Here is a 288,358-nt window from a genome sequence, read left to right as displayed (position 1 = left end):
GTGTTCGTTATGAGGGGTTCGACTTCTACCCACTTGGTAAAGTAGTCCACTGCTACTACTAAGAACTTCATTCCACCCGTTGCTGGCGGGAATGGTCCAAGTAGATCGATGCCCCATTGTGCAAAGGGCCACGGGCTGGTGAGATACTTGAGCTCAGCAACGGGTTGGTGGTGAATATTGGCGTGTCTCTAGCATTTGTCACATTTCCTAACAAGCTTGATGGCGTCTGCTTTCATTATTGGCCAATAATATCCCTGTCGAAGTGCCTTCTGGGCGAAGGCCCTGCCCCCCAAGTGTCCGCCGCATAATCCCTCATGAGTGTCATGGAGTACGAGTTCGACTTCGATAGGTTGCAAGCAACGTAGGTAGGGGAGCGTGTAAGATCTCCAGTATAGCCGTTCACCTATCATGACATATTTGGTTGCCTAGCTCTGCACCCTTCTGGCTGCATTACGATCTATAGGGAGGGTCTCGTGTAGCAGGAAGCTCATGAGTGGGTCAATCCAGCTCGGCTCTGCTAGAACGATGGGAGCAACCTCCTCTGCCCCCCCCCCCCCCCCCCCCCCGAGAATGCTAGGCCGAGACAAGTCCTCTATGTACACAGTTCTCATGGTGATGTCGCTAGAGTTGGCTAGTCCGGACAGGGCGTCGGCCTCAGCATTCTCCGACCTTGGGATTTTCCTGATGAAGTGTGACTGGAAGTTGAGCAGGGCCTCCCTAAATTTGGTCAAGTAGGCAATCATGGTTGGCTTGTGAGCTTCGTATTCGCCAATGACCTGGTTGACCACGAGCTGTGAGTCACTGCAGATAACGATGTGCTTGCTTTTACTTATCTAGCTAGATCTAGTTCAGCTATTAGCGCCTCGTACTCCGCTTCATTGTTAGATGTTGTGAACTCAAAGTGTAGCACGTACTCTAGTTTCGTGCCACTTGGGCCGTGCAGAACTATTCCACCGCCATTGCCCTATTGGTTCGAGGAGTCGTCTACGTGAAGGATCCAGGGCTCTTCATCCCAACTCGTGTTTGGCCGAACTAGGAGAGATGCCACACTGGCTGCTACCTCACGGGGCTCGGACTCGATTGGCCTGGGAGCTTCGGGCTCACACGAGATGGGAGTCTAGTGCTCAACCGGCTTGGGGACTTTGGAGCTGAATGTGCACTCGGCGATGAAATCTTCTAAAGCTTGGGCTTTAATGGCAGTTCGCGGCTTGTACTGGAGGTCATACTCACTGAGCTAAATGGTCCACTTTGTCAGCCGACCAGAGACCTCGGGCTTAAGTAAGACTTGCCTCAGAGGTTTGTCGATGAGGACGATAACAATATGAGCTTGGAAGTATGGGCTAAGCTTCCGAGCTGCAATTACCAGCGCATACGCTAGCTTTTCTATCTCCGGGTATCTCATCTTTGCCCCCTGCAATACTTTACTAACACAATAGATGGGTCGTTGAACTCGATCTACTTCTTTTATTAGTACCGAACTGACCACTTCGTCGCTTGCCGAGAGGTACAGTTCTAAAATATCGCCATCTTCGGGTCGGGTTAAGATCGGCACACTAGCGAGGTATTTCTTGAGCTCATCAAATGCCAGTTGACAATCTTGGGTCCATTCGAACCCTTTGCTCTTGATCGCCTTAAAGAACGGCAGACAACGGTCCGCCGATTTGGACATGAAGTGGCTTAGGGCGGCTATGTGGCCGTTCAACCTTTGAAACTCCTTCAACTTCCGGGGTGGTCTCATTTCTAAGATGGCCTTAACCTTATCCGGGTTGGCTTCAATGCCGCGCCGGTTAACGATGTACCCTAGGAATTTGCCCAAGGTCACACCGAACACACACTTGTTTGGGTTCAGTCTCATATTAAACTTACGCAAAATTTCAAAAATAGAATGCAAATCTTGTATTAATTCATGTGAGAATTGAGTTTTGATGACCATGTCGTCCACATAGCATTCTACTTTTCTGCCAATTAATGGCGCAAACAACTTATTTACAAGCCTTTGAAAGGTTGCCCATGTGTTTTTCAACCCGAAGGGCATAACCTTGTAATAGTGTAGACTGAACTCCGTGATGAAGGCAGTCTTTTCTTCGTCCGCCGGGTCCATCTTGATTTGTTTATAGCCCGAATAGGCGTCCAAGAAACTTAGCAACTCGTGCCCTGAGTTCGCATCCACCAAGCGGTCAATTCTGGGGAGCGAGAAGTAGTCTTTTGGGCAAGCCCGGTTTAGGTTGGTGTAGTCGACGCACATGCGCCACTTACCATTGGCCTTCTTTACCAGGACGGGGTTGACCACCCAGCTAGGGTAGTGGACTTCTCTTATGAAGTCAGCTGCGAAGAGCTTCTGAACCTCCTCGCCGACCACTTTCCACCGCTCCGAGGCTAGGTTGCATTTCTTCTGTCTAATGGTCCTAACTATAGGATCAATATTCAACTTATGAGTTATAAGGTCGGAGTCTATACCGGGCATCTCTACCGCGGACCATGCAAAAATATCTAAATTTTGGAGTAAGAAGCTTACTAGTTCGGATCGTAGAGGTTCCTGGATGGAAGCATTGATCTGAAGTGTCCGAGATGGGTCGGCTGTTGAGGTCGGGACTACGACTGTTTCTTCCATGGGCGCGACTCGTTCCTTGCTTTGCTCTGTAGGCCGCTCCACTTCAAGGTCGTCGGCCACCTTGGTCTTTCCCTTCAAGGCGGCGACGTAGCACTTGTGAGACTCGAGCTGGTCGCCCCGCGCTATCTCCACACTGAAGTCTGTTGGGAACTTCATAGCCAAATGGTAGGTGGAGACCACCGCCTGTAGGACATGGATGATCGGTTGACCGATTATGGCATTGTTGGGGGAGGGGGTCGCGACCACCAGGAAGTCGTGTTTGAATCTGACCACACAAGGCCATGTGTTGACTTCCACAGGTACTGTTATTTTCCCAAGGGGTTGGACTTCTTATCCGTTGAAGCCCACCAAAGGAGTGTCCACAGACTTCAGGTTGCTTCTCTACAGCTGAAGCTGGTTGAACGCAGCTTTAAAGAGGATGTCGGCCAAACTACCCGAGTCGACGAGTACGTGTCTGACCTCGAAGTCGTTGATCCTCAGCTTTATCACAAGTGCGTCATCGTGGGGCTAGTGGACCCCTCGCGTGTCATCTTCTGTGAAGAAAATTGGCTCTTCTGTCCTCGGCCACTTTGGAGGATTCTGCTCTTCTCGGGCGGCCTCACGAACTGATGTCCGAGCTGCTGCTGAAGTACAACCCGCAACGATCGAGCCTCCCACTATCATGTGGATGGTCCCCCGAACAGGCCTCTCTTCCAGAGGCTGCCTCTGTGGCTGTTCGGTCGATTGACGACCATGTGCCACTTGAACTCCTTATGCGTCACGCCTTTCTTGGCTGCTGCAAGGCGCACGACAGGGTCCAGGCGCGGTATCTGCATACAAGCATCGTTGAACCGCTTGGTGTAGCCCCAGATGGACTCTCCCTCTCTTTGCACTATGTTGAGGAGACTCTCTTCAGTTCGCGGACACCACTTGTTGGTGACGAAGTGGGACGTGAAGGCTTGCGCGAACTGCACCCAACTTCTTATCGACCCAGGTGCCAAGTTCCGGTACCATGTACGAGCTGCTCCTCTAAAAGTGGTGGAGAAGGCCACGCACATGCATGACTCACTGGCTCTTGCCAGATGCACCTGTGATTGGAAGGCATCTACGTGATCATTTGGGCCGAATGACCCGTCGTACTTGTCAAGAGGGGGGAGCTTGAAATCTTTAGGCATTGGGACTGCTAGGATCACAGGAGATAGGGGGGATTGAACTGAAAGAATGGGTGCCTTGACTTCGCCCGAGCTTACCTCTTCTTTGCCTCCAAGCTCGGGTAGGTCGTGGGTGGCAGACCGGCGAGCTTGGCGGCAGTGTCTCTGCTTCTTGGCGGGCTCGACATTCATGCTGCTCACTTCTATACTATCAGGAATGGTGTGTGTTGCTCACTTCTGTACTATCAGGAATCGGTTTTCCAGGAATGGGGAACCAAGCCTTGAGGGCTGAGGCGACGTGGGCCTAGCGAGCTGAGGTTCTCCCGACCTGACTGCCCGTGGTGAGGTCGGAGCGGCCGGTCTTTCTTGTCTGTCGCGGGAGGAGGCCTGACTCCATGGCGAGATGGGTGCTCCTCCTGACGGCAAAACCTAGTTCACTACGGGACTGGGTTCCGAGGAGGGAGTTGCGATTGCTGAAGTTGAGGTTGTGGCAGCTGGGGAAATTGTTGCTGATATTGGTACTAAGAGACCTGGTGTAGCATGTGCTGTTGGTAGATCTGGAACTGTTGAAACTATTGCATTTGAGCTTGCATGGCCCGCATGCACTACACCAAGTCTTCCAACTGGTTTGGGCTGGCCGTAGGGGGCACAACCGAGGGTTCAGTGAAGGTTGTTCTGGCTGTGGTAGGGAGTGGAGCAACGATGGGTGCCGCTACAAAAGGCACGTCCAAACTAGGGATCCCATCCACTGAGAGGGGGACGGTGAACTGTCCAATGCAGACAGTAGGAAGTTGGGGTTGCTCCCTGGAGTTATCCATCTCCGTGCTTCGCCCGATGTTGCTAAAGGAAGCCATGAACGTTGAGTTTTTGTAGAGTAAAAAGATGTGAAAGTTTAGAGAAAGGCTTTTCGAAGCGTTTCCCACAGACGACGCCAAATGATGTAGCGCGATCCGGTCACTCCTACCTAGCACTCACGTGGCTCCTGGAAGGTACCTGAGATGAGAAAGAAGAAGAAGCCCCGGGGAGTTTACCCGATGGGGATACTCTGATGCTTAAGTTAGTATTATGGAGGAGAAGCAAAAGGAGACGAAGGCTAAGAGTGCAGATAGCGCGTTCTCACTATATTCAAGAGATTAGAGATTTCAAGAAGAAGGTTCTCTTCTGCCTTGAGGACTTTTATAGGGACACTCACGTTAGGTCGGGCATAACCGCCACTAGGCTCCTGCCACAGCCGTTACCTGCCAGGGCTGCACAGGTGGCCGTTGTGGCGTACGTCTCGCCCGGGTGAGTGACACGTTTCCAAAGTGGCAGGCATGCCTTTGCCTGCTGAGAGACGTGGACGCATACGCTGAAAGGACTGGGACTGTGCCATTAGTAATGGATATAGTGCAGTCTGATCGGTACGGTCTATCAGTTGGAAGCTTCTTGGGGAGTGCATGTGCGGTTCATTCGCAAGCTATTCTGTAGCGAACTTGGAACACTCTAGAGTTACCCTTAGTGGAATTGGTCCTGGGGATGGCTTGTTTGCTTGGGAGCTCGGGCGAGCTAATGACTTTAGCTCGCGAGCTAAAATTTCCTCGAAGTATGTCTTCAAAGGTACCTCAGGGAGCCCGGGGTTTGCGTCGCGGCAAACTCCTTTTGTGAGCTACAATGTAGCGAGCTGCTTCATAGGCTCGTCACTTGGTCGTACCAGGCTACAACGTTGAGCTGTCGCTCGTGCTGAGTCAGTGTCCATGTGTCACCATTTCATAGGTTGGGTCAAATCATCCTCCATCAGGTACAATCCGATCTAGTTTAGTGTGACAAATGGACCAGGTCGAATCCAATCCAGTTAATATTTTGGTCCATTGTCACTTATATTCTGATCTCTTATTAATGGACCAGATATTGGCTCAATCCAACAAAGTCCAATATAAATTCATTATGAATGGACCAGTTTCAATCCAATCCAATAAATACTTTAGACCATTGAGTCTAAATTGGTCCAATTCAATATGTCTTGTTGGTCTATTCAATCTGTCTAAATTGATTTTGGTTTGGACATAGTCCAATCCAAAGGGGGTCCATTGATGCTCCTAATCCTAGGTCTTTGGGAACAACACGTGAGAGATCCAATCATTTGAGCCACCATAAGTTGGTTTGAGAATTGAGAGTTAGAGTGACCTTTGAGAGATCTTGAAACAATGAATTGCTTCCCTTACTTAGCATTAAGGGTGATCATGGGCCGGCAAGGTTTAGCATCTATCATAAGGTCTATAGCCTAGGGTGAGGCCTGATTATGGGCCTACCAATTTTATGTATAAAATAATGAATCATATAATATTTTGCATTATATGTCATATAATGTGTAAAAAAATTATTTCATACATTTTGTAATATAAAATATCATATATAATATGCATTATAAATGTCATTTTATAACATTTATATATATAATATAAAGTATAACATAAAACAACATATATGAATATGTATAAATAATGTAAACAAGCCTGTGTTGTGTGCCCTGGCTAGGTTGAAATTGGTCATCCTTAGCATAATCCAAGATGCCAACTTGGTTCCTTTGGGGACCAATGAGAAGTAGAGTCAATTGTTAAAAGCAGCTTCACTTTTTTTTTTTTTTTGTTAAATGTTAAAAGCAGCTTCACTTGTGCATCTTTTCTTAAAACACCATTAAATGTGTGTATGCTTTGATCTGATAATTTTAGATGATCATGATAGCAATAATATGTATCCAATTTTTTTTATAACTTTTATATTTTTTTTGTATAAAATTTATTTTTTGTTAAATATTTTTGTATATAATATTGCAAATATGTCCAATGTTTTCTACTTAGTTTTTACATTCTTTTCAATTTATGTTTCATATTTTTTAAAGTTCATTATTTATGACACAAAGGATTGATACATTTGACCCATAAGGTTGAACTATTGACCCACCACCAAATACAATTTCATTTTATATCAGTTTTAAATTTTGTACTTCATTTCCATCATCAATAAAACTACTCTTGATTATCACATATATTTTTCTTTAATATGATTAATATAAAATGTTAATGATGTGACAAATATTTTCTATAATTTTTTGTATTTATTTCAATTTTGAAGTTTTATTATTTAGCTAAGACATCATGAGTTGACCAATTTGACTGAAACAGAAAAACCATTTGGTAACTTTCAAAAACAAGGGATATTGATAGATTTAAAAAACATGGGATTTTATTATTACAAGTTTTAAATATAAATCTAATTTTTATGATTTATTGTGGAGAACAAATATCTTAAATATAGGATTTAATATGAGAAAATGGGAGTTAATGCCTTAAATAAGACATTTTTTGAAAGTGCTAAAGCACAAAATCGTTCATCTCGTTGAAAAATCAGCAGTTAGAGCATTAACAATGAAGTCCGGGTACAGATACGAGAAGGAGTCATAGCAAATAGAGCCAAAGTGTGAGCCACTTGATTTATCGTTCGCTTAGCATGGTTGATTGAGATGAACGAAAGGCTTGTCAAAAGACTCCTACAATTTGCAATAATAATAACCGGTGGAGTTAAAGATTCCACCAACAAAAGATTTGTTACTTGTAAAGCCATTGCCTTCAATAATAACCGGATTAAAGTGAAATTCGACAGCAAATTTGATCCCAAGGAAGAAAAACATTGCCTCCACTTCTAAAGATGTGCTATAAGGAAGAGGAATTGATGGAGAGTAAATATGGTGGTTACCGCAATAGCTTTTCCTCTCCACTGTCCAAAAGTTACTTCCATTAGAAAGGTATTTAGCTGAGATTACCTTCACCCACAATGCCTCAAGCTGGGTGCAAAAATGCCAACAAAGTTTTGTAACTAGGGCTTTGTTTCTTCAATTCGGCCCACATTTACTAGACTTAGGCCCCCATTTTCTTTTGGCTTTAGAAAGGTGGCCCAAGCTTTTAGATGTGGTTTCTTCTTACTTTTTGTACTAGTAGAGGGGGCCTTGTGTTGTAGGGGTGAGCTCATTAACTATTAGGTTCGAGCTCGATTCGAATTAGAGACTTGAGCTCGAACTCGAGCTCGGCTCGATTCAAAAACTTGGAAGTTCGAGCTCGGCTACCTTTGATTACAGGTCTCTCAAAAAGCCGAGGTCTCCTTTAGCTATTGAAGTGTCGAGTTGAGGTTTCCCTAGCAAGCGAGGTGTCGAGCTAAGGTCTCCCTTAGTTGACAAGGTGCCAAGCTAAGGTCTCCCTTAGTTGTCAATGTGCTGAGCCGAGATCTCCCTCAGTGACCAAGATGTCGAGCCGAGGTCTTCCTTAGTTGTCAAAGTGTCGTCTAGTTCGAGCTCGATTCGAATTAGGGACTTGAGCTTGAGTTCAAAAGTTTGAGCTTGGTTTGGCTCGAACTCAACTACCTTTGATTGCAGGTCTCATAGTAGTTGAAATGCCGAGCTGGGGTCTCCCTCAGTTGGAGAGAGAGTGACATTCTTGTAATTTATAAGGAGAGAGAGAGTTGGTAGGAGATAGATTGGCATTCTTATAATTTGAAAGAAAAAGAAAAGCAAGAGAGAGGGAGAGGGTTGATAGGAGAGAGTGGCATTCTTGTAATTTGAAAGAAAAAAAAAGGAAAAGAGAGAGAGATGGTAGAGAGTGGCATTCTTGTAATTTCAAAGAAAAAAGGCAAAAAATACTGTTAGATTCTATTTCCCTCATCCTCAAGCCTTCTTACATACACATTTCAACTTAACATTTTTATATAGATCACCCCACCAAAATTTATTGCACAATTGTTGATTTCATCATGAATAGCCTTAGGTAATAATGGGGTAGTCTCAAGGGTAGTTTTTATCAATACTGTACACCCCGCTTGTGATAGTGTATGTGACTTTAGCCTTTATAGCTTGTTTTTCACTTTGTCCACCTCATATTTCCAATCTGTTGTTTTAAAGCAAGAGGAGAATAGTTGCCTGCCCAAATATTTATCATTAGGCTTCATGAGTTTTACGCCCATTTTTTGTGCAATCTACTCCTTGACCCGCCTTAAATAAGACTTAATGAGAGGGAATTAAATGATGAAAATAATACTTCAAATTACATTTTCTATCCTTACAATTACAGAGAAATCAAATTCAAGAATAGGGGTATTTTAGTCAAGAAAATTTTCACATGCTCATTCCTACATTTAATAGTAATATAGATATAGATATAGGATCTGTTTGGTTCGTAGTTGGAATCAGATTTCGAATTAGAATCAAAATCCCATTGGAATTAGAATCGGAATAGTCTACTCCCATAGTCTGCTTGGTTTAGATAGAAATTAGACTAAGCTGGAATGGAATTTCATTCCTAAGGGAGAGGGAGGGAATGACCATTCCCTCAAATGGGGGAATGCCATTCCAGTAGGAATGGATTCCACCCAACCAAATAGTTGGATTGGAACAACCTGTTCCAATTCCGATTCCAGACTACTATTCCCCATTTTCCTGTTAAAGAGTTGTGGTTCAAGTCAATCTCTTTCTCTCTCAATTTTTTTATTTTGTTTTATTCCATATCATTTTTAGAAACAACTAATAGATAAAGAAAGAATTGCTTTTGTCATGTCTAGCCAAGTGACACCACTATCTCCTTTACTATAGTCCCACTCCATTTCCCCTCTTCTCTCCTCCACTTTCCTATAAAAAAAAAGGAATTGTTTTAAGAAACTTTATCTCCAACAAAGCACACCCATTAATAATAATTTTATATTTTATAAAATTAATGATGAAATTATGTAATAAAAATATAAATTATAATTTTATGGATTATCCAATAATTATGCATAAATCTATTTTTAATAATTATATAAAAATATGTGATAAAATACTACTAACCTCAGAAGATAGAGGATGAAGTAGAGTGGGAGTTATAATCCCAAAGGAGAAATTTCAGTTAAATCAGCTTATGCTACTCTTAATAGAGAAGGAGAAACTAAAGAAATTCACAAACGAATTAGTAGAAAGATTAATCGTATCATATGCCTTGCTAAAATAAAAATATTTCTTTGGCTCCTATCTAAAGATCAAGCTCCTAGCAATGGATAACGGGTTTTAGATGTGATCCGGACTATCAGATCTGTGGTGAAAAGAGGACATAAACCATTTATTCATTGCATGCCAAATGCCCACTCAAGTTTGGGCCATAATTGAGGATCGGCTTCCAATTCCTAGTCTGAAGCCAGAATACTCGATTCTTAGATGGTGGGAGGAGCTAATAAATAAGAAAAGTGAGAATTTGCACCCCTAGAAAATCTTCAAAGATAAAAGATAAATTCTATAGACCCCCAAAAATCAATAAAAAAAAAAAAAAACTTGGAAAGTGGGAGAGAATACAAATAAGCCAAGGACTGTTATCAACAGAGAGGAGGGATAAAGTATTATGAGTCAAGTGGAACCCTTCTATGCCTGAAGAAAGGATAATTAGGACTGTGCATGCCTAGCAGGCCCAATTGGAAGAACGTCGATCATAGTAGTTGAAATGAGAGCCTGTTTAGAAGCCCATAAAATGGCCAGAGATCGACTTTGGTTACAATCAGGTTCTGATCGAGGGGGACTCCATGGTTACGATAAAAGATTGACTTGTGCTATGTTCGGAAGGAGTATAAATACAAAATTATAGAGTACAAAATCTTGTATTTTATATTATATTTTATGTATTTGGATAGTACATATTTATATTTATATTCCTTACAAACTGAGTCTCAGGTTCAATGAGTGCTTCAAGAGGTGTCACATCACATATGAGGAATGCATCAGAATCAAGAGAGAGTTCAACTGTTTGAAAAGCTACTGCCACGTGCATTGAGAAGGTAACCAAGCAGCAGAATGGAATCTATCTATTGGGTCTTTATCTAATGGCCAAAGTTGAGGGGTTCTTTGTCACTGATCCCATGATACAGGAGTCCTTATAATTTATCCATCTATATATCTATCAATCAATCTATCTATCTATCTATTTATCTATATATATTTTTTCCACTTTTTGCATCTTTATTTTCTTTTATTTTAAAAATATAAAACAGTAATCATTGCTTATCTTGATTAGATTAATAAAGCTGTGCACTATTAGAGAGAGACCTTTGGATTTTCAAAACCTCTTATTTTAATGCATGTTATTATTACATTTAAAATGACATTTAAGAGAGAGAGAGAGAGAGAGAAGGTTGAGGTTAAACAATCAAAATATTATTAATTTAAAAATCCACTAAACTTTTACTAAAAATAAATATTAACAAAACTTAGTAAATATTATAAATGTGTTTTGATTCCACTTAAAAATCAAACTTAATAAACACTAATAAAAATAAGAAATCTAAACAAAAAATATTAATTTATAGTTTTAAAATTTTAATAATATTATTAGATAACTTATGAGTTGAGACCTTTATTGTGCATAATGAACTCATTAAAAATGATAAAAATTAATGAAAATTTAAAATGCAGAACCCATTTTCTTAACAGTATTTTATTGCATAAATTACTACTCATATGCAAAAATTACTAAATAATAATGAAAAATACCAAAAATTAAGTAAAAATCCAAAAATTCTAAAAAACCTAAAGCTCAATTAAAATACTAAAAATAATTAAAAAAATAAATTAATAATATTTTATTACTAAAATACTCAATAATAATGAAAAAAATAATGCATTTTAATTGAGTATCAATTAAAAAACTAAAAAAATACTGAGTAATATAATTAACAATAATTATTTTTAAACTATAATTAATAATAATTATAATTTAAGGTATAAATAGTAGAAAATTACATTTAATTACCAAAAAGTTATATTTAATTACTAGAAAATTACATTTAATTAGTTTTAGCCAAGAAATTAGCAATATTTCTGAAAATATGATAGTTTCCATAAATTATTGTGTTTTAAATAAATATAGTAATTTAATCATTACAATATTTTAATAATTAAAAAATAACAAATTATTTATAACTTAAGTAACTGTTAGATCTATAAATTTGCAACCTCAAGCAACTATTTTCTTTTGAGCTAGGTCTAGCTAAGATATGCACTATGCATACACATTATCACAGATAATCAGATGCGAAGTCTAGTTGAGTATCAAACTTTTGGAGTCCAATGATGGCTTTAGAGGATAAGGCCCAAGCTAAATAATCCCTAATAAGTTCAACTTGGAAATTATATGCATATATGTAAATATTATTATATAATATTTAAATAAAAAAATTAATAATAATATATATATAAATGTCATATATTTTTTTATGCTAGACTAGAATTAAATAAAAATTTTAATTTATAAAAAGTCATAGTTTTATAATTAACATGGGCCTCTTTATCAACAAAAAGTGTGCAAGCTCAAGCTTGAGCTCGGCTCGACCATCAGAACTAGATCTTGAGCCCAAGCCCAGCGCTTATATAAAACTCGAAGCTCAAGCTCGAGCTTGAAGTCCGATCTGTACACAAAATGTCTTTATTTTAGTATACTTTTATAATCTTGAGCCTGACCACATGTGGGTTGTGTCATGCTGTCTTAGCATGACCCGATTTACACCTCTACTTGAACCTACCCAATACTGGGGATGAGGCGAGGAAATTCGAGGATTCCCCATCCTTGGTGAGGAGTGGGGTGCCTTACCCCTGAACTCGCCTAACACTGGGGAGTGGTTGCCTTGCCCTGAACCCACCTGACATTGGGGATGAGGCAGGGTTGGAGTAGAGTATCTTGACTATGGGACAGGGATAGGGATGGGGTGCCTCGCCCTAAACCCACCCCATTGTCATTCCTATATGATTGTTAATTATTAGAAAAATTAATAAAAAATTTAGCTTTTGTAATTATTTTTATTTATTTAAAGTTAATCAAAGTTTTATTTAAAAATAATAACAATGATTAAAATTACTACAAATTATTGATAAAATTAAATTTATTAAAAATATTTACTCATATTAAATTAACAATAATTATTTTCTATAAATCAACATTAAATGAAAAATACAATTTTTAAAATTTTAAATATTAACAATAACTTTAAACACTTTTAGTTAATTAAAAAAAAACTTTGATTATTAATTTAATATTAATTAATAGTAAATAAAATTATTAAATCTTTCAGATTTCTCGTGCATCGCACGGTTCCTCTCCTTGCTTCATTACCCAAAGGGAGCAATTCTAGATGGGGTGCAAGATTCCCTCTAGAAGCACTAGGAGTTGCCACCTAACATGGCTTATCTCATTTTTTCCTCTCTTTTTTATTAGGAAACTAATTATCCCCCACTTTCTCCTAAATTATCTCTATCTCTCATTTTTTTTGGAAGGGCAGCCAGGCAACCACCTTAAATTTTATTAACCATTATCAAAAGGAAGGTAAAAAAGAACAGGGGAGGGCATAGCCCACCTTGCCCCTAACCCAACTAGATACAAACACTCCCTCACAACCTCAATTCCCCCTACGAGAGGAATAAAACAAATAATAAAAGGGAATTTAAGCTTCACTACAAAAACAAATTCTTGGAATAGTTAGACCTTGATTATCTTGAACAATCAAAGTTCTCACATGGTCCGTTAAGTCAGAAAGATAATTGTAGATAATCATAAAACCTTTATCCACTCTCTCATTAGAAAGGCACTCGGCAATTCAGTTAGCTTCCCTAAAAGCATGATGAAACTCAATATTGAGACTAGCTAGGATTTCTTTTGTTTTGTTGTGTGTGTAATAGACATACCAAGGAGCAGTAATATCACCTTGCATGATGTTCACCAAGAGAGTTGCTTATCACATTCCACCTCTATATTGAAAAGAGACTTATGCACACAAAGTTGTATACCATTACACTACAAGAAAATCATTATTTAGAGGCATTTTCTATAGTAGCATCTATTTAAGTGCCACTAAATGTTAGTTTTAGTGGTGATTTTAAGAATTACCATTATATATGTAGAAAAATCGCCAATAAATATATTTTTTTAGCGGCTAATTTTAAATTGCCATAAAATGCCACTATATCTTTGTTTTAAGTGGCTTTTATGAACGTGCCATTAAAAACACTTTTAAGCGCCACTAATGTGATTTTAGACTTTTAAGATATATCATTTTATTTGAACCATTGATTTGAATTAAAATCAATGGTTGAGAATGCAAATGAAAAATGTAATAATTAGAGGAAAGAAAAAAGGCAGGGATGCAAGTTTCTTCATCCCGCGTACCTTTTCTCCCTACCAGCTCATTTTCATTTTGGAACAAGGAAGAACTCAGCTGCACATTCTCGTTCTTAAAGCCGCACCTTAGCTTCTCTCTGCCGATTCAACTCTCTCAGAGTCGAAGTCTCCCACCACACTAGTGAACAATCTCCATTGAAGAAGCTTCTCATTGCTGATTCAACTATTAATCTCCTCTCAAAATCGAATCCGTCACATTTAGGCATTCTCAGTTTAGGTATTTTTTGTTTCTCTATTTTTTTTATCTTCTTTCTTTGTTAGGTATCATTTTGGTTCTTTGTGTTCTAGATAAGAACCTATTTTTGTCATTGCCAAATCGGATCTGTCTCACATTTGGGCATTCTTGTGGTAACAGTTCTTGAAGAACCTGTTATCTACATCGCCACTAGAACTGTTCTTTCCAACCTATTGTTGATTGGAGGAGCTAGAGCTGCCCACCTTCTTGATAAGTTTTTTGTTTTTCTTTTTTTTTTTAGTATAAATATTATTTGTACTGCACAAAATAATTTTATTTTGCACTTGTTCCTAATAAGAAATTTCAGTATAAATATTATTTGCATGAGCTCTCGGTTGCATAAGCCCCAAACACAAGCTTCTATTTTTCTTTTTGTTTTTTATTTTTATTTTTTTAGAAGCCGTCCACTTGCTCTTGATAAGAAATTTCAATATAAATATTATTTGTACTACTAAGTAGTGTAAAATGGTGATCTAATAAAACAACTAAAGAAACCCTAGAGCATATGATGTCCAAAAAAAATAAAAGTATTTCTTTGGTTTTTGATTTTAGATACCTACAAAATTGAACTTAGTTAATAGGGGTGTTCAAATTAATCTCTCCCAATTGCCCATTCTATGTGTAGATATGGTTTTAAGTGGTCCCCCTCAAAATAATGGGGATTTTATTTCCTGGTGGAAAAAGATGTTGGAAGACAAGGCTAGACCACTTGATGTGGGAAAAAGTTGGCTGCATACGAATGCTTCAATTCTATATTTAGATGTGATGGTTTTATTATTAGAAATTGCAAATATGAAACTTTCTAATTTCTCATAAATTTTCCTATTTTTTGGATATTTAATTTTTTATTTATTTGATCTCATTTTTAATTATCAATTAATTAAAAATTCCATGCCTGGGAGGCTACATCTCATGCCTTAGGATGGTAGGGCATCTTGCATTTTGCCTCCATGTTTTAAAATAATTGATCTCAAGGATTTGTTTGAGTTTGCATCTAGTTACTGGGAAAGATTGTACTAGGTTTTACCTGAATTACTTGTATGCATGCAAAGCCTATTCAATATGACCAAGAACCTCTTTCAGCCTAAGCCAGAGCCTATCTGATTTTGCAATTCTCAAGAATTCTATTCCCTTGTTTGTTGTGTTCCAGTAAAAAATTGATGATCTTTTCTTTATTTTTTCCCAGTCTTTCTTATTAGTCTAATGTCTTAAAGGTGAAACTTGTGAAATATGTGTTTGCATATATGTTGGCCTACTGATGTTACCTCTTTCTTTGCATCAGTTTATTTTGTTACCTCCATTTAAGGTTTGATCATTTTTGCCAGGTTAGCATTGCCCAATCCAGCCTAGAAGGTTAATATAAATAATATAATACATATTATATAATATTTATAATATATGTATTGTATAAATATATTTATAGTATATACTAATATATTAAAATATGTAAAATAAATTATATATTTTTGTATTTTCAAATACATACTTATATTTAAATTTTATTTTTTTTTAAATATAATTTTATTAATTTATATGGATTTACTGTGCTGTAATAACCCAGCCCAGCCTAGCACATGATCATCCCTACTTGCATAGCAAGTGAAGATAGGCATACTTTAGGAAATGTATTTTTGAAGTATTGTACATATATGCATCCATATAAGAAGGCTATATAAATACATAATCCATTTTTCCTATGAATAATCATTCTTCTACCTAACAGTAATGGAAAGTGCATTTTGATCTTCTATTTCTAATGACTTAAATTTTGCATCATATTTCATCAAATCTTTTAAATGCTTACAACTGAACAATTTCCCCTATTACTGGTTCTTTGAGATTCTCTGACGCAACATACCTAGAATCAGAACTATGTGAGATATGCAACACGTCAAAAACGTGCAGATGCAAAGAAAGCTCTGGAGGATATTCTTTTCAAGAGTGGATGCTCTACATTTTCATTTCAGGTTTACCCTTCTTGACCTCTTCTGATGTGACATTATTCAAGAACATTATCCCCACAAATAATCTTATAATATATTTATTATTATAGACAACTAAAAAAGGTTATGAAAGAATTGTTCTTTCTTTTTTTATTTATGCAGATTGTTCTTTGAACTTTCATGGTCTTGTTTTATTCTAATTAGTAAGTTTTGCATGGGATCTAGTAATTTCTAAATCCAGTACACACTATTCCCAAATGCAAGTCCTTCAACTGCATTCTCACAATAAGAATGATAATTGCTATTAAGTAGGTATTTGTATTTCACATTTGACAGACTTGAAGATTAGGAAATAAGAATACTAACTAATATATGTGATCAGAAAGAATAGATCACTGACAAGATTTGGTGTAGTGTATATTGTATAAAGAACTATCAGAACATCTTCAAAACAAATCCAAATTAAACAAGAGGAATGGCAATTTCTGTTTAGCGGGCAATATATATATGACAGTTCTTCCTTATCAATTCGATCTACAGATATCATCCTAAAAAAAATGAGCTACACAGGATGACTGGATGTATAGATCAAATTGAGAAGTCATCTGGGATGGGCGTACCATTGAAAATTGTAGTTCTTTGTATTTGGTCTGTTTCGTTCCTATGTGCAAGTTTCCTTTTGCTTGTCAATGAATTATCTTCTTACAGAGAAAAAATGCTGAGTTACAGAGGCATTGGTTCTCCACCCTCTACATGCATTGCATGTGCTATGGTTCTAAATCAAGGTTTTTAAAACTGACCTGGAAACAGAATAACTCTGGGCACCGGTTTCCAGGTCAGCGGTTCGATTGTTTGGGTTGTGCAGGTCAAAACAGTTAGGGTATTGTCTGCATACTGTAGGTGAGAGGTGAGAGGTCCATCTCTAACTACCTTAAAACCCTCTATCAGACCCTCTTGACCAATCTTTTCTGTAACTCTTTTCAATCCTCTTCAAACCTAAAATAAAAAAAAAATATATATATATATATATATATATATATAATAAAATAAAATAAAGCAAAAAAGTGAACCATAAAACTTCACCATAAATGAATAAGCACATGTTACCCCATCTTGAATGAAGTTCAAGAATCAAGAACTATATTCAACAGGAGTAAGGTTTCCTAGTTTGACATCTGATTTAATATAATTAGTGGAGGTGAATATTGGAGACTCTGTATCATGCGTCAAAAGAAGAAAGGAAAGTTTTCTTAAAGTACGTATCTTGAAGTTTTAGGAAATTGACTAACTCAACATCTACCGATTTCCAAGTTCACGGATCACTGCATATCTCTAGATAAAACACTATTCTCTTCGAACTAGTGTAGATAACCCTATATTTTATGATATTGCTTTCAAAATTAAAATAGGGGAAGGGTCTTGCTGAATGTATGTTGTTAAATAATAGCAAAGGTTTTCTTCAATTAAGGTCATGTCCAATGGAAGCTCTGGATTGCAAAACACTAGAGATGCAAGCTTGTTTACTGTTGAGGCAGCGAAGCTCATATCGAATATGCAAATCTTGATTCAAGGTCATTGTTTATCAATAATTATGCATATGAACAGTATTCGGAATTGGTACCTTGAAGATGGAAGCATTTATTCCTAGATGCGAAGGCAATTGCTAGAACTCATGGTCGGATGTCTTTTGTTTATCCATACAGAAAATTGAATGTATTGGCTCATGTTGTAGCTCAATGGTACAATCGAATCGTTTTGAAGACCAGATAGGGAGGTCTCCCTCTTATATCAGTCAATCTTCTAATTAATTAAATTTATTTCAGTAGTAAAATAAAAAAAATAAAACATTCTTCTGACCATTGAAACCCAATTTAAAATATCGGGAATAATAAGATTTTAAACTATTGAACATTATACTGTTATATATTCCATTTAGTATTTCTTTGTTTTTGAATGATTCTGATAATCGACAGCACTTGGGAATAATGCTTCCATGCTGAGCCTGATTCATTGCTACTAATTTGCTATATACTGTTATGTATTCCATTTAGTATTCAAGTGCTAAATTGCTAAGCCCGATTCATTGCTGCTAACTGATAATTCTAATCTTTGGTTTTTATATTCAAATATGAGTGAAGACCTTTCACCAAAGTAGGTAAACAAGAAAAACCAACGGCCATGTACATGCAGAAGCACCAACATTCAAATTGATGCAAGTATCTCAGAGAAAAGATGACACCATGCAACAATGCAAGTACCATGATTCAAGACCCAAATAATAGTAAGCACACATTAGGCACAGGTACTATTAACTCATGCAAATCATCCATGATCATCTATAAATAAAACCCACATGCCATTAACATATGCAAATGGATGCATGACCATATAGCAGTCCCCCGAGTACTCTTCTCATGCATGATCCATGCAGGAAGAGGACGAGTCATGGACACCAATATCTAATTTCAGTCTGTCAACAGGATCTTTCATTGGGTTTACGGTGGGACAAAACCCAAGAGAATTTGTTAAAATTAACCAACCTAAGTCTTATCATTAGACCATTTCCTCCTCCACTTTATTGTTAAACTTCTTATTATTATATTAGAAACTAGGGATTTTATGTCTAAGTTTCTATTGCTGGTGGTGCTGTTTTGATGAGAACTGAATCAACTGATAAGAGAAGTTATTCCCAAGTGGCAGAGAATCCTGCTAGACGTGAAAAGATCCCTTGCTAAACCCACCCATTTCTATGTATCTTATCTTCAAAATCTTCTTCTGCTTCTTTATCTAACAGCTAAATTAGATAGTGATCTTTTGTAACAGCTACAACAGATAGTGAGCTGTTGTAATCCAAGCCTTTGCCGAGCCTATAGGTCTTGTTTCCTTTCTTTTTGTGTTGGTTGTGGACATGTTCTTTGTAGCTATTGTAATGGCGCAAGATAGTGATTTGGGTGATGGCTAGTAGAGCTAGATATGCATTGCTTGTTTCCGGTACTATCATATGTTCTTCCCTCAAATTTTGATTACTTATTGAAATTTATTAGCGAGTATGCTAGGAAATTTATGCACTTGAATTAATCCTTTTAATTTTAGATGCTCTTTTACTACTTGATCACCTCTTTTACTTGGCCTTTTCAGGTATCAGTTCAGCCCTTTATTTTACGTTCACAATCGTATAGTAGTGTAAAAGACAGGACACAAGTAGATAGGGAATTAGAGGTTCGTTTCCATACTTCAAGATTTAAAATTCCTTGAACATTTAATTGATCGTTTTACTTCCAAGGTTAGATTCTGTTAGTTTAAATAAAAAATGAACTTATTGATGATGAGCAAACATAAGGAGAGAGAACTCATTGAGGAGCCTTAAATGAGGCCTTGTGGATGTTATCGAACAATTGAAGATGCTGTTGGTTCAAGTGTTGCTTGGCTAATTTCATTGGTAAGTTTATTTCATTGAAGTTTAGTTTTCTTACTTTTTTAGAACCTTTGATTTACTGATTTTTATTTTCTTTTCGTAGGTTTTAGACATGTGATCTTTGGACAAATATGCACTTGGAAAAGTTTTTGGTTCAACAACAAAGTAAGTTTCTATTACAATTGGTGATGTTCATTCCTTGCATAAGCATTGGCTTAGGTGGGATTGGGATTCCTTGTGAAAAGAAAAATAGCAGAAATTGTGGATTGGGATTCATTCATTTATTTCATATGATTATACACCTGAAAATCAGTGTTAGAGAAACACATGATCTCTTCTTTTCTTGTTACTTTCTAGTAGTTCTTCACTACTAGAAAAAACCAGTACTTATTCTCTGGATTTTCCACTAGATTTAGAACATAACTTATTGGATTTGAAGCAAGGCTACCCATTTGAAGTTCTTAAGCAAAGAGTTTTGGCAATGTGGGGAATTGATATAAAAATTAAATTATATTTTAATCAATTTGAAGTTCTTAAGCAATCAATGATAAAACTAAGGAAGAAAAGAGTTTAGGCAATGTGGGGAATTGATTTAAAATTTGAAAACAGAAGAGAGGACAGATAGATGGGTCCCAAGATAGATTGTAACTATATGGTGCTGACATGGATAAACCATTGGTGCTGCCAACCTTAAGGAACCCCAACTAGATGGATGTTTGGGATTTGACTAAATCAACCTTCCACTTGGCATAATTATAGCTTTACATTAATGAGTGAATAAAGATTTAATTAATTAGTGCCCAAACTGAACATCCTTTGCCTCTTGTTTCAACTGTAAAATATCGAAGGTTGGGGTTCTATTGTCATATATTTAGATGATGACCACCTCTGTTTAGCCACGTGGAGGGATGGTACTGTCCACTATTGAAGTTTGAACTCTTTAATTAGATAGTCAATCCCATTATTGGAGCCTTTCGGCCTCATTTTGTTAATGAAAAAGGAAACCCAAGAAGAAGAAAAGGATTTCCTCCCATTGAAGGGCTGATAATTAGCAACACGTGGAGTCCTTTTGGGTTGCCATTCAGTTCCATTGTAGAATTACAGTCAAAATTTTCTATTTCAGATCACTAGTAAAATAAAAAATGCTTCTCTAACTAGGACTAGGAGTCCTAGTTATTGAAGTAACTAGAGAGAAGTCGGTCTGTATAATTTATTTTTTATGGACATGTTCTGTAAGAATTTCAAAAGTATGGAGCTTTTCTTTACTGAAAATGTTCAAAGTAGGTACCAAATAAAGCCAGTAGCAGGAAATAGATAAAATTGCCTAGATAACAAGCTTAGTTGCACTAGCTGGTAAAATTTCTGACCTGAAAACTTCTGATGAAAAGTATAATTGAATAAAAGGTTTGCCATTTCTTAATGTTTTAAACTTCATTAAATATTAATTATAGAAATTAAGATAGTACTGAATACATTATGTTTCTTATTGGATACTGATTTAATTTTCTAAATGTTGGCATGCTTAAGATTGTCTGAATTTTTATTTTTGTCTAGCTACTTTAGTGATTGGGGTTTAAAATGATCAAAGTAGGTACGAAGTTCAGACATGACTACAACTCTACAAGTTTAATTACAGACCAACCATGCATCTAATAAAGGGTTCCACCCATCACACATCTGCCCTAGGCAAAGGAATAGATTAAAAAAAAAAAGAAAATCAGCCCCAACACTTGTCAGAACTAGAGAGTCTCAATGATGGATGATTCGGAGAGCTGATTAATAGTATCGTCTGATCATGCTGTGTTGGGATTCTTGAGAATTGATTGCACTTCTACATGCCTTGCAATGACCTAAAAAGAAGAAGAAGAAGAGGACATTATCTTGCCCAGAAAGATTATAGATCCTGAACTGCCAGGATTTTACAATAGTCAGAATCATTATCAATTGCCACTGGCTCTGTTGTAGGGACCATTCAATTGTTCAAATATTGTTTGATGATTTGTTAATTCCCATATTTTCAAAATATATCCAACATTGCTAATGCTCCCTGCTCACACCTAGTCATAGAAGTCATTTTTTTTTTCTTGTTTCTTTTCCAACTTCTGTTATCTTTTTTCATGGTGCTCATGATCTTAGACCTTCTTCCTCATATGTTTGAGTTAAACAACCAATTTTCTTTTAATTGTTAAATGAAAACCAAAAAAAAAAAAAGGAAAAAGTCTTTGGATATTCATTTTACAACTGAGTTAATTAATTCATTACCTAGGATGAATGACTTTACCTAGTTTAATATATAAGAAAATACTGCAACCAATTGGGTGGGTAGGGGATTGATGAATTTAAATTCTCTGTTTTTGTTTTTGTTTTGGGTCCAAGGATGAATTTGAATTCTGAACCCTTAAGCTGATATGACATTGATGGCTGAACTTAGTATTCAAACCACATAAAGCATATGAAGAAGCTACCTTTCTTCTTTGATATCTGTTCATTTCAATAATGTTTTGTTAAATAATGAAAATGACATAGTACTACAAGGCCTTTTCAAGCAAGAGCTACCAAAGCTAAAGGGAGGCCAAACACTATTTAAGGAGCTAGGAGATTCTGTCTTTTCCAAATAGTTCCACATTACAAGCGAAAAAAAGCAAACAAAGTGTAGGTTCTAATAATATTCCTACTCCAATGCATGTTAAGCATATGCATAATTGGGCTCTTAAGTACCCATATGAGCTGTAAGGCAATCCAAAAGCACACTTATAATGCTCCATGACTAGGCTTTCTGTCCATGCTTTTAGCATCTATATGCCCTTCAATGATTGAAGGATTTTACAATAGTCTTGGAAAACCATGAGGTCAAGTTCTGTCCCCTTCACCACCTCTTTCTTGCCATGGCAATATTGAAGGATTTTACAATAGCATATGTTTGATCTTGGAAAACCTATATTCTTAACTAGGTTCAAGTGTGATTTGTTATCAAGATGCACCCAAAATTAAGGTCTAAATGGTAACTACCATTTATTATCTTTCGATTATCAACATTAAAATAATATTTCCTCTAAATGATATTTCACGCATTGTCTGATATTGGCACCCATCAGTATTTTGCAATGCAGCCATCTATGGACTGCCTACATGGGTCTGCAGCTAGGCCGGCCTTAGGATGGGCCTGAGGTTGGATCAACTGATAGGCCCAACATTTAAGCTTCTGTAAGCCCACTTTTAGCTAGCCCAGCCAATAGGACTAATGTTGCTCAAGTTGTTATGTGCCTCATGAAGATCATAAAGATTTTAATATCTTTGCAAATTTGTTTGGATTTAAATATATTTTTGCAGGATCTTTACCAAATCTAGGATGTCATGTTAGTCCTAGTTTGAAAGGTTTATAGTTTTTACTGTGATTGATGATGTCTTAGGCTGTGTTTGGTTTTTAGTTTTTAATATCTGTTATGTAAGATCTCTCTCTATTTATCTATCTATCTCTAAGTCATCTATTATTAGATCCAAAGATATAATATTATATCTAGTTTTTATTAACAATATGCATTCGTTTTTTCAGGAAATTGTTAACATGGAGGGTATTGAAGATGTATACTTTGGATTTTGATGAAGACTTTTAGACATCATAGAGGGAAATGATTTTGTTTTTATATTTTTTGTTGGTTTTTGTACTATTCATTATGGATCTATGTTTTGAAAGTGACAGTTGTATATATAAACATTTTACGATAAATTTGTTTTATATGAAAATGGTTTATTTGGTTAAATTTCATAATTATTTGATTTTTAATTAAATATATAATATGCATTTGATTTAAAGGGCATGATGAAATTAATATTTATTGATACAGGTCCATTTACCATTATATATTAACCAACATCTTTTTTGTAGCTTCATTTTATTATTTTTTAGCATGCATGCATGAATATGTTTAGACATTTAGTGGCACTTCTGGGTTGAATGGTCTGATTGTTCGAACCGAATAGATGGCCGATTCTGAAAAAAAATTAAAAAATAAAAAAAAATGGCCAAAAACCATAAGACAGTTCGATCAGTTCGACCGTCAAGATTAGTGGTTTGTTAATCAAATCAATGATTTTTGGCTAAAATGACAGTTCTGGGGTAAAACGGAACCTGTCACCACCGATTTTTCTGATCCAACCGTCCGGTCTGGTCCAGTTTTGAAAACGATGATTGAAGCAAATGAATTACTATTCTTCTCTTCTCGCTTTCAAAACATCATCTAGTATTAAGTTAGCCCACATTTCTCTTATTCTATTGGCCAGAGTTGTTATCAATTAAATCTCTAATTTTCAAATCTACAATAGGAGGGTCAAACTGACTATAGAAAGATTCACCCTTTAAAATCCATGCAAACCCCACAAAAGATTTCTAGATTGGGGTTATACTACAAGCCTTAGGACTATTAGGACACGTCACACTTCCACTTTGTATGGATTCTCATATTTGGGGTTCTCTAGAATTCTAATTTCAATTTACATGTTTATCTCTCTATTCTTATCATTATCTTCTAATTGTTATCTCTTAGTTGTACTTACAAGAGTTGTAAAACTTTCAAACTCTTATATATAAAAAGAGATCCTCACACTCGGTTAGTGTACAGAGGAAATCCTAGAATCTAGTTTGTGCCTTTTATGGTATCAGAGCCCACAACGATCTCGCATACACTACAATGTCAACTAGCAACAACTCGTCTTAAAACCTCAACACAAAGTGTACAACCTTAACTCCCTAGAATTTCAAATTTGAATCTGGGGCATCTAGTAATTGTCAAACTTCTCTCAAACAAAGCGGTTTACTTGGGTTCGTTAATGGAACAAATCCATGCCCACAAGGATAGTTATCACCAACCCAAACAGGATGTCTATCAGAGGCAATTAGGTGAATACAGGTCTTCACCTCATCACATTAACAACAATGATCAACGCTCATATGGGTCTTGCCAAATTTGAAAATGCAAAAATCACGGGTATAGTAAGTTCACCTGGATTTGTCCATTATTTATCAAATCAAATGTGCTGAATGCCTTTATTTCTTTTAAATCCATGGCTAAAAATTTGTTGAGTCATTCAATTAAGGTTGTCCAAACCGATGATGGTGGTGAATTTGTGGCCCTTGAAGAATTTCTAGATCTCCATGGCATTATACATCGTACCTCCTTCCCACACACTTCTGAACAAAATGGAATTGTGGAGTGTCATCGACGTTGTATAGTGGATATGGGCCTTACACTTCTCGCTCATGCTTCTATGCCCAAGAAATATCCGTGGGATGCTTTTGAGACAGCTATCTTTCTCTACAATCATTTGTGATTTGCCCAACCCTACTTTGGTTTACAAATCACCGTGGGAACTACTATTTCATTGCAAACCAGAATTTCTCTCTCTCAAAGTATTTGGTTGGGCATGCTATCCTTTTATAAGACCATACAATGCACACAAATTTGACTTCACATCTGTGTCTTGCATCTTTATGGGCTACAACCCACGACATCATGGGTACAAATGTTTCCACTTGGCTACTGGGTGCACACTCATCTCAAGACATGTAGTTTTTGATGAATTGACATTTCCTTTTGCTCATCAGTCAATTGGGCCTGTTCAGACAACCACATCTTCTACCACCTCTACTCCCACTGGGCTTCCACCACTATTGCAATCGCTCCCTACACAACCACCTGAACCAGGTATACCTACTTCAGATCATTTACCGGACTCCACCTCTTCTCCTTGCAATACCTTACATCCTATAACTGGGCATCTATCCACAAGTAAGCAACCATTTGATGCATCCTGCATCCTCACCTAATGTATCACCCACACCTATAGCTCCCTCCTCATCTTTACCCATTCAACCCATTCAACCCACAAACACCAACACCCACCCCATGGTCACACATGCCAAAAGTGGCATTTTTAAACCTAAGCAACTCTTTTCAGCTATCAAGTATCACCATCCAGAAGTTATATCTGAACCTACTAGGACTTCCAAAGTACTTGTTGATCCTCAATGGCGATCTGCAAATGGAGGAATATAGAGCCCTCCTACACTAGGACATGGCAGCTTGTTCCCCCTCAACCTAACACCAATATAGTGGGTTGCAGATGGGTATTTCCTTTAAAATGCCACCCTGATGGTAGTATAGCCCACTATAAAGCTAGGCTTGTGGCACAAGGTTTCACCCAATGGGCCGCCATTGATTACACTGAGACTTTGAATATTGCTATTAAGCCTGTTACAATTAGAGTAATTCTCTCCATTGCACAATTGGATATTCAAAATCGTACTCTTGTATGGTGATTTGACTGAAACAATTCACTTGAGACAGCCACTTAGGTTCATTAATTCTTCTCACCCCAACCATGCGTGCTTGCTCAAAAAGACGCTTTATGGCTTGAAACAGGCCCCACGGGCCTGGTATGATAAGCTTCATGCATTTGTTTTGGATTTTGGTTTTGTGTTGCAAGTCTAATTAATCTCTTTTTATTCGACGTCACTCATCTTCATGTACTTTCATGTTGATTTACATCGATGGTATAATACTTACCGGGTCAGATTCTTCGCTACTTCATCAAATGGCTCTATCCTTTGCTATTAACGACATGGGAGATCTTCACTACTTTCTAGGCGTTGAGGCCATTCAACTTCCTATTAGTATGTTTCTAATTCAACAATGATACATAACTGATCTACTTCACGAGCTTCATCTTCAAGATGTCAAGCCTGCTGCCACCCCCATGTTATCTTCTTGCACTCTTTTTAGACCCATTACCTGACCTAACTGAACTCAGGTCCAAAGTTGGAGCACTGCAATACCTTTCCTTTACGTGGACTGACATTGCGTTCATAGTTAGTAAAGTATGTTAATTTATGAGAGCACCCACCACTGATCATTGGATGACTGTAAAGCATATACTTCGCTATCTCAAATCAACCATTCACTATGGTTGTTTTTAGACCCATTTCCTTTAGGGATGCTGACTGGGCTAGTTACCCGATGACAGAAAGTCTCAAGGATTTGTGTTTCTTGGCGATAATCTCATTTCTCAGTCTTCCAAGAAACAACCAACTGTTTTTAGATCCAGCACTTGAGGCTGAATATAGGAGTGTTTCTTGCACTACATCTAAACCTTGGATTCTCCTCATCCTCGATCCCCACTTTATGGTGTGATAATATTACCTTAGTGTCAATCCACCCTTTTCATGCATGGTCCAAACATATTGAGCTTGATGTGCACTTTGTATGGGATCAAGTTGCTAAGCATCACCTTTCAATACGCTTTCAAGCTGAACATTGCCTTCCCCTATCTACCTTGAGGGGCGGGGTATTTGTTGGGAAATAGGATCACTATAACTTTGGAGGAGAAGCTCTGAGGTGCGTTTGAAGATACTGTTTTTAGAATGTTATTTGCCCCTACTCAATTTCACTGAGTTTGCTGTTGGGTTATAAGCAAATCTGTTCCCAAGATACAATAGATCCTTGGGTGAGAATTTACAACCAGCAAAGTTGAAGAATCTCCGAAGAAACCTTCTGTGAGACTGTAGTAGACCAGACTGAGAGAGAGAGAGAGAGAAAGTAGATTTCGAAAATGTGTGTTTTTGAAGTCTGATTCATGCTCCTTAAATAGTTTATGAAGAGGTATAAAGAAAAGGTAAATGTTGGTTCAAAGAAGGCACATTGAACATTGTGACTGTTTAAAAGGTTGAATAGTGCCTCTTGATCACACCCGATCGAATCGTGACTATTGATCTCATCAACGATGATCAATGGTCAGCATCGCACCAAAACCGAAGTTGCCTTTCGTGAGCCATGCGGGTGCGAGTAAAGTGTGCCTCTAAAGTGCCTCATTGCACTGCACACAAGTGTGCACGCGCAGTGCACGATATCAAACCTCCATACTCTTCTCTACTATTTCTAAGGAGTATAAATCAACTCTTATTAAAATACTAAAACCAAAGTTTATAATTTTCCAATGTGGGACAAGTTCAAAACTGAGTTTTATAAGAGAAAAACTAATTTTCCAAACAAGTGTACTGGTGCAATTTCTCATGTAATTGACCAATCAAACCCATTGGATTTAATCTCTTATGAAATTAAAATCCAACAGTATTAAAACACGTTACACTTTTCACTTTTTTATAGACTCTCGTATTTGGGGTTCTCTAGAATTCTAATTTCAATTTACTGGTTTATCTCTTTATCTTTATCATTATCTCTTAGTTGTACTTACAAGAGTTGTAAAACCCTCACACTCGGTTAGTGTGTGGAAGAAATCCTAGAATCTGGTTTGTGCCTTTATAAGGACAGTTCCAACTCAAAATGCATATTACACACAACTAATATAATGGAAGCCTAACACCCAAAACTCTCAAACTTTTTTGACCCAATAATGGGCTAAAGGTATTTGAATCTGATTTAAACAAATTAGATTCGAATTAGAATTGGATTAAATCTAATCTATTTACAGCCCTAGTCTAGAATTAAAGGTTTCTATCTAGGATGTCGAATCAGAATTGGATTAAATCTAACCCATTTGCATCCTTGAACTAGAATTAAAGGTTTTTCGCTAGAATGTCAATAGAGAAGATTAATGGAATAATCCAGTTCTTGCCCATTGAGGCAAGTTTCTTATACCTTTACTAATAACAAGGAAAATCAAATACATGACTTGAAGACCAGAAAAATCGGAATGGACCATGCTCGTTAAGTTAACAAAATTACCAGGAAGATTTCTAATATGGTTTTGAAAATCGGAATGGACCAGAGAATCAGACCAGAAAAATCGAGAACTTGTCAAGTAACTGGTTCAATTTCACCCTAAAACCATTTTTTGACTAAAATCCATTGATTTGGTCAACGATCTGCTGACACAGGCAATAGAACTGTCAACCCGAACAATAATTTTTGACTATTTTTATTTATTTTTATTTTTTAAGTTGAAAAGGGCCATCCCTTCAAATTGGATGATTGGACCGTTTAACTCGAGAACCAGTCCCTAGAGTAGTTCCATGTCCAGTCCAGTTTTAAAAATCTTTCTTTGTAACATAGACACCGGCAATCTTCATATACTCCTCAATAAACACCAAAATTCAATGTGAAAACCTTAAATCCCTTGAGAACACGAAGATACTTAACTACAATAGATATTGCTATAATCCCAAAAACCTAAAATTTTAACTCTTATGGCAGCATAAGACAAGTTTTTAGTTTCAGGTTCAGTCACAGCAAATTATAAAATTTAAACATTATATTATTGGTAAGGGTGGAGAATCTCTTGGAGCCTATTTGGGACATAGGTTTATTTTGGACATTTCGTCTAACACACTTTGCAGTTGGCACAAGACACACGAATCGGATCAATCGCCCAAACCTCAAACCATTTTGTGGGCCTCCCAATAACTAGAGAAAAAAAAAATTGAGCATTGAGAATTGGTAGGGGGTGCCCCAGGCACATGCAGTAGTGCAACGCATGAGCAACGCTTGAAGGCCCTAGTAGCAAGCTACTAAGGTGAACCTTCCCCCAAGAAAAATTAATTTAATATTATGAAGGCTGATAAGAACAGATACTACACTTGATCTTAGCCAAAAGGCCGAGAAAGGTATGCTTTGTTTAGCCTTGCAATTTGGGTTTCATAGTTCAACTCTCCTTACCACCTTTCTCTTCTTATACCATGTGGGACTACTCCAGATTTCAGTTTCCAATAGACATTGCTGGTTAACCAATCCATCCAATAATCCCTTCTCGAGAACAATATATTTCATGGGAATGAGGTTTCCAGAGTACAATAATAGTTTCTTTTTGTCTTCTGCAGTCTGGTGCAGATGGCAATACTTGAGTTCGCATTTGGTGCTGCTTAACTGTGTTTACTTGAGTTGGCATTTGCAACCAGAGGAAAAAAATGCAAAGATCATTGCAGTTCAGATTCAGAACTGTGGGCAATGGTGGAAGGTCTCCAGCTGGCAATTGAGTTCAGGCTCAAAAAATTTCTGATATTTTTTGATGCAACAGCATGGAAAAGATCAACTCAAAATCTAGTTCAACCTTTTGGTTTGACCAGAGTCTCTTATGGATCATGTTCTGTTTTAATTCAAGTAAAATGGACTATTGGGAAGTGTTGCATATGAATCGATCGTGGAATGCCTTAGCTCATAATGAAGCAATAAAGCCTTGCTTTGATGGTAACTTAGAAAATGGGGAGTACCCAAGTTGTGGATTATATTATAAAGGATGTACAATTTTTATCTTATTAGTTTAAAGAAATCGAGTTCTAAATCTAGAAAAAAACACTAAAAAGAGTTAATGTTTTGCATTTGCTCCAGTTTCTTTTGTTCCATGGGTGGAGAAAATGAATTGCATTATGAGATGCCATTGTTGTAAAAGTTTTGATTGTTTAGTATGTGATCAAACAAGTGCAATTAATTTGCAGCATATCCTCGATTGATCAACTTGATTGTCTAGTATTAGAATGGCACTCTACCACTTGAGAATGCTTCATCTCATTATTCTATGGAAGACTATCATGAGATACTCCTCTACTAAAACAATAAGATCCTCTCTCTCTCTCTCTCTCTCTCTCTCTCTCAAGGTTCTTTAGCTAGCTGGGTGTTGCAACAAGTGCAAACAACACTTCAAGTTCATTTGGGAACATCATTCATTTCCATGATGAGAAAAGCTGAGAGGAATATTGGAAAGGTGAAGTCTTTGTATCAAGATGATCTCTGATTTTCCTATTCTACTCTAATACAACTTGTACATGATATTCCTGTGCTGGGTTTCATGTAAAGAACTCAGTCTTCTCCACTCTCTTTTCACTTAATAAACTCTTATTTTTATTCTCTAATTCCAAGTTATTTCAACCGACAAAGCTTATCTGCTGCATATGTGTTCAAGATTCATGGTATTTTTTGTTCATCAATTTGTTGCATTAAATCATCCAATGCAAAGCTTAATACTTGGATAAAGATTGATCAGAACGAGGACTGAAACTAAGATGCATAATAAGGACTATGTGATACATTTGGGATTGCCACATAAACGCTACCCGTGATGAGAGTTCAGTGTTAGAACAAAACTTGTAAACAATATTTCTATTTTAAGTCTTCAAATTGGTTCTACTTAACAGAATTATCTTGAAAACACTAGAGAGTGATAAATTGATCTATCTTTACCCTTTCCTTCAGTTCTAAAATAAATCCATTAGAAACAAATAACTTGTGTGACTGTCACTTTCCAGCTCTAAACTACATATCTATATGACACTTAACAAAGATTACATTCTTTTTATCACAGTAGCACTATTGAATTTGTTCCTCTCTCTCTTTCTCTCTCTCTTTCTCTCTATAACAGATCTGAGTTCTATACAGATGTGTAACAGAATGAGATGATTACAGATCATTGTTCCTCTCTCTCTCTCTCTCTCTCTCTCTCTCTATAACAAATCTGAGTTCTATACAGATGTTTAACAGAATGAGATGATTACAGATCATTGTTCCTCTCTCTCTCTCTCTCTCGCTCTCTTTCTCTCTCTCCATAAACAGATCTGAGTTCTATACAGATGCGTAACAGAATGAGATGATTACAGAACATTGTTCCTCTCTCTCTCTCTCTCTCTTTCTCTCTCTCCATAAACAGATCTGAGTTCTATACAGATGCGTAACAGAATGAGATGATTACAGATCATTGCCACACACTTTTGAAGCAATTTTGTGACATTCTTATTTGTTTGTTTCCGTATGAAACCAGAGTGGAGACAAATTTAGTCTGACTGGTTGTTTGAGAAATCCCCACGCTTCTCTAAGCTATTATTCTATTTCAGTATTTCTTTGATTTAGGCTTTGTCTGGCAAGGTGGTGTTTCCTTGATACTGGAAGAGCAGTTCGGCAATGGTCGATCGTTGATTTCAATTGCATCTCAATTCTCAATCTGGTCAAATGGTCAAGTTGTTAGAGGGCAATGAGCTAGAGTTTTATATGCACAAGAGCCAAAGGAAGAAGGGGAAGGCTGTAGGAGGCTCTGCTTAAGATTTTCATAACAGAATTTTGTATCCAAAAGTTGAACTGTAGATCAGCTTAAATAGGTTTTTACTTCATCCAACTATTTCCCTTCTCCTTTAAGGCTGCATTTGGCATTACTTATTTTAAGGATTTATCTCTTTTTTTTCACTTAAAATGCCCCATTGAATTTTTAACTGTAAAAAGGAGATAAGTCCTTAAAATATGGAATGCCAAATGCAGCCTAATCTCATTCCCATCCATGCTCGAATGAAATTTCTAACAGAAAACAGAAAAAAACAATGAAAAGCTTTCAAACATAAACACCAGAAATCTTCAAAAACCGAACCATAAAGCAATATACGGTTCAGAAACACAGAACTGAACCTTAAACCTTCAGGCCATTCTTAACCAAAGGAGACACTCTGGAAATATTGCAGCTCATTCTAATTGGTGTACAGATTGTCATCACATCAAATTACAATTCTGCAAACCATGAAGTAAGAAAACACTCGAATTAATAAATTGTCAAACTGTAAATTGAATGAAACAAAATTTGAGAATTAAAGAATTGGGTAGGGATAGCGCGAACGCATACCCCCACTACCACAAATTATGACGTACACTTTTCCACTTGGGAAGATGTTAAGCGGGCACCCCTCCCAAGTGCAATGGAGGTCGCCAACCTAGGCCATGAGCCTATTTGATCACCCATTGACCCCGTCCAGGTAAGTATGCTTCCCTCTTCTTCTATATCCCTATTTATACACCTCCATCTCTCTTATTCCTTCCTATACTTAGCTGATGTGGGACAATAAGCAACAACTGCTCAAACTGATTGCTTTATATCTAACCCAATCTCATACTCCAGTACCCTATTCTCCTGTGACAAACCTTTTCTTTGGGTCTTTAAGGTCCAACTGCCCATATTTGTGGTCCAAGGTCCCTTAATTTTCCATGTGTTATATGGTCATGGCCACATAAGATGAGTGCCACCTAACAGATGATTTAGACAAAAACTCGCATGTTCTAAAACAAAAGGTTATAAATGCATATTTTAATAGTTTATATAAAAATATATTACAATCAATCACAATGGGAATCTAAGGACAATGTAGATTACATATAATAACTTCACTAATAACATAACAACCATCGTATATCAAATTAATCTGAAGATATATTAGACCCATGAAAATGTATAAGATCCATAAATTAAAATGCTCAAGACACAAATCAAAAGGCAACTATTGTATTTCTTTATTGAAAAAAGACTTTATTGTATTTTAATTACTTAATCGATTTTTCTACATCTGTTCTTTTTTTAATTTTGTAAGCTACCAAAAAAAATTAATTCAATGGGTTTGTCTTCTTAATAGTTACTAATGTAATAAAGTCAATTTCGTAAATAATAATTTGTATTTCTGCAAATAATGAGTGTGCTACGTTGTTATTTACTTATTTATTATAAATTAATTTGTGAATTAATAATTTACATATACATAATTAAACAAACACCAGATCCATCAGAATTTCTAAGACATATAACATATCATATGCATTTCATAAATTCTAATTAGTAAAATAATTATTTTAGTCTATGATCTATTTATTTTCTAATTTATCAATAAATAATAAATAACCATTTTTTACATTAGTAGTTGATGGATCAATGGGTTTGACAAACCATCCATAGTTTTTTTTTTTTTTTTTGTGATTTTTGGTCTTTCCCAATTCCACAGATCAATATGTATACTATTTTAAAAAGCACGAATAGCCTCAAGAATATTTCTGAAATTTTCTGAGAACAAAATTTGCCCCTCTATATTTAAATTTATTGATAAAAATGAAGACAAATAGGGTAAATGGTTATTGATATTAAACGAGTTGAAAATAGGTCATTTTAAGATATTCTCTGCATTCAATTCCCTCTCACAAAATCCAATATTTAAGATATTAATTTGCATTCACCTTCATTCAATCATATATTTAAGGCATTTTTTCTCATTATTAAATTCTATTAATTAAATCCATACATTATAAATTAATAATTCTAATAACATAAAAAAATTATACTTTTAAAATCTACCTAAAAATAGTATTTTTCATCTAGTGGAGGTAAGAAATTAAACTATTTTGGGTCAAATGGGCCAACCAATGTTGCCACAATTAAATAATAAAATTCAAATTAGATAAAATGTAAAAAATATAGAAATTAAAAAAATTGCATTATCTAGGTGAAGGTAAGAAATTAAACCATTTTGGGTCAAATAGACCAATCCATGTTACCACAATTAAATAATAAAATCCAAAAATGGATAAAATGTATAAAATGGAGAAATTAAAAAATGAAGAATTTTTAACACCATATATTCGACATATTAAACAATAATAAAGTATGATAAATAAGAAATGTTTTTATTAATAATGGATATGGAATGTAAAATTTAAAACCAATTGGAAATAAAATTATTTTCCTTTTCTCTCTCATTGAGTATCATATCTAAGGTATATTCTCTCATTAAATACTATTTTAAGACATATCTATCGCATCATTAAATTCTATTAATTAAATACACAACATTAATTTTAATAGTATAAAAACAAACATTTTGAAAAGTAATTTGAAAACAAAATCATTTTCTTCCCTTCTAGTGATGGGTAAGAAATTCAACCATTTGGGGTCAAATGGGTTAATGAATAATAGCATAATTAAATAATAAAAATTAAAATAAATAAAATATATAATACAAAAAAAAGAATTGGACATATCTCTAATATTGTATATTCATTATATAAAACAAAATTAAATATGAAATGTAAGAAGTATTTTTATTAACGATGAAAATGGGATGCTAAATTTAAAATCAACCTACAAATGAAATGATGTCATTGTCAAACAATAAAATTTGTAAAAATAGAAAATACAAAGAACCACAAAAAGTAAAAATAGAGAAAATTTTGAGCACATATATCTACTATTATATATTTATAAAAAAAATAAAATATTGGGTACATGTCTAATAATATTCATTCATTTTATTGAACAAAAATAAGTATTATACATAAGAAATAATTTTATCATTGATGAAAATGTAATACAAAATTTAATATCACCTTACAAATCAAACTATTTTTCTTTTTGGGTGGTGGGTTAATGGTTTGGGTCAAATGGAATAATCAATGACATAATATTTAAATAATAAATCTTTAAAATGTAATAAAACATACAAGTAATAAATCTTTAAAATGGAATATATAACTTAAAACTGATCCGAAAGAAAAACCTTTTCTTATCTAGATGGTGGGTAAATGATCCAACTTTTCAAAGAAAATCATGATGCCATAATTGAATAATAAATATTTAAAAAAATTGAACACAAAATGATAAAGTAGAGAATTGTGTCGAAAACACTTGGGAACATTTCTAATGTTATATACTCATCATATTAAATGAAAATAATTGTTAAAATAAAAATTAGTTTTATTTATGACAGAAATGGAATAAAAAAATATAATAATAATAGTTGTTATCATAATTTAAAATTTCCACATGCAACGCACATGCACATTTACTACAAGCATTTAAGTTTATTTTTAATCATATTGTTACTTTTGTTAACTTTCATTTTCTATATTAACTATGATGAGTCTAGATTTCCTATCTACAAGAACTCTACCCACGTCTACACACATAACATCACAGCCACACATGGAGAACATCTCATACTCCTACGTAGTATTATGCACGAGAAGATGTTCCTAATGCATGGGGTAGTGTGTTGTGGGTAAGGTTCCGGAGTCAACTATGATATATCTAAAATTCAAATAATTAATATGAAGAAAAATTTCTCATGTGCAACGTGGTTAATTACTAGTTACTATTAAAAGTACAAAAGTTTAGAACTTTAATGATTGTATTAACTTTGAATGGGGCTTCTTCTAGTTAGAAAAGCAACCTAAATAACAAGAATTTTCTCTATGCCTGCATCCAATAAATCATATGAAGGGATTTTCAGATTAAGAAATGTTAAAAGAATAATACATTTTGAGCAAGTAATCAGTAAAAGGCTCCATTACAAGGTGGGTGTGTACTGTATAGCGGTGAATCAGCCCAGAAGCATCACCCCACCAACAACTGGGCTTTCCATGGCCCTCCAACTAAAAAAAATAGGGTTAAGTACTCTGCAACCCAATGCAGAACTTTGATTGACAGCCTCCCATAGTCTACTAATAACCCCCTCTATAAACCTCATCCTGCCTGTGAATATGTAAGGTGCGGTTACAAAATTCTGACCAGGACTGATCATCCTGCCATGACCAGTCACTCACCCAAAAAAATATTGAGAACTAAGAACTGGTAGGAGTGCGCCAGCCCTGTCCAGTAGTGCAACGCATGGGCGACGCATAAAAGCCCCAATAGCAAGCTACTGGGATGGGCCACGTATCAGATATTAAACTGATAAGAACAGATACTACACTTGATCTTAGCCAAAAGGCCGAGAAAAATATGCTTTGTTAAGCCTCTCAGTTTTGATTTTATAGTTTAGCTATGCTTTCCACCTCTTTACTCCTACCTGATGTGGGACTAAAAGGCCAGCTTTCAAAAACTGCAAGATTAATGAGCCCTAGGTTCTTTTTTTTTCATTTTTTTTCGAGCTCTATGCTTTAGCAAGAATCTCTCTCTCTCTTCTATTTTGTATCTTCTACTAAATAATGCATATTGATCTTATTCTTATGAATATCATTCGTTTGGTTGATGAGAAAATCTGGATTCAGCAAGAGCGATATTGGGAAGATAAAACCTTTGTATCAATAGGTCCTCCCCTTTGGTTGGTTGCTAAGATGATCCTCGATTTTGTGATTTTCCCCTGCTACCCTATACTACCTGTAGATGTTATGCCACTACTGGTTCTTCTTAACAGAATTAGAAATGGACCAACATAGAATATAAAACTACTATGCATAGTGGTTCATCCAAGTAGCTATCAACCAATGGGACAACAATAGAGAATGATAAATTGATCTGATATAGGTGCATATGGCAAGGCCGGGGTCATGCCATGTGGCACCGGTTGGACGAGATCCTGGTCATCCACTCCTAACAACCTCCAACCACTCCTAGCTCAAGGTAAACCATCTTACTCACTCTTGCTCTTTTGCATACTTGCTTCAGAGTGACTTCGTCTGAGCCCTCATCTCAAGCCTAGTCTGACCCCTCTTAAACACTTGACTAACTTGATGATTGGAGTTTCCGCCCCTGAGATAACACCTAAGGCCTCTGAAGTGTGCTCTCCTCTTACTCTCAGGTTGGATGCATCGGCCTCGGCTAGAAATAAAGTTACCTTGTTGCCCTCGGCCCCATCCTAGGCAACAACAATTAGCATCATCTGTGGGAACGTTCTTAAGACTTCCCCTAAGAAAACACTTAACGCGAACAACTAAGCTTCCAAAATGGCTAACAAACAAGATAATAATCAAAATCCTTAGAACCTGGTTACCATGGACCAATTTAAACTAGTACTCAATAGATTGGACAACATAACTCAGAAAACTGGACGAGATGGGGCACCCGATAGGAGGCTGCCCCACTGGGAGCCAAGGGCAGCATAGTGGACCGCTCCACTCACACGCCACTGGTCCAATGCCCGATCAGCCCTAGAAAGGCCGGCCCCTTAACATCCAATAGCAGTAGCCGATGGGCGAAAAAGCCACTTTCGAAGACATCCTGCCTTCCCAGCCAAAGGGGAGATAATCCAGCTAGGTCTTGTGACAACCATCAGGACTGCAACCGCTACCACCATGCAGAGAGCCACTGAGATGAAGGCGGGTGCTTTGGTCACTACAATCCTCCTCCGAGGGCTGGGGGCTGACACTACACCTCTCCCCCACCAGTATCAAACCTCCACGATCTCCTCAATGACCATCGAGCCCAAAAAGCCCAAGACTTGTCGGCGTCCAAGAACTCAGGGAACCAGGCTGATCCGTTCCATGTTAGGGGAAACTAGGACCAGGCCTAGGCCTCCATCGACCAACATCTTGGCGACCTACAGGCACAGATCGGCGCCATTGAAGACGAGATTCAATAGGTGAAGGAAGGCCAAGGTGATGCCTCCACTAGTCAGAACCCCTCGCCCACCTGGATGGATGCCTTTACTAACTCCATCACCTCGGAAGCCGCTCCCACCTCATTTCAAGGCTCTCACTTTGGAGACATATGATGGAACCACCTCAAGAGGGTTAATCCTAAAAAATATTTCAAGTACCACCACGGCACTGGCCACGATACAGAGGACTGCTACGAGCTCAAAAACGAGATCGAGTCCCTCATTCACCATGGTCACTTGAAAGAGTATGTGGGGGGCAACCTCGGCGCCTCGTCCTCACAACAATAGTAGCAAGCCAGGGGCCAAGCCCATCACACCCTACAAGAGTCAATGACATCATCGCAGGGGGTACAATCTTGAGTGGAGCATTGGCCTCGGCCCGAAAGGCGTATACTAGGCAACTCAGCATCTAGGGCCCGACACCCAAGAAGTCGAAGCCAAACAACGTCATCTCCTTCTCGGACAATAACCTATAGGGGGGTCTCAGTGCCCCATTATGACATGTTGGTGGTGACCATAACCATCGCCAACTACATGGTGAAGAGGATACTTTTGAACAGTGGCTCTTTGGCAGACATCCTCTTCTACGACACCTTCAAGAAGATGAGGCTGACACTGGATTGGCTACAACTGATCGACATGCCACTAGTCAACTTCTCTAGAATCGTCGTCAAGCCATAAGGAAGAATCACCCTACTGGTCACAATAGGGATAGAGCCTCGATAGGTGACTAGGATGACCAAACTTTTGGTTGTGAAAAATCACCCTACCATGCACTCAAGGTGGTCATTTCATCCCATCACTTCATCATGAAGCTCCCCACCGAGCATGGCATCGGAGTCATCAAGGGGAACCACTAGACAACCAGAAAGTGCTATGCGGCAGCACTAAAAGGAAAAAACAAAGAAGCTTTGCCGTTGAAAGGGATTGACCTCAGGGATGAACCAGTGAGCTGAGGCCAACCTGCCAAGGACCTCATCTCGATTCCCTTAGATGAGTCTGATCCCAAGAAGACGGTGTGTGTCAGGTCCCACCTTCCTCCAGACGCACTTTTCTGAATTGGTAAGCTTCCTCAAAACTAATGCCGATGACTTTGCTTAGTCTTCTGCTGACATGCCAGGAATTGACCCCTTAGTCATTACTCATAGGCTAAGTGTGGACTCGAGTCGTAAGCTAGTTCGGAAAAAAAATAGGAACTTTGCACCAGAGCTTGGAAAGCCATTAGAGAGGAGGTATACAATCCACTTGACGTTAGCTTCACCCAAGATGTACATTACCCTAAATAGTTGTCTAATGTAGTCATGGTTAAGAAGGCTAATGGGAAATGGCGAATATGTATTAATTTTACAGACCTCAACAAAGCCTACCCCAAAGACAAATTTCCTTTGCCGAGGATCGACCACCTCGTCGACGCCACTACAAGGTATGAGTTGTTAAGCTTCATGGATGCCTTCTCCATATACAGTTATATCAAGATGCCCCTCAAGGATGAGGATAAGACCCCGTTCATCATCGATCATGGAAACTACTACTATGAGGTCATGCCCTTCGAATTGAAGAACGCTGGAGCCACCTACCAGCGGCTGGTAATCAAAGCCTTCAAGGACCAGATGGGAAGGAACATCGAGGCCTATTTGGATGACATGGTGGTGAAGAGCCTGAAAGCCGACTAGCACACCTCGAACCTCGTTGAGACCTTTGTGGTGCTGAGGAAGTACAACATGAAGCTGAACCCTAGCAAGTGTGCCTTTGGCGTCACCTCGGGCAAGTTCTTGGGCTTTGTGGTAACTTAGCGGGGCATAGAGGCCAACCTAGAGAAAATTTAGGCTATACTTGATATAGAACCACCTCGATCCATCAAGGAGACACCGGCCGAGTGGCTGCCCTCAACCAATTCATGTCGAAGTCGGCCACCGTTGCATACCCTTCTTTTGAGCCATCAAGAAGTTGAAGGACTTCTAGTGGACCAAAGAATGCCAAAAAGCCTTTAATGAACTGAAGTCCTACCTCGCCTTGCCCCCTCTGCTTACAAGGCCCCTTTCGGGAGAAACCCTGCTCTTATACCTCTCAGCCAAGGATGAGGTCATCAACTCTATTCTGGTACGAGAAGATGAAAGAGTGCAGAGGATGATCTACTATATTAGTAAGGTCCTCTACAGTGCCAAGACTAGGTACCCTAAGGTGGAGAAGATAGCCTTTGCATTAGTGGTCTTGGCCAAGAAACTCAGGCCCTACTTCCAGGCTCATAGCATCACAATATTGACCAGCCAACCCCTCAAGTCTATAATCTCCAAGCCAGAGACCTCGGGCCAGCTGACCAAATGGGCCACTGAGTTGTCTGAGTTTGACTTGCACTACCAGCTGAGGCCCGCTATCAAAGCACAAGCCCTAGCAGATTTCTTGGTGGAGTGCACCTTCAATAAAGACCTCGACCAAGCACCTGATGAGGATAAGGGACCTCGGCTGACCCGAAGACTATTTGTGGATGGATCTTCTAATGCCAAGGGAATCAGAGTAGGCCTCACACTTCTCACCCCGGATGACAACAAGGTGAAATACGTACTATGGTTCAGCTTCCCTGCCTCCAACAACAAAGCCGAGTACGAGGAGTATGAAGCCAGAGAGCCAAATATGGATAAGTACTTGGCCAAAGTCTGAGAGCTAGCCAACCACTTCTAGCATCTCGCCCTACAACAAGTCCCTCGAGTCGAGAACATGAGAGTGGCACCCTATCTAAACTGGTAAGTAGCTCGGGCTCGACCCTCGGTTGTACTATACAAGTTGAGAAGCTTGCATGGCCCAACATTGGAGAAAAGAAAGTTTGTCTAGTCCAAGTCGAGTCCTATTGGATGGACCCCATACTCGCCTATCTAGAACACGAGCAACTCCCCTCCGACAAGAATGGAGCGAGGAGAGTCTGACAGCAAGCAGCCCACTATGCTCTGCTCAAAGGAAAACTATACAAGAGATCTTTCACTTTGCCCTACCTCTGATGCCTCTGTCGATAAGAGGGTGAATATGTGCTCTGAGAATCCATGAAGGCATCTACAATAACCAGCTCAGAGATAAGAGTCTTAGCACAAAAAGACTAAGGCAAGGATATTTCTCGCTTACCATACAAAAGGACGGCACCAACCTAGTGCAGAAGTGCGACCGATACCAGAGATTCCAACATCTCCCATCAGTCAATCACAACCCTCTCAGCCCTTAATAGTCCATGGCCCTTTGCAAAGTAGGGAATGGACCTCCTCGGACCATTCCCTCAAGCTATTGGGAATAGGAATTACCTTGCCATCGCGGTAGACTACTTCACCAAGTGGGTCAAAGTTGATCCCTTGGCGACCATCACGGCCAAAATGATCCAAAAGTTCTTCTGGAAAAACATCATTTGCCACTTCGGCATCCCCCACATTCTAGTCACTAATAATGGCAAATAGTTTGATGATGCAAGGTTCAAAGGATGGTGTGTAAGCCTCAGAATAAAGAAGCAGTACACCTCAGTCAACTACCCCCAAACCAACAGCCTAGCCAAGGTCACCAATAGAACCATCCTAGAGGGATTAAAGACAAGGTTGGATAGAGGCAAGGATCTTTGGGCTGATGATCTGTACAACATCCTTTGGTCCTATCAGACAACACCTCGGACTTCCACAAGGGAGACCCCATTCAACTTGACATACAAGACCAAGGTCATTATCCCATCAAAGATCGGCCAGCTGACACATCAAACCGAGGCATACAATGAGGCTGAGAATGATGAAGAGTTGAGAAACAATCTAGACATGTTGGAAGGCGTTTGAGAGCAAGCTCAAGTTAGGGTTGCTGCTTATTAGAAAAGGGTCACCAAATACTATAACTCTCGAGTGAGAGACCGACAATTCCAAGAAGGTGACCTCATCCTCAAAAAGGTCATGGTGCCCAACCTGACATTGGAAAACTTGGCCCTAATTGGGAAGGGCCCTACAAAATCAAGCAGGTGGTCAGCCCCGGCACCTTTCGGTTGGAGTACTTGAGTGGAAGACCAATACTTCACACTTGGAACTCTAAGAACCTCCGAATGTACTACCAATGATGTAATCTCATTTATGAAAGCTTATCAATGAGATGTTCAAAGCTCCTCCAACCTCGGCTCAAATTTTTAGTGTAAAACATTCTTGCTCCTTCTGATTGCCGAGACCCCTCGGCCACACAACTAGCCATAGCACACAACCTTCACCAAGGTTATACGCTCGAATTGGATGACATCCAAAGCACACGACTCTCGAAGAGTCATTTGCCTACTCGCATTTTGGCCAAGGCAAAGAACTTCTTGGGCCTCAGCCACAGTGTCGACCCACTACCTAATACAAACTGAGATGAACGAACACACTAAAACAAGCAGCGTTACTTAGCTAAGGTAAAGGCACTCCATGACCTTAGCCAGGAACCACTTGCTAGGCCTCGGCTGCACGCCGGTTCATTCACTAAATCCCTAAGGAAGGCTAAGCCAAACAGGCTAAGGCATTCACCTCCCTTTCCTTCTCTCTACGGAAAGGGGACCTGAGTGCTCGGTGGTGGAGCTTGGCCTTGTCTTAATTACCCTAACAAGAAAGAAGAATAGGCTAGGTAAGCTAAGGCAATCGTTTCCCTTTCCTTCTCGCTAAGAAAAGTGGCCCCGAGTCCAAGACAACTAGGCTTGGCCTTGGCCTAACTTCCTTAACTTGAAATCCTAAGAAAGAAAAAAAAAGAGCGAGTTTTTCTGCTACTTGCACCTTATCGAAGGGAGACATCGACTCCTGCCACAACAAGAAAGAAAAAAAAAAGAAAAAGAAAAGAAGGCACAAGATTTGCAAAAATACTTAAGTCTATTTTTCATTTAATCATTTCCTTTGCATTGCTTTACAGAAAGACAGCCTCGGATGGGAGAGGCTGAGCCCCTTAAAAAAATAAACAAATGGAAAACAAAAGGAGAACTCAAAGTTGTACGGGGAGAATAGACAAAAAAATAGACTTCTTGGAGCAGACCCTGGCCCTGCATGAAACATCTACAGGCCTTGACGTCCATGCGCTCGTTGACCACCTTAGTTTGTAAAGGTTGCTCATCACCGACTTGGCCCTCGAACGACTGCACTCCCTCAGTTGGTCCCATTGCCTCAATCGCCAGATTGTTCCTGAGTTGGACCCCTAGCAGGTTAATGTCAAAGTTTGATTGGAGCACCAACACTTGGGCCTTCATATCTTTGATGCCCTCCAAGTATGAAGTGACATCGAATCAAAGTTCAACGGTCTTGGTCGAGGCCTCCTATGCCTTCCTCTCTGCCTCCTGAAGCTTCTCTCTAGCCTCCTTCATCTTCTCTTTGGCCTCGTTCAAAGAAGCTCGGGCAGCCCTCAGTTGCTCCCTCCTCGCTGAGACCTCGACTTCCATCTCCTTCTTGTGGTCATCCTCCCCACGCGCTACCACTATGAATGCCTCTTGGCTGATTTGGGCCTCGGCCAGCTAACGCTTCAGCCGGTCAATCTCCTCCTGGGAGGTCCATAGTTTCTAAAGAAGGACCTCCATGTTATCACGTAGGCTGATGATGGTGGAAGACGTCTACAAGGAACAAGCAATCGTTAGTCAAAAAACAAAGCAAAGAAAAAATTGACTAAGTATGAAGAGAAGTAGCCTCACCTTGGTCAGCCGATCTAACAAAGTTTCCCAAACCCCTAGATGGACACCTGGTTCTAGGACTGCCTGTCTCCTATTGGGAGCATCCCGATCACTAGGGCTCAGCTGAAGAGATAGGAAATCCATCACATGGATGCCCAAAGATTACGGAATAAGGGGGCGAATTTCAAAAATTTTTCTCTCCCTTCAACTGGGAATCGAATTCCCCATTTAGAAAATCATATTTTCAATGATCATTCTTGAACCATAAACTGAACTAGATCTGAACCAAAAGGAGTAGGGAGGGATAATACCTGATACAGAGAAGTAGTATCTCCCAATGGAGGTGTTCACGTCCAAGGAAGGATCCAAAATCAACACCCACTGAAGATGGCGCAGTGTAGGGTGGAGCAGAATCAGTAGTGTTCTTCCAAAAGAACTTGACCCTTCGCAAGAATCAACTAGACGGCTTGTGAATACAACTCCCACCAATCTTTTCTCCAAAAGATTGGTATCAAGATCAAATCTTGATTTCTCCCAAGAACTGGAGATCGAACTGCTGGAGGCAGCGACTGCAGGAAAGAGGCGGTAAGAGAGTATTTGTAGGGTGCAGAATTCTCTCTTCTAGTAATCTCAGCTCTAAAGACAAGGATTTGTGGATTGCATTGCATGTCTAAAGGCTGCCGCCCCCCTCTTCCTTTTATAGACTTAAAGGGATCAGCTCCTAATTCCACTAGGAGTTGCTAACCCAAATCATATTTGGATTAGAAGTCCCTTTAAGTGATAAGGGATAACCCTAATCTTATCTGCAGATTAGATCAGCCATTTCCTAATCTAATTAAGAGGTTTCAAGATCTAAATCTCATTTAGATCTTGGACTCTCTAAGTAGATAGGGTCTGGGCCCAATCCTATCAACTGATCCATCTCAGAATTCGCCCCTTAAGTGACTAATCAAATTAGCCCAGTTCGAAATGGGCTTAAGGCCCATTTAAGGTTATGTATTCGTTTAGCCTTCCAAACTATTGCCCAGTTGGGCTTCCTTGTATGGCGTGGGACCCAAACATTGATCTACACATCAGTCACATGGGTTCAGCCCAGCCTTTGTTACAAGGCCTGGCCAAATACACTGTTATGGACAGTGCACCCCCTGAAACCCATCAGATGGGCTCTATGGGTCTAACACTTACCCTAAGTGGTCCCTGGGCCCAACCACCTTGTAACACCCAGGGACTGTGGGCAGATGCAAGATTAGCCCATCAAGTATTATCCTCAATGGTCTTACACTTAACCTCTCAGCCCATAATGATCATACACTTCCCGATAAGAGAGGACCTCTCCCTCGGCTGCAAGGAACAGTGTTGCATTCTCTGCTTATATGGATCCCGGGAATTAAAACCTTTTGCAAATCATTTCGAAACCATAATATATATACTTTTATATCTCATATAAAATATATTTTGCAAAACAAATCTCAACGATTGAAATCGGTTGCCGGCAGTCTTGGTTTTCATCAGTGAGAGTGCATCTCTGATCATTACCTTTGTCCGACAAAGGGGCTGATCCTGTCGCTATGATCACCCACTCAGATGAATTCTCAAATTGTCCCAACATACCCAGGTTTTGACCCCCGCTAAGGATCTCACTGAATGGTACATCAAAGACAGCCCAATCCGACACCTAGTGTGGCATCATAATCAAGTCTAGGGTTCGGGTGTAACTTTCCAGTTTTGCCCACCAATCTCCAAGGTCCAGAGCAATACTAGAAATCTGGTCCAATTCAAAGATTCAATTAATCATACACTGTATGTGCCTAGGGTCTCACCCTGGCAGCTGAGATAGGCCACCCCAACCGACTTGGTGGCACCACAGTGTCAGCTTTGTCAGGATAGGTCCCCCTAGACCGACCCACTGGCTGTGAACATTCTAAACTAACACGAGTTTCATTAAGTGTTCAGTTTAAGGGTATTACACAGAAACATACCAAGAGAACATGAATCAAATATGCACTTATATTCATTTACAATAAACTCATAAAGTACATCATTTTAATTGAAGCTAAGGGCATACAAAACTGTTAACATCAGCCAACCCCCGAGGTGATAAAAGTGTCACCAGCAGCACCCTCAGCTTGACGGATGATTCTATGAGCCGCCAATGACATATTTTCAGGGCGATCGAAAGTGTGGGGCTCGGATTGCTGAGAGCCCCCAACAGCGCCCTCAGCTTGGCGGTCATTCACCGCAGACCTTGGCAGGTCTCTTAGGCGTGACCACCCTTCTCCTCTCAGCCTCAGTGGGTTCCTTCGCCCGAGGCAATTCCTTTGTGGCAGTCATCTCCTTCGAGGCAGGCCTCTTTGAAGGCCCCTCGCCCAAGTCCCTCTTGGTGGACTTGGCCATCTGCACGATACGTTCTTTGATACCGTCTTCCATCTCTACAATACACAGAAAGACATGTCAATATGAAGACAAAGTGAAGAAGAGAGACAATGTAGACAGCTAACAGTAGGAGTGCCCATATCGAGGCGGGCGGGGTTGAGACCAGCCCACACCAAGTCTTCCTCTACTACCAAGGGCTCGATGCGAATTATCCCCTTCAACCGAATCCGGGTCATCATGTCGGCCTCCTCATTATTATTATATGGTTGTATCCTCTTGGCCCCGATATTCAGCTTCCCCTAGTCAGACCTAAAATGCCAACCTTCCAGATAGGACAAGAAGAAATACTTCTTCCAATTGTGGACAGACAACAGGTTGTCTACTACTCTACCCCATTGGCCCTGGCAGTAGAATAAGCCGACCCCAATAGGATGCTTCCTCAAGGCAAACATACATCGGAAGATGTTCACGGTGAGGTACACACCTCAGAGGCGGGCCATCACCAGCATGGCTATAATAGTCGTAACAGTGTTCAGAGCTAACTGAATGAGGGATATGTTGTAGTAGTCAAGGATCTTAGAGATGAGTGGAGGAATGGGAAATCGGAGGCCGAAGTGGAGGTAGTGGTCGTGCACACACATCTCCCCTCAGCTGGCTACCACGACTTGTCACCAACACTAGGGACTCTAAGCCTATAGCCCCCAGGAATATGGTACATCTCAGCTAGAGCCTTCACCTCCTCCTTATTGAGGTTCACTATCCAAGTTGGAGTGTGGATAACGCATAAGCATCACACCTCGGCATTCAGCCTCGGCTAGCTCCTCAAGGGTTGGATCCTCGGCTTCTTCCAACTCTACCACTTTGGGATGCATCAAGGCATTCCCAGCGGCATCACCCCTTAGTCTTGTAGAGTCAATGCTTTCATTAGGAGATTCCTTACCCTGTTGGTTACACTCGACACCTCCAGGGGCATTCCTCTCCCTCAACACCTGGACCCTAGGCACCCAGGGGGAGCTCTCAGATTCACTATCAGTATCCTCACTACTGGATGAGGTGGAACAAGGAGTACTGGTGTTAAAGAGGTTAGTAAGTTCATAGCACTTGGGACCGGAGTCTAAGTACAAAATGGTTTCAGGAGAAGCCCTTTACCTAACAAGATGAGTTTTGAGTAAGAAAACTAAGGAATCGACTAGTTGGTGGCCGAGGTGTATGGAAACACAAACGGAAGTGAGCAAATGGTGGGGAGCTACCTCAAACAATGACCCTATTTAAAGGAAAATGCAAGGCTCAGATCGCTTTAATCCAACGGCCATAGAGCCACCAACCTGATAGATTGAACCGACATGTGCCACGTGGCATTGACCTTGGGAATGCAAAATGATGCCAAAGAGACTAGCCGATTCTCTCACCAACTTCGGGTGAGGAACGACCCAAACTGAGCAACCCACTGCCTGTATCACCCACGGCCATGATCGATCAACGCCTACACCCGTCTTGCACACTGATCCATGACGACACCCGTATAGAGCATGGCCAACAAATGCGGACACCTCACACCCGTGTCATGCACGGTCTCGTGCTCTCGACCCACCATGACTCTTTAAATAGGCAAAAAGTCAACAAAGAAGTAGTCACCATAGGGTTACCCAGGGAAGCTCTCAATAGCTGAGGTCGATGCCTCCACGCCACTATATGACTTCCTCTCCGTTCAAAGCCGAGGCCTCTACCAAACACGCCATCCTATGCCTCCACAAGGCACTATAGTACTCTCTTCAGCCAAAGCCAAGGTTTCAGCCCAACATATTGTGATGTAGGTGCACATGAAAAGGCCCGATATTGCGCCATGTGGCACCGGCCGGACGAGATCGTGGCCGTCCACTCCTAACAACCTCCAACCACTCCATGGCAAGGCCAAGTATAAAAGAGGGTGCCCAGCTCAAGGTAAACCATTTTGTTCACTCTTGCTCTCTTGCATACTTGCTTCAAAATGACCTCGTCTGATCCCTCGTCTCGGCCTGGTCCGACCCCTCGTAAGCACTTGACTAACTTGATTGTCGGAGTCTCCGCTCTTGGAATAACACCTAGGGCCTTTGACATGTGCTCTCCTCTTGCTCTCAGGTTGGATGCATTGGCCTTGGTCAAGAGTGAAGTTACCTTGTTTCCCTCGGCCCCATCCTAGGCAGCAACATGATCTATTATCTTTACCCTTTCTTTCAATTCTAAGATAAATCCATTAGAAACCAATATCTTGTGTTCCCATCACTAGTTACCAGTTCTAATTTCAAATGGCTATGTTCTAGAGCAGTCTATTTAAGAATTTTCTTTTCCCTTTGTGTGCATTTGAACCCGCCATCTCTCTTGATGAACTGCTGATATCTTATCAAATGGTCTTCTTTTCCTGAACAATTTCTTCATCTGAATTCTAAACATGAATACCTAACCAGATTGCACTTAGGACCATCAATTCGTTCCTCTAGAGCAATGCTAATTGGAAAGCTCTTTGGTTTTATGTTGAAACGCATATTAAAGATTGGTTATCCTCTATCCTAGACAATTGTGAGTTATTTGAATTTAAACAAAAACTGAGGTTGCATTTGGAGTCTATGTAAATCAAGAATGGTGTAAAACTTTACATTACTTCGATTTTGTCCATGTTTAGAAGGAAAGTGCAATCATGATCAACGTAAAACTCCACTCCAATTCAGTTTTGTGTATATTTGGATGGAGTGGATTTTAACATCAATAATCAATGTAAAACCTATAAAAAATACACTCTTCACTCATCGTGTTTTTAAAAAATCAACGATCATTTTCATGGTTCAGTGTAAAATGCCATGTCATCGGTGTATTTTTACATCGATGATGTTTTACACTGATTCCAAACGCAGTCTATGTAACAACGTTCTGCTGCGTGCTCAGATTTGGTGAAGGGTGCAATTGTTCAGGTATATGTGGTTCCTTTCAAGCAGTGGTACCTCTAGCACTGTGCTCACGATGAGAAGTAAGGAGAGGAAGGCGAAGATACTGATGAGAATGCAAAACATCATATTTTTCTCCCTCAATTTTTAGTCTTCTATACTTATTTGGTGCCTAAATATACTTATTATTCTTATATTTTGATTTATGATGCAAATGGAGGCATTAAGTGAAAAATGAAGCTAATTGGGAAATTCTGGATAGTTTCAGCATCGCTTTGTAATCTGGGCATAACTCTCTCATCCGAGCTCAGATTGAGATTATTCAAGATGCTTTGGAACAACAAGGAAAAGCTCTACAACTTTCATGTTTTGAACTTTGAGAGATACCGACTGCATCGAGGTCTAAATCTGGATCCAAATAACTGTACCTGCACTATTGACGTGCTGGAAACGTTTCTTATCCCACAAGTTTAATATGCGGAAATCACCACTCTCCTACTTGCATTAGAACTTTATTTTATTTTATTTTATTTTTGATATTTTCCTTGATAAGTCAGAATTGGAGATTGTTATCTTAGGAGAATTTTTAAGAGATTTTGTAAGTTTCTCTTGGGGAATGGGAAGTATAGAGAAAAAAGAAGAGAAAGAAAAAAACCATCAGACCTGGGCGGCCGCAACTCTCTCTCTTCTCCTCTCTAATACTTCCTTGAGTTTTTCATCATGATCCTGCGTGGCTAAACTTTGATACTTGGTTGAAGGAAACAGAAGCCTCAGAATCAACAAAACTGTGAGATCTAATTTAATTTTTACTGTTTAATTTTTTCTTTGAGTATCGGATGTTCTTCTATGCTTATGTTCATGATTGCTTCGTTTGATCACTAGGAGGCCTACTAGTTTATTATTTGTTGCAATCTAATGCTAGGTTAGATATCAGATCCATAATTGTTTGATCACTCTAATATGAGGAGTAACTAAGATTTAATGATTTGATGCGTCAGAAACTATTAGATCTTGTATTGTTTGATCCCTCGACTAAATCAAATGCAACCGCTTGTGCTTATGTTGTTTAGCTTCATCGATCTCTAATGCTTAAGGCTACTACTGGATTAAATCTTTAATGCTTGTTTGGGATTGTTCAGTAGTAAGGGTTAAGTAGATCATCTATTTTCTAATTAACTATGATTAGGGAGATATAGGAAAATAGTTCCAACGGTGAATATTCAAAGTGTGAATTGATATATTTCTGTATCGATGTTCAGTGGTAAAATTCTGATGGTGGATGTTAACTTAGACCAAGATTTGTTCTTTTGATTAATTTCGATACTTCAATTTGAATTGTTCCTCATTTGATTTTCTTTTTTTTTTTAAATTTGGTTTTCGTTATACTCAAACCCCCCCCCCCCCATCCTTGTTCACGTAGCACAAAACTAGGCTAGATACTCTCTGTGGGAACGATCCTTACTCGCACTACTACATGTGTTTTTAGGAGTATAGGTATTATTTTTGTGTGCTTACGACAGCACGCCAAATACTGTTGAGGAGCCAAACAAAATGAACCATTTTCTGAGGAACTTGAGAAGCATGAACAAGTTGACAAAGCTTGATCCTCACCTGGAAGTGCAGTTCAACAATGGCCATTCGGTGATTGCAATTGCATCTCAGCCTGGTCAAATGGTCAAAGCTGATGGAGATCAATGAACTGGAGTTTTATATGCACAAGATCTGGAGGAAGAATGAGAAAGCTGTAGGACGTGCTTCTGCTTAAGATTTTCATGGCAGAATTTTGTATCCCAAGATTGAGCTATTGATCAGCTTAAGTGGGTTTTAGTTCATCCGACCATTTCCCTTTTTCTCTAAAGACACTACCCATCTTTGCTCGAATGAAATTTTGAACACAAAATAGAAAAGAGATAGCTTTCAAACATAAACAATAGAAATATGAACCATAAAGCAATGAAAGAATCCAAAATTTTAATTATATATTTTACAGCTAGGATAATGGAAGGCCATCTTAATCGAATGAGACACTCTGAAATACCCCAGCTAATTAGTCATTGCGCATTTAACCAACCAGTGCAGATTGCAGAGATCTTCGACCTCCATCACATTGCCTTGTACTTATTATATAAATGATCAAACCAAACACCTCCTTATGATTTTGCACCCACAACAAAAATATAAAATGGGGCAAATCAACAAATAGTGGTATTATGGCTACAAAAAAGTCCAAAGTTCTTAATTCACGCTTCTTAAAATTTAAAAGAGCATGCATAATCAACCCAAAAAAGATATGGTTATAGATAGATTTTCACTCATTTGTAGTGCAAATATCGTATCCAAAAAACTAATGCAAAATTTGCACCACTTTTCTCATGCATTCATTCTCTCTCAATACCCATAAGAGTAAGGATCACATCATTTTACTTCCCATTTTACTCCTCCCAAAAGACAGCCTTCTTTCATTTTCACTCATATAAATTATAAAAGTGTGGATCATATCATTTTACTTTCAATTTTACTCCATACAAACAAACAAATCAAAATAAGGCAATTTCTATCATACATTAAGGTATGATGCCTGGAAAAACTTTAACTAATCAAAGAGCCATGTGGATTCAAGGAATACAAGTTGACTAGTTGGCTGATGAACAATTGGACAAAATAAAGTCTTAAACAAAAGTATAAAAGAATTTGTAGCCAGCCCATTTTCACTCACATACCCTTGCATTAATACAATACAAACAAAGCCTCAAAGTTTGCTAAAAGAAAAAAACTCACATATTCCATGGTCCGAACTTGAGGATGCTTGTGAACAAAATGATAGTCAATGTAAATGTGTTTTGTGTGTTCATGAAAAACTTGATTAGCTGATATATGTAAGGCAATTTTATTGTTGCAAAAGAGCATTGGCCTAGTTTGATGGAGCCCAAGATCAGTGAGTAACCATTTTACCCAAATTCGTTCTGCTAGCAGCAGCAATTCAGCTTCAATAAACGAGCTACATTGGGCTACTTAATTGTCAACATAGATAATAATGGCAAGAAAACTATTCGGCCTTGCTAAAGTGAAAAGTGTAAAGTCTATTGTTGATTGTTGAAAGCCATTGTTTCTTAGTGCTTGAGCTAACTTCTCAAACCAATTGTGCAAGTAGGGATGGCAATTTTGTAGGAATTTTCAGCTATCCGACCAGTCCCAACCCTAATAGGACTCGTTTATCAAAACCCTATAGGGTTTGGGTTTTGACTTTGGGTATCTGATACCCGATACCTGGTTTCATTTGACACAAGTATCCATTCTCGATACCCGATTATAAACCCAACTATTAATATATATAGGAAATAAAACATGTTAAATGGTATAATATTAGTGTAAAATAACTTATAATATATAATATATTAAGAAAATTTCTTTTTTTAAGCCAAGTTCAAATTATTCAACCTCCATGTTTATTTGTTTACCCATTTACCCTTAAGGCTCAATTTGGAAGGAGTACAAATACAAATATGTACAGTACAAATACATACAAAATAATACAAAATGTAAAGTTTTGCACTCTACATATTTGTATCTGTACTCTTTCTAAACTGAGCCTAAGGTTTAATAGATGTAGGAGGCTTCTCCAAGATCTTTAATGGAGAATTTCTGCAGAAACCATACCTTCATCCCAATGAGCAGGATGTCGTTTACATATTGAACAAGGAATGTAACCTTATCTCCCACTGATTTCCTATAAACATAGGGTTCATTCAGATTTTGCTCAAAGTCAAATTGTTCAACTGTAGAGTAAAATCAGATGTTCCAACTGCTTAAAGCTTGCTTTAATCCATAGATGGATCTGTTTAGTTTTCACACCATATATTCCTTACCAAATGCAATGAAGCCTTGCGGCTGTAGCATATAGATATGTTCAGTAAGATCTCCATTCAGGAATGCGATTTTGACATATATATGCCAAATCTCATAATCATAGTGTGCTACTACAGCTAGCAGGATCTGTGTGGATTTAAGCATGGCCACAAGCGAAAAGGTTTCCTTATAATCAATTCCCTCTTTCTGAGTGTACCTTTTGCTACAAAATGAGTTTTACAGGTCTTAACTTTTCCATCAGGGCCCTTCTTCCTCTTATAGATCCATTTGCAACCAATTGCTTTCACCCCAGGGGGTGGGTCTACAAGAGTCCAGAATCTGTTGGTTTCAATCGAGTCCATCTCGACTTTCATGGCATCTAGCCACTTCAAGGAATCTATGTCCAACATAGTTTCCACATAAGTCATGGGATCTTCCTCACTGATCATGACTTCCATCAAGTTACTTTCTTGATCATCGTCATAATGAATTGGAGGCCTAGACACTTGGGTAGATCTTCTAAGTTGGGCACTATCTGAAACTTGTGGGACATCTTCCACTACTCCTAAGCTCTCATCATCAAGAACAATTTCCTATCAATGATCGTTCAAGATGTAATCTTCTTCCAAGTAGGCATTTTGACTAAAAAAGACTTTTTACTCTCTTGGGTCATAGAAATGGTATCCTACAGAGCCTTTGGGGTAGGCTACAAATAGGCAACGACTAGTCTTGGATTCTAATTTGTCTACACTTGTTCTTTTAACATGTATTGGACAACCCCAAATCTTCAAGTGTCTTACACTTGATTTCTTATTGGTCCATAGCTCATAGCAAGCCTTACAAATGGATTTGGTTGGGATCAGGTTCAACATGTATATAGAAGTCTCCAATATGTGTTCCCAAAAGGATATAGGTAGTTTTGAATGGACAATAAGTGATAAGACCATATCTAATAGAATTTGGTTTCTCCTCTCCAACACACTATTTAATTGTGGTATGGTAGGAGGAGATAACTATGACATAATCCCGTTGTCCTTAAGGTAGTCCCTGAATTCGTCAAAGAGATATTCACCTTCTCGATCTGATCAAAGGGTTTTTATGTGTTTCCCTAACTATTTCTCAACTTCTTGTCTAAACTCAATGAACTTTCAAAGGATTTAGACTTATGTTTCATTAGGTACATGTAACCATACCAAGAATAGTCATCAGTAAAAGTTATAAAATTAAGTGCTGGTTTCGTATCCTAACATTCATGGGACCACATACATCAGTATATATCAGGTCAAGTGTGCCTGCAAATCTTTCAGGCTTTCCTGTAAATGGTCATTTTGTTATCTTACCCTGAAAAAAAGGCTTACAAGTTAGAAGATCTTCTATTGTTAGAAAATCCAAAGGACCATTCTTTACCAATCTTGTGATATAATCTTGTTGATATGGCCAATTCGGTAATGCCATAGGCACGTTGGGTTAACCGTATCACATACTTTTTTCTTGGGAATAATTTCTAATGTAGTTTCAGTTATATTCATTTCTAGAGAATGATGGAGGACATAGAAACCATTTTCAAGTTATCCATAGGTAAGGCATTTGTTATTAAATTTAATAAGAATCTTGTCACTAAATAAAACAGAATAACCATCCTTACACAATTTTGAAACTAAAATCAAATTTCTTCTTAGTAACAGTTCATAAAGACAGTTTTTAAGCATTACAATGCTTTCTCTAAAAATTAAATCTACGGTTCCTATAGATGCAGCTACAACTGTTGTAAAAGTCCCTAAGTAAAGAATCACCTCATTGTCATTTAGTCTTCTACTTTCTTTAAACCCCCTGCAATGTATTACATGCATAATAACAAGCCCCAGAGTCAATACATTAGGATGCAGAAGTGACCAATAAATTGGTCTCTATGACAAGATATTCGAAATTACCTTCTTTTTCTTGGATTCCAGATATTGAGGACAATTCCTCTTCCAATGTTCAGTCTGTTTGTAGAAGTGACATTCGTCTAATGATTTGTCTTTCTTCTACCTTTTCGGCTTGCCCACTTTCTTCTGAGGCCTCTTCTTTCCCTTCCTCTTTCTTTTGCCTAATTTTCCACTGTTAATAAGCATGGCTACCAGTTTATCCTTCTTGATCAGTTCTTCAGCCCTCTGCAACATATTGTTGAGTTCTTGAAGTTTAACTTTTAGTTTATTCATATTATAATTCATGACAAACTGATTGAAGGAGGGAGGTAAAGAGTTTAGGACAACATCAATCTTTATGCCATTGTTAAGCTGGGATCCAAGTGCTTCTAGTTTATTAATGTACCCCATTGTTCGCATGATGTGGTCATGAACCGGCTGGCTCTTAGTCATCCTCATGGTCAGCAATAGTTTGAGGACTTTCTGTCAAGCAAAATGATTATACTCTTTGTACATAGTCTTTAGACTATCTAGAATGTCTTTATAGACTTCAATCTTATCAAATTGTCTCTAGATAACATTATCTAAAGAAGCCACAAGGTAACACAAGGTAAGAGAATTCTTCTCTTCCCATTCCTGATATTCTCTCTTATAGGCTTCAAAAGCCCTGTCACTCAGACATTCCGGAGTTGGGTTCTTGGCAACCTTGTCCAATTTCTTGGATGTGAGGACCAGATTAAGGTTATAGTACCGGTCAGCATAATTAAGTTCCTTAAGATTGTCATCTAACAATTTGGCGAATTGTCTATTTGCCATTTTCTGATAAAAGGCAACAATTATTAGTCCATGACCTAAAATTGTTTCATGTTATTTTACATAGAAAGGTCTATTATCTGTGTTCCATCTCCATTTATTCATCTCTGAGATTTCCCTCCTATCTCAGTGACGAGGACATAGTGTATGTCCTTGGAAATGTGGAAAATCACAGAGGTGCATGAAGCCAACTGTTTCAACTATAAAACCCCACCACTTTTTGTGAAGGATCATATCCACCCATCCAATGAACTTTCCCTTTGGCCTCTATCAGACAAGGTTCATTGCCATTTTAAGTTAAACATTTTTGTCTACTGAGTGTTGACCCATCATATTGTAGACCCCAAGGTACCGTAAAAGAGTCTTCTATTTTAGGATAGGCCTCTCCCACCTCGGTCTATGACGTCCCTATCATCTCATGAAGCAATCTAACCAACTAGACCAACAAAATGGATAGCCCAATTTTATGATGCATCAGTACCCACTGATTCAGTCTGCCTTCTTTCTAATGATAGAAGGCCTTTAGAGATTCATCATATGATATTCCCTATCTCTTGCACTTATATTAATCTAGAGGGAACAAGCAAAATAGTCCCTAGTGTTCTGGTTTAGGTCATACCAAAGTGGCTCCCACTGACCTTCATAAAGTCGAAATCAAATGGGCCCAAAATGGGCTAGAGTTCTACGGGGTTCCTCTTGGGGAGGAAATTGATCAAAGGCCCATTGAAAAAAGGGAGATCATCCAATGATCTGAGGTCACCATGGCAATGATGTGCATTCAACCATGGTGTTCGCAGAGAGCCACATACAATTAAACATGGGCCAAGCACTTATGGCCCATGAACGAATCACATTCAGCACATCACAAGCACACACATAAATTGGTCCAATCAACCAAAAGGCTTGTAAAACCCTAGTTGATTTAAGTTAACACACAATCAGCCCATTAAAGGCCCAAAAATTATCCAATAATTTCATCTTGCTATATGGGCTAAACTGTAAAAAGCAGTTTGGCCCGCATAGCTGGTATGCTGAACTGAGCTGATGTTGCTTTAACTTAATATAAATTGGGTTTTTAAGGGTGGGCCAAATTGGTCCATGTGATGGGCCATCAAACCCTTGGCCCATAACCGATTTTGAGCCACCAAAAATGTGACCCATGGCGTTGTGATCATACCCCATTGAACCATTGGTTCAATCCAAACAATTTGGACCAAACTAGGTCAAATCGGCCTAGGGTTTTGTGTCCAAAACATGCAACAATTCATAAGAAACCAATCTAATATTTTTAACAGTTGAATATTGACAATCATTCACAGCAAAAATAAATAATCTAGGATTGCAAGTGTGATGGTCCAAATCTGATCTAAACAAACTACAAACTTGCAAAAACTATTAATCTTAGATTACAATTTTTCTGCATAATCTTCCAACTCCTTCTCCATGCGCTCCAGCATGTCTCCTAATGTAAAAAACAATCGAAAACCTAATTTTCTATTAAATATATCAGAATAAATCCCAATACATTTTTTTTCTAAAAAGAAAAAAAAAATTATTTATAGACCAATGACCAAACAAATAATTCCTGAGCGTGTAGATCTTGGCGCCAATAAAGAATTCAATCTCCAATACACAAAGAACCCAAGAACCAAAGAAATAATAATAGAACAATTCTAAAATTATATTATAATATAAAAATAATAATTTTAGATCAAATCGCCCAAAATCTAAGAATTGATTTCTTAGAGAACTGTAAACTACACAAATCGGCTAAAACAATTCTGCCGATTTGGGTTCAATTTTAGATCTGGTTTATTTCAGTTCAAGATTGAACCTGGCTCTGATACCACTAAAGGAAGGGGAAATCCATCACATGGATGACTAAACCATGTAGGATGTTTGGGAAAATTTTCAAAAATTTCTTTTACCTTCTAAGAATCATATTCCCAGTTTTAGAAAAACTGTTTTTTCTAGGATTGTTCTTGCACCCAATCTGAACCCGATTTGAAACCAATAGAAAAGGGATAGTATACCTGATACGGATTCCACAAATGTAGCTCCCAAAGTGGTAGTTTATGCCCAAAGAGAGTACTAAAACCAACTTCCACTGAAGATGGTGTAGCTTGAATTGAAGCCGGTTCAGCAACACAGTTTTCAAAAAAATTGTGATCCAACGCCTTGGATCAAACAAGGGAGGTGAGCATGAATTTTCTCTGTATTTTTCTTAGAAAAACCAGAGAGGGAAGTGATCAATATCAGTCCAAGAAGTGGAGGTCGAATTATGGTTTTTGGGGTGGCAAGAATAGAGAGAAAGAGCTGAAAGTAGTGTAATCTGAAGCAGATTGATCTCTTGTTTCTTAATCCTTAAGAAGCACCACTCCTAATTGAATTAGGAGGTCTGTAATCAAAGTCTTTATTTGGATTTGGACTTTTTAAGTGGATAAAATGATACGCTCAAGTTATCTAACAAGAGGGAGAAGGATCTAGAGTAAGGAGAAGAGAGAGAGAGAGAGAGTTTGTTTGTAGAAAAGCCAATGCCAACTCCATTCATTCCGGCTATATTTATAGCCTTATGGTGCTACAAACTGGGAGTAGAAATAGGAACTACTGCCCCTTAATCTTAGGAGCTTATCAACAAAAAAATAGAATGCACTTATCTAGGAAATAGAATGCACTTATCTAGGAACAGAAATTGAAGACTTATCTAATGCACTTATCTAGGAAACAGAATGCACTTATCTAGGAGCAGAATTGAAGACTTATCTATTCTAACAGAATTATAACTGAATGGATAAGGCTTATCCCAATTAAGAGCTAACATGACCGGGTCTTCTGCTGCTATCCACTTTGACCGGGTCTTCGGCTCCTGCATGCATGCACGTATCATTCTCCTCCCCCCCTGAAGGACCCTTGTCCGCAAGGAAGTCGGGATAAGCTTTTCTGAAGCACCATTCATTCTCCCAGGTTGCATCCTCAGCTGGCGCCCCAATCCATTTGACCAAGACTTCGAATTTTGGGCGGTATTTGCCCTTGTGAATAATACGGCGATCCAGGATTGCTTCCGGTTGGGGTAGGATGGTCGAAGTATCCGAGATTGGAGGAAGCTGAGTGGAAGTAGGGGTGATGGGTCCCAAGTGCTTCCGCAACAAACTGACATGAAACACATTGTGGATTTGAGAGCCGGGGGGCAAGGCTAAGCGGTAGGCTACTGGACCAATCTTCTCAATGATTGGGTACGGCCCAAAATAACGTGGGGCGAGCTTCATGGAACGCCGAAACACCACCGAGGTCTGCCGGTAAGGCTGTAGCTTCACATACATGAAGTCACCTGCTACGAACGAGACTTCTCGTCGGTGCTGGTCCGCTTGACATTTCATCCGGTTCTGGGCTACCTGGAGGTTATGTTGTAGCTCGCGTAGGATGATGTCCCGGTCACGCAAGTATTCGTCAACTGCCCCTACTCGAGCTGTACCCGGTACATAGGTCAGGAGACTAGGGGGTGGGATTCCGTAGACTGCTTTGAAGGGTGTCATTTTGGTGGAAGAGTGAGTGGAGGTGTTGTAGCTGTATTCTGCCCAAGGAACCCACTCTACCCATTTTCGCGGCTGGTCACCTTCAAAGCACCGTAGATATTGCTCCAACGTCCGGTTAACAACTTCGGTTTGCCCATCGGTTTGGGGGTGGTAACTGGAGCTCATACACAATTTCGTCCCATGCATCTGAAAAAGTGTTTGCCAGAATGAGCTGATGAATACCTTGTCACGGTCGCTAACAATGGATGTTGGTACTCCGTGTAGGCGGACAACGTTGGCAACAAATGCCTTCGCGACTGTGGTGGCAGTGAATGGGTGTTTTAAGGGAATGAAGTGGGCATATTTTGTCAACCGATCCACAATTACCATGATAACCGTGTACCCATTGGAGGAAGGCAATCCTTCGATGAAGTCCATGGAGATGTCTGTCCACATTTGAGTAGGAATTGGTAATGGCTGAAGCAATCCCGTTGGTCTCATGCAATCTGTTTTAAAGCGCTGACATACGTCACATTGTTGCAAGAACTCCTTCACCGTCCGACGCATGTGGGGCCAAAGGAAGCTGTGCTTGATGCGAGAGAGGGTCTTATGAAACCCAAAGTGTCCCCCTACAGGGGATGAGTGGCAATCCGCCACCACCTTTGAAATCAAGGTGGAGGTGGGGCTCAAATAAATCTTGTCCCCCTTGAACCATACCCCATCCCGTTGAAGCAACTTGTGGGAGGGTCGCTTTTTCATCAATTCCCCATAAAAGGTGTTTTATTTGACCTCTTCTTGTAGCATCGGCCACCAGTCTGCGTATGGTATAGAGATGGAAAGAAACTGAAATTCAGCCATACGTGACAAGGAATCCGCACCTTGGTTCTCAGCCCCTTTTTTATAATCAATCTCATAGTCGTAGCCCAGTATCTTTGGCAGCCACCGCGTTTGTGCCGGTGTGGTTATCCTCTGCTCGAGTAAATATTTAAGACTTTTTTGGTCGGTGCGGACTGTGAATGGTTTCCCAAGCAGATATGGGCGCCATTTCTTAACGGCTTTGACAATAGCTAACATCTCCTTCTCATAGGTGGATAATGCCAAGGCTGAACCTTTCAATGCTTCACTGAAGTAGGCCACCAGTCGGTTTTGCTGGATGAGGATGGTGCCAATCCCGGTTCCACTCGCATCGCATTCAATCACAAACCGTTGGGAGAAATCTGGTAGACGTAGGATTGGCGATGAAGTGAGTGCCTTCTTCAATTGCTGAAAGGCCATCTCTACTGCCTCGTTCCATTGAAATCTCCCTTTGGTCAACAGTTGGGTTAAGGGAGCTGCAATGCTTCCGAAGTCGCAGATGAACTTCCGGTAATATCCTGCTAACCCAAGGAAGCCACGGACCCCCTTTGCTGATGTTGGTGTAGGCCATGTGAGAACAGCTTGTATTTTGGCTGGATCAACGGGCACGCCTTGTTCTGAAATCACATGACCCAAGTACTCGACCTGCGAAACCCCAAATTGACATTTTGACATTTTTGCAAATAATTTGTTAGAGGATAATACAGTTAGAACAACTCTCAAATGAGATAGGTGGTCTTCCCATGATTTAGAATAAACCAGAATGTCGTCGAAGAAGACCAAAATAAATTTCTGGAGGTATGGGCGGAAGATGTCGTTCATGAGGCTTTGAAAAGTTGCAGGTGCATTCGTCAAGCCGAACGGCATCACTAAGAACAAGTAATGCCCTTCATGTGTTCGGAAAGCCGTTTTAGGAACGTCTTCTTCTTGCACTCGAATCTGATGGTATCCCGACCATAGATCTAGTTTGGAGTAAAATTTGGTGCCGTAGAGCTCATCTAATAATTCATCAATCACGGGAATGGGATACTTGTTTTTAATAGTGATTTCGTTCAGTGCTCGGTAATCCACGCAAAACCGCCAACCTCCATCAGCCTTCTTCACTAGCAAAACCGGCGATGAGAATGGGCTATTGCTTGGTCTTATCAGCCCTGTCTGCAAAAGCTCCTTCACCATCTTCTCTATTTCGGTCTTCTGGTAATACGGGTATCGATATGGCCTCACACTCACCGGTCCTTTGTCGGGAAGCAGTGCAATCCGGTGGTCATGTGGTCGTTTAGGAGGCAGGCTTGTGGGCGGCTCAAACACATGGGAAAATTCGGTGAGAAGGTGGTCCATCTCGGGTGGAAGAAAACCTGGTTGGCCACTGCTATGTGAAGGAACTATTTGAAAAAAAAATCCCGTACCTTGTAACCCATTGCATTCCTTGTTGGTTAAGGCTTCGATGCTAGCTCGTCCCAATCCTTGGAAGGTGCAAGAGAGTCCCTCCTTTTTGAACGTCAAGGTTAGTTGTTTGTAATCCATCTCAACGGGTCCAAGCGTCTCTAGCCACTGTACTCCCAACACCAACTGGCATGCTGCGACGGGAAGAACATAATAGTCAGCGGTAACGGGGTGTCCTTGAATGGCGAGGGTGAGAGATCGGCACTGCCCCATACACTCGATCTTTTCACGGTTGGCCACTATAACTTGAAATTTCTTGTCTCGGTTCACTGGCAACCCGAGCTTGGAGATGATGGCTTGGTCAATGAAGTTGTGGGTGCTGTCGCCATCAATTAATACGGTCACGTTCTTGTTTTTCAGTTTCCCAAGAACACGTATGGTTTGCGGGTGCTCAGCTCCTGCAATAGCGTGGAAGGAGATTTCAGGGATGGCTTCTTGGTTTTCCTCCTCTGATTCGACAGTCTCCGCGTCCACCGGTTCCAGATCCTCAATCATGAACAGTTGTGGACATGCACAACGGTGGCCGGAGGTGAACTTCTCATCACAGTAGTAACACAGCCCCTTCTCACGACGTTCTCGCACCTCCTGGTTGGTGAGTCGCCGGAATGTTGAGGAAGGAGCACTGGAAACCTAGTTCGCGCGCAAGCTTGGTGGAGGCCCAAGTACACCGGCCATGGGGTTGGGCAACGCCTTCTGGGTTGTCATGGCTGATGGGGATCGAATCGGTTGGCTAGCTCTCCGCTGTAAGTGATTTCGTTCCTCAATTAACCGGGCCACTCCAATCGCCTCTATCAAAGTTTGAGGCTGCTTGATCTTCACATCTAAATGAACATCATCACGAAGTCCTGCAATGAAACAGCCAATGAGAAAGCTCTCGGGCAGGCCGTCAACTTGGTGAGAGAGCCTCTCGAAGGCTTCTTGATAAGCCGTCACAGTGGTGGTTTGCTTTAGGCGGGTTAATGCCTCTGATGGGTCCTCGTAGTCGGTGGGGCCGAACCGTTGTAACACCGCTTTAGAGAGTTCTTCCCATGTGAGCGGTCCGCGATGCTTAGTCAACCACCTGTGCCACTGTAAGGCGATGCCTTCCAAATGGAAGGAAGCTAGCTGCACCTGTTGGTCCAGAACAATATTTTGAAATTCAAAATACTGCTCCGCCTTGTAAATCCAACCACTCGGATCATCCCCATTAAATTTTGGGAATGACAGCTTGACGTGTTGATGAGGGTGGTCATGGGTGGAGCTTGAACGGGAAGTATGGGGCAGTGAGGATTCTTCATGGGCGAAGGGGTTGGTCTCGGGAGTGGTATTGGGAGTGGTTCGTGAGGCTCGAAGGGCTTGGAGTTCAGTTAACACTGCTTGCAAGACAGTGTTCATTTGGTCGAAGCTCGACTCATGCCGTGCTAAGGTTTCATTGACCTCATTGCGGAACTCCGCGTTCGTCTTTCCACGGGTGTCCATGGTCGAACCGGCTCTGATACCAATGATACGCTCAAGTTATCTAACAAGAGGGAGAAGAATCTAGAATAAGGAGAAGAGAGAGAGAGAGAGAGTTTGTTTGTAGAAAAGCCAATGCCAACTCCATTCATTCCGGCTATATTTATAGCCTTATGGTGCTACAAACTGGGATTAGAAATAGGAACTACTGCCCCTTAATCTTAGGAGCTTATCAACAAAAAAACAGAATGCACTTATCTAGGAAATAGAATGCACTTATCTAGGAACAGAAATTGAAGACTTATCTAATGCACTTATCTAGGAAACAGAATGCACTTATCTAGGAGCAGAATTGAAGACTTATCTATTCTAACAGAACTATAACTGAATGGATAAGGCTTATCCCAATTAAGAGCTAACATGACCGGGTCTTCTGCTGCTATCCACTTTGACCGGGTCTTCGGCTGCTGCATGCATGCACGTATCATAAAACTTATCATCTTATCCTAATGGCTGATCCAAACCCATATTCGCCTAAGTCATATGATTGTATAAGCTGTCATGTGACCACTTGATTAATCTTATTAATCATGGGCTTTAGGCCCATTTAGTAAGTGGCTCACGTCCCTAGGTAGTTGTTGGCCCATTTTGTTCTCTTTGTCTGGCGTATGACCCCAACAATGGCCCTACATAAGCCCATATGGGATCGACCAAACCTCTGTGAAAAGGCCTGGCCAAATTCACTATTAAATATAGTGAACCCCTGAGTCCATTAGTATGGGCTCTTAATGGGCCCAACATTTAAATTAAATGATCATTAAGTCTATCCATCCTATGAAGGCCTAAGGACAATGGGCTTAAATAGGATATATCCCATCAGGTAATCAACCCCAAATGGTCTCTTACACTTAACCTCTCAGCCCATAATGATCAAACACTGCCCAACAAGGAAGGACCCCTCCCTTGCCTGCAAGGTGCAATGTTGCACTCTCTGCTCGGATGGGTTCCGAGAATTAACACCTTTTTGCAAACCTTTTTCTTAAAAAACAAGTATGAAATTGACTGCCGGCAGTTTTGGTTTCCATCAAAGATAGTACAGTCCCGATCATTCACTTTGTCCGACAAAGGGGCAGATTCTGTCACTATGATCACCCACTCGAGTGAATTCTCAGATTGCCCCAACATACCCATGTTTTGACCCCCAATTGTTTCATGTTAATAATTGGTGGTTTCAGTGATTCAAACAAACACACATTGTATGAGCTTCGGTTCCAACCCTAGCAGTTGAGACAAGTTGCCCCAACCTTCTTGGTAGCACATCAATGTCAGCCTTGGCAGGATAAACTTACTCAGGTCTATTCAACAGTTGAAAACATTCTAAATTAACACGAGCCTCATAAGTTTTCAATTTAAGGGTAATTACACAGAAACATACCAATTATTAACATGAAACAATTATATACTTTTGTCCATTTACAATAAATGGATATCAATCTGATTAGAGCTAAGGGCATACACTGTCCAAGATAGTGTTTGGCTAATGATGAGCCAAAGGAGATGCAATTAGGCGAATAGGAGTGACATGTTCATAAAAGTATTGCGGAATGGCAATTGGTGGCTGATCAGGTGTTGTAGGAACCAGGGAGTTCAATGGCAATTGTCTTCACATCTCGAGAAACAAATATAGATTTTGTCGTAAAGACGACAAACCTTTTTCTTGTAAGGGTATCCAACAAATATCAATGAACAGAGTGAGGGGCCATTTTATCACAAACTTTACTTTGTACTTTGGCATAGGATAGGCATCCAAACACCTTAAAATGAGAACAAGTAGGTGGCTTACCATAGTGTTGTTCATGTGGAGAGTGTCGTTGAAGTATTGGACAATTGATAAGGTTTGTTGTTGTCAGAATAAATTCAGCCCAAAATTGCACTAGAAGGCAATGCTTGAAATCTTAGGGCTCGAGCCGTCTCTAGAAGAAGTCTATGCTTGCGCTCTACTACCCCCATTCTATTAGTGAGTAGCAATGCAAGACATCTAGTACTTGTTCAATTCCATAAGTATTATAAAAAAAAAAGGCTAAAAGAGGTGCAATTGAAAATTCTAATTCATTATCAGACTTAATAATCTGAACATGTACATTGAACTATGTTGCTATCCACTTATAAAACCAAATAGTATGTTGTCATTTTAGAATTATGTTTCATGAGAAAAAACCCATACACTAAATGTGTAACCATCTTCTATAAGAAAATATCGAGCACATGAGTTTAATGGGGTTCAATAAGAGACCCATATATCACAATGCAATAAACAAAAAGTGGTACATGTAATTATATGCTAATTAGGAAAAGAAAGTCTAACCAATTTGGTTTTATTACAGGCATCACAACAAACACTAGAACTAGGTTTTATTGCACTTAGATTCGAAATGATAGACATGCGACCAAATGAAGTATGATGTATGACCAAGGCAAAGATGCCATAGCCATGAATTTAAGGTTTCTGTATGTAGAAAAGTTGAAGTATGTAGTATAGTAAAGTAGTATTGGCCCCCTCTTCACTCATCCAAACCAATCAACTTCTTCGTTCGAAGGTTATAAAGGATACATAACAAGGGAAAGAAAATAGCAACAGTTGTTCAGTAATCTCACTAATGGAGATGAAATTGCAAGTAAAATTGGGTAAGCATAAGACATCATGTAATTCTAGATCAGGAGTAAGTGACTTACTGCCTTTTGAAGATACTAGCAAGATATCACTGTTCAATAACCGAATTGATTTTGAGATAGTGGACCTAGTTGTAGACTAAGTCATGAATGAATGAATCATAGAAATGTGGTTTGTAGCTCCACTATCTAAGATCAAGGATTATGAATTCAAATGAAAACAATATTTACCAGCAATATTGGTCGAAGCTGGTGGGGTAAGAAGATCAATAGTTGTTTGTACTGTTCCATTGTGAGTCCAATGACCAAAGAAGCATTGGCCTAAGTAGGTTTTGTGCCACTAGATTCAACTGCTACCATGGTGTTATTTATAGATCGTTTCCCAGACTAGTTGGGTGAGTATATGATTAATTCAAATCAGCGATCCTTAATGTGGCCATTGCATATGTAACGATCGCATTTGGCCTTTGATTTATGGCTATTCTTGGACAATGACTTGTTAATAGGGGTGCAATTTCCCAACCAATCCATTGAACCCACTCGTTACATAACCCATCCATTTACTTAACAGGTTGGAAATGGGTTGAATCATCCATTAGATTAATTTAAAAGGGTTGGTTTGGATTGGGTTGTAGATATCCATTGGGTTAATCATTAATGAAAGTGTGAATTCTTTAGTTATTTTTCTTCATTCGAGTGAAACAATTTATAATTAATGTATTAATTTTCTAATTAATTATTGATTCAAATTAGTTCCAATTCAAGTCAACACAGTTTACCTAAGTCGACATTGAATCCAAGTTCAATCAAATGGCCCAATTAATTAATTCAATGGCCTAATTTGGTCCGATTTGATTCTGGTGCAAATGGCCCAACTATACCCAATCCAAATTAACCCAAACAACTTAGCAATCTAGACCAACCCGATTTGGGTCAACCAGATCCAACTCAAGATAAGATCGTTTGGGCCTCCCGACTCAACCCGATTTGGTCATTTGAGCTTGACCCAGGTCTGGATGGCATGCTCAACCCATCGAGATCCAGTTTGGGTCAGTCTGATCCCAAATATGAACCCATGCCTGACCCAATCTGGATCGATCTGACTCAAACTAACCCAATTCAAATCTGAATGGACATGATTGACTGGGTTGATCAGTCCAATCCAAACCCAAACAATTCAAACCCGACCCGATTCTGGCCAAACCAATTTGACCTGAGCCTGGATGGCATGGTCGACCCTTCTTGATCCTGCTTGGGTCAGCCTACCCAGTCCCAAATATGAACCCATGCCCGACCCAATTTAGACTGGTCTGAACCAAACGAACCCAATTCATTCCGGTTTGGGTTGACTAGTTCGTTTGATGTAATTAACCCGAATATGAACCCAGTTAAATGGTTCAAGTTTACTTGACCGATTTAAACCCAAGTAGTTCAACCAAATCCAAAACCCAACTATAATTGAATGGTTCTGATGAAGAAAGATTTGGCCCGACCTCGTAATTACGCAACTCGTGGCAAAGGCAACAGCTTGACACAACAGCACGCCTAAGGCAAGAGCACCAAAGGGAGGAACCAGCGGTCCAAACTCCCTACCAGCAGTCCGAACTCCCTACTAGGAGCCCAAACTCTCCCTTAGGCCCCAAGCCACTCAAAGGACAATAACCCGAACTGGCCTGCCCTATGGCAGTTCGGGACAGTCCTCTCTGAACTGGCCTGCCTTATGGCAGTTTGGGACGCCTCCGAACTCAAGACTTCACCTCGCTCACCACTCCAACACTTCACCTCCAGGACCCCAAACTGAAAAACCGTACCATGACTGACACTGAGGAAGTTCGTATCCAAGGGCGACGCACCTGACTGACTTGGGATCTGACGGTTGACAGCCGCACTTCAAATGGCCACCTACCACCGCCATCTCCAGTTACAGAGATGGCTCCGACGAAGAGCAGTGGCGGTTCTGTCCCAGCAGAAGGGATGACACCCGAACTGGCAGAAACACAGAAGTAATCATACCCGACCTGATAGAAGCCTCGGAGTGAGTGCGCGAAGTGGTTATAAAAGACTGCCTACCCCCAACAACAAGGTATGCAAGCTTTGTGCCATCTGGTTTTATCTTGCCTTTGAGAGAATACTAACTTGAGCTTCAGAGCAATTTCACCGGGTTCCCCCTGGAGTTCCCTCGTCTTCTCCGTTTCAGGCTCCCCGTTGCTCTAGTCAGAGGCAAGGTCGTTGATAGCTCGGACCGGCCGGATTGCGCACCATCAATTGGCGCCATCTGTGGGATCGCTTCTAAAAGCCTCCCTATAAACTCTCCTACCTCTCTTACCTCCTCTTCTTCCAAAACACTTCAACACCCATGGCTTCCTCCAACAATGCTGGACGTGGCACAGAAACAACCACCACCAGGGAACAACTCCAAGTTCCCGTGGTATGCATCGGGCAGTTCACCATCCCTCTTTCAGTGGATGGGATCCCCAACTTGAATGCACCACAAGCAGTGGCGCTCCTGAACCTTCCTGCCTTGAACGTCCCTCTTCCACTCCCTATCGAAGCAACCTTCGCTAAACCAACTGCTGTCCCACTAGCGACCCGCCAGAACCAGCTGGACGACCTAATGCAATGCATGCGGGCAATGCAAGCCCAAATGCAACAATTCCAGCAGCATCAACTCCAGCAGCACTAGGCACTACACCACCTCTCCAACACCATTATCAGCAGCAGTTCCCTCAGCTACCCCTGAACCAGTCACTGCTTCCACCTCGGCACCCTGTTCCGAAGCCGGTTAAAGCCTCCCCTCAAGGTGGACGCCCTAACCGAGGAGAAGCTTCCCAACCCCAGAACCCCCCTAATAGCTAGTAGCTCACAAGTGGGTCGGGAACCTCGCCGACAAAGTCAGCACCTCGACGCTTCAAGCCTGAGTTCCCGCTCATGGAGAACCAGTTCAGCGCCCTAGCAGCAGACCAACATTCCGGGCCCATCGAGCTCGGCAACACAGTGGCCAGCAGCGCCAGTACCAGGCCCACTCAACGAAGGCGCCGACGAAGTCTCCGAACTGCCACCCGTGTCCTGCCCGAGCTCCGAGGAAAGGAAGAGATGAGCTCAAATGAGGTAAAAGCTTTTCCAATTCTCTTAGTTCCTTCCCACCCTTGGACAAGTATGATGGATCCTTTAACCCCAACGACCACGTCGATGCTTTCTAGTCCCAAATGCACCTCGCTAGGGACAGTGAATCATGCATGTGCGTGGCCTTCACCACCACCTTCAGAGGGTGGCCCGCACCTGGTATCGGAACCTAGCCCCTGGGTCAATAAGAAGTTGGGCCCAGTTCGTGCAGATCTTCACCGCACACTTCGTTACCAGCAAGCGGTGCCCCAGAACCAAGGAAAGTATCTTCAGGGTAGTCCAGAGGGAAGGAGAATCCATCTGGAGCTACATCAAGCGGTTCAATGAAGCATGCTTGCAGATACCGCGATTAGACCCCGTGGTACAGCTTGCGGCGGCCAAGAGAGGGGTAATGCACAAGGAGTTCAAATGGCACATGGTGGCTAGCCAGCCAGTGACTGTGGCCGATTTCCTCAAGCTCGCGGACAAGTTCATGAGAACAGAGAAAGAAATCAACCAAAGAACGGAAGGCGGGGTCGAGAAAAGAAAAAGGGAAGGTGAGCCTTCCAACCCAGACGACCGAAGAAGCCAGGCCCGAGAGGCGAAGCCAGGCCAGTCATCTGAGCTCCCTTAGCAGTTCGGACAAATTACACGCCGTTAAACACAAGGCGGACCGAGATCTTGATGACGATCAAGGACACCCCCTACGTAAAGTGGCCACCTCGCCTAAAGAGTAATCCAAATGAGAGAAATAAAAATCTATACTGTAGTTTTAATAGAGATCACGATCATAGTACCGAACAATGTAATAATCTCCGGGATGAGATAGAGGGACTCATCCGTCGCGGATACTTGAGAAATTTTGTACAACATAATGATAATAATAATAAGGTAGCTCGGCAAGGGGAGCACGGAATGGATGCCCCCGGGTCCAGCAACAGACCAGCCGAAGCCTTGCAGCGACCGCCTCTAGAAGAGAGGCCAGTTCGGGGAACCATCCATGTAATAGTGGGAGGTTCGGTGGTAGTAGGGTGCACTTCGGCAGCAGCACGGATGTTAGTTCGCGAGGCAGCTCGAGAAGAACAGAACCCTCCAAAGAGGTCGAAGACAGAAGAACCGATCTTTTTCATGGAAGACGACGCACGAGGTGTCCACTATCCCCACGATGACGCGCTCATCATAAAACTAAGGATCAACGACTTCGAAATCTGGCACGTACTTGTGGACTCAGGCAGTTCAACGGACATCCTCTTCAAGTCGGCATTTGACCAACTACAGTTGCAGAGAAGCGAGTTGAAGCCCACAAACACTCCTCTGGTGGGCTTCAGTGGAGAGGAAGTCAGGCCCCTGGGGAAGATAACAGTACCTGTGGAAGTCGGCACATGGCCTTGCACTGCCAGACTCAACCACGATTAACTGGTGGTCGCGACCCCTTCCCCATACAATGCCATAATAGGGTGGCCAATTACGCATATTCTGTGGGTAGTGGTCTCCACCTACTATCTGGCAATGAAGTTCCCCACGGGCTTTGGTGTGGGGGTAGCGCGGGGCGACCAGCTTGAGTCCCGCAAGTGTTATGTTTCCGCCCTAAAGGGAAAAACCAAGGCAGCCGACGACCTTGAACTGGAGTGGCCTACGGAGCAGAGCAAGGAACGAGCTTCGCCCACAAAGGAAACGGTCGCGATCTCGACCTCGGCTATAGATCCGGCTCGAACGCTACAGATCGATGCTTCCATCAAAGAGCCTCTATGAACCGAACTGGTGAGTTTCTTACTTCAAAATTTAGATATTTTTGCATGGTCTGTGGCCGGTATGTTCGGTATTGACCCTAGCCTTATAACTCACAAACTTAACACTGACCCTGTAGTCAGACCCATTAGACAGAAGAAACGCAACTTAGCCCCGAAGCACTGGAGGGCGGTCAACGAGGAGGTCAAAAAGCTTCTCGCAGCGGACTTCATAATTGAAGTTCATTACCCTAGCTGGGTAGCCAACCCAGTGCTAGTGAAAAAGGCAAATGGGAAGTGGCGCATGTGCATCGACTACACTGACCTAAACCGAGCTTGCCTAAAAGGCTGCTTCCTCTACCCCGAATTGACCGCCTAGTGGATGCGACCTCGAAACATGAGCTGCTAAAATTCTTGGACGCCTACTCAGGCTACAACCAAATCAGGATGGACCAGTCCGATGAGGAAAAAACCAGCTTCATAACCGAGTTCAGCCTGTACTGTTACAAGGTCAAGCCCTTCGAACTAAAGAATGCTGGGGCGACCTTCGAAAGACTTGTAAATAAGCTTTCTCGGCCCTTAATTGGCACGAAAATAGAATGTTATGTAGACGACATGGTCGTCAAGACACAGTTCTCACAGGAATTAATACAAGACTTAGAAATTCCTAGGGTACATTGTCAACCGGCGTGGTATCGAGGCCAACCTGGACAAGATAAAGGCCATCCTAGATATGAGACCACCCCGAAAAGTAAAAGAGGTTCAGAGCCTAAATGGCCGCATAGCCGCCCTCAGCCACTTCATGTCCAAATCGGCAGACCGTTGTCTCCCTTTCTTTAAGGCGAACAAAGGCAAAGGGTTCAAATGGACCCGAGACTGCTAGCTCACGTTCAACAAACTAAAGAGCTACCTCGCCACTGTGCCAACCTTAGCCAGGCCCGAGGAGGGTGAGGTCTTAGAACTGTACCTCTCGGCGAGCGACGAGGTTGTCAGTTCAGTACTAATAAAAGAAGTAGATCGGGTCCAGTGGCCTGTCTATTATGTTAGTAAAATTCTGTAGGGAGCAGAGACGAGATACCTGCAAATAGAAAAGCTAGCATACGCACTGGTAATTGCAGCTCGAAAACTCCACCCATATTTTCAGGCTCACACCGTCGTCCTCTTGAGTGACAAACCTCTGAGACAAGTCTTACTCAAGCCCGAGGTTTCCGGTCAGCTGACAAAGTGGGCCATCGAGCTCAATGAGTACGACCTCTAGTACAAGCCACGAACTGCCATTAAGGCTCAAGCCTTAGCAGATTTTATTGTTGAGTGCACATTAAGCCTCAAAGCCCCTGGGCCGGTTGAGCCCGAGATCCCCAGTTCAGGTGAACCCGGAGCTCCCAAGCCAATAGAGCCTGAACCCTGTGAAGTAGCAGCCAGTGTAGCATCTCTCCTGGTTAGGCCAAGTGCAAATTGAGATGAGGAGCCCTAGATCCTTCACGTAGACGGCTCCTCGAATCAGCAGGGCAGCGGGGTTGGAATAGTCCTATGCGGCCCAGGTGGAACGAAATTGGAATACGCACTACGCTTTGAGTTCGCGGCATCCAACAATGAGGCAGAGTACGAGGCACTGATAGCCGACTGAACCTAGCGCAAAAGGTAAGAGAAAAGCACATAGTTATCTGCAGTGATTCCCAGCTCGTGGTCAACCAAGTTACGGGCAAATACGAAGCACGCGAGCTCTCTATGATCACATACTTGGTGAAAGTAAAGGAGGCTCTGCTCAACTTCCAGTCACACTTCATCAGGCAAATCCTGAGATCAAAGAACACTGAGGCTGATGCCCTATCCCGGTTAGCCAGCACGAGTCACAACACCATGAGAACCGTGTACATAGAGGACTTACCTCGGCCTAGCATTCTCGGTGAGGCAAAGGAGGTCGCTCCCGTCCTTGAAGCAGAGCCGAGCTGGATCGACCCACTCATGAGCTTCTTGCTAGATGGAACCCTCCCTGCAGATCGCAATGTAGCCAAGAGGGTGCATCACCAGGCAGCCAAATACGTCATAATAGACGAACGGTTGTACCGACGGTCCTACACGCTCCCCTACCTGCGTTGCTTGCGACGTGCCGAAGTTGAGCTTGTACTCCATGACACTCATGAAGGACTCTGCGGCGGATACCTGGGGGTAGAGCCCTCGCCCAAAAGGCACTTTGACAAGGATACTATTGGCCAACGATGAAGGCAGAAGCCGTCGAGCTCGTCAGAAAATGCGACAAGTGTCAAAAGCACGCCAATATCCACCATCAGCCTGCTTCCGACCTCAAATACCTCACCAGCCCATGGCCCTTTGTGCAATTGGACATCGACCTCCTAGGGCCATTCCCGCCAGCAACAGGTGGGAGAAAGTTTCTGGTGGTGGCAGTAGATTACTTCACAAAATGGATAGAAGTCGAACATCTGGCAACAGTTACAACTCGAAACATATAGAACTTCTTTTGGAAGAACATAGTATGTCGCTTCGGGCTACCTCGGGTATTGATCTCTAACAACAGCAAATAGTTCAAGGATATTAAGTTCCAAGAATGGTGCCAAAATATGGGAATTCGTCAGAACTTCACATCGGTCGCACACTCGCAGGCAAACGGTCAGACAGAAGTAATGAATAGAGCCATCCTCTGCGGACTGAAGGCACGACTAGACCGAGCTAAAGGGTTGTGGGCGGACAAGCTACCAAGTGTTTTATGGGCTCACCAAACTATAAAAAAAAAAACCGCCACGGGAGAGACCCCCTTTAACCTCACCTACGGCACTGAAGCGGAAATCCCAGTGGAAATCGAAATACCTACACAGTGACTAGAAGCATATGACGATCAGACAAATGGAGGCGAGTTACGTACCAACCTCGACCTACTGGACAAGGTAAGAGACCTCGCGCACATCTGGACAGCGGCCTACCAACAGCAAGTAGCTAGATACTACAATGTTAGAGTAAAGAAGCGAAGCTTCCAAGTCGGCGACCTAGTTCTCCATAAGATTATGGTGCCCGAACCCAGCGTGGGCAAACTTGGACCAAATTGGGAAGGGCCCTACAGAGTAAAGAGAGCGCTCGAGGGGGCATACGAGCTCGAAATCTTAGAAGGCAAACAAGTACCTCGAGCGTGGAACATCGTCAACTTAAGGCGATACTACCTATAGACTGCCAAGCGAAGTGGACGAAATCGCTACCAAAGCCTAAAAGCCAGGATGCCAAGCTAACAAAGGAACCTCGGCATAGGCAAAGAGACGGGGGAAGCGAAGTATTAAACATCGAAACAGGTCGCGCGAGTGCAGTAACCCGGGCAAGAAACAGATCGGGCATATGGTCAGTTCGGCAAATACGGTCGGTTCGGGAGAGAACAACCAACACTTAACCAAAAGAAAAGTCCATTCCATTACAAGATAAGGAAGAGTACATTTGATAAAAAAAAAATTGCATTTTCACAAGTCCAGAGCTACTTCTTCATTATCAGAAGGCACTTCAATGACACCCGAAGGTCCTGCCTCGCCCTCGGAATCCAGCTCACCATCGGTAGCGTTGGCCATCTCCTGAGTTATGCGTGAAGTGGATATGGCACTGATATCGAGCTCAGGGTACGTGTTCCGGATCATCAATCGGCTCAGTTTAAATTCCCTCCTGTACAAGTCCACCATCAGGTCATCAAAGCGCGGTGAGGCGATGTTTTCATCAATGGCCTTCTTCTTAGCATCTTCAATGCCTTGGGAAAAGATCTGTGTTTTCTCCCTTATGTCCTCCTAAAGGTATTCGACCTGATGCTTAGGTCTAGCCTCAGGTCCACCATATGCTTCACAACCACCCCCATGGCCTCGGCATCCCTCTGAGACCTCACCTACCTGGCCATAGCGGTGCGAGCAGCTTCCTCAGCAGCATGAGCAGCCACCTCAACAGCTCGGGTAGTCGCCTCGGTAGCACAGAAAGCCTCTTTGGCAGCCTGTGCCTGCCTCGAGCTTCTCTCCACCTAGGCCGCTAAGGCATGAATAGAAGAGTTCACCTACCAAAAGGAACAAGTGATTAAGAGAACGACAGCAAGATGGATAAAAATAAATAAGCCCGACAAGAAATTTGACTCACCACCATAGCATGAGTAGTGGCCAGCACGACAGGCGATCTGATTCAAGGGAAGATCGATCCACACTGCGATCTCCTTGGGGAAGGTCGCCTCCCTACACTTCTGAAGAGCATAGTTCGGCGACAGCATCCTCCTAAATTCCCCTTGAGCTCCCGAGCCCGAGGGCCCAACTCGTGTATGAGTGGACCTAGAGTGAGCGGGAGCACTAGAGTAAGCGGGGGCACCCGTGTGAGTAGTCTCGGCATAAGGGGCCCCTACCGCTTTTTGCATTGAAGGAGCCACCTCAAGCTCCATGGGCGGATCCTCCGACATGTAGTCTGATACATGAGGCTCCGCATCCTGGGGCAGATCGGCACGAGTTCGCTTGGCGACCCGCTTCCTCCTCTTCATACCTTGGAATAGGTGCCCACCGTGAGTCCTCTCCGAGTCCATCACACCTGCAAAAAAGAGTTCAGCATTAGGATAAACGAAAGAACAAAGCGAAACAAAACCTCTGAGCAAGGAACCTACCCGAACTCAGTCTGGCCGCAATGAGCTTGGCCTCCGACAGGTACTGATGGCATTTTAGCCCTAGCCGTGCCCATTGCCGGAGGCCCTTCACCGTCTCTTTATCAAGAGTGACACCGGAGTTAGGGGCGGTCGTCCCCCACCAGGTCTGAAAAGGCCACCCTTGTGCACTTTGCACCCCGAAGTAGTCCCGCTTCCATGCCGGGACCTTGTTGGGAAGTTCATGCAAGAGCTTAAAACCCGGGCGATGAGACAAGTAATACGCCCGCCTACTCCCGGGAAGAGGACCTGCTTGTTTCTTGAGCATTAAAATAGAGGTGAATATCGCCAAGTATAAAGGAAAGCCCTATTCGCAAAAAAGGGAGATTGTCCCCACCAAGTTATGAATAGAGTTCGGGTGAAGCTGGCCGACGGTAATGCCGAAGTGGTTTATGACCTCGACAAGAAGGGGATGGAAAGGCAGTCTCAGCCCCACAGCGAGCTGCTCCCGAAATATCACGATCTCATCAGGACCATGTTCCCAAGGAAAGCTACCCGAAGGAATGAAATAGGCGTACTCCAGAGGCAAATTGTAAGAGGTAATAAGGGATTGGAGCCCCTCGGGTGTCATGGTCGAAGGACCAAACCTATCTGGCATCCGACCTCGATGAGAGGTAGACGCCCAATTGCCCGAAGAGGCTCGGCCTACGGGCTCGAACTCGTCCTCAAGTTCTACCTCAGACCCACTAGAAGAACCGTCTGAGCTATCCAAGCTAGACATCAAGGAGAAAAGGTGGATTCTAGGAAAGTAATCACCCAAAAAAAAGGTTTGAACAAACTCCAAAAACTGGAACAGGAAAAAAACCTAGAAGGCGAGCTAAAAAGCCTGGACGCGAGCTAAAGGACCTGGACGCGAGCTGAAACTTGGACGTGAGCTCAAGAAGCAAAGCGCAGAAGTGACAAAGCGACTGGGGTCCCCTACTATTTATACCCACAATAACCAAGAACCAATAGTGTAGATCAGAGCCAATCTGATGGCCCGCATTCGCGCTGACCGCACGTCCCCTGAGACCGAGACGTGATTGGCGCACGTCTTTCTGAAACAGACAAAACGTTGGTGTACGTCTTTCTGAAACTGACAAAATGCGCCACACGTCTTTCTGTAACTGACAGAACGGCCAGTGCATGTCTCCTTGCCTTTCAAACGGCAGCGGCGCATTTTTTCAAAATCGAAAAGACCCGTTGTCATGTCTCCCAGCGGTGCTTTTTTGAAATTCGAAATAAGCGCACGCCACCATGTTTGTCAGCATTCGTAAGCAGGTAGGCACATCTCCCGCCTTTTGGGCACTCAAGAAAACTAAAGAACCCTGACAACGCACCTCGTGCTATCAAGATTCAAAGTACGGGACAAATCCACCTACCACCTCGCGAAACTCCCCGCGCCTGGGCAGGACCCTTAACACAAGGAGTGGGGGGCAATTGATGAAGGAAGATTTGGCCCGACCTCATAATTACGCAACACATGGCAAAGGCAACAGCTCGGCACAATAGCGCACCTAAGGCGAGAGCACCAAAGGGAGGAACCAGCGGTCCGAACTCCCTACCAGCAGTCTGAACTCCCTACTAGGAGCCCGAACTCTCCCTTAGGCCCCGAGCCACTCAAAGGACAGTAACCCAAACTGGCCTGCCCTATGGCAGTTCGGGACAGTCCTCTCCAAACTGGTCTGCCTTATGGCAGTTCGGGACGCCTCCGAACTCAAGACTTCACCTCGCTCACCACTCCAACACTTCGCCTCTAGGACACCAAACTGAACAACCGTACCATGGCTGACACCGAAGAAGTTCGTATCCAGGGGCGGTGCACCTGACTGACATGGAATCTGACGGTTGACAGCCGCACTTCAAACGGCCACCTGCCACCGCCACCTGCCACCGCCATCTCCAGTTACAAAGACAGCTCTGACAAGGAGCAATGGCGGTTCTGTTCCAGTAGAAGGGATGACACCCGAACTGACAGAAACACAGAAATAATCATACCCGACCTGACAGAAGCCTCAGAGTGAGTGCGCGAAGTGGTTATAAAAGACCGCCTACCCCCAACAACAAGGTATACAAACTTTGCGCCATCTGGTTTTATCTTGCATTTGAGAGAATACTAACTTGAGCTTCGGAGCAATTTCACCGGGTTCCCCCTAGAATTCCCTCATCTTCTCCATTTCAGGCTCCCCATTGCTCCAGTCAGAGGCAAGGTCGTTGACAACTAGGACTGGCCGGATTATGCACCATCAGGTTTTAAGTGAATAATTGTTTTATATTCTCTTTGTAAAAATAATATGCATGTACTATGATTTAAACCTTCATTACTTGTGTAAACGACAACCACTATTACCATTAAGCCATGACCGACTTATTTATTAAAAGGGAGTTGGTTTTTAGTATAAGTACCATAAACTAAAATGTTATAAGATTAATAGATTGGACGGATTGGGTTAAAACGGGTTTGGATTGAATCAAACCTATTTAATTTTATTTAAATGAGTCGTTAACGGATTAGTGGGATCAAATGGGTTGGGTTGAAGTTCAACCCAAATCCAACACACCTAAACCCACCCAATTGCCACCCCTACTTGTTAACCAGCATAGCAGCGGTTCCCAAGAGGGGTATTTTTTATGCATTAAATTCTGGTGCCGCTCTTATAGGAAGGAATGGGCTCCATACTAAGGATTAAGGATGTATGAACGGATTGTGCTGAAATTCTCATTCAAACCAAGTAAGAATTGAGAATCGTTCTCTTTCTCATTCTACAATAAATGCTATTGCACCACAAACACACGCCGGAGTTGTTTGGTAAACACTCAACTCGTCCCACAGCGCTTACGAGAAGGTTTTCGTGCTTCAAGATTGCCAACTCACCACCATTGCCTTGAGAGAACTTTTTTATAAATCTTTCCAGATTTCTGCATCAGTTTCCACATGTACAACACTTTTCTCGAGATTCTTTTTGCCAAAGAATTGAATTTATGCAATTAATAGATACAGAGGCTCAGTTTGGAAAGAGTATAAATACAAAATACACGCATATGTATTTGTACTCCTTCCAAACTGAGCCAGAAGAACAGATATGCACTTAAAGATATCTGAAAACACTTCGAAAAAAAGTTGCTCTTGTTTCTTTTATGAAAAATCTCTTCTTAGAGAAGGGAGAGGGCAACGGTCCTTTACCAGGTAAGATGAATGACCGAACAGAGGCAGTTCGATCAGATCGAGCTGGCCAAAGACATATTGGACAGTCTAAAGACAATGTACAAAGAGCATAATCGTTTTACTCGACAGAAGGTCCTGAAACAGTTCATAACCGCATAGATGTCCAAGGGGCAGCAGGTTCATGACCATTGTCTTCGGATGATGAGCTACATCAATGAACTTGAGGCTCTTGGATCCGGGCTGGACCATGTCACTAGGTAGACGTCATCCTAAATTCTTTGCCTCCTTCCTTCAATCCGTTCATCATGAATTACAACATGAACAAGCTGAATGTCAGCAATCAGGAACTCAACAATATGTTGCAGAGGGCTGAAGAACTGATGAAGAAGGATGAGCCTCTTTCTATGCTTGTTGAAGCTAGCAAGTTGGGCAAGAAAGAAGAGGAAGGCAAAAAAGATGAAGCCACCAAGTCCAAGAAGCAGAGGAAGGACAGAGCATCGGATGCTTGTCACTTCTGCAAACAGACCAACCACTGGAAGAGGAACTGTCCTCAGTACCTGGAATCCAAGAAAGGTAATTTCGAATCATGTGTCATAGAAACCAATTTGTTGGTAACTTCTGCTTCCTGGTGTATTGACTCTGGGGCATCAACTCATGCGTGTAACTCACTGTAGGAGTTCAGGATAAGTAGAAGACTAAGTGATGGAGAAGTAACTCTTTACTTAGGGGACTTCTGCAAGTGTTGCAGCTGTGACCATAGGGACCGTAGAGTTAATTTTCAGAGAAGGAATAATTGTACTGAAAGATTATCTTTATGTACAAAATTTGAGAAGAAATTTGATTTCTGTTTCAAAATTGTGTGCGGATGGATATTCTATTCTTTTTGGTAATACGATTATTATTAAAAGAAATAACAAACTCATCACATAGGGAGAACTTGAGAATGGTCTCTATGTTCTCCATCATTCTCTAGAAATTAACATAGCCAAAGTTACATCAGATATTATCCCCAAGAAAAGAATCCATGATACAGTTAATCCCATGTGCCTGTGGCATTACCGACTTGGCCATATCAGTATTGATCGTATCACAAGGTTGGTAAAGGATGGTCCTTTGGATTTTCTAACTATAGAAGATCTTTCTACTTGTGATCCTTGCCTTCAGGGTAAGATGATGAAACGGCCATTTAATGGTAAGCCTGAAAGATGTACAAGCATGTTTGACCTTGTACATACTGATGTATGTGGTCCCCTGAGTGTTAGGACTCATAACCAGCATGTGTATTTTATTACATTCACCGATGATTAATCTCGGTATGGTTACGTGTACCTAATAAGGCACAAGTCTGAATCATTTGAAAAGTTCAAAGAGTTCAGACAAGAAGTTGAGAAACAGTTAGGGAGAGAAATTAAGACCCTTTGATTGGATCGAGGTGGCGAGTATCTCTCTAACGAATTCATGGACTACTTGAAGGTTAACGAAATAGTATGACAGTTGGCTCCTCCTGCTACACCACAATTAAACGGTGTTTCAGATAGGAGGAATAGAACTTTATTGGAAATGGTCCGGTCACTTCTCGTATACTCAGAGTTGCCCACATCCTTTTGGGGTTTCGCATTGGAGACTATGATATACGTACTGAACTGGGTTCCAACCAAATCAGTTCCGAAGACTCCCTATGAGCTTTGGATTGGAAATAAACCAAGTGGAAGACATATGAAGATTTGGGGTTGTCCAACACACGTTAAAAGAACAAGTGCGGACAAATTGGAATCCAAGACTACCCGTTGCCTATTCGTAGGCTACCCCAAGGGCTCTGCGGGTTACCTATTCTATGACCCAGGTGAACAGAAGGTGTTTTGTAGCCGAAATGCCCATTTCTTGGATGAAGACTATATCCTGAACAATCATTCTCAGGAAGTTGTTCTTGATGAAGAGAGGTCAGGGTCAGTGGGAGGTGTCCCACAAGTTTCAGGTAATGACCAACCTAGAGGATCTACCTGGGTATCCAGGCCTTCAGTTCATTTTGGTTATGACCAGGATAGTTACCTGGTGGAAGCTATGACCAGTGAGGAGGATCCCGTGACTTATACGGAAGCTATGTTGGACATAGATTCCTTGAAGTGGGTAGATGCCATGAGAGTAGAGATGGACTCAATGGAGACCAATGGAGCCTGGACTCTAGTAGATCCGCCCCTTGAGGTAAAAGCAATTGGTTGCAAATGGATCTGTAAGAGGAAGAAGGGCCCCGATGGTAAGGTTGAGGCCTACAAAGCTCATCTAGTGGCAAAAGGGTATACTCAGAAAGAGGGCATCGATTATAGGAAATATTTTCGTCAATGGCTATGATTAAATCCATTAGGATCCTATTAGCTGTAGCAGCATACCATGATTACGAGATTTGACAAATGGATGTCAAAACTGCGTTCTTGAATGGAGATCTTATTGAAGGTATCTATATGTAGCAACCGCAAGGTTTCATAGTTGCAGGTCAGGAACACATGGTATGTAAATTAAATAGATCCATATATGGACTTAAACAAGCTTCTAGAGGTTGGAACATCCGGTTTGACTCTACTGTCAAAAGGTTTGACTTTGAGAAGAATCTGGATGAACCCTGTGTTTATAGGAAATCCTGTGGGGATAAGGTTACGTTCTTGGTTTTGTATGTAGATGACATTCTGCTCATTGGGAATGATGTAGGAATGTTGAGTACGGTGAAAGTATGGCTTTCACAGCAATTGTCCATGAAAGATATTGGAGAAGCCTCCTATATATTGGGTCTTCGACTCTATAGAGATTGATCGAAGAGGATAATAGGATTATCCTAATCTGCTTACATTGACAAAATAATCAAGAGATATATCATGGAGAACTCCAAGAAAGGAAATTTTCCTTTCAGGCACGGAGTCACTCTCTCCAAGGGGATGTCTCCCAAGACTCCCGAGGAGATTGAGGGCATGAAGGACGTTCCCTATGCCTCAGCCATAGGGAGCATCATGTATGCCATGTTGTGCACTCGTCCTGACATTGCTCAGGCAGTGAGTGTGGTAAGCAGATTCCAGGCCAACCTAGGGCAGGAGCACTGGACTGCTGTGAAAAATATACTTAAGTACCTTCGAAGGACAAAAGAGTTTTGTCTGATATTCGATGGTAGCTCACTACAGATCCAAGGGTATACTGATGCCAACTTCCAGTTAGATTCATATTATAGAAAGTCTACATCTAGGTATGTTTTCACGATAGGATCGTGTGTTGTTTGCTGAAAAAGTAGCAAATAGGGGTCCACGGCAGAGTCCACAACCGAAGCCGAATACATTGCCGCAAGTGAAGCTGCCAAAGAAGTCGTATGGATGAAGAAGTTCATTCATGAATTGGGAGTAGTTTCATCCAGCACATCACCCATTTCATTGTTGTGTGACAACAATGGAGCTATCGCTCAGGCTAAGGAGCCACGAGCCTTCTCGAATTCGTAGCACATCGAGAGAAAGTACCATGTACTGCGGGAGATAGTTGGTAGAGGGGACATCCTGATTCAGAAGGTAGCATCAGCGGAGAATGTAACAGACCCATTGACTAAGCCACTAACACTAAAAGTGTTTGAGAAACACGTGGAAAGTATGGGACTCCGGCTTATACCAGATTGGACCTAAGTGCAAGTGGGAGCAGTTAGACAGTGTATGCCCTTAGCTCCAATCAGAATGATGTACATTATGACATTTATTGTAAATGAATAAAGTACATATTTGATTCATGTTATTATGGTGTGTTTCTATGTAATACCCTTAAACTGGACACATATGAGACTCGTGTTAGTTTAGAATGTTCACAACCGTTGGATAAGTCTGGGGAGATTTATCTTGTTAAGCCTGACATTGATGTGCCACCAACTTGGTTGGGGTAACCTGTCTCAGCTGTCAGGGTGATACCCGAGGTACATGTAGTGTAGGTTTACTTGAAACCCTAAACCGGACCAGAATTCCAGTATTGCCCTAGACCTTGGTGATTAGTGGGCAAAACTAGAATGTTACACCTGACCCCTAGACTCGATTATGATACTGCACTAGGTGTCAGATTGGGCTGTCTTTGATATGCCAATCAATAAGATCCTTAGAGGGGGTCAAAACTTAGGTCTGTTGGGACAGTTTGAGAATTCATCTGAGTGGGTGATCATAGTGACAAGATCAGCTATTTTGTCAGACAAAGGTAATGATCGGGGATGCACTCTCTCTGATGGAAACCAAAGCTGCCGGCAACCGATTTTAATTGTTAAAATTTGTTTTGCAAAATATATTTATATAAAGATATATATATATATATATATATATATATATATATATATATATATATATATTATGGTTTCAAAATGTTTGCAAAATGTTTTAATTCCCATGATCCATGTGAGTAGAGAGTGCAACACTGTACCATACAGCTGAGGGAGAGGTCATCTCTTGTCGGGCAGTGTTTGATCATTATGGGCTGAGAGGTTAAGTGTAAGACCATTGAGAGTAATACCTGATGGGCTAATCTTGCATCTACCCATAGTCCCTGGGTTTTTATAAGGTGGCTTGGCCCAGGGACCACTTAGTGTAAGTGTTGGGCCTGTTAAGAGCCCATGGTGATGGGCTCAAGGGTTCACTGCCAATAACAGTGAATTTGGCCAAGCCTTGTAACAGAGGCTAGGCTGAACCCATGTGGCTGATGTGTAGATCAATGTTTGGGTCCCATGCCATACAAGGAAACCCATCTGAGCAGTAGTTTGGAAGGTTAGTGAGCACATGGACTTAATGGGCCTAAAGCCCAATTCGAACTGGTCTAATTTGATTAATTAAAGAAGGAGGTGGATCTGGGATTTGAATCAGCAGATAGGATAGTGAGTTATCCCTATCCACTCAGAGAGTCCAGATCCAAATACAGATTTGGATTTCGAAACTCCTAATAAGATTAGGAAGGCTGATCTAATATGCAAATAAGATAAGGGTCTATCCTTATCTCTTAAAGAGAACTCCTTATCCAAATACATATTTGGATTAGGAAACTCCTAATGAGATTAGGAGCTCTCTTTAAGGATATAAGGAGGAGAAGGGCGAACCTCCATTCATCTCATCATATCAGATCTTAGATCACAGAAAGAGAGAAGGCAGCTACAATAAGATTGCGCCATCTTCTGCTCTTGCGCCCTCCTCCTGCTGCCGCCATTGGCAGTTCGATCTCCACTGTAGGAGCGATCAATAAGTGTTCTTGATATCGGTCTTTGGAGAAAGACTTATCGGAAGTCGTGCTCACATTCCCTCCATCGAATTCTTGCTGAAGGATTCACTTCATGTGAAGAACCTACTGATTCTGCTCCACCCTACGCTGTGTCATCTTCAGTGGGAGTAGTTTTTGGAGTTTTCCTTGGGTGTGAACACTTTCGTTGGGAGTTACTGCTACTCCGTATCAGGTATATCCCTCTCCTACCTTTTGGTTTCATATCTGGTTCGGTTCTTGGTTCAAGATTGATCCTTGAAAATGTAGATTTTCTAAAACAGGGAATGTGATTCCCAGATGACAGAGTGGAAAATTTTTGAAATTTTGCCCAACCTACCTGCAGGGGTTCAGCCATCCATATGATGGATCTCTCATCCCTTCAAGAAGGCCTTTAGAGAATTCATCATATGATATTCCCTATCTCTTGCACTTATATTAATCTAGAGGGAACAAGCAAAATAGTCCCTAGTTCTGGTTTAGGTCATACCAAAGTAGCTCCCACTGACCTTGATAAAGTCATATTCAAAAATGGGCCCAAAATGGGCTAGGGTTCTATGGGGATTCTCTTGGTTAGGAAATTGATTAGAGACCCATTGAAAAAAAGGGAGATCATCCAATGATCTGAGGGCACCATGGCAATGATGTGCATTCAGCCATGGTGTTCGCAGAGAGCCACATACGATTAAAAATGGGCCAAGCACTTACGGCCCATGAACAATTCACATTCAACACATTACAAGCACACACATAAATTGGTCCAATCAATCAAAAGGCTTGTAAAACCCTAATTAGATTAATTTAACACACAATCAGCCCATTAAAGGCCCAAAAACTATCCAATAATTTCATATTGGTATATGGGCTAAATTGTAAAAGCAGTTTGGCCCACATAGTAGGTATGCTGAAATAAGCTAATGTTGCTTTAACTTAACATAAATTGGGTTTTCAAGGGTGGGCCAAATTGGTCCATGTGATGGGCCATCAAACCCTTGGCCCATAACCGATTTTGAGCCACCAAAAACATGACCATGGCGTTGTGATCAAACCCCATTGAACCATTGGTTTAGTCCAAACAATTTGGACCAAACTAGGTCAAATCAGCCTAGGGTTTGGTGTCCAAAACATGCAACAATTCACAAGAATTCGATCTAATATTTTTAACAGCTGAATATTGACAATCAATCACAGCAAAAATAAATAATCTAGGGTTGCAAGTGTGATAGTCCAAATCTGATCCAACCAAACTGCAAACCTGCAAAAACTGTTAATCTTAGATTGTGGTTTTTCTGCAAAATCTTCCATCTCCTTCTCCATGCGCTCCAGCATGTCTTCTAATGTAAAAAAATAGAAAAACCTAATTTTCTATTAAATACATCAGAATAAATCCCAATACATTTTTTTCTAAAAAGAAAAAAATATATTTATAGATTTGGGTTCAGTGTCAGATCTAGTTTATTTTGGTTCAAGATTGAATATGGCTTTGATACCACTGAAGGAAGGGGAAATCCATCACATGGATAGCTGAACCATGCTAGGTGTTTGGGTGAAATTTGAAAATTTTCTTTTACCTTCTGAGAATCGTATTCCCAATTTTAGAAAAACTGTTTTTTCTATGATTGTTCTTGCAACGAATCTAAACCGGATTTGAAACCAATAGAAAAGGGATAAGTATACCTAACACAGATTCCACAAATGTAGCTCCCAAAGTGGTAGTTCACGCCCAAAGAGAGCACCAAAACCAGCTTCCACTGAAGATGGTGCAGCTTGAATTGAAGCCAGTTCAGCAACACAGTTTTCAGCAAAACTGTGATCCAACACCTTGGATCAAACAAGGGAGGTGAGCTCTATATTTTTCTTGCAAAAATCAGAGAGGGAACTGATCAATATCAGTCCAAGAAGTGGAGGTCGAATTAAGGTTTCTAGGGTGGCAAGAATAGAGAGAAAGAGCTGAAAATAGTGTAATCTGAAGCAGATTGATCTCTCCTTTCTTAATCCTTAAGAAACACCACTCCTAATCGGATTAGGAGGTCTGTAATTCAAATCTTTATTTGGATTTGGACTCTTTAAGTGGATAAGACTTATCCTCTTATCCTAATGGCTGATCCAAACCCATATTCGCCCAAGTCACATGACTGCTTAAGCTGTCATGTGACCACTTGATTAATCTTATTAATCATGGGCTTTAGGCCCATTAAGCAAGTGGCTCATGTCCCTAGGTAGTTGCTGGCCCATTTTGTTCTCTTTGTCGGCGTAGGACCCCAACAAGCCCTACATAAGCACATATGGGTTCGACCCAGCCTTTGTGAAATGGCCTGGCCAAATTCACTATTAAATACAGTGAACTCCCGAGTCCATTAGTATGGCCTCTTAATAGGATCAACATTTACATTAAATGATCCTTGAGTCCAGCCATCCTATGAAGGCCCAAGGACAATGAGCTTAAGTAGGATATAGTCCATTAGGTAATCAGCCCCAAATGGTTTCTTACACTTAACCTCTCAGCCCATAATGATCAAACACTACCCGACAAGGAAGGACCCTTCCCCTGGCTGCAAGGTGCAATGTTGCACTCTCTGCTCGGATGGGTCCCAGGAATTAAAAACTTTTTGCAAACATTTTTTCTTACAACATAATATATATTATCATATAAATATATTTTGCAAAACAAATCTCAAACAAGTTTGAAATCGACTATCAGTAGTATTGGTTTCTATCAAAGAGAGTGTAGTCCCGATCATTCACTTTGTCCGACAAAGGGACTGATTTTGTCACTGTGATCACCCACTCGAGTGAATTCTCAGGTTGCCCTAACATACCTAGGTTTTGACCCCAAAAGATCTCATTGATTGGCATATCAAAGACAACCTAATCCGACACCTAGTGCAGTACCATAATCGAGTCTAGGGGTTATATATTTTTCTGTTTTGCCCATCAATCTCCAAGGTCCAGGGCATAAATGGAAATTGGTCTGGTTTCAGCGTTTCAAATAAGCATACATTGTATGTGCTTCGGATCCAACCCTGGTAGTTGAGACAAATTGCCCCAACCTTCTTGGCAGCACATTAGTGTTAGCCTTGGCAGGATAAACTTACTCAGGCTTATTCAATGGCTGAAAACATTCTAAACTAACACGAGTCTCATAAGTATCCAGTTTAAGGGTAATTACACAGAAACACACCAATTATAACATAAAACAATTATGTAATTTTGTTCATTTACAATAAATAGATATCAATCTGATTTGAACTAAGGGCATACACTGTCCAACATAGCATTTGGGTAATGGGTTGATCATGGGCCAAAGGAAATGCAATTAGGCCTATAGGAGTGACAAGTTCATGAAAGAATTGTTGAATGGCAATTGGTGGCTGATAAGGTGTTGTAGGAACCAGGGAGTTGAATGGCAATTGGTCTTCATAAAATATCACATCTCGAGAGACAAATATAGATTTTGTCTTGAAGTTATAAAGACGATAGACCTTTTTCTTGTAAGGGTATCCAACAAATATCAATGAACAGAGTGAGGGGCCATTTTATCACGAACTTTACTTTGTACTTTGGCATAGGATAGGCATCCAAACACCTTAAAATGAGAACAAGTAGGTGGCTTACCATAGTGTTCATATGGAGAGTGACCTTGAAGTATTGGACAATTGATAAGGTATGTCGCTGTTAGAACAAATTCAGCCCAAAATTGCACTAGAAGGCCTGCTTGAAATCTCAGGGCTCGAGCCATCTCTAGAAGAAGTCTATGCTTGCGCTCTACTACCCCATTCTATTAGAGAGTAGCAATGCAAGACATCTAATACTTGATCAATTCCATAAGTATTATAATAAAAAGGCTAAAAGAGGTGCAATTGAAAATTCTAAGTTATTATCAGACTTAATAGTCTGAACATGTACATTGAACTATGTTGCTATCCACTTATAAAACCAAATAGTATTTTGTCATTTTAGAATTATGTTTCATGAGAAAAAACCCATACACTACATGTGTAACCATCCACTATAAGAAAATATGGAGCACCTGAGATTAATGGGGTTCATTAAGAGACCCATATATCACATTGCAATAAACAAGAAGTGGTAGGTGTAATGATATGCTTATTAGGAAAAGGAAGTCTAGCCAATTTGGTTTTATTACAAGCATCACAACAAACACTAGAACTAGGTTTTATTGCATTTAGATTAGAAATGATAGAAATGCGGCCAAATGAAGTATGATGTATGACCAAGGCAAAGATGCCATAGCCATGAATCTAAGGTTTCTGTATGTAGAAAAGTTGAAGTATGTAGTATAGTAAAGTAGTATAGGCCCCCTCTTCACTCATCCAAACCAATCAACTTCTTCGTTCGAAGATTATAAAGGATACATAACAAGGGAAAGAAAATAGCAACACAACTCAGTTGTTCAGTAATCTCACTAATGGAGATGAAATTGCAAGTAAAATTGGGTAAGCATAAGACATCATGTAATTCTAGATCAGGAGTAAGTGAATTTGAGATAGTGGACCCAGTTGTAGACTAAGTCATGAATGAATGAATCATATAAATGTGGTTTGTAGCTCCACTATCTAAGATCAAGGATTATGAATTCAAATGAAAACAATATTTACCAGCAATATTGGTCGAAGCTAGTGGGGTAAGAAGATCCAATAGTTGTTTGTACTTTTCCATTGTGAGTCCAATGACCAAAGAAGCATTGGCCTAAGTAGGTTTTGTGCTACTAGATTCAACTGCTACCATGGTGTTATTTATAGATCGTTTCCCAGACTAGTTGGGTGAGTATCTGATTAATTCAAATCAGCGATCCTTAGTGTGTGGCCATTGCATATGCAACGATCGCATTTGGCCTTTGATTTATTGCCATTCTTGGACAATAACTTGTTAATAGGGGTATAATTTCCCACCCAATCCATTGAACCCACTCGTTACATAACCCATCCATTTACTTAACAGGTTGGAAATGGGTTGAATCACCCATTAGATTAATTTAAAGGGTTGGTTTGGATCGGGTTGTGGATATCCATTGGGTTAACCACTAATGTTACAAGTGTGAATTCTTTAGCTATTTTTCTTTAATTTTCTTCATTCGAGTTAAACAATTTATAATTAATGTATTAATTTTTTAATTAATTATTGATTTAAATTAGTTCCAATTCAAGTCAACACAGTTTATCCAAGTCGACATTAAATCCAAGTTCAATCAAATGGCCCAATTAATTAATTCAATGGCCTAATTTGGTCCGATTTGATTCTGGTGCAAATGGCCCAACTAAACTCAACCCAAATTAACCCAAACAACTTAGCAATCTAGACCAACCCGATTTGGGTCAACCAGATCGAACTCTAGATAAGATCGTTTGAGCATCCCAACTCAACCCGATTTGGTCAATCGAGCTTGACCCAGGTCTAGATGGCATGCTCAACCCATCGAGATCTAGTTTGGGTCGGTCTGGTCCCAAATAGGAACCCATGCCTGACCCAATCTGGATCGGTCTGACTCAAACTAACCCAATTCAAATCTGAATGGACATGATTGACTGGGTTGATCAGTCCAATCCAAACCCAAACAGTTCAAACCCGACCCGATTCTGGCCAGACCAATTTGACCTGAGCCTGGATGGCATGGTCGACCCTTCTTGATCCTATTTGGGTCAGCCTGCCCAGTCCCAAATATGAACCCATGCCCGACCCAACCTAGACTGGTCTGTCCCAACCAACCCAATTCATTCCGGTTTGGGTTGACTAGTACGTTTGATGTAATTAACCCGAATATGAACCCAGTTAAATGGTTCAAGTTTGTTTGACCGATTTAAACCCAAGTAGTTCAACCAAACCCAAAACCCAAATATAATCGAATGGCTCTAAGTGAATAATTGTTTTCTGTTATCTTTGTAAAAATAATATGCATGTACCATGATTTAAACCTTCAGCTATGACCGACTTATTTATTAAAAGGGAGTTGATTTTTAGTTTGAGTATAAGATTAATAGATTGGACGAATTGGATTGGGTCAAAACGGGTTTAGATTGAATCAAACCCATTTAATTTTATTTAAATGAGTCCTTAACGAATTAGTGGGATCAAATGGGTTGGCTTGAAGTTCAACCCAAATCCAACCCACCCAATTGCCACCTCTACTTGTTAACCAGCATAGCAGCGGCTCCTAGAGAGGGGGATTTTTTATGCATTAAATTCTGGTGTCACTCTTATAGGAAGGAATGGGCTCCATACTAAGGATTAAGGATGTATGAACGGATTGTGCTGAAATTCTCATTCAGACCAAGTAAGAATTGAGACTCGTTCTCTTTCTCATTCTACAATGAATGCTATTGCACCACAAACACACGCCGGAGTTGTTTGGTAAACACTCAACTCGTCCCACAGCGCTTACGAGAAGGTTTTCGTGCTTCAAGATTGCCAACTCAACACCATTGCCTTGAGAGAACCTTTTTTATAAAGCTTTCCAGATTTCTGCATCAGTTTCCACATGCACAACACTTTTCTCGAGATTCTTTTTGCCAAAGAATTGAATTTATGCGATTAATAGCTACAGAGGCTCAGTTTGGATAGAGTATAAATACAAATGCGTACAGTACAAATTCATACAAAATACACGCATATGTATTTGTACTCCTTCCAAACTGAGCCAGAAGAACAGATATGCACTTAAAGAGATCTGAAAACACTTTGATAAAAAGATGCTCTTGTTTCTTTTATGAAAAATCTCTTCTTAGAGGAAGGGAGATTGCAACGGTCCTTTACCAGGTAAGATGAATGAATTAGAAATAAAATACCATATAAATTAAAATTTTAAAATAAATTACATGCTTGCAAGCGAAGACCTCAAATATATAAAAAATACATCCTAACCTAACGTTCCTCCAAAAAGAAGATGTCCTCATGGAATTATCCCACTAGAAATAAGAAGGCTAAGGGTGAAATGAAGTTACTAATGAAGAATAACTGGAACTGGTAACAGTGTGAAGATAATCCAAAACCTACTACTAACACAAAATGCAGGGGTCAATCCTGAGATCTAAAGCCACCAAATCCTTATTTTGCCTCCCCAGTAAAGACTTTCTCGTTGGGTTCAAAGACATACTTGATCAGTGATTCCTTGATGGGTAGCAACTCAGGGAACTCCTTCTTCAACTTGGATGCATCCATTTCATTGTTGCTTCGAGGAGCAACTATTACCTTGGCCTGCTCTTCCAGCGTGAAGTGAACCCACTTGAAGTCAGGGTCAATGTATTTCTTGTACATCTCCAAAATCTCATTATGGCTCACAACACCAGGGTTTGTGAAGTTCCATATCCCCCTGCAGTTCCGTTTTGCCATCTCAATAGAAATTGGTAAAAGCTCATCCAATATGGTCATGCTGTTTGGAATGTTAACCACCTTGTTATAGCGAGAAATCTTTGTGATGAAGTTGCGTGGATTGGTAAGGTCAGAAGATATTGGCATTCGGACTCTGAGGGTGCAAACATTTTCATATTCTTTCAATAGCTCTTCAACCTGAACATTCATCAAGGAAAATATAAGTATGCATTAACATGTATAAATTTCAAAAACAGAAGCAGAAATTCAAAAAGAGGCAATAGGCAAACTTACCATGCCCTTGGTCTTTGAATAAAATGAACCAGTGAAATTAGGTTTGTCTTCCTCTTTGAATCCAATGCCTGATCCTTCTGGGTGTGCAGCATCATACTCAAATATGCACCCAGTTGCAAAATTCATCATGAGGAGACCATGCTCCCTGCAGACATCTGCTAAGTTCAAAGTACCTGCAACATTGGTGCGAATTGTCTCTGCTTTGTGAGACTCACACCAGTCAACATTGGGTCTCCCAGTTACACCAGCGGCATTGAAAACATGGGTTGGCCTAACATTCTGGACATCAGCAATTATCTGTGATCGTTCCTCCAGGCGCCCTCTACCATACTCGAAGGGTATCCCTTGTTTCTCACATATCTTTCCAAGAAGACCCCCAATCCACCCTGTTCTACCATAAATCAAGAGCTTTAAAGGTGGTCTATTAATGGAGCTGTTGCTCCTTGAAACTGGAACCACCATACGGGTGGGATTAGGATTTCTTGATACATGAGAGGTTGAATTGCTATCTTCAGATCCATCAAAATGTCTTTCAGTTCCAGCCATCATAAGCATTCTAGGGTGAGGCAGCAAAGCCCCAGAGACATCACCCCACCAATCAGGATTATTTATATACCATTCCATAGTCTTCTTTAAACCCTCCTCCCATGTTGTCCGTTCTGACCAGCCCAAGTTCTTCAGCTTCTGATCATCCAAGAAATACCTCTGGTCATTAAATGGTCTGTTATCGACAAATTTAATAACTGAGTCGGGATCCAATGAGAAAAGCTTGCATATATCCTTAGCCACATCAATAACTCCTCTTTCTTTCTTTGTCCCAATGTTGTAAACATGACCAACTTCTCCCCTGTGGAGAACAACTTCAAAAGCCTCGGCAACATCCTCGCAATAGAGATAACTCCTCACATTAGATCCATCACCATGAATTGGAAGTGGCTTACCTCTCATGGCCAAGAGGATGAACTTTGGAATTAACTTTTCAGGAAACTGATTGGGCCCGTAAACATTGTTTCCTCTGGTAGTAATCACAGGCAAGCCATATGATCTCCCATATGCCATTACAAGCATTTCAGCCCCAGCTTTTGTTGCAGAGTAGGGATTTGTTGGGAGGAGTTGAGAAGCCTCGTGGTTTCCAACAAGAGCATCCTCATCTGTTTCCCCATAGACCTCATCAGTGCTTACATGGATGAATCTCCTAATCTGGCCTGTCACTTTGCAGGCTTCTAGGAGAACATGGGTACCATAGATGTTGTTCTTGGTGAACTCAAAGCTATTACCAAAGGAGTTATCAACATGGGTTTGAGCAGCAAAGTGCATTATAGTATCAATGGACTCAGTAATCAGAAGGAAGTTGACAAGGTCAGCACTGGCAATGTCTCCCTTGACAAACTTGAAGTTAGGGGATGACCTAGAGGGAAGGAGGTTTTTCAGATTTGAGCAGTAATCAAGCTTATCAAGTACGACAATCTTGTAATCAGGGTAATTCCTGATCAGCCGGTTGCAAACATGGGATGCAATGAAGCCAGCTGCACCAGTAATAAGGATGTTCTTGGGTGTATAGGTGGCCATATCCAAGCAACTCCTGCAGATATTAGCATTTAGAACTAGATTTAGAACCCAAGTTGAGAAGAGAATGTACCTCCAACAACCTTGGAGAAACAACAAAAGAACAAAAAAGGACATCATGTACAACAATCTAACAAAGAAAAATGAAGAAGAGTAGAGATGAAAGATCCAAATCTGGAGCACAGGTCTAAAGGGGGAAAAATCAAAAACTTAAAAGAAACTAATAAATCAAGCAGAAAGCTTATCCTACTAGATGCAAGGAAAATAGATTTTGAAAATGTAACTTTTTTTCAGAAGAAAACCACTAGAATCCAATTTCATATACTGCTACAAAATAACATGATCTTAAATATGAAGAGAACAAAAAGGTTGGAAACAAATACATATCAAATAAGCAAGCCGAATTAAGAAAGAATGCCCACGCAAAACTAAAACGACAGTCACTAGAAGAGAAAAATCAATATCTGCAATCGATTCCTCTCAAATTCGAAGGTGAAACACCAGATCTGATACTAACGAAACCAAATTATAACCAGATCTTAACCACGGTAAGCCTATAATTAAATCAAACTGAAAACGAAAAAGGGATCGCAGAACAAAACTGACAAGTTCTATTACGAAAAAAATAAAAAAAAAGAACTGATAGCAGAGTAGTAAACACGGATTGCAGACTTCTGTACCGAAATTAATGGAGGCATTAGAATTTATCCAAAGCAAAAAGAAGTTAAGCACATAAAACTTTCAGTTTCATTAACAGATCTAATTCAAAATCCGAAACCATCATCAAATGCAATTGGAATCAAATGAAAAAAAAAAAAAAAAAACTCAGATTTTCTAATCTGTTAACCACACAAGTATGATTCGAAAAGCAAACAAGAAAAGAGACAGTTACAGATTGGCTTACGACGTCCGTTCCTGAGATTTCAGGCCGAGATCGAGAGGGATCGGGCGCGATATAAGCTGGAGAAGATAGAGGGAAGATTTATCGGGGTGTTTCGGACAAATGGAGGAAGAATGGGAGAGATTTGCGAGTCGAGAAGGTAGTTATGGTTGCTCTTATATACTCACCCTCTGTTTTCGTAAATCCTTTATTTTTTTTTTCCTTTCTTTTCTTTTTCTTTCTCATTTTCCTATTTTTTAAACAATTTGGGAGCGATCATCGGTGTTAGACGGACAAGGGCCCATGGTTTCTTGACACGTGGAAAGTGGAAACCATGAGAAATTTCACAGACGTATCTGTTCTGAGGCTTAAGACGGTTATAGTTCTTTTAGAAGCTTAAGGACATGTTTGGTCACAAAAGAATAATTAGTTGTGGAGAGTGACTATACCGCTGACGTGGAATCTTCTTATTGGGAGCTATTTATGGCTATGCAAACAATGTAAAGTAGTTTAAAATCGTGAATGAGATGGATTTTCTTTGATCTTAAATGAGGATGGGATGGGATACGGAAAATAATTTTGCCCCAAATCAAGGACAAGTGGAAACCAAATTTGTATATAATTCCTTGAACCCAATGCTAAATTATTAAAGTATTCTTACGTTAGTTTAATATTAATTTTAAAATATCCTTGTACTTTTTCTAATTCCCAAAAACCCTAAGATCCCATAACCATATTTCTAAAATACCTTCAAATTCCTAAAATCTTATTTTTAAAATACCTTTGAAATTTGATGTGCTTTTAAGCAGTTGCCTGGAAGCAATAATCCCCATACCGTGAAATTTGGCTACATAGTGAGGAAGGGGTGGACACCAAATTTGCATATTCTGAACCCCCTCTCAACTCGATGCTAAATTATTAAAATATTCTTAAGTTTAATATTAATTTTAAAATATCTTTGAATTTTTCTCAAATTCCAAAAACCCTAGGATCCCATAATCATGTTTTTAAAATAACTCTAAATTCCTAAAATCCTATTTTTAAAATGTCCTTAAAATTTGATGTACTTTTAGTCAATTATCTCAAAGCAAGAAAATTTAGGGATTCCCCATCCCCAATAGGGAACAAGGATAGGGGATTTTAGCTATACAGTGAAGAAGGGAAAGGGCACCCTACTCTAAACCCGCCTTGTTGCCATGCCTACCTGTAGTAAGGGTTATAGCTAGCCTACGTCCAGGTCTATAAATATTCATGTATTTTTTTATATTTAATTAACATAATGTTATTAACATTTTTTGATATTTGCGATTTCTACTGGCTTCCTTAACAATTAAGGTGGTATTTGATACCATTGTCATTTCTTCATTAAATATGAATTGTTACGTCAGAAAAGATAGTCAGATCAACTAAAATACACGTGGGGGACTAACCATTGCCCTTTAGAGTTGAAACATCAAATTTGGCATTAAGTTAAAAATAGTATTTTGAAATGATCAAATAACTCATATAAAAATGATAATGGTATCAAATACAACCAACTATGCTGCTTGGTGATGGTATTTATGGCTGGTTAGTTGTCACTTTTATCCTTACTTTGTTTTTTTTTTTTTTTTTGCTGATTTATGACATATTGATTTCCATTCTGAGCATTGACTGAATGAAAATTGCCTTTCGGGGCTTAAAAATGGTAAATGTGAAGAACGTAAGAGATAAGGTGGCTTAGATTCAATGACTCTTTCATTATTTTTGGAGAGGCTGCAATTCCACATGTTTGATCCTTCACCTCAATCCGATTGATCATCTTAATTATTGGGGTATCAACCACAAGGTTTAAAATATCAATTAGGGGTGCTCACAGTTTGGTTAACTGAATCAATTATAGGCCCATTTTTCAAATTGAATTAATACAACCTAATGTAGAGTGATTTGGCCCGACCTCATAGTACGGGGACACGTGGACATGACCTGGCATAGGCGACAACTCAGTGTGATAGTCTGGCCACAACCCGGCGTAACAAGCTCGCCGAGTCCAGAACGCCCCAAGCCTGAAGGCGGAGCTCCCCGAGCAACCCCGTGCAAGGGGACCCGAGCTCCTCTTGAGACCTGAGCTCCTCTTAAGGGGCCCCAAGCTCTCCCTTCCCAAGAAGGGAGCACCCCAGCTTTTGGCTAAGTGTCCCGAGGGAGAAATACCTCAGGGCAGCACCGTCGAGACTCCTACTCAAACTCGCTTAAGGTTCGCCTCCAATGCGGGCACCTCGGTGAACCTCGGCCCCTCGGTGCAAGGCAAACTTGCCCCAGGTGGTTCGGTGTACAGTAGCTCGGCAGACTGCAGGGAGATCTGCCTAACATCCGTACCTCCCGGATCCGGTGGCAGGGCTCGGATTCCTTGCCAGGCGGCATTCTGCTTGCCGTCTCTGAAAAGCAGGGTACGCCTGTCGAGTCCGTACCTTGCAGTGGCAGCCTGTAGCAGTAGCCTACACCTGCCACACCTGCCCTGGCAGTAACAGCTAGGGCAGTGGCGGTTACGCCTGATGTGACCGAGCTCTAGTATAAAAGGACCCCGACCCTCACAAAGCAAAGGTATTGAAGCTAGCACTTTCAACACTCTTAACTCCTTGTCTTCTTTGAGTTTTCCCCAGAGTTCTAACTTAGCCATCTGAGTGTTTCCTCCGAGAGAGCTCCCTGGGAACCCTTCACCTTCTTCTTCCTCTTAGGTGCCATCCATCACAGCTAGGAGCCAACTCTCAGCCAGCTAGGAGTGCCCAAATTGTGCTACCTCATTTGGTGTCGTCTGTGGGAAACGCTTCAAAAGGCATTCCTCTAACTTATGTGAAACTTCCCTCAAAGAACTGATCATCACCATGGCTTCCTCTAGCAACTCCGGATGCCAAAACACCCTAGAGGAACAACTCCAGCTACCCACCGTCTACATCGAGCAATTCACCGTTCCCCTCTCCGTGGATGGGGCACCTAGTCTGAATGTGCCCTTGAAGGTGGCACCCGTGACCGTTCCATTACCCTCTGCCATTGGAACAACCTCCGCTAAACCCACCATCCTCCCTCTGGTGGCCAGCCAAAGTCAGTTCGAAGACCTGATGCAGTGCATGCGAGCCATGCAGGCCCAAATGCAACAGTTCCAGCATCTTTAGTTCCACCAGCAGCAAGTGATGCACCAAGTGTCCCAGTATCAGTATCAACAACAATTTCCTTCACTCCCTCCCCGACATCCAGTTTTGCAGCCAACCAAGCCTCACCGTCACAGTGAACTCCCTTCCCACCGATGAGAGACCTCGGCATCATCTCATGGAGGGAAGGAAAGACTCCCTACCCCCGCCTCGCGACCTGTAGTCAGGTCGGGGGCTTCCGAGCCGATTAGACCAGCATCACCTCAGCGTTCACATTTCGAACCTCTACTTGCAGAGAACCGGTTCGAAGTGCTAGCCGACGACCTGGAACAAGGTCCCTCTATTCGTAGCTACCGACAATCGTCCCTACCTCCCCCTAGGCCCATCGAGCTCAGAAACACCGAGGCCAATAGCATCAACGCCGAGCCGGCCAAGAAGCAGCGGAGACGCCGCCAAGCTCGTCGAACTGCCACCACCCACAGTCTGCCCAAGCTTAGAGGCAAAGTAGAAATAAGTTCAGGAGAAGTAAAAGCTACACCACTTCTTTCAGTCCCCTCCCCCCGTCCCCGGAGCTCCTCGCTGTCCCCATGCCAAGGGACTTCAAGCTCCCCCCGCTGGATAAGTACGATGGGTCCTTTGACCCCAACGACCATGTTGACGCCTTCTAGCCCCAGATGCATCTGGCCAGGGCGAGTGAATCTTGCATGTGCATAGCCTTCTCCACTACTTCCAAGGGAGTAGCCCGCACCTGGTACCAAAACCTCGCGCTGGGTTCAATAAGGAGCTGGGCGCATTTCGTGCAGGTCTTCACCTCCCACTTCATCACTAGTAAGAGGTGCCCGAGGACCCAAGAAAGCCTCCTCAGCATAGTCCAGAGGGAAGGAGAGTCCATTCGGAACTACATCAAGCGGTTTAATAACGCTTGCCTGTAGATACCCAACCTAAACCCTGCTATTCAGCTTACTGCGGCCAAGCGGAGCATTATCCACAAGGAGTTCAGATGGCACGTGGTGGTCAACCAACCCAAGACCATAACCGAGTTCCTCGAACTGGCAGATCGGTTCATAGGGACCGAGGAGGAGATCAAGCAGAAGGGCGAGCAGGCCCTTGAAAAAAGAAAAAGGGAACCGGAACCCCCAACTCCAAGTGACAGCAAGAAGAAGGACCTAGCTCAGGGGGCAAAGCCAATTCAGCCTTTCTGAGCTCCGGCAATAGAAAGGGATTATACACCCCTCAACATGAAGCGGGCCGAGATCCTCATGGCGATCAAGGACGCCCCATATATGAAGTGGCCACCTTGGCTTAAGGCCGATCCCAATGTTAGGAGTAAAAACTTGTATTGTAGTTTCCATAGAGACCACGGTCATAGTACCGAAAACTGCAAGAACCTCTGCGACAAGATAGAAGAACTTATCCGTCACATACATCTGAAAAATTTTGTACAGCATAATAATAATAATAATAATAATAAAGCAGGTCGGCACGGGGAGCAGAGCAAAGAAGCTCCCAAGTCCAGCAGACAAGCAGAACAGCCGCAGAGGCAGCCTCCCGACGAGAGACCAGTTAGGCGGACCATCCATGTGATTGTCGGGGGATCAATTGTCGTGGGCTGCACTTTAGGAGCAGCTCGGTCATCAGCCCACGAGGCAGCCAAGGAAGAGCTTAACCCCCAAAGCGGCAAAGGATGGAGGAACCGATATTCTTCACTGAAGACGATGAGCGAGGGGTCCATTTCCCCCATGATGACGCGTTCGTCATAAAGATTAAGATCAATGATTTCAAGGTCAGGTGCGTCCTAGTCGACTTGGGCAACTCGGCGGATATTCTCTTCAAGGCAGCCTTCGATCAGCTACAGCTCTGAGAAAGCGATCTGAAGCCTACAAACACTCCACTCGTGGGATTCAGCGGTGAGGAGGTCAGGCCTTTAGGGAGAGTCACTGTACCTGTGGAGGTCGGAACCTGGCCTAGTGTGGTAAGGCTCAACGACGAGTTCCTGGTGGTCGCGACCCCCTCCCCGTACAACGCGATAGTAGGCAGCCCATCACCCACGCCTTATGAGCAATAGTCTCCACCTACCATCTAGCAATGAAGTTCCTATAGACTTCGGAGTCGGAGTGACGCGAGGTGATCAGCTCGAGTCCCGCAAGTGCTACGTAGCCGCCCTCAAAGGAAAGGCCAAGGTAGCAGATGACCTCGAGCTAGAACGACCTACAGAGCAGTTCGCGGAGCGAGCCACGCCTACCGAAGAGACCATCCCCATCCCAGCTTCGGTAGAGGACCCAGCTCGGGCAATTCAGATCGGTGCTTCTGTTGAAGAACCCCTGCGATCTCAACTAGTAAGTTTCTTATTCAAAAATTTAGATGTTTTTGCATGGTTAGTGGTAGAAATGCTCAACATAGACCCCAACATTATAACTCATAGGCTCAACACTGATGCTATAGTTAGGCCCGTTAGACAGAAGAAATACCAACTTAGCCCCAGAGCGGTGGAGGGCGATCGGCGAGGAGGTTGGAAAGCTCCTTGCAGCCAATTTTATCAGGGAGGTTCATTACCCGAGTTGTGTGGCCAACCCCGTTCTGGTGAAAAAGGACAATGGTAAATGGCGCATGTGCGTCGACTACACTGACCTGAACTGAGCTTGCCCAAAGGACTGCTTCCCACTTCCTAGGATCAACCGTCTAGTGGACGCGACCTCGGGGCACGAGTTGCTGAGCTTCCTGGACGTCTATTCGGGCTACAATCAGATCAGGATGGACCCAGCTGATGAAGAGAAAACTGCTTTCATAACCGAGTTTGGCCTGTACTATTACAAGGTCATGCCCTTCGGATTGAAAAATGCTGGAGCCACTTTTCAAAGACTTGTAAACAAACTGTTTGAGCCACTAATTGGCAAAAAGGTAGTGTTATGTAGACGATATGGTTGTCAAAATCCAATTCTCACATGAATTAATACAAGATCTACATTCAGTTTTTGAAATTTTGCGTAGATTTAATATGAAGCTAAACCCCAACAAGTGTGTCTTTGATGTCACGTCAGGTAAATTCCTAGGGTACATCGTTAACCGACAAGGCATTGAGGCCAACCCGGACAAAATCAAAGCCATCCTATAGATGAGACCACCCTGGAAATTAAAGGAGATCCAGAAGCTGAACGACCGGTTAGTCGCTCTGAGACACTTTATGTCCAAGTTAGTGGATTGCTGCCTGCCCTTCTTTAAGGCCATAAAAAGCAAAGGCTTTGAATGGACCGAAGAGTGGCAACTCGCGTTCGACGGGCTCAAAAAGCACCTCGCCAGCATCCCAATCTTAACCCGACCCGAGGTGGGTGATGTTTTAGAGCTGTACCTCTCAACGAGTGATGAGGTGGTCAGCTCAGTGCTGATAAGAGAAGTAGATCTGGTCCAACGGCCCGTCTATTATGTTAGTAAAGTATTGCAGAGAGTAGAGACGAGGTACTCCGAGATAGAGAAGTTAGCTTATGCATTGGTTATAGCAGCCCGAAAGCTCCGCCCGTTCTTCCAAGCTCACACCATCATTGTCCTTACCAACAAACCTCTGAGGTAAGTCCTGCTCAAGCTCAAGGTCTTAGGAAGGCTAACGAAGTGGGCCATCGAGCTCAACGATCACAAACTCCAATATATGCCGCAAACTGCTATCAAGGCCCAAGCAATAGCAGATTTCATCACAGAGTGTACCTTCAGTACCGAAGTCTCTAGGCCGGTGGAACACGAGGCCCTCAGCGCGAGTGAGCCCGGGGTTCCCGGGCCGATTGAACTCGAGCCCTGTGAAGTAGCAACCAGCACAAAATCTCTCCTAGTTAGGCCAAGCCCAAACTGGAAGGAAGAACCATGGATCCTTCACGTAGATGGCTCGTCAAATTGGCAGGGCAGCGGAGCTGGGATCATTCTATATGGGCCAAGTGGTGTGAAACTGGAGTATGCACTACGCTTTGAGTTCGCAGCATCTAACAACAAAGCGGAGTATGAGGCACTACTAGCTGGGCTAGATCTGGAGAAGGAAGTGAAAGCCAAGCACGTCGTCGTCTACAATGATTCCCAGCTCGTGGTAAATCAGGTTATGGGTGAGTATGAAGCCCGCGAGCCAACCATGGTACCATACTTAGCCAAAGTAAGAGGGGCTCTGCTCAACTTCCAATCATACTTCATCCAACAAATCCCGAGATCAGAGAATGCCGAGACCGATGCCCTATCTCGTTTAGCTAGCACTGGCGATAACACCATGAGGACCGTGTATATAGAGAACTTGTCTCGGCCTAGCATTCTCAAGGGGGCAAAGGAGGTCGCTCCCATTGTTCAAGCAGAGCCGAGCTGGATTGATCTGCTCACGGGCTTCCTGCTACACAGGACCCTCCCTACAGATCGTAATGCCACCAGGAGGGTAGAGCGTCAAGTAGCTAAATACGTCATGATAGACAGACAGTTGTACCGAAGATCCTACATGCTCCCCTACCTGTACTGCCTACGACCCTCTGAAGCCAAGCTCGTCCTCCACGATACTCATGAGGGCCTGTGTGGTGGACACTTGGGGGGCAGGGCTCTCACTCAGAAAGCACTACGAGAGGGGTATTACTGGCCAACGGTGAAGGCAGATGCAACCGAGCTCGTCAAAAAATGCAATAAGTGTTAGAAGCACGCCAACATCCACTACCGGCCCACTGCCGACCTAAAATACTTCACTACCCATGGCCATTTGCACAATAGGGGATTGACCTACTCGGGTGAGGGGATAGGAAATCCATCACATGGACGCCCAAAGATTGCGGAATAAGGGGGAAAATTTCAAAAATTTTTCCTCTCCCTTCAATTGGGAATCGAATTCCCCATTTAGAAAATCATATTTTCAAGGATCATTCTTGAACCATAAACTGAACCAGATCTGAACCAAAAGGAGTAGGGAGAGATAATACCTGATACAGAGAAGTAGTATCTCCCAATGGAGGTATTCACGCCCAAGGAACGATCCAAAATCTGCTCCCACTGAAGATGGCACAGTGTAGGGTGGAGCAGAATCAGTAGTGTTCTTCCAAAAGAACTTGACCCTTCGCAAGAATCAACTGGACTGCTTGTGAATACAACTCCCACCAATCTTTTCTTCCAAAAGATTGGTATCAAGATCAAATCTTGATTTCTCCCAAGAACTGGAGATCGAACTGTTGTAGGCGGCGGCTGCAGGAAGGAGGCGGCAAGAGAGTATTTGTAGGGTGCAGAATTCTCTCTTCTAGTAATCTCAGCTCTGAAGACAAGAGTGTGTAGCTTGCATTGCATGTCTAAAGGCTACCACCCCATCTTCCTTTTATAGACTTAAAGGGATCAGCTCCTAATCCCATTAGGAGTTGCTAACCCAAATCATATTTGGATTAGAAGTCCCTTTAAGATAAGGGATAACCCTTAACTTATCTGCTGATTAGATCAACAATCTCCTAATCTGATTAGAAGGCTTCCAGATCTAAATCTTATTTAGATCTTGGACTCTCTAAGTGGATAGGGTCTAGGCCCAATCCTATCAGCTGATCCATCTCAGAATTCGCTCCTTAAGTAACTAATCAAATTAGCCCAGTTCGAAATGGGCTTAAGGCCCATTTAAGTTATGTATTCATTTAGCCTTCCAAACTGCTGCCCAGTTGGGCTTCCTTGTATGGTGTGGGACCCTAACATTGATCTACACATCAGCCACATGGGTTCAGCCTAGCCTTTGTTACAAGGCCTGGCCAAATACACTGTTATGGACAGTCCACCCCCTGAAACCGATCAGATGGGCTCTATGGGCCGAACACTTACCCTAAGTCTAGGGGTCGGGTGTAACTTTCCAGTTTTTCCCATCAATCTCCAAGGTCCAAGGCAATACTGGAAATCTGGTCTAGTTCAAAGATTCAATTAATCCTACACTGTATGTGCCTAGGGTCTCACCCCGGTAGCTGAGACAAGCCACCCCAACCGACTTGGTGGCGCCACAGTGTCAGCCTTGTCAGGATAGGTCTCCCCAGACCGACCCACTGGCTGTGAACATTCTAAACTGACACGAGTCTCATTAAGTATCCAGTTTAAGGGTAATACACAAAAACATACCAAGGGAACATGAATCAAATATGCACTTTTATTCATTTACAATAAACTCATAAAGTACATCTTTTTTATTAAAGCTAAGGGCATACAAAACTGTCTAACATCGAGCCATTCCCACCAGCAACAGGACAAAGGAGGTGCTAGTGGTGGCAGTTGACTACTTCACAAAGTGGGTCGAAGCTGAACCTCTCACAACAATCACAACCCGGAACGTGCATAACTTCTTTTGGAAGAACATAGTGTGTCGTTTCGGATACTGATGAGCTGCCCAGTGTATTATGGGCCTATCGTGCCATAGAAAAGACTGCCACAGGAGAAACCCCCTTCAACCTCACATACGACACCGAAGCAATCATTCCAGTTGAGATTGAAGTTCCTTCGTTGAGATTAGAAGCATATGATGACAAGGCAAATGAAGACGAGCTACGTATCAACCTCGACCTGCTTGACGAAGTACGGAACCTTGCATACATCAGGACTGCAACCTACCAGCAAAGGGTAGCTCGGTACTATAACGCTAGGGTCAAAAAGCGGACTCTCCACGTTGGCGACCTAGTTCTCCATAAGGTTATGGTGCCTAAGCCCAGCGTTGGCAAGCTCGATCCGAACTAGGAAGGACCCTACCGAGTAAAGCGAGTACTCGGGGAAGGAACATACGAGCTTGAAACCCTGGAAAGGAAACAAGTACCTCGAGCATGGAATATTGTCAACCTAAGGCAATATTACCTATAAATAACTGAGTAGACTACAAGTCACGCTCAGTGCTTAAGGGCCAAAATGTCGAGCTAACAAAGACCTCAACGCAATAAAACCCAGTCGCTTCTATGCCATGGGCGAACTCCAAGAGCAAACCACGAGTCTCTCAAGGATCAAGGGCCAAAATGCCGAGCTAACAGACTTTGGCATAGTAACCTAGCCACCTCTATGACGCGAATGAATTCTAAGGGTTTAAAACACCGAGCTGACCAAAGAGATCGACACCACAATACACAATGTGCCAAGGGTACAAGCAGACCGATAGATTCCACGATGCTTAACTCGTCTCGGGGTATGCTAGAAGACAGTTCAGGCACATGCCTTACTATGCCTTACTGACAATCACCTTGGTGTATGCCAGAAGAGAGTTCGAGCCCAAGCCTTACTTTGCCTTACTATCAATCACCTCGGTGTATGCCACAAGACAGTTTGAGCATGTGCCCCACTATGCCCTACTATGTTAATCACTTCACACACTCAACCATGATAGCTCGGATAAAACAACACTTGGGAAAGAAAGATCAATTTCATTAACAAGTAAGTTTTGTACAGCGAGCTTGCCAAAAAAAAAGAAAAACTACTACAAAGACTGAGCTCGCAGGCTCGTTATACAAGGACAATCACTTTGGGGGCTCTTCGTCTCCTTGTGAGACCTCCTCAGGAGCTTCGGGCTGGTCAGGGGTGTTTGCTTCTTCATCATCATCCTCCACCTCTGAATCTGGATCCTCTATGGCTTGCCAAGCTACCTCATCCATGATTCGCGAGGTGGTAATGGTGCTTGTGTCGAGCTCGGGGTACATGTGCCTTATCAGCCACCTACTAAGCTTGAACCCCTTGCGGTAGGCCTCCCTTAGAACGGCATCAAATTTATCGGATTGAATGTACTCTGCTACTACCTTGACCTTCATCTCCTTTATTGCCTGAGTGAAGATCTCGGTCTTCTCTTCGATGTCCGCCTTGAAGAACTCCACCTCGTGCAGGAGGACCTCCTTATTCTCCTTAAGGCCATCCGCCTTTGCCCTGAGGGCATCCAGCTTGCCCCTCAACACACCCTTCTCAAGCGTCAGCTTCGCTTTGAGGGCCTCCATCTCACCCCTCAGTACGTCATTCTAGCGCGCCATCTCGTCCTTCTCCACCGTTAGTGCTATCCTTCTCCAACCGGTGGATCTGCTCGTGAGCTATTCTCAGATCGGTATGAGTGGCGCGGGAAGACTCCTCGGCGGTTAGAGCTCGCTTCAGGTTCATCTCGGACTGAAGAGCGCGGACATGCACGGCAGAGTTCGCCTAACAAAGGAAGTTAGTTAGTACCGAAGAAACGTGTATATGAAAGAAAACGGAAGAGAAGAGAACTTACCACCATAGTGTGGGTGGAAGCCCAGGCTCCGAGCTAGGCAGGGTTGAGCATTTTGGCCCAAACTGAAATTTCCTCAGAGTAAATGGCCCCCTTACTCTTTCGAAGACAGCACTGGAGTACCAAGATATTTCGGCCCTCATCTGGGATCCCCGAGCTGGAGACCGCCATCTCGGTTGTACAGATGGGCTCGGCGGAGACCTCAGCCGCTACGTCAGCAGCCCCGGTGGCCGCCTCGGCCTTAGTTGCTGCCCTCGTAGCGAGCTCAGCCGAGGTCTCGAGCTCCCTTGGTGGTATGGACTCCTCCAAGTCAATGATCAGAGCCCTAGGGAGCTCAGGCTTGGAAGATGGAGCAGGTGGAAGCTTGGGCTCGGGAGTGGGGGCTGGCGGTGACTCGATACGGGCTCTCTTAGCAGCCCGCTTCTTCCTTCCCTTCATATGTTTGAACAGCCGATCTCCCTTGAGCTTGTCTGCCTCCATGGGACCTGCAACAGAGCTCGACATTAGTACTCGAGTAAAAGAAAGGAGTGGGCCAAACAACTAAGGTACTAGCTACCTACCCGGGCTCAAGCTAGCCTAGAAGAGCATACCCTCAGTGATATAATCTTTGAAATCACAACCAATCTCAGCCCACAATTGGAATTCCTCCCTGGTCTTCTTGTCGAGTAAGACGCCAGGGTCTTGGATAGCCGCCCTCTAGTGAGTAAGAAAGGGCCACCCCGTAGGGTTTCGGACTACAAAGTAGTCTTGCTTCCAGGCCAGGATCTTGCTAGGAAGCTTGTGCATTAACTTAAAGCCCAGGCGAGGGGACAAGTAGTAAGCCCTCCGATGCTCGGGGAGAACACATGAAGCGCTCTTCTTAATGGTGATGATAGAACAGAGTATGTCCAGGTTAAGGGGGAGGACATACTTGTAGCAAAGGGAGATGGTCTCGACCATGTTACGGACCGAGTTTGGGTGAAGCTGGTCTATCGTAACATTGAAGTGGTTCAAGATCTCCACTATGAGTGGATGGGAGGGAAGACGCAGCCCGACTAAGAGCTGCTCACGGAAGATTACGACCTCGTCAGGGCCATGCTCCCATGGGAAGTTACCCGTAGGGATACTGTAGGTGTACTCCCTAGGCAGGTTGTACTGCTGAATGAGTTGACAGAGCCTCTCCAGGGTCATAGTGGAAGGCCTGAACCTATCCAACATTCGACCCCGGTGAGAGGTTGACGCCAAGTTACCCAAGGCCACCTGCGCCTTGGGAGACTGGACTCCTTGAGCCGAGGTACCCACCTCGGGCACCTCGAGCTCATCTAACTAGCTATCAAAGGAAGACATAACAAAACCGAAGAGGAGCTAGGGTGACTCACTGAAAAGAGATGGACCGGACTGGGAAGAACTGACCGAGCTGGAGGCTTTGGACGCGAGCTCAAAACTACAACTAAAGATTTGTGACGAAGGAAAATGACGAGGAGCCCCGCTATTTATAGCCACTATATGCGGGCATCAACAGTTGAGATTGAAACGATCTGACCGTCCTTATGAAAACCGGTTGCATGACCTTCGAGGCAAAATCGGTTTAGCGCATTTTTTGACGTCCACGAAGTCTATAACTTGCGTGACGTTCGCGCATAGACTGTATGCGACCCGAGCTATGCCTAGCAGAACTGAGCAGAAAACCAGTCCAACCTATGGGTTGGCAGGCAAGAAAGTTTGGACTTCGAGCCAAATCCACCCGGTAGACTACGGACTCCCCACTCTAGGTCAACACCCCTAGCACAGGGAGTCGGGGGCAATTGATGTAGGGTGATTTGGCCCGACCTCGTAACCTGGGGACACGTGGACATGACCTGGCATAGACGACAACTCAGTGTGACAACCTGGCCACAACCCGGCGTAACAAGCTCGCTGAGGTCTAGTTCGCCCCAAGCCTAAAGGCGGAGCTCCCCGAGCTCCCCCGTGCAGGGGGACCCGAGCTCTCCCTTCCCAAGAAGGGAGCACCCCGGCTTTTGGCTAAGTGTCCCTTAGGGAGAAACACCTCGGGGCAACACCGTCGAGACTCCTGCTCGAACTCACTTAAGGCTTGCTTCCAGTGTGGGCACCTCGGTGTACCTCGGCACCTCGGTGCAAGGCAAACCGGCCCCAAGTGGTTCGGTGTACAGTAGCTTGGTAGACTGCAGGGAGATCTATCTAACATTCGTGCTTGCCTGACATCCGTACCTACTGGATCTAGTGGCAGGGCTCGGATCCCTTGCCAGGCGCCGTTCTACTTGCCGTCTTGGAAAAGCATGGCACGCCTGTCGAGTCCGTACCTTGCAGTAGCAGCCTGTGGTAGCAGCCTGCACCTGCCACACCTGCCCTGGCAGTAATGGCTAAGGCAGTGGCGGTTATGCCTGATGTGACCGAGCTCCAGTATAAAATGACCCCGACCCTCACGAAGCAAAGGTATTGAAGCTAGCACTTTCAGCACTCTTAACTCTGTGTCTTCTTTGAGTTTTTCCCAGAGTTCTAACTTAGCCATCGAAGTGTTCCCTCCAGGAGAGCTCCTTGGGAACCCTTCACCTTCTTCTTCCTCTCAGGTGTCGTCCATCACAGCTAGGAGCCAACTCTCAGCCAGCTAGGATTGCCCAGATTGTGTTGCATCACAACCGGTTCAGTTCATTGTTTTTATGGTTTTTTATATTTATATTATATATAATAAAAAAATATATAAATATATAATAAAATTATAAATATATATAAAATATTATATTATAAATAATAAATAATATATTATATATTTGTATATATAATGCATATGTATTAATTTATAATATATAGATAATAATATATATATATATATATATATAACATACATAAATATACATATAATATATATAAATATATGTATACTGGTTGGTTCCGTTAATAATCAGTTTTTTATATTGGTTAACCAAAATCGAACCAATCAGTTCAATTAATCGAAATTTTCAGTTTGATCTCATCAATTTGGTTCAATTTTTTGGCTTTTCAGTTTTTAATAATGACTCCTATTATCGACACGACAGTTCCATGCCAATAACCTTCTAAATCGATAACACATGATCAGCAACCCAAACACCCTTTTTTTCATTCTAACCATGCTATCTGAGTGAAGGGTAGTTTTGGGTTTTTAATAATAATAATAATAATAATAATAATAATAATTATTATTATTATTATTATTATTATTATTATTATTTGAAGTAATGGGAAATTAGGAATACCTCTGAGCATTGCCATAAACAAACTCTCAGTGTCTCTATTTGCATAGATCTGGTTCACAGTAACACCAGAAGGAAAGAAAGTGGAAAGCCCGAAGTCGGAGGACTCTGCCGTGCCTCTCTAGTCTAAGCTAACTGGTAGGATTGTCGGCCATTTTTGTAAGGGGCTTGGATCCACACAGTCACACAGCAGTCATGGGACATGGTTGGATATCAAGGCCCAGCGTTGGATTGACATTCATTAGACTTTCTTTTTCTTTTCTGATTCCTCTGTTTTAGCTTCATGCCCTGCAACTGCAATGCATGAAAATGATTGAAGTTGACGGTTTTCAGCCACGGTTTCGGTGTGTATCCGTATATATATCACAGCTAATAATTGATTGTAACCTATTAAAAACCTTATGGGTAAATTAGTGAAACTAGGGCTGTCAATTCAACGATTTGTATCCAGCCCAATGTGAGTCCATTACAAATAAGCCAGATCCAATCCAATCAATATTTTGGGCTGATTCAATTTAATGTTTGGACTGTTCAATATGTTCAAATTTATTTTAATTTACAATGATTCTAACTCAAACCTGGTCCATTGACACCTAAATTCTTATCTTCTATCAATGGACCAGATATTGGCTCAATCCTATCCAATCCAATATAAAGTCATTACCGATGGACTATGTCCAATCAAATCCAATAAATACTTCAGACCATTAAGTCCAGACTGGTCCAATTCAATATGTCTTGTTGGCCCATTCTATCCATCCAAACTGATTTTGGATTGGATGGGGTTTAATGTAAAACCGGTCTATTGACACCCCTAGCTGAAACCTCCCCTAAAGTTTTTGGTTGTTGCTGAAACCTCTCCTGAATTTTGGTAATTGCAATCAACTCTCCTGAACTTTATAACATAATTGCAAGTAGATCACCTTTGATAGAATCCTATACAAAGAGCATGGAAATGTCCAAAATACCTATGTAATTAACTAATTACGGATGATGGCAAAAAACAATGCACCGTCCACTTGATGCCACATGTTGCCTTGGAAGCCTCAAAACCAATAGGAACGATAGGTCAGGAATTATCTGCCATCAAGGCAAATTCATGTCTTGTCAAGGAACCTCAGGAGGTTGTCGACACCGGTCCAAGTAGATCGATGAAAGTCTTGGTTCCACCTCAAACACTTCAAGACATTAGATGGCCTAGGCACCATATCGGTATTCCAGCCGCTTAAGTCCGACCTGCCATGTCAATATGAAGGATGCTTTCTAGGTACTCAATGCCTCCGAGAACATCAGAAGCTTGTTAAACACCTGGCGGTAATGGCAGGAGTCTCCCCGCCTCTTAGGGAAATGACACAACTCATCCGGAGAACGCTCCCAAGGGCCCCAAAGAATCCGATCATCAAGCTCCATTACTCTCGAGAACCTCAAAAGTGCCTTGATCACCCCACATCTCTAGAAAAGGGGGAGACATTTGCCGTCACAAGGTACACTCTCAAACAAAAAGCAACTAGCTTACTTTGCTCTCTCTTCTCAAGGTTCTCTCTTAGTTCATCTAGCCTGACACTAACTTAACTGTCGAAGTCTCCTCGCCTGGGCTCACAACCCAGGCTTTCTCACATCCTCTCTTTTGCAGGGTTTGTGCCACTCCTCGCTCTTACACCAGGACCTGAGTAGATCGAGCCCCATCAATTACTTTTGACCAAAATGTTTATTTTCCAATTTTTCTATTTACATGAATCACTAACCCAAACCTTTCGCCAAACCATGTTGATAACCCTACTCTTGAATACTCAAGGCCCACATGGGAGGGCTTTAGCTTTGATTGAATTGCTTTCACTAAGCCATGCTGAAGAAATTATTAAAACCAACTTCATTAGAAATCTCGGCACTCCTCGCTCTCACTAAGCCATGGGAGGGCTTCAACTTTGTCTAACATCCTCTCTTTTGCAGGGTTTATGCCATTCCTCACTCTCACACCAAGACCCAAGTAGATCGAGCCCCATTAATTGGCATTGTCTATGGGAATGACTGAAAGGCCACCTCTCTCTCTCTCTCTCTCTCTCTCTCTCTCTCTCTCTCTCTCACTCTCACTACTTTCAGTATCAGCTCTCTTATTGCAATCAGCATGGCTTCACATAACGGGAAAGACTCTTAAGCCAATGCCACTGGAGCAACACCTATAAAACCCTCAATAGTTCTAGCAGGGGTCAACGCCCAGCAGTTTCAGGAGTTGATGACCTACATATGAGGTATCAACCTCTGAATGCAAACAAGGGAACAACACATGGCTTCCATGGGGCAATCCACTATGTAAGCACCAATACAAGACCCTCCTGTTCCTAGTGGTCTTTAAGGAAATGAAATTAAAATCAAAGGACCTAACCCTAACTGGCGAACCACAAGTTGGTTTTAGCGGGGATGTTGTGTGTCCTATGGGAAAAATAAACTTGTCGGTTTAAACGGGGACTGCGTCAAATAGGTAGAGGCTCAAACATGATTTTTTGATAGTTGACTCACCGTCGCCCTATAATGCCACTGTAGGCCGCTCTTTACTCCATGCCCTCCGAGTTGTGGTATCAACGTACCTCCTTGCAATGAAATTCCCGACCAAGCATGGAGTCGGTATAGTCAGAAGGGACAAGCTCGAGTCCCATAAATGTTATGTCGCGGCCCCGAAAGGCAAGGGAAAACAATCTTTAGTTGTGGATGTCGATCTCGACCTAGTGGAACAGCACAAGGAAGAGTGCAGTAAACCCACTAAGGAGATAGTCTCGGTTCCTATCTTTGATACTAAGCCAGAAAAGAAAGTGCAGGTTGAATCACTCCTTGAGAAACGTCAACGCGCCAAACTAGTAAGATTCCCAGCCTTAAACTCTGATGTGTTTTTCTTGGTTGGCCACCGACATGCCCAGGATAGACCCCTCTATGATAACCCATAAACTAAATGTGAACCCTTTGGTTAGGCCCACGAATTAGAGGAAAAGGAACTTCGCCACTGATCAGTGGAGAACCATTGATGAGGAGGTCGAGAAGCTCTTAGACGTTGGCTTCATTGAAGAAGTTGAGTACCCTGACTAGATTGCCAATGTGGTACTCGTAAAAAAGGAAAATGAAAAATGATGTGTGTGCATAGATTATACTGACCTCAATAGAGTCTGCCTAAACATTGCTTCCCGCTTCCTCGGATAGACCAGTTCGTAGATGCCACCTCAGGTTCAAACTGCTAAAATTCATGGACGCCTACTCAAGCTATAACCAGATCCTGATGGACCCCGCCGACCAAGAAAAGACCACTTTTGTAATCGAGACCGGCCTGTACTACTATAAGGTCATGCTCTTCGGCCTTAAAAATGTTGGGGTGACCTATCAAAGATTTGTTAATAAATTTTTTTTTCGAATTAATAGGAGATAAAGTTGAAGTGTATGTCGATGACATGGTTGTAAAAATTCATTTTTCTCTCATTTCTGACCTCACCGACGTCTTTAATGTTTTAAGAAAATACCAATTAAAACATAATCCTAGAAAGTGTGTTTTCAGTGTCACCTCAGATAAATTCTTAGGCTACATAGTAATCCGCCGTGGCATCAAAGCTAACCAAGAAAAAATCCAACAAATTTTGGATATGTCACCACCTTGGTCCATTAAGGAAGTCTAAAGACTTACCGGTCAGATGATCATCCTCAGCTACTTTATGTTTAGATCAATAGGATAGTGCCTTTCCTTTCTTTTAAGCAATCAAACAATCTCAGGGCTTCCAATGGATGGAGGTGTGCCAATCCACATTCGAAGAACTCAAGCTCTACTTGAGCTCGCCACCATTATTGACAAAGCTAGAGCCAGGTGACAAGCTTATCTTGTACTTATCAACCAGCGATGAAGTTGTTGGCTCGGTATTGGTCCGAGTAGTTGACAAGGCACAACAACATGTTTACTATGTCAGAAGAGTACTACTACATGTGGTCGAGACCCGATACCCTGACACCGAGAAGCTCACTTTTGCACTTCCAGGATCATACCATTATTGTGCTCACTAACCAACCACTCCACCATGTCTTATAGAAGTCTAGGGTGTTAGGATGACTAACAAAATGGGTGATTGAATTGAGTGAATACAATATACACTTTGAATCGCGTCCAGCGATCAAAGCTCAAGTTTCAGCCAACTTCAACTTAGATTGCACATTCAGTACACTAGTGACCGACAACCTGCCCTTAAATCAATAAGCATCCACCAGCATGGCATCGCGCAACGAACTCAGAGTAGAACCCTAGATCCTCCACGTAGACGAGTCATCAAATCAGAGGGATAGTGGGGACAGACTCATTTTTCTTGGGCTGAATGAAGTAATCCTTGAGTATGCCCTAAGATTCGGATTTCAAGCATGCAACAATAAAGTAGAATATGAATCCATAATAGTTGGCCTATCATTGGCCAAAGAAATTGGTGTATGAGATCCACAGGTGTGCAGCGACTCGCAACTTGTCATCAACCAAGTGAATGGGCACTACAAATCTCAAGAGCCAACAATGATCAAATATTTAGCCAAGGTTCATGAGCTCATTAGGCAATTTGATTTGCTCTCCATCCATCACATACCAAGGTCAGAGAATGCACAAGTTGGTGCGCTTTCAAAGCTAACCAGTGTTATAGATAATAAAAGGAGAACAATGCATATTGGAGATTCACCTCAACCTAGTATAGAGACAACAATGGAAGAAGTCATCCTGTATAGGTCGTTGAACCAAGCTGGATAGATCCAATCTTCAAATACCTACAACACAAAGCAGAACCATCGAACAAGAACGCAGCTTGAAAGCTTAGATGAAACTCGGCTCGCTATGTAATAGTTGGCAAGTCACATCCGTGGTCCATCCCTAGGCAAACGGACTGACCGAGGTGACAAACTGAGCTATCTTGAGAGTTTTGAAAGCTCGAATAGCCCAAAAGAAGGGGTTATGGGTATACGAGTTCCCTAGCATCCTCTAGACATACCAGACAACCTGTAAAACATCCACCAACGAAACCCCTTTTAACCTTACCTATAGAAATGAGGCGGTGATACCAACTGAAATTGAGGTACCAACCCTTAGAATAGAAGCGTATGATGAGGATGGCAATGATGATGAACTATGCACCAACCTCGACCTCGTCAAAGAAATAAGGGGCCAAGCTCAAGTCAAGGCTGCGGTGTACCAACAAAGGGTAGCCCGCTATCATAATGCTCAAGTCAAAAGGTGAGATTTCCAAGTTGGCAACCTTGTACTTCAAAAAGTCATGGTACCTGAAACGGGCTCAAGAAACCTCAGACCGAATTGGGAAGGTCCATATAGAGTAACAAAGGTCATTGACCCCAACACCTTACAAGCTCGAACTTAAGGAAATACTTCATTTAGAAGTTTCAAGCTCATCGTGTAACAGATGTATGACTCACTTTTAAGAGTTCACCAGTACAAGCATTTCGATTTAATTTGTAACTTGAACTCTGATTCAATTCATCTTTGCTATCTTTGATTCACGTCATCTTGACAATATTTCACTAAGAAAATAGCCTGGTATAACGACTTCGCTAAAATAAGGAAATTGAACACCTCTGTCAAGAGTCTTCACCTTGGGTAATAATTGTTTAAACACTAAACGAAAGTTGTTTCAATACCCTAGGTCACCGTTTCCAACACTTAGACGAATTTTCGAATGGAAACATGCATAGGAAAGGAAATACTTGATCACATTAACTAGGAAAGAGTTCAATAGAAAAAAAAAAGAAAAGTGTACTTCGGAATGAAATAAAAATCGAGCTCGGAGGCTTAGGCTATAACTTGTGAACAAGAAGTCCAAGAAAAGAGGCAAAAGAAAATTGTTGCTGACTAGGGGCAGATCATCATCATTATTAGCCCTTGTGCTTCCTCCACCCTCACTACCTTCACCATCCTCACCACCTTTCACTTCCTCACCACCCTCATCCTCATCTTCACTACCGCTCTCCTTGGTGTCGTCCTCTAGGATAACCTCATCTCCCCTGAGTCCTGCTCATTATTGATTTCCGTGGCCCTTCTAAGGCTGTCAACATTGATCACCAAGGAACTTATGTCGTAATTAGGGGTAAGCGAACTGACGAACTTACAACATAACTTGAAGCCCTCTCTTATGGCACCGGCGGCATATTTGTCCTTCTCTTTTGTAAAGTGGCGTGAGGCTAGAAAAGCAGTGACAACGTTTACCTTAGTAGCTCGAATGTCCTTAGTATATTTGGCATGATGCTCCTTCAATTGGGTTGACTGCTTAGTCAGATTGATCATTAGTGAGTCCACATTCTTCTCAAACTTGGTCAGTCACCTAGTGAACTCCGTCTTCTCTGACTCCATAATGATGACCCGCTCTGACAATTGCGCCATGCTGCAATCAGCACCCCTCCAACTGAGCTAGAAGATCCTTCACTTCCCCTCCTAGTAGCTTGCGTTGACGTTCAGAGTTCGCACATTGGTTTATAAGGACCTAAGCCAAGGTGTTCAACTGCAAGACAAGTTTGGATAAGGGGAAGAAAAGGAGCATAAAGAAGTCTGCCCGAGTTCTTACCAGCAAAACAACTCGGTAGAATTTCCTCTGAACACCTGAGTGGCCTGGTGAGTGAAGTCCTTGACATCCTCAAAGAGGAGAATGCCCCTACTCATCTTGAACGCCACCCAGGAGTCCATGATCCGGTTTGACGTTGTTATTTACCACACCAGGGCAAACAAAGGTGGTGTCACATCAACAATGGACAGAACTTCCTCAACCATGTCTGCTTGCTCAAGCCTATAGCTTGGACCAACCTGCTCGAATGTGGCCTCTCCGACACTAGTGTGATCAGATTACATCATCTCAATTTGCTACTCCTCCTCAAGGACAACTACGGTAGTGGATTTTTGACCCTCCTACTCGCTGGAAGCTCTTTGAGACAAATCTCTAACCTTCCTTTTTCTCGTCTTCTTCTTAGCTTGGTGGAGAACCCCCAATGTGTTCACACCACCCATTTCACCTACACACACATGAGCATATCGTGAAATAAAAAGATGAGCATAACCAAAGAAAGTACCTAAGCATTGGTAGATAACCTACCTTGAGGTCTCAGCCTAGCTCAGATCAATGCCTCCTCAGTCAGGTAGTCACCAACCCCGTGCTCTCTTCTTAGCCAGAGGGCTCAGATCCTCAACAGCTTTGTTCAACTTCATCTTACAGTCCAGATCGACACATTGTTTTGAATTCTGAGAGAACCAAATCAGGTTAAGTGATCCACTGGCATCTACAGTAACCTAATGAGGCATTGCATCCATGCGTGTATGCACATGACCCTTCGGAAGTTCCTTGATCACCCCTCATCTCTAGAAAGGGGGAGACTTTCGCCCTCACAAGGTACGCTCTCAGACAAAAGGCAACTAGCTTACTTTGTTCTCTCTACTTAGGGTTCTCTCTTAGTTCATCTAGCTCGGCACTAACTTGACTGTCGGAGTTTCCTTGCCTTGGCTCACAACCTAGGCTCTCTGACATCCTCTCTTTTGTAGGGTTTGTGCCACTCCTTGCTCTTACACTAAGACCCAAATAGATCAAGCCTCATCAATTAATTTTGACAAAAATGTTTATTTTCCAATTTTTCTATTTACATGAATCACTAGCCCAAACCTTTCACTAAGCCATGTTGATAACCCTACTCTTGGATACTCAAGGCCCGCATGGGAGGGCTTCAGCTTTGATTGAACTGCTTTCACTAAGCCATGTTGAAGAAGTTATTAAAAGCAGCTTCATCAGAAATCTTGGCTGAATGAAAGTATAATTCAGATTTTTAGGTTTTTACCAAAGATAGCTTATATGCTTTCTATGCAAGGCCTACTTTTTATAGTAGAAAGCCAAAATCCTTGCATGAAAACCCTCCTAACCGGCACTCAATGAAAGTGTGCTTTTGCACTTAGGACTCTGGCTAAGGCCTTTGGGCATGCTTATTTGAAAAATAAGTGCTTATTCTAACAAGTGCTCATGATCATTTTGTGAAAAAGTACTTATTTCAAATAGGGGTGGTATAGGTATTTTCAAAGTGATGTGATGGACCAAGACAAGCAATGAAGGAAATAAACGCTTATTGAACAAATATTTAAAATAAGCCTGAATTTTGGGATTCTTGAATAATCACTTATTTTTGAAACACCAATAAGTGCTTATTGGTTAGTCCCAGCCCAAAATAAGTGTTTATTCAAATAAACACTTATTTTTAAGCACTTTCAAACTTGACAACTTTGGTAACTTTTGGCTCTTGGTGCAGTGGGATTTGATCCAAGTTTCCACTACAACTGGCCAGTTGACACTTTATGACCTTGGATTACTTTATTTAGGCCATGTTTGGGAATGCTTAAGTTAAAAATAAGTGCTTATTCAATTAAGTACTTATTTGCATTTGGCACCCAACTTTTCAAGTGCTTATTTTTTAAAATAAGCACTTATTTTATATTGGGTGTTTGGTAGTATTTTTATCTAATAAGCACTTAAATAAGCATTTGTGACTATTTTTTCCTTCATTTTCTTTCAAATTTTCAAAATATACCCTTTGAAATCACTTTTAAAAAAGTACTTTTATGAAAGCACTTCTTTTAAGAAAGTACCCTAACGAAAGGACTTTTATGAAAGGACTTTATAAAAGTACTTTTACAAAAGTATTTTTATAAAAGTACTTTTGTATAAGTGCTTTCATAAAAGTTCTTTAATAAATGTACTTTCATAAAAGTAATTTATAAAAGTACTTTCTAAAAAGTGATTTCATAAAGTACTTTTATAAAAGTGCTTTTCTAAAAGTGCTTTCATAAAAGTACTTTTATAAAACTGTTTTAATAAAAGTGCTTTCATAAAAGTACTTTTATAAAGTTCAATTAGGGATAATTTTATAAGTGGTATTTTAAAATTCAACTATGGATAATTTTGGAAGAAAAAAATTAAATAAGTGCTTATTGTATAAGCACTTAAAAAAAGCTGGAAATTTGGGCTTAAAAAATAAGCCTTATTTTTAAAATAAGCACTTGTTTCAGGCATATTTTCCAAATACCAGTAAGTGCTTAATGACCCAAATAAGCACTTATTTGAAATAAGCACTTATTTTTAAGTACTCGCAAACATGGCCTTAGTAAGCCCCTCTCATTAGAGTAAACAAAACCTGGCTGGCATACTCTGTTTGAATAAGACAGGTTCGATCTTGCCCCTACATTTTTAGAGAGATGCTTAACTTTTGTCAAAATTTGAATTAACTCAACCTGAAACCCAAAACCAAAGCACTATGAAATGTTCATGTGCCGAGACCCAAGCCTAACCCATAGATAGGTTTAACGCTGAGTGACCATCTTAACTATTGGGTCGTCTCGTCTATAGAGAACTTCCTAATTATAAAACATGATTTATGGAATCTACAACTAAGGCTCAGTTTAGAAAAAGCACAAATACAACTATGTACATTACAAATATATACAAAACAATACAAAATACAAGGTTTTGCATTCTACATTTTGTTATTTGTACTCTTCCAAACTGAGCCTAAAATCCAAATCAAATGCCTTGTATTCTAGCTCCGGACAACATTTGGATTTTATCATGCCATCCAAATAACTCACTTAGGACTCGATCATTTTTTGGTAAGTTATTTATTCGGGTAAATGCACTCACTCGGGTAAGTGTTTCCTAGGAAAGACTTACCCAGATAAGTGCATTTATCCATGTTCTTTAATTTTCCATGTAAATAATGTAATGACCATTTTTTCTATAAAAATCCATTATTAAAAGGGACATTTTTGTCCCATTCAAGTATTGGAAACTTCCCCCTAGGTGGGAAAGTTATTTATCCACTTAGGAGATGGGTATCACTTACTAGGAAAATAAGGCTCAGTTTGGAAGGAGTACAAATACAAATATGTAGAGTGCAAAACCTTGTATTTTGTATATATTTGTACTATACATATTTGCATTTGTACTCTTTCCAAACTGAGTCTAAATTTTCCCTATTCCCCACATAAACCTGAAAAATGAACATAGGTTTCTTATGGGAACCAAAATCCCATTGACCAACTATCCCCCCTCTCAAAATCCAAAAAAAGAACACCCCTTAGAGTTGCTTGATAATTGTAAGGCTGATGAATCTGATAATAGGGTATTTCTACGCCTTAACGATGTAAGATTTGCTTGATACCGAATGGATCACAATATAATAATTCATAATTTGCATTCTTTTGTTTGCTTTCATTGATAATACAATTTTTTGCTTCTCAAACAATTAATAAAAAATGTGTATCACCTTCCTCTCCCCTTATTTCTGTCATATATAGTGAAGGAAGCATCATTCTGTTTTCTGTTTTATTCCTCCAAACAAATAAAGAACAACAACAACAATAATAATAAGAATAGTGATAAAAATTCTTCATCCAAATTTCATTTTCTTTTATATAGTGGGAGAGTAAGGGGGGTAAACGACATGGTTGATTTTGTTTTTGAAAATAAAAACAACTTCCATGTCAACAAAAGTGATGGTGGTTATTTTTGTTTTCAAAAATAAAACCAACCATGTCGTCCAAAACCCTCTAAATCATTCTTCTTTCCATTTCATTTCTTGGAAACAATAGCAAATTTGCACTCCCATACACCAAACTTTGCTTTGATAAGCCTATTTGCACTCCCATACATTTTCACAAGAGCAAATTTTATTTCCACTACAAACATGTCGTCCAAAACCCCCTAAATCATTCTTCTTTCCATTCCATTTCTTGGAAACAAGAGCAAATTTGCGCTCCCATACATTTGCACTCCCATACACTGAACTTTGCTCTGATCAGCCCATTTGCACTCCCATACATTTTCACAAGAGCAAATTTTATTTCCACTGCAAACAAAAGGGAATCAAGCCTAGTTTTAAACTATACAGTGGAATGAATAGATAATAGTACCTAATAATTGTTCTACTTTAGTCTTTTAGATCATGGATTTTCTACCAAGATTAGTTCAGAAATTACCCATCAGTCTTAATTAGTAAAAATTCTGCAAATGGAGTTCCAAAAATGAAGAATTCAAATAAAAAGGAACATTACTATTATGATTACTCGGGTATAAATCAGTCCAAAACAATGTTTTAAAAACCGTCATAGGACCAGAATCACTTTGGCCACTGGTTTTCAGGTCAGTGGTTTGGCTGCACCAATGGATAGCCCATTCCAAATTAAAAAACAATTAAAATAAAATGGCCAAAACTGTTGTTTGGGTTGAACGAGTCGATAGTTCGATCATTTGAATCAACGGATCGCTGACCAAGTCAAAGAACGAGTTAGGGGTGAAATGGAACTGGTTGCTTGAATGGTTTTTGAGCCAAATGGTCTGATTGTCCGGGTCAATAACAATTTAAAAACACTGGTTCAAAACAAAAACCAGTCTCAATACAATTGTTAATCTGGATGAAATCATAGAACCAAAACCAGAAGCGATATAATTGATTTGGTCATTTCAATTTTGTCAAGTAGATCTGCCCCCATTGAAAGGCTTACTCAAGTGGCTTTTCAGACATTCGATATCATTATATTGATTGCTATTGTTGCTTAGGAAAATTTATCAAGAAAAATTAAATAGTGTTATTTTAATACTTTTTCTTCGTTTTGTTCTCTTTGTGAAATTTTTTTATATTATTTAATTAATCATTTTTAATTATTTTTTGTTTATAATTATAACTAATAATAAACACAAATAACATTTGTACCTGCTTAGGACATAGTGAGTACAACTTCAGAAAAAGAAAAATTAGTCTAAAGGAGTTTTTAGCACTTTAGGCCATGTTTGGTTCAATTCTCATTCTTACCCAAGATGAAATTCTAAAATGGACAAGAATGGATAAAAATAGGCAGAATGAGAAAATATTGCTATGAACCAAACACATTTTTCCTAAAAATGAATTCTTTTTAATTGACAAGTGTTCTATGTTTCTCATTTTCATTCTTCAACAAAAGAATTGTATTGGTATTCACAAACTGCCGCCCTAGGTCTCCAATAGTCAATGTTAACCAATTGGCATAGATGTTTTGTAAAAGTACTTCCATAAAAGTGCTTTAATAAAAGTACTTTCTAAGAGTGTTTTTATAAAAGTACTTTCTTAAAAGTGCTCTTGTAAAGTACTTCCGTAAAAGTGCTTCCATAAAAGAGCTTTTGTAAAAGTGCTTTTGTAAAATTACTTTCATAGAAGTCCTTTTATAAAAGTGCTTTCCTAAAACTACTTTTCTAAAAGTGCTTCATAAAAGTGTTTTCATAAAAGTACTTTCGTAAAAGTGCTTTTAGAAAAGTACTTCCATAAAAGTACTTTCATAAAAGTGCTTTTATAAAAGTGCTTTTGTAAAAGTACTTCTGTAAAAGTGCTTTTATAAAAGTACTTTTGTAGAAATGCTTTGATGTGTGCACAATTTACATATAAATTATGGTGTTTATGCATGGTTTTGATTCTGATTTGTGTGAATTCTTACTCCAATTGAGCTTGATTTCATGAAATTATCAAAGGGGACAAGTCTAGGGGAAAAAGAACATAAAATCATGCTGAAAGAGGCCAAATTGGAGGTAATATAGCCCAGCTGGGAGCAAGTCCCAGTCGAGAGGTCAAAAGAGGGATATTCGGCCCTTAAAGCCCATGCAACACTCTTTGGGAGAGCCCAAAGAGAGAGCCCAGCCGCAGCCTTCCAAGGGAGCTTATTCGGCCTAGCAAGGAGGAGGCTCATTTGCAGCTCAAGAACAGCCCAAATTGCATCTTAAGAGCAACCCAAATTGTAGCCCAAAAGAAGCTAGGGGCAGCAACTTCTAGAAGGATCAAGAGAAGCTAAAGGCGCCAAACTTTCTTGATGAGAGAACTTTCTAGATGAGAGAAAGGGGCTGAAGAGAATGCTATAAAAGGAGAAGAGAAAAAGGGGAATAGGGGTTGAATACCTTTTGGGGTCAAAAACCTTTTGGGGCGAATTCCTTTTGGGGAGAAGAGAAAGATAGGAGCAAGAGAGGAGAAGAAAGGAGAAGATTCAAGATTATTCAAGAGAAGAAGAAGCTGATTTCGAATTTGGAGAAGAAGCCATTGGAAAAGATCAATCTAGGTTGTCTTCTTCCTTGATTTCTGCACAAGTGGTAACCGAATTCAGGTAGGGCTTTCATGTTTATTTTCTCCATTAATTCAACCTTTCTTGCTGTAATTGAATGATATTTCATATAATTTCAGATCTGTAATTAGTTCTCTAGGGTTATTCAAATGGATTAGATTCAATTTTGATGTTTCTTGATTAGAAATTTAATTGTTAGAACTGTTAGCCGAATTGATCTTAATCTTTGTAATGCCTGAATTGTTTGAAAAAGAATTTAGGCAATCTCAATTCTGTTTGGCAGAACTGTTATTCTTTCTTGGAGTTTTTAGATTGCTTGAGAAAGAGTCTAGAAATTCAGATCTGCTAATCAAGAACCGAATTAAGTGCAATGTTAGAGATAATTTGCACAATTCGGTTGGTGATCATTCAATCTGAAATGATGCCCTAGAATTTATAGATCTTAATGTATATATGGGGATTATATTCTTGCTAGAGATAAAAGAATCATCACTCATGCATAGAATGAGCATGCGCTTGAGAGATTTTGTTCATTGCCTTAAGGTTTCACCAAACCAAGGTTGAATCCTAATCTAATCGAATGACATAGAGATCTAATTGCTAAATCAATTATGTGCATGAAAGGTGTTTGATCAAATTTGTTAGAGCTAGTTTGTTAGATAGGAATTCAGTTTTTTATTAGGTTAGCATTTCGATTAATCAGATAATGGATGGTTGATATATTACTAGTAGTTGTTGTATAAGTCCTCGTGGGAACGATACTCTATTCATCACTCTATTACTTGTGCTGCTAGTGCACTTGTTAGTATAGCAAATACGCACCATGCTTTTATAAAAGTACTTTGTAAAAGTACTTTAGTAAAGTGCTTTTAAAAATACTTTAGTAAAGTGCTCTTAAAAGTACTTTCACAAAAGTGATTCCATAAAAGTGCTTTCGTAAAAGTGATTTTACAAAAGTTTTTTTATAAAAGTTCTTTTAAAAAAGTGCTTTCGCAAAAGTGCTTTCATAAAAGTGCTTTTATAAGAGCACTTTTGTAAAAGTGTTTTTGTGAAAGTACTTTTGTAAAAGTGCTTTTGTGAAAGTACTTCCGTAAAAGTGCTTTTTATGAAAAAAGTGCTTCCATAAAAGTACAGTCATAAAATGTGCTTTCATGTAAAAATACATTTATAAAAGTGTTCGTAAAAGTGTTTTCGCAAAAGCAAACATTTATGACAACAGTTTTGTAGCCAGAGAATGAAATGAGCGAGATGAGAAATGATTATTTTTTATGTTGAAGGCTACTCAATTTTTGTGCTACGGAGCTAATTTTTCATTCTAAAAAGAATGTGGTCATTGGCAAGAATTTTGTAACCAAACACTCTAATGTTATTCATACTTGCCCATTCTTGCCTAAAATGAGCAAGAATTAAGAGAATGAGGCCTAGAGCAGTGAACCAAACATGGCCATAGCTTTTTGATAGTTTTACTATTTTTTTTTTACACTTTATGGAGTTTCTATAAGATTTGAGCTGATTAACTAACTCATACAGGGTTTGCAATTTTGTCTAATTAGGAATTCTTAGGGTATGTTTGGTTTATAATCTGAATCGGATTTGGAATCAAAATCTTTTGGAATCGGAACCAGAATTATCCATTCCCATAGCCTATTTGGTTTGGACAGGAATAAGAATGGAAATAGGAATCAACAAGAATGAGATTTTATTCCCAAAGGAGGGGTAGGGAATGGCCATTCCCTCAAATAAGAGAGTGCCACAAATGAAAATTAGATTTCAATTATGCCCAACTAAACAGTTAGAATCAGGATAACCCATTCGGTTCCAATTCCAAACCCCTATTTCTGTGAACCAAATGGGACCTTAGTTTATTTATCGAATGTCAAGATTGCCATGGCCCAAGGATTACAACACAAAAAATATCACATCTCATGAGTTTGTTGCTAATAATTCTCTTAACATATTCCTACACTTTTTAAGATGTTTTGTGTTTGGACATCATGTGTGGGCCCCACCATGTATGTAATGTGCCAGGCCAGATCTGTTCATAATTAATAAAATCCTGTTTCAACATAATTTGTGTTTCTTATATGGCAAACACGGTGGGTCCAAATCATATGGTAGGCCTCAGTCTTCTTTTGAAGGGCTTGACAAGGGGGTAGTTCATCCCCAAATTCCAATCCATAATCCTCTCAATCCTACAATTCAGGTGCAGGTGGGATTCGATCCCAAGTCTCAGCTATGACCAGCATATCAACCAGTTGGTTTGGTATCTTGTACACTTAAGAGGTTAATGTGGATGGTGTTTGAATTAATGTCGGTTTTTGAGTGGCATTTTTTGAAAACTGTGCTATATAGGCATGCCAATTTCTCAGAAAATGTTTTTTTGTAAGGTTTTTTATTTGGTATCATTGTTGTTGTCATATAGACAATTTTCAAGGCCATGTTAGAATATTATTATTAGAAACAGTAGAAAAACGAGAAAACACCAAAAATTGCATTTTCTTAAACCATACCTTTCCCGATTTCTAAGGCATAATTTGCGAAAACGTTTTAAAAAAAAAAAAGACTAATCAAACATCAAGAGTTTTCTGAAAAAACGGATTTCACACATGGTGCTGATGTGATGTCATTTTTTAAAGAAACGACATTGATACCAAACACCTACATTGTTAGTACATAAAGACATGTGGTTGATATGGATTATGGAGGGGCCTAGATGGGATGGCAATTTTCCCCAATTTCCTGATCTTCATAGAGATTAGGAATGACAATGGAGCAAGCTAAGTTCAAAGTGGGGATTATACTCTCCATCACAATCCACTCGAGGTTGGATTCCCTGTTTGAGACCCAAATCCCCAAATTGAGATGTATTTTCCATAATGAAAACAATCTTATAAGAAATAAAGGGAACTGAATGACTTGTAAAACTCATTTGTTATTTAATTTAGGTCCTAAGGGTTCTTGAATCGGAATCAAAATGGCAATTCTGATTCCAACTGTTTGGTTGGGAAGAATCAGAATCTGGTGGAATGGTATTCCCCCAAATGTCCCTCCCCCTCCCTTAGGAATGAAATCTCATTCCAGCTAATTCTAATTTCCATTTTGATTCTTGTTTGGATTCCCTGTTTGAGACCCAAATCCCCAAATTGAGATGTATTTTCTATAATGAAAACAAGCTTATAAAAAATAAGGGGGAACAGAATGACTTGTAAAACTCATTTGTAATTTAATTTAGGTTCTAAGGGGTCTGGAATCGGAATTGAAATGGAAATTCTAATCCCAACTGTTTGGTTGGGCAGAATCAGAATCTCATTCTCATTTCTAGTGGAATGGCATTCCCCAATATGTCCCTCCCCCTCCCTTAGGAATGAAATCTCATTCCATCTTATTCTAATTTCCATTTTGATTCTTGTCTGAACCAAACAGACTACAGAAATAGATCATTCTGATTCCGAGTGTAATTCCAATTCTAACTGCGAACCAAACAGACCCTTGATTGTAAAGTAGGGCGCTACATTTTTGTTTTTGAGATTTCAAGAGAATGACATTTAACAAGACTAAGAATGTATTTTTTTCTAAGAATCACAAAAAAGAATCATAATCCAAATAAGTTTTAGCAGAAGTAGTAACAAGTCCAATCTAATTCATTCATTGGGAAGGAAGGTTTTCAAATATATTAGGGTTTAATATTTTAGGCGTTTTAGAAAATAGAAGAAAAATTATAATAAACAGAGAAGAAGAAGAAGATGAAAAAGCCTACCCATAACATGAGCAGGCATGGATAAAGTTCCATTTACATATCTAGAGGCTAACATTGTCATGCAATTAACCCTTACAACAACCAGATTTTAAGTTTAATGGGAAAAAATGATGAGAAGATAAGTATTTAGCCCTCAAAGTCAAACCCATAACCTATGATCAAGATTCAAAGAAACCGAAGCCAACTTTAGTTAAAAGGCTAGATTAACCTCAAAAACTTTTCAAAGACCCAGACCACCTTGGAACTTAGGAGAGCAAATATGATCCCAATTCAACTCAAATAAACCCCTTTTTATCCTTTCCAAAATTCCACTAAATTTGATCAATTCTATCATTTATTTTTTTTCAATAGTTGAGTAATGGGCATAATATGATTAACTACTTTCCAACCATGGACTTTTGATTATAACTTATCCAACAAAAAAGATAGAAAAACCTGCATATTCTTTATCCAAAATAAAGGAACACCCAAACATTTTGCATTAACATCAATATTACCAATTTTCAAATGCTTACTCAGAAGTTTTCTACCTTTATGATGAACATTCGAACTAAAATAAAGCCTACAATTACTATAGTTAATTACTTGGCTATACATATTCAAACAACTTAACCACTTCCAAAATATTAGCCACTTCTTCCATGAAGGCCTTAAGAAAAATAAAAACATCATCTGCAAACAGTAAATGAGAATAGAAAGAGCATCTCTAAAAATTTTAACACCATGAATACTTCCCAAAGACTTCTCTTTTTCTAATAATCGAGACAAAACCTTCATACCCAAAATAAAGAGATAAGTAGATAAAGGATCTCCCTAAAACCATAGGAAGGAAAGATATGCCCCTCAGCTTAACCATTTACCAACTTTGAATAAGACATAGTAGAAATTCAAAATTAAACAAACTCATACCACTCATTCGAAAAACTCAAGGCTTTGAGGTGAACAATAATAAAATCTCATTCAATACAATCATAAGCTTTCATCATCATATCTGTTCACAACTAAACAACCCGAGCCAAATTTACACATTTTCATATAATGCAGAATCTCTTGAGTAATAATTACATTATTCACCCATTGTTGCCCCGTGACAAATGCATTTTGATAAGGAGAAACACATCTACCCAAAATCCTTGCTGCCAGAATTTTAGACATAATTTTATAAACAACATTGTACAAATTAATAGGTCTAAAATCTTTAGTAGAAGCAACATCCTCTTCATTTGGGATAAGAGTAACGAATGTATGATTAAACCTTTTGACAAACTTCTTGTTAACAAAACTATCGAATATAATCTACAAAACCTTGCTTCATATGATCCTAAATTTTTTATAAACAACAAGGATATCATCAGGTCCTAAAGCCTTTAGATTAGCAATACTAAAGAAGGCTTGCTTAATTTCCTACTCATTTGGGATACAAATCAGCTCAGCATTTTCCGCCTCAGTTATTAATAAAGTAAAAAGTTTCAGACAACTGATGCAAATTCTGAGTCCCCTCCAACTGATACACTTGATTAAAATAATTAAGAATTTGATTATTAGCAGTTACTTCCTAGTCATTTACCCAATGAACCATCATCCGGTTTTAACCAATCAATATGGGTTCTCTTTTCCTTGATTGAGGCAGATCTATGAAAAAAAAATTAGTATTTCTATCACTTTCCTCCAACCAAAGTTGCCTACAATTTTTCCTCCAATACGATTATTGATACTGGCACAATATGAAAACGAATGAGAAAAGCTTCAAAACAAAGAACAGAAGTCAAACTACTAGGAAGAAGAATTATTCACTAAATAATTAAGAGAAAATTCAATATCAAAAACTGTCTTAGCCTTCCCCTAGCTAATCTTTATATAGACATACACCCTTTATGGCTCATATTCCTAATTTAAAAACACTCTATAATAAAATCCTAGTAAAACTCCACAAAAAGAAAGTCTTAATTGAGCAATCATAGTCTAAGAAAATACTCCATAATAGAATCCTACGAAAACCTTTCAAAAGGAAAGTCCTAATTGAATATAAATTCAAAATTTTGCTATAATGCTAACTTGGTAAAAATGAATTAAGATAACTTTGTGATGGTGCAAACTTGGTAAAAACAAACTAAGATAGAAATTATGTGACAATCCTATATCAGTAAATATTACTCAGCTGGGTCGATGGTGTCATCTCTACTTCTTATGTGTCTTGGAATGGTCCCAACTTGCATAGAACTTATTGGCCTTCTCCTGTACTACGTTCTTCTCCCCGGGTTGGCAAAAATCCATCCTTGAATTCAAATCATCATCTGATTGATCGCCAACATATGGTACCCAGTGTTTGACATTGAAAACATCATGGGTATGTATATGAATAGTTTTAATCTATAAGCATTCTCATTAATGACTTTGACTATCTCACATGGTCCAACCTTCCTTGGCACCAGCTTTTCATGTTGCCCAACCGGTTGGCATTCCTCTGATAAAATGGCCCAAATATAGTCTCCCGCATCAAATACTACTTTCCTCCTATATATATTAAGATGGGTCTTCGAAAACCAACTTTGTAAATGTTTACTTAGTTGGTCCGAATCTCATATTGCATCATCCTCCCTAGGTTAGGGAGAATCCAACCTCGGATTGATATTACCATTTAAGAGGTTACCAACATATGCGGTTGCACTTCCACCGTGCTTCCTTGTTTCTAACCCTTTGATAGATGATTGGTGTTGTAAGCCTCCAATACAAATTGAGAATTCTTCATTGTATTTCTTAAATTTTGAAGTATACTTCTTGCACTTCACGAAACCTGAATATTCTTTCATTGACCCTTTTGAACATTGCAAGAGTGCTTGCCAATAAGGATCTTCATAGATATGCATGTAGACAATGTGATCATAATTCCCAAGATGATAAGTATTATCTCCATCATATTGAAATCCATAATAAATGATGGCATATTCCTTCCTAGTAATTGGTTCTTCATCATTGATTGGAGGTTTGTTCCAATCAACAAGTTTCTCTTCAAGAGATATTGTTAAGGAGAATGGCCACACCTTCTTTGGAACCTCCACACCTTTCAGCTCAAACCCCTTGTCAATTAAAGCATATGCAACACTCATTTCCTTTAAGGCACCTATGAATTCAATCATGGCAACCTTCCCACACTTAGTACATGTAGTGTGGAAAATATTATTTCTTAACTACTCCGGGGATTCATCCCTAGGACTTAGGAATGATAGCTACATCACAAAGGCCTCTCCCACATTCCCATACACCATTTCGTCATCTAAGGTTTCTTCATCATAAGGGTCAAATAAAGGTGTGGTTGAATAGTCAAATGCTTTCAATTGGGTTTCACTCTCATCTTCTACAAACATCGCCCCTTTTCTTTTATAACCCCTTGCACATTCAACAGATTTATGGCCTGGTTCATCACACTTAAAGCACTTCAATTCAGATTTTGATTAGGCCCACGCCCTTGGCTTTGGTTTAGCTCACAGGACTACAATTGAGTAGTTGAATTTAGAAGCGGATTGGGATTACTATGTGGGGGTGGTTTGACCACATCAGTTTGGGTTCAGCCTAATTGGTTAGGTAGACTACTTTGTTTTTCTATGGTTAGAGCATGTTGATGTGCCATAGAAACATCATAACAGTCAAATAGGTCTAATATGTCCTGAATATTTGGTTTCAGCCCACCTATATACCTAGCCACCAATTGGTCTTCAGTTTCAGCTAACTTATTCCGGACCACTAACAGATGAAACTTCTTTATGTACTCATTTACTGTATCAATTCTTTGCTTTAAATTTTGCAATTCTTAATAAAGTAAACAAATATAATTATGGAGTAGAAATTTTGACATCATCTTTGCCTTGACTTTCTCCCATGTCTCAATCTTTTTCTTGCCTATTCTCTATCGCATAACATTCAATTGATGCCACCATACTACTGCTCATCCTCTAAACTAAGTGGTTAGTAAGGACACGATCTTGTTTTTCGGAACTTCCTTGAATTCAAGGATTTCTTCTACAATGAAGAGCCAATCCATGAATTCTTCTAGAGTCATGCCTCCTTGGAATTTTAGGATCTCAACCTTGATATATTCTTTCCATCGTCTCTGGTCACCACTCGCAACTACAACCGATCTAGTTGCTTGCCTTGATGATGAAAGTGAACATATGGGGATACTTGCGTTGGAGTTGCTGTCCCATCACAGCTATCATTTTCTGAAACATATTTTTGTTTAATATGAAGATTATATAGCATGAGTGTATGTTCATTTTTTTTTATAAAATTTATAAAAAATTCTATATTTTTATTTTTTATTATTTAACTTATGAGATAATAAAAGTTACTTATTTACCAAGAGAAAATGCAATTCAATATATTGTTTGAACATTGGTTTGTAATATTGTGGTCAAATCAAATATTTATATATATAGCAGATATATTATTTATATATAATATATATGTTATTTATTATTTATTTATAAATATGCTATTTATATTGCATTTTTGTAAACTTTTTATATGATGGAAATAGTTGAAAAAATGCTTATATTTTTTTATTTTAACTATTATATTTTTCTTTTCCTTTTAACAAATTATTACTTTTTTAAAAAAATTAAATTGGATTGTATTAGATTCGAATACCTAACATCTTGATCGGATTCAGATTTGAATCAATATTTATGAGATTTGGTCAAACCTTTGGATCAGATCTGATTTGAATATACCCTAATTCAAATTTGATCTGATATGTTTGCATCCCTACCAAACCACTTGCCTACGATGGCCTAGTTAATTAAATTATTGAACCATTTGGCATGGTTAGTCGGGTCATGTGTACATTAATGCTCTTTATTTTCTACCTTAATTTTTATCCAATTTTTATCATTAATGAAAATAATTCTCATTAATCACACTTTTTTATATGATGAATATATAATATTATAGAATGTACCCAAAATTATCGACAAATTTTTATATTTTCTAGAATTTTATGTATTTTATTATTTAATAATAACATCCATTTGGCATGGATAGTTTAACCACTAACCCATCACTTGGATGGAAAAACCGTTTTGCTTTTTTGGTTGATTTTAAATCACGTATTCCATTTTCATCATCGATAAAAGTAATTCTTATTTTCACATTTATTTTTGCTTCATATGGTGAGTATATAACAATAGAATTGTATCAAAATGCTTTATACAAAGCTTATATTTTTCTTTGAGTTTATATATATATGTATGTATGTATATATGTACATATGTATGTATGCATGTATGTATGCATGGCTTCATTTTCAAATTGATCTTAAATTGTACATTTCATTTATATCATTGATAAAATAATTATTATTTATCATACTTATTTTTGTTTATATTATTAGTATATAATATTATAGATGTGCCCAAAATTGTTTTATATTTTTTTATACTATTCTATTTAAAAAATATATATATATTTTTAGTAGACATCATGGGTTAACCTATTTGACCTCAAAGGTTGAACCACTAACCCACCCCCTATATAGGAAGATGATTTAATTTTCCATTGGTTTTAAGTTGTATATTTGATGTCCATCATTAATAAAATTATGTCTATTTTATCATAGTTATTTTTTAATATGACAAATATACAATAATAGAAATGTCTCCATTTTTTTCAATTTTTTTTCTATATTTTTTGTATTTCTTATATTTCTATGTTTGTATTATTTATTTATGACATAATGATATTATCCATTTGATCCAAATGGTTGACGTACTTTGAAGTACTTACCCATGACCTAAATGGAAAATATGATTTCATTTCTAGGTTTATTTTAAAAATATAAAATTTCATTCTATTAATAATTATTGTGTATGGATTTATTAGTGGAATTTAATGATGATAAACAAAAGTATTTTTTATATTTCTTTGTATTATTTATTTATGACATCATGAAATTATCCACTTGACCCAAATGGTTGAACTACTTACCCACCACCTAGATGAAAAATATTATTTTATTTCTATGTTTATTTTAAAAGTATAAAATTTTATTCTATTAATAATTATTTTGTATGGATTTATTAGTAGAATTTAATGATGATAAATAAAAAGTATTTTTTATATTTCTCAATTTGTTTTATTCATTTATGACATCATGAAATTATCCATTTGACCCCAATGGCTGAACTACTTACCCACCACACAGATGAAAAATATGATTTCATTTCTATGTTTATTTTAAAAATATAAATTTCATTCTATTAATAATTATTGTGTATGGATTTATTAGTGGAATTTAATGATGATAAACAAAAGTATAAATGTTGGATTCAATGAGAGAGAATGTAATTTATTTAATGACATAAATGTGAAACTTAATGAGAGGTAATTGAATGTACTTAATGGTATTCTTTTAATTGCATTTTCTACCCTTTCAAAGATGAACTAAATTCAAGAGGGGTATTTTAGTAAAAAAATCCATAAGCCAATATCTCCTCATTCACACTTTTATAAGTAGTGTGTGTATATATATAAATGAAAAGAAGGTTAAAAGAATAAAAAAATAATAATTTCAGAAATTAGAATTGAGAAATGACTCATTCCTCAATGAGAACAATCGAACGGTTGAACCTTACCTCCAGTCTCCATCTCCTTTCAACTTTCAAGTTTCAAACCCTAACCTTAACCCTTCATCGTTGCCAAACACCACCCGAGTGAGCAACCACCATCACTGGCCACCGCCCCTCATCCTCCATGGCTCTGCCTCTCCTCAGCCCTCTCTCGTCAGTCACCTCTCATCTTCTCCTCTATCTCTCACTCTCTCAGTCCACTCACTGACTCAGCATCGCCGCCACCCAAGCAACCTCCATCATTGGCCACCGCCCCTCATCCTTCGCAGCTCTGCCTCCCCTCAGTCCTCTCTCACCAATTGTCTCTCATATTCTCCTCTATCTTTCACTCTCTCAGTCCACTCATAGACTCAGCATCGCCGCTGCCTGAGTAACCACCATCACCGACCACCGCCCCTCATCCTTCACGTCTCTGCCTCTCCTCAGTCGTCTCTCATCTTATCCTCTATCTCTCACTCTCTCAGACCACTCACTAACTCAGCATAGCTGGTCGCCGCCGCCCAAGCAACCACCATTACCAACGGCAGCATCAGTGATAACGATGGTTGAATTCAAATCGAATCAAATATTCGATTTAATAATCAAAACTGAATTCAAATCGAACTATTTGATATCCGTTAGATATCGAATTGAATTCAGATATTATTGTTTATAATCGGTTTCAATTTCAAATATAGCCTGATTCGATTCGAATCCGATCCATTTACAGGCCTATTGAAACCCATCTAAGACCAAAAGCTACGGTCGCAGAAGAAAACATCGGCAACCATTGAGGCAAATTAAGCAAAAACTTTATCCAAACTCCTAGACAGGTTACCAATACCACGAATAAATTTAAACAAGAAATTCCACTACCCCTAGGAAAAATCTATTGTAACTCAAAATCCCTAATCATATTAACAAAATTATGAGACACGTGACATTTATTATGATGCCTTGCATAATAGAAATAGTAGAATGCATGCTAATTAAAATCTCCTAGAATAATCATCGGATCAAAAATTGATTTAACCAATCATACAACTTGTCCTAAAACTCATTTCTACTATGTATTTGTTCACCATAAATAAAAACAACTATCCAACCAGAAGTAATAAATATGTAAAGCTATAACATTTTTATTAGCACAAACAATAACAACTTGAAAGCCATATAGTTGCCCATGATCCCCACTTACCTGGTCAGATTTACCAAAGCAGCTCGTCAAGATTCCTGTTGCTGTTGGAAAGAAGATACCCTTCTATACAGGTCATCATTGGTTTTTTGCCTTGAAGGCTGCAAAGGCGTTCACAACCAACACCAAAGCCAAACCAGTCTCCTTAATCCTTACAGCTTCAAGCCCCCCCTCCTCTCCTTCTCCATTTCCTCTACCTTACCTTCTGCTCTCCCTCTACCACTCTACTACTACAAATCCCTGCCTCAGCGAACACTATCACCACCACCACCCCCTTCGCCACCTCAATTAGACTTCCACCGCTTTCCAACTTACCTCTAACCATCACTGCCACTCCCATGTCTATCTCCTCTCTCATCTCTATCGCTGCCTCTTTCCTACTACAAACCCAACACCATCTCCATCACTCCAGGCCTCCACCACGAAAGCTTCTCGTTCATGCTACTACGACCCACTTGAAGTACAAGTGAATCCTCAACTCCAATCCCAGAAATCAACCAACAACTTCTACTAATCACATCAAAAACAAAGAAACCACCATAGCTCGGCGGGGGATTAAGCTTTGATCCTACATCTTCCGAAACCAGAGTTTTGGAAAACTAATTACCCGAGGCTCTGACTCGAATGCAACAACATTTAACGATGTTGCGGCTGGGTATTGTTGGATCTAGCAGTGGCTCTTGCAAGTAATGGTACCAGCGGAGACCACAAGAGCCCGTTAGTGTCCATGTGGGTGCTCCTATCTGGTGTCTAGTTTTGTATTCATGGTGGTTGTATCTAGGGTGTCCACCTGCTGTTATAGAGATGGAGATGAGAAGGAGACCTGGAGATGGAAACAAAGAGGTTTTAGGAACAAAGGTAAAAGGGTATTTTAGGAATAGAGGTAAAATGGGTATTTTAGGATTTTTTGAAAAATATGTCACGTGATGTCATATGTGTCCAAAAGTTAATGGCAAGGGAGGTTTTAGACAATTGTCAGAAAACTTGGGGATACTTTAAGACAATATATAAATGGTAAGGGTATAGTTACTCAATTAACTAAACCATAATGATAGTTTAAGAAATTTGCCCTTATTAAAAATATAAATAATAATGTTAATATTAATATGAATATTTATAACTAAAATATAAATACATGTATTTATTTTGGTTAATTCAGTTTTCAGTTTGGTTTGGTTGATTTTTTTTTCACAAATCGAACCGAAAATAAAAAACTAAAATTTCTAAAATTGTAAAACCGAGTTCGGTTTGATAACTGAATTTGATCACCCCTAATCATTTTCAAGATTGGAAAAATCCCTCCAACGACTAGAAAATGATCTCTTGCTCTTAAATTCTCTATAAACAAAGGAGTTTAGCTTGATTCAAAAATAATAAGCAAGATATTGAATTAAGGCTGAGAAAAGCAACTTTTGCATTCCTTGTACATAGTGTATGTAGTTTTTTAGAGAGAACAAGTTATCTAGAGTCGTTTAATTGAAAAGATTCTTAAGCTTCAATAGTGTTGGAGGTGAGCAAAGCTGAAAAGCTTTTAAGCTTGTATAGTCTCACCCATCTGTTAGGAATAAGGATGAAAGTATCGGTATCGGGTATCGTATCGGACAACTCAGATATAGATACAGGTATGAATACGCTTTGGAAATGCATGGATACAAATGAAAAATATGAAAATGCATGGATGCGCTAGGAAAATACATACAAATTTCATAAATACAATAATATCATTAAATTTAAGATCAAAATAATCATAAATAGTATATAAATACATAGAAAATGTATATTTTAATGATATACATGAATAAATATATTATAATGAATATATCAGGATGCATAGATATCATATAATTTTATTTATAATGCATCAATCAAGAGTCCAAGGCACTAAACATATGCACTTATTATATTTTAATTATTATATAAATTATTTTATCTTAATTTTTTAATTCTTTAACATTAACAAAAAGTCTACTAAATATTAAATTCTCAAATACAAATTAAAATATTAATTAATAATTTATAAAAATCTAATCTTAACTTAAAGTATATCAAATATGTTAAAATTTATAATATACATATCATATATATTATATTTTAATTATTATATAAATTATTTTATCTTAATTTTTTAATTCTTTAACATTAACAAAAAGTCTACTAAATATTAAATTCTCAAATACAAATTAAAATATTAATTAATAATTTATAAAAATCTAATCTTAACTTAAAGTATATCAAATATGTTAAAATTTATAATATACATATCATATAAAAATTCATAATTTTTAATTAATAAAATAATTATTCCTTTATTAATATTTTATTTATATAATTTTTCTAACATGAAAAGTAATTTTTTTTGAAATAAATGTAGATTAATGGATTTGATAAATTCAATTTAATGTTATATTCTTAAATATTTTATAAACAATATTTTTATTTTTTATAAATAATAAATATGTTGTTATTATTTATTAATATAAATTAAAATATTAATTAATAATATTTAAAAATATATAATAATTTTAATATGCATATCATTCGTAAATTTATAAATTTTAAGTATTAAAATAATTATTCTATTCTTAATATTTTATTTTTATAATTTTCTTAATATTAAAACTCATCTTTTTATATAAACATGGATTTGATAGATTATTTATTGTATTAGTTTATAAAATACTGTTTTCGAATATTATTCTTTTGAAATTTTAGTTTTTTTGTATTCATTTTGAAATTTTAATTAGAGTTTTTTTTGGTAATAGAGATTGAAAAAAATTGCATATAGAGACAGAAGTTAATAAATTTTATTTATAATCACAAGTATAAACATGGATTAGTGGTTTAGAATTGCACTCAAGGCTCTGGGCATGCTCTGGTGATCCAAGTTTGAATTGTCGTGCTTGTACTTTTTTATAGAAAAACATTGTGCATAAATGCATAGCGACCTGTATCAGTGTGTATTGGCCAATACAATGTTATATAGGCCAATATGGATTTGTATCGCTACAATACATAAGATTCACGAGATACACTTCTATTCGTAATATATCCCATACCGCCATAGGCCGATATACTGATATGATACGCCCCATATTGGGTGTGCCGTGTCGATATTTAAATCCTTGGTTAGGAGTCTCTTGGTTGAGCTAAGCATCTTTTGAAAAAACTCTAACAACTGAATTGCTTAAGCTTTGTAATGTTATATTGCCTGTTTAGAGGCTTCTCTTACTGTAAACCTGATACTGTACCAGAAAAGAAATATTTATGAGTAGGTAGGTGTTCAAAGTCATTGAACACCATTAAAGTCTTGTTGGCACCTCCGTTAAACCCAACTACAAGGTCTTGCAGGAACCCAAAAGTCTTATTCATTTGGTCTTATTAGCACTCATGTAGTACAATTGGTTCAAGGCTTGCAACAAACAATGAAGTCTTGTTCGTTGTAAAGGCTTTGTCGGCTTCCAAGAGGTCAAGTCCTTCAATGTTAAACCTTCATATCTGTTTCATAGGAAGAATATGGCCTATGAAGTCTCAAGCTCAAGGTCGAACTCTCCTCAACACAGGGAGGAAGAAGAGCCAACAAGGCCTCAGACCACGATACCTAGGAGAACAAGTCTTAGCTCAGCAAGACAAAAGGAAGACGAGGCAGGGACATTGAGGTCCCAACACCTTAAGGCCTCAATGTTGCCGTTACGTGAGGCCACAAGGTCTCAACTTCAAGATACAACATTTTGGGCCATGAAACCATGTTGTGTCGTTAAGCCATGAGGTTCCTTCGTCTGCCTCATGAGTTGTAAACCCACAGCCAATCAGTGCCCAATAGCCCATTGACCCTTTGTCATTGCAAATTTCTATTTTCATCTTTAATTTTCTGTATAGAGTTTTATCTTTGTTGTTTAGCCCATTTTGTGTTATGGCCTTTGGTGCCAAAGATAAATCTATTTTAGTTGCTACACCTATATAAAATGCTCTAACCACTGTAATTGAGAAGTTTGATTAAATGAAAAATTTTCTTTGGGGCAAGTCTTGATTTCTTGTTGAGCTTGTTTCGAGCCATTAAGACGCAGAACCATTCTACCTTTCTACTAGAGCAGAGGTTCAAAGTCACCACCTTTAGAGGGTTACAAAACCAAAAGGTTGGCACTGCCACGGTTCCACTGTTCAGTGCTTTTGTTGCTATCAATTGCCTTCTATGATTACTCAATTTGAGGTACCAATTGCACAACCTCTGAATCAAGGTTTTAAATTTTGCAACGTATCCACCCTTGTAAATTTAAATTAGATGATTTCGTTTTGGAAGAGTTCTATACATGAAACATGTATAATTAGATGATTTCGTATTTTTTCATCCATATCAGACCAATACACATCCATATCAGCCAAATTTAATTTCCCTCTCCTTTATAAATTTAAATTTATTTCATCTCTTCTCTTTCTCTCTCATTAATATCAAATTTAATTAAGCCTTTAAGTTTGAGACATCATTAAATGTTAATATTATTTAATTAAATGCTCATTTGAGTTACCTTTAATTACCACATTTGATATGTCATTAAATGTTATTTAAATCAAATAACTTGTTACAAATCACAAACCGAAGGTAACAAGTTTCAAACCGAAGTCATATGCTTACAATAATAATTGATTAGCCATTATGACAACCTTAATTGCTTATTAAAACAGCATGTTTTTTTTTCTTATAGTTAAAGTAATCTTTTTTTCATTGGTGGATGTTTCCCAACAAATGCTAAAATTTGATTATTAATATTTATATAATAATAAAATGAATACAAATTATATTTATTTATTAAAAATTAAGGTATATATTAACTTGTATACATAATAAAAATTATCTAAATCTATATAATAAATATTAATTAATAAATGACTTCAAAAATATTAGCTAATAAATATTAGTGTATATACACACACATACATTTTAGTTCTTCAATTATTTTTCAACGGTTAGTAATTATATCCAATACTTTACATAAATCATTAAAAAATGGCTTTTATGTTTAAATAAATTAGTTATAATCACATAAAACTCATTTTCATTGTTCATATTTTTTAAAGATTTTTTAGATTTTTTAGTATATCCATGCATATCTTGATTTTTCATCCATATCTATGCGTTTCCAAAGCGTATCTTAATATATCTCTTAAAATTACCTTTCCAGTACACTTTGCATTTTCAATACTTTGAACCTTGCTCTACATTGCCAAATCTCAACCCTCTACAGATCTATCTCAACATAGAGTCAGACATTCCTACCCACATTCATTTTGGACATATTGTATATCTTCCCCAGCACACTAATCATATAGCATCATTGGCCTTACAACTATTTTATGTATTCCTTTTTAACCTAAGTCTAAGCGGCACTCATATATAAGATAGTTAAATAATTAAAATATACTAGTTGCTTTTCATTTGTCTTGAACTCTTTGATTTACAGATCTTTGCAGTTTCATTTCTTCAAAATTATCTTAGGTTAGTTATGCGATATATTGGTTGATGTATTATTAGCAAGTTATTGTATGATGTTTACATGTTCTAACTCATTGTATGATCGCAATGTATTTCTTCATATTAAATTATTAATTATTAATGTATACCTTTTTTTATTTTTATATTATATTCATTGGTGGGAATTCTAAGGTATCCAAACACATCCATATTCTTTTACTATGTCCATGTGTATACAAAGTATACCACAGTACGTATTAATTTCTAAGCTCATCAATACGATACATGATACTAATATTTTGAACCCTAATTTGTATGACTCATGCCATGCATTGATGAATTACAATATCGAAATATTATGCCCTATCAGAATTAGGACATATTGAAATGATGAGCCATGTATCCAGTAAAGAATTCTATTAACATGAAAAATGGAACTCAAAGATTTCATACTAGATCAGCTTACTGCTCATCAAAGGGTGGTACAACAGTTATAGAGAATCAGAACTCCTTGCCTCTCTCTCTCTCTCTCTCTCTCTCTCTCTCTCCACCCCTTGTCCCTTAACTATGATTACCTTTCATGTTTAACAACATCCTCTGTTGATGGTTCTAGGGGCCTGAAGGCCTAAACCCATTTACAAAGTAAAATATATCGTCTCTTCCTTCTTGGAAACAAGGTTTCTATTGAGTTCACAGGCTTAAATTTTTTTGTTCCGCAATGACAAGATGTCAAGATCAAGTAGAAGACTTATTTCCCCAGGTGAGTTAATATTCTGTTGATCAAAGCTTCCTTCTTCCCAGTAACGGGGAGGTTGTGTGCTGTGAGATAGTACTTAAGTTCCACAACTGTCAAATCCTTCAACTGCATACAGAAAATTAAGAATGTAAAAAAAAAAAAGGAAAAAGAATAAGCATTATCTTGGATTCGTTATTTTCCAACCAAATTAGAATGGAAAGAACACCAGTTACTTCATTTTACCTTTCCGTTGTCTGCAAGGTCAGCCCAGTTGTAATTTGCACATTCCTTCACTGCATTTTCAACAATATCTTTTCTCTTTTTAGAGGCCTCACTTACCGATGTCTCCATATAGTCTTCATCATAATTCTCACCATAGACAGAAACCTTGAATTCTTCCAGTGCATTGACAATTTTAGGTCTGCATTAGACATGCATGCATCACTACAAGATTAGCATAAATATAAGCATTTAGGGGTGGAAATGAAGAGTTCAGATCTGCACCCCCCCCCCTCCAAACTTGCCACAGAACATCCCCGCCATGTATTGGCAACATCTCCCAATGATAGTACCAGAAATGATGATGTCATCATCAGGAGATGTTCCCAATACACGGCAGAGATGTGCTGTGGGATGTTGTGGGGCACCCCTTGTGGGGTGGGGCACAGATGTGAACTCGGAAATGAAGGTAAAGAACATAAAAAATGTTACAGTAGATTCCTAGTGCAAAATAAGGAGGGAAAAACCCTGCATGCCCATTGAGATTACCGAGCCATGCCTTCTTCATCTGGAAGAGTTTCATCTTTAATATCTGGCATCTCATCCTCATCAAGGGCTAAGGCCTCTAAAACTGCATAGTGTCTCTGCAAAGCTGCAGCAAGATTACATTGTGAACACAAACTCATGTCGTAGAAAACCATAAAGTTATTTGGAGAAACTTAAAAGGCCTGATATGTAGCTGACCCTATATAGTTGGGATGAATATTTTAAAATATGGAGGCACAACACGAGGCATTCCACTACTTGTGGAAATATGATGCATACTCGGTGTTTTAAAAGCGCAAAGTGCAAAAAAGGCACAAGGGCCAATTTGCGCCTGAGGCGAGAGGCACAAGGCGAGGCGCGTGCCATTTTAAAGCAAGGCACAAAAATACAAAAAATGTCGGAAAATTCAAAAAAATGCAAAAATATTAACCATAATATTAATAAGAAATATAAACTTATTTTTTAAAATTAATGGTTTTAAAAAAACTATTATCTACAATTAAAATACATAAACATAACATGAAAAGCACATTCATGTAAAGCCCGCAATCTCTTTTTTTTTTTCTTCAATTGCATTACTTCAAGTAGCTAATGTGATGTAAAACATATTACATTCCTAATTCTACGAATTGTCATTGTGCCACGCCCCTCGAGGCAAGCCCAAACAAGTCCATGTTAGGGTCTTAAATTCTTAATTCTTGCACAAAAATAAAGATTTATAATTTTATTTGCCTTTTAAGAAGATATTTTATTAAGATGAATGAATGTACAATATTAGCAAATAAGGGGTTCTCAGACTTGTTTGGGCTTGCCTCGGGGGGTTTGGTCGGGGGAGGCCCTAGCCCAACTGCTAGGTTAAAAAAAGCAAAAAAGCATACAATTTTCAAAAGGTGGATGCTTGGGCCAAGGGACATCAAGCGCACACCTAGGCGCACTAGGTGTATGCCTTTTGAAAGTGTTGCGCCTAGGACCTGGGTGAGGTGCTTACCCTAAAATGCACCTCGCCTGTGCCCCTAGGCACGCCTTTTAAATCACTATGCATACTTGTGCAAGAGGCAAAAGACTCTTTAGCACAAGGAGGCTTAAGTTTTGTGTGGATGTTTTTGTTATGGTCTTATGTGGTTGGGTTCATATATAGTGCTTTATGATTATTTTTTTGGGGTCCAAGGGGCATGTGCCCCTCAATGGGAGTGTGGGGGAAGAGCTCCCACTAGGGGGGCTGCAGGGGTGAAGCTTTTGACCCCATAAGCCACCAAATCTGTACAATGGCTTTTGACAATACTATAATAAACAAATTTGGAGGGTTTTCAACCTCTAGATTATGTTAATATATAATGGGCAACATAATAAATTGGTTACACCACTTTTTTCTATAGAATTTTATAATAAAATAATAGCTTAAATACTAAAGCATGTCTAAGCCTTCTGTATAAAGTGTTAGACAGTATATGCCCTCAGCTCCAAAAGACCATTGAATACTGACATTTATTAATGACTAAACTCAATTTCTTTATTATTTCATTTGTATCTCAGTGTGTTTCTGTGAATACTCCAAAGGTGTAAATTTTTTTAGACTCATGTAAGCTCAAATGTTCTCACCTAATTGATAAACTTAGGGAGTTAATCATGTCAAGGATGACACTCTTGTACTACCGAACTAGAGGAGCAGTCTGTTTCAATTTCTCAGATTGGACCTAAGGTACAAGGAGTGGGTGTTTGGGAAACACTAGACAGGATCATTCCCAATTTAATCCTCGACCTTGGAGATTGATAGATTGACCTAGAAAGTTGCATTTGATCTCCTGACTTGATCATGATACTGTACTAAGTATCAGATCAGCTTGCTTTTGATATGCCAACCAGTGAGATCCTTCTGGGGTCAAATACCTAGGTGTGTTGGAACAGATTGGGAAGGTACTTGAGTGACTGATCATTGTAATAGGATCTACTACTTCATTAGACAAAGAGAATATCCCAGTTTACACTCTTTGGTGAAAACCTAAAACTACCGTAGTGGATTTCAACTTGTTCTTGAAATCATTTTGCAAAATTTATTATACTAAACAATATTTTATTTTGATAAAGTGTTTGAAAACAGTTGTAATATTGGGATCCATTTTGAGCAGAGTGTGACATTACATTTTGAAGCTAAGGAAGAGGTGAGACCCAAGTGAACTGAGACAATAAATGGGCTCGGTTCATAGGCCCATTGTGCTAGGGTGAATTCACTTATTAGACAAGCTGAATTTGGCTTAGGTGTGGGTCCTACTCTTAGTTGGAGTGTGGGCCGAAATATTTAATTAATTTGGGCTAGGATCTTGTGGGTCCTATGCCATATTAACTTCCCTCTCTTACTTGTTTCAATCCTTGTTTAAATAGATTGCCAAAACTGGTCACTCTTAATTAAAATGGTTTCTAATTGAATTAGGAACTGACTAGTTTGTGTAATCTGAAGAGCTATACTCAAAGTAGCAAGGAAGAGAAGAGAACCACAGAACTGAAGAGAATGTCGAACTGTACTATCCAGTCGACCAGTCCTTTATTTATAGATGAATATAGTACAAGGTACAAGAAATTACCGGGATGCCCCTGATTAGTGATGGGACACCCAGATGACTTAAATCATTAAACAGGACTAGGCCCATTAACACAAGCCCAGTTACAAGATAAGTTAAACATAAGAATGGGCTAATAAGAACTCTTATCAGCCGAACATCACTCTAACATTCTAACACTCCCCCTCAAGCTAAGCATGAATATCAATCATGTTTAGCTTGCCAAGTATGTCCCTGAACTTCGTTGATGCCAGCCCTTTAATTAATACATCTGCAATCTGCATCTCTGATGGAGTATAAGGCACACAAAGTTCTCCTGAAATAATTCTCTCTCTGACAAAGTGTCGATCAATTTCAATATGTTTTGTCCTGTCATGCTGCACAGGATTGTTGGCAATGTTGATAGCAGCTTTATTATCACAATACAACTTGAGAGGACCCTCAGTCTTGATACCAAGCTCATTAAGGAGAGTCCTGAGCCATAAGAGTTCAGCAACCCCGTGTGCCATAGCCCGGTATTCTACTTCTGCACTTGATCTAGCCACAACATTCTGCTTCTTACTACGCCATGTGACTAGGTTTCCTCCCAAGAATGTACAGTAACCTGAGGTTGATTTTCTGTCTCCAACGGACCCAACCCAATCAGCATCAGTGTAGGCTTCAATTTCAAGTCTACTATTTTTTCTGAATAGAATTCCTTTCCCTGGGCAAGTCTTCAAGTATCTGAGGATTCTTTACACTGCTCTCATATGAGGGGTCTTTGGTGAGTGCATGAATTGACTGACAACATGCACTGCATATGCAATGTCTGGCCGAGTAAGGGATAAGTATATCAGTTTTCCTACCAACTTTTGATACCTTTCCTTATCACAGTATTCCTCACCCATTGATTCTTGTAATCCATGGCTTGGTTCTATTGGAGTGTCTACTGGCACCCCATCATGCATGTTTCCTCTAGGAGATCTAGCACATACTTTCTTTGACATATGTAGATTCCTTCTCTTGATCTAGCAACTTCAATTCCAAGAAAGTATCTCAGATTTCCCAGGTCTTTGATCTCAAATTCTGAAGCTAAGAACTCCTTCAGCCTCTTCATCTCTTTCACATCATTTCCAGTAATCACCATATCATCCACATACACAATGAGTGTTGTAAGTTTGTCATCCTGTCTCCTTGTAAACAATGTATGATCTGCACTGCTCTGAGTGTACCCTACTTTCTTCATGGTCAAACAAAGTCTCTCAAACCATGCCCGAGGAGATTGCTTCAAACCATATAATGCTTTCCTTAGTTTACATACCTTCTTTCCAACATCATATCCAGGTGGGGGTTCCATGAATACCTCTTCATGAAGATCATCATTTAGGACGGCATTCTTCACATCCAGCTGATGAAGTTCCCAAGAGAATTTTGCTGCTAGTGATAGTAGAACCCTGATTGTGTTGAGCTTTGCTACTGGGGCAAAGGTTTCCTTGTAGTCAATTCCTTCCTTTTGTGTAAATCCCTTTGCCACAAGTCTGGCCTTGTACCTCTCAATTGACCCATCTTCCCTGTGCTTTATTGTGAATACCCACTTGCACCCAACAATGCCTTTCCCTTCTGGCAGGTCCACCAATTCCCATGTCCTTGCTTTCATTAGGGCTTTCATCTCCTCATTCATGGCTTCTTTCCACCTTGGATCAGATGCTGCCTCTGAATACCTGAAAGGGACACATACAGAGGAAAGAGCAGACACAAAGGAATGATAGGCAGGGGATAAGTGTGAGTAAGAAACATAATCGGCTATGGGATGCCGAGTGGTACAAGAACGAACAGGCTTACGGAGAGCAATAGGAAGATCCAAATCTGAATTGAGTGAATCAGAATTACCTTGGATTGCAGAGACAGATTGATCTGAGTTCAACTGGTTGCAATCATGAGGTTGAGGGGCCTTCTTCCTTCTACTGTATGTAAGTATCTCTTTCTCTTGTTTACTGGAACCTTCAGAAGCATCAGCCGAATCTGGAGAAGCAACTGGCACAGTGGAAGTCTCACTAGGTTGACCCGGAATGTTACAGCTAGTAGTAGTGGAAGGTGATGAAATGGGAACAAAAAAGAAGGGAGAATGAGAATCCTCTTCCAACCCACTACTCTCCCCCTGAAGAGGATTCTGAGAAGACTGGAAATAGGGTTGAGACTAAAAAAAGACTACATCCCTAGTGACATTTTTTCTTGGAGACAGGATCATAACACTTATACCCCTTCTGCGTAGGAGAGTACCCCAAAAATATTCCCTTTGTAGCCTTAGGATCCAGCTTGGTCTTCTTTGGATCTTTCACATGTATGAAGCATGTACAACCAAAAACCCGCGGGGGAAGAGGAAATTCTGGAAGAGTGTGACACAAAACAGAGAAAGGGTTCTTCACACCCAGTACCTTAGATGGCATCCGATTTATCAGGTATGATGCAGTGAGAACAGCTTGAGACCAATATTGCTTGGGCATATTGTGCTGGAAAAGAAGGGCTCGAGCTGTCTCCAATAGATGCCTGTTCTTGCGCTCAGCAACCCCATTTTGCTGAGGGGTGTAAGCACATGATGATTGATGTAACATGCCTGCATCTTCCATGAATGAGTTCAGGGATCTTTCAAAGTATTCAGCTGCATTGTCTGAACGGAATTGCTTGATCTTTTTATCAAATTGTGTTTCAACCATCTTGCAAAACATCATAGTTATCCAGGGAACTTCTTCACGTCCTTTCAATAGATAAATCCAAGTGCACCGAGAATAATGGTCAATAAAACTGATAAAGTAACGGAAGCCATCAATGGAAACAATGGGTGAAGGACCCCAAACATCAGAATGAACCAAATCAAAAGGGGCTTGAATTTCATTACTAGAAATTGGATACATTGATCTACATTTTTTTGACATTTGACACACATCACAAATTAAACTCTGACTCGGAATGCCCTTACATAATTCGGGAAACAACATTGCTAAGGAAGAAAATGACAAATGACCTAGCCTAGCATGCCACAAGTGCAGCCTAGCTATTGACTCCACACTTTCCGGACTAGTAGTAGAAGCTTGCAAGGCTGAGCTGACATCTTCATCAAAATAGTAGAGGCCCCCATACTCATGACCACTCCCAATCGTTCTCCTCGTCAATCTGTCCTGGAAGACACAATGAGAAGGAAAGAAAGTTATACTGCAGTTCAAGTTTTTTGTGAGCTTTGAAACAGACAACAGATTTGAGGTAAGACTAGGAACATGTAGGACTGATTTAAGAGAGAGATCCTTGCTTAGGTCAACCACCCCCTTTCCAGAGATGGTGGAGAGGGACCCATCAGCTACTCTCATCTTATCCTGGCCAGACAACAAATGATATGTGGAGAATAAGGAGGACATATGTGTCATATGGTCAGTGGCTCCGGAATCAATCACCCAAGAGGTAGAATTAATGGAACTAGATGCACTAAATGCAGAGGTTGTACCTGATTTGGCAAGAGAGGTGGAAGCTAAAGAATTGTTCTTCAGACGGGCTAATGCCCGACTGAGAACCTCTACCTCACTAGCGGTGAAGCCCAAAATACTTGGTCCAGAGGAGTCGGCAGCTTGCCTTGCGGTGGAAGATGACACTGTATGAATACTCTGTGAGTTGTCACTACTGTTGTTGGTGGCAAGATTCCCACTTGCTGTGTGGCCCTTATGTTGCCTTTTGTCCTTTCTCAGAGCAACTGGCTTCAGATGAGGGTACAGGACCCAACATTTCTCCTTTGTGTGTTTCTCACCACCACAATGTGTACACTTGAGGGACTTCTTGTCTGAAAATCTATTCCCCTTAATGGAGACTAAGGCTGAATGTTCTCCAGGTAGTTCTGTTGACTGTGTCTGGGAGTCAACTTGCATCTCCTTTCTCCTTACTTCTTCATTCCTCACCAAGTAGTAGACATGGTGAAGCTCAGGTAATTCATCTCTCCCTAGAATCTGTGACCTTATACCTTCATATACAGGGTCAAGACCCGCCAGAAACTTGAAGGCTCTGCCCTCCTCAATCTGCTTATGCCTCCCCTTATCATTAGCATTTTCCCAATCCAAAATCAAATGGTGGTCAAGCTCTTCCCAGAGGCCTTCCAGTGTTGCAAAGTAGGTTGCCACGGACATGTCTCCTTGCCTTAGGGCTGCAATGTCTTGGTTCAGCCTGTAGATTCTAGCATTGTTCTTTTTCTGGCCATATGTCTTAGATACTTTCTCCCAAATTTTAGCAACTGTGGGGAAGTGATGAACAGTTCTGGCTACCCTAGGAGTCATAGAGGCCAGCAACCAAGACATGACTGTGGCATTTTCCTTGCGCCACACGGTGTATTCAGGACTGCCAATTTCTGGTTGTTTCTTGTCTCCATCCAAATAGCCTGTGAGCTCACGAGAGGTAATGAACAGCATTGCTGAGACAGACCACTCTCTGAAGTTATTCTCATCTAGCAGCACACTTGTAATCTGCAAGCTGTGCAGATTAGGGTTTTTCCAGGTTTGAGGACCTTGTAACAGGTCTGTTATCTCTAGAGGAAACTTCACCGGATGGTGAGGACATCCTGACTTCAGTCCAAGAGTTGTTCATAGTGCTGTAGGTGGTTCTGTTTAGGACTGGCCGAAGTGGTCACAGTGTTCACAGTGCTGGTAGAAGTGTTCACAGTTCGGGTACTGTGCAGTGCTGTTTAGGACTGGTCGAAGTAACTGAACCAGTTCATAGTGCTAGTAACTGAAGTTACTTCAGTTAGGGCTTGTTCTGCAACCTAAAGTAACTGTGCAGTGCAGTAACTGAAGTTCACAAAGTAAGACTGATAACCGACCTGAAGAGAATCTGTAACTAAAGTTACCACAGTTCTGCCCGAGTCTTGCTGGGGCACGAAGCTGCAACTGTAGAGGAAGCTCTCCCCCTTTCGGCTAGTGCTAGGACTGCTGAAATCAGTCCTCAACTAGGTCTGTCCTATACAGACCTCTCTTAGTATCCCAATAGCTACTATTTGCTGGAGATAATCTAGTAGGACATCTACTTCTGGGTTTTACTTCCCTTGAGTCCTACAACCAAGAGAAACCCTAGGTTCGAACTTGCTTTACTCTCTTACACTCCTAGGTCTTCACTGCAGCAACCCAGAAAAGGAAGAGAGAAGATGAAAAGACAGCAAGAGAAAAGAGTGCGCCTGCTGAAACCAGGAAGGAGCTAATGCTCTGATACCATGTAATCTGAAGAGCTATACTCAAAGTAGCAAGGAAGAGAAGAGAACCACAGAACTGAAGAGAATGTCGAACTGTACTATCCAGTCGACCAGTCCTTAATTTATAGATGAATATAGTACAAGGTACAAGAAATTACTGGGATGCCCCTGATTAGTGATGGGACACCCAGATGACTTAAATCATTAAACAGGACTAGGCCCATTAACACAAGCCCAGTTACAAGATAAGTTAAACATAAGAATGGGCTAATAAGAACTCTTATCAGCCAAACATCACTCTAACATTCTAACAGTTTGACCAGTCAATATCCAAGTTGAATGGGAAAGCCCAATTGTATTGGATGTTTCCTAATTCTCTTGGGAAACTTAGGGAAGGATTGTTCGACTCTAAGAGGTTTAAAGCCTCTTGGGTCATCTAACTCTGAGAGTCAAAGAGAACACTATGTAGAGTTTTGAGAAAGAATTCAGAAAAAGAGAAAGATGCGCTAGTTTGATCTAGCCTTTTACTCCCTCCAACTTAAGTGTGTGTTCAAGTTGTTAACATTGTGGAATTTACAATATCATTAGACCATTATCTGAGGCTTGTAACAGAGCCAATAGTTGCTGCAAATTGCAAAGGTTGGAGATCAACTTTATCTGGCATGCCATCTTTTTCAACTAGATCAAACCGGTGAGAGATTACAAGAGAGGTTAGGCGTGAACTACCACTTGGACAAGCTGCACTTGTAGCCTGTCAACTATCAGGTACGATAATTTATTTCTCTTAGTTTTGGGTCTGAGAAAACTTGGTAGAAATTACAGAGGTTGGTCCTAACTTTTTGAGGTTATTCCCGCTTTAGAATAATGAATTGTTAAGATGAATTTCAATATCAGCATGTTCAAACTTTTAAACTGGGAATTTCTGACCTTTCCACCATTCGATGGTGGCATTTCTTCAGTGGTATCAGAGCATTATGGTTTGAATATCTGAGATTTAAACCAGCTTTATCAGACCTGAAAATTAATTAGATAAGTTACAAGTTCTAGAAATCAATTTAGTTTGTTTCTTGCATTTTTGGGCAAACCAGTTTGTGATGTGAACCAATCACACATTTTAGGCCACCTCACTTTCAGCCATTGTGTTTCATATTTGATGTGAGTTGTGTGCTTACTTACTGCTGTAGATTTCAGATCATAACAGTTTTGATTGTTTGGAGTTTTAACAAAACAAACCCTAGGTAAAGGCACCTAGAACTAGCCTAATTGTTTGACCGTTTCTAGGGTTCTTAGGCTGAAATGTCAACAGCCCAGCATCACTATTTTTGGTGATGTTTCTCACTTGAGGGTTTGATGTGGTAAAGCATTGGCCAATTCAGCCATGCATGGAAACCCAATTATTTGATGTTAGTTGAGCCCATGTTTAAGAAAGGTTTTAAATGCTAAAACATACATGTTAATGGATTGGTAGTGTGTTGGCTTTGATGGGTTGGACTTCCAAAGCCATTTTCTCGTCTTTTGTGGTTTATTATGTGAATGTCATTCCAACTTGTGTGGTTTGTGAAATTGCCATATGGGCCATAAGTGCTTGGCCCATATTATACTTGAATGTCTCTCTAAGTGGTTGTGGATGCAAATCATCCTCGTGAATAGTTTTAGATCATTGCATGATCTCCCTTTGTGGGGTCCATTTAGATTCCTCTCCCAAGAGGGATCCCCTAGCCCACATGGACCCACTTGCAAATTTGACTATATGAAAGTCAGTGGGAGCCACTGTTGGTTGATCGAAGCTGGCATTAGGGGCTGATACTGTTAGGACCAGACCAGAATCAGGCCCAGTTATGGAGAGCCAGGCCCAGGACAATTCGGGCCCAAATCAGCACACCCCATGACTCAGGCGCGCAGCACCTCCTCTGAGGTTTGCTTACACGCACTGTCCACGTCCAGAGATTTGAGCAGAGTTTGTTGGGTTGTTACAGGTCATGATTGGGTCGTTACAAGCCACGATCTGCAGTTATAAATATCTGTAGCAATCAATTGAGTGGGCATGAATGAAATAATCCTTAGTCTCTCGTCTCTCTTCCTCTTCTCCTCCTCTCTCTCTCATCCATTTCAGGAGGGTGAGCTCCCTCGAACCAGCTCTTCTGCTGTAACACGATCAGCAACTCTATCAGTTGGTATCAGAGCCTAGCTCCCATGCTGACGACCAGATCAACTGTGGCTAAGGAAAGGATTGACCGGATCGAAGGGTAAGTGCGGCAGACCACCAACGAGTTGAGAGACATCAAGGAAACACTTTCAGGATTGGTTGGTCAGTTCGAACGGCTGTCAGCGGCACCCAGAGCTTCAGAGGTCGAGGGATCCAGTAGTAGCAATGGGAGCCGGCGAGGTGGAGTCTTCCCTGTCAAGGCCGCCAAGATCGACTTCCCACTGTATTCAGGTGATGACCCTGTTCCTTGGATAAACCGGGCTGAGAGGTATTTTCAATTTCACGAGACCCCTGCCGAGCAAAGAGTTCTCATTGCAGCCATTCACATGGATGGCAAAGCAATTATGTGGTACCAATGGTACTAGAAGACCCATCCCCAAACCACCTGGTTGGACCTCACCGAGGCTCTATGTGTGAGGTTCGGACCCTCTGGCTATGAGAACTTCAATGAGTCCCTCTCTAGAGTGAGACAAATGGGTACGGTAAGAGAATACCAAAACGAGTTCGAGCGGTTGGCCGCGAGAGTTCATGGCTGGCCGGAGGCTGCTCTGGTGGGTTGTTTCATAGGAGGATTGCGGGATGATATCAGAATTGAAGTAAATACCATGCAACCTGCTACGCTGGTTGTGGCTGTTGGTTTAACCAAATTACAAGAAGAAAGGCTGGATTGGCTCAAGAAACTGGGAAGGTTTACAGGTCCTCAAGCGGGCCCAATACAAAGGAACCCCTACCCGAAGACTGAGCGCAACCCGGGCCCATTACTTCCAACCCCTACTAATCCGGTGATCACTGTTGCCAAGCCCATTCTGCCTGCCCAGAAAACCGGTTCATTGACCTTACCTTACCGGAAGCTATCATGGACAGAGATGCAGGCCCGAAGAGAAAAAGGGTTGTGCTATAATTGTGACAAAAACTTCGTCGCAGGGCACAAATGTAAGGCCCAACATGTCTACCTTCTGCAAGAAGTTGATGAAGAAGATGACCCTGACCCCCCCCCCACGAAGACACCGGGGTTCAGCAAATGGAGGTGATTCCCAAAGTAGAATACTGTGTTATTTCCTTACAGGCTCTGTCCGGATATCAGGTCCCCCGAACAATGTGGATTCACGACCAGATCTTAGGGAGGAAGGTAGCCATCTTGATTGATAGTGGGAGTTCTTAAATTTTATAACCTCCGGGTTAGCCCAACAACTGGGACTGATGATTGAGGCAGTTCCGATGTTTGCAATCAATGTGGCCAATGGCCAGCGAATGTCCTGTGACAGGAAATGCAAGTCAGTTGAACTCAAGGTTCAAGGGTATACCTTCAGGGTAGACTTGCACCCCTTAGAATTTTCCAGAGCGGATGTGGTCCTAGGAATACAATGGTTGCAGCTTTTGGGCCCTGTGGTTTCTAACTGAGCCGAGCTGACCATACATTTTCGCAAGAGGGTCGCACTTATACCTTGAAAGAGGTTAAAAATCAGCCCATAACAGCAGAAGATTTGGATGCTATATTCAAACAATGCCAGTACGGTGCCACTCCACTACTAATGAGTATGGGATCAATGCCACTTGGGCCGATGGCTGTTTCTTCTGAAACTAAGAGCCTCAGTCCTAAACAAACACAGCAGCTTCAACTATTGCTCCAAACCTATGTTGACATCTTCCAGGAGCCCACTACCCTTCCCGCCCTAAGAGCCCATGATCATAAGATTCCCATACAACCGAGGGCCCCACCCACTAACATCAAACCCTACCGTTATCTCCATTACCAGAGGGCAGAGGTGGAAAGGATGGTTAAGGAGTTACTGGACAAGGGCTTTATCCAACCTAGTAGCAGCCCATTTTCATCCCCCATCATTTTGGTAAAAAGGACGGAAGCTGGAGGTTGTGTTGATTACAGAGCTTTGAACAATATCATCGTCAAAGATCGGTATCCAATCCCTCATATTGAAAAGCTATTTGATGAGTTGGGTAAGGTCAAATATTTCTCCAAGCTGGATCTGCGATCGGGTTACCACCAGATCCGAGTAAATCCGGATGACATACATAAGACCGCATTCCGGACCCCAGATGGGCATTTAGAATTCCTAGTGATGCCCTTTGGTTTAACTAATGCACCATCGACATTTCAAAGACTTGTGAATGAGATTTTTAAGCCTTATCTACAGGTATTTGTGCTTGTATTCTTTGATGATATACTTGTTTGCAGCCCAAATTGGGCTGCTCATTTGGACCATTTGCAGTGCACATTAAGCTTACTACGCCGCCGCCAGCTATTTGCGAAGCCTTCTATCCTTTGGGCAGACCCAGATTAACTACTTGGGGCACATCATCTCCGATGGCCAGGTGCATACAGATCCAGAGAAAATAGCTTGCATGGTCGCATGGGCTAGGCCCAACTCCCCACGGGCCCTTCGGGGTTCCTTGGGCTTACTGGGTACTACCGCCGATTCATTAGAAATTATGGAGTCCTGGTGGCACCACTTACTAGCCTACTAAAGAAGCATGCATTTGAGTAGAATCAGAAAGCTGATGAAGCCTTCCGGTTACTCAAGAAGGCTGTGACCACACCTCCAACATTGGCTCTCCCCGATTTCAAATTAGAATTTGTGGTTGAAGTGGATGCCTCGGGCAAAGGGATAGGCGTAGTCTTGATGCAACAAGGCCGACCACTGGCCTTCTACTGCAAGGCCCTCTCTCCTCAGGCCCAAGCCAAGTCCATGTATGAGAAAGAACTCATGGCTATCGCGCTATCGGTTCAGAAGTGGAGAGCATACCTCCTAGGCCGAAGATTCATTGTGTGCATGGACCACCACAGCATCAAACACCTGCTGGAACAGAGAATTCTGGGCCCCGACCAGAAAAAGTGGGCCTACAAGTTATTGGGGTACGACTTTAGCATTGAGTACAAACCGAGACCTTCTAATGCTGTCGCCAATGCACTCTCATGAGTGGAAGACCTTCACATCACTGGGGTGTCACGGCCAACTTATACCTTGATGGACCAGTTAAAGCAGGAAGCCCACGACGACACTCACCTAGCCCAGATTCAGGCCCAAGTTCTCAAGGAACCAGCTCTCACTGATGGGTACACTATGAAGGGCGATGTTTTCCTTTACAGAGGGAGAATGGTGACTTCTAACAGATCCAACCATCACCAGGAGCTACCGCAACTCTTTCATGACTCAGCCCAGGGGGGACATTCAGGGGCTCTTCGTACCTATAAATGTTTGGGCTCGCACTAATATTGGAAGGGCATGAAGCGCATGGTGCAGGAGTATGTAGCAAGATGTGCTACTTGCCAACAGAAAAAGTAAAACACGCAGGCACCGGCAGGATTGTTGCAGCCCCAACCCATACCAGGAACCACTCCTTTCAAAGTACTCTATGGGTGTGACCCTCCATCTGTCCTACCGTATGAAAAGGGGACATCATCAGTTGCTGAAGTTGAGAACCAGCTTTCAACAAGGGACCAGATGCTCAAGACCCTCAAGTTCCATCTTCAGCAGGCCCAGCAATGTATGAAGATAGCTTATGAGAGGAAGCACCGGGAATTGGAGTTTTCAGTCGGGGATTGGGTATATTTGAAACTCCAACCATACAGGCAGATGTCCCTGGCGAGAAGGTCAGCTCAGAAATTATTCCCCCTGTACTTTGGGCCATTTCAGGTGGTTGAATGCATTGGGGCTGTTGCCTACCGTCTCAACCTTCCTAGGAAAGGACTGCCACAGGAGGATGCTACTTGGGAAGATTTTGACCAGCTACAGAAGCAATTTCCCACCACCCACCTTGAGGACAAGGTCATTCTTGATGGGGAAGGGGATGTTAGGACCGGCCCAGAAGCAGGCCCAGGACACGTCGGGCCCAAATCAGCACACCCCACGGCTCAGGCGCGCAGCACCTCCTCTGAGGTTTGTTTACACGTGCCGTCCATGTCCAGAGATTTGAGCAGAGTTTGTTGGGTTGTTACAGGTCATGATTGGGTTGTTACAAGCCACGATCTGCAGTTATAAATATCTGTAGCAATCAATTGAGTAGGCATGAATGAAATAATCCTTAGTCTCTCTCGTCTCTCTTGTCTCTCTTCCTCTTCTCTTCCTCTCTCTCTCTCGTCCATTTCAGGAGGGTGAGCTCACTCGAACCAGCTCTTCTGCTGTAACACAATCAGCAACTCTATCAGATACATTGTTCCTTCTTGCAACCATATACAATTTCATTTATTGTTCATCATTGTCAACAATTCCTGCAGAGGGACATCACCTTTGCCAGTCTCATTGACGGTCTCCTCTACCCCTTATGAGGTCTCTATTTGTGCTTTAACCAGGCAATTCAGAAACTCACTCAACATTCTAGCAATTTCCTGTCATACTTAACCCTTTCTCCCTCCAGGGAAACACACTATCTGCTTCCTGCCCTCTGCCACATACCTTCTTTCTGCTTCTATTCTACTCTTCTTCCAATTTTCTTGCTTACCATTAGAACCTGCTGCAATCACAAAGTCCCTACTCCCTAAGCCATCCAACCACTTCTATCCCTACCATCAACATCATAGCCACCTTACTTCCCTAATCTTCAAGCTCAACTGCCCTTACTGCCCTTTGATTGTCAGTTCATTGAACAAAAATCTTTGGCTTCAACCTTCAATACTCTCTTCCACCATGCTACCTTCACAAACCCGCTCTCCATCTTCTTGGTTTCAACCTTATTATTATATTGTAACTTAGTATTTTAGTTTAATATTCATTCACTCATTTGAACTGTGACCTGGGAACAGTTTGAATGGTTCACTGGTTTAATTGTTTGGGTCAATGGGTTTCGACCAAATTCAACAGTTTTTTTTTTTTTTTTTAATTACTGAATTTGGGGTAAAAAAGATCTAGAATCCTGGCCAGGTGAGAGGTTGACAAGTCCTAGCTGAGTCAGTAATGGGTTGAAAACATTGGGGAAAACTGCTCTGACACCAATTGATGTAGGATAAATTTGCTATAATAACGAAGGCACCATTAAGGCATTAAGTTAACCCATAAATGACTAGGAGGGTAAGAATTGACTAAGGGTTTAGAGATGATTTTAAGATTAAAGAAAATAATCAATAAGGGTCAAAGGATTTGAGCTAAATTACTGGGAACTGAAAATTCTCTATGGGACAATAAAAAAAAAAATAGAAATTCAAAAACTAGGCACAAAATAGAATTTATTAATGGAGCTTCAGTGGGGATTTAGAATGAACTTTGGTAGGAGCAAAGGTCATAGGAATTATGGAAGCAACCCAAGGGCATTTGTGAATGGTTGGGCATCAAAAGATGAAAACTATTGTTGAACGTATTTTGTATCCCAATGTAAACTAGAGGGAAAAATCATGGGTTAACCCAATATTAGAATAGACTATCTATATCCATGTGCTTTAAGATGGACATCGATCAAAAAGTCATTTTACAGATGATTTAAACTTATGATCACAATAATTAAGTATGACCTACCACTAATTCTGTAATCCACAAGTTATTAAAAATGAAAGCAATATCAGAATGATGACCAATGGTACTTAGATGTAGGAATTCCATCTAACACAAGAATAAGATTCAATTTTCATACAAATTATTTTGATGTTATTAAGCTTAAGTATTGCAAGAGTTATGAAACAGAGTCTGTTAACTTACAAGGATTTGCAAACTGATAAACAGAAAAATCTTTCAAATCCAAACGCTTCAATAGAGCAGTAGCTTTTTGTATTTGATCATCTGTTGCTCGAGGTGCCACAGAATCCACATTCATATGAACCTGCGTATAATTGTGAATTTCATAAGCAAAGCTCAACATCAGTAAGAAATTAACACTACCCAAAATAATTTCTCTTACCTCTTCAATCTTCCTGATGTCATCAGAATATGGAAGATATATCATGTGCATTCCAGGTGGCTCAACTTGACCACTTGAATTAGATATCTCATCCTATGCAATTAACTAAGATCAGCAAATTTCAACAGAAAGTTAACATCAACTTTAAAAGGGAACACTTAAATGTTTGACATTGACTATCAATTAGAATCTACGATCTGTGGACATGGATACAAAAGACATTTCAACAGTCATGAGGTGTTGGACATGGCAGGCCCCCAAAACTAGAAATTTGTACATGGTTATTACATAAATATATACACACGAATAGACAAAAACCAAGCAACAATCAATCTTGATTTGAGTTTTGTATGTGACAAGAAAGAAAGAGAAATAGAAGTAATAGAGGAAGAGAGAAGAGAGAAATCTGTTTGTGAGAATGAATGAGTTAGCCTTGATCAGCCCATGTACTTGTTAATTGTTATTTAAACTTTATCTTAAATAAAGAGAAAACCACTATTCCTGATTAAAAATAGAAAAAGACAAATATAAGACTCTCAAGTCTCTACACATCTCTACAGTCTACACTCCTCAAGTGCAGCATAGACATCTATCATGCTCAAGTTATTGAAAACATGATCCATCCTCTTCATGATCACACATTCACACACTTTGAAAATCAACTAGCTGGTCCTCAGTCTTAACATATGGAAGAAAGATTTCGTTCAAGTCCATCTCCCTAATTAAGTGTCAATCTACCTTCACATGTATAGTATGATCATGTTGGACAGGATTGTGAGCAATGATAATGGCAACCTTGCTATATCACAGTATAGTCTCATTGGTTCATTTATGATAATGTCCAGGTCTTTTATCAACAATTCAGCCATATCAATTCTGAAATACTATTATCCATAGATCTAAATTCAGTTTTGACACAATCTAGCCACCACATTCTATTTTTTGCTCTAAATACATCTATTTATAAAAAAGAATGAATATATGTACAATGCCAAATGTATCCCTGGCTGCCCAAATATAAGAAATTACTATATCAGCAACATAGAAAAGGACTAAGCAGTATCTATACCATTATTAAATAAATAAAAAACACTACTGTAAACTGATATCCCAACAGAAACGAAATAATTGAATGATCAGTTAACAGACAGCGAGATATAAAACTTTAACTAGATAATGTGAGAAGCACAAAGAAATGACAAGCAATCTGCATCAAAAGCCCTGATATGAATCTAATTCTTTTGACACCAAGGGACAAATATACAAGATTCATGGGATCTGTAAATTATTGTCCCACTCCACTTTAATTGAGGCAAGAAGCCACTATATGTCAGTTCCACGCATTAACTTAAAATTTAAACCAACAATGCTAGTACATTGGTGGTTACCATATTGCTATACCAATATAACATGACAGTATATCAAATGACATCTTCAGATGCCAGCACACTGAAAACAAACTTTCACTTATCAAAATGTTTATCCAGAGAAGATGCATATCATCATAACAAGTCACTAAGCGTACAACTTAATGGCATTCAAAACAAAACATTACCTGTGCAATAAGGGCAACCATTTGAGGATGACTTGAACTGCCATAAAATGCAACTGCAAACCTGAAAAAGTTTCTTAAATTAACTAACAGAGCATATGGCAGTCCTATTATACACGTCGAATAATGAAAATGAAAACTAAGAAATACATATTTGTTGAGAATGGAGTAAGAATGAACTCATGAAGAGGTATTTTGGTCATTTCATGTATATATGAATCTCTGATATTTAAGTTATGAAGTGGGACACACATCCCAAGATAGCATTACTACACAAACTCAGTTTTTCTTCTTCTCTTATTCATTTTTCATCTACTGTTTAATGTTTTTCCATTTTCTTTATCTTTCCAATATCAGCAACTTCGTATCAGAGAACTGATATCAATCAAGGAAGTCAGACACAGTAATCAAAAGAAAGGGGTTTGATCAAGGTCACCTCAATTTAGAGGCATTCACAAATGCAGGCAACCTCGTCTGCATAGTTGTCAAGGCGACACCTAGGCAACAAGGCGCCCTTTGAGGCTCGCCTTGCCTAATCGCCTTACAGTTTTCTACTTCCTACAATAAAATACTTTTTTATTCACTCTTTTTTGAGATTATAATTATAAAATAAACATTATTAAACTAAAATAATCATTTTGTGTGTTTATATACTAATTTCTTTTTATTATTTTCTTAGTTATTAGGGTTTAATCAACACAAACATTGCTAAATGCTGTATTGAACCCTCAAAGACTTAAAAACCTGAACCAATAAGGAAGAACAAAAAATTTTATCTAATCAGCACATTTTCCTCTTCCATATATTCTTCTTCTACTACGACTACTACAACTACCAATACTTTTTATTTTCTTCTTTTCCTATAACAAAAATAAGGGTTCAGCCCCTATATTTTTTTAATTCTATTTTCCTTCCTTTTCTTCTCATGAATATGTTGATTTTCTATACTTTACTATAAAATTTATACTTTTCTTATGAAAATCAGGAATAATTATTAAAGAAATATGGTTATGGTACCTAGGGAACTACCCTAGGATCTATGTTTTTAGCATAAAAAATCCATCGTCTAGGCGACGCCTAGGCACCCGTCTACGCGACTAGGTGACTAGAAGACCCCCAGTCGCCTAGCCTCGCCTTGGCACCTTGAAAACTATGCTCGTCTCATGGAGATCTAAGAGGAAGGTGTCACTAAATTTGCAACACCCTCCTCTTCTAATTTAGGTTTTGACTGCAATTTGGGTTTTTGGAAAGGCAAAAAAGGACATTGAGCTTCCTTATGTTCTTAGTTTTCTCCATCTTCTTGAATAAGTGTTCCTCAATCCTACTAGACAGGATGGTCGGATTTGGACTCCTTCATCCTCTACTTTAGTTCTTTTTCTTGTACTTCCTTCTCCAAAACCATATTTCAGCTTCCCTCACCTTCTCTCTCATTAAAGAAGTTTGGTGTAATCCTATTCTCCCATTAAAGAAGTTTGGGGTAATCCCTACCATTTTTTTTCAAAAAAGAAGACCCAATTGATGTTTATCCCCATCTTGGTGTGTCATGCAAAACCAACAGTGGAAATTGATAATAACTTGTCATTTTGTTGCACAAATATGGGATGGATGCAGGTAGGATCTTCTGATAAACACTACAAGCCTTTTTTTGCTCTTACAACATTTGGGTGACCAAAGGAAAGAAGCAAAATTATGTGTTGGTGAACTAGGGCAGCAGTAATTTGGACATTTTGGGAAGAAAAGAATGCAAGAATATACAATGAAAAGGAAAGAAGCAAAGAAGCTTTTTTGAATGTATTACTGCTAGAGTGGCACATCGGGTTAAAACATTGGAGACCTTTCTTCTTACTCGATGGATGATATACCTAGAAATTGGAAGTGTCAGGAACTTCATCTACTAAAGGAACCATTACTCAAAGTTGATTCCACCAAAAAGAGGCTTCACTAAACTCAAATTTTATGGCAGAAGCTTGGAGAACCTAGAAAATCCAAGTGCAGATGGAGATTTTAGAAACACAGTCATATAATTGTGCTTTTTCGGGACCGATAGGTGTAAGTGACTCACTAAGGGCTGAAATCATGGCCGTCAAGGAAGGGGTAAAAGGAGAAAAAGCAATGAATATACAAAAACTAATAATTGAAGGGGAGTGGAAATTGACCAAGGACATGGAAATTAGATACTGTTGGGTGAAAAGGAAAGCTACTTGTGCTGCTGATAGTAGGGCTAAACAAGGGGTGGAGAGAGAACAAATGTTTTGGGAACAATTGTACAGGAAAGAGAGGGGAGAGATAAGAACGTTTTATCTCTCTGTTCTTATTGTATAGGCTCATTTTCTTTATTAATTAATGAAATTATGGTTATTGATCCAAAAAAAAACTCAATGGCTCATGGGGTCTCAGAGTTACTTTGGCTGAAAAAATCATGAATGAGATGGGAATTGTGAGCAGAACTGAGAACAAAAGAGAGTAGATTCAGGGGTGTTCAAGAATAGTCGACCATGTGAGCAGAACTGAGAACAAAAGACAGTAGATTCAGGGGTGTCAACAATAGTCGACCCTCACCCCAAAGAGCCCCTTTTATATTAAAAGATACGTACAGTTACAAGAATGCCCTTATAGGGCTGAAAGATAAAAAGAACAAATAAAACAATAAGAGTACCGTACAACAAGGACTATACTAATAATATACATGAAGATATCTCCACACTCCCCCTCAAACTGATGCGTAGACATCAACATCAGTTTGCTCATAAGAACGAGGTGTTGACTCTTAGTCATGGCCTTGGTGAAGGTGTCAGCAATCTGCATGTTAGAGGCTACATGAGAAAGAGATATAAAGCCAGCAACGAAAAGGTCTCTAATAAAGTGACAGTCCACCTCGATATGTTTAGTCCTCTCATGGAAGATAGGATTAGATGCAATCTTGGTAGCACTTATATTGTCGGCATATAGAGGGATAGGAGTAGGAAGTTGAATACCAAGATCCATGAAGAGAGACTTCAATCAAACAATCTCACTACAGGCAGAAAACATGGCTTTATACTCAGCTTCAGTAGAAGACTTAGAGACGGTTTGTTGTTTCTTACACTTCCAGGAGATGAGAGAATCACCCATGAAGGCGCACCACCCAGTAGTGGATCAGAAAGTGTATGGGTGATGAGGAGGAGAAAAACAGTCCCTAAGAAGTTGTCTCTAGCATAACAAATGATGTGACAAACAACAATCATATGAGGTTGATGAGGGGCAAAAACAAACTGACTAACCTAAACAACATGTGAAATATCAGGCCGAGTCATAGTGAGATAGATCAAAGATCCAACAAGCTAACAATACAAAGTAGCATCACGAAGAACTAGGTCTTCAGATTTAGACAACTTGACATTCAGCTCCAGAGGGGTACCAACGTGTTTCTCATCAGTAATTCCAGCTAGTTTGACGAGATCAGAGGCATATTTCTGCTAACAAATGAAATACCCTCGACTATTACATGGAATTCTAAACCCAAGAAATAAGTAAGAGGGCCCAAGTCCTTCATGTGAAAGGAGTTATGAAGTAAGGACTTTAGCTCACAAATGACATCATAATCATCCCAGTTAAAAGCATGCCATCAACATACAGCAATAGAAAAGTAATACCCTAGGCCTTCTCCTAACAAAGAGAGAGTAATCAGAGGAACTCTGGCTATACCCAACTACAACAATAACATCTCGAAAACTCTCAAACCAAGCCCAAGGTGCTGCTTCAGACCATATAAGGATTTCTTTAGGTGACAGACACGTGAAGAATCACTGCAATATCCAGGTGGAGGCTTCATGTAGACTGTCTCCTTCAATTGACCATGAAGAAAAACATTCTTCACATTTATTTGGTAGACAGTCTAGGAATGAACAACAGATAAGGCTAGAAGAACACGAAGTGTGGTGATCTTAGCAACAGGGGAAAAGTTTCTTCATAATCAATCCCATATTCCTGATTGTATCCTTGGGCAACTAGCCGAGCCTTATATCTATCAAGGGAACCATTTGATTTTAGTTTGATCGTGTAGGCCCAACGACTCCCAACAATAGAAGCATCTGGAGGAGTAGGCACAAGATCCCAAGTATCATTCTCATGGAGGGATTGAATCTCAGCATCCATGGCTTCTTTCCAATGAGGACTTCTAATGGCTTGCTAATAAGAACTAGGAATATTTGCGAAAGAAAGTACAGTAGAAAAGGAGCTATGGCTTTAAGGAAAGCCATAGCGATCAGGAGGTTGAGAATTACGAATAGAACAATGAAGCGGAATAGGAGAACTACCATATAAAACAAAAGGATCTTAGAGGGAAATGTCACTTACAAGAGGTCCAAGATGAGGATGCTCTAGACTGGGTGGAAGGGGGGTTGTAGGCACAGGACCTGGGACACATGGTCGCTTGCGAGTGAAGATGAGAAGATCTTTGTCAGTAGAGGAAGTATGAGTATTATCTTAATCAAAGTCCTACAAAACAGAGATAGGAGTAGACAATCTAGCAATTCCAACAAAGAAGGAAATATGTTCAAGAAACGCAACATTCCGTGAAATCCGAATACAACGAATAGCAGGATCACAACACAAGAAACCTTTGTGGTCAGGACTATACCCCGCAAAGGCACACATAGCAAACTGAGTAGTTAATTTAGAACGTTTACAAATAGGAAGATGTACAAAACAAAGACAACCAAAAACATGAAGAGTGGAGAAGTCCGGGGGATGACAAACAAATTTTTGGAAGGGATAAGTGTTGCCAAGAACAAAAGAAGGAAGATAGTTGATCAAATACATAGTTGTACTAGCTGCTCCTACACAAAACGAAGTCGGAGCGTGAGATTCCTATAGTAATGTCTGCACAACACTAAGGATATGTCCATTCTTTCGTTTAGCTACACCATTCTATTGAGGAATGTCTGGACAACTGCGCGGAGATTGAATTCCACAACTCCTCAAGTAGACCTAAAAGTCTATGCCTCTATATTCTCCCCCTGAATCTGAACAGAGGATACTCACATTACACTTGAAGCGAGTTGGCACCGTAGTATGGAATAATTTAAATGTCGCAAAGACCTCTGATTTGTGTCGTAGAAAATAAATCCTAGAGTATCTAGTACAATCATCTATAAACAATACAAAGTATTTGTGTCCCAATCTTGAAGTAATAGAAGCAGACCAAACATCATTATGTATTATCTCAAAAGGTGTAGTGGCATTCTCAGAAGTGTGAAGAAAAGGTAAAACATGACTTTTACTCAAGCAACAAACAGCGCAAGAAAAATCAAAAGTATGAATAGGAGGAATTTTATTCTTAATTAAACCAGAACCAAACAAAAACTTCAATTTTTGAGAATATGGATGACCCAATCGTTTGTGCCATAAATCCCAAACATTATTTCTATGACCCAACAGAGAATCAGATATAGGTAAACTAAGATAAGTCGAGGATGCTCCTGATTGAGACTTCTCAAACTCCAGCGCTAACAAACAGCCCAACCCACACCCCTTCCCTTTCACCTTCCCAATGTATCGGTCCTATATCAAGCAACCATCATGAGAAAAGGTGAGAACATTTCCTTCATCAACAAGTTGGCCAACAAAAATCAGATTAGTAGTAAGGTTGGGCACTAAGAGGGTTTTTGAAAGAAGGGCATAGTGGATGACAATTTAAGTGATAAGTCATTACTAGCAATAATGTCTAAATTTTCACCATTGGCAGTAACAATGTGTTTATGCTGAGTTTTAGTAGATGGATTTGGTTGATTGAGATAAGCTCTTGTCAAATCTATAATCCAAGCATGTGAAGGAGAAGAACAATATCCAGAGAACTTACTAGACAAGCCAATAGGCCCTTAGTGGACGCAATGTTAGTTGCATGCCCATCTGTTACTTGATAGGCCCAAGGTTGAGTCTTTTTCTAAGAATCCTTAGTTGGTCGGACGGGACAATCTGGAATAATGTGACCATGTTGCTTGCAATAGGTGCACACATTCTTCTTATAGTGAGAGGCAACATGTCCAAAACCCTTACACTCATAACACTAGGTTTTGGAAAAGTCCTTGGAGGATGACTTCTTATCTCCATGAGCAACAAAATCTGTTTCAGCCCTAATTTCAATCATCTTTCCATCAAACCTAGCTGCAGTGAGAAGCCTAGTATCTTCCCTTAGTAACTCCCCCAAAACAGAATCCAGATCTGGAAGTGTTCCTCTGCTCAGAATATTGGACCTTATTATCTCATATTCAGGTCTAAGCCTCATCAAGAACTGATTTACTTTCCTCTTCTCAAAATGTTTCTGAAGGTATTTCACACATTCTACTGAGTCCGAGGTATCAATATGGACAAGTTCATATTCAGCCCACAAATCAAGAAAACCTTAATAGTATTCTTGTATCCTTCTATCTCCGTGACAGTAGGCAAATATCCCTGATTCTATTTGATACTGTTTAGACATATTGGACTGTTTATAAACCTTCTCCAAATATGAATACATTTCATAGGCTGCTTTCATTCTCCTCATAGGTACAACAATATGAGAATCAATTGAGCTGAGAATCCAGGAAACAATCTTGTCGTTATCTAGTTTCCATTGTTGTAAGGCTTTGGCCCGGGCCACAATTGGTTTAGTGACAATCCCATTTAGGTGTCCTTCCAAACCTTTCCCTTCAACATAAAAATCGAAGTGGAATTTCCACATTCCATAATTTTGTTCATTCAGTTTCAGAGGAATAATATCCACTCTATCTAAAGCTATTACAGCATAAAACAGCAAAAAGAAAAAGGTTTGGCAACAGTCCAAATACTAGTCCGAACAGCAATCCACTTCTACCCAAGAGAAAAAAAAGGAGGAACCAGTACTACAGCAATCCAGAGAAGGATCCGAACAGCTTCAGCAAACAAAAAAGGTGTTGACAGTCCCAAAAAGGTAAGTTTCAGAACTGTCGAACCAAAGAAGGGACCAAAAACCCTTCAAAAAGGAGATGGAAAAGAGATCCAAGTGACTGGAGGGAAAGAAGGGCCTAGGGCGACACCAGATCTAGAGTTATGGGCTGATTGGATCAGCCGAAAGAGAGAAAAGTGTGACAAAAACAACCAGTCAGGTGTCTTTTTTAGATAAAAAGGAGGGTTTTTGTGCTGATCGAAACAGCCCTCAAGAAGACCCAGATCAGAATCCGAACAATACTGATGGAAACATTGAAAAACACTGATCAATCTTGTGTAGAAACCAAAATTCCCAGGCTGATACAGATGACCTACTCTGATACCATGTGAGCAGAACTGAGAACAAAAGAGTAGATTCAGGGGTGTCAAGAATAGTTGACCATGTGAGCAGAACTGAGAACAAAAGAGAGTAGATTCAGGGGTGTCAAGAATAGTCGACCCCCACCTCAAAGAGCCCCTTTTATATTAAAAGATATGTACAACAACAAGAATGCCCTTATATGGCTGAAAGATAAAAAGAACAAATAAAACAATAAGAGTACCGTACAACAAGGACTATACTAATAATATACATTAAGGTATATCTCCACATGATCTAAGTATGAGAAGCCTATGAAGTTATATTTTAATAACAAAGCTGCCATCGACATAACTAATAATCCCATGCAGCATGATTTCATCAGCCATACAGAGGTTGACAAATATTTCATTTGGACTCTCTCTTCTTCTTCCTTTTCTTCCATCTTCCTCCATCACTTCTCTCTTCAATCTCCTTTTCTCCTGTTTCTTTTCTTTTAATTCAGATTACTGCAGGTGTGATTTACAACTGTTATCTTGACCTGCTAGTCATGAGAAGCTTAGTATTATGTCACCACCATGATCTCTCACACCTCCCATCCCAAATGGCCCCAGATTTCCAAGGAAATAGCCATCAAAGTTGAATTTAACCATCCCTGTTTCTGGAGGAGGGTTCTCAGCTTCATGCAGAGCATCACAAGGAGGAGGAGAGGCCGTTGGAGATGGGAGAGTTTGTGGAGGTAGGCCTTTGGGAAAAGCTTTGAAGATTGAAACTAAGGAGCTGCGATTTGAAGAGTTGAGATTAAATGGTCAGCTAAGCTTGAAAATCAGGGAAGCAAAGAGAGGGATGGTGCTGTTAGAAGGTTTGGGGGTAATTGAAGGGTTCAAGGAGTTTGTAGAAGGTGCAAGTAACAAAGGCAAACAAAATTGCTGGAAAGAGTTTCTCTCAGAAACTGGAAGAAGGTTTGTTGTAGAATGTAAGAGAAACCTTAAAGGTTATTTTATTTCTTTGACAGAATTTTTTGGCAAGGGAAGAAAGCAGATGGTCTGCCTACCAGAAGGAAGGAAGAGTCAGGGCTGGAAGGCAGTTCATGGGGTCTTATGTGAACTGCTGCAACGCTTGGGTTCTAAAAGAGAAGTAACAGTAAAAAGGAAGATAAGCACTTCAATTAGTCTGGTGAGCAATAATAAGCAAGAGACTCTTTTAGTGACAGCTGGGGCAGGCAAATACAGAATGGGAGTAAACATACAGAGAGGACATTGGGAAGGTAAGCTGATAGTTAAAGCTTCAGCTCATATACTAGACAGGAGGAAAGTTGCAGATCTGTTAACAGCAAGTTTAAAGCTGAAGAGTACGTTTATTTTAACACCCTTTGAGAAGGACAAGGCTGTGCTGGATCTGCTTGAGAATAGAGTAGAAGTTGAGGCATTAAATATCCAAGCTGATCTTGGAAATATCACAGTATCAAGATGGTGTCCGGGATCAAACTCCAAAGATTTCTTATTTGAAGATGGAGTGCTGGTGCATCTCTTAGGCCTTCCCTTTAACTTGTGGAAGCAGGAAGTTGCTGAAGCCATTGCTTTGATGTGTGGAAGATCTTTAGGAGGTGCCTTTTGGGAGACCTTTGTTCAGCTTCCATTTTATTGAATGGTGTAAAACCTGAGGAGATTCCTCAGAAGATAGAGGTGCTAGTTGAAGGGCTTTGTTACTCAGTGTGGCTGGCTTCATCCATTGAATCGGTGCTCTAGAAAGAGGCTCGTAGGTAGGGAGATGAGAAGGTTGAAGAAGAAAAACTGCGTGGCAAGAAGGGATTGGTTGATTCTATAAAGAGACTGGGCCAAATGGGCCCTAACATCCTCTCTTGTAATATCTTTTATTTTATTGTTGATGGGCCACACTTAATGGGCCTATCATTTATTCTTGTTTTATTCTCTTATGTAACTGCCAAGCTGGCTGCCCACTTAAGGGCATTCTTGTCATCATCTAATTTTTAGATCTTAGTAAAATAGGGTTAGAGGAGAATGGAGATTAATTTCGACTCCTTCTCTTACCTTCTCTTTTCCCCATCTTCTTCTCCTATATAGCTGTTCAGACCAGTTCTTTACTTCTTCTAATCCCTAAATTTGTTCTTGATATTTGATGACTGATTTACATCTTGGTATCAGAGCGGGTTTAGTTATTCTTTCTTTTTCTTCGTTCCCATACACTCTAAAATCAAGGGAGTGTATGGAGAGATAGGTTCTCTATAGTATAGAAGATCACTTGCCTAGTTGGTAGAGGGTTTGGAAAGTTTAGATCTAGCTGGCTTTTGCCAAGAAGCGGTGCTGTTCTGCTGCTGCCCGAAACCCTAGCCGACTAGAGATTTTCGAGGTTACCAGAAAAAGTGAAGCTTGGGTGTGTCGCTCTATGCTTGTAAGGTGTCTCGTGACTATAAAAGGAGGGCGGTTCAGATTTGGAAGAATTTGGGTTGGTCTGGTAGGTGTGGCTGCATCTTCTCTCTTCCTCCCAACAGCTAGACGAAGCAAAACCCTAGTTTTTCAAGCACCCGAGTTCTGTTTGACTTCAAGTAAGTTTATATAGACAATTTCTGGTTCTTTGATTTTCGTTTGATTGATGGAGACATACGGAAGTGAGTTCAAGCAGGTGTCGGTTTCTGGCTTTGGCTTAGTAGATTCCGTTTTGACTGGTGTAACCACAATCAAGCTAGATGGGACAAATTATCTTGCTTGGGCACAGTCTATAAGAATCTATGTCTGTATTAGAGGAAAACTCGGGTATCTCACAGGCAATAAGGTGAAACCCCAAGAGACAGACCCTGAATTTGAAAAATGGATGCAAGAGAACTATACTGTCATAGGATGGTTGGTCAACTCTATGCAACCTCATAAAAGCCAGCACTATCTCTGGATGTCTTCGACTAAGGAGATATGGGACAGTGTTACTGAGACCTATTCACAGAAATTGAATGTAGCCAGAGCTTATAAGTTGAAAAGTGATGTGAAGAACCTAAGACAGGGGGAGAAGAGTGTAGCAACCTACTACTCTACACTGAAATCCCTATGGCAAGAAATTGACGTTATGGAGACAGTGGTATGGGAGAGTAAGAAGGATGCTGAAATGTATAGAAAGTCGGTTGAGAGATAGGGTGTTTAAAATTCTCACTGGACTCAACCCTGAGTTTGACATTATTAGACAAAATATCTTGGCCAAAGATGAGGTTACTCTTTCACAGGCATATGCTATGATAAGTAGTGAGGAGAGTAGGTGGCAGGTTCAGTTGCAGAGTCCACCTATAGAACAATTTGCACATGCAGGAATGAAGCCAAAGGGCCCTACTGAGAAAAGAGAACAGATGTGTGAACATTGCAAGAAACCGAGGCATACAAAGGACACCTGCTGGAAGCTTCATCCTGAACTTCTCCCTGATAAGTTTAAGAGTAACAATAACTCTAAGAAGGGCAGTCAAGTAGGAAAACCAAAGACTGCTAATGTTGCTACAGTACCTAAAGGGGGAAGGAGAGTGAAGAGAAATCAACCATTAAGTAGTTGGCTGCAATGAAGCTGGATTTTGAAAAGTATGGGAGGCTCCTAAATCACTTGGAAGCTACGGTTTCTTCAGCTCACCCTTCCAACAACACATCATCTTCATCGGCTTTTGCTCACTCACGTATTCGTGCTTCTGCAAATCATGCTTCAGTTTCAGGTAATCATAAAATCCCTTGGATTATGGATTCTGGTGCATCAGACCATATGACCAGCCTGTCTAAACTTTTTTGCTCATATCACCTTCTCTCTGGAAAAGAGAAAATATCCCTTGCCGATGGGTCCCTTGCCCCCATCTCTGGTAAAGGTGATATAAAGACCTCTAACACCTTTTCCTTATCTTCTATCCTTCATGTCCCTAAACTTAACACAAACCTTTTATCTGTTAGTAGCTTAACAAAATGCATGAAATGCAGCATAACCTTCTTTCCCACTCATTGTGCTTTTCAGGACCTGCAGTCTCAGAGGATGATTGGGAGGGGCCATGAGGCAAACGGAATATACTTGCTGGACACACCGGATCAAGCTTTGGAACCACCTCATGGAGTTGCCTTAGAGTCAGTTGTGTCAGAGTCTGTTAACAAAATTCTATTATGTCACTTTCAGTTTGGTCACTTGTCTTTTTCTGCTTTGAGTCATTTGTTCCCAGATATGTTTAAAGGAGTGTCTTTATCGAGTCTTCATTGTGAGTCATGTGAACTGGCAAAGCATTGTAGACATTCCTATTCAATTAGCAATAAAAAATCTCTTTCTCCTTTCCATATTGTTCACTCTGATGTGTGGGGGCCATATCATATGCCAACCATGGCGGGTTACAGGTACTTTATCCTTTTTATTGATGATTATTCGCGTTACACTTGGATTTATCTCATGAAATCCAGGGATGAAGTACCACCTATTGTGAAAAAATTTCATGAACTCATCCTCACCCAGTTTAATACTCGTATCAAAATATTCTGTTCTGACAATGCTAAGGAGTATTTTGAGAGAACCCTCTCCACCTATCTTGAAGCTTTTAGGGTTATTCATCAAAGTTCTTGTTCCTACACTCCACAACAAAAAGGGGGTGGCGGAAAGAAAGAACAGACATGTGGTTGAGGTTGCCAGATCCCTCTTACTCCTTAGCTTTAAAATTTTGGGGAGATGTTGTTCTTACTGCTACTTTACTAATCAACAGTATGCCTTCCCGGGTCCTTGGCTTTAAAACCCCTTTTAGTCTTCTCCTCCCAGATGAAGATATCTTTTCTCTTCCTCTCTGTGTTTTTGGGTGCACTTGCTATGTGCATATTCATAGTCATCAAAGACACAAGTTTGAACCTAAGGCTCATAAATGTGTTTTCTGGGATATGCTTCCACACAAAAGGGTTATTTCTGTTTTGATCCAGTTCGTGGCACCCGCTTTGTATCTCGGGATGTCACCTTTGCCGAGTTGACTCCCTTCTTTAGCATTCCTCCTGAGGGGGAGAAATCCGACGATCCCTTTTCTATGTCTCCAGTTGTTCCTCTTCCCATTCCTTGTGAGTCCGATCATGGGGTGTCCACTTCTCCCACTGGACCTACCTCTGATATTCCTTGTGAGTCCGATATTCCTGCTCCTCCTCCTGCTCTTGCTCTCCAAAGGTGGTACCAAAGGCAAAGATTCAGACATGTGCAGGTTGTTTCCCCTCCTTCAGAAGAGCATCTCGCCACTCCCATCATTCCTAAGGTAATAGGTCAGCCCTCTACTGACCCATCTCTGACTGTCCTAGACCTTGACCTTCCTATTGCTCTCCGCAAGGGCAAGCGGAAGTGTACAGCCCATTGCATAAGAACCATGATGGCCGAACTAGATGCATTGCATAAGAACCATACCTGGGATATTGTTGACTTGCCAGAAGGGAAGGAACCAGTGGGTTGTAAATGGGTGTTTACCATTAAATATCACTTTGATGGCTCAGTTGGTTGCTAAGGGCTACACTCAAATGTATGGCATTGACTACCTTCAGACATTTGCTCCTATAGCTAAGATGACTTTAGTCAAGGTTTTACTATCTCTAGTTGCTACATTTGACTGGCCCCTACACCAGTTTGATGTTAAAAATGCCTTCTTGAATGGAGACCTACATGAAGAGGTCTATATGTCTCTACCTCCAGGAGTGTATGGGAAGGAAATGAAAGGTAAGGTGTGTAAACTACATAAATCTATTTATGGTCTCAAACAGTCTCCTCGGGCTTGGTTTGAGAGATTTCGGGCTGCCCTTGTCTCCTTTGGCTACACTCAAATTCAATCTGATCATACACTGTTCTTGAAGAGAAATGACTCTCTAGTGATCTTCTTGATTGTTTATGTTGATGATATTGTGGTCACGAGTAATGAAACTGAAGAGGTTAGTAAACTAAAAGGATTTCTCAACTCTAAATTTGAAATCAAGGATTTGGGAGATCTTCGGTATTTCTTGGGCATTGAAGTTGCTCGATCTAAGAATGGTATCTTCAACTCTCAACATAAATATGTCCTTGATCTTCTTGCTAAAACTGGTAAACTTGGAGCTAAACCTATCTCCACTCCTATTGATCCTTCATAAGCTTTTTGCTACAAATGGTGAGCTTTTGTCTGATAAGGGAGTGTTTCAGAGACTGCTTGGGAAGTTGTTATACCTTTGCATGACTCGGCCAAATATTTCCTATGCAATAAGTGTTATTAGTCAATTTATGCATTCTCCCAGAGATACTCATTTGGCTGGTGTAGAAAGGGTTCTATGCTACTTGAAAGGTAAAGGTATTTTATTTGCTAAACATGGTCACATGAAGCTGGAAGCTTTTACTGATGTCGATTGGGCAGGATGTATTGATGATAGAAGATCCACCTCTGCTATTGTGCTCTAGTTGCTAGGAATATTGTGTTCATGGAGGAGTAAGAAACAATCTATAGTTGCTAGATCCTCAACTGAAGTAGAATACAGGGCAATGGCACATGGTGTGTCAGAATTACTGTGGCTACGTTCCCTTCTAGAAGAATTGGGGGTGGACTACAAGAAACCAATGATGCTCTATTGTGACAACCAAGCTGCTATCAACATTGCACATAATCCTGTTCAACATGACAAAACTAAGCACATTGAGGTTGATAGGCATTTTATAAGGGAAAGAGTTTACTTAGGAGATGTTTGTTTACCATTCATCACATCAGAAAAGCAATTGGATAATATCTTGACCAAGGGAGTTCTAAGAGGGAAAATGACACACTATATAAGCAAGCTGGGCATGATTGACATCTATGCTCAGTTTGACGGGGAGTGTAATGAGACTGGGCCGAATAGGCCCTAACATCCTCTCTTGTAATATCTTTTATTTTATTGTTGATGGCCCACACTTAATGGGCCTGTTATTTATTCTTGTTTTATTCTCTTATGTAACTGCCAAGCTAGCCGCCCACTTAAGGGCATTCTTGTCATTATCTAATTTTTAGATCTTAATAAAATAGGGTTAGAGGAGAATGGAGATTAATTTCGACTCCTTCTCTTACCTTCTCTTTTTGCCATCTTCTTCTCCTGTATAGTTGTTCAGACCTGTTCTTTACTTCTTTTAATCCCTAAATTTGTTCTTGATATTTGAGGACTGATTTACATCTGATTCAAACAAGAAAAGAACTTTCACTAAAATGGAAAAACAAAGGCTGGAGAAACAAAAGGGTAGCATTCAGAGGGTGGGTTTTATGCGTGCGAAAGCAGTGAACAGTCTGGAGGGTGGCAGGTCTTTTGCACAGGTTGTAACTGGCGCCAATCTGACCTGTTTGAACAAGGAAAAGGAGTCGATCCAAGGAAGAACTGGACCTAGACTAGTTAAAACCAAACCGAGCCTAGGGTCGGACGTGTGTGACCCTTTTAAAAGTCACGTGAGGTCGCAGTAGCTTAAGAATGGGCCAAAGCCAAAGCCCATTCGAAATGTTTTGGGTGCGATTAAAGGCCCATTTGGGTCAGTGGGCCCGATCCAGTGTTTTAAAAAGGCATGTGAGCCTTTAATAAATCACGCGACTGGGGACACGACTAAGATAGACGATGTTAATGGTCTACAATCGTCCCTAGTCGCGAGACAAGGGGGGAACGCGTGCAGCACCAAAAAGTGGAGAAGAAGCTCGATCTGTAATGGGTTTCCCGACAAAGGCTGAAGGAGCTTAACCCCCTGCGACGCCCCTTAGAAAAGCTGAAGCCAAGTTACGTTAGGGGAAGAACTGAAGAGAAGGAAGAGAAGGATGAAGGCTGGGCTTAGTGCAATGAAGGTGATGAAGATTCAGAGGACTGTTCTGTTGATGGTACTAGCGTGGGCAGTGTAAACGACGAGGGTAGTTGCACTGGAGGTGACATGGATGGGTGGAATATTGCAAGTTTATTTCAGGGTGACGATTGTAAGCGGTTCAACTCACTCCCAAGACCATAGAGTGTGCAAGGAGTATCAGAAGGGGCAGGCCGGGAGAACCGGAAGCACAGCAGGAACACACCATCAAGGGGTGAACCAGGGGTAGAGTGGAAAGATCACTAGGGTGACCGAAGGACAGAAGTACTTCCCAACCAACTCAGGGAGATAAATGTTTACCAACCTCTGGAACAAGAGAGGGAGGCAGGGAGCAGTCCTTTTCTAGCTTGTCCATCAATCCCAAGTAACCGAGTGATTTCGGTTTGTGCTACTAATGTGTCTCCAGTGTCTTTGGTTCCAGATTTCGTTCCTGTTCCATGTCCTGTAGCCCATGAATATGTAGCCGAGCCAGCAAACAGGCTCTCCGAGGAGGGGGAGACGGGAAGGAAGGAAGGTGAGAAGGTGCTGGAAGGAAGGTATAGGAGTGAAAAAGTGTGGGAAATTACTAAAAAGAGTGCTTAAGGAAGTGGAAGGAGAGCTGATCTAGAGAAGGGAAGGGGAGGTAGGAAGAGGGGAGGGGTTAGTGGAGAGGAAGGAAAGGAACGAGGGTAGAGATGGAGAGGACTACGAGGAGAGAGCAGGGATGGAGGGAGGTAATAGGAAAGGGAGGGTGGATGGAGAGGAAAGAATAGAGGTGGGACCATAGGAGAGGAAGAAAGGGCAGGTGGATAGAGATGGAGGGGATTCTATAGGAAGGGTAGGGGAGGTGGACTCGATGAGAGAAGACATGATAGCAGAATTTGTAGGGAAGATGGGTTGCAGGTTGGAAGATTTGAATGTGCTGAAAAAAAACTTACAGAAGAGGAAGGAGAAGATCAGAATAAAGAAGAGGAGATTGAGTGAAGTAGAGAGATTGAAGAGAGATATAGAAGGAGACAAGAGGCTCGGGGTAAATGGAGACAGAAGGAAAGGGGAAAATAGTGGAAGGTGGCAAGGGGTTTAAAAAGAAGCGGAATGAAGATTCTTAGTTGGAAAGTGAGGGGAATTGGGAGTGCAAGGAAGAGGGCGACAATAGAAAAGGTAATAAGACGGTGTGACCCAGACATTGTGCTGCTACAAGAGTCTAAGAGAATGGAGTTTAATGATAAATGAGCAAGGAGTGTATGGATAGTCAGGGGAATTAGCTGGTTGGTTGCTCCCTCTGGGGTGCTTCCGGGGGGATTGTAACAATGTGGAAGAGGGATGTGGTGGAAGGTCTGGAGGAGTTGATCGGAAAGTACTCGGTTTCTATGAAGTAGAAGTTCAGGACTTTTATCAGTCTTGAACCCTAATGGATTTCAGGATCGAAGATAAGAAGAAAGGTAAGAGGAAAGAAGAGGAAGAGGGAGGAGAAGCAGTAGAGCACAAGGGTTGAAAGGAGGAGTAGAAGCTTGATGTTTTGCCGCCACCACTTTAATTAAGATTTATAGGTTATGCTCATTACATGGAAAGGACAGATCTGCCCTTAGTCTTTACATAACAAATAGAGCAAAAAATAAGACAAATAAATAACAACTGAAACAACTAAATGACCAATAGCTAACCCTAGGCAGACTAGAACATCTTCTACCCTACGAACACAGTGGGACCGTAGCTGTGGGGCCCACATCAGTGTTCTCTACACTCCCCCTCAAGTTGGGAATAAATGTTTATCATTCCCAACTTGGATAGATCTGCCTCTAGCTTCTTCTGTGGTACAGCTTTGGTGAGGATATCTGCCAGCTGCATATTGGAGGTGATGTATGGGAGACACACTTCTTGTGATGAGACCCTCTCTCGTACAAAGTGTCGATCAACTTCAATATGTTTAATCCTGTCATGCTGCACTGGGTTGTGTGCTATATTAATAGCCGCTTGATTATCACAATACAGCATCAGGGGCTTCTCATACTCAATACCCAACTCCTCAAGTAGTGATCTCAGCCAAAGAATTTCAGCCACTCCATTAGCCATTGACCTGCACTCAGCTTCAGCACTGGATCGGGATACAACACTTTGTTTCTTACTCCTCTGAGAAACCAGATTACCTCCCACAAGAGCACAATATCCAGAGGTAGACCTTTTGTCATCAACACTCCCAGCCCAATCGGCATCCGTATAGACTTCCACCTTCATGTGGTCATTGTTCTTGAACTGTATACCTCTACCCGGGCATCTCTTCAAGTATGCTAGTATTCTTTCTGCTGCTAGAAGGTGCATGGTTCTAGGAGAATGCATGTACTGACTGACAACACTAACGGCATAACTGATATCTGGCCGACTGAGGCATAGATATAAGAGCTTTCCCACTAACCGCTGGAACATAACTTTGTCTTCAAGCAGCTCCCCACTCTCTGCACTAATCCTGTGGTTCTGTTCAATGGGTGTATCTGCAAGTTTGACACCCAGCTTTCCAGTTTCAACCAAGAGATCTAAAACATATTTCCTCTAATAGACAAAGATCCCCTGTTTAGACCTAGCAACCACAATACCCAAAAAATACCATAGTGTACCCAGATCTTTCACCTCAAACTCTTGATGAAGGAGCTGTTTGAGAGACTCAATCTCATGGTTGTCATTTCCTGTCACCACAATATCATCAACATATACTGCAAGTAGTGCCAGTGACGACTCCACCCTCTTGATGAACAGTGTATGATCTGACTGGGCCTATACATAACCGAACTTCCCAAGGGCTAGTCTGAATCTATCGAACCAAGCTCTAGGTGACTGCTTCAAACCATACAATGCCTTATTGAGCCAGCAGACCTTCTTACCTGCCTCTGTATCATAGAGGCAACTGCATGTAAACCTCTTCCTGCAAGTCCCCATTCAGGAAGGCATTCTTAACATCCATTTGGTACAAATGCCAAGTGTAGCTTGCTGCAAGAGATAATAGAACCCGAATGGTGGTCATCTTGGCTACCGGGGCAAATGTCTCCAAGTAATCTATACCATAAGTCTGAGTGAACCCTTTTGCAACTAGCTGAGCTTTGTACCTCTCATTGGAACCATCCGCATTGTGCTTCACAGTAAATACCCACCTGCATCCAACTGGTTTCTTTCCTTTGGGCAAGTCAACTAGCTCCCAGGTATTATTTTTCAACAGGGCATCCATTTCAACTTGCATTGCACCTCTCCACTCCGGGACTGATAGGGCTTCTTGCATTGTTCTTGGAATAGGGACATCAGCAACGGAGGTGAGGTAGGACCTATAGGAGGGAGATAGGCGATCATAGGACAAAAACTGGGAGATGCAGTGGGTTGTAGATGTGGTGCAATGTCGTTTTCCTTTACGGAGGGCAATGGGAAGGTCAAGGTAATCTACAGAGGGTGAGGTAGCAACAATGGAAGGAGTCTCTATGGGGCCCTGGGACTGTAATATCTGGACTTAGAGCCGCAGAAGAGGTTGGATGTGGTCGGGACTACTGATGACCGGGATCAACCTGCCTGCATCGCCTATGATAGACTCTCAACTCCCGATCCCTCTGACCACCCTCGCTACTGCAGCCCTCATCACCAACTGGAATAGGTAAGGGAATAGCCCCAAAAGTATTAACCTTGTCCTCACTGCACTCCCCCTGAAGAAAAGAACCCAAATCTCCACGCTCACTACTCTCCCCCTGAGGAGAGACCCGAGAATAGTAGGGTGTCTCCTCAAAGAAAGTGGCATCCATGGATACAAACTTCTTCCCCGAGATAGGATCATAACAATAACCCTTTTGAGTTTGTACATAACCAAGAAAGATGCATTTGGAGGCCTTGAGTTCAAACTTGGAGTGATGGGGACCGAGAAGCTGAACAAAACAGGTACAACCAAATGTCTTGAGGGGAATAGTGAACAACTCCTCATTGGGGTATAGAAGGGAAAAAGGAGGTTTCATATCAAGAACCCGGGAAGGAATCCGATTAATAAGATATACCGCCGTAAGGATAGCATCACCCCAGAAGCGAATAGGGACATTGGAGGTAAACATAATACTTCTAGCCACCTCCAAAATGTGCCTATTCTTCCTCTCTGCAACCCCATTCTGCTGAGGTGTATGAGGGCAAGTGCTCTGGAAACAAAAAGGGGTTGGGAGCAAGTCTCTTTCATCACATTCCATATCTCCTTGGCTATCTTTGCCCATAAGTAATTTCGGCTGATATGGGGCTGCATAGAATTACAGAGCCATGTCATAACCAAGTAGTTTTCTTGGACCCACTTGGTATACATAGGGTCTCCCTTGGAAGGTTCTACCACATCTCCCAAGAGATACCCTACTTTGCCCCTTCCCCCAATAGCCATCATGGCTGATTGGGCCCATTCCAAATAGTTTGATCCATCAAATTTATGGTTGTAATCTGAAAACCTGTCTCAAAACCACCACCATAACTGCTGTTCCCAAAAGAGCCTTCTGTCTGATTCTTAAACTCCATTTCGGTCAAGAACCAGAAATCTCAAAATTAGGGTTACTACAGTCAAAACCAGCACTAGGACTTACAATAGGATGCAGTTCGCTGCCTACCAAGGTTACCCGAACCCTAGCCTTCTCTGATTCTTCTTGATCACCAACTCGCTGCAACTGTGGCACTTCTTCAAACAGCTCATAATCCTCTAGAGATCTCCAAGAACCAGTCAACGAACTCTGCTTTCTCAGCTTCCAACCTTAGATAGCTCGCATGTGGTCGGATGGACTAGACTCACATGAGAAACCCTAGCTCTAATACCAAGTAGAAGTTCATGACTGTTATCAGTCTTGAACCCTAATGGATTTCAGGATCGAAGATAAGAAGAAAGGTAAGAGGAAAGAAGAGGAAGAAGGAGGAGAAGCAGTAGAGCACAAGGGTTGAAAGGAGGAGCAGAAGCTTGATGTTCTGCCACCGCCACTTTAATTAATATTTATAGGTTATGCTCGTTACATGGAAAGGACAGATCTGCCCTTGGTCTTTACATAGCAAATAGAGCAAAAAATAAGACTGAAATAAATAACAACTGAAACAACTAAATGACCAATAGCTAACCCTAGGTAGACTAGAACATCTTCTACCCTACGAACAAAGTGGGACCGTAGCTGTGGGGCCCACATCAGTGTTCTCTACAAAGTTTAAGCAGCAAGAGGATGACTATACACGGGTGCTCACAAAAGTTTACAAACCGAATGACTATAGAGAGAGAGAGGAGTTGTGGATGAGCCTTGGTGCATGGGTGGGGATTTCAATGTGATCGGATTCTCGGAGGAGTCCAATAAGGTTAACCAGAGGGTGACAAAAAGCATGAGGAAGTTTAACAGTTTTGTGGATGCTTTTGAGCTTAAAGAGATTCCCTTAGCCCATAAGACATTTACATGGTCAAATCTCCAATCTAGACCCATTTGCTCTAAACTGGATAGATTCCTATTTTCTTTGGATTGGAAAGAACATTAGGGAACCTTGACTTCTAGAGCTCTCCCAAGGGTGACCTCAGATCCCTAGCCCTTAGTATTATGTAAAGAGGAAAGAAGGTGTGGAGGTCCTACCCCTTTTAGATTTGAAAATATGTGGTTACTTCATCCAGGGTTTACTAACAAAGTGAGGGAGTGGTGACATGACTGTAACCCACTGGTGGAATGGGAGGGGATGAGATTCCATAAGAAACTACAATTCTTGAAAGCATGAATCAAGGAGTGGAACTTGATGGAGATTGGGAGGATAGAAGAAAGAAAGGGAGATCTGATGGATAAGATTGAAAGCCTTGACTCTAAAGAAGAAAGGAGAGAATTTGGAGAAGAAGACAATGATCTCAGGAGAGATTTGAGAAGACAGCTAGAGGATTGTCTGCACAAAGAGGAAATTAGTTGGAGGCAAAAATCTCAGTGTAAGTGGTTGCAAGAGGGAGATAGAAACACTAGGTATTTCCATTCTTTAGCAGATGGCAGGAGAAGGAAGAACTTTATCTCCAAATTGGTAGTAGATGGAGTCGAGTTAGTACAACAAGAGGAGATTGCCAGGGCCTGTGTGGAGCACTTCGAAACTATTCTAAGAAGGCCTGTGAGTAGAAGGGTGTGGGTAAAAGGTTTGGACTGGCCAGATGTAAGGGTGGAGAACAGGAGAAGGTTGGAAAGAAGCTTTACTCTAGAAGAGATCAAGGAGGTTGTGTTTTATATGGATAGAACAAAAGCTCCAGAGTTGGGATGGGTTCACAATGGATTTTTATCAGGACCGTTGGGATATCTTAAAAGATGATCTCTTGCGAGTGTTTGAGGAGTTTTTCAAGAGAGGAATTGTCAATCCGGGTGTGAACTCTACATTTATAGCCTTAATTCCAACAAAGAAAAATGCATCCCACCCGAAGAATTTTAGGCCAATTAGCTTGGTTAATAGCTTGTATAAGATCATTGCAAAAGTGTTGTCTTTGAGGCTGAAGAAGGTACTGCCCAATATCATTGCACACTATCAAGGAGCCTTTGTGAGTGGAAGACAAATTACATATCAGATTTTAATTTCTAATGAGAGTGTGGAGAACTTTAAGAGGGATAAGAAGAAGGGAGTGGTCTGTAAGTTGGACTTGGAAAAGGCTTATGACTTGGTGGGCTGGGATTTCTTGAGGAAATTGACTAAATCTGGGTTTGGGGCTAGATGGTGAAAGTGGATCATGGGTTGTGTCAGGAGTTGTCATTATTCAGAGCTAGTGAATGGGACAGTGGTAGATTTCTTTCCAGCCAGTAGGGGAGGTTTTGGGGAAACTGATTCACAGAGCAGATTCTGGGGGGCTCATTAGAGGCTAGAGAGTTGGGAGGGTAGAAACCCGCCTCACTTACTTACAGTTTGCTGATGACACGATTCTATTTTGTGAAGGCGGTAATGTGAGTTTTATCAGGAACTTGAAGTTGGTGATACAACTGTTTGAGCAAATGTCTAACTTCAAGGTTAACCTTGGGAAAAGCTGTGTAGTGGTGATAAACTTGGAGGAGGGAGAGATCAGGGAGAGTGCTGAAGTGTTGGGGTGTGAAGTTTTGGGGTGGCCTTTGAACTACTTGGGGTTGCCATTAGGTGATAATCCCACGAGAGAGAGCTTTTGGAACCCGGTGGTGGAAAGGTTTGAAAAAAGACCGGTATCCTGGAAAAAGAACTCTCTCTCTCTCGATGGGAGAATTACACTAATTAAGGCCACGGTTGCTAACTTACCCATCTTTTTCCTGTCAGTGTTTAAAATCCCAGTGAAGGTTGCTAACAGATTAGAGAAGCTAATGAGAGATTTCCTATGGGATCCAGGAGAGGAGAAGAGGAATCACAGAGTTAGCTGGGAGATAGTATGTAGGAGTAAGTCTTGTGGTGGCGTGGGGCTTTGGAGTATCAGGAGAAGGAATATGACTCTGTTGGGGAAGTGGTTGTAGAGGTTCCCTATGGAGAAGGAGAAGCTATGGGCTAGAATAGTGGCAAGTATACATGGGCTGCAGCACAATGAATGGGACGTTGGAATCAGAGCTAGGACCACAAGCAATTCTCCTGGGAAAGCCATACATGACCTGCAACCAGTTTTCTCCCCTAATATCAGGTATAACTTGAATTCCAGTAACTCCATAAAATTTTGGAAACAAACCTAGGTGGGGAGCGCCCCTTTAAAGGATCAGTTTCCTTCTTTGTATGCTCTTTCTGATTTGAAAAATGAGTCAATCTCGTCTTTCACCACCCCATCCTCTTCAACTTCTGGGATTGGGTGGAACTTGAGTCTAATAAGGGATTTGAGGGGCTCAAACCTCGACAGTATTTCGAGCCTTATTGCACTTCTTGATAACGTTGTCTTAGACCCCACTAGGGCAGATTCTAGAATTTGGACACCTACCCCCAATGGCATCTTCTCTTGTGCTTCGTTCTTCAAAGTCTTAAGTCAGTTCACCAGTCCTACCTTCCCCCCTTTCCCAGTTGGTGAGGTTTGGTGCAAAGCAATACCTCCTAGGGTTGGTAGTTTTTGTTGGGAAGCCTATCTGGAAAGAATCAACACTGGTGATCTACTCCAAAAGAAGAAACCCAATACTTGCTTGTCACCTCAGTGGTGTGTTCTATGTAAAGCGGATGGGGAGACTGGTTTTCACCTACTGGTGTCTTGCCACTTTCCGAGCTCAATTTGGGATTGGGCTTCCTCCTCATTTGGATGCAACTGTAATCCTCCATCAGACTTGCAGGGCCTTTTCTCTCCTACCTTTTTCAGGTAGCGGATAAAAAGGGGAAGGATAATGTGGAGAGGACTAAGGGTTGTAGTATGTTGGACATTGTGGGAAGAAAGAAACTCCAAGATATTCTCAGAAACCCAAAGAGGAGCAGCAAATCTGAGGGCTATCATACATATTATGGCGGTACAATGGCTGAAATCTTTGGAACTATTCACAGATTACACTATGGATGACATGTTGAGGAAGTGGGGTGAAATTGCAAATTGCACACAGACCAAGTCAGCAATGAATGTGGCTTGGACTCCCCCACCTATTGGATTCTTGAAATTAAACTTTGATGGATGTAGTAGGGGAAATCCAGGACAATCAAGAATTAGAGGTATTTTTAGGGACGAAAATGGAGTCATCTTTGCCATGTTATCAGGCCCAATTGGAGTGGGTGACTCCCTAAGAGCTGAGATCTTTGCAGTTATGGAAGGAGTTCGGAAAGCTAAGGAGTTGAAAATCAAGAAACTCATAATTGAAGAGGATTCAGAGATGGTGATAGGGTGGCTGACTAAAGATCAAAATGGTTTATGGAAGTACAACAATAAGAGGAGGAAATTCATGTGGCTGGTGCGGGAGATGGAAGTTAAGACATGTTGGGTTAAAAGATCAGCTAATTCCCTAGCTCACGGTTTAGCTAAACAAGGGGCAGAAAGGGATTCACTGTTTTGGGCTAAGTTGTAACTTTAGTGTCTTATTTTCTCTTTCTCTTCTTTTTTTCCTTTGATGAGGCTCTTTGTGGCTCTTGGAAGATAAGTGTGTTTGTCTTCCTCCTGTAAATTTTCTACTGATGATTTAATGAAAGTGTTATTGATCAAAAAAAATATATATATTTCATTTGTAAAGGTGTTGTTAGTGGTGAAGTCTACTAGCCATTTGTGAAGTTTGGTGATCAAGTGGCTGATTGTCTTACAAATGGAATTCCTTAGTCAAAGCTGGAAGATAACCTCTGCAAGCTAGGCATGTATGATATCTATCCTCAGCTAGTAGAGAGGGAATGTTGAGAATGAGAAAGGACAATATTGACTTTGCACTTGGGTAGATCATTAGGAGCCTATTAAAGAGCCTTGTAATTTGATCTGTCAATATACAGGTCAATCATTAGGTGTATAAGAAACAAGAAAGATTGTCAACCCCACTCTCTCATATTGCTGTTTTCAAATTTTCTCACCTTATTCTTCTCTTCTGTTCTCAATATCTTATGTAAATTTACATCAAAACTTTACCAATCCTTGAATGATGGCAAACCAAAGGATAGTTATAATTAATTGTGACAATGTATGAATAACTGAGATGCTTTAATCATGGTTAATCCACATGGATATCAACAGTTAATTGGAAAATTAACATTATTATCACAATAGAATCGATGATTTTAATGTATATATAAACCATTAAATAAGATGCAGTAATGGAGTAAATTAAATTAAAGAAGCATATCTAAGAGTATTCAAGAAATAAGATCCAAAAAATACTGTCACATTTATTACTAACCGCTGAAGCCGTAACATTGATCTGTGCAAAGCAATGAAAATGCGGGTACTTCCAATTATTTCCTGGTAAGCAACAAAAGAGGGAATTGGTCATGGTTTATGCTTATAAAAGATTTGTGAGAAACCAAGTCTTTATTTAATTGAGTTTGCAGTCTCCAAGATGCAACTCAGTCTCGAAAGGCTCATTGATAGCTTTATATGCTTAGTGAAGGTCTTTTCCTAGGGACAGAACTAAGATGCAACATAACCAGTGTCAGATGGAGGATCTAGATGGTATTCACTACTTTACATGGGACAAAGCAATATTGCACTCCTATCGTTGCTAATGTTCACCAAGATGTGACAACACATTTTGATTGGGAAGATACATTATTATTGTTAAGAGTCGGCTGTAGAGGGGTAGTTCGGTCCTTTTTCTTTATGTTAAGAGTGTGGTGTGTAATATCTGTTATAGTCTGGTTTAAGTGTTGTGTCCGTCCCAAACTTAAATAGGGGCACAACTGTCTTTTTGCTCTTAATTAGAAACTTATATATAAAATCTGACCAACTAGAGAGAAACTGTCTTCTCTAGTTCGAACCAGCCTTTGTTCTCTTCTCTATACTCTATACTAAAACTGGAACAGATCTGAACTTTATCATGGTATCAGAGCTACTGTAAGAAGTTTAGATCTACCCAGAAATTTTCATCACCATTTACCCTAGGTTTTTGCAGAATTCTCATCAACCACTTCGAGGTTAGCAGAAGAGCTGAAAAGGAGAGATCATTTTCTTCTATTGGAGGTTTTGATGCCTCCGGTTAGTGGTGCAGTGGTTGTTTTTGGTGGTTGGTAGGAAGCTCTCTAATCAATGGATAAAAGAAAGCTGTTTCAGATGTAGTGGACAGACGAGTGCAGGTCTGATTTTTTTGGCTCAAATAGGTGGGTCACATGGGTGTTACAGTGTGAAATGAGTATTGATTAGTTGCAAACCTAGTACTATGTGTGTGAGGTGTATTCGAGTGTTTTGTGATGTTGAAAGTGAAGAATAACAGTGACTATTATTGCTGAAAACTGTGACAGTAGATGTTTTCAGCAATAACCAGCCATTAGTGTGCAGTGTGGTCACTAGTAAGTGAGGTGGTGTGACATACTAGTGAGTGAATTTTTTTTTTATCACATCAGCTATGGTAGATAGCAGTGAAAACAAATCTAGTGTTATGAACCCCCCCCTCCCGATTACCTAAATGTGCACATGACATCTATTAAACTGAATGGTAGGAATGAAATTATGTGCCTTGGGCTAAATCTGTAAAAGTTTTTCTTAGAACTAAGAAGAAGGTGAAACATGTGAAAGAATAAAAAGCCCTCGGTTGATTCTTAGGGATATGGTGAATAGGAACAAGAAGATGCACAAATTGTGACATGGTAATGGAATAGTATGGAACCCAAGATTAGTGTGAATTTTATGTTCTTAGATACAACCAAGGAGATTTGTAACCATGCAAAGCAACTTTACTTTGGACAAGACAATACTACTAGAGTATACCAACCTTACCAAGAGCATTTTAATCTGTAGCAAGGTAATCAAAGTCTTGAGGAGTATTATACTAATATGAGGAATCTTCACAATAAGTTGGATGTGTATCATCCCCTTACTTCTGATGTCAAGACTCGACAACAACAGAGAGAGCACCTTGATGTAACCAGATTTTTAGTAGGGTTGAAGTCTGAATATAAACCAATGAGAAAATAGATACTAGGTGGGTCTACCCTTCCCTCTCTTGAAGAGGTGTTTGCCTGTCTTCGGAGGGTTTCTGTTGAACCTACAGAGAACTCTACCATATCTGATAGGTCTGCTTTTCAAATGACACGAGGAGGAGGTCATGGAGGTAGAGGAGAAGCTTGGGGAGTTCAGCCAGGTCATGGTGGTAATTGTATTTTCGCAAATTCCCCATTAACCTTATGTCTGTTAGTAAATTGACCAAATCTCTTAATTGCTCTATCACCTTTTGTCCTTCTTGTGTTTTTCAGGATCTCAAGACAGGGATGAAGATTGGTGAAAGGCATGAAGCTGGTGGACTGTATTATCTTGATGGTGGTGGTTCGTCAACAGTTCTTCGATCATTTCTTTCTCCTCTTCTGTGGCACTTAAGTTACCTGTTCCATCCTTGAGTTGTCTTTCTACTATGAATTGTTAGTCATGTCAATATGGGAAACACCATCATGTTCCCCGTTAGTCCTAAGATTGACAGTCATATGCCAAGTCCTTTTTCTTTGTTCCATTCAGACATTTGGGGTCCAAATAAAATAGTGTCATAGTACTCTGTAATTTTTGTTAAAGACTATTCAAGGATAACATGGCTTTATCTTATGAAATAAAGGAGTGAATTGTTTTCTATTTTCCAAAATTTTTATGCTGAAATTTGCAATCAATTTGGTGAATGGATCCTATATTTCGTTATATTTATATTTATTATGTTTATATTTATATATATTATATTATTTATATTTATTATATTTATATATAAATATAATATAATAAAGAAAAAATAAAATTAAAAATATTAAAAATAATATAATATTATATATGTTATATATTAAATATTAAATTTAACAAATAAATAATTAAATTAATAATTAGATATATAAAAATACTTTGTTCTGATAATGGCCAAGAATACTTTTATACACCGTTTCAAGAATATTTGGAACATGGTATTATCCATCAAACCCCATGTACTTACACCCCTCAGCAAAATGGCGTGGTTGAGAGAAAGAACCGCCATCTTTTGGAGACTACTCAGTCCCTTTTGCACCATATGAATGTACCCAAACATTTTTGGAGTGATGTAGTACCTACATCTTGCTTCCTTATTAATCGGATGTCCCTGTCTATCTTTGAAGGTCATCCTCCTTTCTTTGTTTTGTTTCCTACCTTGTCTCATTTTCCTCTTACACCTAGGGTTTTTGGGTGTGTGTTTTGTCCATAATATTGGCCTAGAATGTAGACAAATTAGATGCACGATCTATTATGTGTGTCTTTGTTGGCTATTTTAGCACTCAGAAAGGATATAAGTGTTATAACCTATAAGGAAGATGAGCCGAATGGCCCATAGCCCATGGTTGTGTTTTATTTTTTGTTTATGTTTTGTTCTGTTAATGGGCCTTTTCTTATGGACCTATTAGCATCAGTTTCTCTTGTTTTAATTAGCTAGCCGCCCCACTAAGGACTTACTTGTAATTTTTTATTAATTAGTGATTAACCATTTTTAAGTAAAAGGATTAGGGAAAGGAGAGAGAGTACAAACAACTTTCTAAACACCTTGTATTTCTAAACACCTTTCTTATGGCCTTATTTCCCCTTCATATTATTCTTTTCTTTCCTTTGTTTCTTCTCACCCTAAACCTAGGTCTATATCAGAAGCACTCCCTATTCCAGAATGGAGGGATGCTATGAAAACCGAGATAGAGGCGCTGCACAAGAATGACACATGGGAAGTGATTGATTTGCCTGAAGGGAAGAAGGAGCTAGTGGGCTGTAAGTGGGTGTATACCATCAAAAATCATGTCAATAGTTCCATTGAGAGGTACAAAGCCCGGTTGATTGCAAAAGGCTATACACAGATGCATGGGATTTCAATACAATCAGATTTGCGCTCAAAGGGGGAGATTCCTCCATTCCTTGGTGCATCAGAGGGGACTTCAATACGATCAGATTTGCGTCGGAGAAAAATGGGCAAGCCAAAAGAGATAGAGGAATGAGAAGCTTTGCGAATTTTGTTCAGAGATGGAGTTTAATGGATTTGCCTTTGGCGGGTGCTAACTTTACTTGGACAAACAACCAAGCTGCACCTACTCTAGTAAAGTTGGATCGTTTCCTTACCTCACCTAATTGGGATGACACCTTTCCAAATCTAACTTAGTCAGCCCTCCCTAGACCCTTGTCAAACCATATCCAACTCCTCCTAGACAGTGGAGGGCTGTTACCTCCGCGGGGCCCTTTCAGATTCGTGCATATGTGGTTAAAGGAAGATGGCTTCATGAACATGATTCAGGGGTGGTGGGAGAACATGAGCTTCTTTGGTCGGCTAGCCATGTGTTCCATCTGAAACTGAAGGATCTGAAACAGAAAATTTAAGTGTGGAATAAAGAAGTTTTTAAAGGAGTTGAGGCCAAAAAAGCCGACTATCTCCAGCAAATTGTTGATTTGGATTTAGAGGAGAGAGGCCCCTTGAGTGAAGAAAATAGGAAAAAGAGATCCCAAGCTAATCTGATTTTTGACAAACTTTCAGTGCAAGAGGAGGTTAAGCAGAGGCAGCGGTCTAGGAATCTTTGGTTGAAAGAAGGTGACAACAACACTAATTTCTTCCACAAAATGGCTAATTCTAGAAGGCGCATAAACAGTATTAAATCCCTAAAAGTAAATGGGGAGGTCTTGGAAGGGGATAGCAGAATTAAAAATGCCGTTGTGGGTTTCTATTCGAATCTGTATAAAGAAAGTTGGAAAAAGAGGTCTAGGTGGGATGGATTGGATATTAACAGAATATCAGAAGAAGAGGCTGCTGATTTAGAAAAACCATTTACAGAGGAAGAAATCAGGGAGGCTATCTTTCAAAAGGAAGGGGACGAAGCCCCAGGCCTGGACGGTTTAACTTTGAAGTTCTATAAGCTGGGTTGGCAGTTCATTAAGCAAGATCTGCTGAAGGTCTTTGCAGAATTTCATGCAAACGCTTCTCTGGAAAGATGTCTCAACTCAACTTTTATCACCTTGGTTGCAAAGAAGGGGCCTTGGAATTGAAAGATCATAGACCCATCAGCCTCTTAGGAAGTGTTTATAAAATACTAGCAAAATCTTCAAGGCTGAAGAGAGTGATGGGTAAGATCATCTCACCCTCCCAAGGTGCTTTTGTAGAAGGGAGACAGATTCTTGATGGGTTCTTATCGCTAATGAGTTGATTGACTCGTGTAGAAGGGAGAGTAAAGGGGGGCTGATTCTCAAGGTGGATATTGAAAAGGCTTTTGACCATGTCAGTAGGAATTTCCTGGACTATATGCTTGCAAGAGTGAATTTCAGTTCTAAGTGGTGGAACTGGATAAAGGTCTGTGTAATCCCTCCCACTTTCTCGGTTCTCCTCCTCGATGGTGTTTCCTGTGGTAGGTTAAAAAGCTCAAGGGTTCTAAGGCAAGGAGACCCTTTGTCTCCCTTCCTTTTCAATATAATTATGGAAGCCTTAAGTAAGCTCACTCGTAGGGTAACAGAAAGTGGTATCACTAATGGCTTTAAAGTCAGTGAAAGAGGAATTCAGCTCTCTCTTCTTCAATTCGCTGATGATACTATCTTCTTCTGTGACTACTCTTCTGATCAGCTGGCCTATTTAGGTTATATTCTCAGATGGTTTGAAGCAGTCTCAGGCCTCAAAATTAACTTGCCTAAAAGTGAACTGTTGAAGACAGAGGAAGGTCTCCCTGATCCCAATATAGCTAGTATCTTGGGCTGTAAATCTGGAAAGCTGCCCACAACATACCTTGGTCTTCTCTTGGGAGCCAAATGCAGCTCTAAGAACATCTGGGACCCGGTTATTGACAGATTTGACAGAAAATTGGCAATGTGGAAATCTAAGTATCTTTCAAAGGGAGGTAAGCTCACTCTAATTAAGAGTGTCTTATCTACACTCCCAATCTATCATCTTTCCTTGTTTCAGATTCCTGCTAGTGTTGCAAGGCTTCTAGAGAAGAAAATGATTCTTTTTATGGGCTGGGTGGAAGAACAATCCCAAATTTAACTGGTTAGATGGAAATCTGTGTGCAAATCAAGGACTGGTGGTTTAGGAATTAGAAATATTAAAGCTGTTAACAAGGCTTTCCTTGGTAAGTGGTGCTGGAGATTCAGTAAAGAGAGGAGCAGCCTTCGGAGGAGAATTATTGCAGATAATTATGAGCTCAAAAATGTAGGGCGGGACTCGGGCCCTGACTTTCTCCCAATGGGTTGTGCTTTGTGGAGCAATGTTGTCTCTATTTCCCCAGATTTCCTAAAGGGAATTAAATGCAAAGTTGGCAAGGGCAACCTCCTTAAATTCTGGTATGATAAGTGGTGTGGGGACACTGCTCTAAAAGAAAGTTCCCCCTCTCTTTTTGACATTGCACAAGATAAAGATGTTGTAGTGGAAGACTGCTTTGATTTGAGGAATGGTGAACTTGTTTGGAGCCCTATCTTCAAAAGGAATCTTAATGATTGGGAAATAGGTCCACTAACAGATCTTTTAATCCTCAATCACAGCTTCAAGCCCAACCCGCAGGAAGATGATGAAAGATTTTGGGCTAGGGAGATTCCGGCATTTTCTCCTTTAAGTCTTTCTACAACAACCTCATGGCCGATGAAGATGGAGACTTCCCTTGGACTATAATCTGCAAATCCCATGCTCCTTCAAAAGTAGCCTTGTTGGTTTGGACTGCAGCACTTGATAAGTGCCTAACCACAGATTGACTACTCAGAAGGGGGATGCAGCTTCCTAGTATCTACTGTCCCTTCTGCAATGAAGCTCCTGAATCTTCCAGCCACATTTTTACACACTGCAACTTCTCTCAGCAGCTATGGGATATGGTTCTCTCCTGTTTTGGTGTCTCCACTTGCCCTCCTGCTTCTGTTGTACAGCTTCTTCAGGGGTGAACCTTAGAGGGCATGAATGTAAGAGTCAAGCTGCTTTGGAATTTTTTTCTATCTGCTGTCCTTTGGGCCCTTTGGAAGGAAAGGAACAGCCGAATTTTTTACAACCTTTCCAATGACATAGTTTCAGTCAAAAACAAAGTCATAGGGTTTTTATGTTCCTGGTTAAGTGTATAAAGAGCTTTTACTGGAGTTCAGATTTTTTCTTTTTTTTTTTTTTTGCAAGCTGGACCATTCTTTATCTGATTTCTTATATCTTTTTGTAAATTCCCATTGTACAGGTCCTCATTGTACATGCCTACATGGGCTGATGTATCTGGTTTCTCTTCACAATACAATAATTCTTCAAAAAAAAAGAGATGTATGGAATTAACTACCACGAGACTTTTTCCCCTGTTGCAACGATAAACTTTGTGAGGGTTTTACTATTCTTGGCAGCTCATTCAGATTGGCCCCTCTATCAGCTAGATGTGAAAAATGCCTTCTTGAATGGAGAGTTACATGAGGAGGTTTATATGTCTCTCCCACTAGGGATATATGACCCAGATATGCAGGGTAAGGTCTGCAAGCTGAAGAAGTCTCTCTATGGGAGCCTGGTTTGAGAGGTTTAGGGCTACTCTTGTTAAGTTTGGTAGTTTGGTTACACACAGACTCAATATAATCATACCCTCTTTGTGAAGTGGAAAGGTTCATCAGTGGTATATCTTATAATCTATGTGGATGACATTGTAGTGACTAGCACTGATGTGACAAGGATTGATAACCTTAAAACCTTCCTCAATGCAAAGTTTGAGATCTAAGATCTGGGGGAATTGAGGTATTTCTTAGGTATTGAAGTGGCTCAGTCTAAAGATGGCATTAGAAGCTTTCTGCTTTTGATGGAGAACTACTGAAGTACAGTGGAGTGTTTAATAGGTTGCTTGGGAAACTACTATATCTATGTATGACTCACCCTGACATTGCATATGTTGTTAGTTGCATTAGCTAGTTCATGCATGCCCCTAGAGATACACATATGGCAGCAGCAGAGAAGATTTTATGTTACTTGAAGAGTACTCCAGGGAAAGATATTCTTTTTGCTAAGCATGGCCACATGAAACTAGAAGCCTATAATGATGCTGACTGGGCAGGTAACATTGATGATAGGAAGTCAATTTCGGGGTACTATAGTATGGTTGCAGGTAATATTGTTTCTTGGAGGAGCAAGAAACAATCAGTGGTTGCTACATCTTCAGCTGAGGCAGAGTACAGAGTTATGGCTCATGAAGTTTCCGAGTTGCTTTGGCTTCGGTCCCTTATGGAGGAATTGGAAGTTGAGTATGACAGGCCACTGATGCTCTATTGTGACAATCAGGCCACCACTAACAATGCCCACAATCCTATACAACACAATAGAGTGAAGCATATTGAGGTTGATAGGCATTTCATCAGAGAAAGAGTGGTTTTTGGGGAAGTTTGTCTACCTTTCATTGCATCTGAAGAACAGTAAGCTAATATTCTTACCAAAGGAGTCTCCAAGGCGAAGCTACAGCATGATACAAGCAAGAAGGGCATGATTGACATCTATGCTCAACTTGAGGGAGGGTGTAGAGAAGATGGGTAGAATGGCCCATAGCCCATAGTTGTGTTCTATTTTTTGTTTATGCTTAGTTCCGTTAATGGGCCTTTTCTTATGAACCTATTAGCATTAGTTTCTCTTGTTTTAATTAGCCAGTCGTCCCACTAAGGGCTTACTTGTAATTTTCTGTTAATTAGTGATTAACCATTTTAATTAAAAGGATTAGGAAAAGGAGAGAGAGTACGAACAACTAATCTCTTTCATCCCTTTCTCTTCCTCTTCTTCTCCTCTTGTTGTCTTCTTTACTTCTTTATCTTTTAATCAGATTTTTTATTATCTTTATTTGGGACTGTTTTTCTTCTTAACCACAGTTCCCAATGTTCTTTTGTGTGTCTTTATGTTACGTTCTTTGAGTCAATTCCGTTTTTCTCTAGGTCGGATGCCTCTTTTCTTTCTCTACCTCCACTTCTAATTCCCTTTGAGGACCCCATTCCTCTTATTCCAATTGTGACCAAGTCCTCGCCTCCGATGCAGTTTCTTGTTGAACGACCACCCATCCAGCAAGTGTATACCCATCAACATGTACCAACTCCTCTGTACCAACTCCTCTAGCTTCTTCATCATTGACAAATCTGGCAGTCGTTCCCACACCAGCTCCACCCCTATAATTTGACTTTGATCTTCCCATTGCCTTGTGGAAAAGTAAGCACAGTGGCACTCTTCATCTTATTTCTAATTATATTTCTATATCCCCCCTTTCTACCTCCCACCGACAGTTTGTTTCTATGTTGTCTTTTGTTTCTGTTCCTAAGGATGTCCAAGAATATCTTGCCTCTTCAAGGGTGGTGCCGAACAATAGAATAAGAATTCTCAACTCTGGCTCATAACCATACGTGGGATCTCACCACCCTCACTCCTGACAAGCATGTTGTAGGTTGTGAGTGGATATATACTATCAAGTATTTACCAAATGGTAGTGTAGAGTGGTTGAAAGATCGATTGGTTGCAAAAGGTTATTCCCAATTGTATGGCATTCACTACATAGAGAACTCTCTTGTTGCTAAGATTGGTTCAGTCCATGTTTTGATATTTCTAGCTTCTGTGTATGATTGGCCCTTGTTTCAATTCGACATCAAGAATTCCTATTTACATGGAAACCTTCTTGAGGAGGTCTATATGGAGCAACCACCAGGATTTGTTGCTCAAGGGGAGGATGGTAAGGTGTGCAAACTTAAGAAGGTCATTTATGGATTTAAACAATCTCCTCATGTGTTGTTTAGTAGATTCAGTGAAGTGGTGGAAAATTTTGGCATGAAACAATGTCAAGTTTATTATTCAGTATTTAGCTATGATTCATGTGTTGGGAAGGTTTTATTGGTGGTATATGTAGATGACATTGTTATTATCAGCAATGAAAGGTTGGGGATTGATCACTTCTAGACAAAAGATCTTGGTAAATTAAATATTTATTGAGAATAGAGGTAGCAAGGTCTAAGCATGGTATTAATCTTTGTGAAAGGAAGTATGTTCTTGATCTATTAGAGGAAACAGGATTGTTAGATGTAAACCAGTTGAAACACCTATGGAACAAATGTTTGAGTGGTGATCCAAAGACCCTAGAAGGTACAGGAGGTTAGTGGGTAAGTTGTATTATGATTCGGCCTGCCCTTGAGTTTTGTTAGTCTAATAACAGCCAAGAAGAGAGAAGAAGAAAGAAGAGAGAAAGAGAGAGAGAAAGGAGAAGAAAATAAGATAAGAAAAGTTTGGTTTGAATGAGAGAAAAATTACCTCTCCCATTCGGCCAGATGTGTTTTATGTTACTAACATACTGGAAAAACATGTGTACTTAAGTGAGGGACACTAGTTCTAACACATCAGCAACCTCAACATAAGTATAGAGATAGAAATACCCCTACATACTCGACACTAACACTCCCCCTCAAATTGGTGAGTATATATCATATAATCCCAGCTAGTTACATATGTAGTCCACTCTTCCCTGACTCAACCCTTTAGTAAATAAGTCTGCCCACCGGTTCCCTGTGTTAACATATGCAGTGTCTATCACTCCACTCAGCACCTTCTCTCTCACAAAGTGACAGTCAACCTCTATGTGTTTGGTTCTTTAATGAAACACCGGATTAGAAGAAATATGAACTGCAGCCTGATTGTCACAGTAGAGCTTCATTGGAGTGTTAACATTGAAACCTATCTCCTGTAGAAGGTTCCTTAGCCACACTAATTCACAAGTAGTATGTGCATTAGCTCTATATTCTGCCTCCGCACTACTTCTCGTCACGACTGTCTGCTTCTTACTTTTCCATGTCACCAGTTTACCCTCAAGAAAAGTGCACTAACCTGTCGTAGATCTCCAATCAGACATAGAAGAAACCCAATCAGCACCATTATATCCTTCTATTTCAAATTTTCCACCACTTTTGTATATCAAACCACGACCAGGAGCACCCTTTAAATACCTCACAATTCTTAGAACCTCATCCCAATGAGGAACCAAAGGTTTCTGTATGAACTGACTTACCACACTAACTGCAAATGAAATATCTGGCCGAGTAATGGTTAGGTAGTTTAGTTTACCTACAAGTCTCGATATCTGCCAGGGTCTTCCAACACTTCACCCATATCACTGCTCAGCTTAGTGTTTGTTTCCATAGGTATTTTAGCTGGTTTAGCACCTAACAAACCTGTTTCTTCCAGCAAATCAAACATATATTTCCTCTGACACAAATTAATGCCATGCTTAGACCTTGCTACTTCTATCCCCAAGAAATATTTCAATTTACCAAGGTCCTTTGAAAATGTTCCTGCAGAAAAGTCTTCAACCTGTCAATGCCCATTTTATCATTCTCAGTAATAACAATATAATATACATACACCACCAATAGAATTTTTTCTGCCTAAGTCATAACTGAAGACTGAATGATCAACTTGGCACTATCTCATACCAAACTTCTTTACCACCTCACTGAACCTACCAAACCATGCTCGAGAAGACTGTTTATGCCCATAAATAGCCTTCTTTAGTCTAAATACCTTACCATCCTCCCCCAAGCAACAAACCCCAATGGTTGCTCCATATAAACATCCTCGAGTAAATCATCATGCAAGAAAGCATTCTTGATATCAAGATGATAAAGGGGCCAATCATACATAGCAGCAAGAGAGATGACAACACGAACCAAACCTATCTTAGCAACTGAGGAGGTCTCTATGTAGTCAATACCATAGGTTTGGGAGTACCCTTTTGCAACCGGTCTAGCTTTCAGTCACTCTACACTAACATCAGATAAGTACTTAACAGTATAAACCCACTTACAACCGACAGCCTGCTTCCCAGGAGGAAAGAGTGGTGAGGTCCCAAGTATGATTATGAGTTAGAGCTGAGAGTTCTTCTTCCATTGCACGGCGCCATCATGGAGAGGCAAGGGCTTCCTGGACATCCTTAAGGACAACAATTGAGGATAACAAAGAGATAAACTGGCGATGGGAAGCGGTAAGGTGAATGAGTGAAACATAATTAAAAATAGGATGAAGGGTACAAGTGCGTTTACCTTTCCGCAAGGCAATGGGAAGATCAAGATTAGATACTAGGGTTGGGGTTGGTGTGGGGACAACTACCGGATCTGTCAATGTTGATGGAGAAGGAGGAGGAGCAGCCGGTACATGTTGGCAATGTGTATACCCTTAACGGATAGGTGGCCATTCAACAGGTGGTGGCACTGGAGGCAAGGACTTGGTCACAACTGGAACAAGAGGAACAAAATCCACAACTGGAAGAGGAAGAGGAGGAGGTGATGAGGAGGAAGAAACATCACCGGACCCCAAGAAAAAAGGAGAAACTCAAAGAAGGTAACATCAGCACACACAAAGGAGCGTCGAGAACTAGGATGATAACACTTATACCCTTTCCAGGTCCGGGAATAGCCAAGGAAGATGCACTTAATGGATTGAGCATCTAACTTGTCCTTCCCGGGGCCCAGATTATGAACAAAGCAGACACACCCAAAAACCCGAGGAGAAAGAGGAAACAAAGACAAGGTGGAAAACAAGATAGTGAATGGGGAATGACCATCAAGGATAGACGTGGGCATCCGATTAATCAAGAAGTAAGAAGTAAGCACTATATCACTCCAAAAGGGTTTGAGAACATTCATGTGATGCATGAGAGATCGAGTTGTTTCCAAAAGATGATGATTCTCTCTCAACCACCCCATTTTGTTGTGGGGTGTAGGTACATGAGGTCTGATGTATAATGCCATGTTGGTCCAGGTATTCTTGAAATGATGAAGAGAAATATTCACGGCCATTATCGGAACAAAAGATTTTAATGTGAACACCAAATTGGTTGCGAATCTCAACATAAAATTTTTGGAAAATGGTGAACAATTCACTCAATTCCTTCATTAAATAGAGCCACGTCATCCTTGAATAATCATCAACAAAAATGACAAAATATCTATATCCATTTAATGAAATCACTTTATAAGGACCCCAAACATCTGAATGAACCAAAGAAAAAGAACTTAACACATGATTATCAATCCTAGGACTAAAGGGAACACGATGTTTCCCCAACTGACACGACTCACAATCGAAAACAGAAAGTTAACTCAACAAAGAAGCCAAAGACTTCAAAACTTTCGGCGAAGGATGACCAGATCGACAGTGCCACTGGAGAGGAGAGAGAGATGACTAGAGAGTTGTTGATGTTCTTCCAACCACCGTCAAGATAATACAATCCACCAGCTTCATGCCCTCCACCAATCTTCATCCTTGTCTTGAGTTTCTAAAAAACACACGAAGAAGGGTAAAAAGTAATAGAGCAATTGAGTGACTTGGTCAACTTACTAACAGACATAAGGTTAAACAGAAATTTAGGGACATACAAAACTGAGAATAAAGGTAAGGGGGTCATGTTAACATTGCCAACACCACAAATGGAGGATGTGGAGCCATTAACAAGGGTAACAGATTGTGATGTTGAGCAATGAGAGAGGGAAGAAAACACACCTAGAGTTCTGGTCATGTGATCGGAAGCTCCAGAGTCAATAATCCAGGGATTGGGTGTGGATGCCAGACAAGCTATACCTGAGTGTGTGAGAGTAGCCGTGTTCTGTTGAGATGTGGCCTGGACAAACCTCTCATACTCATCACAGGGGACACTCATCTCCTTCCCGAGAACATCTATGGATGTAGGAAGCATCTGATCAGTTGAACGACTCTCCTGTCTGAAGCTGATGTCACTAGTCATGGCATGATTGGCCTAACTTGAGGGTGGACCATGCACATCATAGCAATAATTAATGATATGTCCATCCATACCACAGTGAGTACACCTCCTCGGACCCGAACTACGTCCTTTACCACAGGCTCCCCCTGAATCTCTACCTCCAGTACGACCACCACCACGGTTATATATAGGTCCACCACCACCAAACTGAGCTCCCCGAGCTCCACCTCTAACACCACGGCCCCTCGATACTGCAAAGGTTGATCTATCAGAAACATTAGAGCTCTCAGTAGATCCAATGGAAATCCTCCGAAGTCGAGCAAACACCTCTTCTAAGGAAGGGAGAGCTGACCCTCCTAGTATTTGAGCCCACATTGGTTCATACTCAGATTTCAGCCCACCAAAAATCGAGTCACATCAAGTTCTTCTCTTTGCTATTATTGAATTTTGACATCAGAAATGAGGGGAAGATAAACATTCAACTCATTACAAATGTTTCTCATACTAGCATAGTACTCCTCAAGACTCTGATTGCCCTGTTGCAAATTAAAGTATTCCTAATACAACTCATATACTCTGGTTGTATTGTCATGGACAAAATAGAACTTCTTAGCATGGTCCCATACATCTTTGGCAGCATCAAGAAACATGAAATTTACACTAATCTTGGGTTCCACACTGTTCCATAACCACGTGATAATCTATGCATCCTCTTGTTCCCAGTCATCATACTCATGAGAATCAGTGGAGGGTTTTTCCTCCCTTATGTGTTTCACCTTCTCCTTTGCCTTGAGAAAAACTTCTAAAGATTTAGCCCAAGGTACATAATTATCTCCATTCAGTTTAATGGATGTCATTTGAACATTCAGGTAGTCAGTAGGGATCATCACATTAGACTTGCTATCACCGTTGTCTCCCATTGCTGAATTCGGCACACTGCGCACTAGACCACACCACACACTGATCACACTGGTTTCAGCACTTGTTATTTTTGAAGATTGCACACTTTACACCACAAACCCTACCCCACAACTACCTGAAATCTCACCACACTATATGAGGACCACTCCCCCTTCAAATCACACTAAAAACAGCATAAACCCTACCACACTACAGTCTGAAATCCCACCATACGATCTGAAACATACTTATTATTTGATTCACAACAAAAAAAAAAAAAATTGCATAGAAATCTCTTACCTCATCACCCGAAAATCAAACCACACAAAAATCAGACAACACAAGACACCCACTGCACCACACGAATCAGCCATCTTCTCTTCATCGATTAGGGGAGGGCTGCTTAGAAACCACAGCAACCGACTACAAACAGCACAACTGGAGGCATAGAAACCTACAAGGGAAGAGAGCGACCACTCCTTTTCAGCCCTTTCCCTTATCTCCAACCAATGGCAAAGAAACCAAGAGAAAACCCTAGACTGGGTGCGCGGAAAACAGAAATCTGGGCAGATCCGAGTTGCTTAGTTAAGCTCTGATACCATATTATGATTCGGCCTGCCCTTGATCTTATTAGTCAGATAACAACCAAGAAGAGAGAAGAAGAAAGAAGAAAGAAAGAGAGAGACAAGAGAAGAAAAGTCAGGTTCGAATGAGAGAAAAATTACCTCTCCCATTCAGCCAGATGTGTTTTATATTACTAACATACTGGAAAAGATACATGTACCCCTACTTAAGTGAGCGACACTAGTTCTAACATAATATTACGCATCAACAATCTCAACATAAGTATAACGACAGAAATACCCCTACATACTCGACACTAACAAGTTGAACTACCTAGCCATTACTCGGCCAGATATCTCATTTGCAGTTAGTGTGGCGAGCCAATTTGTGCAGAACCCTTGAGTTCCACATTGGGATGTAGTTCTAAGAATTGTAAGGTAATTGAAGGGAGCTCCATGTTTTGCCTTGTTATATAAGATTGGAGGAAGTCTTGAGTTAGAAGGATACATAGATGCTGATTGGGCCGGTTCAATATCTGATAGAAGGTCCACTACAAGGTATTATACCTTTCTTGGGGGCAATTTGGTGACATAGAAGAGCAAGAAGCAAACAATGGTGGAAAGTAGTGCAGAAGCTAAATATAGAGCCATGGCACACAACATGTGAACTAGCATTATTGAGGAACCTCTTGCATGAGAGAACAAAGCATATAAAAGTTGATTGTCACTTTGTGAGAGAGAAAGTGCTCTCCTCCCTGACACAAAGGCATATGCCTGGGAGAGGGTAACATTGTCCCTACAAAGAAGATGTTGTCTTGCAATATCATACTCAGGATTAAGGCCAGCAAGAAATTCAAACACCCTATACTTCTCTAGATGTTTATGATAGGTAGTTGCATCCTTAGTGGTTTCCCAAGCAAATGTCTCTAAATGGTCAATCTCCTGCCACAGGGTTTTAAGGGCTAAAAAATAGGCTGCAACAGGTCTATCTCCCTGCCTTGTAGAAATAATCTAATTTCTCAACTGATAAGCCCCAGCAACATTCTCCCTCTGTGAATAGGTTTCTGCAACCCCATCCCATATTTCCTTAGTTGTATTTGCCCATAAAAAATTTTTACCTATATGGGGCAACATGGAATTACACAACCAAGTCATCACCATATAATTCTCCTGTACCCATCGAGAGTTGCTCGTTTTGGGTTTCACTTCCTCACCAGTGATATACCCTAATTTCCCACGAGCACCAATGGCCATCTTTGTAGATTGTGACCATTCTAAGTAATTTGTACCACCCAACCTAACTGTAGTGATGGTCCCAATCCCGAAAAGGTCTCCAGCACCTCACACTGGTCTCATTTCACTACCGGGCTTATTTTCAACTCTGTAACCCTCCATGCTTCTCAAAAAATGTAAAGAAAATAACTGAAATATGTAACAAGATCAAACGAAACACTTATGGAACCAACAACACCTTTCTAGTGTCCTAGGCTATCTTCCCACAAAAGATTCCTTTTATGTGGGATGGGAGAACAGAGAAAGGAGGCAATTGCTCTCTCTAGAAGCCTCCAAATCAGGTAGGACTTGAACCGCCCCTTACAGAAAACTCCAAGGAACCCTAAAAAATTAGGGTGCCACCTCCTAGGTCAAAATTGAAGAGTCCAACAAAAACAAGACTCTTTCCCTTTCTCCATTTTTTCCTGATTTTGATTAAAAACCCTAAACCAGCTACAGGGCACACAGATCTACCAAAAAATCCAAAAACTGGGCTTACCTGAGAACTTCGATCAGTTAGTCGATCTAGGGCTGCATGAGGAACCAACTCAAGGAACCTTCGGCCTCCTCTGATACCAAGTAGAAATCACCGATTGTAGATTTAGTTGAATTTCTTGTGAAAGGAAAAGGGGAGGAAGATAAAGATTTCAATAGTAGAGACGAAAAGAGAGGGAGAAAAGAGTAGGAAGTCAACCAGGATTCTTGAATTAACCCTAGCCGCCAACCCCTCATTATATTTATACTTAACTTAAAGGATGAGATTTTACAAGGATGCCCTTAGTAGAGCGGCTACTAATGTAGCTGAACAGTCACAACTTAAAAACATAAACTAATGGGCCTAAAGCCCAACAACTTCCTAACTAAATAGCTTAAAATAAGAATAAAAAACAACTAGGCCCAACTCAACACTAATAAAGTGGCAACAACCTCTATATGCTTGGCTCTCTCATAAAAACAAGGTTGGACTTTAGAGGCAGTCTTGATGGCACTGACATTGTTTGCATAAAGAAGAATTGGAAATGACAATGGAAAACCAAGGTCATCAAGGAGAGAGCCTTGAGCCATATTATCTCTGTACAAATGAAGGACCTAGCACTATACGCAACCTCTGTAGAAGATTTCGAGAGAGATTACTACTTACATTTCCAAGATATGAAGGAATCTCTAAGAAAAACACACCAACCAATAGTAGAACGTCTAGTGTTTGGACATCCTGCCCAATGGCCCCAATCAATAACTGCATAGGCCGATAGGCTAAGAGATGTGGATGTAGGAAAGAATAAGCATGTGATAGGGTTCCACAAACATATTTGATAATACAAAGAACTATAATCATTTAAGGTTGTTGAGGGGAAGAGATAAATTGTCTAACCACTTATACAGCACAGGAAATATCAGGGCATGTCATGTGAGGTAGATAAAAGTATAAGACTACCAACAAGCTATTGGTAAAAAGTGGCATCAACAAATTTCCACATCATCCTTAGAGATCTTTAAATTCATCTCAAGAAGAGTATCAACATGTTTGTCATCACTCTAATTAGTAGATTTCACAAGGTCAAGGGCATATTTGTGTTGATTAACAAAATACCCACAAAATGAATGGGTAACTTCCAACCCCAAGAAATAGGTAAGATAAACAAGATTCTTCATTTTAAATGGCTGATTGAGAAGCTGTTTCAAAGAAGAAATACCATCACTATCATCATCGATGATAAGGATGTCATCTACATACAGAAGCAACAAAATAATTCATTGGGTTCTTCTCAAATAAACAGGTAATAATTAGAAGAACTGTAGATGAATCCAGCCTCTATGATCACTATGCGAGATTTCTCAAACCATGCCCTGGCGACTTGTTTAAGACCATACAAGGACTTCTTCAAATGGCATACCATGGGAGAACCACCATAGTATCCCAAAGGGGGCTTCATATAGATTGTCTCCTTAAAGTCCCCATGTAAGAAGGCATTCTTGACATCTATCTAATGTATGTCTCAATGTATGGATGCAAAGATGGCCAAAAGAAGGTGAACTGTAGTCATCTTAGCGACGGGCATTATATTTGTACCCTAGTGACACCAAACGAGCATTATATTTGTCAAAGCACCCATTAGAATTAGGTTTCACAGAATACACCTATCTTCTACCAATAAAAGAGGCAACTGGGGAGCAAGAACCATATCCCATGTCATTATGAACAAGGACTTCGAGCTCAGTATCCATGGCTTTCTTCCAATGCAAAACTGCCATAACCTACTAGTAGATCTAGAAATATATGTAGTGGACAAAACAATTAAAAAAGATCTATAGCTTAAACAAAACCCATAGCAATCAAGAAAGACAGAGAAATATAAGAATGGCATAATAGAGGATTAGAGGATGGCAGAGGATCAATGATAGGTGTAGGTGTACTTACAAAATGAGGAGGAAGGGAGGAACTGGTGTCTGTAGATGATGAACCTGTGTTTGGTGATGAAGGGGGTAGAGCTATAGGTGCTAAAACAGCTAGCCTCTTCCTGAGGAAGACAAAAAGCAATTTTGGAACAAAAGGAGTTGAATTCGAAGAACCTATGGAGTCAAAGGAATGTAGCACAAAAATTGAAGTAGCAAAAAGTTTAACAATGTGAGCGAAGAGAGAAATAATTTCAAGGAAAATAATATTGTGAGACACAAATTGGATGAGAACTAGGATCGTAACAAAGAAAACCCCTACGGCCCAGGCTATACCCAACAAAGACACACAATGTTGACTGTGGAGTGAGTTTTGTACGCTCATGAGGTGGAAGATGAACAAAGCACACAACCAAAAACATGAAGTATAGAGAAGTCAAGTGAACAATGGAATAAGCTCTAAAAGGGAGAAGCATTGCACAAAACAAAAGAAGGAAGGTTGATAAGGTACACAACAGTGCTAGCCACCTCCACCCAAAAGGAAGGAGCATGTGAATCATGAAGCAAGGTGCATACAATTCTTAAAATCTATATATTCTTGCGCTCTAACACTATGTTCTATTGTAGAGTGCCAAGACAAGATCTCTGTGATTGAATTCCAATGTCTCTCAAGAGTTTCAAAGTCTCCATCGAAGTATTCACCCCCCCCCCCCCAAGTCTGAATGGAAAACCCCAATACTAGCATCAAACTGATTTCCAATCTTAGCCAAGAAGGACATAGTCTTATCCATTTTAACTAAGTTTATTAAAAGGAGCAGCTACCTATAGGTTTTCAATTGCATAGATTTACTAAAGAGTTAAGAACAAATGGAATCAAGGTTCTTAGATATCAAGCACAATTAAGGTTCAAAGTATCAATATGATATTTCACGTATCAGGGATACCATATCATATCTTTAGGTGCCAAATACACCTATTTCGGAACCCTTTTTTATTAAATGATATATATACATAGTCTTAAAACTGAATTGATAAAAAAAATTAAAAAAGGCATGTGGTTCAGAGTGTCAATACACCTCTACCGATACACAAAGGTGTATCGATACTTTGAATCATGAAAATAATTAGTAAGAGAATGTATTGTAGAAGAATAAAGAGCAGACCACAAAGAATGTTTTTCAAGCCACTAATTACTTAGCATGGACTACTACATTGAACTTCAATTCCTGCAACTTGTATAAAACTTACCCACCTTATCACTAGGAAAAAGAAATGTTGATGGCTTCAAGTTATAATAATCTTTTAAGCAACTCAATGGCTTGAATCCCAGAAGACGAAGATGTCCCGTAGAAACTCTTTTTACTTCTAATAGCTCCTCCACAGAAAATTTAATGTTCTTACTGAAATAAAGTGAGAAAAAAAATAGACAAATGAGTTGAAGAAACATGCCTACACTCAATAAAAACATATTTAGCACTATAAAGAGCATTGTATTTAAAAAATAGAAGAAAAATAGAAACAAAATATACTTCTTATATGGATGAAAACGTTTAGTGTGTCCTTGGAGCAAAGCACCAGTGTCCGCACAGATAAAAGAGTTTTGAATCTGCAAAATATCAACAAATATAACAAAAAACATGTACTTAAACATCCAAAACCAACATTAAATAGGATTAGTAGTCAACCAAATTGTTAGAAATCAAGAGAAGATGGAAAAGTTATTGTGTAAGTTACTAAATGAAGGACAAATAGTAGGTACTAGTGGGGGTGGGGGTGATTTGTAACTTCAATATTACTAAAGTTAATAATCACCTTTGTAAAATAGGGGCTTTTGAAGCAAAGAAGGCATTGATTGAGATAAAGAAAGGAAAGGTGCAAGGACCTGATTGTATCCTAATAGAAGTTGGAAATATATGGGAGAAGTAAGCTTGTTATGACTAATTAAACTATTTAATAAGAAAATTATAACAAATAAAAATGCCAAAAGAATGGAAAAAGAGCAATATGTTTCCTATATTTAAAAACAAAGACAGTATATAGAGTTTTAATAACTATAATGGGATTAAACTTAGAAACCATAATATTAAACTTTGGGAGAGATTAGTTCAGTAGATATTACAACATAAAATAAATATATCAAAAACCCAATTTGGTTTTTTGCCAGGGAGCTCAACCACACCATTCTATTTAGACAATTAATAAAAAAGTTTAAAAAGAAGAGAAATCTTCATATAGTATTCATTGATTTAAAGAAAAAAATAATATGACAAAGCTCCTACAAAAATACTATGGCCGATTTTAGAAGAAAACGAGGAATGCGAAATAGGTATATAGACTTTAAAGGCATATAAGACAATGTAACAAACAATGCTAAACACCTTTGGGAAAGGCATTCGTGTTTCTAGTTACAGTGACTTCAGCAAGGCGCAGCACTTGGCCCTTATTTATTTGCTCTCATCATCATCTTTCATGCCTTATCACAACTATATGGGGTCGGCTACATTAATCCTATTTCACCAATTCATTCTATTTAAATCCATATCCACTGTTAAATTATTAGTGCTTAAATCATTTCTTACTATTACCCATGTCCTTTTTGGTCTACCCCTATCCCTTTTAACCCCTTCAACTTGTAACAAGTCGCTGCTTCTAACTAGTGTTGATTTATTTGCTCTAGTCATGGAGAAATTGGCAAGAAGCATATTCATAAATAGGCACCATGGTGAATACTATTCGCCAATGATATAGTATTAATTGATGAATCCAAAGAAGGATTAACACAAAATTAGAGATCGACTCAGGCTGCTGAGTCGTAGTTTGGCCGGTCGTTTCATAAATTCCAACCCAGATGTGGAGAAGATTGAAGGGTGGGCCGCTACTGAGTGGAAACCTGAGAAACCTTTTCACATAAGGAAGCTAAAAGCTGGTTTCATCTTGTTCATCTTCAAATGTGAGGAGGCAAGCAACATCCTGATGAGTGAACAGAATAAGTTTCGAGAACCTGATCTCAGAATCAGATGGAATCCTTTAGTCGGAGCAATCAGGAATATGGGTCCTCTGAATATGGTGTGGATTATTGTTTATGGGATACCCTTGCATGCGTGGAGCTTCCAAACTTTTAAGATAATGGGAGGCGCATGTGGAAGATTCAGATTCGTTGATCCTAGAACAATATCATGTAGAAACCTTTCTGCTGCTCGTACCTTAATTAAAGTTGAAGAGATCCACCTTGTTCCTACTTCCCTATCCCTCCATTTCACCAGTGAATCTTTTTTTACTTGAACTGATCGTAGAAGGATCTTACCCAACAAGATGGACCAAAAATATGGAATTGTGGAGAGAAGAGACCCAGAAGATCAGATTGGGTTTTGGCAATAATGGAGGGGAAGACGAATAGTCAGACCAAAGGGGATGGTCGTGAGGTTGAAGGTGGGTATTTTAGGAAGCAAAAATATTTATGGTTTGGTTAGGGTCTTTACCTTGGGCCGCATCATGGACAGAGAAAGTAGAGTTCCAAAGAGAAATAAAAGTGGCAGGGCCCATTCAAACTTAAGTGGTGAGGTGAATCCATTGGGACACGTGGAAGTAGAAAGAAAGGAGAGAAATGGGGAGATGAAAGGAAAGAAAAAAGTTGGAATTTCAAAAGACGAAGAGACAGCAAGAGCAGGAAAAGATGGTGAAGGTTCGATTGTGGACCAAGTTACGAAGACAAAGTTCATCAATAATGTTGGAGAGTTCTCTACAAAGCATCGTTTCAAATTAAGGGTTTCGAACAAGAGAAAGTTCAAGCGGTCTCGAAGTTTTAGGTGCACATTTCAGTTTCAAAACTCTAGTAAGAGGCTTTGGAGTCTGAGAGCCGAGATTTCTCGTGAAGTGTTTCAGAAGAGTGATCAATGTGGACGATTCGTTGAACCTCTTAATCTAAGAGAACACTGCGATGAAAGGAAAAAAGGAGAAGACAAGTCCTAATCAGCAAGCAGGTAATTTTATCTCTTTTGGTAACTTCGTTGTCGAGCTCTCTTCCTTTTTGTCACCGACATGGAATCAGGAGGAGGAGGTTCAAGTGGTTATTTGTTCAGAAGGTTCAGAAGGCTAGAAGGAAGGGAGGTTGTTTCTGGGGAAGTAGCTAAGGAGTTAGTGAGGTGGGAAGGGAATGACAAGGAAGGATGTTAGGTAGGGCTGGCTGTGGCGGGGACAACACTAAGAGTGCAACTACTGAACACAGCGATGGTTACAACAGAGGCTTTGGACAAGAACAACAAAACTGACTCATCTCTGGACTGTGAGGATTATCAGAAGTTTGAGATTTCAGCTGGTAGGATTGGAGTACATCTAGGGCAGAGAAGAGTTGTGAACAAAGAAGGTGTCGTAGGACCTATAGAAGGAGCGAAAAAAGTTGGAAAGACAAGCAAGTGTCGCCTTGTCCGTGTGTCTAAGGTTTTCTCGAGGCTAAAAGACGGTTTGATTGGGGCAGGTCCTTCCAATAAACATAAGTGTATTGAAGGAAGTGATTAAAAGGCTTAGATGCAAAGAAAAAGGGTGATGAAAGGAGGGGGGAAGAGATTCAAATTGTCGTAGGGGAGATAAAGTCGACCCTGACAAAAGAAGGACCGAAGGTTAGACCAGGGTCAAGGAATAAGAAAGAAGAGGGAGGTCAAGCTGGTGCATACTTTATCTCAACAAGCTGACAAGGAGGGGGAGAAAGTGGAGACTAAGACCTTGGTGGACAGGGAGGTTAGAATTGGAAAGAGTTTAGGGATATTATTTTGGGGAGGCAAAGAGTTCGCTAGAAGAGCTTTTGAAAAATTTGAAATGAGAAAAAGGGAAGAGAAACTGAAGATGTTGCAAGAGAAAGAAGAAAAAGTTCAGGATGAGGAAGACAACAGGCAGGACGAGTCGTTTGATCCTGAAGACTAGCCAATGTATCAAGGTGGGGTGGGGGGGGGGGGAATTATCTTGTGCCATTGTAAGGTTGTTGGTAGTGCGTCCCCTGTTAGTGCAGTAATCTGCTTTTTATTTTATCAATAAATTTTTCTTTTATTCTTCAAAAAAAAAAGATTTAAGGACAAATACACTGGAAACAAGAGGCTTCAAAATAAGTAGGATTAGAACAAAATGTACGCAATGAAAGAATAATAAAAAATAAGATTGTAAATCAAGGTACACTTATTAGAGACCAAGAGGTATCTCATTGTGACTGCACCTATTAACTTGGGTGTACCTAGGGAATAGATATTTTTAAATGAAAACCATGAATTCTAATGTAATTCCCTAGGTTCCAGAGCAACCACCAACCATCTTTCATTAATAATTATCTATAATCTTCATAAAATGACTAAACTTCACATGAAAACATCGAAACTCAACAAATCCACAAGAAGAAAAGAAGAAATAAAAGAAAGTTCAGAAAATACTTTCTTCTTTAAGGATTTTGCAATTGCATCAAGATTACTTTCTCTTCAGCAAGCCAATAAAAGTGTTTAAGAGTATTTGTTCACCCTCCAAAACCTAAGGAATTAGCTGGTTCTTGAGTGTCTATCAGCCTTTATCTATCGATTTGAAGGTTCAGCAACAATATCAGGAGCACCTAGACATTGCTCGATTCTTATCTGATTTAAGAACTAATATGAGCCACTTCATGGTCAAATTTTAGGGAATAGTGATCTCCACTCACTTTCTGAGGTGTTTTCTCATGTTAGGAGGTGGTAAAGGACAACGTGGTAGAAGTGGGAATGCAAGAGATGCAAGTTGTGGATCAAGGAGTAGACGTGGTATTCCTCAGGTAGTAGGTTTGGGACATGGTCATAGAGAAGTAAGAAGTTCTCGTTGGTAGAAGTGGTAGTGGACGTGGATCCCCACATGTGTATGCTTACTATAGGCTCAAAGGACATAAAATGAACTTTTGCTACAACTTGAATGAATCACCATCTACATGGGCTAATCATGAACCAGTTGGTGAGAACCCATCCAGTAGTCATGTCACCCCTACAAATGATCTTGGTGTGGAAGGTAAAAGAAAAGGTGTCTATTACTCAATAGTATAAGAAACTTCGTCAATTTTCCTCTAAGTAAAACAAACACCCTTGCCAAAATAAGTATAGCTTGTGTTCCTTCTCATTCCAAATCCAATTCTTCAGTTACAGATTCTATATCTTCAGATCATAAGACTAGAGATCTCTACATATCTTTGCTTATGTATCTTTCCTTCCACTTCATAGACTATTACCCTAGCCAATCATACAACATCTTTGATAAGTATTGGGAATGTATCTCTTATATCTAGGTGTATTTTCTCATAGTTTTATTCCTAAGTTCCCATTTAGCCATATGCCTGCAAGTGAATTGATTAAAAGTCTTAATTGCTCTAGCTCATTCTGTCCTTCCTTTTGTGTTTTTCAGGATCTTAAAACAGGGAGGATGATTGTTGAACGGCATGCAACAAGAGGAATTGTACTATCTTGATGGTGTTGGTTCGTAGAAGGCTTTACAGTCCACATATAAAATTGTGAGCATTTAGTTCGTAGAAGGTGTTGGTTCGTTAAAGCAGTTAGTCCCGTTGTTAACAATGTTGGATTGTGAGTCATTAATTAAGCAAACATCAGAGTGTCCTTTATTCCAACAGTGGATAATAGAGACAGTAGGTCTTTTGTTCTTGTTTATTCAGATGCCTAGAGTCAAAAACGTGTCACTTCTTATAATGGGTAGTATTTAAAACCTTTTTTTGATAAATGGTAGTATTTATAACCTTCACTAGTAATTATTCTAGGCAATATCAATTTATACAATGAAAGAATGTTCTGAGTTATTTTCCATAGTTCTGCCCTTTAATGCTGAAATTCAAAATTAATTTAAAGTCTTAAATAAAGTGTTTAGATTTGACAATGCTCAATATTACATTCATAAATAATTTCAACCTTATTTTCATAGTCATGGAAGAATCCATTAATTTTCTTGCTCATACACACCACAACAAATCGGTGTGGCCTAAAGGAAGAATCATCTCCTTAACACCACAAAGGCCTTATTGGTTCAATTTTTTCTCCCTAAACTTTTTTGAATGATGTAGTTCTTACCTCATGTTTTTTGACCATTTGTATGACATCCTCCACTCTTTGTCGGAAATCTCCTTTTTCCATTTTGTTTCTTTCATTTTCTCCTTTTAGGATTCCTCCTCGTGTTTAGTTTTTTTTTTCTGTGCACAAATTTGTTAATAAATCAGGTAAGATTGATGCAAGGCCTCTAAAATGCATTTATCTTGACTATTCTCAAACTCAAAAAGGTAATAAATGCTACAGTCCTACTTTACATAAATCTTCCATTTACCTACATATTACTTTCCTTGAGATAGTACCATTCTTTTCAGGGTCAGAGTCCCCTTCTGATGTTCCTTTATGCTGTTATTGTAGAGAAACTAAGGGTTAATCTTGTTTATTATCCTTGGGGAGTATTGGTGTACCATATGTCTTATGTACTTGATCATTTTTCTACATGCTCTTATAGTCTTTATTTGTAATGACAGAACTGCATTTTTCATCATCTATGCCTTATCCCAACTATATGGGGTCAGCTACAGAACTGTCTTTTTTACATTCATTAGTATATATATTTCATTCTCTGAGAGAGATCATCACTTAGACACACCTGTACAAACCCTAGCACCAGTTCGACTTGTTCATTGCATGCTATCAGAGCAGGTTTCTAAATTGAGAATGAGGAAAGATTTGAATCCCCACTGAATAGCTATCAGTCAAGGTGTACCAAAGGAGTTTTCAGAACCATTTTTTCCAAGATTTTGTAGATTGAAGCACTTTTTCTGTTCGTTCTTTCAGCACCCCTATTCTCTGAAACCGTGGTTCAGGTTTCACTTGTATGCTCTTTTCTTCTCCTTCATGAGGCTTAATACACCCAGGATCATAAAGTCTGAATCATCTATGCCTCCTCTTTCTATCAGTGTTTTCAAAGGTGTGGGAGACATATGCCAATAAGTGTACCTCAAGGTGAGGCACTTTCAAAAACACCCTGAGGGGCATGCCAGAGGTGCTGATACCCCTGAGGTGTATGCCTTAGGCCCATAGGCGCATGCCTCATGCGCCTTTTGCAAGAGGCATGCTAGAGGCATACGCATCATGCACTTCATGCACAGCTCATACAAAAAAGGTTTAAAGAAAGAAAAATAAAAGGAAAGAAAGGAGAGGAAGGGAAGGGAAAGAAAGAGAAAAAAAATGACAAAAGAAAGAAACGGAAAGGAAAGGTGTACACTTCATTCGACAAGACCCCCTCTATCAGCTAGTGTTATGCATCTTCATTTTTCTTAATTCATAGCATCTTTCATAAAAAAAAAAAAAAGGCATCCTCTTTCCTCTTCTTCCTCCTCCTCATCCCCCTCATCTTAAGGAGGCCTAAACCTCCTTGTGCTCAGGAGGTTTATGCCTCTTACATTCTGAACTACACCTCACCCATCAAGCAAAATGCCTCCCGTCATGCATCCGCAATTTAAAACATTGCTTTCTATTGGGACTCAATTGCCTTTTTCCCTAGTTTCTTCTACTCTTATAATTGGAAGCATCACTTTACTCTTGAGACCTGATAAGTGACTGAAGCGACACCTGAAAAGGGAGACATTTTGCCAAACAGATTTGATGGAAGCAACTATGCACCTACGATAAGGGCTATAGTTTGGACTTGAGCTTGGCCCAGCCAAGGTTCTGCCATTCTGGGCCTGAAACATAAGCCCGGGCCCAGGCCAAGCTGCGCCTGATTCCAGGTCTAGGCCTTTTATGTATAAAATACTACATATGCATAATATTTTATATTATATGACATATAATAGGCCCACAAAATTTATTTTATATATTATGTAGTATTACATATCGCATAAAATATATATTGTAAGTATCCGATTATAATGTTTATATATAAAATATACAATGTAATATAAAATAACATAATTACATATATAAATTATATATAAAATATATATAATTAATGCGGGTTGGGCCTGGCTTAGACTGTGCTTGAAGTATTAGGCCTGAACCAAAAATCTAGGCCCAAGCCCAGAATTTCCAGGCTGGGCTGAAAATGATCACCCATACTCCGTGTTCCAATGCTAAAGATCTGCAGCAATGGAAGATTGAGAATGATAAACTAGCATCCTGGATACTAAGCACTATGGATCAGACATTTCTATACCTATGACAGGATTGAGGACAGCAGAAGAGACATTTCAATATCTTGATAAAGTGTATCAACAATCAAACGTATCAAGGCAGTATCAAATTGAAACTGGCATTTTCTTATACAACCAGGAGGAGCAAAATATTGAAGAATACCATATGGGCATTGTCGATCTGTGGACAGAATATGAACTAGTGCATCTGGGTCATAACCAATCTGCTCATTAAGTTTATAGAGAAACACTTAGTTAACAGGAAGGTCATGCATTTTCTTATGCATCTTAGACATGAATTTTAAGTGATCAGGTCAAATATTCTCAATAGAGGTAGTGTTCCACATCCTGCCTAGGTGACTAGGTGACTTGGCGCCCCACTATCGCCCAGAATCACCTAGACGGCTTGACAACTGTGATGTAAACAGAGTAAATCTTAGCCCTAGTAACCCCACTTTCTAGCTAGTCAATTGGACAAGACGAGATCCATCCTGGCAATCAAGGAGAAAGATATGCATATCCAACATTCTAACACCCAAATTTCTCTTAATACATTTGCCTATACTTTGTGACCCCTTGTATAGGAAGCCCAACCAACAGTGTTACTAGAGTAACCTACCCAAACCAAACTAGCATATAATATGGTAGTAATATAATTTTGTTTCTTGGTTGAAAACAGTAATCGAGCATCTGATCTGACCATTAAATGTATATATTTGTGTTTTACTTTTTGTCTTTCTCTTTTTTTTTTTTTTTTGATAGGACAGGGGAAGAGATAGGCCAATAGTTTCACCTCCAAAGGGACATTGGTAATAGAATCAAGCCATGTTATAGCCCCTGCAAAAGCAAATAAATAAATTAATTGAGATAATAGATATGGATGAAATGATTTAGACAGAAAAACATGATTACATGGCCTTCTATGAGAAAAGCACACATACAAACAAAATAAGGAAAAGAAGAAAAAATGGAGATATATCTACCTGGAAGAGTTGGACGAATCAAAGCAAAGGTATTCAGTTCAATAGATATGCTATCAGCAATTGAAAATGTGATTCTTCTAACTTTTCGTTTCTTGAACATTCGCTTTCTCAACTGATCCTTCATATCATCCAATCTGAAATTAGAAATAACAAAATTAAAACATGGATGATATGAAGAGACACCCCTTTTACTTCTCTCTCTCGGAACGATAGCTGATTGAAACCCTAGAGAGCTTTGATCTTTCTAGGGTAATATGTGAAAATTTGAGAGAAAAAATGAATTGATTGTATTATCTTGGAAGGAGCATATACACAACTTTATATAGAATTACAGAGCTAATTTACAGGGTGATAAAATAGGAAACTAACTTTTCCTAAAAAACTAATTTCTATATCAATGGGATTCTCCAATTAATATCCCATGATTCTAGGATATCCCATGATTCTAGGAAATTAAGTTTCCTAAACTGATGGACCTAAAATTATGGAGAATCAATCAGAGAGTCAATCTTCTACTTTCCAACACTCCCCCTCAAGCTGGTGAATATGCATCTTTCATTCCCAACTTGGAGATAAGTCCTTGGAATGCCACACTGCAAAGCCCTTTTGTCAGCACATCTGCCAATTGACCATTCGTTGAGACATATGGAGTGCAAATTAATCCGCTATCCAGCTTTTCCTTTATGAAATGCCTATCTCAATGTGCTTTGTCCTGTCGTGTTGGACGGGATTGTGAGCAGTGTTAATAGCTGACTTGTTGTAACAGAATAATCTCATTGGACCTTCCCATCTGATCCTTAGGTCTTCCAAAATTATCTTGAGCCATAGTAATTCACATACTCCCTGAGCCATTGCCCTGAATTCTGCCTCCGCACTTGATCTAGCTACCACATTCTGCTTCTTACTCCTCCATGTCACAAGATTTCCTCCAAGGAACGTACAGTAACCTGTAGTGGACCGCCTATCCATGGGAGAGCCTGCATAATCTGCATCGGTGTATGCCACTAAGGTTAATCCAGTGTTTCTTTTAAACAAGATTCCTTTGCCAGGATTAGCCTTTAGGTAATGTAGTATCCTATAGACCGCCTGTAGGCGAACCTCTTTCGGGTTGTGCATAAACTGGCTAGCCACACTCACGGCATATGCTATGTCTGGCCTTGTGTGGGCAAGATATATAAGTTTTCCTACTAATCTTTGGTATATTTCCCTATTCACGGCTAGATCTTCATTTGCTTCTCCCAATTTGTGATTTGGCTCAATCGGTGTGGAGGATGGTTTGCATGCTAACTTTCCTGTCTCTCTTAAAAGATTTGTTACATATTTCTGTTGTGAGATAAAGATGCCTTCTCTGGAATGAGCTACTTCAATCCCTAGAAAATACTTCAATCTCCCAAGTTCTTTTATTTCGAATTCTCTGACTAGCCATTTTCTCAAGGCTTCCTTCTCCTTTTCATCATTTCCTGTCACAATTATGTCATCGACATATACTAGAAGAGTTGTGACTCCCCCTGCATCCGAATGCTTTATAAAGAGTGTATGATCTCCCTGACTTTGTTTGTATCCGATGGCAAGCATAACTTTAGTAAATCTTCCAAACCACGCCCTAGGTGATTGCTTGAGACCATATAGTGCTTTCTTCAACCTGCAAACTTTATTTCCTTTTAGATTTCCTTTGAAGCCCAGAGGAATATCCATGTATATCTCCTCCTCTAAATTACCGTGAAGAAAAGCATCCTTTACATCAAATTTCTCAAGTACCAGTCGAAGTTAGCTGCTAGTGACAACAAAATTCTTACCGTATTCATCTTAGCCACTGGAGCGAATGTCTCCTGATAGTCAACACCATAGGTTTGTGCATATCCTTTTGCCACGAGTCTTGCCTTGTATCTTTCTAGAGAGCCGTCTGACTTATACTTTACTGTGAAAACCCACTTGCAGCCCACAGGTTTCTTTCCTGGTGGTAGGTCAACAATTTCCCATGTTTGATTCTTATCTAGAGCCTGCATCTCTTTTCTCATAGCATCTTTCCATTTCTCATCAGATAATGCCTCAGATAAAGTATTAGGAATATGAATGGTGTTTAGAGTAACTAGGAAACTCCTATGTGATGGTGAGAATTTTTTAAAGGACACAAAATTTGCTAAGGGATACAAGGGATGTTTAGTGTGTTCTCTTGTGCCTTTCCTAAGGGCAATAGGAAGATCTTGGTTAGATGTTGATTCAGAAGAAATTTCTGGAACTGTATTTACCTCATTCTCAGGATTAGGAGTTGAATCTTGAACCTGCACAAGATTAGGATCTTGGTTTCTTCTTCTTGAATATACCTGCAATCTCATAGAGTCACAAAGTTCATCGTTCTCAATCATGAGTCTGGTATGAATGGGTGAAGAAGTTGGTTTGGTTTGAGGTGGTTCGATAGGTGCAGATACGGATTGAACTGGTATAGATGCTAAGTTTGGGTGTTGAGAAACTGTAGGTAGACCAAGCGGGAACAAATCTCTGTCCTTATCTTCAATGAATGACAAGGACTCCCCCTGAAGATAAGGTTGAGTGAAATATGGTGTTTTTTCTTCAAAAGTGACATCAATAGAGACAAAGAATTTTGTAGTAGGTGGGTAGTAACACTTATAACCCTTTTGGGTGGACGAATAACACACAAAAATACATTTGACGGCTCTTGGATCTAACTTCCCTCTATTATGGGTATGAACATGGACAAAAGTAATGCATCCAAAGATTCTTGGGGTGAGATTATTTGTTGTACATAGATCGGGATAAAATTGAGAAAGTGTTTCCATTGGGTTTTAAATCCCAACACCCTCGAAGGTAATCGATTTATAATGTATGCAGCTGTAAGCACAACTTCCCCCCAATAGGTTTTTGGAACATGCAGGTGGAAAAGTAAGGCTCGGGTTGCAACTAGTAGATGACCATTCTTCCTTTCTGCTACTCCGTTTTGTTGTGAAGTATTAATGCAGGAGGATTCATGGATAATCCCTTCTTTTTGAAAATATGGGGATAAAGTTTGGTTGAAATAATCCCATGCATTATCCGATCTAAATCTTTTGATTCTAACCCCAAACTGATTTTGGATCATGTTATGGAAATTTGGGAGTACACTACTTACATCTGATTTAGATTTAAGAAGAAAGATCCAAGAGACCCTAGTGCAATCATCAATAAAAGAGACGAACCATCGTGAGCCAGACACATTTGGAACTGTGGAGGGTCCCCATATATCACTATGGATCAAAAAGAATGGGACTAAACTTCTCTTGTTACTACTGATTGGAAAGGGCACACGCTTGTGTTTTGCAAATTCACACACATCACAATGAAAATATTCAACACTCAATCCTTTAAACAAGGAGGGAAACATAGTTTTCAGAATTCCAAAAGATGGATGTCCTAGTCTAAAGTGATGAAGCCAAATGGTGTCTTTGTTGGATGATGAAAGGAATGACAGAGATAACTTATCCTAGACAATATTTGATTTGCATGATTCTTCAAAATAGTAGAGTCCATTCTTCTCCTTAGCAAGCCCAATCCTCTTCCCTGAATCCTGGTCCTGAAATATACAGTAAGAAGGATAGAAAAGCACATTACAGTTCATGTCATGGGTGAGTTTTTGGATGGACATCAGGTTAGTGGACAATTTTGGAACATGAAGGACACTTTTTAGTGTAAGTGATGGATTAATATGGATATCCCCAAAGCCAGCTACGATAGTAAGGGAACCGTCTGCAATGGCTATTTTTCGATTGCTTGGGCAGGGGTATAAGTGCTAAAATGTAGTAAGGAGTGAGTCATGTGATCTGTGACTCCTGAGTCAATAACCCATAAATCCCTAATAGGTTCATCTGAGACATTTAGCCCGTGAGGAATAGAAAACTTACCTGAGATTGCAAGAGAGCCTGTACCACTAGGTTTCTCCAACGATCCCAGAAGCCCCCTTAACTTTTCGATCTCCTCCTTACTAAACTCAGTCTTGTCTAGTGGCTTTTCTTGGCCCGGCTGATTTGTGGTGAAGTTAGCTTGATTTCAACTCTTCTGTTGTCCTCCTCTGTAGCCCCATTCCCTATTCGATGGTTTACCATTCAGCTTCCAACACTTCTCTTTGGCGTGCCTTGGTTTATTGCAATAGGTACACCAAAGAGACTCCTTGTTGTCCCGTGCAGAGGACAAATCTGTCTTCATTCCTTCCAGTATTTTCGGTTTTTCCATCCTTGTAGTCATGGCTGAACCTTCTAGTACTTGGGGTTCAAGCATAACCCCCCTACAGCTTTCTTCAACACGAATCAGAGAAATAGTCTCATTTAGAGACGGTACCTCTTCTTTGCCGAGAATCTGGACCCTAACTTGATCAAATTCTGCGTTGAGTCCTGCAAGAAAGTCATAAACGCGATCTTTTTCGATAAAACTCTTTAGGATTGCTACATCCGTTGTACATTTAGTCTCAATGCACCGATAATGATCGAGTTCTTGCCACAGGTTCTGCAATAAATTTGCATACTCAGTAACTGTCTTGCTGCCTTGTTTAGTTGCTCCATTCTTGACTTTGATTTCATACACTTGTGCTGCATCACGTGCTTTTGAATATGTTTGTCGAACAGCATCCCAGATCTCTTTAGCCGTGGATAAAAACACACACGTGTCGCTGATTTCAGGGTTCATTGAATTCCATAACCATGACATGATCATGGAGTCAGTTTCGTCCCATGCATCAAATCTTGGATCTCCTTCCTTCGGTCCCGCCCCTAAGAGATAGCTAAGCTTTCCTTTTCCCTTTAAATATGTTCGAACAAACTGAGACCACTTCAAATAAATTTTCCCGCTCAACCTATATGCTGCCTGAATGTTTTGCAAGTCGTCAAATGCTTGATGTGAGGAAACTTCTTCCGATTGTGCAGTGGTATTTGATACAGTGGTTTCTGACATATTGGGCAGGCTTCAAGAAAGAGAGAAAAACAAACAATGAAGGTCTAAAAAACTTAGTAAGGGTTGGCGATGAAGGCCTAAAGAATTTTTCAGCCAATGTAAAAAAAAAAAAAAGGTAACTGTAATGCTCCACCAAACTGAAAAGTGGATCGAAACCACTCAAAATCAAAACCGATTCAAACCAAACCAACGGGATTCAGTAAATCTGCTCTGGGCAACACCAGATCTAAGATTTCAGACTGATCTGATGTCTCTACAAAGAGATCCAAGAAAAACAGGGAGAATCTGATGGTGCAACAGTCCAGAAGAAGCAAAAATGTAGAGTTCAGATCTGTAGCCGATCTCGAAGAAGAATCAAGGACACTCGAGAACCTCCCAAATACTGTTAGAGAGTTCTTGAACCAGCAGCAGAGATGACCAAAGAGATACTATGTGTGGATTAAGTCGTGACCAGCTCTGATACCTTGTGAAAATTTGAGAGAAAAAATGAATTGATTGTATTATCTTGGAAGGAGCATATACACAACTTTATATAGAATTACAGAGCTAATTTACAAGGTGATAAAATAGGAAACTAACTTTTCCTAAAAAACTAATTTCTATATCAGTGGGATTCTCCAATTAATATCCCATGATTCTAGGATATCCCATGATTCTAGGAAATTAAGTTTTCTAAACTGATGGACCTAAAATTATGGAGAATCAATCAGAGTCAATCTTCTACTTTCCAACATAATATGGTACCAGAGCTCAATAAGAACAAATTGTTGAAGGCTTTTTAAATGGTAGATTGAGACTATTTGGACTTGTTAGCATAGGGGTATTTCCATCTTTATACCTTGATTAATGTTGCTGATCTGTAATGTTGTGTTGGAACATGTGCTCTTAACTTAAGTAAGGGCACATAGGTCTTTTCAGTCATGTTTTAATAATAATATAAATACTTATTGGCCGACTGGAAGAAGTCAAGTTGACTCTTTCCGTTCGAACCAGAATTCACTCTCTCTCTCTCTCTCTCTCTCTCTCTCTCTCTCTCTCTCTTTATCACCTTTTCTTCTTCTACATAACTGAACTCAGTCAGGCCGAACTCTAAGGCAGACCTGAATTCTATCATGGTATCAGAGCCAGGTTAAATCTGCCTAGATTTCTGCTTGCCTAGGGTTTATTCTCTGTGCACCCTATCTAGGGTTTTCCCTTTTTTTCTATGTTCGATTGGAGATAAGGGAAAGGGCTGAAAAGGAGTGATCGCCCTCTTCCCTTGGAGGTCTCTATGCCTCCAGTCAGGTCGTATGTGGTCAGTTGTTGTGATTTCTGAGATCGCCCTCTCCTAGTAGAGGAAGAATAGAGGGCCGAATAGTGTGGGCAGCAGCTGTTGTGTGTGGACTGCTCTCCTGCTCGTATGGGTGTTACTTCAGCGATAAGGTAAGAGATTTCAGTGCATGATATTTGTTGTAGATTAAATAGGAGATGTGTTTCAGACCATATGCTAGGGTTTTGGCCACTAAGAGTTGGGGTTTATGCTGGTTTCTTTGTGCATTTTGAAGGAAGAGATATGATCATATAGTAGTGAGATTTCAGGTAGTTGTAGGAGTAGGGTTTGTGGTGTGAGCACACTTTTCAGCAACAACAAGTGCTGAAATCAGTGTGACAGGTGTGATCTAGGGTTTGTGGTGTAAAGAGCACACATTCCAGCAACAATTAGTGCTATAATCAATGATATAGGTGTGACCTAGTGGTGTGTAGTGTGCAGATCTTAGTGATAATAGAACTTAGCAAGTGTGCAGAATCGGTGATAACATAATGGGAGACAATACTGATTATAAACCTAGTGTGATGGTGCCTACAGACTACCTGAATGTTCAGATGACCTCCATGAAGTTAAATGGGGAGAATTATGTGCATTGGGATAAATCCGTTGAAGTCTTTCTGAAGGCAAAGAAGAAGGTCAAACACATCAGAGAGGAGAAACCCTCCTCTGACTCTCACGAGTATGAAGACTGGGAGCAAGAGGATGCTCAGATCATCACATGGTTGTGGAATAGTATGGAACCCAGGATTAGTGTGAACTTCATGTTCCTTGATACTGCCAAAGATGTGTGGGACCAGGCGAAGAAATTGTATTCGGGGCAGGACAATACAACCAGAGTTTATCAGCTTATCAAGAGTATTTTAACCTGCAACAGGGAAATCGGAGTCTTGAGGAGTACTATGCCAACATGAGGAACATACGTAATGAGTTGAATGTCCATCATCCTCTCACTTTTGATGTCAAGATTCAGCAACAGAGAGAGCAGCTTGATGTGACTAGATTTTTTGTGGGACTAAAGTCTGAATATGAACCAGTACGGGCTCAGATATTAGGGGGATCAGCTCTTCCGTCCCTAGAAGAGGTATTTGCTCGACTTCGGAGGATTTCTATCGAATCTACTGAGAACTCTAATATCTCAGATAGATCTGCCTTTGCTGCATTGAGAGGTTGTGGTGTTAGAGGTGGAGCTTGGGGAGCTCAGTCTAGCCGTGGTGGTGGTAGTGGTTCTGCATATGGCCGAAGTGGCAATGGTGGGTCTACTCATAATCGAGATGGTGGTCGTACTGGGAGCAAAGATTCATGGGGAGCCCGTGGTAGAGGACGTAGCTCAGGCCCGAGGAAGTGCACTCATTGTGGTATGAATGGGCATACCATCAACTATTGTTATGATCTACATGGTCCTCCCTCAACCTGGGCCAATCATGTCGCGACCGGTGACTCAAGTTCCAACTTAAGACAGGAGAATCATTCATTTGAACAGATGCCTCCTACATCCACAAATGGTCCCATGAAGGAGATGGTGAGTGTTCCCGTGATGAATATGAGAGGTTTATCCAATCACAGCAGAACACGGCGACTTTTGCTCACTCAGGTATTGCTTGTCTGGCATCTACACCCAATCCCTGGATCATTGACTCTAGAGCCTCCGATCACATGACTGCAACTCCAGGTGTGTTTTCCTCCTTATCTCATTGCTCAACATCACAATCTGTCACCCTTGCTAATGGTTCCACATCCTCAATTTGTGGTGTTGGTAATGTTGACATAGATCTTGTACCCCTCTCATCAGTTCTATATGTTCCTAAATTACCTTTTAACCTTATGTCTATTAGTAAGCTGCCCAAATCACTTAACTGCTCCATTACCTTTTATCCTTCTATGTGTGTCTTTCAGGATCTCAAGACGGGGATGAAAATTGGTGGAGGGCATGAAGCAGGTGGACTGTATTATCTTGACGGTGGTGGTGGTAGAACTTCAACAACTCTCCAGTCATCTCTTTGTCCTCTCCGTGGCACTGCCGATTTGGTCATCCGTCGCTAAAAGTTTTGAAGTCCTTGGTTCCGTCCTTGAGTCATCTTTCAGTTTTGGATTGTGAGTCATGTTAGTTTGGGAAACACCATCGTGTTCCCTTTAGTTCTAGGGTTGATAACCGTGTGTCGAGTCCTTTTTCTTTAATTCATTCAGATGTTTGGGGTCCTTATAAAGTGATTTCATATAATGGATACAAATATTTTGACATTTTTGTGGATGATTTTTCAAGGATGGCGTGGCTCTATTTAATGAAAGAAAAAAGTGAATTGTTTACCATTTTTCAAAAATTTTATGCTGAGATCCGTAACCAATTTGGTACCCACATCAAAGTTTTTTGTTCTGATAATGGCCGCGAATATTTATCCTCATCATTTCAGGAATACCTGGACCAACACGGCATTATACATCAGACCTCGTGTACCTACACCCCACAACAAAATGGGGTGGCTGAGAGAAAGAATCACCATCTCCTTGAAACAGCAAGATCCCTAATGCATCACATGCATGTTCCCAAAGCTTTTTGGAGTGATGCAGTGCTTACCTCTTGTATTCTGATTAATCGGATGCCCACGTTCATCCTTGATGGTCATTCCCCGTTTCAGGTCTTGTTTCCCACTTTGTCTCCATTCCCTCTTACGCCGAGAGTTTTTGGGTGTGTCTGCTTCGTCCATAATTTGGGTTCCGAGAACGACAAGTTCGATGCCCGTTCTCTCAAGTGCATCTTCCTTGGCTATTCTCGGACCCAGAAAGGGTATAGGTGTTACCATCCTGGTTCTCGACAGTCCTTTGTGTGCTGATGTCAGTTTCTTTGAGTCTACTCCGTTCTTTTTGGGGTCTGGTGATGCTTCTTCCTCCTCATCACCTCCTCCTCTTCCACTTCCCGTTGTCGATCATCCTCCCTTTGTTCCAGTCGTGACCAAATCCTTGCCTCCGGTGCCACCACTTGTTGAATGCCCACCTATCTGTCATGTGTATACACATCGCCCACGTGCACCAACTACTACTCCAGCTACATCTCCATCGACAGATCCGGCACCAGACACGCACTTAGCATCTGAGATTGATCCACCCATTGCTTTGCAGAAAGGTAAATGTACTTGCACCCTTCATTCCATTTCTAATTATGTTTCTCTTACTCACCTTTCCGCTTCCCATCTCCAGTTTGTTACCTTGTTATCATCAGTTATTGTTCCTAAAGATGTCCAGGAAGCCCTTGCCTCTCCAGGGTGGTGCTGTGCCATGGAAGAAGAACTCTCAGCCCTTCATCATAATCGTACTTGGGACCTCACTCCTCTTCCTCCTGGGAAGAAAGCTGTTGGTTGTAAATGGGTCTATATGGTTAAGTATCTGCCTGATGGTAGTGTTGAACGCCTGAAAGCGCGATTAGTTGCAAAAGGGTACTCCCAAACCCATGGTATTGACTACACAGAGACCTTCTCACCGGTTGCTAAGATAGGGTCAGTTCGTGTTGTGATCTCTCTTGCAACTATGTATGATTGGCCCCTATATCAGCTTGATATCAAAAATGCCTTTTTGCATGGTGATTTGCTCGAGAAGGTCTACAAGGAGCAAACTCCAGGGTTTGTTGCTCAGGGGGAGGATAGTAAGGTGTGCAAATTAAGTAAGGCTATATATGGGCTTAAACAGTCTCCTCGAGCATGATTTGGTAGGTTCAGTGAGGTGGTAAAGAAGTTTGGTATGAAACAGTGCAAAGTTGACCATTCTATATTTAGTCATGACTCTCCGGAAGGAAAAATATTGTTAGTGGTGTATGTAGATGATATTGTTATTACTGGGAATGATAACATTGGTATTGACAGGCTGAAGACTTATCTGCAGGATCACTTTCAGACAAAGGATCTGGGTAAACTGAAATACTTCTTGGGGATAGAGGTAGTAAGATCCAAGTATGGGATTAACCTGTGCCAGAGGAAGTATGTGCTTGATTTTCTAGAAGAAAAAGGCATGTTGGGTGCCAAACCAGCTAAAACACCCATGGACACAAATACCAAGCTAAGCAGTGATATGGGAGAAGTGTTTGAAGACCCTGGCAGATACCAACGACTTGTGGGCAAACTGAACTACCTAACCATTACCAGACCAGACATCTCATTTGTAGTTAGTGTGGTAAGCCAGATCATGCAAAAACCTCTGATTCCTCATTGGAATGCGGTTCTGAGAATTGTGAAGTATCTAAAATGGGCTACGGGTCATGGTCAGATATACAAGAGTGGGGGAAAACTTGAAATAGAAGGGTATTATGATGCTGATTGGGCCGGTTCTATGTCTGATAGGCGGTCTACTACAGGCTATTGCACGTTTCTGGGAGGTAACCTGGTGACATGGAAAAGAAGCAGACAGTTGTGGCAAGAAGCAGTGCAGAAGCAGAATATAGGGCTATGGCGCACACTGCTTATGAATTAGTGTGGCTAAAGAACCTTCTACAGGAAGTAGGGTACAACATTAACACTCCAATGAAGCTCTATTGTGATAATCAGGCTGCAGTTTATATCTCCTCTAATCCAATGTTTCATGAAAGAACCAAGCACATTGAGGTTGACTGTCACTTTGTGAGGGAGAAGGTGCTGAATGGAGAGCTAGACACTACACATGTTAATACAGGAAATAAGTGGGCTGACTTATTTACAAAAAGGCTTGAGTCGGGGAAGAGTGGACTATATATGTAACAAGCTGGGAGTATATGATATATACTCACGAGCTTGAGGGGGAGTGTTAGCATAGGGGTACTTCTGTCTTTATACCTTGATTAATGTTGCTGATCTGTAATGTTGTGTTGGAACATGTGCTCTTAACTTAAGTAAGGGCACATAGGTCTTTTCAATCATGTTTTAATAATAATATAAATACTTACTGGCCAACTGGGAGAAGTCAAGTTGACTCTCTCTCTCTCTCTCTCTCTCTCTCTCTCTCTCTCTCTCTCTCTCTCTATCACCTTTTCTTCTTCTACATAACTGAACTCAGTCAAGCCGAACTCTAAGGCAGACCTGAATTCTATCAGGACTGTTCAACGTCACGGTTTCAGTCAAGAACGAACTCACATTAGGTTCAGGCAAGGAGACATTAGAAAGGGATTAAACCTTGACTTTTTCAACTTGTTTTTGGCATAAGATTAGCATCCTTGAATTTTTTTATTATTTTATTTTTGGACTGCATCTAACCCATCAATTGAGCCATACAAGGTGTCCAAACTCTCTAACATTCAGGGATACAGTTTGAATGGTCCACCGTTGATCTTACCTGTTTTTCTTGGATAATTAACAGAAGAGAGTACAATAGGAAAGAGGCGGAACCCCTTTTTTTGTTCCAGAAGAAGAACAACAACAAAAAGCACACCTTCTGTGATCGGTTTGCCTTTCTTCTTCAAAGACATATAGCCATAGTTTTCAAGGCGCCAAGGTGAGGCTAGGCGACAAGGGGGTGCCTTGTCGCCTAGGCGATGGATTTTTTCAAGTAAAAATCACATATCCTAGGGTAGTCCCCTAGGTTCCACAACTAACTTTCTTTAATAACTATCCATAATTTTCATAAGAAAATTATAAACTTCATGTTTAATTCTAAAAAATCAACATATTTATGAGAAGAAAAAGAAGGGAAAGAAAATTCAAAAAATATAGGGGCTGAACCCCTATTTTTGTTATAGGAAAAGAAGAAAAGAAAAGGTGGAAGAAGAAGATGTCGAAGAAAAATGTGTTGATTAGACAAAATTTCAAGTTCTTCCCTTACTTATTGGTTCAGATTTTGAAGTCATTGAAAGTTCAATACAGCAGTTAGCAATGTTTGTGTTGATTAAACCCTAACAAATAAGAAAATAATAAAAAGAAATTAGTTTATAAACAAACAAAACGAATATTTTTCTTTAATAATGTCTATTTTATAATTATAATCTCAAAAAAAATAACAATATATAAGTATTTTATTACATGGTATGCAAAACTGCTTGGCGAATGGGTGAGGCGAGCCTCCAATGGCGCCTTATTGCCTAGGCGCCGCCTTGACAACTATACATACAACTTGGAACTTGACAAGGATATCTCTTGAACTCGTCTTTGAATATCATATCTATACCTTTCAAAATTCATCTTCGAATATTTTATCTATCATAAACCTTAAAAAGATAAGAAATTAATAAAAAATTTATTATAATTTGAAAGAAATAAAAATAATGATTCAATGCATCATGTCTATATTTATATTATAGACTTAGAATATAAAAAAATATTAAATATTAAAAAATTACAACATATTATAGATATATCATATGGCATTTAGGCGAGGGAGACCCAAAAAGTGCCTACACGCCTAGGTGGGCACCTAGGCATCGCGTTGACAACTATGCTCTCAACCCTCCCCAAGATTCATATTCATGTTACAACATTGCTCAAAAAATATTGACTATTACCACCCCTTGCTTGGCAAGTGAGTCTGCAAATGAATTTGCACTTCTCTTAATCCACTAAAACTTGACTTCCATTTCCTGGGTCAACTGCTTAAATTTCTTTTTCTCACTTAAGAATTTCCAAAACCCAATCTCTTCCCTTTGCACCCAGCCAATGACCAACATCAAATATTCAGCTGTTATGCTCTTTTTACCCCTTCCAAGACAGCCAAGATTTCAGCTCTTAATGAATCCCCACTACCAATAGGACCAGAATACAAAGCTAATTTTTCCTTCCTCATCCCTGAATACCCCTATGCCTAAAGGGCCCAGGTTTCCTTCACTGCTACCATCGAAATTCAGTTTATCATATCCCACACTCGGAGGGAACCAAACTGGACTGCTAACTACTTCAATAGAAGCTGAAAATGACACTTCTTTTCCAGTTCTTAATGATATCTCCTTCTGGAAGCCCCTGAAAGAGCTTTATTGTCTTGACCTAATGAATCACCCTACCATTTACTGTTTCAACGATGACATCTTTACTTCTTTCTTTTTCAGAGAAAATTCTTTGATTTCTTTCTTCCTAAACTGTCCAACAAATAGCTGCTCTTACACATCACAGGATTATACCTTTCCTCTTTGATCCTCTAACAGAAATGGAAGTGAACAAAGTTTGCACATTTGGTGGGGGTGGAGGGTGGGGTCCATCTGCAATCAAATAGAGAGAGAAACCAACTCCAGATCTCAAAAACAAAAGGGTATGAGATTAGTAAGTCACAACAGCTTTCACCACTATCCTTACATAGGATGCACCAATGCGGGGACAAACACCAATTAGGCCTTTTTATTTGAAGTAAAACACAAGTGTTACACGTTTCTAAGAAAGCTTCCCAACAAAAGGCACACATTCTTGGAGGAATTGGTTTACCCCAAACTTCCAAAACTGCAAAAGGTTGCCTAATGATAGAGGAAGGTTAAACTAACTCTCTAAAGAAGGAAGAACAAGAAAAGACACCCATGGGAGAAGGGATCCAGATGCTACTATCCCTTCTAGCGGGATCAAGAACCACCTCACCCAAGACTTTAAGCAAATCCAAAACACTACCCAGTTCAGAACCTCTGAGCGCCCTCCTAAACCCAAAATCGAATACAAAGCAAAGTTCAAGTTAGTATGTGCTAAAAAGGTGGAAACAGGTTCATTTTTAAACCTAGAGAGGGAATACAAAGAAGGGAATTGCTCTTTCAAATATACGTTTCCCACCCAAAATTTCACAAGATTTCCGGAACAAAGATCATACCTGATGAGAGGAACGAAGGACAAAAGAATGGCATGAATAGATTTCCAAGGAGAAGCTCTTGTGACCCTAGTTGATACTCCCACATCCCATCTTTAGTCACTTGCCCGTGAATACTTAAAATTACTTTATCCCACAACTTGTCCCTTTCCACTATCATTCTCCATAACCATTTACCCAATAAAGTCACATTCTTCTTTTGAAGGTTACCCAATCCTAACCCACCATCACTCTTGGTTTTTGTCACAACCTCCCACCTAACTCTATGGTCCCTCTTCTCTTCCCCTGGTTCCCTTAACAAATCCCTCATTAATTTCTCCAAATCCATACCCACTCCCTCAGGAATCTTAAAGACCGACAAGAAATAAAAAGGCAAATTAGCCAACGTTGATTTAACTAGTGTTATCCTGCCACCCAGGGAGGTAATTCTTTTTCCACGAGGCTAATCTCTTTGTGAATTTATCGACCACCGGGTTCCAAAAACTCCTTTCACTCGGATTGTCCCCTAGAAGTAGACCCAAATACAATGGCCATTGGACAATCACAAAACCCAATATTTGTGCCCTTTCTTCTACCTCTCTATCACTCAAGTTGATGCCAACAACACAACTCTTATCAAAGTTAACTTTGAGGTTTGTCATTTGTTCAAACACATTAACCACCAATTTCAAGTTACTAACCCACCTAATCACATCCCCTCCATAGAACAATATGGTATCATCAACAAACTATAGATGGGTAACTGGAACCCTATCCTTCCTACTCCCCATCCTCTTACCAAGCTCCTAGAGTCTACCCTTTTTATTAGCCTCCCCAAAACTTCAATAATCAAGGTAAATAGGAAGGGAGAAAGGGAGTCCCCTTGCCTAATAACTCTAGTTGCCGAAAAGTAGTCCACCACCCTATCATTTTAAGTTGGGCTCCTGCAGTTCAATCAACCATATAGAGTCTTTGATTCCACATTGGCTGATCTGAGCCAAACTACCCATCTAGACATCAAGAAGTCTTTTTTTTTTTTTTTTTGAAATACTCAGTTTTGTGCTAGAAGAAAAACAGTCCTTGAGAGTGTGGGACTGTTTAGGATAGATGTAGAAATCAAAAGGAATCAAAAACTGCAGAGAAGATTGCTTTTATTGAGTAGAAGATGAAGAGGGAGATGGCAGCAAAGAGGGTTAGAGTATGAGAGGTTCGAACTTCACTCTCCCTATAACACCCTAATACTATTTCATTAAGTTAGTTTTGAATAATTACAAGGGAGCCCTTTGTTGGGCAAGAAATTACAAGAACGAAACATAGAAGAGGATGGGCCCAGAATAAAGCCCATTACAGGAACATAAACAGTAAGAAAGAATAACAACCTATGGGCCATTCGGCCCATCTTCTCTACACTCCCCCTCAAGCTAAGCATACATGTCAATCATGCCAAGCTTGCCAGTGTCATGCTGAAGCTTTGCCTTGGGAATGCCCTTGGTGAGAAAATCTACTAACTGTCCTTCAGATGTGATGAAAGGAAGACACACTTCATCCGAAGAGACCCTTTCTCGAATAAAGTGTCTATCAACTTCAATATGCTTAGTTCTATCATGTTGCACTGGGTTGTGGGCAATGTTGATGGCGGCCTGATTATCATAGTACAACATCATTGGCTTGTCATGCTCAACCCCAAGTTCCTGCATCAATGATTTTAGCCATAACAGTTTAGAAACTCCATGTGCCATGGTCCTGTATTCTGCTTCTGCTGAAGATCGAGCAACAACCGATTGTTTCTTGCTTCTCCAAGAAACAACATTAGCATCCACCAAGCTGCAATGCCCAGAAGTAGATCTACTTTCATCAATGTTTCCAGCCCAGTCAACATCAATATAGGCTTCAAGTTTCATACGACCATGCTTGGAAAACAGAATACCCTTTCCTGGAGAGCCCTTCAAATAACACAGTATCCGCTCTGCTGCTGCCATATGAGTGTCTCAGGGAGCATGCATGAATTGGCTAATACAACTAACAGCATATGCAATATCTGGCCAAGTCATGCATAGGTACAAGAGTTTCCCAAGAAGTCTCTGGAAGACCCCTTTGTCTTCTAACAATGTTCCATCTGAAGCTTAAAGTTTATGGCACATATCAATAGGAGTAGCAACTGGTCTAGCACCCATCTTCCCAATTTCAGAGAGCAAGTCAAGAACATACTTCCTTTGGGAGATAAGAATCCCATCCTTGGATCTAGCAACTTCTATGCCAAGGAAGTATCTCAATTCCCCCATGTCTTTAATCTCAAACTCTATGTGGAGGAAAGATTTGAGAGCATGAATTCCTGAAACATCATTACCAGTCAAAACAATATCATCTACATACACAATGAGGTATACTGCCAGAGGTCCACTCCTCTTCACAAAAAGAGTATGATCAGACTGTGTTTGGACATAGCCAAAGTTAACAAGTGTTGTTCTAAATCTCTCAAACCATGCTCTAGGGGACTGTTTGAGGTCATAAAGGGATTTCTTCTGTCTGCATACCTTTCCTTGCATATCTCTTCCATACATCCCTGTAGGAAGAGACATATAAACCTCCTCATGTAATTCACCATTCAGAAATGCATTCTTTACATCCAATTGATAAAGGGGCCAGTCAAAGTGAGCATCTGGAGATAGAAGAACCCTCATAGATGTCATCTTAGCAACAGGTGCAAAGGTCTCCAGATAATCAATCCCATATGTCAGTGTATAGCCTTTTGCAACTAACCTGGCCTTGTACCTCTCAATGGTCCCATCAGCCCGATATTTAATAGTAAAGACCTACTTGCAACCAACAGGATCCTTCCCTTCAGGCAAATCAACCACTTCCCAAGTGTCATTCTTGTGTAGGCATCAATTTCAGATCTCATTGCATCCCTTCATTCTGGAATATTAAGAGCTTCTGACACAGACCTGGGAATAGGGTTAGAGGCAACTGAAGAGAGATAGGAAAAATATGAAGGGGAAACCAGACTATAGGAAAGGTGTTTGGAAATGCAGTGTGCAGTGCACTTCCGTTTTCCTTTCCTAACGCAATGGGAATATCAATGTCAGGGAAAGATGGCTCCAAAGGGGTTGAAACAGTACCTGTTGTCTCATTTGTGACTGGAAGTGCATAAGGCTCATGTGTTGTAAGAGAAACAACCTACTCATTTCTGGATCTTTGCCTTTGATACACCTTGGGATTGAGGATAGGAAGAGGAGGTAAAGAGGGAAGAACACTGGGACAGGGAAAATGGAATGACTGACCTTCCCTTGATTCATTTGAAGGAGACGTAGACTCATCAAAGGACTCAATTGGGACAGGGAGAGGAAGAGCAAACACTTGTGATAAACCCTCCCCCTGTGGACAATGTCCTTCCAGAGAGGAACCATAAAAGGGAGAAAACTAATCAAATGTAACATCCATTGAGACATATTAAGTGCCAGTTTTTTGATCAAAACAACAATAACCCTTCTGTGTGGGGGAATAACCAAGGAAGATACACTTGTGGGCTTTTGGTTCAAATTTATGTCTTTGCACACTTGGAACATGTACATAACAGGTGCATCCAAAGACACGAAGAGGAATAGGAAAAAAGTCCTTGTCCGGATAAAGAAGATTGAATGGAAACTTAAACCCTAAAACCCTGGATGGCATACGGTTTATGAGGTAGGTAGCAGTGAGGACAGCATCACCCCAAAATCTTGTAGGAACATGTGAGGCAAACAAAATACTTCTTGCAACTTCAACAATATACCTATTTTTCTTTCAGCAACTCCGTTCTGTTCTGGGGTCCTAACACAGGAACTTTGATGAATAACCCCCATGTCAGAGAGATAGCAGGATAAGTTCTTCTCAAAATATTCTTTTGCATTGTCAAATCTGAAAATTTTAATCCTGGTATCAAACTGGGTTAGAACAAATTCATGGAATTGTCCTACAAGTCTTAGAACTTCATCACGAGATTTCATCAGGAATATCCAAGTGCACCGAGAAAAATCATCAATAAACAAGATAAAATATTTGTAACCCCCCAAAGAGGGTAAGTGGTAAGGCCCCCACACATCAGAGTGTACAATATTAAAAGGAAAAGAAGATCTTTTATTGCTCAAAGGATAATTGTTTCTACAATGCTTTGATAACTCACAAGATTCACAATGAAGACTAGACACCCTAATTCCCTTGAACAGTTCAGGGAATAGATGACTTAAAGCAAGAAAAGACAGATGACCCAAACGACGATGACACAACATAATTCGACTACTAAACTTTGAAAAACAAACCCAAAAGCAACATTCCCAGGTTGATCAGGGCATTGCCCCGGAGTATCAAGCAAGTATACTCCGTTCGCCTCATGGCCACTCCCAATCACCTTCTGAGACTCCAGATCCTGAAAAACACAGTAGGAAGGAAAGAAGTTTACACAACAATTTAATGACTTGGTTAAACTACTTACAGATAACAAATTTGTATTTAGTCTAGGTACATGAAGGGCAGAAGATAGGAGCAAGGAATTTGTAGCCTTGACAGTTCCATTGCCAAAAATAGAGGCAGGAGAACCATTGGCTAAGGTGATTTTATCACGTCTAGGAAGCAAATCATATGAAACAAACAAAGTAGAAAGATTGGTCATATGATCAGAAGCACCTGAGTCGATAATCCAATGGATCTTAAGATTACCTGAAGTGGTTGCATGATTAGTAGAAGCCCTTATACCTGAATGAGCAAATGCAGGAGTTGAATTTCCTGAAGGGTTGGAAGAAAAAGTTACACCCTCGAGATTACTAATCATCTTCCGAAACTTTTCATACTCTGCTTTCATGGAAGCCAACTGTGCACAAGCAGACCCAACTTCAGTATTTGGACCAGCAACCACATTTGCACTCCCTGTCCTTTTACTATCATGTTTTTTCTGAAACCGAATAGGAACAAGATCAGGATGTAATTTCCAGTACTTGTCTTTGGTGTGCTTTGGCTTCTTGCAGTATTCACATACAACCTCTTTCTTTCCAGAGCCACTAGGAGCCCCCACAACTCCTTTGGGTTTAACCCCCATATTCGCAAAGTGATCACTAATACCAACCCCTTGAACCTGGACCATCCTTCTGCTTTCTTCACTGCTCACCAAAGCATACGCTTGTGACAATGAGACACTTTCCTTGGATAAAATATTCTTTTTTGTGATGTCATATTCTGGGTTTAGTCTGGTTAAGAACTCAAACACCATGTTTCTTTCAACTAGTTTCATGTAGGTCTCTGCATCATTGGTGGTGTCCCAAGTTACAGCTTCTATTAGATCAATTTCTTGCCACAGAGACTTCAGGGTTGAGAAGTATACAGCAAGGGATTTCTCCCCCTGCCTTAAATTTTTCACATCACTTCTCAATTTATAAAGCTCTAGCCACATTTAGTTTCTGGGAATAGGTTTCTGCAACACTATCCCAGATTTCCTTTGTTGAATTCATCCATAGATAGTGTTGGTTAATCTGTGGCTGCACTGAGTTCACAAGCCACCCAACAACAATGTAATTCTCTTGCATCCACTTCTCATAGGATGGATCATCTTCTAGGGGAGCCTTCTTGCTCCCGGAGATAAACCCCCACTTTCCTCTACTACATATATAAATCTTTACCGATTGTGACAATGCCAGATAGTTGGTTCCATCCAGCTTAACTGTGGTCAAAGTCAATAAAGAATCAACTGGAGTTCCCTAAACTTGTCCAAATTCAACAACATTCTTACTCTCAATCTCTGAGGAGTCCATCATGTAAACACTTCAAATAGGGATTCAGTCAACTTCTACTAGTGTACTGAATGAGGATGAGCTAGGACTGTGTTAAATCAGCCTCAAAACACAGCAATACACAAGGCCAAACCACACCCGGAAGCAGTGAGAACCAAACTTGGCAGCAGCACCTTGTTGTCTACATGAGACACTAAATGGCTTTGTTCAGCCTTCAAGAAGTAGTCAACAGACCTCCAAGCACTGTGCACCCAATTGAAGTACCTTTTCTAATCAGGGATTCTAGGTACTCACCAACAAGTGCCCTAAAAAAAGCAAAACATAGTCTGTAGTGATTAAGGGGCCTTTTTACGAACACTGTGTGGGCAGCAGAGAAGACTCCATTGTCAACAAGTGAGAAACACCTCAGAAGCAGTCCGTACAGGTCCAAAAAACAACCAAACAGAAGGAAGAACTCACACCACCGAATCCAAAGAGGTTTCGGCAGCTTGACAGTCCAAAAAAGGGAGAAAACCAACCCAGAAATCTCTGGGTTAAACCAGATGAACCACAGCCGAACAGCTGTACGGTTTCAAGGGAACTTCGAACACTTCAACAGTCCCCAAAACAGAAATATAGCTCAGGAATAACTGAATGCAACTTACAATCTCATCAATCTCCGATTTGAGCTCCAAATCAGGAACCGAACAGTCCTTTTCTCTTATTCTTCCTGGTCACAGAACCACTCTCCAAGAGATTAGAGTCTTGGGCACCCTCCAATGACCTCCAAGAATCAGGCGAACAAGCTGAAGCTTCCAGCCCTAGAACACCCTCATGCAGTCGGCTAGACTACACCCACATGAGAGCCAAGCCAAGTTCAGGCCTGCTCTAATACCAAGAAAAAAAACAGTCCTTGAGAGTGTGGGACTGTTTAGGATAGATGTAGAAATCAAAAGGAATCAAAAATTGCTGAGAAGATTGCTTCTGTTGAGTAGAAGATGAAGAGGGAGATGGCAGCAAAGAGGGTTAGAGTATGAGAGGTTCGAACTTCACTCTCCCTCTAACACCCTAACACTATTTCATTAAGTTAGTTTTGAATAATTACAAGGGGGGCCCTTGGTTGGGCAAGAAATTACAAGAACATAACATAGAAGAGGATGGGCCCAGAATAAGGCCCATTACAGAAAGGAACATAAACAGTAAGAAAGAATAGCAGTCTATGGGCCATTCAGCCCATCTTCTCTACAGTGCTCTTAAAATACACTAGGTGTTTGATAAAATTTATAAGGTAGGGGTCATCTTTTGAAGCTTAACTGAATGGAATTGTTGAGGTAGGGGCCATCTTTTGAAGCCTAACCGAATGGAGTTGCTGAGATAGGGGTCTACAAAAAAATAGAGTTGCTGAAAGGAAAAACCATCATATTGTTGAAGTAGCCATAAGCATTTTATTTGCCTCACATGTTCCTATCAAATTTTGGGGGGATGCTATTATTACAGCAACTTATCTTATCAATTGTATGCCATCAAAGTCTTGGGTTTCAAGTCTCCATTTAATCTATTGTTTCCAAACAGACCGTTTTTCCCTTCCTCTTCGTGTCTTTGGTTGCACTTGCTATGTTCACGTCCCCAATTAACAAAGACACAAATTTGAACCAAAGGCCAGCAAATGTATATTCCTAGGTGAATGCCTCCACATAGAAGGTTTATTGTTATTATGATTCAATTAGTGGCACTCGCTTTGTTTCCATGGACATCACTTTTGTAGAGTCCATTCCTTTTTATCGTCATTCTCCTAAGGGGGAGGAGTTCATATGAGTTACTTGATCTTCCTCTTCCTAATTCTATTGAGTCCAATGGTTAACCTCTTGTTGAATCACCTCCTTCTATGTCCGCTTCCCCTGTTGAGTCATCTCCTAGTTCTCCCATTCCAGTTCCTCCACCACTACCTCCACATCCTCCCTCATCTACACCTCCTTCTTGAATAAGCACCGTAGAGATCAGCAATGCCCTAAAGATGTAGAGCTACTGGATATTGACTGACCAACACCTTTAGAATCCTAGGAGGTAAGTCCAACGGAGCCAGGTATCCTTGTTCCTGTTGATTCCCCAACTCTCATTCCAGTTGCAGATGATCTTGGCATTCCTATTACCCAAAGAAAAGGGGTTAGGTCATGCACTATCAAACACCTTGTTTCCCTACTCCCATTTCAATTGTTTGATGTTGATAGTATTCCCATACCCAAAAGTGTGGCAGAGGCTTTGACTTACCCTGAATGGAAAAATTCTATGAAGGAGGAAATCAATGCCCTCCATAAAAATAATACTTGGGAATTGGTGGATTTTCCAAAAGGGAAAGAACCAATGGAGTGTAAATGAATGTTCATAGTAAAACACAAGGTAAATGGGACAGTAGAAAGGTACAAAGCAAGGTTGGTACCAAAGGGGTACACTCAACTCTATGGTGTTGATTATGATGGAACATTGTTCTAGTGGCAAAGATGAATTCGATTCAGGTTCTTCTATCATTGGCTGCAAATCTTGACTGGGAGTTGCACTAACATGATGTAAAAAATGCTTCCTTAAATGATGATCTAGAAGATGAGGTGTATATGGTTCAGTCACTAGGGTTTTGCGTAAAATGAAATGAAAATAAGGTGTGCAAATTGAGAAAGTCTTTGTATGACTTAAAACAATCTCCCAAAGCATGGTTTAGTAGGTTTCATATGGCAGTTCAGCAAGTAGGATTCAAACAATGATAGTCTAATCAGACTCTTTGTTAAGAGATTTCAGGAACAGGTTGTAGTGTTGATAGTGTATGTGGATTATAGGGAACTAGGTCTTTGAGATACAAAAGTTAAAGTTCTTACCCTCCCAATTTAAGGTGAAAGATCTAGGACCCCTAAACTATTTTCCTAGGATTAAGGTTGCCTGCTCACAAAAGAGTATTTTCATCTCTTAGAGGAAGTACATCCTGGATCTTTTACAAGACACAGGAAAACTAGGTGCAAGCCAAATCGATACCCCTATGGATGTTCATCATAAACTGGGTGATTGTGATGGTGAACCTCTGAAGGATGTGAAACAGTTACAAAGGTTAGTGGGAATATTGCTATATTTGTCTATGACACGCCTGACATTGCTTATGTTATTGGGGTTCTAAACTAGTTCATGCATTCACTTAAGGATCAACGCTTGGAGGTTGCTGAGAGGATCCTTAGGTATTTAAAGAAATATCTAGAAATTGATATGCTATTCCGAAAACACAATCATTTGAAGGTGGAAGCTTATATAGATGTTGATTGGGCAACTGTTGTAGATGAGAAAAGATCCACAAGTGAATATTGTACTTTTATGGGTGGAAACCTGGTGATAGAGAGAAGCAAAAACAGAGTGGTTGCATGGTGCTTTGGTCGAAGAATCTGCAAGAAGAGCTTGAGTTCAATGTTGGCAGCCCCATATCTCTCTATTGCAATAACAAAGTAGCTATAAAAATTGCAACTAATCCCGTTCTTCATATGGGACAAAGCACATTGAGGTCTTCCTTATTTGTGGCACAATGAACTTGTAGCAAGTTGGGCATGATTGACATATACAGCCCAACTTGAGGGGGAGTATTTCCAGCCTATTATCAGAGTAACAAAGCTGCCAGGATGTTCTTTTCTTGAAGCTTTATATTCTTTCTTAATAGTGTGGGTCGCCAAGGGCAGAATTGCAATTGTATTTCCTTTTATTTTATCACCCTAGTATAAATAAATAACAGGGCGTCGCCAACCCAGATTTTGACACTCCAAAACATTCTTTCTCTTCTCCTTTCTTCCCTATCTCTTCCCTTCTTCCCTCCACTGTACAACTAGATCTTGAATGAAAACAGACTTCATCTCTAGCAAACTAGGTCTAAACCTTTTGCAAATCTTTTGAAACCGTATATATATATATATAATATATATATATATATATTATTTTTGCAAAACAAAATTCCAACGATTGAAATCAACTGCCGGCAGTTTGGATTCCATCAGAGAGAGTGCATTCCCGATCATTACCTTTGTCCGACAAAGGGGCTGATCCTGTCACTATGACCAATCACTCAGATGAATTCTCAGACTACCCCAACATGTCTAGGTTTTGACCCCCACTAAGGATCTCACTGATTGACACATCAAAGACAGCCCGATCCAACACCTAGTGATGTGTCACAATCGAGTCTAGGGGTCAGGTGTAACTTTCCAGTTTTGCCCATCTGTCTCCAAGGTCTAGGGCAATACTGGAAATCTGATCCGATTCAAGGGTTCAAGCAATCCCATACTGCATGTGCCTTGGGTCATACCCTGATGACCGAAACAAGCCATCCCAACACTTGGTGGCACATCAGTATCAGCCTTGGCAGGATAAATCTCCCCAGACTTATCCAATGGCTGTGAACATTTAAAACTAACACAAGTTTCTATAAGTGTCCAATTTTAAGGTCTTACACAGAATTACACCAAACAACATGAATCAAACATGCACTTTAATTTATTTCCACTAAATAACAAAAGTACATCAAATCCGATTGAAGCTAAGGGCATATAAGACTGTCTAACACTAATAGGAACAGGTGACTCTACTTAGGCTGAAATCTTACATGTCCTACATAGATTAAAACTAGCTAAGTCATTGAACTATAAAGACATTATAGTAGAAGGAGATTCACAAGTAATTATAGTGTGGCTAAAGGATAATGAAGCAGGGTCATTGAAATACAGGTATGTGATGAGGGAATTTACCAAGCTTGCATTAGATCTCAATGCAGTAGACAGGTGGGTTCATAGGTCAGCTAATTCTTTTGCAGACGGACTTGCAAATCAAGGGGTTAATAGAAGAGAACCTTATTGAGGTTTGATACTCCAAAGGTAAAGGCTCAGTTGTATATACTTAATTGAGGTTCTAGCTTTTGTAATTAGGATGCCTAAATTCTGAGCTGTACATACTTCTAAATTTTCAGAATGAAAAAAAATTAACAGTTACTGAACAAGAAAACAATATATATCATGAAACCTAAAATTTGTTAACAGATTCAACTTATAGAGGAAAATGCTCACTTTTCTCCTGCTACAGGCATGAATTGAGTAAGGTTGTCACCATCCAATCCAAGCAAATCCTGAAAGGAGAAATTTTAAATCTGTACTCACACAATAGATTTACACTCATAAGTTAATCAAAACTTCAAGATAAAGACTAAGAGGGCATGCACATACAGCATAAAAGAGTGCCACGTTGAACTCCTCATCCGACCTATTTAAAGGGAGAAGTTCAATAGAGATGCCAAGATCTTGTGCATCCTAAAGAACAATTGCAATGGTGATTACTTCAACAATGACAGAAGTGTGTAACACATACAATTTATATATAAATATATGTGCGGTACCTTTGCACGCTGCAATGTAGTTCGTGTCATATCTGTTTTTGCTGCACCACTGACACTTCCAAAAGGATCATCTTCATTCGTAAACAATAGTATACGTTTATCCACAGTTTTTGTAGATCTGGAATGACTATACTTGAATCACACAAGGGTCTTACAAAGTAAAGAGGAAAAAACTGATGAAATAATATTACCCTTTGCGTAGCAATCCTTGGGCGACCCAAATGGCATTATAGAGGGAGTTCTCACGGTTCCCGGGAATGATTTGATACTGACTACCAATTTCCCCCATGAATTGCTCTACCACATGCATGAAGGTTCAATAGTTAGATGAAAAATTCACTTCAATAAATCTTATTATTCCAGTATGGAATTCATTGAGCATAAATGCAGAATCATTTTTCCAATTAACATCCAGAACACCAAATCATAATGCAGCACAACATTTGCAAAAGAAGGGACTACATGTGAATTACTTCAAAATAGCCATAGACCTTTAAAATTAGGTTATAGTGATTCCAATAGAAACAAAATAAAAGCAAGTCAAGAAATAAAAGCAAGAGAAAGAAAGAGAAATTACAATTAAGCCACTCATTAGCATAAAATGATAAAACATAGGAAAAGGACAGATTCCTTCAAGTAAACGCCCCAGACAACACTCCCCCTCAAGCTAGGAATAAATATTATGAATGCCTAGCTTGATAAGATTCTCTTCTAACTTTTATTGAGCTAGCCCCTTACTCAAACAATTGAGATATTGAACTCTTGATGATAAGTTGATATGTATTGTTTTTATTTCTTAAGTGAACTGATAATATTTTAATGGGCCTTGGACCATACTTATGCTTTTTATTTTGTTTCACTCGCGCTCTGTCCCAGCCAACTGAAGGAGGGCAGTATGCTTTTTTCATGTGTACTAAGAAGTTAATACAAATATTAGTGGGCTCTGACCCTATGACCCACATTCTGGTTGTTCTCTTCCATTCTTTCTCTCTTTTCTCACTTCTCTTCTTCTTCATTGCCGCAACTATTTTTTTCCTTCTGCATTCATTGAATTAACTTTGTAAATTCATTGTGTGTATCACTTGAAAAGGTTGCTGTAGCAGTCTTAGGTTTAGTACGAAACCTGTTCAAAAAAATAGAAAAGAATAAGAGAACAGAGGAAGAGAAGAAAAAATGAGAGAAAGAGAGAACAGAATGAATGAGTTATGTTGCTCCCTTTACCTTTTATATGTGACTCAATAAAAGGTACAATGACAAAAATACCCCTATCGACTATGACAGAGAAAATAATAAAACAGCAGCCTGGAACAATAAAAATAAAGATGGGATTGCATATAACTGCACATAAAATACCAACTAAGGGTCCTTTGTTATATCTCTACACTCCCCCTCAAGTTGGGAGTAGATATTAAGCATTCCCAACTTGCGCAAACCTGTCTCCGTCCTGACTTTAGTGACTGCTTTGATGAAGAGATCAGCAAGTTGCATATCAGAGGCAATATATGAAAAGCATACTTCTTGAGAAGAAACTCTCTCCCCAATAAAGTGTCGATACACCTTAATATGTTGTCTTGTCATGCTGTCTTGATTGTAACAATACAGCATTAAGGGCTTCTCATATTCAATTAAAAGTTCTTCAGCATGGATCTATATTCTACTTCAGCACTTGAACTGGCAACTACATTTTGTTTCTTACTCTGTCATGAATCCAAATTTCCTTCAACAAAGGCACAATATCTAGAGGTAGAACTCCTATCATACTACACATCCAGCCCAATCTGCATCAATGTACACCTCAATCTTCATATGACCATTATTTTTAAAGAGTATTCCACAACCTAGACACCTTTTTTGATAGGCTAGAATCCTCTCAACAGCCAACAAATAAGTGGTTCTAGAAGAATGCATGTAATAACTAACAGCATAGGAAATGTTAGGGCGAGTTAGACAAAGATACAGAAGTTTCCCTACAAGCCATTGATACATGGTCTTGTCATCAAGAGGCTCACCCCCTTGTGCACTTATCGTATGATTCAATTTAATGGAAGTACATGTAGGTTTAACTCCCAATTTCCCTATTTCCTCTGAAAGGTCAAGAACATATTTCCTTTGGGAAATGAAAATACCACGTTTAGATTTAACCACCTCAATCCCCAAAAAGAATACCAAAGATGACCTAAGTGTTTCACCTCAAATTCCTTATCAAGTAACTATCTTAGGGAGAATTAATCTCATCAACATCATTGCCTGTTACCATAATGTCATCCACATACACAGCAAAAAGTGTCAAAGAGGAACCACTTCTCCAAAGCCAATCTAAACCTGTCAAACCAGACCTTTGGAGATTGCTTTAAACCATACAATGCTTTCTTTAGTCTACAAACTTTCTTGCCTGCAACTGTATCACAAAAACCAAGAGGTAATTTCATATAAACCTCTTCTTGTAAATCATCATTTAGGAAGGGATTCTTGATATCCATTTGGAACATAGGCCATGAAAAATTTGCAGCAAGGAGCAACAGAACTCTAATAGAATTCATCTTGACAACTGGTGCAGAAGTGTTCATCTTGACAATAGAACTCTAATCAATACCATAGGCTTGTGTGTAACCCTTTGCAACAAGTCGGACTTTATAGCTTTCAACTGATTCATCTAAATTATGTTTCGCAATAAACACCCATCTGCATCCAATGGGTTTCTATCCTTCAGGTTGATTAACCAATTCCCAAGTCTCATTTTTAACAAATGCATTCACTTCCTCCATTGCATCCTTCCACTTAGGCACAAATAGAGCTTCCTACATAGTTTTAGGAATGGATATAGCAGAAATGGACGCCAAATAGGATTTATACGATGGTGAAAGATGGCCATAAAAAAGAAACTGAGATAAGCAATGGGCAGTGGAGGTAGTGCATCTTTGTTTCCCCCTGTGAGTACCAAAATCAACTTGCCCCCACTGCCTACAAAAAACTCCCTCCTTGCATTTCTAACAAGGATCCACACTACATAATTCCCTTTCAAGAACAAGAATAGGCAAGGGGGGACTTCAGGAACAAAAACACCCCTCTCACCTCTCTCCCCATGAGATGAAACCCCTAAATAATAAGGGGCATCCCCAAAAAGGCAACATCCATAGACACAAACCAAAAGCCAAGAATCGGATCATAACAGCAATATCCCTTTTGATTTTGTATATACCGAGAAATATGCATTTGGTAGCTTTAGGATCAAATTTAGAACGATGAGGCCTCAAAATTTAAACAAAACAAGTGCATCCAAAGACTTTAAGAGGGATGGTAAACAAGTCTTTCTTAGGATACAATAAAGTTAAAGGTGCTTTCGTACCAAGAACACAAGAAGCAACTTGGTTAATGAGATACACAGTTGTATAAATTGCATCCCCCTCAAAAACGTATAGAGACATTTAAATTTAACATAATGCTTCTTGCAAGTTCAATGATGTGTCTATTCTTTCTCTCAACTACCCCATTCTACTGAGGGGTATAAGGACAGGTGCTCTACTGAATAACCCTATTCAAAGATTTATTGAAATACTCATTGGCATTATCAAACCTGAAAACTTTGATTCTAACTCCCAACTGCATGAGAACCATTTGGTGGAAGTCACAGGTCAAAATAGGAACCTCATCACGAGAATGCATAAGATAAGTCCAAGAGAAATGGGAACAATCATCAACATAACAAGAAATTCTTGTATCCCCCCATAGTAGTGATATTATATGGTCTTCAAACATCAATATGCACAATTACAAAGAAACAATGCTTCTTTTATTACTCAAAGTATAGATTGATCTACAATGTTTTGCTAGCTCACAACTCCCACACTTTAGACTGAACACTTGGACTAATACAAACAAAGCAGGAAAATGACTCCTTAAAGAACCAAAAGACAAATGACTTAACCAATTATACCAAAGCATAATCTAACTCACAAGTTGAGAGACAAAACACTTTCCAACTCCTTTATTTCTTCAAGGTGGGTGCTCAAGCAAGTAGATTCCATTCGCCTCATGCCCAATCCTAATCACCTTCTTTGTCACCAAATCCTAAAACCACAATGATAAGGGGAAAAGGTCATTGAATAGTTTTGATTTTTAGTAATGCTATTAATAGAAAGTAGATTAATACTAAGTTTGGGCACATGTAAAACTGATGATAAAGGGCATCGGACACTCTAATGCTTATTGCCAGAGATGGGAACAAGAGAGCCATCAGCAATAAAGAGTTTGTCTCTACCAAAGGACAAATGATAGGAGGGAAATAATGAGGCTAGACTGGTCAAATGGTTAGAGGCACCTAAATCTACAATCCAAACAAGATTAGTGTTACCTAGACTTGAGGCATGACTGGAGCTAGACCCACTTCAAGAATCTACAATCCCCTCATTGCCTTTTATATGTGACTCAATAAAAGAAGGTATAATGACAAAAATACCCCTGTTGACTATGACAGAAAATAACGAAACAGCAGCCTGGAACTATAAAAATAAAGATGGGGCTACATATAACAACATATAAAATACCAACTAAGGGTCCTTTGCTATATCTCTGCAGTAACACAAGTAGGCATCAAAGGAAGGCTCTTCCTTTTACTTTTTTTTGCATGGTAGACCCATGTAACCCTAGGATTAACAAGGTATATGGGTGATTGAGGGGATTAGAAGTTTTCTTTGTGATTGCATGCCTTTATGAGATTTTTGGAGAGGATCAAAGTCTACCTCTGCTGCCCAAAAATTGGATAAAGCCTGAAGTTTTCTACTCAAGTTGGGTTGAACCTGTTAGAGATCTTTCGGGATTGGCAAGTGGGAACAAGACATAAACGTGGTTAAGGAATAGCTGGAGTGCCTAAATCGGCCCCTTGTTCTCGTTTCTCCCAGTGGTGCCAAGGTAAGGTAACCTTGAAAAACATATTATGCTTTCAATATACCATTAAAGATGTGTATATCATTCTTCTTCATCATCTGAATTGTTCTTGATTTATCTAGAGTGATGGAATATTGGAATCCACTGGTAGTAATCAGAAGAATGGGTTGGAACTTGGTAACTTGTTGCAAAGTGTTGGGGAGACCCACATCAAAAATGTTATTACGACTATAAAGCTGGATGGATTAAATACATGGAATGGTCTCAATCATGGAAGATTGGACTAGGTGGAAGATGAAAACTGGGGTATATTTAATAAGTTAAAGAACCAACTGCTTCAGATCCTCAGCATCTTAAGTGGATACAGAAAAACTATATGGTGATACCATGGTTAATAAACTCTATGGCCTATGAAATCACATATCAGTAGAAACTTTATATGGAAGAACTGAAGAATACTGCAAAGGAATGAAGAGACTTATTCTAAGCCATTAGAGATTGCCAAACGCTACTAAGTGAGGATGAAAGTTTGTTAGAATCGGCAGCCCAGAGGGTATTTTAGTCTTTATGTTCCGTTATTAATAGTTGCTTTGTCTCTTTTATCTCAGTTTAAGTTATGTGGCCCATACTTAATCAAGAACATAAGAGTCTTTGTACATTAAAGTCCAAAACATATAAATAAGAAGGTAGTCGGCTGGGAGAGTGTGATTTTCCCTTCGATCTTAGAGTTGATAGTCGAGTTTTGAGTCCTTTTTCCTTGGTTCATTCAGATGTTTGTGGTCCAAATAAAATTGTATCATATAACAGTTACAAGTACTTTGTAATTTGGTTTACGGTCATTCAAGGATGACATTGGCTTTATCTTATAAAAGAAGTGAATTACTTTCAATTTTCCAAAAGTTTCATGCTAAAATTCACACTCAATTTGGTTTTCACATTAAAATTCTTCATTCCGATAATGGCAAAGAGTATTTGTCTACACCACTTCAGCAATATTTGGAACAATACGGTGTAACTCGTCAAACTTCTTGTACATACACACCACAATAGAATGGAGTAGTTTAACAAAAGAACCACCATTTACTTGAAACTACTAAATCCATAATGCACAATATGAATGTTCCCAAACAGTTTTGGAGTGATGTTGTACTTACATCTTGTTTTCTCATTAATCAAATGCCCATTTCTATACTTGAAGATCATTCTCCTTTGTCAATTTTGTTTCCTACTCTATCTTCTTTTCCTCTTACTCCTAGAGTTTTTGGTTGTGTATGTTTCATTCATAATTTGGGCCTGTGATGGATAAGTTGGATGCACATGCTACAAAATGTATCTTTCTTGACTATTCTAGAACCTAGAAAGGGTATAAATGCTATGATCCCAATTCCTAACGTTCATTTGTTTGTCCAAATGTCACTTTCTTTGAATCGGCTCCTTTCTTTACTAGTCTTGATGTTCCTCCCTCACCTCCTTGTTTCCTCTTCTAGTTCCAATTGAGGACCCCATTCCTACAATTCCAGTTGTGTCCAAACTTCATTTCCTCCAATGCAGGTTACTATTGAACAACCACGAATTATGAAAGTGTATACTCACAGACGAGCAACAGGTCCTCCTCCAGTCCCTTCTCCGTCAATGAATCATGCAATTACTTCTCCTCCTTCTAACCTTGATCTTCCCATTGCATTATACAAAGGTAAACATAATTGAACTTCTCATCCAGTTTCCAATTATGTTTCTATTTCTCACAATTTTGCTTCCATTGCCAATCTGTTTCCCTTTTATCCTTTGTTTTTATCCCTAAGAATGTCTAGGAAGTTATTACCTCCGCAAGGAGGCGTCAAGTAATGAAAGAGGAATTATCTGCATTTGCATATAATCACACATGGGCATTTACCACTCTCCCTCCTGGTAAGCATGTTGTAGGATGTAAGTGGGTGTACACTATCAAGTACTTACCAGATGGCAAGATAGAAAGGTTGAAGGCTCATTTAGTTGCTAAAGGTTACTCACAATTGTATATAGTAGACTCTACAGAAACTCTCTCCTGTTGCCAAAATCAAGTACATTATCAAGTACTTACTAGGCCCTATTTCAGCTTGACATCAAGAATGCCTTCTTACATGGTGATCTTCTTGAGGAGGTTTATATGGAGCAACCAATAGAATCATATTCCTTTATAGTACACCAATAAGTTGGTCAACATTGACCTAATCAATGTAATCCTACCCCCAAAGACAAATAGCTTTTCTTCTAAGATGCAAACCTTCTAGTCAATCTCTCAATCATTGAGTTCCAAAATTTAGCATTCCTCGAATTATTGCCCAAAGGGAGCCCCAAATAGGTCATAGGCCATTGACACACTAAACAACCTAGGACTTCAGCACATTTGAGATCTCTCTTTGTTCCATATTCACCCCATAGGCCACAAGAGCTCTCATCAAGATAGAACTTTAAATTTGACATTTTCTCAAAACGTTGGACCACCGTTTTCAAATTCTGGATCCACCTAAGGTCACCTCCTTCACAGAAAATAATAGTATCGTTTGCACATTTTTTTAAGTAAAAAGAAAATTCATTAAAAGAAAAAGCACTTACAACCTAGATAGGTGTTGAGAGAACACCTCCACAGCTAAGGAACAACAATTTCCTACAAGACTTTCACCCAAATCCCAACCCAACAACCCTCCAAAAACTTTACAAGAACAAACCACCCCAAAAGAAACATAAAGACAAAACCCAAAATTGCAACAACCGCAAGAGCACACAAGCTAAGCTCATGAACCAAAAGGAGAAAACACTTCACTCTTCATCAATGATGCCAGTCTCCTCTCCTTTGCCTTCCTCCCATTTCCCACCCCCCCCCAACTACAGTCTTCATATTGCTTTCCTGCCTTCTATTCTGTATAAATTGTTCGACTGCCTTCCTCACCACCGCGGTCTGGCATTTTAATTCAACCGTCCAAGCTCGATTTACCCACCCATGAAAATCCGTGCTCTCCAAATTAAAAAACCATGAAAAATCACTATTTGTTGGGCCATTTTCTTTCAATTTATTAGTGATTTTGATTCGAGCTATTCCATTATTAACTAACCTAGTCCTGCACTTCCCATGCTCACAGTTTTTGTGTACAACAGGAACCAAATGAACATGCTAGAAGTGAACAAGACAAACTACGAGACGTACAATGAGAACCATCCTATTCATAATTGGACCACTGGTGCAGGGAGGGATATGGTTCCACTCAATGTCACCAAGGCATACTACTTCACCAGTGGCAAAGGATTCTGCTACGGCAATAATGTCTTTGACATTGTTAAGGTGAAGCAGCTTTTGGGGAAAGAGTTTGAGGTTAAAGACCTAGGATAGATAAGAACTTAGAGATTGAAGTGGCAAGATCAAAGCATGGGTTCTTTGTTTCTCAATGCAAGTATGTGCTTGATTTGCTTAAGATGATAGGACAGCTTGATACTATGCCTGTGGATACTCCTATTGATCCAAACCATAGGCTTTCTGCTACAGGTGAACAACCTACTTAGGAAAGGGGGAGATTTCAGGGTTAAGTTGGCTAATTATTGTTTATTGTATCTATGTATGACTTGGCTAAATATTTCTTATGTTGTCAGTTTTATCAGTCAATATATTCATTCTCCCAGATATATTTGTTTAGCTATATGGCAGAAAGAAATCTTGCCTACCTTAAGGCAAGATCACATGGTCGTAGCATTCTTTTCTCTAACCATGATCACATGACGATTGAAGGGTTTACTGATGCAAATTGGGCTGGTTGCATGGATGACAAAAGGTCAACTTCAAGTTATTGTACTCTTGTTGAAAGCAATTTGATATCTTACAGTAAGAAATCGTATGTTATGACATGGTCTAATGCAGTAATGCTGAAGCGAAGTACCATGCTATGACACATGGTATCTCAAAGATGTTATGGGTTCAATCTTTGGCTAGAGGAGCTTGGGATTGATTATGAAAAACCTTCAATTTGTACTGTGATAATGAAGCCACTATTTTTTTTTTTTTGAAGAGTCAAAGGAAAATTTTATTAAAAGGAAAAAGAAATACAGCAGCAGGAAGATGATAAGATATCATCCAAAAGGAGAGAACAACTAACTGACCCAACAAACAAACGACATGACCCGTTTAACAACACCTGAAAAAACAAACACGCAATTTACACACCAAAGACTCGAACTAAACCGGACTTAGCTAAAAACCTGGCAGACAGGCTCAATCTTCATCCACAATTTCATCCTCACCAAAGCCACTATTAATGTTGCCCACAATCCAGTACAACATGACAAAACCAAGCATATTGAAGCTGACCGACATTTTATCAGGAAATGTGACTTTCTAGAGATGTTTCTTCCTCATGCTAACACAAACAAGCAAAAGGTACATGTGTTCACCAAGAGGCTCAACAAGGAAAAGTTTGATCAGTGCATTAGCAAGTTGGGCAAGATTAATCTATATGCCCAGCTTAAAAGGGAGTGTTGAGAGATCAAACTATTGATGGGCTGTTGTTATGTATTGTGTTGATTTATTATGTGGGCTATTAGTATGTTAATGGGCCTTGTGCCCTATTGTGTTTTTTATTTTTCTTTGTTTGCATTCTGTCCCTGCCAACCTAAGGACATAATGGTCTTTTCTTGTGTATTAAGAAGTTAACACAAATATTAGTGGGTTCCCACCCTAGGACCCACAATCTGGTTGTTCTTTTCAATTCTCTCTCTATTCTCACTTCCCTTCTTCTTCCTTCTTCATTGCTGCAACTTTTCTCATTCTTCTGCACTTTCTGAATTAAGTTTGGCGGATTTATTGTGTGTTAAATCACAAGTTACCAGTCTCTTCAAATTCTCATGCAATTCTCTTGTCCTAAAACTAGATGATCTTCACCCTAGAACTCTCTTGGTTGCTCTAATACCAACTTGGATAGAAAACCAAAATTAATATTGTAGGTTAAAGGGAAAAAACAAAGAAATATATTAATAAGATAATAGAAGATAGAGATAAAAGATGAGAGACAAAGACAAATATGAGGACTACCAAAAAGATCTTAGTCAGCAGTCTTTTTTCTCTATTTATATGTGATATTAAGTTGCAAGGAAAAAAGGCATAAATACCCCTGGTTGGCAGAATATAAAATGTTAATAAAAGCAAATAGAAACCTGATATAGTCAATACCAAAGATAAACAACACAACAATCAAATAATGATCTTGTTGGAAAACGTGGGGTTACTGGTTCAAATCTGAAAATAGAATTGCATATATTCCTAGGATTGTGGAAGGATTGATTTAGAAAGTTTTTTCTTTCTATTTCTTTCTTTCTATTTTCTCTTCTTTCTATTTTTTCTTCTTTCTATTTTTCTTTCTTTCTAATTATTGCAGCAGCTTACTGTATAAATATGCCCATTGGCAATAGAATGAAACATATCAGTATTCTACCATTCCAAAACATGGTATCAAAGCTCTAGGTTTGTCAACCTTGAGATTTTTTGGGCCTTCATTGCCAGTTTTTTGCGTTTTTCTCTTCTGGCCTTCAATGTTGATCTATAACTAGAAGTGTTCCTTTATTCTCCTTTCCTACTGGCCTTATTTTTCCTCCATTAACAATGTCCGACATGACTGCAACAAGTGCTCCCGTCCAAACCGATGAAGGAGCAACAAATTCTCATCCTCGCACTGGTGATTTGCAGAATATTCAGGCAACATATAGACTGAATGGCCAGAATTACTTGAAGTGGTCACAACTAGTGCGTACCTATTTGAAGGGAAAAGGAAAAATTAGTCACCTCCTTGGAACAGGACCAAGGTTGGGCGAGCCAAATTTTGATGCTTGGGACGAAGAGAACTCCATGATTATGTCATGGTTGTGGAGTTCAATGACACCCGAGATCAGTGATACTTGTATGTTTCTTCCCTCTGCAAAGGCTATTTGGGATGCTGTCCGACAAACCTATTCCAAAGCCCATGACGCTGCTCATGTCTATGAGGTCAAAGTGAAGACTACGGCGGCCAAACAAGGGAGCAGGAGTGTTACAGAGTATGCAAATCTGCTACAAAATTTATGGCATGAGCTTGATCATTATCGGGTTCTTGAGACAAAGTGCGCAGATGATGCTGTGATCTTGAAGAATTTTATTGAAAGAGATAGGGTGTATGATATTTTGGTCGGACTGAATGCTGAATTTGATAAGATCCGAATACAAATTCTTGGCAAAGAAGAATTGCCTCCATTGAATGAAGTCATAGCCCTTGTCAGAGCTGAGGAAAGCCGCTGTGGAATCATGCTTGAGCCTAAAGATCCCGAAGGCTCAGCCATGGTGCCAAGGGGAGGAAGTTATAGTGGTTCAAAGGGTGAGAACAATCACAACTTGGCTCGTGACACAACCACCCATGACTCTAACAATAACCTTTGGTGTACCTATTGCAAGAAGCCCAGACACACGAAAGATCAGTGCTGGAAACTTAATGAGAAACCTCCCACATCCAGCAAAGAATGGGGAAATCGATGAGTTTCAAAAGGAGTTCAACATGCCCATAATGTCTCCACAACCCCGCAGCAAGAACACTCAAGTCAGGGACCATTTAATGATGAAAAAATTGAAAGGCTAAGGTGCTTCCTGAAATCCTTGAAACCAGGAAGTGGTTCTACCTCTCTTGCTCTCTCAGGTGAGTCTTTATCTCTAGGATTACATGCCTCGGCTAATGTTTTTCCATGAATTCTTGATTCTGGAGCTGCTGACCATATGACACCCTCTTCACTACATTTTCTCACCCATACGCCCTGTCCTAATAATAGCAAAATTTCTGTTGCTGATGGTTCTTTCACCACAGTGGCAGGGATTGGGAATATTCAAATTACTCCATCCCTATTACTTAAAAATGTGCTTCATGTTCCTAAGTTATCCACTAGCCTTATCTCTATACATAAACTCACCCAGGATGTGAACTGCAATGTTGTGTTCTTCCCTTCTTACTGTGTATTTCAGGACCAGGTTTCGGGGAAGAAGATTGGACTTGCTAAGGAAAGAGATGGACTCTACTACCTTGAAGCAACTAGCAAATCATCTCACACTGTTATGCATGTCACACACGAGTCATTCTTATCTACCTCCAATAAAGATTTAATTTGGTGTCATCATTTCCGTTTTGGTCATCCTTCATTTCCTATTTTAAAAATAATGCTTCCTTCCTTGTTTAAAGGAATTGATGTTGAAACCTTTCATTGTGATGTTTGTGAACTTGCTAAGCACAAAAGGGTTTCTTTCCCAATCAGCAATAAAAGATCTTCAACTCCTTTTTATTTGATTCATTCGGATATATGGGGCCCTTCTCAAATTCCCAACATTACTGGTTCCAGATGGTTCGTCACCTTTATTGATGATTGCACTAGGGTCACATGGATTTTTCTTCTTAAGTCTAAATCTGGTGTGGGTACGATTCTTCCCAACTTTCATAACATGGTCCAAACTCAGTTTGGTGTGAGAATTAAAAGGTTCCGATCTGATAATGCTATAGATTATTTTAATCAGAATTTGTCCCCATTTTTTCAAAAAGAAGGCATTGTGCATGAATCCTCCTGTGTTAACACTCCCCCAATAGAATGGGGTAGCTGAGAGAAAAAATAGCCATCTTTTGCAAGCCACCCAAGCCTTTCTCTTTCAAAATCAAGTGCCAAAACAATATTGGGGGGGAATTTGTCCTTACTGCTGCCTACACCATAAATAGACTACCATCTAAAGTTCTTGAAAACCGAAGCCCAATACAAGTCCTTTCTCAATTTTACCCTGATATTCGAGCCTCAAATAATATCACACCAAGAATTTTTGGCTGCACTGCCTTTGTTCATGTCCATAATAAGGGAAAATTAGAGCCACGAGCAATCAGGTGTGTCTTCTTGGGATATTCCCCAACTCAGAAAGGTTATAAATGTTATCATCCAGCCACCAGAAAATTCTACACCTCCATCAATGTCACATTTGAGGAAGAAAATCTTTTCTCACTCAACCTTATCTTCAGGGGGATGCTTAGATCCTGAACCTACACCTTCACAGTCTGAGTATGAGTATGACCTACCTATTGCACTGAGAAAAGGAACCAGAGAATGTACCAAACGCCCATTGTACCCTTTAGCCAAATATGTATCATTCCAAAGATTCTCTAAATCCCATAAAAGTTTTCTAGCCAGCCCCAACACCATTCCAATTCCTAATACTCTAGCCAAGGCACGTGGAGAAAAGCCATGAGAGTGGAAATTGAGGCATTAGAAAAAAACGACACATGGGAAGTTGTGGATCTACCAAGAAACAAGAAGACGGTAGATTGTAAATGGGTGTTCACAATTAAGTACAAATCTGATGGGTCATTACACAGGTACAAAGCACGCCTAGTAGCCAAGGGATATACACAAACTTATGGGGTAGATTATCAGGAGACTTTTGCCCCAATAGCTAAAATGAATACAGTAAGGGTGTTACTGTTGTTGGCTACTAACTATAATTGGGATTTGCAACAGTTTGATGTAAAAAATGTGTTTCTCCATGGTGATCTAAAAGACGAGATATACATGGACATTCCATCGGGTTTTGGAGAAGGCATTAAAGTTTGTCGGTTGAAGAAAGCACTATACGGTCTCAAACAATCTCCGAGAGCATGGTTTGGAAGGTTTACGAAAGTAATGCTGAGTACAGGTTACAAGCAAAGTCAAGGTGACAACACATTGTTTATCAAACACACAGCCTCAGGGAGAGTTACTGCACTATTAGTCTATGTGGATGATATAATCGTTACTGGGAATGATAAAAATGAGAAGAAAGCATTGAAAAACTGCCTTGCCAAAGAATTTTAGATAAAAGACCTAGGGAGACTAAAGTATTTTCTCGGAATTGAAGTTGCACATTCTAAACAAGGCATCTTTATCTCTCAACAAAAGTATGTTGTTGATCTTTTGAGAGAAACGGGAAATATGGCATGTAAACCAACTTCCACGCCTATAGATCCCAATCATAAACTTGGAGAAGCCAACGAGAATGCAAGTGTAGACAAGGAGTTGTTCCAAAGGCTAGTTGGAAAACTCATTTATCTTGCACATACACGACCGAATATTGCATATGTTGTAAATGTAATAAGTCAGTTTATGCATAATCCTAAAGAAGTTCATCAGCAGGCTGCTCATCGAATTCTGCACTATTTGAAAGCCAATCTAGGAAAAGGAATTTTATTCAGAAGAAATGATGGACTGACCCTTGAAGCATATACAGATGCCGATTATGCAGGATGTCCAATAGATAGACGGTTCACTTCTGGTTATTGTACCTTCTTAGGAGGAAACTTAGTCACTTGGAGGAGTAAGAAGCAAAATGTAGTGGCTCAGTCAAGTGCAGAGGCAAAATTCAGGGCTATGGCACAAGGAGTGTGTGAATTACTCTGGTTGAAGATAATTTTAGAAGACCTGAAGATTCCACGAGAAGAGCCTATGAAACTATATTGTGACAACAAGTCAACCATCAATATTGCTCACAATCCTGTTCAACATGACAGGACGAAGCACATCGAAATTGACCGACACTTTATAAAAGAGAAACTGGACAGCAAGTTGATTTGCACTCCCTATGTGTCTACAAAAGGACAACTGGCCGATGTACTTACTAAAGGGCTCAATGGTACAGACTTTCAGAGAATTATAGCCAAGCTGGGAATGGAGGATCTTTATTCACCAGCTTGAGGGGGAGTGTTGGAAAACGTGGGGTTACTGGTTCAGATCTAAAAATAGAATTGTATATATTCCAAGGATTGTGGAAGGATTGATTTAGAAAGTTTTTTCTTTCTATTTTTGTACTTTCTATTTTTGTACTTTCTATTTTCTCTTCTTTCTATTTTTTCTTCTTTCTATTTCTTTTCTTTCTATTTTTCTTTCTTTCTATTTATTGCAGCAGCTTACTGTATAAATATGCCCATTGGCAATAGAATGAAACATATCAGTATTCTACCATTCCGAAACAGATCTCGACACCAATCATTCCATGAGACTTACCCTCTATATGACTGAACTCTTTTATAAGCCTTGCTGTTGGCTTATCAAGACATTCTCGTTCTGCAACATTAAATACAAAAACACCATTTAAATCCTGCATGTTTTTCTTCTCTCTCTGCAAAAGCATAAAAAGTGAAAGAATTAATCCAATAAGTATATAAAAATAATGCTAAATGGATGAGTCTAATTCAAAAAACAAGCTATACCCAATGGTTAAGATTCCAGAGAAACGTAATGACAAAGAGAAATGTCTACAAGGATATTTTGAATTGTATATGCAAAAAGAAGCCAGAGAAGATTATACAATAAAATTGTCTAAACAAAAAATAACATTCAGATTCCACTGTACTCTAGAAAATCGAAAATGTTAAATTCCACAATAAAAAGCACTTGTTATTTTGTCGAAGTTCAACAATGAAGATGTAAAAGATGAATAGAAAGAGAAGAGAAAAGAGGAGAGAAGAAAAGAGAAGGAAAGGTATGCATGAATGGGGCATGTCAAATCTTGGATGTCACACCCTTCTCATCAGCATAAATATGGAGGATTACAATTAGAATTAGGTAAGTTGACTAAAACCTACCTCACTTTATTCATAATGTCTGAAACTTTCCCAGACTTTTAGATACCTCCTAGAACCCCTTGTCAAAGAGTTTTGTAAACCATATACTTCCCCTATGTCACATTTTCTTATTGTCACATAATATGCAATTATCAAATGACAAAAATAACCCTAAGCCACTAGATATCATCTTATCTAATTTTAGAAAGAATAAAAACTTAGTACATGCTAACAATCTCTCCCTTCCCCTACCTCAAAAAGATTTTTTTTCAATAACAATCAAAAATTTTATTTGCCAACCACTATATACCCCAACGGACATTCATTAGGATCCCTTGGAATCTCCTCCCCTCAAAGCAAATCCCTCCTATACACACCTTGTCTAGGGGTATCAACAGTATTGGATCAACCAATTTCGTATTCAATATCCAATGGATTGAAATTGAATTTGGATAGTTCAATTAAGATATAGGTAAACTCCACCATTTGGATCAAGCCAACTGGGATAGTCTCACTCCAGAACCCATTTGGGTTGAACTGCTAAACTGATATTTCCAACATTTTCAGGTGAGGACCCCCTTTCTTGGATAATTAGAGCTGAAAGGTTTTTTTTACCTTAATGACATACCTGGTCACCAACGGGTGTCAATGGCCTCAATCCATTTGGAAGGGGAAGCCATTCAATGGCTGCAATGTTATCGGTGTTCCAACCACCAAATGGGATGGCAGAATTTACAGAAGCCTTATGCACCCGCTTTGGTCCCTCTGGATTTGAGGACTTTGATGAAGCATTGGCAAAGTTAAAACAAGTGGAATCTCCTCCCCTCAAAGCAAATCCCTCCTATACACACCTTGTCTAGGGGTATCAACAGTATTGGATCAACCAATTTCGTATTCAATATCCAATGGATTGAAATTGAATTTGGATAGTTCAATTAAGATATAGGTAAACTCCACCATTTGGATCAAGCCAACTGGGATAGTCTCACTCCAGAACCCATTTGGGTTGAACTGCTAAACTGATATTTCCAACATTTTCAGGTGAGGACCCCCTTTTTGGAATATTAGAGCTGAAAGGTTTTTTTTACCTTAATGACATACCTGGTCACCAACGGGTGTCAATGGCCTTAATCCATTTGGAAGGGGAAGCCATTCAATGGCTGCAATGTTATCGGTGTTCCAACCACCAAATGGGATGGCAGAATTTACAGAAGCCTTATGCACCCGCTTTGGTCCCTCTGGATTCGAGGACTTTGATGAAGCATTGGCAAAGTTAAAACAAGTGGGGTCTGTGAAGGACTACCAAAATGAATTTGAAAAACTAGCCTTCAGGGTTTATGGGTGGCCCGAGAAGGCTCTGGTTGGCAGCTTTGTAGGGGGGCTATGAGAAGATATTAGGGTAGAGGTTAAGGCTCTTCAGCCAATGAGTGTGGTAGTCACTGCTAACCTGGCCCGTGTACATGAGGAACGCATGAACAGGTTTAGGAGGATTTAGAGGTCCAACCAAACCGGCCCAATCATTAAAACCCCACCTCCGGAGGGCGTAGGGCCTATGCTACAACTGCGATGATAAATTTGGCCTGGGTTATGGCTGTAAGAAGCCACAATTATTCTTACTGTAGCTGGATGGGGGGGATGATGGGGATCCTCCGGGGACTATTAAGGAGGAGAATCCAATTGAACCAACAGAGACAGAGACCCCAAAGGTCTCTCTTCACGCTCTCACGGGCACCTATTCCCCACAAACCATGATGCTCAGGGAATTATTAAGGGGCAACCTGCATCTGTTCTGGTTGACAGCGGTAGCTCACTGAATTGTCTCTCAAGTATTAGTTAAAAGGCTAAGCATGGTGGTGGAGCCCATTAAGCCATTCTCAGTGCATGTGGCCAATGGAAACAAATTAATCTGTGATAGAGTCGTAGGGTAGTAAAAATTAAGACTCAAGGTCATATGTTAAGGGTCGACTTGCATCTGCTGGAGTTAAGGGGGCAGGATGTAATCCTTGGGGTGTAATAGCTAAGGCAGCTAGCCCAATCACTTGCAATTGGGCCAACTTAACTATGGTGTTTCAGGTAAATGGGCAACCTTGCACCATGAAGGGGCTTGAGCTTGGGCCTCTAATACAAGAAGATACTAGGATGGGCCTCAAACAATGTCAACACTCGTCCCCTCAGGTTGTCCTATTTATGGGCCTAAATCTAGCTGGCCCAACCCTCTCGACGCAATGGTGTATAACTAGGGAGCCACCGGACAACATGGGCCTCCAACTAATCCTCAACTCCTACCATGATGCCTTCCAGGAACCCAAGGAATTACCCCCCACACGAGCCCAAGACCACAACGTACCTATCATACTTGGGGTTTGGCCCACCAATGTGAAACCATATTGATACCCACACTTCCAAAAAGAAGAGATAAAGAAGATAGTATCCAACCTCTATGAAAAGGGGATGATACAATCCAGCTCCAATCCTTACTCTTCCCTGGTTCTGCTTATTAAGAAAAAAGACGGTACATGGAGGTTCTGTGTGGATTACTGGGCTCTTAACTGCATCATGATAAGGAATCAATTTCCCATACCTATCATAGATAAGTTGTTGGACAAGTTGGGAGCTGATAAGGTGTTCTCTAAACTGGATCTCAGAGCTGGATACCATCAGATCAGGGTGCACCCAGATGATGTCCATAAAACAGCATTCTGGACACACGATGGGCACTATGAATTTTTTGTTATGCCTTTCGGACTAACCAATGCCCTGTCCACATTTCACGCCTTGATGAATGACATATTCCATCCATATTTGAGGCGCTTTATCCCATAGTTTTCAAGGCGCCAAGGCAAGGCTAGGCAACAGGGGGGTGCCTAGTTGCCTAGTCGCCTAGGCGATGGATTTTTTTTTTGTAAAAAGCATAGACCCTAGGGTAGTTCCCGAGGTACCATAACCATACTTCCTTAATATTTATTCATAATTTTCATAAGAAAAGTATAAAGTCCATGTTTAAGTATGGAAAATCAACGTATTCATGAGAAGAAAAAGAAGAAAAAAAATTGAAAAAAAAAATATTGGGGTTGAACCCTTATTTTTTGTTATAGGAAAAGAATAAAAGAAAAAGTAGACGATATGGAAGATATGAAAGAAAAAGTAGAAGAAAAGAAAAGAAGAAGAAGAAGAAGAAGAAGAAGATATGGAAGAAGAAAATGTGTTGAGTAGACAAAATTTTAAGTTCTACCTTATTGGTTCAGGTTCTAAAGTCATTGAGGGTTCAATACAGCATTTAGCGATGTTTATGTTGATTAAACACTAACAAATAAGAAAATAATAAAAAGAAATTAGCATATAAACACACAAAATGAATATTTTAGTTTAATAATCTCATTTTTATAATTATAACCTCAAAAAATAAAGAATAAAAAAGTATTTTATAATAGGAAGTACAAAACTGCTCGACGATTAGGTGAGGCGAGCCTCCAAGGGCACCTTGTCGCCTAGGTGTTGCCATTGACAACTATACTTTATCCTAGTATTTTTTATGATATACTTGTGTACAGTGACAATTGGGAGTCCCACTTGCAGCACCTTCCTATCAATCTTGACACCTTGCGAGAGAACAAGCTCTATACTAAGGCTTTAAAATGCCTATTTGGCCAGACCAAAGTTCACTATTTGGGCCATATGGTCCCACAAGGGCAAGTGAGAGCAGACCCAAACAAGATCTCAACTATAACCAACTGGCAAACCCCCACACAATCAAGGGTTTCGAATCAAAACCTTGGGATTCATGATTCAAATCGTATCGTAAATCGTAAGCTTTTGACAAAATTGGCTACCACCCATAGACAGATGGGCAATCAAAAGTTGTGAACGAATGCTTGAAAACCTATTTAAGGTGTTTTGCTGGAGAACAGCCCAAAATTTGGTTGCAGTGGTTGCCCTGGGCCGAACGTACCATGCCTCTACCAGTACCACCCCTTTCAAGGCCCTCTGTGGGCCCAGCAACAAATGAAGGCCCAGTATGATAAGAAACACAGCCTCATCCATTTTGAGGTTGGTGATTATGTCTACCTGAAGCTTCAGCCTTATCACCAGGTGTCCCTGGCCCACAGGCGATGACCCAAATTTGCACCACAGTACTTCATCCCATTTCGCATTTTAAACTGAGTGGGAGAAGTCACCTACAAACGGGAGCTTCCCCCTAGCTCCCGCTTGCACCTAGTATTCCATGTCTCACTACTGAAGAAAAGCCCAGGGCCTAACACATCAGCCAGCCCAAATATTACTGAGTTTAACGATGAAGGGAAACTTCATCTTGAACCTCTTGAGATCGTTGATTTCCAATGGGTCAAAGTCGGGAAGAAGTTTCGCAAGGGAAACATCTACCACGTGAAGATGCCACATGGGAGGAGTGTAAAGCACTGGAGAATCAATTCTCTCACACTAGCCTTGAGGACAAGGTTAAATTGAAGGAGGAGAAAATTGATGGGCTCTCAGCCCATGCGGCAGCCCACACCCCAGGCACAATTCAGTCGAGCACTCGGCCCAAGTCCACATCAGAAGCCCAGATACCAATTGGCCATGCACATGAAGTTGGTCACCCTTCTATTCGCTACTTATACACAGGGAAACCACGTTAGTCGTAAATATCTGCCATGCATGTCACCTAGGGATCCTTGTAAAAGCTATAAATAGCACACAATAAGAGATTAGGGCAGACCTGATAATTCTCTCATCTTTTTATCTTCTGGAGGTTAGGCTTCCCTCGAAGGAACCTCTGTGGTGGGCAGTAACCCGTCAGTATGTCAGGAAATAAAAATCTAACCCCAAAAATAGCAAACGAGATTTCGTTCTTTTCTCCTTTTCTCCTATTTTCCTGCAGCCATACTCACTTTACGCAACTCCCCCTTTCCCTCTTCATCTCTTTGTTCTCAAATCAAACAAGATAAAGAGTAGAAGATAAACTTCCATACTCATGGCAGAAGAACAACCACTCAAACTTGCAGGTACTTAAGGCCAAGGATGCACAAAAAAAGGCAGTTGGAAAATGAGGAGCTTGAAGGCTGCCGGAGGAGAGAGAAGTGGAAGGTGCCAATAGGAAGGCCAATTCACAGACTGTTTCTACACTTGATTCACAAGCCAAATAGGGTTTTTTTGTGTTTTTTTCTAATATCCATTCTTAGTTCTGTCTTTTCTCTGCAATTAAAAATTCTTTGATTTGAATTAAACAATGGAATTCGAATCAGTGCTCATCTAATTGAATTTGAACTCAAATATGCCCAGATTCAATTTGTAGTCACTCTGTTTACAACCCTACCCTTGTCTAAAGCATCAGCCATACAATTTGCATTCCTTAGAACCTAACGGAATGTAGCCACCAGGTCTGACGCCAAATCCGTTTTCTCTTAATATCTACAATCTACCTATAACTCCAAGTTCCTGAAACTTCGGTCCTTAACTATCCCACAAAGACCTTTGAATCCCCTACAACAATGATATTTTCAAAGTTCAAATTCTTTCCCAGCCTTAGCCATGCCCTGTGGACTTTTCTCCTTCTTCTGGTTAATTCCTTGAAAAATAATCAAGGAATAAAAAAGGAAGGGAAAAGGATTCCCCTACTTAATCTTTTACAATTTCAAGATGACATATTTCTCACAATCTGCACGTGAACATGTGGACAGAGTTTTGCTCCTACAACATATTTGGAAATACAGATTCTACTGGTATTGTGTTCACAAGTGGTGAGAACATTTTGGCTGTGGGGATAAACGTTACACATCAAGTTGATATGACTGGTAATACTTTCTCAAAGGTGAAATATCAAATGAAAAGAATATAATACTTAAGTGATCTAAAAATGTGTTCAGATCTAGTCTTACTTGGTCCTTACACTTTAAAGCTTCCAAAATTCAATATTGAATTTGAGAGCTCAAGAATGAAGGAGACCAAGTTTGTTGAAGTAGCTCAAAGGAGGAGGCTGAAGGTTGAAGCCAAAGATTTTTTGCTCGAAGAACTGAGAATCAGGAACCCCGAGTTTGAAGATGAGGGAAGCAAAGATGGCCATGGTGTTGGTGGTAGGGAAGGAAACAACCAAATGAGTAAGGGATGTTCTGATTGAAGTTCTCTCTCTGTTAGCAGAAAGCTAGTTTGGAAGAATGTGAGAAGTGAGACAGGGAGAAGTTATGAGGTAGAACGAACGAGATGCAAAAGGGTGGTTTATAACTTTGTCGGAGTTTTTTGGCAAAGGAAGGAAGCAGATGGTGTGCTTTCCTTAAGGGAGTAGAGGTAAAGGTTGGCAGGAGATTGCCGGAATGCTAAATGACTACCTTCTTTGTATGGATGTCTCCCAAAATGAGAATGGACAAAGCTCGAGAGAAAATGTTAAGACCACTGTTGAGAATGAAGTTCCACTACAAAAGTCAGTGGTACTGGCTAGAAACAAAGGCAATAGCAGGTTGGTTTTTGATTCAGGGAAGGAAGATTGGGAAGTAAACTGGTGTTAGAAGCTAAGCAACCAATCAAAAACTGGAGGGAAGTTGCTGATATAATCTCTGTTAAGTTGAAGCTGAAGGATACCTTCCACTACAAAAGTCAGTGGTACTGGCTAGAAACAAAGGCAATAGCAGGTTGGTTTTTGATTCAGGGAAGGAAGATTGGGAAGTAAACTGGTGTTAGAAGCTAAGCAACCAATCAAAAACTGGAGGGTGACAATCACCTATTCCCAAGTAAAAAACACTACTAGAGTTTATCAACTCTGAATAGAGGCATATAATATGCATTAGAGGGAGAGGACTGTAACCATAGTTGTCAAGACAACGCCTAGGCAACAAGGTGCCCTTTGAGGCTCGCCTTGCCTAATCGCCAAGCAGTTTTTTACTTCCTACTACAAAATACTTTTTGTTCATTCTTTTTTGAGATTATAATTATAAAATAGACATTATTAAACTAACATAATCATTTTGTGTGTTTATATACTAATTTCTTTTTATTGTTTTGGTTTAATCAACACAAACATTGCTAAATGTTGTATTGAACCCTCAAAGACTTCAAAACCTGAACCAACTTCTTCTTCTTCTTCTTCTTCTTCTTCTTCTTCCATTACTTTTTCTTTTCTTCTTTTCCCATAACAAAAATAAGGGTTCATCCCCTATATTTTTTGAATTTTATTTTCCTTCTTTTTCTTCTCATGAATATGTTGATTTTCTATACTTTAATATGAATTTTATACTTTTCATATGAAAACTATGAATAATTATTAAGGAAATATGGTTATGATACCTAGGGAGTAACCTAGGATCTATGTTTTCAACATAAAAAAATACATCGCCTAGGCAACTAAGCGACAAGGGGCCCCCCTGTCGCCTAGCCTCGCCTTGGCGCCTTGAAAATTATGATTGTAGCTATGTACTTCTCCTCTTTACAACCTCTTTGGGAAGAATTGATCATTTAGAGGCTCTAGAATGGAAGGACCCTAAGGATGGTGAGCAATATAGAAAATATATGGAAAAGGATAGGTTGTTTGACTTCCTTGCTGGGTTAAATGTGTTAGACAGTAAATGCCCTTAGCTCCAATCAGCTTGACGTACATTATGACATTTATTATAAATGAATAAAGTACATATTTAATTCATGTTATTGTGGTGTGTTTCTGTGTAATACCCTTAAACTGGACACTAATGAGACTCGTGTTAGTTTAGAATCTTCATAGCCATTGGATAGATCTGGGAAGATTTATCCTACCAAGGCTGACAATGATGTGCTGCCAAGTTGGTTGGGGTGGCTTGTCTCAGCTGCCAGGGTGAGACCTAAGGTACATGCAGTGTGGGTTTTCTTGAAACCCTGAACCGAACCAAATTCTAGTGTTGCCCTGGACCTTGGAGACAGATGGGCAAAATTGGAATGTTACGCCTGACCCCTAGACTCGATTATGGTACTGCACTAGGTGTCGGATTGGGTTGTCTTTGATATGTCAATCAGTTAGATCCTTAGCGGGAGTCAAAACCTAGGTATGTTGGGTCAGTCCGGAATTCACCTGAGTGGGTGATCATACTTCATAGTGACAGGATCAACCCCTTTGTCGGCCAAAGTGAATGATCGGGGAAATGCACTCTCTATGATGGAAACCTAAACTGCCGGCGGTGGATTTCTAATGTGTTTGAAATTTGGTTTTGCAAAATATATTTATATAGAGATATACTTATATATTATGTTTTCACAAATTGTTTGCAAAAGGTTTTAATTCCAGGGATCCATGTGAATAGAGAGTGTAGCATTGTACCTTGCAGCCGAGGGAGAAATTCTCTCTTGTCAGGCGGTGTTTGATCATCAAGGGTTGAAAGATTAAGTATAAGACCATTGACGGTTATACCTGATGGGCTAATCTTGCATTTGCCCACAGTCCTTGGGCCTTCATAAGATGGTTGGACTCAAGGACCGTTTAGTGTAAATGTCGAGCTCATTAAGAACCCATGGTGATGGACTCAGGGGTTCACTGTGTCCTACAGTGAATTCGGTCGGGCCTTGTAACTAAGGCTGGGTTGAACCCATGTGGCTAACGTGTAGATCAATGATAGGGTCCCACGCCATACAAAGAGAGCCAAGCTAGCCAGCATTAAAAGGAAGTGAGCCTGAACGCTTAATGGGCCTAAAGCCCATTTCAAATTGGGCTAATTGGATTAATTAATTAGGGGTGAATCTAGGTATGGATCAGCAGATGAGGGTAAGAGGATACCTCTTATCCACTTAAAGAGTCCATATCCAAATAAAAGTTTGAATCAGGAAACTTCTAATTTGATTAGGAGTAGTTAATCTTGATCTGTAGATAAGATAAGAGATTATCCTTATCACTTAAAGAGTTCAGATCCAAATAAATATTTGGATCAAGAAACACCTAATCAGATTAGGAAATCATCTCTTTAAGGGTTATATATAAAGAGCAGGGTGGACCTGAAAAGAACAACATAGTTTGACTGTTTCTGCCTCAGTTTTCTCACTCTGCTCTTGCCGCCCTACCCTATTTGATTTCATTTTCTTGGAACTGATCAAGATTTGATCTTGATATTGTTTCTTGCTAGAAGAAACAATTGTGAAGTTGTGCTCACTATCCCAAGCTGTGTCATCTTCAGTGGAAGGAGGATTTGGTACACTCTTTAGGTGTGAACACCTGCGTTGGGAGGAGCTTTTGCATGGGTTCCGTATCAGGTATACCTCTCCCTAATCTTGGTTTCGAATTTGGTCTGGTTTGGTTACAAGAAAGAACCTTGCAAATGTAGTTTTCTAAATTGAGAATACGATTCCCGGATGGGAGTAAGAAAATTTTTTAAATTTCGCCCAGCCACCCTACATGGTTCGACCATCCATATGATGGATCTCCCATCCCTACAAAATGCAAAGTTTAACTTTACTAGGCAACACATCCTCGGTAATGATGTTTTTTCACTTGCTATGACATATTCCTTAGTGCAAGGAGAAAAGAGTAAGAGGGTTGCTATGATGCAGAATACTAATATTAAACACTTTGCCTTTATGTCTTCTAAACTTACGTCGAGTACAAGCAAGGTTTTTTGTAAGTGAGAAGACTGATAAAGTGGTGTATGAATATTGCAAGAAGCCTAGACATACCAAGGACAAGTATTGGAAGTTGCAGCCACAATTGAAACCTAAAAAGTTTAAAACAATGAAGAAGAGTAATGCTCATCTAGCTACAGTTGGTGGTGATAATCAGATTATTGGTATCCAGCCTCCACATGGCTCCTTTGATGTGATGGACAAGCTCTGGAGCCTCCTGATTCAGCTAGAGAAGAGCAGGTCAACTACCTCTAGTTGTTTTAGCAATCCTCCCACGTCTTTTGCTAAAATAGCTATTGCATTTGCATGTTATCCTTCCTCTTCTAGCACCTGGACAATTGACTCTAGAGTTAGTGGACATATGACTAGTATGCCTTCCCTCTTTACCACATATAAATTAACTCCTGCGAAAGGTAAAATTATTGTAGCAAATGGATCTCAGACTCCAATCTCAGGGTTGGGTGAAGCAAAGCTTACACCTAATCTTTCCTTGAGTTCTATTCTTCATATTCCTTAATTGCATAAAAATCTCTTATCAGTTAGCTCCCATACAAAATCAAATAATTGTTTGTAATCTTCTTGCCTTCTCATTGTGTTTTTCGGGATCTAAACACAGGGAACACTATTGGAAGTGGACATGAAGTAAATTGAGTCATCCATGTGAAGTCTGTCACCTATCAAAACAATGTAGAAACACATATCTTGCCAATAATAAAATAAGTAATGTTGTCTTTCATTTGGTATGGGGTCCATATTCTATTCCTTGCATAGGAGGATACAAGTATTTTATTCTCTTCATTGATGATTATTCTGGATACACTTGGCTATACCTAATGAAGAGCAAGGATGAAGTTCCTCCAACTGTTCAAAATTTCTTTCATATGGTAGAGCCACAGTTTGAGAAAGAAAATCAAAATGATAAAAATTTGACAACACAAAGGAATCTTCATCTTCAATCTCCTCATAAACTCCTCTTCCCTAATGATCCAGTCCTCTGTATTCCTCTCAATGTCATCTATTGCACTTGCTTTGTTCATGACATGAGTCCCCCATGGCTTACGTTCAATCCAAAGTCTATTAAATGTGTTTTTCTTGGCTATTCTTCAGTCCAGGAGGGCTATAAATTCTACGGTCCTCATTCTAGTAGAAGATATGTTTCCAAGGATGCCATCTTCCTTGAATCCACCACTTTCTTTTAGTCGTCTTGTCCTTCTCTTCAAGGGGAGAATATTAATGAAGATCAGACTCCTTTTTGTTTACCTATTCCAACTCCTGCATCTTATCCATCTCCTTCCCCTAATTGTAATGATAATATTCCTATCCAACTCCTTCCCCTCCTATGTATCAACCTTAGTCTTGGCAGTAGTTCTTCATCAGACAAGGGAACAGGGTTGCTCCTGAAACTGTATGTCCACCACAATCTGATATCATGGACTCAAATAATCCTGAACTTGTGACCCTTGTTGATTCTAAGCCTCATGTTCCCGAAACCGATGTCTTGGATTCTGGTCTTGATCTTCCTATTGCTATTCGGAAGGAAAAAAGAAAATGTACTATCCAATTAATAATTATGTTTCTTATGATGCCCTTTCACCATCCTACTTTTCCTACACCACTGTTATTTCTTCTATGTCCATTCCTCGCAATGTCACAAAGCCAATGCACTCACCCCAGTGGAAGGATGTTATGAACTAGGAAATGGAGGCTCTCATAAAGAAGAAGACTTGGGAAACAATTCCTCTTCCTAAGGACAAAGTTCCTATGGAATGCAAGTGTGTGTACAACTATTGTACACTATAAAACACAGAGGTGATGGTTCAATTGAGCTATATAAAGCTTGGGTAGTGGCGAAAGGATATACTCAAACTTATGGCATTGATTATCAAGAAACATTTGCTCCTATGGCTAATGTCAAATTATGGAGTAATATGTAACCAAGCTGTGCATGATTGAAATCTATGCTCAGCTTGAGGGGAAGCGTTGAGCTATCAGGTTGGGCTCTTTTTGGGTTTATTTGTGTTTCTTTTATTTAGTAGATATTCATTGTATTGGACCGTAGGAGTAGTGGACCTAAATCTTTTATTTTCTTTCTTTTTTATTGCCACCCCATAAAGGATATTTCTACAATTTACTCTCATTAACATTACGTTAATAAAATAGATTAAAGGGAGTTGGGGATTGAACAAATCAATTGATCACCCAAGCCCTTTTTCTTCCTCTCTTCTTGCATTTGTTCCACACTTCCACTCTTTTCTACTCTTAAACTTATCTTTTTTACTCTTCTTTGGACTTGTTTTACTAATACAAGAAATGATATATAAACACAACAAATATATATGCATATAAAGGGACTTCCTAGCATTCTTTCAAGTAATTATTATGAATTTGTCTACAGAAATAGATTTAACTATGTTTCCCTTCTAATGCATGCTTAAGAGAATAGAATTGACAAAATTAAAGTTATGTATGTCTCTAAATCATATTGGCTATCTTAGAGATTCATTTCTTCACTTCTTTTTGTCTTCACTATTCAGAAACTTCACCATGACTCTCTATAAATGCAAATTTAAAAAATGTAGCACAAGTGAGTCAATAGATTGCCAATCTTGAAGAATCCCTATCTGGTTGACAGCCTCAATCATGCACTTCATGCCTTACACTTTTGAATGGGAGAGATTATCTAAAGCAGAGTTCCAAGTGAGCATCTGTGCGTATAGTCGAATATCGCAAGCTAAATTTCTAAGAAGGTGATAGCATAGTAAAGATACATTTCTCAAATATCATTGATCAGATGACAACCAAGCTCTTGGTTGTCTCTTGGTTGCATTTAAATAATCTTAAACAAATAAGTGGTGAAAGTTTTATCATTGAAGAAAGTAATGACATCTTACAGTGTTGAAGAAGCATATTGCAACTTCATCATAAGATCTATTAATGATGAGAGTCTTCAATGACTGGGAAATACAACTGACAACAGTGTGAAAATAACTTTCTTCTTCCTGATTTTCCTGCAAATAATTCAATTTAGTTAGATGAGGTTGGCAGCCTATAAAAAGCAAGATTTTATTCATTTTCAATGTTCTCCAAACTGCACCAGTTGATTGATTCAACAAAACCAGATAAATGTAACAAAGCTTGAAAGAAACTGAGATGAAAATTGTAGTATTTGTGTGTGTGAATTATATACATTTAAGTTAACCCACTTGGCCAACTTGTACTGGCACGTCAACTTAGTTATTACCAACTAACAATTCGAATATTTTAGAATACCCCCCCCCCTCAAGTTAGGGATAGAATGACACCCAACTTGCATACAAGAAATTGAAATTGGTCAGCCCCTAGGGCTTTAGTAAATATATCAACCGGCTGAGACTTAGTGGAGAGGTGACATAGCTGGATGTCTTTTTTTCTGGATGTGTTCCCCAACAAAATGGCAGTCAATGTCAATGTACTTCGTCTACTCATGAAAGACAAGATTTCTTACAATGTGGATAGTTGTCTGACCATCACAATGAAGTTGAATAGGTTACTACAAGGAAAGACCAAGGTCACGAAGAATGCACTTGAGCCATACTAATTCACTTGTAGCCATGGCCAAGGCATGGTACTCGGTTTTTGCTGAAGATCGAGAAGCAGTGGCTTGTTTCTTTGTTTTCCATGATAGGAGAGAGGTAAGCATGGTGACATATCCTATAGTTGATCTTCGTGTAAGAGGCCATGTGGCCCAATCAGAATAATAGTAACCCGCAAGAGTGCAATCAGCAGATGAAGCAAAAAAAAAAATCCCTTGAGCTGGAGTTGTTTTGATGTAGCATACAACATGAAGAGCAGCTTGCATGTGTTCTTCATAGGGATCATGCATAAATTGCAACATGTGAACCAGAAAAGCCAATTTGGGCCTAGTGATGGTGAGACAGACAAGGCGACCAATGAGCCGTCGATATTGGGTTGTATCATTCATGGTGGGTTGTTCATAAAAAAGAACCGTTTCTGCTGCTCCATAGGATATAAGGCAAGCTTGCAATCAGCCACACCTATTTCAGTGATAATGTCCATGGCACACTTATGTTGACGCACAAAAATTCCAAAATTGGACCGTATGACCTCAAGGCCAAGAAAATAGTGGAGGGGCCCAAAATCTTTGAGATGAAAGCAGCCATGAAGATATGTCTTCAGATCACAAATGTGGGCAACATCATTCCCAGTGATAATTTGATCATCAATGTACACAAGGACAGCCACAAATGAATCCGAAAGGTTGGAGGTAAACAATGAGTACATAATCCGCAACCAATTGGGTAAAACAATAATTCTTTTAGAGTAGTAGCAAATTTTTCGAACCAGCAACAAGAGGCTTGTTTGAGCCCAAATAGAGATTTTTGCAACTTACAGACTTCGTTCTTAGCTTGTTTAGGAAAACCCAGAGGAATGATCACCATGAAAGAAGGCGTTAGTGACATCCAACTGATATAGCTCCCACCCCATTATAGCAGCAAGGGTGAGAAGGCACCATAGAGTTACAATTTTGGCCATGGGAGCATATGTATCGTGATAATCATGGCCCGCAATCTATGTATAACCTCTAGCCACCAGTCTCACCTTATAGCGCTCAATGGTTCCATCATCGTGAAGTTTCAATTTATACACCCAATTTGATCCTATTGGTTTTTTTTCCAAGATGTAGATCTACAATGGACCATGTTTAGTTGTGCTCCAATGCAGCAATCTCGGTTTCCATGGCCTTACACCAACTGGGGTCACGTGCATCCTACGAGTAAGTGGTAAGTTTAGATGGTAAGGGGGCTGTAGCAACAGTGTTAGAGAGAGAGATGGGTAAACTATAATCATAATCACGAAAGTGAGATGAAATATGCCTGGTACATTGAGGGCATTGCATTGGGACTTTGAGTGAACTGCCCAAATCACAATCGGACACTACAGGTGCATCATTAATAGTGGGTTGGTTATCATGAGGACTGTAACAATGGGTTGGGCTTCATTGTCCATGGGTCTTGTGTTGTTAATGTCAATGAGCATTGTAGAGGGTGAAATGTCAATAAAGGGGTCCTCAAACTGGAGTAAAGGGATGACCACATTCTTGTGAGATGGGACAAGTGAAGACTGTGACGTGGTGTTAGCAAACGGGAATATTGTTTCATAAAAGGAAACATCTCAAAAGTACAAATTAGGTGGGAATCAAGGTTGTAAACTCTGTATCCTTTTTTACCAAAGGGATAGCCTACAAAAATACATTTCGAGGCCCTTGGTGCAAATTTGTCCTTTGAAAGAGGATGCTCTTGAGCATAACACAAACATCCAAAGGTCCGTAAATGGGTGTAAGATGGGGTTTTACCAAAAACAACTCATAAGGGGATTTGCCTTGTAATTGTATTGCAGGCAAGTAATTGATAATATAGGCTACAATGAGAACACATTCATCCCAAAATACTAAAGAGAGTGAAGCCTAAAAACGCAAGGCACATGCAACTTCTAGTAAGTGGCAGTGCTTCCTCTCAACAACACCATTTTGCTAAGGGGAGTTTACACATGATGTTTGATGGACAATGCCATTGTCCATTAAGTATTGTTCATTGGGCCTGAGAGAAATTCTTTACCATTATCAAAACGAACAACCCGAACAACAGTGCAGAATTGAATTTTCACTGTGTTACAAAAGGAAATCAAGAAATTGTATGTATTGGACTTATTTTTCATAAGGAACACCCATGTACAATGGTTGTAGTCATCAACTATGGTCAAAAAAAATCTAGCACCTGAGTGCATACATGCATAGTAGGCACCCTAGAGGAGCTCATAGGAAATAGAGTTCGGGTGTGTTTGGCCTTTTCACATATATTACAGGCTTTATTTGGTGAAGCTAAGCTACCATTAGAGAGGATTGACATTTGGCGAGACAAAGCATGCCCCAGTTTATTGTGCCAAATAGAGTAAGCAGTTTGTATTGATTGGACTATAAACTAGATAAGTAAAGAGCATGTAACAATTTGCTTTATATAATAGTAATGACCCTTGTTTCGGCAAACCAAATTCCAGTCAAAGAAAGAGGATCTGACGTGATACATTCATGTTTTTATCAAGATCTAAGAATTCATCATAACTCTTGATATATGCATACTTCTATAAATAAATTTGTAGATGATTGACGACTAAGTTAACATTATCTCACAATTCTTGAATTCAGACAAGCTTTAGAATGTATTTCTCTACGCTTTGTATCATAAAAGTAGAAATCGTCACATCTGGTCTGCATACCCGGCAGCAGAAATGACACTGGTTGTATATAGTTCATTGTGGATTTCCTATGAACTCTACGAGTAGCAGTTAAAATGGTTTTATCTTGGTAGAGACGAACTTACCAATTTACCCGCAGGGCTGAACATTTTCGGCGAAGCATCTACGAGATACACGACGAGTTCTTTGGTAGCTACTCTTTCCTGAAGCATAACTCCTTACTTTTTATGATAAAAATGAAAAAAAAAAAAAAAAAAAACATGAAAAACAAAGTGGGGATAAGACAAAACCTGAAAAAAATCATCTTCAAGCTCCTCTTCGTCGTCCCTAAATACGCCTTCCGGGTCCAACTCCATGATGAAAAAATTGCCTGAAAAAATGGGAGACCAGCAAGTTGTAACATTTTTTGAACATTAGTAGTCATAGAAATCAAAGATGAAGAAAACCCAGATTCAGAACTCTGAGTAAGAGAGACCTGTAGTGAAAAATCAGAGTAAAATGATCCCTGATGCTGAGTTTGGTTCTTTCACCCGCTCTGTAACCTCTGTTTAGACTTTAGAGAATGAACTAGAAAATTCCAAATTTTTGGCTTCCGAGAGAAGACAGTTGTTTGGGCGGCATATAGTGGGCAACTTAGCGGAAAAAAAGGTCATTTACTTTGAACACCCCTTATAGTTTCACGCAATTATTAAAACACCCCCTATGGTTTTCCTATTACTAAAACACCCCTATATTTGTTCATGCAATTATTAAAACACCCCCTATAGTTTTCAATGGCAATGCTCATTATTTGTTCATTCTAAGGCTACGCTTTGTTTGAAGAAAAATGCAAGGAAATGAAGGAAAAGGTAGCGAAACTTTTACAAACCTTGTATAGGTTTTCTTGTCTTTCCCTTCATTTCTCTACCTTTTCTTTCAACCCAAACATAGTCTAAGGGAATTGCAATATGACTTCTCTATCCTAAACGACCCTTCATCCATTTTAAATTATGAAAAAAGCACAAAACAAAATATCAATTTTAATCCTATTTAAAATCTAACACAATGAGTCTTTGGCCCTATTTGATGATTAAGTGGTTGTTAAAAGAAGCCTTAGAAGCAAGGTTCAAAGTATCAATATGATACGCCCTGTATCAAGCATATCGTATCGTTTCTTTTGGGTAAGTTTTTCTGGGGAAACACTTACCCAGGTAAGTGTATTTACCCATGCTCTTTTATTTCCTAAGTAAAAAAGGAAATGATTATTTTAGCCATAAAAGTTCATTATTAAATGGGGCATTTTTGTCCCATTCAAGTGTTAGAATCCCCCCCCCCATGTGAGAAAGTTTTTTACCCACCTAAGAGATGGGCCTGTTAAGTGATACATAGGAAAATAAACTTTTCCCAATCCCCACATTAATTTGAAAAAGGAGAATGGGATTCTTGGTCAATGAGAACCAAAATCTCATTGACCAACTCTCCCCCCCCCCCCTCAAAATAAAAAAAAAAAAAGAACGCCCCGAAGAAGAAAAGCAAATGTTCCACCTTATTTTAGTCTAAGAATATATCAAATTTGGTATATATGCAAACTTAAGAAGGACATTTAATGCATTTGCAACACCCAAAAATAATTTGGTAGATTTGTAAATTTTAGAAAGTGATTTGGTAAAAGAAGAATTATAAAACCCTCAAGCCACTCTTTTTCATGCTTGAGTTATTGAGCTATTGTGTTTTAAGTATTTAAAATGCATTGTATAAAATCTTGTACATTTATTAGTGAAAGGAATTTGGACAACAAAGTGTGTTTTTTTGTCTTTAAATTAATTGATAATTACTTGTTGCTCAAAGGTTTCACTATGGGGTCAATCACATGGAAAAAAAATCTATTAATACTCTTTGTTTTGTTTGTTTGCATTGAATTGCCTTTTGATTTTTTTTTATGATATGTGCCAATAAAATAGAATTTAAATTTGGCGTTAACACAAATATGCAAACTTAGCTAAGTGACCAATCACGTATGTAGTTATGTATATAGAACACTAGCATGTTCACTTGTGATTGGTCACTTAACCAGGTTCACACTTGTATTCATAGCAGATCCAGTGCATGGAAAATGCGCACTTGCAATTTTGTTATATTGCTTTCTTACAAAAATTACAATAATTAAATTTCTTTAATTATTGGTGTTGTTGCCAAAGATGGGGTCAAGGGCAACAAGGGAATTTTGTTGGTGTTACCGATGGGTCTAACCTGTAAATAGGAAAAGAGTACACATTAGAGGCCCTAGGTGTTATCCCAGGGACGGAGACTTCGACAGTCAAGTTAGCCAAGTGCCAAAGAGGGGTCGGACCATGCTTGATACGAGGACTCAAAGCTTAGTCCTTAATTGCCAAGGATAATTTTCTTGGGATTTTGAATGCAAGAGAGTAAGTGTAAGTGTCTTTACCTTGAGATGAGCACCCCTTTTATAGCCGACATTGCCTTGGAGTGGTTGGAGGCAGTTGGTGATGTGCGGCCAGGATTTAATCTGGCCGATGCCATGTGGCACAATCCAAGGCATGCCAAGTATACCTACATCAATTGGTATGTAACTTTCATTCTTTTATTAGATTGTTGTTTATAGAAATGTTGTTATATTACTTTCTTACAAGAATTACTTCTTTTTAACTAATATATTGGCTTCATTTTGTAGAGGATGGCCACGCATGTTATAAAGCTAGTCATACATTGTGATGGAGAATTTAGGACTAGAAGGAAGCAAGTAGAGTACATGGGGGGGGAAGTATTTATGTTTGAATGTTTGGACCCCTACACAATAACCTGTGAACTATTGATAAATTTGGCAAATATAGTTGCCATTATTCCAAGTTTTTCCATACTCCATTTGTATTACAAGATAGTAGACTTTGGATGGTATGGAAAAAATTGAAGGTGATGGGCACATTATGCAAATGATGATTCACTATAAAGAGGAAGACACTATCACTTAGTATGTTCTATGGCATGCACTTGAGTCCATTTTCCATCATGAATGTGAATAGTGAATTTGATGATGCAGTTGATATTCTTCATCCACCTTTTCCTTCTGTAGCTCATAATGATGAACAAGAAGTGTATCCATGCTAGTACTTCATGTGTTGGTTTTAGCAATACAAATCTAAATGAGAGGTTTGATGCAAGCATGGGTGAAGAGGATGTTGAGATAAACTTTGAATATGAGATTAGTGAGGATGAAATTGAGGCTCCAAGACAAGAGAATGGATATGACACTGAAATGGCGGATAAGGAGATGGAAGAAGAAATAAGAAATTCTTGCTTTGTCTAGTGGATTTGCAATAGAGAGCATTGATGCTGATTTATATAATCGGCATGAAGCACACTCAAATAACAAAGATTCCTTGCTTATCTATATGGGTTCCATCTCAAAGGATTTAGAGTTTATTTGCCTTTTTTATTTTTGGGGTCATGCTACTTCCGACTTGTGTAAAACCTCTCTATTCTTATAAAAAAAAAAAAAAAAAGATAATCATGCCTTATAATATTATGAAACCAATTCAAAGCCAAAGAGTATTTATTCTTCTAATGATGATGGGTTAATAACTAAGGTGCTAAGATTTGATAGCCAATCTCATAAGTTGGCTATTGGAATGATATTTGCTAATAGATAGATAGATATATAGATAGATAGAGAGAGAGAGGCTTTTAAGGACTATTATGTCTATAATGGGTATAATATTGTCAAGTCGAAGAACGAGACTAGGAGAGTTATTGTTGTGTGCACAACAAATGGTTGTCCTTGGAGGTGTCATGCATCCTGATTACAAGATGGGGCAACATTTATGTTCAAAACAATGGTTGATTAGCATTTGTTTTAACAAGTGTGGGGAAACAACCAAGCTATAAATACGTGGATAGCAAAAGAGTTACAACACCCAATAATAAAGGCAAGATATTTTTAGGAGCTTTCAAGCTCCAAAGAAAGCATTAATGTGTAATGGAGAAGGTCTATTGTATCGTGCAATGCAAAAAGGCAATGAAAGAAATCAAGGGCTCTCATAAGGAGTAGTGTGCTAGGCTGGCAATTATTTTTTGGTTGTATAGAAGTACAACTAAGGGTGGCCATGAGCCGAGCCTTTCATGATCTATTTAAGCTCGCCTCAACTCGGTTTAAACCGAACTTCATGCCGAATTTGAGCATGATATATAGGCTCATTTGCTAATCGAGCCGAGCTCGAGCCCAATGAAGTTCGGCTCATGAGGCTCGCGAGCCTAGTATTAAATAAATAATTTTTATTATATATATTCATACATATATATATATATATATATATATAAAATAAATAATTGTATTATATATAATAATATTTTTATTTTTATGTATAATAGTAAATAATTTTTATAATTCTTAATTTTTTGTCTAAAAATAAAAAATAATAATTTTACACATAATTTTTATTTTTCAAAAAACCTTGGCTTATAGTTGAGCTTGAACTTGTGAGCTATGAACCGAGCCGAGCTCAAGATCAAGTCTCTAGCTCAAATCAAGCTTGAGCTCGATACTATTCCTGCGAGTCGAGCTCGAATAGTCAAGTATTCGGCTTAACTTGACTCGAATCCACCCCTAAGTACAACCCTAGAAGCATTGCACGACTTGAGGCGGAGATGCCTCACTCAGATGCCCACATATACCTGTTTTAAGAGGATGTTTATTTGCTTCAAAGGGGTGAACGATGGGATAATTTCAGCGTGTCAAAGGTACATAATGTTAGGTGGTTGCCATTTGAAGAGCCCATTTGGAGGCCAACTGTTGATTGCTAAGGGTGTCTCATCCAATCCAAAATCAATTTGGATGGATTGAATGGACTAACAAGACATATTGGATTTGACCAATCCAATCCAAAATATTTATTAGATTGGATTGGACCTGGTCCGTCTATAACAATTTTATATTGGATTGGGTTGGATTAAGCTAAAATCTAGTCCATTGATATAAGATAAGAATATATGTGTTAATGGACTAAGTTTGGGTTGAAATTAATCTAATCAAAATGAATTTGAACAAATTGGATGGTCCAAACATTGAATTGGACCAGTCCAAATTAGTCCAGAACATTCACTATATTGGATTCGACCTGGTCCATTTATAATCGACTCGCATTAAACTAGACTAGATTGGACTAAATCCAGTCCAATTGACACCTCTATTAACCGCTACATGCCTTAATGCAAATAATGAAGTCATTCGATTTGCCCTTGCAGTAATAGAGGCTGAAAATGCAAATAATTTTACCTTTTTCTTGCAACTTCTAAGAGAGGAAATTGACATGACTGGTAATTTGGGGTGGATGTTAATATTAGACTATCAAAAGGTTTTATTCTTTTTAACTTAATGTAACATTGGTTTGAAAATTTTGGTTTTCACAACATTTGCCCTTTTGTATTAATTTATTTTACATTTGTGTGCTTTTTAGGTTTTGGAACAAGCATTTCAAGTTCTCGGGCCTACTGATGGATCATTGTTACTTTGTTAGACGCATGGCTATGAACCACAAGAAGCAATTCAAAGGGTTCGCTATTAATGAATGATTTTTTCTGGACAACCTGGATGTCAAGTGTGATGAAATAATAAATAATCCCTCCAAATCATTCAATAGGAGAATATATAGTGGATGCAAGGTTCAAGGTAATTGTATCTCTAGTCGATGCCATTAGATATAGATAATAGGCATCAAAAAGGGCAATCAATTATGCATGACCCTTTACCAAAAGTAGCAAAAAGATTGAAATTTAATATTAATGCAAAAAGGTAATTGTTGATTTACAATTTATTTATGATTTATATGATTACATAATGAATGGTTATTAATATGATATTATTATTATTATTATTATTATTATTATTATTTTAGGGCTATCAAGTTAATCATCTTAATCTTTGAGGCAGGTGTTGGGATAATATTTTTGAAGTACATAAACCTATGGGAAGTTTCATTTTGAATATCCAAAAAATGAGATTTATATGTCATTTTTTACGCCTAAAGAGAAGTTCATTCATAAATGCTCATGTTGTAAAGTAAAAAATTAACAACAATGAAAAATACAACAAAAAAGCATGTTAAGTGTGTTGAGACAAAAACATTAACCGCAAGCACCGAGAGAAAAACAAGTTGAGAAATCTCTACAACTGACGCAAATTTAAGAAATGCCAAAAATGTTGGCTAAATGCCTTCAACAGAGATGAAGCCGGCAAGTATGTCTCCTACCAAATGATTTCAAATCAACTAATTAAAACCCTCAAGGGGTATAAAGAAAATAAGTACCATGGCAATATTGAAAACGTGAAAGCGGGATAGGCCCAATATTACATTCTATTACAAAACTCTCCCTAACACTTCACTATACAAACATTCAAGAAATGGGTTCCATAGAAAGCCAAAAGTGCACAAAAGAAGTTGTAACTTGTAACTGTAGAGACATAAAATGAGTTGCACATATCGTTTTCGAGATATAGGTGGGGTACTATGTCAACATGAAATTACAATTGCCAATCACAATAGAATTCCAATCAATGATTTTATCCACTCATAATTATAAACTAAAAGCATTTGTAAAGAATTATTCATTTTCATTTTCCAATCAATCCCATTCATGACTACAATGAATGGGCTGATTTATAATAGGTTGTCAATTAAAAAACCCATAATAAAGAGAGCTCCTGATAGGCCAAGGGTGAGTAGAAGAAGAGACCCTATTAAAGATACACTTATTAGTAGTACAAGAGTACTAGTAGGTAAAAGTATTAAATGCTCCAAGTGTGTGCATTATAGGCATAACAATAGAATTTGTGAATGAGAGCGTACAACTATAGTAGTGAAACCACATTGAATACCAAGAATAAGTGGTAAAGGGAAGGGTAGAGGCAACTCATACCCTATAATTGAAGTTAATGAGTCTTCCAATGCAAGGTAGAGTTAATGCAAAATGTAGAATTAATGTGCTCAACGGGTGAGAGCTAATGCAACAAGAAGAAGGCTAGTTGTTAAAGCTGCTCGTAATGCTTTGGTATAACCTGTATGAATTAAGACTTTACATTATTGTTTTATTGAAAAATACCTTATAATAACTTTGGTTTATGCAATAACAACAAGGAAATGATTTCCTCAACAACGAAGAGGGCAAGCACAAGATGAGAGATGTCAACATTGGCAGACACATCAATTAAGCCACCATCCCATTCCTCCTCAAGTGCAAACCCCCTCTCCCCGTGTGAGACAAGTCATGGTTGTTAGATGGATTCCAACTGCCAAGTGCAATATGTTCATTAGCTTATTATAACTTCATTTCCCAATATTTGCTATATTTGTATAGTTTACACATTATTGATGATTTCTCTACATCGATAGCAACAACAACAATGAAGTGAAACACAATGTAGCCAAGATATGAGATACTCTCAACCAGATTCTTCTCTCAATGAGGTATATATAAGTAAGCTTAGTAAAACTATAGTAATTTCTTTTGAAAATTAATGTACAATAATTTATGTATAAAGAGAATCAATTGGGTCTTATATAAAAAAGTAATGTTTTTAATGGACTGCATATGGAAAGAAGTTTGGAATTAGGAGATTTGGGCTGAAATTTTGTGAGTTTAAATTGAAGATTTAAAGAGAGAAAGAGAGTCATTCTGATAATGGTAAGGTTAGACAAAACCAACATTGTCCCTTAGGATCGTCCTACACACCATTTGAAAAACTATATTGATTATGATTATCATAAAATACGAATAAAAAACATTTCAGTCATGATTATTGTCACCTTAGGAACCAATTTTATGATTCGTATTTTGTCTATGTCTATTTATCTTAAAATTCATTCATAAAGTTCATCTTAGAGGTGGATAATAGATTGATTAGGACTATCATGCACAAAGTTTTCCTGAATGTTGTATTGTATCTATGTCTATTACTATTGAGCACTATTAAACATCTATAAAGTTTGAAAAACCCAATTCACAGCCCCATGCACATATAGCAATAACATGAATGTATTGACCAAAAAGAATACATGGGTTTAGTAAACCTATCTATGATAGCATTTATTTCCTTTCAATCTTTTTTTTTTTTTCAATTAGTATGCTTTATCATCATTTCTCTTATTCCATTCAAAAAATGAGTTAAAATGAATATGGGATATCTTATTTAACTTTGTGTTTTAGCTAGTAATTTAGTTTTTTTCTCTTGCTTTAGGTGGAAGGCAAGAGAAAACATTTGCAATGTTGAGGCATATGTGAACAAATTAACTTGCATGGTAGAAAAAGAACATGATGATGAGGAATCTATATTCAATATACAAAATGCTTGAAATATTATCCTCATTTTCTATGATTTATGGGGTTATTGAAGTAGAGTGGAAGGGATTTTTTTTAACATTCATGGAGTTAGAGATGGCAATTTGACCCGTACCCTTAGACCCCACATTGCCCCGGTTGGTGCGAGTTTTTTGACCCTTGATTGGGGTTCAGGGAAACCCAAAACTCTAGGGATCGGGGTCAGGGCAGGGATGGTATTTGTCCACCCACCCAACCCCAACCCCAACCCCGAACCCGCCTCAACTATATTGTATAACACACACATAAAAAAATAAATTATGAATGATCAAGCAGCGTGGGGCATATTCAAGGATCATCATTCTCCATGGGGACGATGATGGGATTAGAATTTCTAGCCCCATTGAGGTATGGGCGAGGAGGGGGCACGACATTTGAGTTTCAAGTCGGGGATGGGGTAGGCAAAACCCAACCCCACCCCATTGCCATTCCTACATGAAATTTATGAATTCTTTTTAGATGTAATTGATGTCAATTAAGTAAATGGTCATGGTGGTAGCTCAAAAATGTTTTTTGTTGGCTATTTTTGTATCTATCAATATATATATATATATATTTTATAGTTGTCTATGTATAGAGATATTTTTTCATGGCTATATGGTTGTTTACATTTAGCAACACAAATAGTTGATTATGCATAGAAGTTAAATATATCAGTTATCAATGGATTGCCACCAAGAAATGGGTAATGGTCAACACTTGATTATTTTCAGATTTCTCAAAAAATTATTTTAGAGAATCTTGAATGTCGATTGAAACAATTGATAGAAACACATCCCTATATATATATTGGACCGTATGACCTCAAGCCCAAGAAACTAGTGGAGGGCCCCAAAATCTTTCAGATGGAAGTAGTCATGTATCTCTTCAAATCATCAATGTAGGTAGTATCATTCCCAAAATCTAACTAATATATTTCCCGTCCCTTTATAGCAGCAAGGGCGAGAAGGCACCATAGAGTTACAATTTTGGCCACAGGAGCATATGTATCGTGATAGTCATGGTCCTCAATCTGTGTATAACCTTTAGCCACTAGTCTTGCCTTATAGCAACAAAGTTAGAGAGAGAGATGAGTAAACTATAATCATAATCACAAAAGTGAGATGGAATATGCTTGGTACATTGAGGGCATTGCATTGAGACTTTGAGTGAACTGCCCAAATCACAATCGAACACTACAAGTGCATCATTAATAATGGGTTGGTTATCACGAGAACTGTTAACAATGGGTTGGGCTTCATTGTCCATGGGTCTTGTGTTGTTAATGTCAATGGACATTGTAGAGGGTGAAATGTCAATAAAGGGGTCCTCAAACTAGAGTAAAGGGATGACCACATTCTTGTGAGATGGGACAAGTGAAGACTGTGACGTGGTGTTAGCAAATGAAAATGTTGTTTCATTGAAGGAAACATCTCAAGAAGTAAAAATTCGGTAGGATAGCCTACAAAAATACATTTCGAGGCCCTTGGTGCAAATTTGTCCTTTGAAAGAGGATGCTCTTGAGCATAACACAAACATCCAAAGGTCTGTAAATGGGTGTAAGAAGGGGTTTTACCAAAAAACAACTCATAAGGGGATTTGCCTTAAAATTGTATTGTGGGCAAGTAATTGATAGTATAGGCTGCAGTGAGAACACATTCATCCCAAAATATTAAAGAGAGTGAAGCCTAAAAACGCAAGGCACATGCAACTTCTAATAAGTGGCGGTGTTTCCTCTCAACAACCCCATTTTGCTAAGGGGAGTTTACACATGATGTTTGATGGACAATGTCATTGTTCATTAAGTATTGTTGCATTGGGCCTGAGAGAAATTCTTTACCATTATCAAAACGAACAACCCAAACAATAGTGCATAATTGAATGTTCACCATGTTACAAAAGGAAATCAAGAAATTGTATGTATTGGACTTATTTTTCATAAGGAACACCCATGTACAATGGTTGTAGTCATCAACTATGGTAAAAAAAAAAATCTAGCACCTGAGTGTGTACATGCATAGTAAGCACCCCAGATGTCACAATGGATGAGACCAAATAGAGCTAAATCTTGAGAGGAGCTCATAGGAAATAGAGTCCGGGTGTGTTTGGCCTTTTCACATATATTATAGGCTTTATTTGGTGAAGCTAAGCTACCATTAGAAAGGATTGACAATTGGCAAGACAAAGTATGCCCTAGTCTATTGTGCCAAGTAGAGTAAGCAATTTGTATTTATTAGACTATAAACTAGATAAGTAAAGAGCATGTAACAATTTGCTTTATATAATAGTAATGACCCTTGTTTCGTCAAACCAAATTCCAGTCAAAGAAAGAGGAAGAGTTTTTGTTTTTACATTTATGGATTTAGAGATGGAAATTTGACCCGTACTCTTGTGTCCCTGCCCAGCCCCACCCCGGTCATTATAGGTTTTTTGACCCTTGGTTGTGATTCAAGGAAACCAGAAACTTTGGGGATCGTGGCTGGGGCAAGGATGGTATTTTTCCACCCACCGAACCCGCTTCGACTATATTGTATAACATAATATATATATATATATATATATATATATAATGCTGGTAATATATCTTAATATCTACTATTTTATATTATAATATCATATATTATATTATATAAAATAAAATAATTTTAGGAAGGTGAAGTGCCAGCCCCACCCCGGTCAGTGTAGGTTTTTTGACCCTTGGTTGTGATTCAAGGAAACCAGAAACTTTGGGGATCGTGGCTGGGGCAAGGATGGTATTTTTCCATCCACCGAACCCGCTTCGACTATATTGTATAACATAATATATATATATATATATATATATATAATGCTGGTAATATATCTTAATATCTACTATTTTATATTATAATATCATATATTATATTATATAAAATAAAATAATTTTAGGAAGGTGAAGTGTTACGATTTCTAGCCCCATTGGGGTTTGGGCGAGGAGAGGGCGGGCCATTTAATTATATATATATAGGTCGGTGTAGGTTTTTTGACCCTTGGTTGTGATTCAAGGAAACCAGAAACTTTGGGGATCGTGGCTGGGGCAAGGATGGTAATTTTTCCACCCACCCGAACCCGCTCCGAGTATATTGTATAACATAATATATATATATATATATATAATGCTGGTAATATATGTTAATATCTACTATTTTATATTATAATATTATATATTATTATATAATATAAAATAATTTTAGGAAGGTGAAGTGTTAGGATTTCTAGCCCCATCGGGGTTTGGGCGAGGAGGGGGCGGGTCATTTAATTACATATATATATTGTTAGATTCAAACAGTTTTGTTCTTTATTTATGCTGTTACAATATTTTCGTCATCATATTCTTTTCTTTTGTATTAGGGTGAGCCGCTAGGGGCCATTTGCAATTTCTTATATTTGTTATAACGCATTTAAGTAAAAGTGAAGTTGGGAGCCGCCAACTCTAAGATTTTCGACTCCCACATCTTTTCTCTTATTCTTCTTCTTCCCCTTTATTGGGTTCTCAAACAAAAGTTCAAGTCAAATAATCCCCACTTGAGTTCACAAGGTGATATCACTCAACATCAATAAGGTAACTTCAAAACAACATGCAATTACACAATAAAAACTCAATTGAAAGGCCGTAATTAGTAGCTGAAATGGCCTTATAAAGCAAGCTCAAAACATGCATCAAACAATGAATAATTGACCATAAGACCAATTCAGCTTTCTAAATAGCCTAAATTCAGGATCGAAAATTTGAAAACCTACCAATAAATATGGACAATATTAGTTAAATTTGAAGCAGAAATATAATCGCTGGAATGATTTTCTGTAATAAAGATAATAAAATGGAAGAAATTTAAAATCAATTTAAAAGATATCAAGAAAGGAAGAATGGGCAAACGTTGCAATTAAGTCTAAAATAAAACTCAGACCAGAACCATTGTCAAAATTAACAATCACACTATGCAATTAAATGACAAAGAGGACCAAAATCTGAACCCAACATCTAAAATTTCTTGAAACCAACGTAAACACACAAGCCAAAGTCTTTTAATTAATGGTTAGAGACTAGGCATCTCTTTCTATAGTTACCAATCTAGTACAACCCCATTTTAATTACATTGTTAATTAAGGTCTTGGTCAAGATGCCTCTCAACTAGAGCATGTTAACAATTAAGGAGCTGACTTAATATTTAGGCCTTGTTTGTTTACAATTTTGTAACTTATCCGGGTAAGTGCATTTACCTAAGTAAATGTTTCCTGGATAACACTTACCCATGTTCTTTTGATATTCAGGAAAGTAATAGAATGACTTTTTTATCCATAAAAAAGCCAATGTTAAGATGGACAAACTTGTTCCATATTTTTTATAAATTTTATTCTAGGTGAGAAAGTTACTTACCCACATGGGAGATAGGTAAATTTTATCTAAGTAAATGAAGTTGATTTTACCATGGGACCCAATAGTTATTACAAAAAAAGAACACTGTAAAGTTGGTTAATGGTAAATATATATCCATTGACCAACTTCCCCCTCTTATTTACCAACAAACGAATATGCCCTTAGTATATCATGTGATTCAGCTAGGAACACGAACAGCTAGCAAGGAAATGTTACATCCCTGATCCCTGCACTCTCCTTCTTCATCATCTTTGGCTTTTCAATTGAACTTCTTCTAACTTGTGGAGTGACCAGATTTTAAACAAATTTTATAACCATAGTTAGGGGGTATTTTTGGAACAAAAATAAGTGGAATATTGCCCTTATGATATATCACATGACCATTTCATACGGAAATGCAAACACTTGTTAATGATTTTCAAAATAAGTAAAGTGGATGCAAACTATGGGGGGTGTCTTAGTATAGGGATTGTTATAGTAATTGCATGAAACTATAAAGGGTGTCTAAGTAAATGACCCAAAAAATGGAATTTTCAGGTTTGACTCATTTGTGCTTGGACGGAAGTGATTAACCATCGAGTCGATGTAGTTGTGATTTGTGAATGGGTGAGCATTCAGTTTGTTTGGTTCAAAACCACACCTAATAAACCAAAAATTTTAAAATGAAAATCAAACCAAAACTGAATTGGCAAAAAACCAAGCGTTCAAAACCACACCTAAAAAACCAAAATTATTACAAAATGGTGATTTATGGATACCCTGGGCGTCCATGGTATCCCCACGAGTGAATTATAAACCAAGCGTGCGAGCTCCAAAAAATGGCATTACACACATTACCCCACTTTAGCATATGGTTCAAGTTCATCACTTCACACCCCCACCTCACTTTCTCTTGCTATCCTACCTCTCTATTACCCTTTTCCCTCTCATTGTCTCCTTAGCAAAAACCTGACTGCCCTAGAATTGTGAACTCTTCTATCTATCTCTCTCCATTTCTTTCTCTTATGGGAAACATGACTGTGTGGATTGGTTTGTTTGGCAAATGCAAAGTTGTTCATATCTTATGCATAACTAGGGTGGGGTTTTAGCAAGATCAAGGAAGCTAAAGCAAAAGGAAATGTGGCCTTCTCTGCTTCATGGAGACAAAGGGGAGAGAAGAGTCTCTCCCTTTTTTATAAATGACCTTGCTCTCACATGCTTCAATTTTAACCAAGTTATCTCCTCTCCCCATCACGTAGGGTTACTCTTTTCCCCGCTAACTTCTTTATACATAGGCAACACTCTGTAACTTTTGTTTCGCAAGGTTCCTCTTTTCCTTGTTTATTCATCTTTATTTTCTCATTTATCTGATTATTGATCATGATTAATTAAGTGAGTTTGAGTAAAAGATTAAATTCAACGAGGGCAGTCTTTCTTCTGTCTCACTTTGGTCTGTGGGTTGTTGATTTGTCCATGTTGCAGGCTTGCAGCTCTAGAACCAATAGTCTCTCATCTCATATTGCATTCAAGCTATCATATGTCAAGGAACTGACTCAATAGTGGGGGCAATTGATAAAGGATGATTTGACCCAACCTATGAAACGGTGACACGTAGGCACTGACTCAGCTTAAGCGACAGCTCAGCATTGAGGCCCAGTACAACCAAAGTAACGGGCCCATAAAGCAGCTCACTACATCGTAGCGCACAAAGGGAGGAGCTCGCCACAATGCGAGCTCCAGGTTCCCCGAGCTACCTCTAAAGGGATATTCCGAGGCAACTTTAGTTTGTGAGCTAAGAAAACCAGCTCGCCCGAACTCCCAAGCAAACAAGTCATCCCGATGACCAATTCTACTTAGGGTACTCTTGAAGTATTCGGAGCTCGCTGCAAAGTAGCTCGCGAATGTATAATATATAATATAATGTAAAGTAACATGTATACATATGTATACATTATACACAAAATATGTAAGATTAAATATATATGCGGGTCAGGCTGGGTCTGGGCTCAGGCTTGAAGTATTAAGCTCAAGCCCGACCCTAAAATTTGTGGGCTTGATGTGGGCCCAGGCCCGGGCCGGGCTGGGCCTAAACACAAAACCCAGGTCCGGGCCAGGCCGGAACACAAAACTCAGGCCCAAGCCCGAAAATTCTAGTTGGGCCGCGTTAGGCTGAAATGATCACCCCTATTCACTACCCTTGGGTGGTGAATTCAGCCTGTCCCTTTCCAAGGGTATGATTGAACCCTTATAGACTTGCATGAGACCTTTGTGGGTCCCACACCACACAATATTCAGGCCTTAATGGCCATGTAACACCTAGAGATGTGAACCATTAGAGAATATGAGCCTTAGGCCCATTACAACTTAAGTTGGATCGAATGTGGGTATGATTAGCTTTATCTTTGGGTTTCAAATCTGGTCCGAGTTCAATGCAAGATCAATCTAGAAATTTAGATTTTAAAATGCTAAGAAACAAGTTTTCGGATTGGATTTAAATTATTATTATTATTTTTTAAATTTTAGCCACAATTAACTAGTTTTGGAGTGTATTTGTCTAGACACAAAGAATTATTATTATTATTATTATTATTATTATTATTATTATTATTATTATTATTATTATTATTATTGTTATTTAAATTTGGTTCGAAGTCTACAAAAAATGCATACATGATTTCAATTGCCATAGTAGTGGTGGCACTGGCCATTTGTCTAGACACATGACATCTCACGTGAAAAAGGGAGATGATGACTCAAACCAAATGTGAATTTCTAGTTGGTTATTTGGTAATTTCAAATATTCCCAAGAGAAAATGAGGCAAGAATTAACAAATAATACATTGTACATGTTGAGCATCCCTTTATTTTTTCTAAAGAGCCTAGGTTAGAGTTTTTTTTTTCTTTTGCAACATCCTATTCAACCTCAATTTAGGAAAGTTTCTAGGAATACAACTAGAAATGATGCTTTTAAAAAATTTCTGGTATATAAAGAAGATTTAATTTCAAATCTTTCTAATTTAGATTCCAAAATTTCTCTTACTTCTGATATATGGACATCCAAATATTACATTACTTATATTTGTGTTACTACACATTTTATTGATCACTAGACTAGAATGGACACATATCTACACTGCAATTTCTAGTAGTATTTTAAATACTTTATATGAATATAAAATTAAAAATAAAAAATTTCTATTATTTTGATAAGGCTAGTAATAATGATTCTACAATAATCATGTTAAAAATTTTTCTTTTATTTCAATAATTTTGTATGTAAAATAATTTATAAAATGGTAGAATGGGCATTTGGAAAAAAACTGGTGCATCAGTGTGATGTTTCCATCTAGGATGATGACAGAAGGGAGGCTTTTGTTGAGTTTCTCAAAAGTTTAGGGGTGGCATTTGTTAAAATGAAACTATAGGAGAGGTTTTTATAATTGTCAGAATGAAAATTATCATATTTTTATACCTTAATATTTAGTCTTTTATACTTATTTAGTGCCTAAATGAACTCATTATTCTTATATTTCGATTTAGAACACGAAAGGAGGCGTTAAGTGAAAAAGAAGGTTAATCGGGTAATTCTGGACAGTTTCAGCGTCATGTGGTAATTTGGGCATAACCCTCCCATCCTGACTCTGATTGAGATCATTCAAGATGCGTTGGAAAGACAAAGAAATTTTCTACAACTTTCATGTTTTGAGTTTTGATAGATATGGACAGCATCAAGGTAAAAACTGGGTCCAAATTATCTGTAATTGGACTGCTGACGTGCTAGAGCAATTCCTTAGCCTGCAAGTTTTCATCCGGGAATTCACCACTCTCCCACTTACATGAGAACATGGTTTTATCTGAAGAGAAGGATATAAAAAGAGGAGATAAGGGTTCAAACCCCTGAAAGAAAATTAAAGAAGAAGGCTAGTAGGGAGAGGAGGAGGCTGCTGAATGTGAACTGAAGGAGAATCACAACAAGGAGATCAAAGACTAACACAAAGATCTTAAGTGTCTTCCTCTTTGGTTTTGCATTTTGGTAACCTATATTCAATTAGGGTTCTTGATCTATTGAATCTTTCTTCTTTCTTCCTTTCTATGCAAACCATGATGAGCTTTAATCCGGTTTTGTAATTAAACTTAGGCAGATCCAATTGAGTATGATTTGTTTTTGGGATTCTTGATTAGGGTTTTAATTTTTAGATCAATCTTGGCCGAATTGTTCTTGCATCTTTGATTACTTTATTTGCTTGAAAAAGTGTTAGGTGAGTAAAATTCATACCTGAATTTTAATGCATCTTTGGCTGAATTTTAATGCATTTTCGGTTGGCAATAATTCATAACTTAATTGATGACCTGTGAATTCTTGTTTTTAATGCATCTTTGGTGAGTAAAATTCTGATAGAGATATAGGATTTGTCATTCAAAGATAGGGTGGGCTGCGCTTGAGAGAGCTTGCTCATAAATTAGGGTTTTGCCAACCCAAGACTGACTTCACCTCAGTCGGATAGCTTAAAAATTTGATTGCAGAATCGGTTCTGTCAATTCTTGTATGCAGTGACTTCTCCTATCATTAAGAGTGATTTGATCCAAAATTAATTAGGGTAGCTTTCTTGTTCTTAATTACATCATGAGTGGCTAGGTTTCTATTGTTAGGGTTTAATATTTGATCATGCATTGATTTTCAGTCATTAGTAAAATCGATGAGGTTCTTGCTATATTGTGCTATTTGTGCTGATTACTTATCATTGATTGATCACCAATGATTCATTCTTTAATCAAGATTATGCATCGAGAGATGATAATCGAGGTGGAACTAATAACACCTGTTCGGCCAATAATTAGGTAGAGATATCATTTGTTGGTAGGATTTCCTTATAGGTGTATTTACAGGTTGTGTTTATGCAAAGATGACTTCAATTGAGAGAATGAGAATTCCTTGATTGTAATTCCATTTAATTAAACATAGGTTTAGCTAATCGACTCTTGAGAAAGATCGATTAGTGCTTTTAGGAAACACCTTAGAATAGAACAACCCTCGTGAGATTTTATTAGTATTGAATCTTGATGATCGTGATAGGATTAAGCCCTAGCAACTTTGTTATTGATTTCGTTCAAGTTCTTGTTTTTGCCATTTAATTTCCTTAATCAGTAGTGCTAGTCTAAATTCCTTAATTCGCAACCCAATTGATTATTGCTTTATACAAGTTGAGAAGAAATTAATAGGTGACTAAATAATTCATTCCTCGTGGGAACAATTCTGTACTCCTTACTAACATGGCCCACAGAGTTTGGCTTCAGTCAGTGCAAGCCCATGCTTACACCAGTTAGTACACAGATATTCCCAATGTAAGGTTGTAAAAGCTGTTTGAACAATGTTTGCACTGACTGAAGTCGAATTCCCTCGTTAGAAGTCTAGAGCGAGGGCACTGATATCAACAAAATTTTTTGTTCCCTGAAATATTAGTCCTTTAGTGAGGGCTTATGGACCGCAGTTGGAATCGGAATCGGAATTAGAATCGAAATCCTCCGAAATCGAAATCATAATGGTCCATTCGGATAATCTTTTTGGTTCATACATAAATGGGAATGGCAGTTAGAATTAACATCAACGAGATTTCATTCCACCAAATCAAATAGTTGGACATTCCAATTCCGATTCCAATTCTGATTCCAGACCCCTATTCCTGCGAACCAAAAGGGGCAGTAGTTGCGTGTCGTGGTAGCACTCCTCCCACCTACTTCTAAAATTGAGGCTGAGGCTACCAAACCAGATCAACAAAATAAAACTGTTTCTGTTCTTCCCAGCAACGACATCCCCCCGTCCCCCCGGTCAGATTTATATTTGCTGAAACGCTATTTCTGGATCACGAGGTTCCTTCTTCCCTCGACTTCTATCTTTCTGGCAATCATTCTCTATCCTGTTCAGGTAAGTTTCCCATTATCCGGAACCCTGCTCTTGATTTTTAGTGAAAGGCAATAATGTCTATTACATCGATCCCTTAGGAATCAGAGTAACATCGGGGATTTTTTATTTGTTATCCTTATTCTTCTTTTCCATTTTCGGGCATTCTAAAGATTGAGAACTTTATTCCAATCTAAATCTAATCTGACACAATAAGATACTGGATTCTAATGGTTTATTACATACACCTGTTGTGGGTAATTCCTATTTATCCAAGAGTCCCTCTATTTTATTTTACCATTAGAGGCTAGGGGACTTTTCGTTCTTCCCCTAAAACTTTTCGTTCTTTCTTAATTTCATTTTTTGGGTCAATTGTTAAGGTATTGGATAACCTTGGTAGTCTGATGTTAGTTTTCCTGAACACCTTTCTAGTGGGTAACTTCTTTTGTATTGAACAAACTTAATTTTCATTTTTTGTAAATCCTATCATGCTCAGACCGGAAACTCATGATTTTTCTTTCATTTGATTACAAGTCTTGATCAAGTACATCGGGTTGCCATTTTCAATTTTGCAGAAATGTTTAGGCGTGGAAGCAAATCAACAAGGCCATGGCATGGAGCCCTGAATTGCCGATTGGTGGTTTTGATCATATCACTGGTTATAGCACTTGCTCTCTCCTTGTTGTTTCTAAGTAGCAAGGGAGGTCAACCCAAATTTTCACCCAACATTTCAAGGCAAAAGTGGAACAGCTTTTGGTCTTCTGTTCAATTCCAACCCACTTTAGATCTCAGTAATGGAAGAGATGTGATATGGCAAATACCCGATTCTCCAAAGGCAGTTCTCTTTCTGGTTCATGGATGCAATGGCAGAGCTGTGAACTTTTGGGACAGATCTCCTAGCTGCCCCAATTGTGTTGGTCTGCCTGAAGAAAGGCTTATTGTCCTACATGCTCTTGCTCGAAAATTTGCTGTTCTTACCATATCTAGTGCTGGGAGATGCTGGTCATTTGAAGAGGAAAGAGTAATTATAAAAGAAATTATCCAAAAGTGGGTTGATAAAAACAGGCTTGAAAAGCTTCCTATAGTGGCTTTGGGAGCCTCTTCTGGTGGGCATTTTGTTTCTGCTCTAGCTACTGATATGAAATTTAGTAGTGTCACACTTATGATTGCAGAAGGATTGTTTAGAGGATTAGATATCCCAGATGACTACCCACCTACTCTTTTTGTGCACATACCAAAAGATGACGAGAGGATGAAACTGATCGGTAAAAACATGAAAGCTTTAAGGAGGAAAGGAGTAGATGTTTCAGAGATTAAATGCATGGAGTTCCCCTTGTCCCCTAGTCTCTTAGCTGATAGAATCCCAGGTCTCGATGATACCATCTCTGTAAAATTGTTTGAATTGTTTCGCAATAAAGGTTTCATTGATGATAATGGATACATGAGGAAAGATGGCCGTGCAACAAAATGGAAGTTGGCTGTCAGGAAGGAGCAAAACCTTTTACCAGATAAGTATGAGTGGATCCATCATATTCAAGAGGAACTTAATCTTGCATTTGCATACCATGAGATGACTAGCTTGCAATCTGAACAAATATTTGATTGGTTTGAATCTCACATAAGTTGATCAGGTTCTCTGAACTTGTCAACCCCAACCACATATAACAGGCTAAAAGCATCACTCAATTGACTACTTATTTAGACTCCCAACTGCGCTCGAGATTGCAGACTACATGGGTTGGAATAAACTACTGATCAACATCGATCTTCTGTTATTGCTCGATGGTTGACTCTGGAATTTCATGTTATGTAAAATTTTTCCAGATTTCTGAAAGGGACAAGATATGAGGCAAACAAATGATGATGCATATTTCTTTGGAATTATTATGGTGGCATATTGATCTTTGATGCCTCTAAGAGATGTTTAACGACAAAACACTGATCATAAAGGTATCCAGATTCCATTTTTCTACTTACTGTTTTTCCTGCACTAACACAGTAACTCTTACTTTGCTTATCTATTAATGAACTTATGAACTTCTGTATTGATGGGCCACAAATTTTAAAATTGGTTTTGTTTATATTGAAAAAGGTGCAATTGCTTGGTCGAATGGTGAAATCTTAAACTGACAATCATGTGAAAATGGGTTTGAGTCAGAGAGTTGCTACATGCAAAAAAGTGGAGGATGGGTCTGTGTTCAATTCACCTCTCCAGTATCCAAGACTTACAGAACCAGCACAGGATAATGGCCTTCTTTATTTGTTTATATTAAAAAGCTTCTTCTTGCTTTAGTTTAATTTGCTCATCTATTAATGAACTTGTATATTGATGGTCCACAAATTTTAAATATGTTTTGTTTATATTGAAAAAGGTGCAATTGTTTGGTTGAATGGTGAAATCTTAAACTGACAAGCATGTGAAAATGGGTTTGAGTCTGAGAGTACATGCAAAAAAGTGGAGGACAGGTCTGTGTCCAATTCACCTCCCCCAGTATCCAGGACTTACAGAACTAGCACAGAATAATGGCCTTCTTTATTTGTTTAAATTAAAAAGATTCTTCTTGCTTTAGTTTGTAAATCAAATGGCCGGAAGAAATTGTTTTCATGGACTTCTCATACTAGGTATACCTTGTTAAGGTCAAACAGTAGATGAAGTTTTATTATGCAACATAAGATCAACTCTATCAAACATGTTGTTTAATGTGTCAGCAGTATATAAATGTTTGCTTGCAAATTATAACAAAATCCTATTCACCACCTTTGTCTGCTAAATTGTAGCTTAGAGTAAAACCACCGCCATAAAGTCCTCCAGAAGTGACTAAGGAACTTTGTATCACAATCTGAGGTAATAGACTTTGGAATGCCATGTAGTCTAACCACTTCTTTAAAGAATAGTTCGGTGTTGTATCATCTCTCTTCCTGCAAGGAATAAAATGAACCATCTTTGAGAAACAATCCACTACTATAAACACTATATCATGTATATAAATTCTAGGCAACCCAAGCACAAAGTCCATGGAAATATCCACCCAAGGACCTTCTGGAGTAGGCGGCAATGGCATGTACAATCCTGTGTTTTGGGTATGTGGTATGCCCCTTAGATGTCTGGCAAACATAAAAACCTTGTACAAACTTTCCAACATACTTCTTGAGATGTGACCATTAATAACACTTCTCCACCATTTCAATGGTCTTGTCTTGACCCAACCCCCCCCCCCCCCCCCCACCCATGCAAGAGAAAACCATCATGCAAGACAAAATCA

The 288,358-nt window shown here is 39.7% G+C and overlaps 3 protein-coding genes, 1 long non-coding RNA gene, 1 other non-coding gene and 2 pseudogenes across 9 annotated transcripts; 1 reads left to right on the top strand and 6 right to left on the bottom strand.

Moving 5' to 3' along the window:
• Positions 1 to 28,996: 28,996 nt before the first annotated feature.
• Positions 28,997 to 29,165, bottom strand: LOC148867067 (U2 spliceosomal RNA; annotated as a pseudogene).
• A 2,468-nt stretch (positions 29,166 to 31,633) lies between these two features.
• On the bottom strand, positions 31,634 to 32,279 carry LOC148867066 (uncharacterized). Its single transcript, XR_016109412.1, has 2 exons — positions 32,178 to 32,279; positions 31,634 to 32,039 (listed from the first exon to the last, which is right to left on the bottom strand). It is a non-coding gene; the product is annotated as an uncharacterized LOC148867066 (long non-coding RNA).
• LOC148867065 (U1 spliceosomal RNA) lies at positions 32,129 to 32,289 on the bottom strand. Its single transcript, XR_016111225.1, has one exon. It is a non-coding gene; the product is annotated as a U1 spliceosomal RNA (small nuclear RNA).
• Positions 32,290 to 35,914: 3,625 nt separating this feature from the next.
• On the bottom strand, positions 35,915 to 36,065 carry LOC148867064 (U2 spliceosomal RNA; annotated as a pseudogene).
• A 53,661-nt stretch (positions 36,066 to 89,726) lies between these two features.
• Positions 89,727 to 93,367, bottom strand: RHM3 (rhamnose biosynthesis 3). Of its 2 annotated transcripts, none has more exons than XM_088976528.1 (3): positions 93,029 to 93,367; positions 90,559 to 92,140; positions 89,727 to 90,462 (listed from the first exon to the last, which is right to left on the bottom strand). In XM_088976528.1, exons 2-3 carry the CDS (start codon positions 92,125 to 92,127, stop codon positions 90,001 to 90,003), a joined length of 2,031 nt encoding a protein of 676 aa, XP_088832654.1. In that variant the 5' UTR covers positions 92,128 to 92,140; positions 93,029 to 93,367; the 3' UTR covers positions 89,727 to 90,000. The 2 variants fall into 2 exon arrangements, with proteins under 2 accessions (XP_088832654.1, XP_088832655.1); XM_088976529.1 differs by having other exon boundaries at positions 93,017 to 93,236.
• Positions 93,368 to 138,087: 44,720 nt separating this feature from the next.
• KU70 (ATP-dependent DNA helicase 2 subunit Ku70-like protein) lies at positions 138,088 to 267,115 on the bottom strand. 4 transcript variants are annotated; one of them, XM_088976432.1, is made up of 21 exons: positions 266,951 to 267,115; positions 266,766 to 266,845; positions 266,601 to 266,678; positions 263,115 to 263,231; positions 250,103 to 250,217; positions 235,363 to 235,468; positions 235,172 to 235,289; positions 235,002 to 235,085; positions 234,846 to 234,904; positions 210,076 to 210,209; positions 209,886 to 209,929; positions 201,739 to 201,819; positions 201,456 to 201,532; positions 201,179 to 201,326; positions 181,351 to 181,412; positions 156,544 to 156,604; positions 154,989 to 155,081; positions 154,790 to 154,910; positions 139,190 to 139,292; positions 138,665 to 138,842; positions 138,088 to 138,547 (listed from the first exon to the last, which is right to left on the bottom strand). In XM_088976432.1, the coding sequence occupies exons 2-21, from the start codon at positions 266,829 to 266,831 to the stop codon at positions 138,434 to 138,436; spliced, it is 1,959 nt and encodes a 652-aa protein (XP_088832558.1). In that variant the 5' UTR covers positions 266,832 to 266,845; positions 266,951 to 267,115; the 3' UTR covers positions 138,088 to 138,433. The 4 variants fall into 4 exon arrangements, with proteins under 4 accessions (XP_088832558.1, XP_088832560.1, XP_088832561.1 ...); XM_088976434.1 differs by having other exon boundaries at positions 266,601 to 266,683; positions 266,770 to 266,845; positions 266,951 to 267,004; XM_088976435.1 differs by lacking the exon at positions 201,739 to 201,819.
• An 18,557-nt stretch (positions 267,116 to 285,672) lies between these two features.
• Positions 285,673 to 286,722, top strand: LOC148867061 (secretion-regulating guanine nucleotide exchange factor). Its single transcript, XM_088976456.1, has one exon. It carries the CDS (start codon positions 285,673 to 285,675, stop codon positions 286,720 to 286,722), a length of 1,050 nt encoding a protein of 349 aa, XP_088832582.1.
• The last annotated feature ends 1,636 nt before the right edge of the window (positions 286,723 to 288,358 follow it).

Source organism: Nelumbo lutea, chromosome 3 (assembly GCF_056320005.1).
Source record: "Nelumbo lutea isolate HS-2025 chromosome 3, American lotus-T2T, whole genome shotgun sequence".
Lineage (NCBI taxonomy): Eukaryota > Viridiplantae > Streptophyta > Magnoliopsida > Proteales > Nelumbonaceae > Nelumbo > Nelumbo lutea.
The sequence above is the reverse complement of the archived record's forward strand: the minus strand, read 5'-3'. Positions and strand labels throughout refer to the sequence as shown.

Coding starts and splice junctions, on each gene's coding strand:
- RHM3 (XM_088976528.1), bottom strand. CDS start 92,127: ATGGCCACCTATACACCCAAGAACATCCTTATTACTGGTGCAGCTGGC. Junction 90,463..90,558: donor ATTCAAAGACCAAGGGCATG/GTAAGTTTGCCT, acceptor ATGAATGTTCAG/GTTGAAGAGCTATTGAAAGA.
- KU70 (XM_088976432.1), bottom strand. CDS start 266,831: ATGGAGTTGGACCCGGAAGGCGTATTTAGGGACGACGAAGAGGAGCTT. Junction 266,679..266,765: donor TTGAAGATGATTTTTTTCAG/GTTTTGTCTTAT, acceptor GTTATGCTTCAG/GAAAGAGTAGCTACCAAAGA. Junction 235,290..235,362: donor CAAGGATTGCTACGCAAAGG/GTAATATTATTT, acceptor TAGTCATTCCAG/ATCTACAAAAACTGTGGATA.
- LOC148867061 (XM_088976456.1), top strand. CDS start 285,673: ATGTTTAGGCGTGGAAGCAAATCAACAAGGCCATGGCATGGAGCCCTG.